Source organism: Equus quagga, chromosome 17 (genome assembly GCF_021613505.1).
Source record: "Equus quagga isolate Etosha38 chromosome 17, UCLA_HA_Equagga_1.0, whole genome shotgun sequence".
In the NCBI taxonomy this organism is placed as follows: domain Eukaryota; kingdom Metazoa; phylum Chordata; class Mammalia; order Perissodactyla; family Equidae; genus Equus; species Equus quagga.
The window spans coordinates 21,535,136-21,823,493 of record NC_060283.1 but is presented as its reverse complement, the minus strand read 5'-3'; the positions used below and the strand labels follow the sequence as shown (position 1 = coordinate 21,823,493).

General features: G+C 38.0%; 1 protein-coding gene across 3 annotated transcripts; it reads left to right on the top strand.

Annotated features, from left to right (window-relative positions):
- The first annotated feature begins 105,066 nt into the window (after positions 1 to 105,066).
- Positions 105,067 to 266,802, top strand: LRRC4C (leucine rich repeat containing 4C). Of its 3 annotated transcripts, XM_046644091.1 has the most exons (3): positions 105,067 to 105,798; positions 160,788 to 160,868; positions 264,256 to 266,802. In XM_046644091.1, exon 3 carries the CDS (start codon positions 264,298 to 264,300, stop codon positions 266,218 to 266,220), a length of 1,923 nt encoding a protein of 640 aa, XP_046500047.1. In that variant the 5' UTR covers positions 105,067 to 105,798; positions 160,788 to 160,868; positions 264,256 to 264,297; the 3' UTR covers positions 266,221 to 266,802. The 3 variants fall into 3 exon arrangements, with proteins under 3 accessions (XP_046500047.1, XP_046500046.1, XP_046500048.1); XM_046644090.1 differs by lacking the exon at positions 160,788 to 160,868; XM_046644092.1 differs by lacking the exons at positions 105,067 to 105,798; positions 160,788 to 160,868 and adding an exon at positions 196,162 to 196,217.
- The last annotated feature ends 21,556 nt before the right edge of the window (positions 266,803 to 288,358 follow it).

Sequence of the window (288,358 nt, the reverse complement as noted above, 5' to 3'; positions counted from 1 at the left end):
CCTTTTCTGAGGATTTGTCCTGTTCACTTATTTGGAACTTATTCCTTTGTCTCCTTGTTTTGCCTGTTTGTCTGTGTTCAGATCTATATATTAGGTAGATAAGCTACATCTCTCCATCTTGGAGAGGTGGCCTTATCAAAATGTTGCCTATGAGGCCCAGCAGTGTGGTTCCCTCTTATCACCAGTTCCAAATGTTCCAGGAGTGTCCCTTGTGTGGCTACATGTGTCCTTCTGTTGCAGCAGGGTTGCTCTTGCTTCACGTTCTCAGGGAGGCTAGGCTGTCCCCGTGACCAGCTGGTTGTAATGCTCAGCTGTGTGTGGCTGCTATGGTCCCTTGAGTCACTTTATCAGGCATGAGGAACCTCAGCACAGTTGGCTGCAAGGGCTAATAGTACGTTCTTGTTACAGGTTTTCTCTTAAGTGAGCAGGCCCCCAGCATGACTGGTTGTTAGGCTCAGGGGCTTGCAATTACTGTAGGCTTCCCACTTGTAAGGCTGTTGTCAGCTCTCTCAGGAGTGCAGCTGAGTGGTGCCAGCCCCAGGCATGGGAACACCCGATTGTTTCAGGTTTTGAAAGGTGGGGTAGGTTCCCTATATAGGTGTTTGAGAAGCACAAGTCTGCTGCAGCTGACAAGCCCTAGCCTACTTCCCTCAGGGCCACACACCCCCTCAACATAGTCCTGCCCTATGTATGTGCCCTGACCCACTGAAGCAGACTGAGTCCCCCCACTGCAGAAGCCCAACACATTCTGCCAGTGCAGGCCTACTCCTCACACATGCCCTGCCCCACAGAGGTGGTGCCACTTGCCCAGCTGCAGAGATTCTAGGTACCCTGCCTATGAAGCCCGCAAGTTGCCTGAGGACTTGCTGTTGGGTGAGGCCTGTCCCTAGGGCAGGCTGCCTGCTCTGGCTGAGATGGATTGAATTGGTGCTCTAGTGGGTGGGTCAGACCCCTGGGCTAACAGGTGAGAGGAAGAACTCCAACAGCATCTTCCAGAGCCTGTGTCAGCATGCCTGTACTAGGTCACAATAGTGGCTGCCACCAATGTCTCAGTCCCTGGGGAGGCAGTCCCAGCCTGAGGAGGTCTCACCTCTCACCAAGATGCACCAAGAGCCTATCAAGAAAGTTTCTTTTCACCAAGAGACTCTGCGCCTTTATTCCTGGTGATTATAGGTTGCTTTCCAAAACAGGTGAATTTGTGCAAGAGCCCTTTAAGAGCAGGCTTTTTTTCCCCATTATATCTGATAGCTTTTCTTGGGATATTCCCTGTTGTTGTTAATAGCCAGCAAAGCCAGATATTGTAACACTTGTCTCAGTTGTGCTGAGTCCAAAATCTGCTTATTGTGGTAATGCTCTCCCACTCAGATTCCCCACTCCTCCATGCAAGGCTCCATACCTTAAGATTTCTCCTGGCCAGCCATGAAGCACCATGGCTCAAAGGTGGCTTTCTTTCTCTCCAGTGAGGAATTTCTGCCTCTTCCACCTCAGTCAGCACTGGCCCCTGTTGTGGGGGTTCTTTTCATCCAGTTTTCAGTTCTCTCTCAGGTATAATTGTTCCAAGAGTACTGGTAAATTTGCTGTGTCCATGGGAGGAGGTGAATCCAGAGTCCACCTATGATACCATCTTGAGACTGGATCTTGTTGTTGCTGATCTGTTGAGACGACTGATTAGTGGACCATTTTTAAAAACCTCTTTGTTAATTAATTAATTAATTTATTTATTTTTGAGGAGGATTAGCCTTGAGCTAACACCTGCTGCCAATCCTCCTCTTTTTGCTGAGGAAGACTGGCCCTGAGCTATCATCTGTGTCCATCTTCCTCTATGTTATATGTGGGATGCCTACCACAGCACGGCTTGAAAGCAGTGCCAGGTCCACACCTGGGATCCAAACCGGTGAACCCTGGGCCACTGAAGTGGAGCATGAGAACTTAACTGCCGTGCCACCGGGCAGGCCCCCAAAATCCCCTTTTTTTTAAAAGTGCATTTTTAAAATTTTAAAATCCTAATGTGTATAAAAGTTAATGTGTATTAACTTTGATTTTCATAGTGTGGTATCTATAGCCAAGTACCCAAATGCTTCTCATCCCCCTTCATCTGAGTCCTGACCTGAGTATCTAAGCTTGATTTAACCATCTCTAGTTGGTCATTCATTTGACTGTGATGCTTTCCTCTCCATGGCATGGAATAGATCATTAGAGGTAACAAGTCAGAAGATAGGAGCAATCAGACATAAGAAAACAGAAATAACCAGAATTTCAGCCACAAGTTTCCATTGTTAGATACAACATTGTTAGGTTTAGTCACTTGTTCAACAGAGATCTAATGAGCATTTACAAAAAAACAACAACAAAGTTTTATTGAGTTCTTAGGATGGACCATACCAGACACTGAAGTACAATGGTGACCCAGGCAAGCATAGTCTCTGAACTCATAAAGCTTACATTCTATTTGGTGAAGTGGATAATTTACAGATAAACAAGTAACATTTTTTTCGGTTTATGATATGTACCATAAATATAATAAGAAATAGTAATCGTAGGTTGGCTTATATTCTTCTGAATACTTTCTCCTGCATATTTCTTTTTGTCTTTTATTCAAAATTATGCCATACTCTTTATATGGCTAAGCCATCTTTGTATCTCCACTAACCAAGATAGCATAAACTTTGTAAGTAAAAAATAGTCCTGTGCAACATCATTATAATCACTCCACAGTCTATAATTGCATATAAAAAATGCCATATTTTTGGAAATTTTGGCTAGTTCTATCTTTTCCATATTATAAGGATCATTTTGATAATCATCCTTATCATTAAACCTATATGCACATCTTAAATATTGCATCATTATATTTTCCGAAAGGAAAATTAGAGCGTCATGATTTAATTAAATTTTATTTCTTAAAAATTCTTTCTGACTTATCCAATATTTCATGCTGCTAAGCCTTTCACCATCCTGGCCACATGCTTCTCATTCTCAGCCCGCTGCTATCAGATGTCATTTGGACATTAGTCCAGCCAGACAAAATTTGCGTCGTTCTATGTAGGGTCAAGGGTTGCTCCATTTCTGCCCTCATGAATGAAGCTTCCCTGTCTAAAACAAACCTTTTACTCACTCACTACTTCCTGATCTTCCAACCTGTCAAGAGTTATCCTTGGACAAAAAAGGAGCAAAGGAGATTTTAATTTTTATTTAGTAACCACAGAGAGATGATGTTGGTACAAAGGGTTCCATTACTCAGAGCTGGAAATTTCATCAAAATCTAAGTTCTTAAAAAGTTTTCTTTACTTGTTACAGCAGAGATCTTTCACTTTCTTCGCTTTCACTTAACTTCAAAATTGATGTCTAGGATGACTGCCAGTAGTATTCTATCATCCCATATGTTTTGCTTAATTACACTATTTCCTGAATTCGTTTTTTGAAGTTAAAATTTTCTCCACCTCGTCATCAAAACATTATGAACACTCTCTGTCACACTGAGATTAGAAGATAAAACCTCTTTTTAAATGATGTCTATTTGAAATGTTTCCAGAGTTTGGGCAGGAGATGATAAATCATTCTGATCATTTCAATCCAAGTTATAAATCACAGGATATCAGAATCTTATGGTATATAGGATTGAGTTGATCTAAATGGCAAGCCCAATAAAATCCAAGCAAGGTTTAGATGTCTTTCAGATTTGAAGTATATTTTCAATTTACAGTATGTTAAAGCTCACGTTATTTTTTCCCTAATATATTTGTGTTGATTCTATGCATGGTTCATGTGTCAATATAAAAAAAAATTGTATCTTATTAATACTTATGTTATACAGAACATTAAGATGCATTATAACTCAAATAGATTACTCTCTAAGGAAACTTGTATTTCTTTTTTATTTTTACATCTGTGACAAATCATAAATAATCTTGAGGTCACTAGAATGTGTTTACATACAGATTCGTAAAATTATGTGTTGAAAGGTAAGTGAAAGATTTACTAACAAAATCATGTCACAGGTTTTTTTTTCTTCTATTTATCTTATTTTTTTGCCACTTAAAAGAAAAGGATAAGCATCTTGTACATATCAGTAAGCTATAATATGAAAAATAGATGTCCAATTTCACTAAGATGTTTCTCTATTAAATCTCTATACCTGCTCTAGTATTTTGGCATCCATCTGTACTTTATTTTTACAAAATTGCTGTAATTCTTCTCCGTTACCATTCCTTCTACATTCTAAGCTCTTTTAGTTTCAGTAATTAAAAGAATCCGTCCGAAGGCAAGTAAGAGTATTTCCATAGCTGTGAACAAATCTTTATTTTAAGTATAAAAATAGAGGGGTCATTATGTGCCAGAGGAGCGGAAGTATTGCATTTCCTTAGAAGTAAAATGTAGGATAAAGATAATGGGGAAGGAAAGTATAAAAGCGAGAAGACCCAATTAAATCATTCAGAGATTTCAAAACCAAGGCCTCTGAAGTGTATTAAGGAACCAGAAAAAAAAGTCAGACTAGAACCAGGATTAATTCTTATGCTATAGGATGAGCAACTTCTACATGGACTTTGATCTGCTTCAGGACAACCTGGAGATGACGTGTGGACAAGGAGCTGCGTCCATCAGAGCATGAGATAGGACCCATATTCCTGAGCCCTATCTAAGATCAAGTGGACAACATATCTGGGTGTAGGTCACAGAAATCTGTAACTTAATAAGCACGTCAGAGGATTCCTAAGCAATTGAAAATTTCAAACAAATATGTTAGAATCCAGTTTTAGTAAACAGAAAACTTAAGCAATATCTTCAAGTTTTATCCACCTGTGTGACCTGTTGAAACCCAAAAACAGGTCTTTGAGTCCCAATCCACTACTCTTTCTATAATGCTAGACTGGATATCTATTCATATTTTTTTGGCTTTGATATTGAACTGCATTTGGTACAGGACCTGGTACCTGGAAGATATTCTGAAGACACCAGAAGAAAATGACTAGCTGAGCAGTCCTCTGTAGCACAGGATTTCACAAGTAGGGGTGAAGGGTTTCTGTCACAGTTCATACTGGTAATTTCAAAAGAGCAATGCAAACATTTATCACCAAATATCTATGCAGAGGAGGACTGTCTTGGATATAAAGTATTTAAATTAAATAAAAGAAGTATTCTCTGACTAAACCCATTTTAAGCCTTAGAGCATACCAATGATGAAGAGTATGAGGTTGCTTTCTTTAAAAATAATTGTGAATTTTATCCATCTCTGTCATGTCATTATAGACTTCTGATAAATAGATAACAAAGAAAACAAAAGCAAAAAGCTAAGTGTCTTTCGGCTAAGACTTGGATAATTGGTAAAGGCTCAAGTTTACCGTTGAGACCATCAAGGTTGATGGGAGATATATTTAAAAAAGAAATCAATATGGCATGAAATTACATTTCCCAAAAACGTAGTTTCATATAATGTGTATACTCCTCTGACTTTGGGTAATAGTAAAACCCGTTTGAGAATATGAAACATTGCCAAAATGTACTCAAACTTTGCTTCCCTCTGCCTCTCCCACTCTGCCCTCCACTTTCTCTTTCTTCTCTCTCTCCTATTCTCTACCTGCTGTGTAGGTCACAAGGTCAAGAGAGTAGGCCATGAACCACCGAGTACCTTTTGGGTTGTTGGAGGTGGCAGGTGAGACTAGTTTCAGGATGGATCAAAGAGGTGACTGGTGGGTTGGTACAGTAGGTTATTTTATCTGAGAGTGTCTTAGAAGGACAAAGCAGGAATCTGATGTCAGCTATTGACAGACTGTTTAGGAAGGCATCTCTGATGGAGAGAAATGGACAAGTAACTCTCAGAAGGAGGATTTCTCTCTTACTTCACCAGCTGCAGCTCCTGGCCATGTCCAGTTACTCATTCGTCCTAGTCCCCTCAAGATAATTCTTAACTGAAGGTCAATGGTCTGCTCTGTTCCCTTAGGAGGAAAAGGTTATCCTGCCAGGAAGATGCATTATCTGTATAGAAACAAGAGCTGTGTCCTTTCTCAAGGTGCCTGGGATGAGACTGAGCATAGGGAGGACTTGATTTTCTACCATTTTTATCATCAAAACTTCCAGAAGCCTGGAGCAACAGGGTCCTGAACTACCTCGGTGCTGTCACTCCATTTTCTTCCGTACATATTCCCAACCCTACCCATATAAGATTACCCATCTTCCCTTGCTTTCACTTTTATCTCTTATGTCTCTCCAGTTTACTCGATCTTTATCCCCTTTCTACTCTTAATGTCTTGTCTATTGCAGGACAATTTAAAATACAAATCCATGTTAGGTCTCTGATTCAGTCTTTTCTCAGAGTCACGTGTGACTCCAGATCCTGCTGTCTTGTGTCTGTACAAAAACAAGGTTTCGTTTTCATATCTCTATGATTTGCTTGGAGAATCCAAAATCAAATCCCGTAAAGTCCTTTGCTCTGGAAGCTTTGGTTTGGGAGACAGAAGGCACAGCCCTGAGTTCACGTAACTCCAATCCTTTGTTACAGGTATAGTGTAGAATTCACTAAAGAGCTATTGCATCCTGTCATATTAATCAACATTGCAAATCTCTTTTCATTTGAGTTTTGATGTCACTCTTTGGACCTTGTTCATTATTGCTGGAGGTTTAGAGTCAATGTTCACATATTTTGAAATTAAATACCCTGCTATCCCCTACAATTGCCGTCTTCTTTTGCACCAAAGAATTATTGCATAGGCTTTTTTTTTTCCTTCCTGTCTTTGATTCTGTTAAATTGGTCATTCAAAAAAGAGCTAGAGCTGAAAGACTTGTGGTGGAATCAAGGCAAAGTGGATTCTTAATGTGTCAATATTCATTTCAATTTCCTTATAAATTCTCAATGTCTCTTCAAAAAGTCAGTTTTTCTAATCTGGGTATTTTAAAGCAAAATGTTGTTGAATTCGCTACCTAAATCTATCTAAAATGATTTATAGTGAAATTATTTAATTCAAGAAAAGCATCATACATAAGATATTACAGGGGAGGTGGTAAAACATCCTTATTATTTATAAAATGTAAGCTTTCACTTATCTGTGGAAGTTCCAATTCCTATTGAACTGCTTATGCATGACAACTCTGAGGGCTGTGTAGTCTGTCACTGGATTACACTCTCTCTTGGCATTATTTTCTTTTTCCTGACTTTGTCTTATCTCCCTAGCAAGTATGCATGTTCTCTGAGAGCTTTGTTCTCTGCTGTTACAACCTATTATACATGCTTTTATTTTAAGCAAGTGCCTGGTGGCTGTAGTGGGCTACTTATTGATATCTCCTTCCCATTCTTGATGGCTAGACTCCCCAAGACAATGACTAGGAACTCTTGGTCCTTTATCTTAGCAAGGAGCACTCAGCCTGGAGTTTTGTGCACACTCAGCAAATTGTTCTTGACCTGAAATTGTGTTAAAGACAAATAATCATTTGTTTTTATCTCCCAGTAGAGCATGGCATATAGTAGATATTCAACAAATAATTGTTTTCATCACTTGGGTTTGCTTCTTCTGAGAATATTTTTTCGGGCCAACAAATCTAGACACTGTATTTTTTTTGTCTTTTTACTACTTAAAGCTGGACATGTAAATGAAAAATTATAACCAAGTGTTTATGATGAGAGCTGCTCATAAGCCTTTCTTTATCTTGATCAAACAAAAAGGTCCATGTTTTCAAGAACACTCTAGATCACCTGAATGGTTTGTTCTTTAATTTTGTAAATTAATTCATTTATTTATTTTAAAAATTTTAATAGACTTTACTTTTTACAACAGTTTTAGGTTTACGGAAAAATTGTGCAGAATGTGCAGAGTTCTCATATGCCCCTCTCCCTACCATGCACTTGCACACACAGTTTCCTCTATTACTAACATCTTCCACTAGTATCGTACACTTTTTATCATTGATGACAACTGGTGAACCAATATGTATACATTCTGAGCAACTAAAGTTCGTAGTTTATGTTGGGCTTCATTCTTCGTGTTATACGTTCTATGGATTTTGCTAAATGCATAATGCCATGTAGTCACCATTAGAATATCGTAGAGAATAGTTTCACTGCCCTAAAAATCCCTATTCCTCTGTGCTCCAACTACTTGTCCCTCCTTCCTCCAAATCTCTGCTGAACTCCTTGCAAGCAATGATCTTTCCACTGTCTCTACATTTTGCCTTTCCCGGAATGTCATGTATTTGAGAATCATAACCTATGTAGCCCATCTAAATTGACTTTTTTCACTTATCAATACATATTTAAGGATCCTCTCTGTCTTTTCATGGCTTGATACTTTATTTCTTTTTATTGCTGAATAATATTTCATTGTATGGATGTACCACAGTTTGTTTATGCATTCACTTATTGAAGTGCATCTTGGTTGCTTCCAATTTTTGGCATTTGTGAATAAAGCTGCTACAAACATTCACAGGCAGGTTTTTGTGTTGACATAGGTTTTCAACTCATTTGGCTAAAAAAATTTTATTTATTTATCATTTTATTCTTGATGATGCTAATATGCAGTAAGTGATGATAAGTCTTTTGACTTTAGATACAATACTTACCAACATTTGGCTAGTGAAAACAGGGGGGTTATATTCTGGGAACGTCCATCAACTGTAGTTTTGGCTTTTAGGGGAAATATTGTGCCGTGGTTGAGTATGTAGGCTCAAAGAATATATGGGCTGAGTTCAAATACTGATTTTTTACCTTCTCACTCCATCGTCTGGGAGAATTTACTTAACTTTGCCTCAATTCTCTCACCTCGTTTCAAACTGGGGATGATAATGGTATGTCATAGGGTTGTTTAGATGCTTAAATGAGGTAACATTTATAAAATGCTGAGAGCAGTGCTTGATAAAATAGAGATTACTATGTAGGTGTAGGTCTTCCTATGTGATCAGAATTGTGCATAGAATAAAAGTTGTAAAGTATCAATCTGATGAACTTCAAAAGCAAATAAACACAGCTTGTTATTTGTTCATGCGTTCTCAACAAGTATTTATTGAGCACTAATATGAGTCAGGAATTATGCTGATATTTAAGATATTGAGGGAAAACCAAGAATCCCTTTCCTCAAGGAATAAGTGTCTCCAAAGAAGTACAGAGGCCATTTCCATTTGGTGTGTCGGAGATCTGGGTTTTCACAAGGGAAAGCAACAGGTTTCTGACATGTGGCGCAAAAACCTATTTTATACAAGGGCTATCTTCGAGGACTTCAGAGTCAGGTAGAATTGGATCTGGAGCCCTTCTCTACCACCACCTCACTGTGGAAACTTCTGTAATTTTCTTATCTTTTCCAAAACTCAATTTTTCTCTTCCTGAGGAAGATTAGCCCTGAGCCAACATCAACTGCCAATCCTCCTTTTTTTTGTTGAGGAAGATTGGCCTTGAGCTAACATCTGTGCCCATCTTCCTCTATTTTATAGGGGGGACACCTGCCAAAGCAAGGCTTGACAAGCGGTGCATAGGTCCGTGCATGGGATCCAAACCGGCAAACCCTGGGCCGCCAAAGTGGAGTGCATGAATCCAACTGCTGTGCCACTAGGCCGGCCCCTCAATTCAATTTTCTTAGTTATATATTAGACATTAGATTTACTTCCTAAGGTAGATGTGAGGATTAGATGACATAATTAATATATCACCTAGAACACAATCAGTGGTTAATAAATGTTAGCTGTTATTATTAATCCATGAGTTTTCATCAGGTAGTTTAGAGAGATTCTAGGTTATGAGAAACAACTGCTTTTTCAAGTTTCCTGTTCACGGGGATCCTAGCCTTAGAGAGACAATTATAAGTTTAGGATACTCTGAACAATTTGCGAGATGGGGATCAACAGATCAGAAGTACATTTTGGATCCAGTTAATTTGGTTTAACACTCAAGATTTAGCCGAATTCCTTGTTTTATTTAAAGAGACATGCTTGATGCTTCTGTAACTGTCTTGTACAGCTAAACACTGACAGAAGTGTGATGTCTAAATTAATGCCAGCCATACTAATCAAAGGTTATTTGCTTTACTGTTTAAACAGAGATTATTCATGGCATGAGCTGATGTGTTTTGATTTTTCAACATGTCAGCTATAAGATCAGAGTGGATATTTTAGCCTTGTGATAGCTCCCTATAAATAGAGGCATCAATTATAAATGCTCATTGATGCAATTATAAATTGTCATTTGAGATCCTTTGAGCCTGGCAAAATATAATAAACCTGAGTTAGAATCTTGCACTAGGGGCAACCTCTATCTCCAACACTCTATCAGCCAGGACTTCTTGGTGCAAAGGAAATCCTGCGTCTTTCCTCTCATCCTGTTGTAAGAAACCTTCCCTGCTCACCTGCATGTGTGGAGGTTTGTCCTTCTCCTGACTGTGCCCCTTTCCCAGCCACTCATATCAAGGTCCTCCTGAAATGCTATAAAGGAGGCTTTAGTAAAATACAGAGACTAGCAGGGTGGCTTAGTCTAAGTCTTACCAGATGATCATACCCTCTAGTCCTTGAAGGTCTATATTTAGAGTGTTAGCAAAGAAGGTAAAGTAATGATTATTACCAACTCCTTGGGCCTAGGGTGAGATATTACCCCACCTGGGTTAAAGTCCCATCTCTATTGCACAAGTAAATTAACCTCCTAGTTTCCACATATTTAAAAAAGGAATAATGGTACTATAAAATTAAAGGTTTTTTTGAGGCATACATGAGATGATTAATACACCATGGGAAATGAACCCCCCCCCTTACTATGAGTTCTTGATAACTAACCCACCCCCAGTATTCTAAGCAGGTTAGAATGTTGCAGGGGCGGGGTACGGTGTGGAATTATTGACACCCTGCTCTGTTCTCAATGGCATAGAGAGCTTTTCCTCTATACCCAAAAATGTCTCTATCACTTTGCTTTCTGGTAGCCCAAGTAAGTTCTCACATGTTTACCACGCCTGCTGGGATCTCTGACTTATCTCCCTTTTCAAAAATCCTCCTGCAGTTCCAAATTCTCCCATGTATACCTTTAGTTTACTAAATAATAAATGGCTCATTCTTTCTTTCTCCCTTCATTCACATCCAATAGTTAGTACTCAAAGTATATCTCAAGGAAAGGAAAAACTAAGCAGCAGCTTCTTCTCTTTTCTCATAGCTTAAAAAATTGAAGGACAATAGTAAAAGCAATGCAAAACAGGTGAACATACAAATAAAAATACAAAATAAATATATTGAGCCACTCTTGGTCACTGAAGAAATGGGGAGAGGCTGAAATCTGAACTTTGGGGTACCTTGTCCTTGGAAATTCAGGAAATCTCTGAGGACAGATAGAGTTGACCCAAAGCCAAAAACACACAAATGAGATTGGGTGACACAAGTAACAGCTTCAAGCTGATTCAATGTTCACACTGAATTTATCTGGCCAATTTGCACAGTTCTCTAGGATCAATTCAGGTTGCCTCGCATCTGGTCCAGTTAGCAGATTGCTATTAGTATGTTAGTAAAATGAAGACCATAGGCATTGGAATTTGGCACCTGGACATTCCTTGATTGGCCCCTTACAAACAGTGATATTGTTTCACTCAACCATATAATTGCTAGCCCTGGAATCAGGGTCCCAGTGAATTCTTTCTTCCACAAGATGTTTAGACTCTCTTGTGATTCCAAATGAAAGCTTGGAGTTTTGGGAAGGGATATCATGAAGAGTGTCTTCAAAGTTTTCATCTCTCCAAGCATCACTTGAATTCCAGCTTCTTGGACCAGGTAATAGCTTTGTAGCTTCCCCTACCAGCCTATAACACTTTTATGGTATACTTACAGGTGCCGTAAGCTCAATAAAACCAGGGCAGTTGAACTTGACATAATTTCTTCTTTAAAAGAGGTGTCACATTTTGAAAGGCCTCCAGAAATTACCAGTGGATCAAGAGACAAGTAGCCTGATAATACATCTTACCTGAGCCTCCTCTTTCACCCACTTTTATAGATGGGAATGTGTCAAATTGGGAAAAACAGTCTCTCTTCTCCAAGGAAGGTTAAGTCAGTCAGCAACATGCAGGGAGAAGCATATCATTTGTAGGCTGCTTTTCTCAATGCATATTTTACTATATATATAAAATCAGATCAAGGGTTGAGGAGGTTTATTAGGGGATAAAAAATACCTTTATGAGCTGCCATATTTCATCCTTGAGTCAATCATGCTGTAATGAGCACCAAGCACAGGAGGTAAAAATGAGATGGAATGTTTGAGGCGAAAGGAAGTCTCAGTGAAAATTAACCTGGCCTCAAAAGAGCCTTTAAAACACAAAATGCTGCCAACAGCAAGCCAGTCCAACTGCAGATTTGAAGGTCAGCATTCAAAAAGGACAACAAATGCAAATATTATACCAATCATTTACAAAGTTACTTTGGTAAAAAGAAAGAATGTATTCATTCAACTTGGACTGCTACTGTTGCTGCCAGTAAAAATCACTACTAATTTACTCCCCCATACCTTTTTCTGACACATGAACTATTCTTTTTGATCCAAATATGATCATAGCACTGGGGAAACTGTCATCTTCATGGAAATAAATGACCCTAGATTTGCTTCCATATCTACAACAATCACTACGATGTGCCCCCCTATTAAATGAGTGATAAGCAGTTAGAAATCAAAACAACGTAAGGGGAAAATTAATGAACCCTTTATAAAAAGTATTTTTTTTCTCTTCAAGAGTTAATCATGGGTGCTGTGGATACAGAGTGAAAGGAACACATGACTCCATCTATCCTTAGGTCCCTGTTTTGCAATTTCTGCCTAGAAAGTGCCAGAAGAAAGTGAGAAATATCCCAGGAAATCTGTGGATAACTGAGTCAAATTCTTGACCTCTTTTAAGGAGTAACAGTCTCAGGGAACTGAGATATTTAATTAGGAGGAGTGACTCATTCAAGCCCAGACCAGGAATCTCTGTCTTTTTAGTATTACTAGACAGTTTTATTATATATGCATCACGCATCCCTATACATAAACTGATATAAAAATAAAAGTGAAGAAAGCTGGGAGAGAGAATAAGAATGAAAAATAAACAATTTTATGTGCTTTTGTTTCTCCAACTCTCCGATTCATCTTGCCATCAAATGCAAGCAATGAAAAATGTGCAAATGATGATATCCAAGATAAGTCAGATATTGCTGGGTAATAAAGTGCATCATTATTAATTGCACATTGAATCAAACCAGTGAGTCAACAGACACAGATATATATACATGATAATATAGAAGAGCTTAATTAACTCAATGGAACTTAAGGGCTTTCAAGAATGATTAACCCAAGGAAGCAACCCGCATTTGAATTACATATGTGGGCTTTCCAATTTAAAGAGTAGTTAGGAAAACCCATCTGGTAAGAGACACTTTGCTATTATTACCATGTATTTGTTTATTATAATTATATAATATTTTTACTTCAAAGAGCCTAAAGTATTATACTGAGACTTTAGCACATCTGATATCACAAAAATAAAAGTGAGGAAAACTACAAGAGAGAGTAAGAATGGAAAAAAAGAATAAATGATGGAAGAGAGCACAGCAAATAATTGCTATTTGAAATTTCCTTAAGTGCCTGTAGTACCTTTCAGCCTACCAGAAGTACTAGTGGGAAAAGAGGACAACCCAATGTAATTGAAGAAACTCATTAAGTTATCTTATAGCTAAATCTTTTAATCTTCACAATACCCCTGTAAATTTGGTGTTCTTGCCTCCGCTTTACAGATAAAGATCTGGTTCTGTGAGGATTAGTGAAGTCAGCCATAGTCAAATGACTGCTCAGTAGGAGCACTGGAATTTGACCCAGATCGATCTGATTCTAAAGCTCAAGAAGTTTCTATTACATTCTTCTTGTTTGTAACACATGGATTTTTCAAGATATTGTCAAATGCTGAGAACATCTTAGGACCACTTGGATATTCTTATGTGCTGCCACGTGACATACTTCACTCCTGTAGTTTTTCAATTTTCTAAATGTTCCTGAACCTTAATCCCTTTGACATATGTTCAGAAGGACTTGGGTTAGAGAGATAGAGCAGGAACACTCTAATGGGAACTCCTTAAATAGATGAAAAAAGTTTTCTCTGTTTTAATCCGTATTTTATTATTAATGCAGCTCTCCTTGAGATGACAATTTTTCCCCCAGTAAAATGAATTAATCATTGTTCTCTTAGATTTCCTTCTCAGAGTCAGAAGGACGATTTTCAGATGTCATCATGGAATGGCAGGAACACACATCTGTTGCCCACATGAGCATATATTAGAAAGCCATGTCTGTGGAAGCCCACTTCAATAGTTCTGAGTGTAGTGCTGAAAGTATTTATACTGAATATTCTCGGACAGATGGTGTAATTAAATATGTTTCTTTATCCATATTTTGATGTCAATTTTTTGAAATATACCTAACTAGTACACTAAATAATACATAAAAGAATGTGGTAAAACATAGTTTTTTAAAAAGACTCTATTAACTTTGGGGAATTTGCCTCTACTGGTTTACTTTTGCCTGGGAATTTCCAGAACTTATTAAAAGGTGCCCAGTGGAAATCTAATAAGTAATGAATTATCCAAAGAGTCATATTGTTTATAGAAAAATATAATGAACCTGTCAAGAGTGGATTTCTAATTTGATTAAAACAATCTCTTGAGACAAAAAAAGAAAAAAAGGTTGAGAATATACAAATTGAGATGGTGCAACTCTAGAGGGATCAAAATGTGAGACTGAAAGAAAAGGTCAAGCGCAAGAAGTCTATTTCTTCAGTGGGTCTGAGATATCTAGTTTTAGGAGACTCTTAGTGGTCCTGACAGATGGTTTCCCAATAGAAGAGTGTGGTGAGAATAATTTGGGTGTTGGACCCACCAGCCATGAGTTTGAATCGTGGCTTTTAGGTACATGGCTTTGCAAAAACCACAAAATCTCTCTAAACTCATTTCTTCACTTACATAATAGGGATAGTAATAGTGCCTGTCTCATAGGACAACATCAAATGAGATCAAATCAAGAGATTGATAGCAACAGATATACCTTCTACTGTTTACCAATAAATTTTGCTATAGTTTTTTGTAATAATTTTACAAACAAGATTTCAATGCTGTTTTTGTTTTCCCCACTCCTTCCTTTACCCCAATTATGATCCTAAGATTTCCTCTCCTTAGGCATCATCTCTACATTCCCATCCCTACTATACAGCAAAGACATTCCTAGGAAATTCCCCTGTCATAAAACATCACTTGATTCTAAGAACACACCATAGCTGAGAAGCATTTTGTCCAAATGCTATGGTAGTTTATATAGGGGCCTCAGTAATTGTTCTCTAAAATTGTAGCTGATCATTTACATAATGAATGATTTCTAATCATATACTTTTCAAGCCAGTGGGACCTTCATTCAGTATTCCGATACCCAAAGGCTGAATTTCTGCAGAGCAACTAGATTCAATATTATGCCTGGCCAGTGATATAGTGGTAGCCATAGCACAAAAAGAGAGCCATCAGTAGCATAGAGAGAGCTTTGTCCTCAGCACACAAGAACAGACTCAAGTTCCCAAGCTCAGAGACAGCAACTGACCCTTTATACAGCATATTCCTGTGAGCTCTTGATGATGTTTATGTCCCAGAGACTGAGATTTCCTCACCTTCTTTATATGCTCTCATGAAATACTTGCTATGACACAGAATAAACTAACTGATTTTAAAGACTAGAGACAATGTTTATTTGACAGTGATAAGAAATGCTGAAGGTTGATAGCAGATTTCAACATGCTAAATTTCCATATACTTGTGGTAAATATCCTCGTGCATTATATTTCACCTGGGTTACAGTTGTTCTAGAGAAGGAATATGGAAGAGAAATTAAAGGTAGATTCAACTGGTTAATGACAAATTTATGGTTGTATTTGCCAAACCAATTATCTACCTCAGATTGGCCATGCCATTGCTCTCTATTCTCATATTATCAAGACTTTTAATTTCTTTTTCCACTTTAAAATCAGCTTCAACTTTCCCAGTACATTACTAAGTGGTTAATGCTTTCCCCAGAGGAGACTAATTCCTCTCTCAAATCAAATTAATCCATTGACTCAGGCTTGTGGATGCTCATTCTTTTAACCATGGGATTAAATGTGATTGTACAATCATCCATAGCCATGAGATACTTATCCATGCTTGAGTGTTTGTCTGGAAAACAGCGTCAATATCCAGTGTGCTGCAATATTGAGCTCAGGGTGTATGAACACACACACACACACACACACAAACTGTCGATCAGTTTGTATAATATATGTCAGATAGACAGAAGATCTCTTTTCTCTTTAAGGGCATTGCTAATTGTGTGTGTAGGGGCGTGTAAGGGTGTGCGTGTGTATGTGAACACAGATTTCATTTACGTTAACTTCTTCAGCATGCTTTCTGTGCACAGTGATAATATTTTACATTTTAATAGCATTTTTCACAATAGAGCCCATTGATTCCAATAAATTTTCCATGAAGTGCATAGCAGATACTATTATGGAATATATTTATTCTGATGTAATCTCAGCAGAGAATCTTACAGATTAAAAGAGATAAGGAGGCCAGCAGATACTTTACATGTATTATCTCAATTAATCATCTCAACAAGTAACAGCCTTATGGTGTAGGTACTATTATCTTTAGTAAAAGTAGGTACTATTAGTTACATGTAAAAAAACTAAAGCATAGAAATGAAGCAACTCGTCTATGGACACACAACCATTAATGAAACCCAAGTATTAAGAAGCAAGTACAAAAATTAACATTTGTGCCCAGTTCGTTCTCTGATTCAAAACTCTAACCACTATGTTACTCTGCCTTCTTATAGATTCTGGCTTCCTGTTTTGTTTTCTAGATATTTCTTAGTGTATCCTTCAAACTTGATGAAGACTTCACTGAAATTCTGAAACCAAATCAAGAACAGATAGCAGATTGAAAACTTCGACTACCACAAAATCCTTCCCTGATTGCTGTCCAGATTTGAACCTTCTGATTCTAGTTCCGTCTATCTAGAATGCCTGTTTCACTAATTTTTCTGGAAAACTCCTGCTCTCTGAAGTTTTAATTGAAGCATAGCCTCCTCTGTGAAGTCTTTCCTGATCACATAAGAAAAACAGGTTCTTTCCCCTTATATGACCTTTGTATCTTGCAGACGGCTTCACTGAAACACAAATTGTTTTCAGAACTATTTTCCTTAGAGTCTGTAAAATTCTATGGAGTGTGAGAGGCCTCTTTTTTTTTTTGAGGAAGATTAGCCCTGAGCTAACATCTGTTGCCAATCCTCCTCTTTTTGCTGATGAAGACTGGCTCTGAGCTAACATCCATGCCCAACTTCCTCTACTTTCTATGTGGGACGCCAACAACAGCACGGCTTGCCAAGCGGTGCCGTGTCTGCACCCGGGATCCGAACCTGCGAACCCTGGGCGCCAAAGTGGAAAGTCCGCACTTAACTGCTGCGCCACAGGGCCAGCCTGAGAGGCCATTGTTTAATATATATATATATATACATATAGCACAGTGGTTCTCAAACTTCGCCACTCATCAGAATCATCCAGTACTCTTTAAAACACAAATGGCTGAGTCCTGCCACCCAGAGATTCTGACTCAGTAGGTCTGACTCTGTAGGAGCCCACGAATTTGCATTTCTAACATGTCCAAAGTTGATGTTGATATTGCTGGCCTGGGCCACAATTTGAGACCATGTATGTATCAGCTGATAGATAAAAACATGTTAAATGAATACCTTACTCTATATTGTCCTTTATTCCTCAGAACAAGTTGCTAATAAGTTTTTAGTATGAAGATGAAATTGTAGCCATCAGATTTGAAAATGATTCCAACCAGAGAGAATGAAGTATCATAGATAAGAGACTCATAATGGTTTCGTCTTCCTCTCCAATCTTCATAACCAGTTATTCTGAACTGAGAGTAGGAAGAAGAAAGGCAGACTTTTAGTTTTGAAAGAAAAAAAGAACTTCAGATTTCTGTGTCTTCTGCTTTGAGTCTTTAGGTACTTTGATGCGTTTATCAAAAATAGAAAAACTACTTCATTTGCATAATTTTGGTGCGGTAAATATCACACAATAGGGATTAGACTTGGATTTTCAGCACTTTATGGAAATGATTAGATTTAAAATAGTTGTCTCGGCCTGTATGAAATCAAATTAATTAATCAATATTCTTCAAAAATATAGTTTCATATTTTGTATTATAATTGGATTTGCATGTTTTATTTAAATGACCAAAATGACTGGGTGGGTAGATATTATTTAGACTCAGTAGGATATTGTCCTCCTCAAACTTTGTCTTAGGGTCCGCTACAACCTCCATACCCGCCTCCATATATCTTTGAGGTACTATGGTTCTTCATATTTCTTATCTCTTTCCCAGGTAGGTTTTACAGAAGGAGCTAATGTTAGTCATTTTCACTTTACTATCTGTTTACTTCATACTTCCTCCATTGGTATGTTTGAAGTTTAATTCCTCATTTATATCAGCTGAATAAACCAAGGCTTTTGTACCTGTCAAATATCTCTCAGTAAGGAAATGGGAAACACACACATGCACATACACACAATTATATTTTATTTCTAACTCCATATATTTATGAGTCCCAATTCCATATCAGATCTTCTTTGCATTCTGCAAAAGCAAGTGTGACAGAGAATTTATAATCTGCGGTTATAGCACAAACACGGGTTTTATGCCTGCTGTTTACTTCTGAGTCCTTTCACAATGAAGGAATGTAATCAGAATCATTAATTCCAAATTGGAAGGGACTTTTTTGGCTGCCTAAGCCTAATCTGTCATCCAGGAGGATGGATGACAATGCAGTTACTGAACAATACATATGATGAGATGCTCACTACTCTGCAAAGCTGTCTAATAGGTGGTCAATATTGAATTTTAGAAATATATTTATTTTAATATTATAAATATTTTAATATTATAAAGTTTGCTCCTCCATTAATTCTAATTTACTTCACGGAAATGCATTTAACATCTATACTCCAATAACTATGTCTTAAAAGATGAGTCAGTATTAATAAATAACTTTTGGGGTGATCCCACTTGGCCTTAATATGCCTACAAGGCAAAAACTCCTAATCTAATTGTTCATGGAAATGAGAATTTTTGATCACATACTTAAATTATATTTATGATAATTTCCCGTGATTACTCCTAAAGTTAACAAAGAGAAATAAGTCAATGCACTAAACACCAAAAAAAGATCCAAAGATCAATTTTTTCGGTTGTCTTGTGTCAATCCATTTCTTGGTATATGATCTGAACTGATATGCTTATAATAGGGTGTCTAGGTTTACAGCTTGGTGCCCTACCAAGTGAATCCTCAGTTCAAAGCCCAAGAACCTAACAGGCCCAGATTAGCAAAGACTCCATCTGTTGCTATTTTTGAGTTTATTATATATCATGGGAAGTCTATCCTACTCTATCAGGTTTTCTTAACTTTTTATGACAGTAGAGTTTCTCAACCACAGTAGTATGAACATTTTGTACTGGATAATCCCTTATTTTTTGGATCTGTTCTATGCGTTGTAGGGTGTTTTGGTAGCATCACTGGACCCTACCCACTAGATGCCAGTAGCACCCTCCCAGTTGTAACAACTAAAAATGTTTCCAAACATTGATAATTTTGCCCTGAGGGAAAACATTGGCCTGGTTGAGAACTACCATATTAAATAATGATGTGCCCTCTTCTTTTCTTTTCTCTCAAAAAGCTTCCAGATTCTTTGTATAATTTACACATTCTCTCCCCTGGAATCTTTAGGATATGTGTCAGAATTTCTTCCAGAAGAAAAAGACATACTATTCCAGTCTGTGGTCTATTTCAATACAGAAAGTTACAAAAATTTGGATTTAAACCACCATACTAAGAACTATGAATTTGAAAATGATCAAACTTAGTATACCTCCTTATTCTCTGCCATCACCAAAATGTAATAAAAGTTAATCCGATATAATACAGCTTAAGAGAAATGTTGCATATGTGGCCCACAGAGAAAGGTCCTCCAACATTAAGAAACAAGCAAGTAACACAAAGACGCTAGGGAAAATATTGTTGATGGCATAAGTTAATCAATGGCTCTGAAAGTACCAATAATAAGTTTTTTCATAATTATATGTACTGTATAACACATACCATTGTCATCACCATTATCAAATAATGGTGCTACATCTTTTTCGTACTGTGTAGTTGATGACGTGGAGAGACACCAGACAAGGATAGCAGTGAGAGCCTCTGAAGGATATAATGACATTATATGTCATTATACTCTGCTAAGAATTTTCAAATCAAGGCTGCATTACTGGCCTCAAAGGCCATCAACTCTAGCCTAAAGGCATGATTTGAACAATCTCTTCTGTTTTCCATTCTCATGTCTTCTCATTGGCTTATGTTTTCACTGACTTCTCTCACACTATGCTGTTTATGAAACATTATTCACATAGTGAGGGACTATAAATGTTATTTTGGAAATAAGATGTGTTAATTAATATGATGTGAAGCATGGCCAGTGGTCATAGATAGCTGTATTTCAGGAAAATAAACTTGAACAAACCAACATGATATATGAGTTGGGAACCCTGTCCTTTTCAAGCATGTATTTGTTCTGTTCCTCGGGGAATCCCCTAATTTTCTCCTGTGGCTCCTTTGTTAGCTACAAGTTTGTAATACCCATTAGTCTAAGGATACAGAACACTGTGCAGGTAAAGGACAAATTTAACTTCCTTGCCCCAGATACACACACAAACTCACACACACAGGCATTGAAATGCTCACACTGTCCCTGTTTTTGTCTCTGGGTGCTAAGGAACACTTGCAAACTCCCCTGCTCACTTTAAAGTTGGTAACTTCATCAAATTCGTACATGCCAAGCACTGAGCTACAGCATCTGGCTGCAAAGCTGTTTAATCTCTCTGGGAGTTTATTGGTTTAGATCCATGACTAACAATCGTATTAAAAATATGGCAAAACCAGATGTCTATAAATTCCTATAGTTTTTTTGAGGCTGTAGTATATTTCTCTCCAGTTTCTCAAGTTTTCTCACACTCTAAAGAAATTCAAACAGATTTCTTGTCTGCTCTGCTCTACTCCTTTCTGTTTCCATATACAGGCACCAGGGAATCAGATCTATGAAATATGTACTCAGTTTCTTGACCTGGAAAACTTCTAAAAAGTTAACTTGCTTGAGGCTGTTGACTACAGCTCCATTTCAGCTTTGGAAAGGTTGAGAAAAGGGGGTATCGTGAGTGGATATTATATTATTTTAATCTTGATTTTTTGAATCTTTTAAACCATGACTCTGCAGACAAAGCATATTTGTGAAAACGGATATGAGAAGTAAAAATGACAAAACATACCCTTAATTATCCTTATCATGTTATTATTAATTACTTGGTTCATCTCTCTCTTTCCTGCGTAAGAGTTTTAGTTGATAACAATACTGATCATACTTAACAACCTTCCAGGACTCTCCGAAAAGCATTAAATAAATTAAATCATCCAGGTTTAAATGGTAACCAGATAATTATTTTTAATGTCCCTGTTTTAAAGATAAATGATTCAGCTAGAGATTAAGTAACTGTAATATTCATAGCTAGGAAGTGAAGACTGGGATTTGAAACTAGGCTTCCCAGCTGTAGAGATTATACACTTAACTCCCCTGCTATTCTGCCTAGCTACTCCCAGTAGTTGATCAGTTCACTGAGGACAGGAACTGTCGAGCATGGTCAAATGTGAGAGCAAAATTATTTCAGAAACTTCATATAATTGTGCTGTGGTCACAATAAACATTTTGTCTTAAAATACTTCAACTTCATTAGAATCTGCTGCATATTTTAAGTCTTGACTTTTCATATCCACGTGGCTCTAGCCTAGTTTTTTGCTACAGAATGTCATACCTTGGGAAGAACGTTTGCATTTTACTAATGTAGGTCTGGTGCTTCTTATAAGGAAAAGCCAAGTTATTAAGCTGGTTTTGTGGGCTATGCTTGTTTCATCCAGATACTGTGCAGTGTCAGGTAGAGTTTGTTGATTCATTTGTTGTTAGTACCACCATGTTGATTCCAACTTCTAGTGACCCCGTACAGCAGAGCAGGACCCTGCCTGATCTTTTCTGTGCCATCTTCTCACCTTCTGGCACTATAGTAGACAATGCTCTGCTGCTATTATAGGGTTTTCATGGTCATTTTTTTTTTATTGAGGTCACATTGGTTTGTAACGTTATATAACTCTCAGGTATAGATCATTATATTTTGACTTCTGTACAGACTGCCTCATGTTCACCACCGAAAGTCTAGTTTCCATCCGTCACCTTACACATGTGCCCCTTAACCCTTTTTGCCCTCCCCCCAACTCCTTCCCCTCTAGTAACCACCAATCTTTTCTCTGTATCTATGTGTTTGTTGCTGCTGTTGTTGTATCTTCCTCATATGACTGAAATTGTACAGTATTTGACTTTCTCCATCTGACTAATTTCACTTAGTGTAATACTCTCAAGGTCCATCCATGTTGTTCACAAATGGCAAGCTTTCATTTTTTATGGCTGAGTAGTATTCCATTTCATTGTATATCACATTTTCCTTATCCTTTCATCCATTTATGGACACTTTGGTTGTTTCCAAGTCTTGGTTATTGTGAATAATGCTGTAATGAACATAGAGGCACATATATCTTTTCAAATTAAAATTTTTGTGTTTTTTGATAAATACCCAGAGGTGAAATGGCTGGATCATATGGTAGGTCTATTTTTAATTTTTTGAGGAATTTCCATCCTGTTTTGAATAATTGTTGCACCAGTTTACATTCCCACGAGCAGTGTATGAGTTTTCCTTTTTCTCTCCACATCCTCCCCAACACTGGTTATTTCTTATCTTTTTAGTAATAGCCACTCTGACAGATGTGAGGTGATGCCTGTTGACCATCTGTATATCTTCTTTGGAAAAATGTCTGTTCATATCCTCTGCCAATTTTTTTTTACTTGAGTTGTTTGGTTTTGTTGTTGAGTTGTATGAGTTCTTTATACATTTTGGATATTAACCTCTTATTCGATATATGATTTTCAATCTTCTCCCAATTGGTAGATTGTCTTTTCATTCTGTTGATGGATTCTTTTGCCATGCAGAAGATTTTCAGTTTGATGTAGTCCCTCTTGTTTATTTTGTTGTTGTTGTTTTGCTTGCCTGAGGAGACATATTCAAAAAGATACTGCTATGGCCAAGGTGAAAGAGCATACTGCCTATGATTTCTTCTAGGTGTCTTGTGCTTTCAGGTCTTACGTTCAATTCTTTAATCCATTTTGAGTTAATTTTTGTGTATGAGGTAAAATAGTGGTCTAATTTCACTCTTTTGCCTGTGGCTGTGTAGTTGTCCCAACACCACTTATTGAAGAGTCTTTCCTTTCTGCATTGTATATACTTGTCTCCTTTGTCAAAAATTAGCTGTCTACATATGTGTAGGTTTATTTGGGGGTTTTCACTTCTGTTCCATTGATCTGTGTGTCTGTTTTCCTTCCAGTACCATGCTGTTTTGATTACTTTAGCTTTGTAGTATACTTTGAAATCAGGAAGTGTGATGCATCCAGCTGTGTTCCTTTTTCTCAAGATTGCTTTGGCTATTTGGGATCTTTCGTTGTTCCATATAAATTTTAGGATTCTTTGTTCTATTTCCATGAAAAAAGTTGTTGGGACTTTGATAGCAATTGCATCAAATCTGTAGATTACATTAAGTAATACGGACATTTTAACTATGTTACTTCTTCCAATCCAAGAGCACAGAATATCTTCTTTGTGTCTTCTATTTTTTTCAACAATGTTTTATGGTTTTCAGTGTACAGGTCTTCACCTCCTTGATTAAATTTATTCCTAGGTATTGTATTCTTGTTGTTGGGATTATAATGAGATTGTATTCTTGATTTCTCTTTCTGCTAGTTTGTTGTTAGTGTATAGAGACACAACTGATTTTTGTATGTTGATTTTGTACCCTGCAATTTTACTGTAGTCACTGATTATTTCTAATAGTTTTTTGTAGATTCCTTAGGGTTTTCTATATGTAAAATCATGTCATCTGAAAATAGTGACAGCTTTACGTCTTCTTTCTCAGTTTAGATCCCTTTTATTCTTTTTCTTGCCTAATTTCTCTGGCTAGGACTTCCAATAATATGTTGAATAAAAGTGGCAAGAGTGGGCATCTTAGTCTTGTTCCTGTTGTTAGAGGGATAGTTTGCAGTTCTTCACCATTGAGTGTAATGTTAGCTGTGGGTTTGTAATATATGGCCTTTATTATGTTGAGGTGCTTTCCTTCTATACTCATTTTATTGAGCGTTTTTATCATAATTGGACCCTGAATCTTGTTGAACGCTTTCTCTGAATCTATTGAAATGATCATGTGATTTTTATTCTCCATTTTGTGAATGTGGTGTATCATGTTGGTTGATTTGTGGATGTTGAACCATCCCTGCATCTCTGGAATAAATGCTACTTGATCATGGTGTATCGTCCTTTTAAAGTATTGTATATGATTTGCTAATATGCTGTTGAGGAATTTCGCATGTTCATCACTGATTTTGGCCTGTAATTTTTCTTGTTTTGTCCTTGTCTGGCTTTGATATCAGGGTAATATTGGTCTCATAAAATGATTTAGGAAGCATAACCTCCTCTTCAATTTTTTGAAAGGTTTGAAAAACATAGGATTTAAATCTATTTTTAATGTTTGGTAGAATTCAATGAGAAAGACCTCTGGTTCTGGACTTGTGCTTTTGGGGAGGTTTTTTTGAAAAAAAATTTTATTGAGGTCGTAATAGTATATAACATTGTGAAATTTTAGTTGTACACGATTATTTGTTAGTCACCATGTATATATGTTCCCTTTACCAGTTATGTTTATGTCCCAACATCCATCCCCTCTGGTAACCACTAATCTACTCTCTTTGCATGTTTGTTTATCTTCCACAGAGGAGTGAAATCATGTGATATTTGTCTTTCTCGGCCTGGCTTATTTCGTTAAGCATCATACCCTCAAGGTCCATCCATCTTGTTCCAAATTGGACAATTTTGTCTTTTTTTTTATGGCTAAGTAGCATTCCAATGTGTGTGTGTGTGCGTATATATATATACCACATCTTCTTTATCCATTCATCAGTTGATGGGCACTTGGGTTGCTTCCATGTCTTGGCTAGAGTGAATAATGCTGCAATGAACATAGGGGTACATAAATTTCTTTGAATTACTTATTTCGAGTTCTTTGGATAAATACACAGTAGTGGGATAGCTGGGTGGTATGGTATTTCTATTTTTAATTTTTTGAGAACTTTCCATACTGTTTGCCATAGTGGCTGCACCAGTTTTCATTCCCAGTAGCAGTGAATGAGCGTTCCATTTTCTCTACATCCTCTCCAACATTTGTTACTTTTTGTCTTACTGGTTATAGCCATTCTAACGGGTGTAAGGTGATAGATCGTTGTAGTTTTGATTTGCATTACCCTAATGATTAGTGATTTTGAACATCTTTTCATGTGCCTGTTAGCCATCCATCTGTCTTCATTGGAAAACTGTACATTCATGTCCTCTGCCCATTTTTTGATCAGGTTATTGGTTTTATTGTTGTTGAGTTGTGTGATTCTTTATATACTTTGGAGATTAACCCCTTTCAGATATGATTTGCGAATATCGTCTCCCAGTTGGTGGGTTGTCATTTCATTCTGTTCCTGGTTTCCTTTGCCTTGCAGAAGCTCTTTAGTCTGATGAAATCCCATTTATTTTTTCTTTTGTTTCCCTTGACTGAGTAGACATGGTATTCAAAAAGCCGCTTCTAAGACTGATGTCACAGAGTGTACTGCCTATATTTTCTTATAGGAGTTTTGTGGTTTCATGTCTTACCTTCAAGTCTTTAATCCATTTTGAGTTAATTTTTGTGTATGGCAAAAGATAATTCTTTTGCATGCAGCTGTACAGTTTTCTCAATACCATTTATGGAAGAGACTTTCCTTTATCTATTGTATGTTCTTGACTCCTTTGTCAAAGATTTGCTGTCCATATATGTGTGGGTTTATTTCTGGGCTTTCAATTCTGTTCCATTGATTTGTATGTCTGTTTTTTTGCCAGTACCATGCTGTTTTCATTACTATAGCTTTGTAGTATATTTTGAAGTCAGTGATTGTGATGCCTCCAGGTTTGTTCTTTTTTATCAGGATTGCTTTAGCTATTCAGGGTCTTTTGTTGCCCCATATGAATTTTAGCATTCTTTTTCTATTTCAGTGAAGAATGCCATTGGGATTCTGATTGGTATTGCATTGAATCTGTACATTGCTTTGGGTAGTATGGACATTTTAACTATGTTTATTCCTCCAGTCCAAATGCATAGAATATCATACCATTTCTTTATATCACCATTAATTTCTTTCAATAATGTCTTATACTTTTCATTGTTTAGGTCTTTCACCTCCTTGGTTAAATTTATTCCTAGATATTTTATTCTTTTTCTTTCTATTGTAAATGGGATTGTATTATTGAGCTCTTTCTGTTAGTTCATTATTAGAATATAGAGATGCAATTGATCTTTATAAGTTGATTTTGTACCCTGAAACTTTTCTGAAGTTGTCGATTATTTCTAATAGTTTTGTGATGCATTCTTTGGGCTTTTCTATATTTAGAATCATGTTGTCTGTAAAGGGCAAGAGTTTTACTTGTTCTTTTCCAATTTGGATAATTTTTATTTCTTTTTGTTGCCTAATTGCTCTGGTAAAAACTTTCAGTACTATCTTGAATAAGAGGGGTGAGAATGGGTAATCTTGTCTTGTTCTTGTTCTCAGAGGGATGGCTTTCAGTTTTTCAGCATTAGGGATGATGTTGGCTATGGGGTTGTCTTATATGGCCTTTATTATGTTGAGGGACTTTCCTTCTCGACCCATTTTAATGAAAGATTTTATCAAAAATGGATGTTGGATCTTGTCAAATACTTTCTCTGCATCGATTGAGATGGTTATGTGGTTTTTATTAGTCATTTTCTTTTTTTTTTTTTAAGATTTTATTTTATTTTTTTTTCCTTTTTCTCCCCAAAGCCCCCCAGTACATAGTTGTATATTCTTTGTTGTGGGTCCTTCTAGTTGTGGCATGTGGGACGCTGCCTCAGCGTGGTTTGATGAACAGTGCCATGTCCGTGCCCAGGATTCGAACCAACGAAACACTGGGCTGCCTGCAGCGGAGCGCGCGAACTTAACCACTCGGCCACTGGGCCAGCCCCTATTACTCATTTGCTTAATGTGACGTATCCCATTGATTGATTTGCTGATGTTGAACTATGTCTGCATCCCTGGTATAAATCCAACTTGATCATGGTAGAAGATCCTATTAATATATTGCTCTATTCAGTTTGCTAATATTTTGTTGAGGACTTTTGCATCTATATTCATCAGAGACATTGGCCTGTAATTTTCCTTCTCTGCATTGTCCTTGTCTAGCTTTGGGATCAGGGTGATGTTGGCCTCACAGAATGAGTTAGGAAGTGTTCTGTCTTCTTCAATTTTCTGGAAGAGTTTGAAAAGACTAGGTATTAAATCTTTTTTGAATGTTTGGTAGACTTCTCCAGAGAAGCCATCTTGTCTTGGACTTTTATTTTTTGAGAGGTTTTTGATCACTGTTTCAATTTCTTTGCTTGTGATAGGTTTAGTCAGATTCTCTCTTTCTTCTTGGTTCAGTTTTGGGAAGTTCTAGATTGCCCAATTTGTTCTCATAAAGTTTTTCATATTATTTTCTTAGAATTCTTTTTATTTCTGTGGCATCTGTTGTATCCTCTTTCATTTCTAAATTTATTTATTTGAGGCTTCTCTAATTTGTCTTAGTGAGTCTGGGTAAGTGTTTGTCAATTTTGTCTATCTTCTCAAAGAACCAGCGCTTAGTTTCATTGATACTTTGTACTGCTGTTTTGTTTTGATTTCATTTATCTCTGATCAAATATTTATTATTTCCCTCCTTCTGTTGACTTTGGACTTTGTTTCTTCATTTTTTTCTAATTATGTTAGGCGTAGTTTAACATTACTTATTTGGGAGTCTTCTTCTTTGTTAAGTTGTGCCTGTATTGCTATGAATTTCCCTCTTAGGACTGCTTTTGCTGCATCCCATATGAGTTGGTATGGTTTATTTTCATTTTCATGTCTCTCCAGGTATTTTTTGATTTCTCTTTTAATTTCTCCATTGATCTATTTGTTGTTCTGTAGCATGTTGTTTAGTCTACATATATTTGTCTCTCTCAGCTTTTTTCTTATAGTTAACATCTAATGTCCTTCATTATGGTCAGAAAAGATGCTTGATATGATTTCAATCTTCTCAAAATTATTTAGGCTTGTCTTGTTTCCAAACATGTGGTCTATCTGTGAGAATGATCCATGTGCACTTGAGTAGAATGTGTATTCTGCTGATTTGGATGGAGTGTTCTACATATATCTATTAACTCCATCTGATCTAGTTTTTCATTTAATTACAATATTTCCCTGTTGACTTTCTGTTTGGATGATCTGTCTATTGATATAAACCGGGGGTTGAAGTCCCTTACGATTATTATATTGCTGTTAATTTCTCCTTTTAGGCCAGTTAAAGTTACTTTAAGCACTTCGGTGCTACTGTGCTAGGTGCATTTATATTTATAAGTGTTATGCCCTCTTGGTGGCGCATCCCTTTAATCATTATATGCTGCCCCTCTATGTCTTTCATTGCCTTTTTCATCTTGAAGTCGACTTTGTCTGATATAAGCATAGCAACACCTGCTTTCTTTTGTTTGCCTTAAGCTTGGAGTATTGTCTTCCATCTCTTCACTCTGAATCTGTGCTTGTCTTTTTTTTTTTTTTTTGAGGAAGATTAGCCCTGAGCTAACTACTGTAATCCTCCTCTTTTTGCTGAGGAAGACTGGTCCTGAGCTAACATCCATGCCCATCTTCCTCTGCTTGCTACATGGGATGCCTACCACAGAATGGCTTTTGCCAAGCGGTGCCATGTCTGTACCTGGGATCCAAAATGGCAAACCCCTGGCCGCTGAGAAGTGGAACATGTGAACTTAACCACTGTGACACCAGACCTGCCCCTGTGCTTGTCTTTAGAGCTGAGATGTGTTTCTTAGAGGGAGAATATTATTGAGTCTTGTTTTTTAATCCATCCAGCCCATCTACATCTTTTGATTGGAGAATTCAATCCATTTACATTTAGAGTGATTATTGATATCTAAAGGCTTACTATTGCCATTTTATCACTCATTTTCCAGTTGTTCTATATGTCCCTTGTTTGTCGTCCCGTGTATTTACAACTGTCAATTCAGTTTTATATTTCTTTAAGATGGCTTTCTCTTTATTTATCATTTGTTTCTATGTTCTGATTTTTTGTTTAGTGGTTACTGTGAGGTTTGTATAAAAGCTCTCATAGATTAGATAGTCCATTTTCTGATAGCCTCTTACTTCTTTAGTCTGAGCAATTTCCATCCCTTTTATCTTCCCAGTCTGAGTTATTATTGTCACAACTAATTCTGTTTTGTGCTGTGAGTTTGTGATTAAAATAAAGTGATTATAGTTATTTTTGATGCTTTCCTTCCCTTTATCTTTAATAAGTGTTTGCTAACCTGTTCTAATAGAGAGCTGCAATTTTATGATTTTGTCTGCTTATTTATCACCTTGCTCAAGGCTTCACAAACTCTTTCTTTTTTTCACATATGATGGCCTTCTTGATCATTTATTGTCGGGGGGGGGATCTTTTCATGATGTACTCTCTCAGCTTTTGTTTATCTGGGAAAACTTTTATTTCTCCATTGTCTATAAAGGATCGTTTCACTGTATAGAGTATTCTTGGAATATATAGAAAGAGTTTGTCTTTCAGAATTTTGCATATATCATTTAACTCTCTCCTAGCCTGTAAGGTTTCTATGGAGAAATCCACTGAAAGACTGGTAGGAATTCCTTTGTGTATTATTTTCTTCTTTCTTGTTGTCCTTAATATTTTTTCTTTGTTGTTGACTTTTGCCAGTTCTACTAATATATGCCTTGGAGAAGGTCTTTTTACATTGATGTTATTAAGAGTTATATTAGCTTCATTTACATGTAATTCCATATCCTTCCCCAAGTTTGCAAAGTTCCCACCTATTATGTCTTTGAACAAGCTCTGCTCCTTTCTCCTTCTCTTCTCCCTCTGGAAAACCTATACTCTTTACAGTGGATTTTCTAATTGAGTTGGATGTTTCTTGGAGAATTTCCTCATTTCTTTTTAATCTTTGTTCTCACTCCTCCTCCATCTGTGTCATTTCTATATTTCTGTCCTCTAAATTACTGATTATGTTCTCCATTATATCAGCTCTTCTTTTTAAGGATTCCAAATTTTTCTTTGTCTCCTTCATTGTGTTTTCATCCTCAACATTTCTGATTTTTTTAATAATTTCAATCTTTTTCGTGAAGAATTCCCTCTGTTCATTAATTTTATTCCTGAGATCATTGAACTGTCTTTCTGTGTCTTCTTGTAACTTGTTGAGTTTCTTTATGGTGACTATTTTGAATTCTGTGTCACTTAGATTGTAAATTTCTGACTTCAGGATTGATTTCTGGGCACTTGTCATTTTCTTTCTGGTCAGGAGTGTTAATATACTTCTTTGTGCTATTTGATTGGGTGGACCTTTGCCATCACACAGTAGTAGTATCTGATTGCAGATTCCACCTGCAACCACTGGATGCAGCAAGAGCTGTGTTTTCTGAGCATTCTGTAACCCCTGGCAGATGTGCCTGTCTGTTGGAAGCTGAAGCAGCAGGGCCCTTCTGCATTTGCCCATTGGCCACTACTGCTTTACACATATAGGAGCAGGTGCTGTGATGGGGATACCCTGCTCTGTACAATGGGATGAGCTGGTGCACTGAGTGGAGAGAGGGGTGCTTCCTTTAATGTGTGTGATCCTGTGTGCTGATGCTCTGAACTCACTGCCTGCCTGCCTGCCTGGGCTGCTTGGCCTTGTGTGGATGCCCTCATGATTACTGAGCTGGCTCACTGGAGCATTCCCACAGGCTGGGAGGCAACTCTGAAAGTGCAAACATTCCTATGGAAGGATGCCTCTTCCACCTTCGCCTCTCAGAGCCAGTTGCCAGCCTCCGTGCGAGGTCCCACACCCTAGATAGCTCCCACTCCTCTTGAGGAGGGAGAGGAGATATCCTTAACTCATTCTCATGCTTCCCAGGGGGGTCCAGTACCACCCACTTTCAGACATATGCCTGTGTGGATCTCTCAGCCATCTATTGTGTTGTATGAATATCTTCTGTTGGTTTATGGTTTTCCTTTTCATTGTATCTTGGGGAGAGAGACTAGGGGAGGAGCTCACTCCACCATGATGTTGACAGCCCTCTCCCCTTGGGAGGATATTGATTACTGTTTTCATCTCCTTACTAGAGATTTGTCTATTCATATTCTCTATTTCTTTTTGATTCAGTTTTGGAAGGTTGTATAATTCTAAGAATTTATCCATTTCTTCTAGATTATCCAACATGTTGGTTTACAGCTTTTCATAGTACTCTCTTATAATCCTTTGTGTTTCTGTGGTGTCTATTGTAATTTCTCCTCTTTCATTTCTGATTTTATTTATTTGAGACTTCTCTCTTTTTTTCTTAGTGAATCTAGCTAAAGCTTTGTCAATTTTGTTTGCCTTTTCTAGGAACCAGCTCTTAGTCTCATTGATCTTTTCCTTTGTCTTTTTAGTCTGTATTTCACTTATTTCTGCTCTGATCTTTATTATTTCCAACCAAATACTGATTTTGGATTTCATTCATTCTGCTTTTTCAAATTCCTTTAGCTGTAATTTTAGATTGCTTATTTATCTATTTTTTCAAGGTATGCTTTTTGGTGAAGAAGATTGGCCATGAGCTAACATCTGTTGCCAATCTTCCTCTTTTTGTTTTCCCACCCAAAGCCCCAGTACATAGTTGTACATCCTAGCTGTAATTCCTTCTAGTTCTTTTATGTAGGATGCCACCATAGCATGGCTTGATGAGCCGTGTGTAAGTCTGCACCCTGGATCTGAACCAGTGAACACTGGGCCACCAAATTGGAGCACATGAACTTAACCACTATGCCACAAGGCTGGCCCTTTAGATTGACTATTTGAGATTTTTCTTGTTTCTTGATGTAGGCCCAGATTGCTATAAACCTCTCTCTTACTAATGCTTTTGCTGTATCCCATAGATTTTAGTATGTTGTATTTTCATTTTCATTTGTCTCCAGTTAGTTTTGATTTCTCTTTTTATTTCTTCATTGACACAATAGTTGTTCAGCAATGTTTTGTTTAATCACCATACATTTGTGACTTTTCCAGCTTTCTTCTTATAGTTGCATTCTGCTTTCAGACTGTTGTGGTTGGAAAAGATGCTTGATATTATTTCAATCTTCTTAAATTCATTGAGTCTTGTTTAGTGGCCTGATATGTGATCTATCCTGGAGAATGTTCCATGTGCACTCAAAAAGAAAATGTATTGTGCAGTTTGGGGTTGGAATGTTCTGTAGATATCTATTAAGTCCTTCAGGTCTAATGTGTCATTTAAGGTCATGGCCAATTTTTTTGGAAGTGGGTGGCTGGGTCCTTTTTCCTAGTCTGTCTTTGTCTGGAAGCTCCATTGAAACTTGTCCACCTTTGGTGACCCTGCTGGTATTTGAACTACCAGTGGCCTAGCTTTCAGCATCACAGCAACACACAGCTACAACAGTATGGTAACTGGCAGATGGGTTTTGTGAGTCCCTGACCAGGAAAGGAACCCAGGCTGCAGATGTGAGTATGCCTCGTCTTGGCCACCTGTTGATTTGTTCTTTGATATTATTCTTCTCTTGCTGTTAAAGAGAAGATTCCTTTTCCTCTTTGGTTAGATCCCCCAAATACCCAAAACCTTATTTATTTGGAATATGCCATCTCTATTTCATTTATAAAGAGTACTTCAGTGTAATTGCTGCTATTGACAAAGGGGTATTGGAATCAGTTTGCCAGTGTTACTTTTTTACCTCTAAGATGATATGTTGATAGTAAAACCAAAAGTGCATTATCGTATCTGATTATAGACCCTTAAAGTTAATTTTTAATAACTCTGTCAGCTATAGAGCTTAGAAATGAATCTGTTATCTGATTCTGTTACCAGAGACTTCTGCTCAACCAGGAGATATCTTTGAATTTCAGGGGATACATGGGATAATTCCTACAATTTTTCAAAAATGAACACAAAAGGAGTAGAAAGAGTGTAAACATAGTTGCTTTCCACTTGTGTGTTGTTAGGCCTTTCCCGTAGCCTCTTTCTGCTTCAGCTTTCTTATTTTTCGAATGAGGAGATTGAAGAAGTGATCTCAAAGTATTTGGAGTTTTCTTTCCTCCCATCATTAAAATTCAAAGGATGTTGAAATTCATTGCCTGATGATAAATGAGGCACTTAAAGAGGTAAATATAGCGCCCTGATTAATAACACAGTAGCATTTGGTACAGGATGGAGAGTAATCTTGTAGAGACTTAGCAAATCTCCTCACTTCTGATTTTCCTTCTTTCTGCTATGCCTGCTGGGTATTAAATGAACTGTTCCTCAAAAAGGACACCTGGGACTTCAGAATAAAGCATGATAGGAATGTGGAAAAACGTGATACAAATTCTTAAACATTTATACTTCTCCAGAATCTTTGTTTTGGCTAATATCCCCACTGTTTTCCTGCCACGTATTAAGTATTCAATAAATTATAGATATTAAATTTTTTGGAAGATTCACCCTAAGCTAACATTTCTTGCCAATATTCTTCCTTTTTTCTCTTCTTTTTCTCCCCTCAAAGTGCCAGTACACAGTTTTGTATAGTTGTAAGTTCTTCTGGTTCTTCTATACGAGCCACTGCCACAGCATGGCTACTGACAGATGAGTGGTGTACTTCTACACGTGGGAAACAAACTTAGGAAGCCAAAGCAGAGCATGCATAACTTTAAACACTAGGCCATCAGGGCTGGCTCTACATATTTTTATGACATGAATTTATAGGGAGAAAGTTGAAGTCAAAAAGAAACAAATGACTAAACCCATTAAACAGTAAGCAATTTGGGCACAGGAATTGTAACTGTTTCTCATCCAGCTCTGTATCTTCAGAGTCTAATATGGTTTATGGCACAGAGTAGGAAATTAATGAATGAATATTGAATATAAATAAGACTAATCCTATCCCTGAGGGTCAGGAAGGGTATAATAATAACAACCACTACCACTATCACAACAAATATTTATTTAGAAACTTTTGTGGCCACATAATAAGAACTTCCCATTCATTATCAAAAATTGTTATATGATTCTCATTCCCATAAGCAATGAATAAGAATTACCCTTAGTCCACCTCCTCATTAAACTTTTTAGTTTTGGGCAATCTTGTGAAGGGGTAATGATATATCCTTTTGGTTTCATTTATGTTATGCTGAGTGCTAATTATTAGAGCCTCTTTCATAAGTTTATTAGTTATTTGGATGTTTTTTCTTTTGAAAAGTGCTTATTAAAGTCATTGTCAATTTCCTACTGAATCTTCTTATCTTCTGTTTGTTCTATCATGTCTTATGATTATATGTGTTGCGAGTGTCTTCTCTCAGTTTGCTACTTGATTTTCACTCTCTTTATGATATCTTTTTGTGAACAGAACTTCATTTTTTTTAAAAGACTGGCACTTGAGCAGTTGTCAATCTTCTTTTCTTCTTCTTCTTCTTCTCCCCATAACCCCCCAGTACATAGTTGCACATTCTAGTTGTACGTCCTTATGGTTATGCTATGTGGGACGCCACCACAGCATGACTTGATGAGTGGTGCCATGTCCATGCCCAGGATTCGAACCAGCAAAACCGTGGGCTACTGAAGTGGAGTGCAGAAACTTAACCACTCAGCCACAGGGCCAGCCCCAGAACTTCTTCATTTTAATCATCAAATTTATCAAATTTTCTTTTATGGTTAATGCTTTTTGTGTCTAGTTTAATAAAGTCTTCTCCCAAGGTCATGAAAATATTTCCCTATATTATCTTACATGTGTTTTATCATTCTGCCTTTCAAGTCTAGGTCTCTATTTACGTGAAATTGCTTCTTGTGTATTGTGTGAGGTAGAGACTAATATTGAACTTTATACTTATGGATACTAAATTGTCTTTTCACTATTTTTTTTTAAAAGAAGGTCTCCTTTTATTGGAAAAGTCAGACATGCATGTGGGGAAAACTAGCACACCATTGCCAGACATAGCAGTGTTCCATACACAAATATTTGTTGCACATCTACTATACAAGCTATAATTGGCTAAGTTATTCAACCTACTGTAATTTTAAAAAATCCTAAATTCTATGGCTTAAAATCAATCCATTATGGGTCAGCAGGGGCTCCCTGCTATAATTGGTGACCAAAAAAGCAGACTATTTTTCATTATACCTAGTCACCAACATTTCTGACCTTATATACAGCTTACTATTCCTCCTGCTAGCAACATATTACTCTCTCTCTCTCCGTCTCTCTCTCTGTCTCTCTCTCTCTGTCTCTCTGTCTCTCTCTCTCTCCTCAAGGGAGACAAGCCAAAACTCCCATCCAGGCATGTGTCATCAAGCACAAAGTTCAAGATTACTGGTATTGTAGGCTAGGTGTGTCCGTTTCTCACTCCATCCCCCTCCTACTCACCAAATATATCCCTGTGCTAATCTCTGGAACCTGTGAAAATGTTATGTTACATGGCATAAGAGATTTTCAGATGAAATTAAGATTGCAAACATTAAAATAGAGAGATTATCTTGGATTTTCTGAATGGGCCCAATCTAATCTCAGAAGCCCTTAAATGCAAAGAACTGTGTTCAGCTAGAAGAATAAGGGTGATGATGCAGAGCAGAATCGTGTGGTTGTCTGCCTGGTGCTCACTACCTCTTAGGAATTCCTGAAATCCCATTGGACAGACACTAAGAAGGCCCTTAATGTCCTTTGATTAGGCTTCAATGTTGCTGTCTTGTTGGAGTCCTTGACTCTGCATTCCTGAGAGTGCCTTTTCTGTTATCTTCCACAACCATATCAGAAATGAGTATTAAAGAATTTGACCTCCTTTGAAAATGAGCCGTTCCTCATCTTATTTCCTACTGGTTGAGTCCTAAGGGTTGCGTTATGTCTTAGTCATAGATATTTTTTAGTTTGGACATGGTAGTTTCTTTGACAATACAACTCTCTTAGAAAGCTATTTGATCCTATAAGCCGAAAGCCACACCCATATTCTTGTCAATATAAGGTTCTTAGATTTCTAGACATGTTTCTAAGGCATACTGCTATATTTCTATGTTTCTTAATCCCATACCTCTCTCTATCTCTCCCTCTCCTCCCCCTACCTACCTAATAGTGAATTCTATGAGCCAGGATCATATGGCTTAATGAAAGAGCAATATTTTCCCAAGCTATGTTGTCCAGTTGGGAGCCTCAACCTTCACTGTGTCTTTGTTCTGATCCATTTGTGTCTCAATAGTCTCATAGCACTTTGCATATACATCTGTCCTAGAACTGATTGCAATTTTACATTTCTCCGCAAATTGCTCTGAAGTCATTAGACACAGAGACTTTGTCTGATTCATCTTGCATATTCATCTTCTAGCACATAGTCTGGTAAATAATTGTTGGCTCACTAACAGTGTATTAAAACCACGAGTGCATCTGAAAGGGTTAACATGCCCAAGTGCTTGTTTAACTCAGAGGGGCCTCAGTTGCAAAAACAAAGGAGTTCACCATGGTCTATAATTATTCATATGCTGATTAGAGATTTAGGCCATTGGGAGGTGGTAGTTATTGAATTGATCATTAAAATAATATATGGTTACTTGGGCCAAAGTTGCCAAGTTCATACCTATGCATCCGAAGGAAATATTGTTGTGCCAACAGCACGGTCAGAAGTGTACAAAATGTGGTGTCTAGCTTCTCTAATTGGGAAGAACCATCTCCTCAACTTTGTAGAGCAGATATGGCCAAAGCATAAATATGACCATAGCTGGACAAGCTTGAACTGAAGTAAACTACAGCTTATAATATTGGGGAATTGCTTGCAATTGAAAGAAATCAAACTGACAAGTTCAGATGCAACTGTCTATGGAATTTTTAAACTAGGAATTGAGTAGTATGAAAACTAATAACCCTATGCTTCATTTTTTGTGGGAAAAGTGCCTATACTGTATTTTCTACAATTTTTTAATTGATGACTTTGTGATCTAGGAAGAAGCACTTCTTATGCGAAAATGAGGGTCTCTGTGTCTAAGGGTTGTATTTAGACAAGATTCTTCAAAAAGTCAGTGTGCAATGGCAATTGAATATGACTCACTCCACGTTAAAACATTGCAAAGGATTTGCTAAAATAAGCTTACAAAGGATCCATTCGAAAAGGTGGGCCTATAAAAACCTAGAATAACTACAATGAATTGAAAACATTTTTCTTTTAATGTTTATTTTCAGAATTTTTTTGGATAATTTTATTTTATTTTGGAAACAATTTCCTGTCTCTTGGAAAATAAACTCTCAATGCATACTGCATACTCTCTTTCTCCCTTGTAAAACCCATGCTAGGATGATTTGCTAACTTTGTTTTACGTCTTGATGAAGAGTGTGGACTGGCAGAAGCCCTCTCAATATGTTACTTTGATTTTATGTTCTTGGATTTTTGTATCGCAACTTGATGACCCTGAGTCTTGACAGATTTGTTTCGAGGCCCTTCTTCGACCTTGCTATTCTTAGTGCATTTTGTTAAGGCTGTTTACAATATGTGTTGTATAAAGGTATTTTTGTTGTTCTTGTTGTTTTCTGCATTTTTTCCCTGCCTTTGCTTCTCTAACTTCTGGGAGTTGGTTTAACTCTGATACTTGCTCAAAATAACACCTTCCCTGATTATCAATCCTCATGGGGACGTGAAGAATCTTCTTTCTTGTCTATAGCGGCGATTTCAGTGAATGTTTTAGATGTCGCAGACAGGATTGACATCTCTGTCCTGGACATTTGGCTGGCATTTTGCATGCTGTCTGTGTGAGTTCCCATCTGGCCAGTGTTAGTGAACCCTGGCGGCCAGCCCTTAGCTCCGTCTTTACAGGTGTTGAATTTAGTGGGTCCTTTCAGGCCTAGATTTATCTTAGTAAGCCAATAAAACTCCTGCATCCTTACTAAAATGTAAGAATTTTAAAGGGAATCACTTTTATAACTTCCTTTTGCAAATGCAAATCGTCTTGGGACCTATGAAGTGCCATTTTGTTTTAAAATAATTTCTTCTGCTTCTCCCTACAAAAGAAAATTGGAAATACCCCGATCAATATGGACTGCTTATAAAACATTTGGCAAGTCTGCCACTTTTTTCTTTTTCATATATGCATCTTACTTTAAATTAAAATTTTAGAAATAATGTTTAGATGGTTGCTTCCTCTGTTTAACCATTCTGATAACTATTTAAAACCTACAGAATAAAATGGGATCATGAGAGGAAGGAAAATAACAGAAAAAGAGAAGCTTGGGTCCTTAAATTTCATTGCTCCCTGGCTGTTGAAGAGAAGGGCCAGCAATTCTGTAACAGGGGATAGAACTGATTTCAATTCCTGTCTCTGTGTAATTCTCATGTGGAGTCAACTGATTTGCACCTTGGCAACAGGCTTCTGTCCTGGTTGTGACTGTGCCACTGGTCATCTAGACACAGATTTGGTACATAATAGTCATCAACGGGTTTCTGTTGAATGGATGTGGTAAATAAAAACCCCTCTGCCTTTCTCTTATTATGCATTAACAATTATCTTATCATCTCATTAACCATTTTATGAGCCTCATCTATTTGCTAAGACAGTGTAGATACTTTATTTACAACTCATTTAATTAATCTTACAATATCCCTTGAGGCAGGCATTATTATCATACTGTTGGAGATTAGGAAATTGGAGCTCAGAGGTGTTTAAAGACTGGCCCAAGGTGATACAACAATTAAATGCTAGAAGACAGATTTGAAATCTGATTTGCTTGTCTGCAAAGCCCATGGAAGCTGTATCATTCACGTTAACACTGTCTTTATAGAGCAAAATACCATATTATGGGAAACTTCTTGTTTGTACCAAACAGAAACTCATTTAGGCTAGCTTATGAAAAAATAAATAATAACAACAGGAATTGTATTATAAAAATTCAGAATTATATCCTGAAACCGAAGTGCAGACATGCAGACAAAATCAGAAATTGGGAGATCCCAGGAACTGAGATCATTCTGTTACAAAGCTTTCAGTCGAGTGGGAATACAGGAGTTAATTGAATAATCACACAGGCACATGGAAAATGTCCCTGTGTTAAGTGCCTTGAGGGAGAAGTCCGTGGTGCTATGAGAAGAATTTGGTTCAGTCTTGCACAGAAAATCACGTGTGCCCTGATCTGAACATTGAGGAGGCATTAAGTAAAATTAAAAGATGATCCCTCCTGTTCACAGTCCCCTTACCTTTCAAGACTCCACTCAAAATTTTCTCTTCCCAAAAGACCTTCTCTGACCTTCCCAATGTAAACTGCATCCCCACGATTATTTGCTCACATTTTGTTGTACTTTTATTTCATGTCACTTTAATGCAGTGTACAATTATTTGTGTGTGTTGATTTTTAAAATTTCTATCTTTCCTTCTATACTATGTAGTTAATATAAAAATCTGGGCCACCTTTGAGAATGTACCTGCTTTAAGCCAATCATCTGTGACCAAAGTCAAGGGTCATGAATAAAAACACAGCTGTCACAGTGATCAGTGGTGTGCAGGGGTGGAAGGTGCAGTTCAGTGAATATTTGAAATTTTGAATATGGGTTGAGATTCTACTGTGTGGATGGCATTATCATAAAGGCTGGGGATACAGATGTAAACACAGGCACAGCTCTGCGCTTATAAAGCTCTCAGCCTAGTAGAAGGAGTAAGATAATATCCACATACATTTGTAACTCACATAATATTCTAGAAGACAAGGTGTTATGGAAAAAAGGAAAGCAGGGAGGGAAAACAGGAATTGCAATTTTAAATAGAAATGTCAGGGAAGGCCTCCTTGAAAACATGACCTTTAACCAAAAGGTTGAAGGAGGTGAAGACACAAGATATGTGCGCATATATGTTCTCAAAAAAAAGTAGATTCATAACTTGAAGATACTTAAAGAACACTAGGTACAATATTGTGGCTTCTACTCTCCCTTCTTCTCATGATTCCCCTTTCAGTTAATGTCACTTCACTTTTCTTATCCAGATTGCCAGGATGGCCCCAGTGCATTTCGATGCAGTGACACAGAATCAATGATGACAATTTTTTAAAAAGTATTAGTGCAACATCAAAGTCTTGCACGTTATACGATTTGGTGGTGGAATCTTCTTTTGTGATCTGAATATAGACTAACAATTGAAACTGTTTCCATCAAATGAATCAGACAAGATGGAAAAATGAGTGTATGTGAACTGTTATATGCCTGTGTTATTCTATATCAGTAGAAGTAAACAACCAATAAAGCTCTAAATACGGTACTAGTTAACCTGTGTTCTTTCGCGAATTTATTCATACATCATTTAAGTAAGAAGTTAATGTCTACAATGTACTTGGTTCTGTGCACTAGAAATACACTGGAAAACAAGACAAATCTAAATGCTACACAAATGGAGGTAAATATACACTCAGAGTTTAAATATTTACCTTTGTAGTATCAATTTCATATCTATGTCTTGGTTCCCAAAACAGATTAGAATCTCCTGAAAGGAGCTGGGTATCTCTCTATTGCAGAAACACATGTAGTGCAGTAATCTGCGTTGGCACTAACTTATTTCAAATTGTCAGTATGTAGTGATAGAACTCATGCTGACATTAAAACTCATCTAGTCTACCTACCCCCCCCCCCCCCCCCCCCCACACACACCACATTTTAGAGCTAACAACACTGAGAAATATAAAGAGACTTGCATGAGATCGGAGACTTAGTTGCAGTGTTTGGACTTGAAATGAGAACATCTGGGTACTATTTGCATTGCAACATCCCATTGAGTCTGCCTTCCTTCTCTTTCTCCTCATTAAAATGGCTTACTTGAGAAATGTGTGTGGATGTACATAAATTATGTCTCTACCTATATGGATATAGATACAGATATATATCTCGCCCCACACATAATGGATTTAAGTAAACATTATCTATTATAAGCCTTATCTATTTATATATATATATACATCATTCATCATCTCAGTATACATACAAAATGTATACATAATACGGGAAAATATTATTCTTTTAAAGTTTTTCTCTGAAATCTTACCACATCTCTGATAACACATTCTCACAATACCCTCAATTTAACATCATTCATCCTATAAATTTTTTCCTGAATCTCAACTTCCTGGCTGACAATATCTTCCTAGAAGTTTCAGCCTATTCTAATTGTTTCAAGCAGCACCAAACCTAGTACCTTAAACATAGTAAATATTTAGTAGTTAATTCTAAGTTAAATATTTATACAGTTTATTACTCAATTAGACCACAATTTCCTCAAGGATAGGAAACATGTCTTATACTGGTTTATTTCTCCACAGTTTTGGGTACATTTGTGAGTACATAGACGCATACAGGAGTTTATAACTGGAAGCGACTTTAAGGATAATCTAATTTAGTCTTCTCATTTTGCAGAAGACAAAACACTTTTAGCAAAGTAAAATAAGGCTTTTTCTAGTAATGGAGCTATTTGGTTGTACTGAAAATAAAATCCTGGTCTCATAACATTCTGATATACTATATTGAAATCCTCAATTTATATCCAATAAATATTTGTTGAACTGAACTTAACTTTGTAGTGTGTGCATGAGAGAATATGTAAGGTGTATTCCTACTGAGACAAATTTGAAATATTATTGATAGTATGTATTCGTTTGCAGAGACAGATACAGTAAGTAAAATGGAGATAGCTCTATACTTAATACAACCCACTCAGGTACTTTAAATAGAATAAATATTTGAAAAAATCGTGATGACAATAAAGTTAATTGTTCTCACCATGTCAAGATTGGCATTTTTGTTCTACATCATGAATATCTGACAATCATCAGCTTGAGTCACCACCCATGACATTTGCTTCTTCTCTTAACATACTATTGTGTAAAAAGAATCCTCCTTTATTTGATTAATATATCATGCTGCTTAAAAATCTCTGAAGCTCCCCAAGCTTGCCTTCAGTTTTCCCTTGGAACTCAAGTGACAGGAGTTTGTCAAGAAAAGACATTAGGGTGGACATACCTAAAAGAACCACAGCATTTAACAAAGGCTAATGCCCTTTACAGATGAGAAATGGAGGCACAGAATGAGGAAGCAACTTCTCTAAGCTTCCATGGGTGGAAGTAAAATTGGGAAAAGAACTCAGGCCCCCGACTTCATTTAACATATCTTGTGGTTCCTGTTTGATACTGATGTATAGTCTCAGGTTTTGTGTTTCTGAAAATGATATTATTTTGTCTTCATTTGGGAAATACATTTTTGCCGGTTACAAGATTCTAAGTTAACAAGTTTTGGTTTTTGGGTTCTTTTCTTCCTATCAGTACTTTACAGATGTTGTTCCACTTTCTTCTGACTTGTATTTTTCCCAATAAAAGTCTCTGTTTTTTTTTTTTAATCTTTTGTTCCTCTATAGGTAATAGGGTTTTTTTTCTTTGCTTATCAAATTTACTTGTATTAAGGAGTATGATTCTGATGTTTCTCTGTGCTATTTTCTTCAATTTTCTCTGGTTTCATTGAGCTGGGTGTATAGTTCTCACGAAATTTGGAAAAATTTTAGTCATTATTTCTACAGATATTTTTTCTGCCCAAGCTTCCCAGTTCTGAGGCATCATTACATTTATATTAGGCTCTTTAAATTGCCTTGTAGCTAATTGATGCTCTGTTGGCTTGAATTTTTTTTTATCCTTTTTGATCTGGATTTCATTCTGGATAATTTCTATTTCTATGTCTTAAAGTTACATTTGCATCTGGAGTGTCTAATCTGTTTCTAATCCTATCCGGTATATATTTTTATCTGAGACAATATATTTTCTATCTGTAGAAATTCAATTTGGGTCATTTTTATATCTCATGTAACATGTTCATACTTTTCATCTACCTTATTGAATATATGGAGCATACTTATAATAGCAGTTTATCATCTTTGTCTATTAATTCTTTTATCTAAGTCAACTCAGGGTCTGTTTCTGTAAACTGATGTTTCTTTTAATTATAGGACAGATGTTTCCACTTCTTTGCATGACTGGTAATTTTTTATTAGATGCTAGACAGTGTAAACTCGACGTTAGTGGTAACTGAATTTTTCCTGTTATTGTTCCTCCTAATATTTTTGATGTTGAGTTATGGTACTACTTAATTTCTTCTAAAACATCGTTTTACGATTTATTTAGTGGTTTCAGAGCAGCCATTAATCTACAGCTCATTTGATCTCAATTCTGAGGAAACATCCTCTGAGGTCACTATTCAGTGATCCATTTGTTAGGAAGTCTTCCCACTCTGTATGGTGGGAACTTGACTTTTCCTCTTCCTGTGTGAGCAGCAAGGATTTTTCCACCGCTTTTTTCTGCTGAGTCTTTTTCCAGAATTGCTAGTTTTCCCACACTTGTGTACTAATCAGTACTCATCTAATCATTTTCATGGAAAATTCAGCAAATATCTGGGGCCTGTTATGCTACTCTCTTCTCTGTGGTATTCTGTCTCTCAAACTCTAGACGTTTTTGCCCCCTCAAACTTTAAACACTGTCTCGTGAACTCAGGTGGAACAAGAGGCTCTGGTCAGATTCCTCCTCCTTGCACAGAGACCTGGAATCTCTCTCCAAGGGGTGAGTAAGGATGTTCATAGGGATCCCCTCATTTGTTTACCTTCTTTCAGAGATTACTCTCCTACACTGTCTATGGTCCAGTGTCTAAAAACCATTGTGTCAGTCAATTCAAGCTGCCGTAACAAAGTACCATAGACTGGGTGGCTTATAAAAAACAGAAATTTATTTTGCACAGTTCTGGAGGCTAAAAATCTGAGATCAGGATGGCAGCATAGTCAAGTTCTGGTGGAGAGGCCTCTTCTGGGCTGCAGACTGTCAACTTCTCATTGTATCCTTCTATGGCAGAAAGAGAGATCCGGGCTCTTTAGCCTCTTATAAAGGCACCAATCTGTCATGGGGACTCCACCCTTATGACCTCATCCAAACCTGGTTACCTCCCAAAGGCCCCATCTCCAAACAGCATCCCATCGGGGATCAGATTTCAACATAAGAATTTGTGCCAGGGAGTGGAGGACAAACATTCAGTCTATAGCACATTGTTTCATATATTTTCTTCATTTTTATTAGCTGAATTCTCTTCATTTTTCATAGATGTATGAAATGTTTAGGGTTGAACTGTGTTTTTAATATTTTTTGTTTAAATATAAAAAGTACCCAGCTTAATTTTCAGCAAATGTTTCTTTAATTGTTTTTTTTAACTTTCATTCAACAGGCTCCAAAAAATATGTCCTATTCGGTATATGTGAGGCATGAATTTCCTTTTATCCCCTGAATCTCATAAGCACTATTGTGTCAGATTGAGAGAGGCTATTACAAGGCTACTAGCTAGACATTCTTTTAATCCTGACTCTGATTTTCAACTAGACAAGTTTTAGATGGCATAAAGCATTCATGGAAATGGAGTAGAAGAAATAAAGCTGATCAGGTGGGTTGATTCAGATTGTTTACAGCCGTTATTGCTTTGTTAGAGAACTTGCGTTATGTCTTGTAGTAAGTAAGAATCCAAGAGATTTTCGAAACAGGAAGATCTCATCAAACCTGTACAAAAGAGGATTAATCTGGCCACAGAATAAATTGAGATGGAGAGTTTGGGGGCAAGAATGCTTAGAGGGTGTAGCTTATTCTAAGCATGAATTAAGGACTAGAATTAGCACTGTGATGTTTTGTATACACATCCCAATTAAATTAAGGGATGAGCTTAATTGACAGGCAGTGAAATTAACACTGAATCCCCATTGCAAATAATGGATGGCTTTGGGAAAAACAAATGTTATCTCTACCGAGGAAGCTGAACTCACACTGCTAGGAAGTTCAAAATGAAATGACAGCTTATTTCCCAAGCAACCAGGATGTGACATGTACTTTTACCACCTGGATCTGTTCCCCAGAATAGAGGCTTGCTCTATCTCTGGCACAGAAGATGGGATGTTTAGCCCGTACAACGTGCCAACTTGTGATTCTAAAGAAGGCCACTTAGGGGTGCTGATCTTTTGAGATGAGCACACATATCTAGACCATTGTTCATAATGAATTACTTCTTCTGTATCACCTGCCAACATCTTTCCTTAACCCTACCTGACACATTACCTAGGGAAAAAACACCAGCTTTATTTTTTCTCCTAAAATTTTATCAGGTTGACTTGTTTTTGTTAAACAGAAGGAGATTAATTAAAATGGCTTTTTAAGATGATGAAAATCATTAACATGAGGCAAGTACAGTATCTATGATCGTGTGGGAAGAAGCGTGAACAGAAGAATCAATAGAAACTCAAATCAGCCACCAGCTTATATTTGGGAGATTTTGATAAAAAAATGAAACTGCTTCCCTGAGGCCAAGTCTCAAAAGACCTCAATCAAAAAGAGGAGTACAGAGTATTTTCCAAAAGGGAAAGGGAGCAATTTTATATGGAAACAGAAATATGCCCAGTGATTCTTTATAGATGCACATGCATTTTTGGAAAGGACTGGATGATAAGCATACCAGGATGTCAGTCTGTGGGACCATGGCAGTGATCAATATTAAGCAGGTAGCCTAGTAAAGGAGAGAGACTGCTATATTTAGAGTTGGGAGAGGGGAGCTTGATTTAAGTTTTCAAATGATGAATTGCATGACCCTGGGCTAATCACCTCACCTCTGCCAGAAGTGATTCCCTTATCTTGAAAATGGGAAGACTGGACTTACTTTGAGCTAAAGTCCCTTCTACTTCTAATTTATTGTGATTTTTTGTTCCATGCCCAGGATATTATGTCCTCAACATGCAAAAGACAGAGAATGCTTGCAGGCTTTGTAGAACTCAGTGGGCAGTCTTGCTGTGTGTGGATATGCTGTGAATATGTCTCAATGACTCTGCGTATCAGAGAGAGACGGTTTTCCATTTTGGGAAAATATGCATTTATTAAGAAACTCTATTTTTTGCTGGATAATGAAGTTTTATAGAAGGAAATAAATGATTTGTGTCTATTAAAGAAACAGAAGCAACAACGGCTTATTTTTGAGAGCCCCATTAAATGTATTCTGTTTCTTGCACTGTGTCTGTTCATTTGCGTGAGAACTGAAGTGCACAATAAAAAGCTGAATTAAATGAAGGGCTAATGAACCAATTAATTCTTTTTTTTTTCCAAATACAATGAAGGTGCCAAGCAGAATGCAGAGTATCCTGCAGTCGACCCTTGGGTATCTCCTAATGTGACTTTCTCTGACAGGCACAGAATTCATGGCCCTGCTCCCCTCGAGCGTCAGAACCACCTACCTACTCAATGTAGAGGGGCTTTGACAATAAAATATAACTAGACTTTTAATGAAGCAGCAGTCACACTGAAGGCATGAATTTCTCTCAGCCTCCTATCTTTGGCCTGACATTGGTCTTACTCTTAACCCTAAAAAGCTTTAGTGTGAACTTTAAATTTCTTGATAATACTTTCACCTCTAAAGAGCATCAATGTAATCCTAAACTCCTTGACAAGTTTTCATGAATTTGATAGACAGCAGTAGAGTATATGGTTTGCAGTGTATCCAAATTAAATAGAGCTGATGTTTAATAGCAGCTTTGTGACCTTGAACAAGTTACTTAACATCTCTGAGCTTCAGTATTCTCATCTACAGACTGGTACAATAACAATCCTTCTTTATGGAGTTGCTGTGATTATTGCATAAAATGATTCATTTCAAATGGTTAACAAAATGTTAAGCACATAGTAAATACTCGAGGAATGGCAGTTGTCATTATTCTCTGCTCCATTCTTGGAAATACATAATAGTATGGTTTCCTCATTGTAGAGTGTGATGAACAATTTTCCTCCAAGGTGGTAGAAAAGTCTCTAGGACCAAAGGGCCCTTTACAGCTGATATTGGCATTTCACTGGGTGTTATTTTACCAGGATTTTCTACTCTTACTTTATGAACATGCACAGTCAAATTCTTGCATAGGTACAATGGGACGTGATTCCCTGATGACCCGGGCAAGAGGAAAATACAGTGTGGCTGGCTACTCATGTCCCATCTTTATCCTTAGCAGCCAGACACTGAAGCTCTTTCTACCTCATTTATCTCTCTTGCTTTTATAACTAAAGCAATCTCTTAGAATGATGTGAGGATTAGATGAATTAATGCGAATATTTCTTTAAAAAATAAAAACAAATGCTTAACATAGTGCACACTCTTCTCAGTGCTTATGAGACTAACACTTCATCACCATAGCAATGGAGGTGTTCTGGAGCTATCTCCTTCTGGCTCATGAGAGCCGATTGTTAAATATTAGAGAATTTTGTGAGCTGTTTGTTGAACTGTTAATAGCTTGTAATAGGCATTGGTACGAGTGTTTACACCATAGAGATTGGCAGACACCACATCACTGTGAGGCACTCTGAACCCTGTGAGGCAGATGCTATTATCATCAATCTCATTTTACAGCTGAGGCACTGAACAATAAGTAACTTGTCCAAGACTCATAGTGAGTTTCAGAGCTGAGAGTCAAACCCATGCAGTCTGACTTCTAAGGTTACACACTTAACCTCTATAATTTGATGCTATCCACTTTAAGTATTACATAGCAAATGCTCAGTAAATATTAGCTATTATTAACATTGAGAAAAGCATTTCCCTTACTGCTTTTCTATTTTCCTCTTTCTCTCTTCTCCTCCATTTGTCACATAATGTCAAGTTTTGACCTTGTGTGTGCAGGAAAGAACTAAATTTTATTATTATTATTTCTATAACACTGAAATCATTAGAAGGAGCTACAGATTTGGATCATCAAGTCTCTTTACTATGCACGGGTTTGGGTAGAGGAGGCAGTATAGTTGCATATTGGCTGTGGTCTGAGCTGTTGGGAGCAGGAGTGGACATGACATTTGTGAGTATGCCCCCTCCCTGCTGCAAATGGAAAGAAGCCTATAAGGAAGAAGAGTGACAGTGGTAGAGGGTGTCTATCTGGCTTCTATCTCTGCAGAAGGTTGCCGGGGCTAAGCTCCCAGAAGCACATTGGCTCCAAAACAACCTAGCAGTGTCATTTCTTCCCTTTGTTTACACTAACTGGTTGTGGTTTGGTATTTAAAATGCCTGAGAGCCAAGCTCTGCTATGCCACTTGTGAGCTGTGGGACCTGTGGGAAAATGAATATGCTAAATATGTTTCTTCAAGAGTAAAATGTGAAGAGTGGTAATACCTATGTTTCTGGCTTGTGGTGATACTTGAAGGTGATAACATGATGTAAGAGCTGCAAACCAGGAAGTAGTATACAAATATCAAGGCAGTGTTGTTAGCAGAGACCACAGGTGCTATACTCACATGAAAGTCTTCACTCTCTCTCTGAAGTTAAGAATCAAACACATCAACAATTACCAAGCACTTATGTACCAGACTTTGCAATGAGCTGGGGACTCCAAGACATCCCTCACAAAGTCTTTGGCTTCAAGGTACTCAGAGACTATAAAGCTAAACAACACATAAAGATAACTTTAATAAATTCTGGAGCAATCCATAACATGGACTGCGTAATTCTTCCTTGAAGTGTTAGAGGTCATCAGAGAGAAAGACATCAGTGTGCCTAATATAAAAGGTAGTATGGGAATTCTAGATAGAGAGACTAGCTGAGCCTAAATCCAGAAAGTTAAAGGAGCCTGGCTCATTTAGGGAAGTAATCTGGCATGAGTAGAGTGTACAGTTTGGGCTGGAGCCATAAACTTACTAACTTTGAACTTCAAGTCCCACATCTTATTTAATATTTATCTTTCAAGTTCACCTTACTTTATTAAGGATGTTCCTTTCATTTGCAAAGTATCAAGAGGTGGACACATAATGCGTATATACATTCTCACTATTAAAATTTTCAATCATACATAACATAAAGAAACCGTGAAAATCTCTCTGTCATCCTCATTTGCAATTTCTTTTCCAAAATTAATTGTGGTTAACTCTTGAGAGACATTCTTGCAGCATCTTTTAGACTTTAGCATGGATCTATAAATGGACAGTTAAGATTGATATGTGTGTGTTCTTTCTTACCTTTAATTTCTTGCATTTCTTTTACTTAACTACATTTTTTCCTACAACTTGCTGTTTTTATTTAAAAATACATAGTGTGATATCTTGTTAAATAGCAGATGTGGGTCTATATTATACTTTTTTCAAATGTTATTTTATTGTTATAATCAGCATGATCATTATAAAAACACCACATAAACATATTGACACATTCAAGCAGTACCAAAAAAGTCTAAAGTTAAAAGGGAGTCTCTTTTCTTACCCGACCTCACACTTTCCAAATGTAAATATTACGTATAATTTTTCCTTCTAGAGATTTCTAATTCCTATGCATATATCTATTTCTATCTATCTATATGCACATATGTGTATGTGTAAAATGTTATACACATATATAAAAGTTTTAAACAAATAGGAGTATTATAGACAAACCATGCTATATCTTGCCTTTAAAAAAAAGCTAAGAAATAGAACTTTGACAACTTTATTTATCACTCCATACAAATAACCATATTGGTTTTAATGGTTAATGGTATCCTTACCATGTGGATAACAAGTAGTTTGTTTATCCAGTCTCCTATTGATAAATGTAGGTTAATTCTAGATTTTTGCTACTACAAATATTACTGTATTATGTACCCCCTATACACAAGGCTTCATTCTTGTGCAAAATTGTCAAAGTATATATAAGCCAGGTTCTACTAAGATGCATTTCTAACAGTAGTGAGCCAGTTTACTATACATTCTTTAATTCTGTACATGTACTCATTCTTTCAATGATAATTTTATGAGCACCGATTAAGTTTCAGACATTATTCTAGGGAAGAGATGGGATGACAAGTAAGAGAAACGTCATTGCTGAGCTTATGGAGCCCACGTTCTATTTGGCAAAAGATAGGTAATAAAGAAAAATAGGAGGGTAAATGGAGAGATGGATATATAAAAAGATGGATGGATGGATGGATGGAAGGCTAGACAGATAGACAGATAGATATAAAAGGGAAATTACATAGTGTGATTAGCAATATGTAGTATATAGATGGAGTAATAAAATAGACAGTAACTGGGAAAAGAGAGCCACTTTAAATACAACTGGTCTCTCTGAAAATGTGCTTTGAACGGAGGCTTTAATGACCACATTCAAAAGAAAATTACAAAACTGATAGATAAAGCCAGTATTTCATTATTACTTGCTTCTTTACAATAGGGATGCTGCATACTTTTTCATAAGTTTTTGAATGTTTTGTCTTTATTTTTCTATCAATTGGTTCTTCATCTTCACCTATTTCTGTGTTGAGTTAGAGGTATTTCCCTCACTGATTTATAATGTATGAGCCTTTACTTTTTTAAATGCTTAAATTAAATTTTCAAGACTTAAATTTGCTCCAAATTTATGCATTAATATATTGGGAATCAAGCTGAAGATGGTTAATTTTGCGTAATAATACTCTTGAATTTTTCAACCATATGGCTTAGATGCAGACAAGCTTTGCTACATTTTCTTTAGAATGATTTCATTGTCATGTTTAAAAAAAAACACTTGTAATATAATCTCTATCAAAATCCAAAGCATAACACTGAGCTATAATTGACAAAGAAAACCTCAGAAAAGACTCCATGTTAAGCCTCAAATATTCAATGCCATCCCAATATTTTCCAAGTACAAAGAACGTTAATTTATATTTCTTCTTACAATTGAACCCCAACCTTTCAGTCACTCAGGCAAAGGCGAGATGAGATATGAAAAGTGGTGTATCAACTGTGATGGCTCTCTTTGCTTCTGTCTTTTGAACTCTGCAAGAAGATAAGGCAACAAAATTAATATAAATTTAAAAGTTTTTTATAGGTCACATATTTTAAGTGAGAAAAGAAATGAGGAACATCAGACATTACTTGGTTTCAGGGTTTTAAACAGTCAAGTTTCCTTTCAAGGCCTGGGTGAGCTCAAAGTTTTCTTAATTTTGTGCTGTATCCACCACCAGAATGGTCTATATCTCACAAGAATATATGGATTTGTGAGTTGATCCCTACTGGTAGAATCTTGACGTTCAAATCTTCTCCCACCATAGATGTCATCATGTGGTCTTCTTTTGTGGCTTTTGAAATTTAATTTTTGTTTCCTTTCTTTGCTCTTCTGTATTTAGTAAAGATAAACTTCATTTATTTTTAGTGAAAGGGAATAAGAATAAACATGCCTGAGATTTAACCCCACCTCTGCTATGCCATATCATCATGCTATTACACACCTTAGTGAACTACTCTGATCTACAATTTCCTTTTTCGTTAAAAAAAAAAAAAAAAGGTAAAATTTCTATGTTGTGGTATTGGGAGGCTTAAATGAGAGCGTGTAGCAATGTACTTGTCAGAGTGCCTGCACATAGTAAGCAAACAATAAGTTATTAGGACTACTCTTGTTGTATTTATTATATTTTATATTTACGTATATGCTATATTATAATGGAGATAAATAATCAAAAAAATGTAGCTTTACAATTCTATCTATCTCTCATCCCAATTTACTCTATCCCCAACCACATACACACACATCCCTTAATTGCAGTGTATTTGGAGAAGAGCAGTTTTCAACAAGTTAGGTGGGTAAAAATAGGTGTATGGTTACATCCTAAACCATTACTGTTATTTTCTAATTGTTCCCCGTTTCCTATAGTAATAGAATGCAAACAATTCTAACCAACACTTGAACTCTGTACTGGTCCAATAGTGAACTTCTCATGTTTCTGTCCATGGGAACAAAAGAGAAATCAGAATTCCACACACATAGTTTCTTTTACCTATTAGTTTTGTATGTTGGAAAATAGTATACAAGTAGAAATAACTGTGTGCCTGGGCAGGATGGGAGGGAGGATGAAGTGGAGAGTTACTTAGAATAATTGGAATATACTAGACCAATAGAAAATATAAGTAATTTTAATAAAATTGTTTCTTAAATAAAATTTCCAGTTATTCATCTTAAAACACCATAAGTAAGAGTGACAAAAGTCATAAACCCATGTCACCTTTAGTTTTTTACTCTCTTGGAATCATATGTCAAATTTCCAAGTAAATGCCTGTTTTCTTTTTTACTCAAAGTACTAAAATCCCCTTTAAATTTTATAATTGTCCAAAACATGGAGTTACCCTTCACTATTGCTTTTTAGGGAAAGTTCACAAAAAAAGAAGACAATAAATATAATTACAATTAATAACTTCTATTTGTCCAATTGGTTACCTATAACACTTCCAATATTAAAATTAGTACTTTATGATAAATAAAAAGTTTTTGCTAAAAGCCATATCATATCGCTGGTCATCTTGTTTATGTTGGGGCCTGTGATAACAAAAAGAGCTTCAGTACACAAAGTATGTGCAATCAATACAATTAAAAAATATATATTTGGTGAATATTTTATGCAAGATACTGTTCTAGGACCTTGGAGTAAGGCAGAGAAAAATACAGGCAAGGTACCTTCTCTGATGGACTTACTCTCTAGAATATTACAAATTTTAAATCACATTAATTCACACAACAGCCCCACGAAGTAGGTTGTTTTGTTTTGTTTACCCATTTTAAAGACCAAAAAAACAGATCCACATACATTAAGCACTTTTCCCAACTAACAGATGTGGAGTTGGAGCTGTTTTTTATTCTAAAATTCATGCTATGTTCATTAAATTGTGGAAAGATAAGGGATTCTGTAGTCTGTGACAACTACTAGAGAATTTCCAGAGAAAATATAGCATATCTGACACTACCTTCTTCTCTGGCTACAGAGAGATTGCTCATGGCAAAGTGGTGTCTATCAATCCTGAACCCATCTGAAGCCTCCAGCTCCTACAGAGTTAGATAATATGTTCCTGGGAGGACTCCGGTGTGCCAAAACACTACCTGTCACACTTGAGCTGTGAAGTCTACCTCAATAAAGAGGAGGAAAAGGTGTGAAAAACACCCTCTGGTCCTTTGTACCTGGTTACTTATCTTGAAACGGGAATAAGAAAATGATGAACACAAACATCCAGGAAGCAGCGTTCATCTATGGCTTTCTGGGGGCCCCTAAGTAACTGCGTGAGTCACATCTCTGCTCTACTGCAAACCTATAACATCAGAAACCTCTTTCTTTGTAATCTAGTGGCCAGAAATAGTACAAACTTTTTTCCATCAGCCTCTCCCAAATTTTATTTTTAATGAAGGTAAATAGGTGTGGTTCATGTAAATACTATACAGACCTGTGGAGAAATTTTAGATGATATTCAGTATTTCTCCAGAGTCATTGCTATTTTAAAAATTACTTCCCAAATTGTTTCATCATGGGAATATTATCAAGAGAAGGTTTCTGAGGAATGAGGTTAGTGAGGGCACACGAGCTGAGTGGTAGTTCTTATATCCATTTCAGTTATGCTTTTGATCATACAGGTTGCTGCTTTGGGATTATTTCAGATTAAAATTTATTTAAAACTGCTGTCTGCCAGAAGTCAGTAGCATGTATTCAGCAGAACTTTAAATTTAAAATGCTTTTTAAAGTTCTTTTTAAACAGAGCTAGTGCAACTTAACTATTCCATGAAATGGTCTATAAAAGCCGAAGAAAGGGGAGGACCGACTTCTGTAGTCAATTAAATTTGATAAATACTCCGCATAGCTCACCTCATGGAGAGTCATGATGCATAAAACCATGTCAAATTCTCTGAACTGCCCTATAAGAATGGGATCTGATTAACTTTGTGTAGTTCAATGATTCCAAAACATATTTGACTATAGAAACTGTTTTTTACATCAAACTTAGTTACTCCCTTTATAACATGTTCTTTCGAGGCCTGGACTAAATTATGATGATAGAAAGAAGTCAAGCTAAGTTTCCAAATAGCCACACGTTCACATGGAAAATACAGTCAACAGTTAAGTTGCACTAGCTCTGTTTAAAAAGAATTTTAGAAAGCATTTTAAAAAGTATCAATTGCAGAAATGAGACATGAATGTGGTAGGGTTTAAGGATAGAAAATATAAAACAAGATTTTCATAGTTTGATGAATTATGCAACAGTGCAACGTCCAACCTTAGGAAGGTATAAGTTGCGGAGTGTGTGTGAAGAATGGTGTTTAATTCTGCCTGAATTTTTAAAAGATGGTGTCAAATTCAAGTGCTCCTAGGGGAGGAGTAATCAGGATGGTGAATGATCTATAAATTTTGTTATATGATGAATGGACAAAGATCTAAGAATTCGAAACAATGACCTGAGAAGACTTGGTGCCACCATTTTGTTGTGTTCAAATTGACTGTAATAGCTTCATAATATCTCAGCTTTCCTTTTTCCCCCTAACCCGACCTCTACCTGGGAGCTAGAATGATTATTTTAAAATGTAAATTACATTGTGTCATCTCCCTATTGAAAATCATCCAGTAAAATCTACAGTCTTTATCATGGTCTCAAATCTTACTCGTCTGTCCCCCTGGTTGCCTCTAAATTCATTTGCTACACAACTCCAGCCCACACTGGTTTTCTTGTGAAGTCTCAAGCACATTCCCACCCCAGGGTCTTTGCTCTTGTGATACTCTTGCCTGGAATGCTCTTCCAATAGCTCTGCATGTGTCTCTCTACTTTATGTACTGAAACTTTGCTTCAGATGTTCCCTTCTAAGTGAGGACTTTGACTCCCCTCCACTTCCCACTCCCTTTCCCTACTCCACTTTTCTGCCAAGCACTTAGCATTAGCTGATATGATGCTACACATTTATTTACTTCTTCTCTTCATCTTAATTGAAGTAATGCGAAAGGCTGTAAGAGATAAGCCTTGCTATTTTAGCAGCATAATACAATAGTAGATAGTTTTCCTATTTGTACAAAGTCTGAAGGTTAGTGGCAGCAGGGAGATGGGACTGGGGGTCTGCTCCACACAGTCATTCAGAAACCAAGAGTGACATCTTTGATAGGTGGCTTTCTGGTTCATCCTACCTTCTCCAGCAGGCAATAGAAGAGAGAATGGGTGGTATGTGGGAAATATATGAGCCATAGGTGGAAATAGTACACAACATTTCCTTTTGCTAGCACAATGCAGCTAGCACAATCCTTTTGCTAGAACTCAGTCCTGTGGATAGACATCACTGTAAGGAAGATTAGGATATGTAGTTCAGCTGTCTGTCAAGAAGGAGGAGCAGAGGGGCTGGCCCCGTGGCTGAGTGGTTAAGTTCATGCGCTCCGATGCAGATGGCCCAGTGTTTCATTGGTTCAAATCCTGGGCATGGACGTGGCACTGCTCATCAAACCACGCTGATGTGGCGTCCCACATGCCACAGCTAGAAGGACCCACAACGAAGAATATACAACTATGTACCGGGGGGCTTCGGGTAGAAAAAGGAAAAAAATAAAATCTTAAAAAAAAAAATAGAAGGAAGAGTAGAGAGGTTTGGTGAATACCTACTTAGGTTCTGTCACAATTGCTCAAATTAGAAAGTACATTTCATGAGGCAGGGATTTTTTTTTTTGATATGTATTATATCCTCATGCCTAGGACAATGCCTGGCACATAGGAGATGCTCAATGAAAAATAAATAAATAAATATGAAAACCTAAGGCTCATATAATGCTTAATATGTGTCAGGCACTGGTCAGAGTGCTTGACATTTAACACCCTACAGAATGATCCTATACGGTAGGTGCTATTATTGTCACATTTTAAAGAGGAAGTTAATGAGGCACAGAGATGATGGAAAGTTTCCTGAGGTCATAGAGCTAGTAAAAGCCACAGTAGAGATTAAATTCAGTTTCTCTGGATCAAGAACTCATGTTCTTAACTGCTTCACCCAGTGCCACTCTAGGTATATATAGATCGAATAACTACATGGTAAGAAATTTCAAAAGTTTAGCAAGTCCACTCTTTGTTAGATGGGCACCCTTGTAAAAGGTAACTTCTTCCTGGGGACCGGCCCTGTGGCATAGTTGTTGGGTTTGGCGTGCTCCACTTTGGAGGCCTGGGTTTGGATCCTAGGCGCAGACCTACACCACTCATCATTCATGCTGCAGTGGTGACCCACATATAAAATGGAGGAAGATTGGCATAGATGTTAGCTCAGGGCTAATCTTCCTCAAGAAAAAAAAAAGAGGAAGATTGGCAACACATGTTACCTCAGGGCCAATCTTCCTCAGCAAAAAAAATAGTGAGTTCGTCCTTGCTGTGAGTGTATTATCAGTGGCAGGGTGACATTGTATAAAGAGAGTGAAAAAAAGATTCCTTCTGGGTGGTCATCTGAACTAGGCACATCCAACAATTATTCTAACTACAATTCTAAAATTTCCTGCTTTCCCATTCTGGTCACACCATATGTTTTTCATGCTGTAGCAAAGTAAATACAATTAGAATCTATTCCATTTTTATTAAAAGGCTTAATTCTTTATTTGCTTTTGCTTTGGCTATTTCACTGGGAATGATGCTTAAAAAGCCCTTTAATAAGAAAGTTCACCTCTATCTTACATCCCAATAAGAGAAGACTTATGTGTAGGGTTTATAGACTGAAGGAGAAATGTGAAGCCTAAATTCTACCTCAGAAATCTATTTTTGTGATATGCCTTTAAATGTCATCCACAAAAACCCACTTCCTTCTTGATCTAATATAAATGCACGTAAAGTAAACCTTCTTCCAACACAGATACAGGTCACGTCCTAATTTCTGTGTTCACGAGAATAGTTTTTGCATGTCAAAGATTGCGATACAGGAAACAAGAACAATTATGAGACAACATAATGTATAAAGATTTTCAGATAAGAAAGGCCCTGGATTTTTTATTTGTATATTTTTAAAATAGTATAAAACATGCTATTTTTGAGTGAACAATGCATAGTTGCCTAGTTGCTTTAAAAGTTTTGAGTACATAGGATTCTATGGATCAACCATATACTGGTTATCTAACAATTCTCAAAGAATAATTGACAATGAGCAGGTACATGATTTCAGTGGTTTCCAGGGACCAACTCACTGTTACCCTGGCTGTTGCTGCCGATGGTTTTGTCGCTGTTATAGTTGTTAATTTTCTCTCGTAATTTTGCTAGGGATATAGGATTTAGAAGGACTTTGGATCATTGAATTATATGTTACTAATATTGAGCCTTTTGAAAGTTTTGAGTCTGAAAAGGGATCTAATTCTTTCAAAATTGGGGAGAGAGAAAAAGTACTCTCACTGGTAGCTCCAAAGGGTTGTCATAGCCGAGATATAATCTCATTTAGAGAAGGGTCATGATAGTGAAGAGTGAGCCAGAGTAAATGCTTCCAGATTACATTCTCCTGAATTATAGCTGGTGATCTGTAGCTGAGAAGACATGGAACTGAAAAAAAAAAAAAAGGAAAGGAAGGAATGATGGGAGGGAAGAAGGAAGGAAGTGAGGGAGAAAAAGAAATAAAGTAAAAATTTGGGATAGATTCTCCCAATTCTATTGACACTCTATTATACTTCACTCTCTGCTAACTGGCTAGCTTGCTTATTTTTGTATTTATATACATATGTCTGTACATATGCATATATGTATGTATATATTTATCTGGTGACTTCGGTACTCCACTTAATGCTTTTTTCACTAATATGCTTATAATTGCTGGATTCTTGCTCATAACCACAAAACAATTATGAGTGTACACTCCCAATGAAATAGCATGTAGATAGCAAAATAAAATGTAATTACCTTCCTCCCCTACTCATATTTGGTGTTGTATTACTGTGACGTACTGATATAAACTGCTTTTAAAAGGTTTTATTATGTTCTCAACTTGTTTTCCTAAACTCCAGCCTACTGTCCTTATGGATAATAGGACCCAGTGGTATGCTTTTCTTGATAGTGTCTTCTGAAACTATCATTAAAGTTTCAGTGAAATGTTTCAACTGTGTCTTTGGTAATAAGCAAATGTTCCCAGTAGGTACAAACATAATATTTAGTCTTATCCCAAAATTTTTTAAATCATGATATGTGCCACTCAACATAAAATAGAACAGGGTCCCCAGTGTATTTTTCTCTGTGCATCCTAAAACAGAGCAAGCACAAATACCAGGTTATGTTTTTCCATCTTGAGCACCAAACCTGCAGTAATTACATCAGCTAAGCAAGTTTTTTTATTGGCTTATTTCATAATTAAATAATATGAATGGATACACAATGATGATTCATCAGAATAATTTTATCTACCTCCTAAAAACAAATGAACCTAAGGAGTAAGGATTGCCTTATATATTGTCTATTTTAGCCAGAGGAGGAGGCCGAAAACGAGTTGTTTTAAAGATCGGATATTTTTGGTGGTCTTCACTCTTTTTATCAATTTGCATGTTAATATCTAGCAGTCCTCACTTATTTGGATTCCTTTAGACACTAGCATGGGTCGTTAGTCCACTTATTCAGTCACGTATTAATCCATTAATTTATTCAATAACTATTCATGAGTGATAAACATGATGTTTGATTTTAAATAACCTACAGTTTCTTAGAGAAAGAAAAATGTAAACAAATGCTAAGTATAAGGTCTCATAATTGACTTAGTGGAGATATTTGTGTATGGTATAAAGAGAACAAAGGAGAAAGGACATTCAGTTTTGCCCAGCAGATTAAAGAAAGTGATGGTGGTGCTAAGATGTGCAAAACAACTAGAGAATTGTCACATGAAGAGAGCAGAACGCTCCAGTCCATGAACAATCATGTGAGAGACAATGATGTATTCAAGGAATTAGACAGGCTTCAATTTTGTTAGACTGTAAAGTAAAAGTGACAAGATATTGGGATTTGAGACCCAGGAAAGGAAGGGCGTTAAAAAAAGAATCAGACACCTTAATTCACACACAAGAGTTGATGATGAAAAGACATAAAACTGCTTGCTGTGGGTTGAATTGTGTTTCTCGAAAACGTATGTTAACTGAGAGCTGTTTGTGATCTCATTTGGAGATGGGATCTTTGCAGATGGAATAAAGTTAAGATGAAGTCATACTGGATTAAGGTGGGCCCTAAATCCAATGACTGGCGTCTTTATAAAGAGAGGGAAATTGAGAGATACAAAGAGATACACCTGAGGGAAGAAGGTTGCAGGAAGAGGGAGGGAGAAATTGGAGTTACGCTGCCACAAGCCGAGGAACATCTAGAATCAGCAAAAAGTAGAAGAGAGAAGGAAAGATTCCCCCATAGAACTTCAGAGGGAGCAGGGCCTGCCCATGTCATTTTCCTCCCGGTTAAATTTGAATTTCAGACAAACAGTCATATATTTGAGGCATACTTATACTAAACAATTATTCACTGTTTATGTAAAATTCAATTTTATTTTTTTCCTGCTTTATTGAGATATAATTTTCATAGAATATTGTGTAAGTTTAAAGTGTACTACATGATGATTTGGTACATTTACATATTACAAATGATTACCAAAATAAAGTTAGTTAATACATCCATCACATCACAATTACATTTTTTTTTTTTTGGTGAGAACATGTAAGATCTACTCTGTTAGAAACTTTCAAGCATATGATACAGTATGTTAACTATAGTCACTATGCTGTACATTAGATTCTCAGGACTTACTCATCTTAAAACTGGAAGTTTGTACTCTGTGACCAACATCTCCCCATTTTCCCCACCCCTAGCCCCTGGCAACCACCATCCTTACTCTGTTTCTAAGAGGTTTTTTTTAGATTTCCCATATAAGTCAGATCATGTAGTATTTATCTTTCTCTGCCAGACTTACTTCACTTAGGATAATGCCCTAAAGTTCCACCCATCTCATCGTAAATGGCGGGATTTCCTTCTTTCTCATTGCTGAATATTATTCCATTGTATATATATGTATATCCATTTTCTTTATCCATTTATCCATCAAGAAGTTGTTTCCACTTCTTGGATATTGTGAATAATACTACAGTGAATGTAATGAACATGGCGATGCAGAATCTCTTGGGATCCTGATTTCCTTTCCTTCAGATATTTACCCAGTAGTGGGCTAGTTCTATTTTCACTTTTTGAAGAAGCTCTATACTGCTTTCCATGGTGGCTGTACCAATTTACATTCCCACCAACAGTGCACAAGTGTTCCCTTTTCTCCACATCCTTGACAGCACTTGTTATCTCCTGTCTTTTTGATAATAGCCGTTCTAATAGTTATAAGATGATACTTCATTGTGGTTTCAATTTGCATTCCCTGATGATTGGTGATATTCAGCATCTTTTCATGTACCTGTTGGCCGTTTATATGTCTTCATTGGAAAAATGTCTATTCAGTTTCTTTACCTGTTTTTTAACTGGGTTATTATTATTATTATTATTATTTGCTATTGAATTGTGTGAGTTACTTATATATTTTAGATATTAACTCATTACCTGATATATGGTTTGCAAATATTTTCTCCCATTCCATAGATTGCCTCTTTATTCTGTTGACTGTTTCTTTTGCTGTACAGAAGCTTTTTATGTTGATTAGTCCCATGTGATTATTTTTGCTTTGTTTGCTTTTGTTTTTGGTGTCATAGTCAGAAAAACATTGCCAAGACCCTTGTCAAGGAATTTTGCCCTATGCGTTCTTCTAGGAGTTTTATGGTTTTACTTCTTCTATTTAAGTTTTCAATCCATTTTAAGTTAACTTTTGTGAGTGGTGTAAAATAGGAGTCTAACTTCACTCTTTTGCATGTGCTTGTCCAGTTTTTCCAACACCATTTATTGGAAAGATTGTCTTTTCCCCATTCAGTATTCAAAGTTCCCTTGCCAAATATTAGCTGATTGTATATGCAGAGGTTTATTTCTGAGCTCTCTATTCTGTTCCATTGGTCTATGTATCTGTTTTCATACCAGTACAATACTGTTTTGTATAAATCACATCATCCGCAAACAGATAATTTTACTTTTTTCTTTCCAATTTGGGTGACTTTTATTCATTTTACTTTCCTAATTGCTCTGCTAGGACTTCTAGTCTTATGTTGAATAAGAGTGGGGAGAGTGAGATTTTAGCTTTTCACTGTTGAGTATGATGTTAGCTATGGGTTTCTCACATATGGACTTTATTATGTTGAGGTAGGTTCCTTTTATTCCCAATTTGTTGAGAACTATTATAATGAAAATACATTGAAATTTGTCAAACACTTTTTCTTCATATATTGCAAAAATCATATGATTTTTATCCTCATTCTATTAATGTGGCGTATCACATGTATTGATTTGTATATCTTGAACCATCCTTGCATCCCAGGGATAAATTCCACTTGATCATGGTGTACGATCTTTCTGTGTAATGCTGAATTCGATTTGCTGGAATTTGTTGAAAATTTTTTCAAATATTTTCATCAGGGATATTAGCCTGTAATTTTCTTTTCTTGTGGTGTCCTTATCTCGCTTTGGTATCAGGGTAATGCTGGCCACACAAAATGAGACTGGATGTGTTTCCTTCTCTTTAGCTTCTTTTGAACAAAAATTTGAGAAGGATGGCAATAATTCTTCTCGAGATGTTTGGTAGAATTCCCAGTGAAGGCATTTGGTCCTGAGCTTTTCTGTTTGGGAGAGTTTTGATTACTGCTTCAATCTCCTTAATCATTATTGGTATGCTCGGATCTTCTAATTCTCCACGATTCAGTCTTGGTAGGTTGCACGTTGCCAGGAATTTATCCATTTTTTCTAGGCTATCCAATTTGTTGGCGTATAATTGTCACCGTAGCCTCTTATAATCCTTTGTATTTCTATGGTGTCAGTTATAGTGTCTCCCATCAAGTCCCTAGGCGGACTGGCCTGATCTCTGACAATGCCTGGAGGTTCTAGAGCCAAGCATGGGGTCCAGGATCTCCAGCACCAGATGAGAGTGTCTCTTGCTGGGAGACTGGCTCACTGTGGCTGTGATGAAGCTGGATCTGCATATGGAGCACTTTTTATATCTCCAGAGGTGCAGATGGGAAGTTCTGTTGCCTGGGCCCTGTGCCAGTTGTCCAGCTTGCACGATTGCAGCTGGATGAGGGCTGATGCCTAGTATAATGCTCTTTCAGGATCTCTAGGGGCACAGAGGGGAGTTTCTCCTGCAGTTCCCTATGCCAGAAAGAATGTTCATGGTCTCTGGCTGGGACGGATTGAAGCCCGGTTACAGGGCCCTTACAGAATCTACAATCTGACTAAATTTGGTAGGCTCATCTCCAGGGGCTCCCAGACTGTGGCCAAGATGGAGTGGAGCTGGTTCACAGGCTGCTTCAGGATCTACAACCAACAGTGAGTTCTGTATGTCTATTACCTGATGCATGAGTGGGCATTACTCCTCCCAGCTCTCTTGGTATATGGTGCTGGTGACAGACCCAAAACTAAACACAGCTATAGCTGCGTTCACAGGAGTCTAGAACTGTGTATTTTTCTGGGACCAGGACTACGGGCAGTGATTCAGCTGCCTGGTTGCCAGCCTGACGGGCTCTCCTCAGTCTTAGACTTCACGGAGGTTTCATAATATCCTACCTGGGTTCCAAAGCTCCCATGAAGCCATTTTTGTCTGTAAACGGGTGCCAAATCATTGTTGTTGGCAGGGGAATATGTGCAGAGAACATCTTATTTGGTCATTTTGCTGATGTCACTCCCCACATCTTGATTTTGAATTTCCGGCCTCCAGAACTGCGGAAGAATACATTTCTGTTGTTTCAAGCCACCCCATTTGTGTTACTTTGTTTGTGTCAGTCCTAAGAAACTAACACGTTGCTAAAGTGTATTCAATTTTTAAAGGCCACGTATGCAGAGAAAGCTTGATTAGAAAAACTGCTTCTCCAGTGTTAATTTATATTTTATCCTTGGGCCATTGCTACTAATCCCATCTCAAACTCTACCACATAAGCAACTGCAATTCACGTATGTTCATAATTCAACTGCCTCTTCTTCATTAGGTTAATACCAAATGGGCATAACACATTAGATTCAGGGAATGACACCATACCAAGTAAGAAAGTAACTACCAAATGGCTCTGCAGCCTATATTGAATACTCAAATGACAATAAACTCACTACCTTGCAAGGCCATCTATTCCACCCTTGGATAGTTTTGACGGCTTGGACACTTTTTTTTACATTGAGCTGAAATTGCGTTTCGTCATTACCACTTTCAGTTCTTGTTCTATGCCTAGAGGCACACCAAACAGTTTTAATTGCGCTTTCCCAGAACAACCCAGGAACACCGATTCCCAGCCAACATGCTCCAAGTCTGTTTTCTGTGGACTCCACACTTTCATATCCTTTGAGCTTGGGTCATATGACACGGTTTCAGTTCACAGCATCCTTCCAGTTGCTCCCCTCATCTTGTTTACATTAACCGTGTGCAATGGCATTTCAGCTCCATGTCTTTTTGCTGCTAGTCAACAGTGCTGGGCTCTGTTCTCCGGTGACATCGCTGCATGGCTAGCTTGCCCAAGTAAAACAAGGTTTAATTAAATCTTAATGTTGCACCCAGCTCTTACAGAACTGTTATTTTCACTTCCTGGTGCTATTAGCAGAATACATTATGAGATCATGTGGAGGACAGAATCAGCCCCACTCACAAAGAGAAGGATTTTGTCATTTTCTCACTGTCTCCTTCCACTCAGCTTAGTTTTGGCTCACCTCAGAGGTCTCAATTTTCTCCTGCAGACAAATAGACATATTTGTGGCAGTGCTTGCTCTTTTTGAGTTACAAAGGTATCATCAAGAAAATCTTAAAATTCGTTGATATCTAAATGAAAGGAAGGAATGCTTAGTGCATAAAGTTTTGGGGGTTCCCCCCACATCCTGCTATTACCCGGTTACCTCTCTCACCTTCATGAATGGTTTTTTCAAGCACTCCAAAAACTAAATAGACCATAAAATATTCTGTATTTGAACTGGTATCATTTTTCTCCTGTTTTTATTTTATGATAGAAATAATCATTGTGGTTACTACTCTCTTGGAAAAAATAAATAAACTGAAAAATGATACCACCAAGAATCCTTGAGATTACTAATTTTTCCAACCTGGTCATAAATCCTCAGGAAATGTCCTTTACCTCAATTGTTAAATGTTGGTCCAACAAGAGTTATTTCCATAGCTGACTATTATTGCCTGCCTTAGAGAAGTACAAGAGAAAATATGATTACATGGTTTGATATATGCATGCAACTTGTCAACTACTTGAGTTGTCTCCAATAGCTAAAGGCAAATATGAAAAAAAATCAGAACATGTGGACTGACTGTTCTGTATCATCGAACTGAAGATGATGTGAATTTATTCTTTCTGGCAATTCACCTCTTACTTTCTTAACATTTTTCTACAGATAATAATAACTATTTGCTCTGTTTATTTTGTGATAAAAACCCAAGCGCCTAGACGACTTCCTGGACACCAGGCTGCTGATTCCCACGTTAAACAAGAATAGTTTAAAGTGGCTACATACTATTAACTCCACTTTATATAAAAATACTGTGGCTCAGAACCTTGCGAGTTGTCTTTTCAAAACTACACCAGCTGTGGAAATGTAAAATATCAAGTCTGGGTGTAAATGTCCTCATTTTTGTTCTTCCTATTACAACTAAATTCTTTTAAAATGTATGTGAAAATATTTCAGTTTGAGTAATCTGTCTACAAACATAGCCAGTGTCTATATTACATGCCTCTTAACATGTGTAAGGATCATAAAATTATTTTTATATAATGGTTGATCCCATTCTTTAAAAAAAGAATCTCAAGTACACTCACAATTAGAAATTGAAGGTATGAAAGGAGAATAAAATCTGATGTTCTGAAAGATGTAAAGCTTTCATAGAGCAAACATAAACACAATCAACTTTAGAGGCTAGCCCAGTGGCATAGTGGCTAAGTTTGTGAGCTCCGCTTCTGCAGCCCAGGGTTCATGAGTTTGGATCCTGGACATGGACCTACACACTGCTCAGCATGCCATGCTGTGGCAGTGTCCCACATACAAAATAGAAGAAGATTGGCACAGGTATCAGCTCTGTGGCAATCTTCCTTGAGCAAAAAGAGGAGGACTGGCACAGATGTTAGCTCAGGGCCAAACTTCCTCACACACAAAAACAATCGACTTTATTATTTGTTTTATCTTTAGTTTTTGCAATAGTCCGAGAGTCAGTATAGAGTGTAGTGAAAGCAGTTTTTGGAACTGCACTTGAGGTATTTTCTGTTAGTCTTTAATAGACTAAATAGGAGATGAATAGGCAAAAGAGGAGTTATTTAAGATTCTTCTCTAATACCTGGTCCAGTGTGTCGCTAATTTATAGTAAATGTTGATTAGGTGAATTGTTGGCAGATTGACAGATGGATTGACTAACTGACTAAATCAATGACTATGAAAACATATTCATATATTGAGCTAAGGGCCAAGAATTATTGTGAAATTCCATAGCTTTTGATAAATATTATCATCTGAATGATGGCATATAAAGATAGAAGCCCTCTTCTTGGTCATTCATTTTCTTCAAGGGAACAGTAAGGCTCAATGAACTTGAAATAAATCTGAAAAACTGAGAATTCCCATTTGGATCTTCTGATTTATGCATGGAAGAGTGGCCTCCCTATATGAACAAGGCACTTTACATGACCCCAAAGGGCTTGTTGCCCTCCGTAGATAGTCTCTGTTGACAAGCCCACAGTGGGAATCAGCAGCTTCCTGCATGGATCTGTGGGGAAGTCAACAGAAGGCTTGTAACATTTCTCCTTCTGCCTTTGCTAGAAGCATGCTTTTATAGTAAGTCTGAACCTCAGGCCTCCAACACAAACCTTCTCTAGCAGCTGCATTAAGCATTGATTCTCCAACAACTCAAGTCTTTCCTTGTTATATTTTTCACTTCCAATCCACAAGCAAATCCTATTGGGATTTTTTCCCAAAATATATATCAAAGCCCTTCCACATTTGTAACATCCATTTCTATCACTCAGTCTGAGTCTTCATCACTCTTGCCTGGATTTCTGCAATATTCCTCAACTTTTCTCCCTGCACTCAATCTTACCCTTACAATTCTTTTTCTACACATTGGTTAATATCATCTTTAAAAAATGCAAAACAGATCAGATCAGTAGCACTGTCTTCTTATATCTTGGAGGATTCCTATTATACTGAGAATTAAATCCAAAAGTGTTATCAGGAGCTACAAATCCCCACATTCTTTGGTTCTTGTCTACTTCTCCAATTTCAATTTCGCACCGTATCTTTCTTATGACACTCAAGATGCAACACTTCCTTGTTGGCTCCTTAGACACATTAAGTGTTTCAAATTGAACCACACTGCTTTGGTCATGCACAACACGTAGGCACTGGAATCTTTTTGGTAGATAATAATTGTCAAAGAGGCCTGATGTCAGTAAGGGTTAGCAACATCCTCAGTACTATGTGATGGTAAAACAGAGTTACTGACCTAATTTTGCCAAACACACAGATGTTTATTAGACACACATGTTTGCATTAGTGAGTAGGTATAAAATAATTTCAACAACAACCTGTTCTTAAAGTGCAACAAAATTACGTCTTTTTGTTCTTTTAGCTGCTCTGAATGTCACCTTTCAGCAGAGAACATTCCAGAAGCAGAATTAGTATACCCTTAAAGTTAGATCAGCCAGTGAAATGTTCTTCTAACTCATGGCTGGATAGAGAACCGTTCATACAATAAGCCTCGGATGTCTTCCCTAATGTGAGCTTCATACCCCCACTAGAGTCTTAAACTGCACTAATGTGAATGTGAGGACTGTTTCAAACATATGTAGGTAAATCCACATATCATGAATACCTTTAATTTCACCAATAAAGGCCCATTTCTTTTATTTATAATACTAAGTATCAAGATACTTTTTGTGAAAAAATATCAGTTTACTAGTTTCTAATATGAACTGTGATCATTAGCTTATCAGCTGGTGTTGATCAAGAGATGAAAAAAAAGTTTTGGTAGCTATCTCCGGAGTGTCACTTTTCCTATGTAATCCTAACAGATGACCTCTGGGATTATTGATTCTCGATTGGGACAAGTGACCTCTTTCTTCCTAGAGTCAAAGCTTAAGCAGTTGGAACTTACATAATATCATAGTATCCACACTGAAGTAGTATCAGTAAGTTGAGAACATTTTAACATTATTTCAGGAATTTTGCACTTGTGGCTGCCTCTGTCTAGGAAATGATGCAAACACCCTTCCTAACTTTCTTCATATGTCAGGCTCTTTCTCATTTCTTCAGGCTGAAGCTGAAATTTCACCCTTTTGAAGAGGTATTCCTTGACCAAGCTATCTAAAGGATGGTAATAATAAGCATAGAGTAATAATAGTAACCACAACTATTATAATAGCCAATAATTTTGAGCATTTCTATGTGTCAAGTACTAGGCTAATCACTGTACATTTATTAACTCATTTAATCTCCACAACAAGCCTAGGAAGTGGAATATTTATCTTCATTTTACAGATGAGGAAATTGAGCCACAGGATCTTGCCCACATAACATAATGGGGAGGTGGCAGAGCTGGGATTTGAAGTAGTGAGTCGTGGTCCAGAGTCTTTACAGTTCCCCCTCTTTACAGTAAAGGCAGTGCTGATTGATCTCATCCTAACTGGTATCACATCACCCTGTTTATGTCTCAATACTTTTTACCAGAATCTGTAAATATTTTTATTTACTTAATTGTTCTTTCTCATTTATGACACAAATGTAAATTTCTTAGAAGCAGGCACCATGCCTTCTTGTTCATCACTCCATCACAGGATTTAATGCTTTTCCTGGCACATAGTTGGTGCCCAAATATACTTTTGCAAATATGAATAAAGGTGGTAGAACACAGGCAGAGTGTTGCTAATTCTATCACACTCTTTAACTCACATCACTCTACTGTCAAAATAAAAGCCATGAGGACTAGAATTTCTGGGTCTCTCTGACATTCTATGCCACCTGTGTCTTGCATCTGGTATCACATGAACCCCATAAGGGATTTCCTAGGGCCTATTTTGACTTCTGACACTGTTAAAGAGAAAGAGCTATTTACTTTCTCTCTACTCTCCACAATATTGCCAGAGTGATATTTCTTAAATCAAAAATATCCCTTAAACACATCAGAGTCCTAGGTAAGGTAATAAGAGAAGAAAAAGGAAATTGAAGGTATACAGATTGGGAAGGAAGAAATGAAACTTTCTTTGTTCACTGATGATGTGATCATCTTTGTAGAAAATTTAAAAGAATCAACAACAACAAAACTCCGGGAACTAATAAGTGATTTAGCAAGATTACAGGATACAAGGTTAATATACAAAAGTCAATCTCTTTCCCATAAAATAGCAATGAACAAGTGGAATTTGAAACAAATAACATATTACTATTTATAACAGCACCACAAAAAATGGAATACTTAGATATAAATCTAATAAAACTAGTATAAGTCTATATGAATAAAACTACAAAACTTTGGTAAAAGGTATTAAAAAAGAACTAAATAAATGGAGAGATATTCCATATTCATGGACAGGAAGAGTTAGTATTGTCAAAATGTCAGTTCTTCCCAATTTAATCTGTAGATTCAATGCAATTCCAATAAAAATTCCAGCAAGTTATTTTGCAGATAGTGACAACTGATGCTAAAGTTTATTTGGAGAGGCAAAAGATTCAGAAGAGCCAATATGATATTCAAGGAGAAAAACAAAGTCAGAGAAGTGACATTACTAGTCTTCAAGAGTTACTATAAAGCTACAGTAATCAAGACTGTGTGGTACTGGTGAAAGAAGAGACAAATAGATCGCTGTAACAGAGGAGAAATCCCAGAAATAGACCCTCGTAAATATAGTCAGCTTGTCTTTGACAAAGGAGCAAAGGGAATATGATGGAGCAAATATAGTCTTTTCAACAGATGAGGTTGGAACAACTGTACATCCGTATGAAAAGTTGATCCAGGGCCCGCCCAGTGGTGCGGTGGTTAAATGTGTATGTTCCGCTTTGGTTGCCCGGAGTTCGCTGGTTCATATCCTGGGTGTGGACATGGCACCACTTGGTAAGCCATGCTGTGGTAGGCGTCGAGCATATAAAGTAGAAGAAGAGGGGCACAGATGTTAGCTCAGGGCCAGTCTTCCTCAGCAGAAAGAGGAGGATTGGCAGCAGATGTTAGCTCAGGGCTAATCTTCCTCAAAAAAACCAAAAGTAGCTCCACATAATTTGTCCTCAGGGAAATACAAATTAAAACAACAGTGAGATACCACAACATACCTATTAGAATGACCAAAGTTGAAAACACTGATACCAAATGCTGACAAGGATATGGAATGACAGGAACTTTCACTTGTTGCTGGTGAGAATGCAAAATGATTCAGCCACTTTGGGAGACAGTTTGGCGGCTTCTTACAAAACTAAACATACTCTTATCATACAATCCAGAAGTTGTGCTCTTCAGTATTTACCCAAAGGAGCTGAAAACTTACGTCCACGCAAAAACCTGAACACAGATGTTTATAGAAGCTTTATTTAAAATTGCCCAAACTTGGAAGCAACAAAGATGCCCTTCAGTAGGTGAATAGATAAATAAATTGTCATACATTAAGACAATGGAATATTATTTATCACTAAAAAGAAACGAGCTACCAAGCCATGAAAAGACATGAAGGAAACTTACATGCAGATTGCTAAGTGAGAGAAGCCAATCTGACAAGTCTACATAATGTATGATCCCAACTGTATGACATTCTGGAAAAGATAAAACTATGGAGACAGTAAAAAGGCTAGTGGTTGCCACGGGTTAAGAGTGAGGGAGGGATGAATAGGTAAAATGCAGGGGAGTTTTAGGGCTGTGTAACTATTCTGTATGATACTACAATGGGAGATATATGTCATGATACATTTGTCAAAACTCATAGACTGTGCAACACCAGGAGCAAACCCTAATGTATACTATGAACTTTGGGTGATAGTGATGTGTCACTGTAGCTCCATTAGGTGTAACAAATGTATCACTGTGGTGTGAGATGTCCATAGTAGAGGAAATTATGTACGTGTGGGGATACAATGTACATGGGAACTCTCTGTACTCTCTGCTCTATTTTTCTGTGAACTTGAAACTTATCTATAAAACAAGGTTTCTTAAAACAAACAATAATATATTAGAAACTCTGCATCTGCCTCATTTGAAGGATAGTGTCCAAACTCCTTAAAATGGCAAGTGAAATCTCTCATAAACTTGTCCCTGACTAGCCACGTATGTCAATTTGTTACACACACGCTTGCATGCATTCATGTCTACATACCCACATACCTTTGCCCTACCTCTTACATTCTAATCATTCAGAATTTCTTGTTCATTGAAGCAAAGGTGTCAGGCTCTGTTGCAGACTCTTTCTGAATGGTGAGATTTTCTGCTCTTCTTTGATTAACTAATGCCTACTTGTCTTTCAAACCTTATCTCTTCGGAAGGTTATTCTTGATTCTCCTCTAATCTTTAAGGTGCCTCTGATTGCCCTAGTACATAACTTCTTTTATCATAAAACATGTCACGTTATTCTATAGTTGTTTGTAGATGTGTCTGTATCCTTCAATGGACTGTGAGTTCCTTGAGGTACAATCTGTGTTGTTTTATTACCGTTCTCCTTGAGAGTAGGTCCTCTAGAGATATCTGTTGGATAAGATTCATGGGAAAAGAAGAATATAAGTTCTGATCCTAGAGCATTCTCTGGCCTGACACCTATCTATGGCAAACTGCTCCTGAGGGAAGGTGTGTGCAGTTGCTGGAAGCATTTTACATCTTTAGTGGATAGGGCCAACTTCACTCCCTGGTGATGTCAATATGGCACATTTCACCAGCCTGAAAATCCTCTGGCACTAAAGACACATCAAGTCTGGAAGCTTTTTATGAGACTGAGAAGGTGAGTCAATAGATTCTGTTCCAAGTTGGCAAGAAGGACGTAGTCCTAAACATCTAAATCTCTGTAATTCACATTCAGCTTCTCATTAATTTAAATGTTAATGTAAATTTAAAATGTGTTGTATTGATTTGGAACTATTTTTGTATGAATATTTCATAACTGAGCTCTCTAACAGCAGAATCCAAATGGACATCCTTTCACATCAATTTATGATTAAGAAAAAAGTGAAACTTTCTCTTTTTGTCTCTCTCTTTTTTTGTCGCGTAAAACCATTTGTTTTGTTACAAGGTCCAGCTGTGAGAAACTGAGAACTTCTGCCTTCGAATGCAATTGATTTGGACAGTCCTAAGAAAAAAGATCAATTTCTGAATCTATTCTTTCAGAATATTACATATGTAATTTCAAGTACATATAGAGATTAGTGTCTTTTCCCATTTCATTGATGAGAAACTGAAGTCTCCATGAGCATGCTGTTGATTTGTCTTTTTTTTTAGTTCTTTATCCAGAACCTCCTTTCACTGGGATTTATATTTCCTTTAAAAGGAAAACACAGTTTTCAAAGGATATCTCATTAAGTTAGGCTCACATAAAAGAAATTATGGTGATGATGATAATGATGATGAGGAAGATACCTGGAAATTTTTACTTACTCTGTACCAGACCTTGACACAAAGTCTTTTAGAAAAAGTTCTCCCTTAATCCTCAAAGCAGAGGGAGCTGCTCTCATTACCCTGTTTTACAGATTAGGAAACTGTTCCGTGGGGAGATTAAGCCACTTTCCTAAAGTTCCACAACCAGAAAGTGATGTTGCTGGTCCTAGGACCCAGGTTGGTCTGATACCAAGGTCTTTTTCATAATCACTATGCTTTCTGGATCTTAAACCACACAGTGTGACTGACATTTGCAAGACTAGAGTAGTGAATTTCTTTTTTAAGAGATGCATATAAATGTACAATTGAAGATTCAGTGCTACTATTGAGAAGCCGGATGGGTGGATGAAATCCAGAAACCTGGTTTCTAGTTTGTGAGCACCTTGTATCTTATTTCTTTTACCTGCACACTGTGAAATTTGAGCTAGTGGATTGGTGAGGCCTCTTCCAGCCCCACATTCTATGAATCTTGTATAATGATATGATTCACGTTTTTCTGATCAACAAACCCTCTGCCCAGTTCTTCTCACCACAATGACCCATCACAGTGCTTCTTCACACCCAATGCCTTTGCCCCTGCAGGCAGCCCCAGCCAACTCAGTTCTCTGTACTTAGATGCCTACAAAGTAAGCATCTTGCTATCAACATATTTCTTTGAAACATGCTAAATACCAGGCAGAAAACTCAGGCTAGAAGATAGAAAAAGCAGTATTTTGTTCTCCTGAATGTAGACAATAAATACAAAAGTTACACTCCTGGAGAGAAATCGGACAAGATCTTCATATATCAAAAGATGATACTAACCAATGCATTCAGTCTCAGATAGATACAGGCCTGAGATAGCCTATTGAAATTGAATATTTACTGGCCTATGGGTAGCCAACAAGCTGTGTAGTACCAGGATATATAGCATAGTAAGAAATATAGGCTCTGGATCACACAGACCTGCTAAATCTGCCACTTATTATCTCTTTCTGGGCAACTGACTTGTGCCCCACTTTCTTCACCTACAAAATGAGAATCATAATTCAAAATTTTCATAGGGTAGTTATGAAGCTTAAGCTGTGAAATAATGTAGAGAGTTTATCCCAGGGTAAGAAATATAGTACAGGGTTAAACTAGCCTCCAATATTCTAATAGCAACAAAAAATTGCATGTGTTAGTTTTGAAATTATCCTTATGAGTAATAATTTCAGCTATCATTCAATTCTCAATTTTAGGAATTGCTATTGTTTTTGCAAGACAATGACACATGCAACTTCAATTAGATATGAATATTTCACCCAGAAATATTTTTTTCCTATGGAAGATACCAGAAAAAAAAGTCAGGGTATAATGCCAAGTTCTGTAAGCTATCCTACAACTTGCCCAGTTCCTTCAGAATTCCAGCTTCTTCTCCTCAACAGCAGAATAGTGGAAGGATAGATAGCTGAACTGCTGTTCATCAGGCCCCAAAGGATTATAAATCCTGTGAGTTAAAAATCAAATTCTACTAAATTCCATGAGATACACAATCGATTTTTTCAAATCAATAGGTGAACCTGAAATTAATTGCTTACACTCACCTTAGTGTCATTTACCTACAAGTAACTAATTGCCCAATAGAGACAGAAGCCAGTAATTGGGTACAGAGAAGACATTTATGAAAATTCAGGCTTTATCTAAACATGAGACTTTTGCTTCTACAAAATGTTTTTGGTCGTTCTACCTACATCAAACCACATCCGTAGAAGGAAAAATATCACAGAATTTAAAAAATAGAAGGAGCGTTAGAGGGAATTTTATACAAAGCCCTTAATTTTATGTGGTTTGGAGCAGCGAGGTTCGGAGCCTTGGCCAAAATTGCCTGGCTAATTATAGTAAGGTTATGAATTGAATCCAGTTCTGATTCTCAATCCAAAGTCTGTATTTACTTATTTTCTTGTTATTATATCAAACTGAGAAATCCGTAAATTACAGTGTATATTTTCCAGATTTTTATGTCCGTTTGACTATGAGGATTGAAATAAACTGATAATTATCTGTATTGTTTTGAGCTCATGACAGAAAGATGAGATCAGAGCAAGAAATCTCTCAAATGTATGTACAAAAAGCTACTTATAGATAAAAACTTGCCCAAGAAAATACCTATGACACATTTCAATAATACAATGCAATGAATATTGGGGAAAAAGAGGAAAGACTACAAAATCTAGAGACAGATAGACTAAAGCATATATATATGCCCATGTCTACATCTATCTATCTATCTATATTAGAAGGACGAATATTGCATCGTTTTGAATTGCTAAATTCTATTGGAGGAATGTGGCGGACAGAAATGTCTAACTCTAAATTTGTTCACATTTGTATAGTATGATGTAAAAATATGATATTTCTGTTGTCTTACTCCAGGTGGAAAAGAAGCATCATCTGCAGAAATCCAGAGCACTTCTTTTAACTTCTTTGGGTTTTCTCAGGAAGATCAGGACCTGTCAGAGAAATTTTGATCAGGTAAGTTCCAAGTACCACTAATCTGTTCCCTAGGGGCTTCCATTCTAGCTGCCCAAGTTTAGAACAAAGTGAGGTTTAATAAGTCAAAAGAATAGATAAATGGAGAGCCAGATACCACTTTTATGAATGATGTAGCTAATGCCTGAGAATGTTGTTTCAATGTGCAGCAAAAAAATTGCCTTCCTGACGTTTAACTCCAGCGATATATAGACTTACCCCTCCAGTCCAGGAACTGCTGGCAACTGCAAGCTCCTCCCATATGGCAGCCTGCCCTGCAAATTCCCATTGTGGAGCAGCGGGCTCCAATGCATCTGTAAGCAGCCTGCTCCAAAGATGAAGGTGAAGAGAATGGGTTAAACTTTGGCAAAGTCTCACTCCCAAGTTCACCTATCAAATAAACAACTCTAACCTAAGGAGAGGAGAGAACAAAGGCAATAGGAAGAGGTCAGGAGAGCTGATATTACGGAGTTTCCTTAAATAGGAAAAAATTAGAAATAGGGAATAAGTATTCTTTCCCAATACCACTGAAGAACAGAGTGACCTGCCAACAAGAAGCATTCTTTGGAGGTTGCTTAAGTATTTTCTTAACCTCATAGCACACTAGGAGAGGTCCTGCTGGGTGATGAAGGCAGCCCCAGCACTGTGATTTCTCCTGCTTTAAGAAGCAGGCTAGATTCTAGGCAGGACTTTTGCCAGCTGCCAATTAGAATTCATATATTTTCAGAATCACAATGGTCATTTTGTCTGTATTATCATAGAGCAGATGACTATATGGTAGCCTGCTGACATTTATAGTTTTATCTGTTTTTCAACATCCCCATTAGATATAGTAATTTTTCATTTTTCAGGCATATAGGTAAAGTATTCTGTAAAGAGCGTGTGGGGGGAGCAGTTTATCTAGGCAGTAAGTGAGCTTAGCTAACTCCTGAGTGTACTTGTCCCAATAAGAAATTATAACAGTTATTTAATAAATCATCTATGTCACTTGGATATATTTGTTTGTAAAAATAAAACCAAGGAAAGACAACTTATTGAAAGAACAGAAAAAGATTCGTAAGCTTGAAGAAAAGTAAGATAAACTTGATAAGGACTATGAACCAAGCCAAGCTACTGTAGACAGTCTTGGTAGAAGGATCCGCTTAATATTTTCAACCTGATGATGCCTCTACAATGAATGAATCTTGTTCCTTTCATATTTGTGTTTCTTCTTCTGAGATTCAAGATGATGCAAGAAAAAGTTTGGTTTATTTTGGTCATTCGATTTGGTCAAATTTTAGTGATCTTCCCTCCCTTGGTTACACAGCAGTAGAAAGGGAAAATATAATGGATTGGACAATTTTGTCTTCTATCATGTAAGGGCAGTCATCTGGATTTACGACCTCACCATGAATACATATTATGAGAAGAATTAATCAGCAAAAATGAGATGGAGCTATCATCAAGGAGGGGTCTACATTTTTGATATTATCTAATACTCACCACCTTGTGACATACATGGCATATCACCTACTAACATGAGTAATCCCCAAAAAGTATGGGCTACGGTGACACAGAAAATCGATTGCTAGCAAAAGTCTCTTGGATATATCCTTAAGGAATGTCAAAGGACTACTAAATTGATCAAACTTTTAAATTTGACACTCAGAGCTTATACTGCTGCACGTTATTATGTAAGCTTGAAAGTATGACTAAATCTAGAAAAGTCCTGAGCGTATCTTGCGTCCCCCTTGAAAAAGAAGGGACTATTACTTGTCACCAAATCTCTGCTCCTACAGGGAATGTGGACTTCTGAAATTTGAAAGGAGAGCCTGGTTTCCCCCATCCATCCCATTCAAATATGGATTGGGAACACATTATATTTAAAATATTCTGCTAGCTACATTTAACCAAAAACAGCACAGTGTTGTAATCTTGGTAATGAATATCTAAAACCATGCTTGAACTAATAAAACCATGGAAAGAGAAATGGAAAGGAAAACATAGTTGTCAAGAAGGGGATCTCAGGAAGGAACATGTAGAGTGGACCAAAGACATTTCAGTTCCTAGATAGAAGACATAAAGGGTTTGGCAGTCAGGAAGTATGACCATAAATGCATTCATCAAGGAACTTGTTTGGCATGTCTACTGATGTCACTGACAACAGTATTAGAGAGAAATGTAATCTGTTTTCAGCTCTGGAATTTGGAGCCATGGCTTCCTTCTCCTGGGATGCCAGACTACATATCCAGCTGCAATGAGATCTTGGAGAAAGTAAAACCCATTGAAAGGGGAAATCAAATAGTCCCCAAAATGAAAAATATTATGCTGAAAGAAGGAAGAAGAATAGTAAGGAACTAGAAAGATTGGGACTTCCCTGGGGGAGTCAAACCTAAAAATCCTTCATAAAACAAAGACATTTTAAGAGGGATAAAGAAGTTCTAGGTCAGTAGGACATCCTGTAATAGAAAAAACATGGCAACATTCCCATGACTCAGGCCCTGGATAACAAATCTTTACACCATAAATCTGATGTAACCCCACTCAGGGAGATCTCAAGCCCTACCAGATGACTCCTTGTTGCTCTTTAAATTAAAAACTGAATTAAAACAGCCAGCACTGGCAAGAGTAGAGAGAAAGAACATTTTTATAAACTGCTGCTGAGATTGTAACTTGGTGTAACCCTTCTGGGGACCAATAAGGTGTGTTATCAAAATTCTTTAAAATGTGCTTGCCCCAGACCTAACATTACTTTTTCTAAGATTTATCTTAAGGAAATCAGTGGACAAATGAATGAAAATATATGTACATGCATGATCAATGTAAACATTTGCAATATATTAGAAACAACCTTAATATCTAAAACTAAAGGACTTGTTATAATTTGGCCTATTGATATAATATAACACTATAGAGTCATTAGGATTGATGCTGAAGCTCAAATGTATAGACATGGGAATATTTTCACAATATATTATTAACTTAAAAAATCTGACTACAGGAAAGTATATAAATGTGATATCAGTAATTTATATATTACATATATTATACATTTATATGTGTAGAAAATATGAGAGTAATGAGATTATGGCTTATTTTTTATATATTCTATTTTTAAAAGAAGAAATAATAGACATGTAAGTATACAACTTGAGGGAATAAATTGCAAACTAAAGGAAAAGTTCTTCAAAAAGTAAGAGATGACCTTCTGCCTCCATTAATAGATGTACACATATATGACCTCTTTATAACCCATCTTGTTTTCCCTAGAAGGAGATCTTGGAAGGAGGTGGATCTGAGGACCTATCATGTTTTCCTAGATTTGAGGAGGAAAAATAAATTTTCCTCTAACGTTCTAGCTCTTGGCTGAGATGCCCCCTATAATAAAAGACAGACTAACAGGAGAAACAGGAGAAACAGAAGTTTAATAACATGTATACCTCTTGTACACATGAGGAATACCCAAGAAATTTGAGTAACTTCCTGAAATGGTCCAAGCCACCACCTTAAATACCATCTCCAGCTACAGACAAAAGAAGACATTGGGGGTGGGGAGTCGGTTATGACAAGTTATAAGGAAAAGCACAGTAAACAAGGGTAAGGTTGTTACGCAAACTTAGGTCTTAGCCTGCTCCATTGACAAGAGTTTCTAGAGATTTAGAGTCATCCTTCTCTTCCTGGTACTGAGAGGGAGATACCCTTACAAATGGTGTAAGGTGTGTAGAGATTTCCCCTATAAATGTAATGTAAATTACAATTATGAAAAGGTAACTTCTACTTCGTTTTCAGAGCTTTTCCTATGCCTACTGTTTCTTAAAAATAATCAGCCTAAAGAAATTTTTATGCCAAAGAGGCACATTTTGGGGTGGCAAATTCTGCTCCCCTTCACTCGGAATGGGGTTGAAATGTGACTCTTATTGTCCTAGTTTACAGCAATGATAATATCTCTTGACTGTTATTTTATGCCATAGAACTCCAGCTGTGGCCACTAGCAACATAATAAAAAGCCTAGGGGAGGTCTCAAAACTAATATAAACAAAACCAGTTGATCATTTACAAATAGGCCTAAACAAGAAGTTACTAGGGCTAGAGATTGAAAAGAGACATTGAGGATGGTTGAAAGATGGACAGCAAGTATATATGTGCTGCTCAGCAACAAAGTAAAGCCAAGATCACTTCTGGTGTGGTAGACATTTAAGTCTCAGTGAAAGGAGTGGCAGAGTGACTAAAATGACTGACTCATGATTCTGCAAGCCTGTAAGGTACAAAAAAAGAGACACTTGTTCAGAGAAAGTGCCAAGGTATTGCTTGTGTAAGGGTAGAAGAAATTTTCCTCTACCCTTCTAAGTCCTTCTGGCTGGTCTAAGAATTAAATTGACATAAGACACAATAGCCGGAGAAAATCAACACAAAGTTTAATAACATGTACACATGGGAGAAACCCAGAAAAACTGAGTAACACCAAAATGGCTAAAGCCATTACCTTAAATACCATCTCCAGCTAAAGACAAAAGAGGATGTTGGGTTAGTAGTCTGGGATTTCAAAGGTGAGGAAGGCAATTCACATGGAGATAGAAAAGCAAATGTTTGGTAAGCAAATGTTTGCCACGTCTTGCAAAGACAATAGGACATGGAAACGACTTTGGTCAAATGGGCCCTGCTAGGTTCCTCCCTGTCTACACCACCTAGTTCATATTATACTATAGTTATTCATGGAGATAGTTCCTTCCTGGGACAGGCCTTATATCTTGAATTCTTTCAGGCAATTAGGGGGAAGGTCAAAGTTTCTTCCTGGATCTTTTGTTATTAAAAATAATCAAGCCAAAGAAACACATTTTAGGGTAGCAAATTCTGATCCACTTCACTTGGGTGACCTTGACCCCTTGTATAACCATTATTGAAACTTTAGAAGCAAGTAAATGCTCAACTAAATGCACTTCAAGTCAAGTCCCCTTCCCTTTCATCCAGATTCATCCTTACCCCTTCTCCTAGAATATTGGAACCACCACCATCTTGCGTTCATGGAGCAGTTAGCATCCCTGAGGTAAAGAACCTAAGGTTGAGAGAGAAGTAGCCCAGTAGTTCTAAGTTCCCTGGAAATTGCTTTTCACTTAGCATTCCTGGATGGATCACTGCTGGTGCCATGAAAGGTTAGGTATCCTCTTTTAAGAGGTATCAGTGGGTCTGTTCATGGGGGAATCTACTTATCCTGGTCTATTTATCATTCCCATTATCATAAAAATACAGGAAGGACTTCCTAAGCAGGTGACTGGAAGGGCCTCTTCACATGAATTGCCTCAGTGACTTCTCACAGCACCATTTCTACTTCATTCCAAAGATAAAGACACTGAGGATAGCAGAAGTTAAATAACTTGTTCAAGTTCATTCAAATAGAGAGGAGGTGGATATGGGATTGAAATCTAGGCAATATGGTTCAAATCTCCTTACGCATTAGCAGCTCTTCTGATGGTAGAAGTCCAAGACATAATAATGTTTGTTCATGGTGAGTGTTGTTGTTTAAACTAGCAGTAATAAATTGAAAAGGCTGACATCAGATGTAACCAAGCACGAGGCTCCCAGGACTCAGAATTTTGATTTTTCAGAGATTCCTTTTCTGTAGCAAAAGAGGGGAGTTGGTGAGTTAGAACCCAACTGTTCATCGTTAGTTTTCTTCTTTTGACCTAACCTAAGGAATATATCCACTATAAATAACAGGATATGAATGAACACTATAGCTTTAAAAGGGAAAGGCAGCCAAAGAACATAGCATCCTATTGTAGTATCGTACCTGAAGGGGGAAAGCACACTCTAAGTATAGTGTATCCAGCAAGTAGTAACCAATTGAAAAACAGAGGTGAAATGAAAATTACCTGCTAAGTCTCAGCCACTCCATAGCACATTTTTGAGAATTCTTAAAAAATGAAATACCAGAGAAGGCAAGCTATTTACAGTTATATTTGTACGTGATCTTATTTTCTCTCTGTGCGAGGAGAGATTTTTCCTTCAAAGTTGTCACTATTTTCATTAAGCACTCACTCACTCATTCAATAAATGTTTATTGAACATGTATATCATGCCAGGCAGCTGGGCTCTGGGGTTACCCAGGTGAATAAATGTTGCCTCCTGGGGAGGGAAGCAAGGACAGACCCTAGGAGCTCAATATCTTAATAGTATAGGATAGTGATGGGAGGAACAGATGCACATTAACATAAAGATATATACGCTTGCCCACATATACACATATGCTATCCTGCCACACTGCAGGAGAGAAATATCAATCACGCTGAAGATATTAACAGAATGTCTGGGTGGCTTCCGCCTCGACTGCAGATTTCATGGAAGAATTGAGTTTTGAAAAGTTTTGGAAAAAATGACAAAATTAAGTGTGGTGGTACAGAATATGGAGACATTTTGTTTTGGCAGAGATAGTGACAGAAAGGATCTGAGGAGTCCTCAGTATCTTTAAGGATTATAATTTGAATTAGGAAACAGCTCAGGTGAACACGTAGTGGAGGATGAAATATCAGAATTGATGTGTATGTTTTTCAGGACATTTCTAAGTGAAGTCTTAACAAAACAAAATACTCCCTCCAGATCCTTTCTTTAGAATCTACAGTTGTATATATGAGATAAGAAGCAATTATTATACTTAATTCCAATAAATAAAAATAAATTGAAATTCATTTTAAAGCCTTTGGCTTTAGATCAAACTAGGTTAAAGCCCCAGCTTTATGAATCACTTTTTAAACTTAAGAAATTTGTTGCTTCTCTTGCCTTCAGGTCCTTTATAAAAGGACAGTTACTGTGAATCAATGCATGTGGAGAACTTAGCACACTGGCTTGCACATGGTACATGCTTATTAAAAGTAAGTTAGGTTATTATCAATAATACCTCTTTATTGCTTCATTATGAAGTATATCACATGAAAGTCATGCACACACTGATTGATGCATTATAATATGCAGTTTTGTTTTTGCTTCAACAAAATGAGTTTACTGGGATATCGCCATATCCTGGAAATTGTGTCCAGCAGTGTGGGACAATGATGAATGGGCTGACTGGAGTCCCACCTGCCAGGACATCAGAGTCTATCAGTACCCATTTTCAACTAACCACAATGGCTATCTGGTGGTTCTGATGTATTCTTCATTTACCTATCAATTCCTAAGAAATTCAGAGATCTCTAAAGCATTTTTTGGTCTTTAGAAAACATTTCAAAATGTTTCTAGCATAATGTACTATTGAAACATTTTTGCACTTAAAAAATATGTTCCAGTTCATAAAACACTTTTATTTTCATTAACATATGATCCTCACAATAGGCCTGTGAGGTGAGCCCAGGGCTGCAGGGGATGAATGGAAGGGTGGGGACATGTTTGGAGGAAACTGACATTTCAAGGGTTAAATGAGAGAAGATCTCGTGGAGATAGCAACTTAAGCAGACTCTGAACTCATCTCCTCCCATGAACACAACCAGGTTACAACTATTTTTGGAAAAATTACCCTGGAGAGAAAACTGAAAACTGGATAAAAAGAACCCCCACAACAAGAGACATTCCTGACTAAGGCAGAAGGGGCAGAAATTCCTGCTGGAGAGGAAAAAAGCCACCTTTGGGAGCAGCAGAGCTTCTCAGCTGGCCAGGCAGGAGACACCCTAAGGTACACAGCCCTCCCTGGAGAAGTGAGGTCCGGAGTAGGGGCTGATGCTGCTATAAGCATCCTTCAGACTCAGCCCAACAGAGACGGGAGTCTTACCGTCTGGCTTTGCTGGCTATTAACTGAAGCAAGGATACCCCCAGAAAAGCTATTGGCTGAAAAGACCCGAGTCTTAAAGGGCCCACACACAATCTAACTCATTTCAGCAACCTAAAATCACCAGAGGGAAGGCTGACAGTGCTTTGGTGAAAGGAGACTCACCTGGGGGGTTTGGGGGCATCTTGCTGAGAGGAGGGACCTCTCTGGAGACTGAGACACTGGTGGGGGCCATTGTTCTTAACTGATTCAGGCATGCTGACACAGACCCCAGACCCCAGTGGACACCATTGAGGTTCATCCCTTGGCCTGTTAGCCCAGGGGTCTGCCACACCCACTAGAGCACAGATTTAGTCCAGTTCAGGCAGGTCAGGCAACCTGCCCTAGGGACTGGCCCCACCTAACAGCATGCCCTCAGGCTACTTTTCAGTCTGCATTGACTGAGTGCCTTAATCCTCTACAGACAGGCAAGGGTGTCTGCCTCTGTGGGGCAGGGCCTGTGTGAGGACCAGGTGAACTGTGGGGGGCATTGGTGGAGAGGTGGGGGCCTCTGCAGTGTGGCATCAGGGTACACTCCAGGGGTTGAGAAGTGTGCACAGACCAGGACAATGTTGGCAGTGTGTGTGGCCCTGTGGGTGAGGCTTACCAGTGGCAGGAGACCTGTGCGTCACAAATAGCCATAAAAAGGATCAGCCCCACCTTTCAAAGCCTGAAACAGTTGAGTGCCCCCATGCCTAGGGCCAGCCCCACTCAGCTGCACTCCTAAGAGAACTGACAACAGCCTTGTAGGCCTGAGGCCTATAGCAACTGTAAGCCCCTGAGCCTAGCAACCAGCTACACTGGGTACCAACCCAGTTAAGAGGAAAACTGCAACAGGAGTGTGCTGATAGACTTTGTAGCCAACAGTGCTGAGGCTCCCCAAACTGGATTTACAAACAGCTGGCCAGGGAAGGAAAAACTAGATCCCCTGGGTACCTGCAGTGGAAGCAACCCTGCCACAGCAGAAGGACACAAGTAGCCCACAAGGTGTCACTCATGGATCTTCTGCACTGGTGACAAGAGGGAAGCACACTGCTGGGCCTCATAAGGCATCTCTTACCTAAAGCTACTTCACCAAGATCAGGAGACATAGCCAACTCACCTAATACATAGAAACAAGCACAGAGAAAGAGGCATAATGAGGAGACAAAGGAATACTTTCCAAGCAAAAGAACAGGACAAAACCCCAGAAAAAGGACTAAATGAAACAGAAACAAGTGACCTACTCAACAAAGAGTTCAAACAAAATATCATAAGGATGCTCACAGATATTGGGAGAAGACTGGATGAACACAGTGAGCTCATCAGCAAAGAAATGGAAGATATAAAAAAAATCATAAATGGAGAATACAATACTGGAAATGAAAAATTCACTAGAGGAACTCAATAGCAGAGTAGAGGAGGCAGAAGAACAGATCAGCAATCTAGGTGAAACACTAGAGGAAATCACCCAAGCTGAACAGAAAAAAGAAAAAAGAATTAGATGGAGTGAGAACAGTGTAAGGGAACTCTAGGACAATATCAAGCGTGGTAACATTTGGATTATAGGGGATCCAGAAGGAGAAGAAAGAGACAAAGGGCCAGAAAATTTATTTGAAGAAATAATAGAGGAAAATTTTCCTAACCTGAGGAAGAAAACAGACATCCAAGTTCAGGAAGCACAGAGAGCTCCAAACAAGATAAGCACAAAGAGGCCCATGCCAAGACATATTATAATTAAAATGTCCAAAATTAAAGATAAAGAGAGAATACTAAAAGCAGCAAGAGAAAGGCCACAAGTGACATACAAAGGGAAGCCCATCAGGCTATCAGTGGACTTCTCAGCAGAGACCCTACAGGTAAGAAGAGAATGGCACAATGTATTTAAAGTGCTGAAAGAAAAAATCCTATAGCCAAGAATACTCTCTCCATCAAGGTTGTCATTCAGAATGGAAGGAGAGATAAAGAGCTTCCCAGACAAGAAAAAAATAAAGGAGTTTATCACCGAGAAACCAGTTCTACAAGAAATGCTGAAGGAACTTATTTAAGTGGGAAAGTGGTGACCACAAATAGGGATAAAAAAAAAATTATCAAAAAGAACAGGCAATAAATCACTTGTAAGGTAAAAATATAGTAAAGGTAGCAGATCAGCTACCTGTGAAGATAATATGAAGGTTAAAAGACAAATGTACTAAAATCACCTATTTCAATGATAAGAGGGTAATGGATAGACACACACTAAACAAGAGACTATATATGATTTGAAAAGCATGAAATGTGGGAGGAGGGGAGAAAGAATGAAAGTAAACCATTCCCTTACACCATGCACAAAAATCAACTCAAAATGGATTAAAGACTTGAATGTAAGACATGAAACTTCTAGAAGAAAACATAGACAGTACGCTCTTTGACATCGGTTTTAGCAGCATATTTTCAAGTACCATCTCTGACCAGGCAAGGGAAACAAAAGACAAAATGAACAAATGGGACTACATCAAACTAAAAAGCTTCTGCACAGCAAAGGAAACCATCAACAAAATGCAAAGACAACATAACAATTGGGAGGAGATATTTGCAAACCACATATCAGATAAGGGGTTAATATCCAAAATATGCAAAGAATGCATACAGCTCAACAATAAAAAACCCCAACAACCCATTTAAAAAATGGGCAAAAGATCTAAATAGAGATTTCTCCAAAGAAGATATATGGATGGCCCACAGGCATATGAAAAGATGCTCAACATTATTAGCTATCAGGGAACTGCAAATCAAAACTACAATGAGATGTCACCCCACTCCCGTCAGAATGGCTATAATTAACAAGACAGGAAACAAGTGTTGGAGAGGATGTGGAGAGAAGGGAAGCCTCGTACACTACTGGTGGGAGTGCAAACTGCTGCAGCCACTATGCAAAGCAGTATGGAGTATCCTCAGAAAATTAAGAATAGATCTATCATATGAGCCAGCTATCCCACTGCTGGGTATTTATCCAAAGAAATTGATAACGCAAAGGCATAAAGATACCTGAAACCCTATGTTCATTGCAGCATTATACACAATAGCCAAGACTTTGAAGCAACCTAGGTGCCCATCAAGGGACGAATGGATAAAGAAGATGTGGTATTTATACACAATGGAATACTACTCGGCCATAAGAAATGATGAAATCCAGCCATTTGTGACAACATGGATGGACCTCGAGGGTATTATGCTGAGTGAAATAAGTCAGAGGGAGAAAGTCAAATACTGTATGATCCCACTCATAAGCAGAAGATAAAAACAATGACAAACAAACACATAGCAATGGAGATTGGATTGGTGGTTACCACACAGGAAGAGGAGAGTGGGTAGGACGAAAGGGGTGATGAGGCTCACATGTGAGGGGATGAACTATAATTAGTTTTTGGGTGGTGGACACGATGTAATCTACACAGAATTCAAAGTATATTATGATGTACATCTGAAAGCTATATAATGTTATAATGCAATTTTACTGCAATTAAAATAATAAATAAATAAATAAAATTTTTTTAAAAAGGGGAGGTTAAATGACTTGCCCATGCTAACAGGGCTAGTGAGAAAGCAGGAATTTCTTCTTCATTAGATTCCACTGTATAGAATGAATGAGTCACCTGTTTTTCTTCGGACCCCAGGCAGGACCAGCCCTAGGGACGCATACGAAACTCCTGCATCTGTCTATGAAATTTTCAGCTTCTTTTTTAATCACTCTTTCCCCTCTCTAGTCAAATATAATTCCCTGCTGCTTCTAGGTTGCTGGGCAGCCATTAGGATCACACCTCTGCTCCTTCCTTCTCTCTCCTCTTCAAACAAAAATATTCTATCCTACAATAATAATAACCGGAAGAAAATGCCATGTACCTATATAATGGAATAGTATTTGGCAGTAAAAGAGAATGAAGTACTGGTATATCCTACGACATCGATGACCTTTGAAAACGTTATGCTCAGTGAAAGAAACCAGACACAGAAGACCACATATGGAATGAATTCATTTATATGAAATGTTGACTATGAATGTGGTTTGATATCAATTTGAATAGAGAATAAGCAAATCTATAGAAACAGAAAGTAGATTAGTGGTTGCCCAAGGCAAGGTGAGGAGGATGAGGCATGACCACTAATGGGTAAGGTTTCTTTTTGAAGTGACAAAATGTTCTAAAATGAGACTGTGGTGTGGTTGCACAAAAAACCTTTGAATTGTACATTTAAATGAGTGAACTGCATGATATGTGGATTATATCAATGAAATTGGCTCAAAAATAATAATGAGAATGGCCAAAATTATTGTAACCATGTCATATTTACCTATGGCAAATATTTTACATATATTACCTTTGCATATATTAATTTTTCATATCTATATAAGCCTCAAAACAATTCTCTGAAGCTGGCACTACTTTTATTCCCATCTTTTCATATGAACAAAGTGAGAAAGAAAAGTTAACCTTTCAAGATCACACAGCTAGTAAATAATGGAGTTAGGATTTGAACTCAGGAAGTCTGGCTTCAGAACTCTGCTCTCTCATCTCCTTTGCTATTCACAGCTGTTGACAGCTTCCTCTATCCTTATATGCTCCATGCTCAGGCCATGGAGGGAGCTACTGGGCTCCGATCTCTCCTGTGCTCTGCCTCACACTCATTCACATGTGTTCTCCTTTGCTTTTCATTTTTTTTCCCCACATCTTGGAGGTCTAATTGGTATGCAATAAACTGGACATATTTAAAGTTTACAATTTCAGAAGATTTGACATATATGAACAGTGTGAAATCATCACACAATCAAGATAATCAACTTATGCATCCTTCCCCAAAGTTTCCTCATGCTCCCATGTCCTTTTTCTGTCCCAAACCTCCTCCCCCTACTTGGTCCCAAGCCACTCTTGATCTTTTTCTGCCACTGTAGATTTGTTTTCATTTTCTGGAGTTTTGAATAAAGGGAATAATATAGTACATACTTTTTTTGGACCTGATTCTTTCACACAGGACAATTATTCTCATACTTATTCATGTTATTGCATGTCTCAAAAGTCTATTTGTCTTCGTCGCTGAGTAGTCTTCCATCATATGGGCATATCGCAGTTTGCTTATTCATTCAGGTGTTGAGGTACTTTTGGATCATTTCCAGCTTTTGGTCATTGCAGGTAAAGATGCTATGAACATGAGCATTGGTGTACAAATATTTGTATGGACATACGCTTTCATTTCTTTTATATAAATACCTAGGAGTGGGATGGCTGGATTATACTGTAAACCAAACTCTTTTTCCAAAGCAGTTGTAACATTTTACATTCCCATCAGCAGGGTATGAGACTTCTGGTCCCTCCACATCCTTTCCAACACTTTTTGATCTTTGTCATTCTAATAGGTGTGTCGTGGTATCTTGTGGTGGTTTTAACTTGCATTTCCTTAATCACTCATGATGTTGAGTATCTTTTATTGCGTTTTTTTTTTGCCATCCATATGGCTTATGGCTTATTTGTTATCATTCTTGTGTGGGTTACCTGTTTACTTATTACTGAGTTTTGTGAGTTCTTTGTCTATTATGGTTTTACGTCTTATATGAGATATATGGTTTGCAAATATTTTCTTACTGTCTGCAACTTATTTTGTCCTTCCCTTAACAACATCTTTCCAAGCATTGAAGCTTTTAATTTTGGTGAAGCCCAACTTATTTTCTTTTATGGATCATGCATTTGGTATCATATCTAAAATATTTTTGCCAAACTCAAGATGAGAAGGATTTTCTATGTTTTCTTCTACAAATTTCATAATTTGATGTTAGGTCTATGACCCATTTTGAGTTAATATTCATATATGGCATGCAGTATGAAGCAAAGTTCATAGTTTTGCATATGGGTATCTAACTGTTCCAGCACTTTTTGTTGAAAAAGACTATCCTTTCTTCACTGAATTATCTTTGTACATTTGTCAAAAATCATATATATTTATGTGTGTGTATACTCATGTGTGTGTACATATGCATACAACTTTATCTTTGCCTATCAAAATCCCACTTATCCTTCAAGGTCAACTTTAGATGCCTCACTCTCTAGAGAAACACCCAATTTCTCCTACTTATTACATTTTGCATTCATGGTCAAGTAAGAAAATACTCATATATTAACAGTAATGATCTCCAGCTGTGGAATTTTGGATGATGCATATTTTAGCTAACGTACTTTGTCAGTATGTATTATCTGAATTTCCTACCATCAGCATTTATACTTCATAGAGAAAAAATAATTTGATTGTATATATTTATAGTATATTCTCTGCCACACACTTTCACATAGATTTTTTTCTGTTTTGAGTAAATAAAATCCAATCTAACTGACTTATCATGTGTATACAAACACACACGCATACACATATACATTTTTTCGGCTCATGTAACCAAAAAAAAAATCTCAGAAGAGAGTAGCTTCAGGCATGGATAAATCTGGATGCTCATAGGTGGTATGTGGAATTGATAGGTCTTAATTTCATAGCTATCCTCTCCTTACTGCTAGGCAGTTTCTCCTACTTGGTGGCAAAGAAATCCCCAGACAACAACAAATTTACATTCTGTCATTTTGGCAACCTCAGTGGATCGAGGATAGCTCTTTCTTTATTGCACTTGTAATAAATTTTGTGTTTGGCCTTCCTTGAGCCACTTGTCCCCTCACAACCAATTATTTTGACTGGCCAAGCTATTTGTTGCCACATAACTATAGTAGGTGGTCAGTCCTACCTCAGTGTCTGAGGGGTAAGTCCTTGAAAGAAAACTGAGCAACTATATCAAAAAAATAATTAATACATGGCAAAATGTCCAAAATAGCCAAAGTCTAACTACTTTGTCTTTTTGTATCACTCAATCTGATTACATAGATATTGCCCAAATTTTAGAAAATTGGAAACTGAGTCTTAAAGAGATAGTAGACTTATTCAAGTTCAGTGTCACAGTTTTCTATGCCTGCAATAGGAAATTACCATAATCTTATGGCTCAAAACAACACAAATGTATTGTCTTATGGTTCTGGAGCTGAGAAGTCCAAAATCAGCCTCAAGGGGATAAAATTAAGGTGTTGGAAGAGTTGCCTTCCTTTAGGAAGCCCTAGGGGAGAATTTGTTTCCTTGCCTTCTCGAGCTTCCAGAGGCCTTGGCATCTTCAAATTACTCTCTCTCTAACTCTGACCCTCCTGCCTTCCTCTTTTAAGGATCCTTATGGTTACCTTGGGCCCACCTACATAATCCAGAATAATCTCCCTTTGGCCAATTCTTTGACTCAATCATACCAGCAGGGCCCATTTGCCATAGAAGGTCACATCTCCACAGGTTCTGGGATTTAGGATGTGGACATCTTTGGGGAGCCATTATTCAGCCTAACATAGTCACAATGCTCTTAAGGAGTAATGTTGAGTCTCTAATCCATGTTTCCCAAATCAAATATCAGTGTCTGTTCTATTTTATCATGAATGCATCATAAAAATGGCTTCGTATAAACTTTTCTAGATTTCAAACTCTTGGAGAGCAGGGAATTTCATCTTCCATAGCAAACAAGTGTATGTAGAATAGGGAGGGGTGGGGTGCCTTTTTCTAAGACAGCAGGTCCAGGGGGAAAAAAGAATCAATTTCACTTGTAACTTACAGCATTCCACACTGGCGATTGCCTCCTTGTCCCTCCCTCTTGATTAATAAAGCAGTAATGTAGGTTGTTTGTACCTCTTTATTTGATAAATTCTGTTTCAAGCAGAAGAATAGGGATTCCATCAGTAGGCAAATGACTTAACAGTTTTCAAATGACAACTATAATTCTTTCTCAGCTGTTCCTACACGTGCAAAGAGAAGCAGAAAACTAAGGCAGTTGCATGAATAATTTAAAGAAAGAACCTCTATTGACTCAATTATCTGAGTCTTTCAATAAGCATCTGGATAAAATTTTAATTTTTTATCCTTTAACATTTTTTAGTTTACTTTAACATTTATAGGCATTGCCTTATAATAAGTCATTTATTTCATCTGTGCCATAAATTCAATGTAACAAACATTTAATGAGCAACTAATATATGCCAGACAATGTGTTCACTTCTACAGTGGCTAAAAAAGACAGAAAACAAAGAATCTCACTTTCATGGAATTTGCAGTCCCAGCATGAGATGTTATAATTACTCCAATAACTATACAATGTAGTAGAATGCAAAAGTCATGACTGAGGTACAAAAAGGATGGTAAAAGTACTTAGAGGAGAAATAGCATACAGTTGGGAAGAATTAGGGAAAACTTCAGGAAGGAGAAGTATTCTGGAGCTTGGGTAAGAATTTCCAAGGCAGAAGTAGGGAGGAGAGTGTTGCAGTGGAAAGAACAACAAAGCAAGGAGGCAGGGAAACCTAGGACTCATCTTGGGAGCCACAAACCATCCGGTTATTCTGGGGAATGGGAAAAATACAAGTTGGTCCCAAGAACTAAGACACTGAAGGGAACAATTTACATCCAGCATCTAAAGTATCTAATTTATTCTTCCCAATCCCCATGTGGTATGCTTGTGATGAAGGGATGGTTGGGTAATGTCTGGAGACACTTTGATCTTCAAAATGGAAGCAGGAAGGGTGTGGGGGAGGGGAAGGGAGAGTGCTCCTGCCATCTAGTGGTAGAGGCCAGGGATGCTGCTAAATGTTGGTGCACAGAGCATTCCCCCAAAACAATTACCTGACCCTAAATGCCAACCAACTGTGCCACAGATAAGAAACCCTGCAGTAATCTTATGAGCTTGCACTATTATTTTCTTTATTTTACATATGAGGAAATTGAGATTTTTTGAGATTACGTATCTTGCCTGATATCATTATAGAGTACATGGCAGAGCAAGGTTAGGGCGCTATTACAGAGAGTGAGTACTATGGATATAATCAAGTAGCTAACGAGATTCTCTGAAGGTGGGCATGCCAATCATTAGAGCTGTAGTTCAATGACAATGCCTGTAAAGTGCTTAGCACAGTGCCTGAGACATGGTAAGCACCGAATAAATGTTCCCTAATGGTTTGAATGATAGCGGGTCCTTTCAGCTATGTATCAGCTGTGAGTGAGCTCTATTGAAGGAGGAGGAAAACAGGGACGAAAAGATGCTCTGGAACTAGGGCAGAGTGTTCAGAGTCTGAACTGAGAGTGTGTGGAGTGTACAAGTGAAAGCACGTGGAGTGTACAAGAAGGGAAACAGGCAAAAAATGTTACCCACAGAGGAACAAGAGAGCCTGACGAATGAATGGATGTGTGGGTGGGTGAAGGGGGAGTATTGAAGGTGACTCTGGTTTTGAACATGAGAAACTAATTTTTCACCTCACTACAGGAAGTGAGCAGCCAACATGTTAGGAATCATTCTACTCACTTAAAACAGACAAACTGAGACACAGAAAGGCAACGCAATTAGCTCAAGGTCACACCACATTTTGAGATTTCTTTAGAAACAGGCAGAAGAAAGGTTTGACCTTTTTAAAGATACGGTAACTAAATCTTTATAGGAAAGATAAGGACAAAACGACATTTTCTTTAATATGCTCCCCAAAACAGTTTTAACATTCATTTTGCTGTAGATTTGTGTAGATGAAAGTAACTTTAACCTCCAGCCGGGCATTCTGGCTGAATGAGATAGGAAGAGATATCAAGGAAGGGTTGTCCAAAGAGGGAGGTTCTGTTTTCTTTATCATATTTGCTGCATTATTAAGAGACAGCCCCAAATTGACAGGGCTGGCCAAGTAACATATGGAAGAGAAGAGAGGATCCACCATAACTGAAAGCTTGAAATTATAATTTATTAATAATAGCAAATACCACTAATACTTATTGAGTGCTTATTACGTGCCAGCAACTGTGCTTACTATTCTGCACGCATTATTTCATTTTAATCTTCATAACCCTGTCTGACAGATGTGATCAGTTACAGATGAGGTTTTTCAGGCTTAGTGAGGTTAAGTGACTAACCCAAGGTCACACAGCTAGGAAGGGGTAGAACCAATATTCAAATCTCAGGTGTTGGACTTAAGTGCCCAAGCTTTTACCCGATATTATATATGCACTTCTAGAAGTTAGCAACATAAATTCTTCCCTTTTTCTGTATTCAACAGAATATAAATAAGACTGGATGCAAAGTCCTCATTCAATTAAGCCCCACCCAAGGGTGACCACAGAATAATTGGGAAAGGAACAGCATGCCTCCTTCTCAAATCCCTATATTTACCCCTTGTCAACGCTGTCCAGTTGGATTCCAGATCTAACTTTTACTGTTTCAACTCTTCATTCAAAAATTTGAATTCAGCATCTTCTCTGTGCATCCTGTGAGTAGAGGATACTGCCCTCAACAAGAAAGGCAATGTCCTTGCTCCCATGGACAACACGTTCCAGTAGAGGTAAACAACTCTACAAATTAAAAAGACACATCAATGCTCTGCACAAAATTAAAATATGGTGATATGATAAACATTGGGTGGCTACTTCAGCTGCGTGAGAGAGATGGCCTCTCTTAGAAGATCAAAAAGATCAGTGCCTGCAAAGAACAGAGAGGAAAATTTCTAGGCAGAGGGAACAGTTAGTGCCGAGGCTCTACTGTCAGCATAGAAAGAAGGCCTGATGGCTGGAGAAGCTAAGGGGCAGGAGCAAGCGATGAGGTTGAGGAAAGGCTGAGAGAAGGTGGAAGGCAGGAAAAGCAGAATTTTATAAGTCAGTATAAGGGATTTTAATTTCATTCCTAGGACAATGAGACGCCTTTGGGTGGTTCTTATCCTCTTTCATCCAGGCACTACTGTCCAAAAGTTTATGGTTTGGGGTGGCCAAGAAGTTAAAGATACTAAGAAAAATGAATTTTACCTTGACCTTATCAGTTAATATTTTGTATGAATTAGAGAGAGCTAGAGAGCCCCCAAACTCTTTCAGTAGGTTCATTTATATCTGAAAGGTGCGTTTTTGACGCTTAATCAATCAGCGGGTGCTGTTAATCTGCATATTGTGTTACAGGAATCTGCCTTTCTTCTCGATTTTCCTTTTCTTTTTGTTCTTCTCAGGAAATTAATTCATGTCATTTCCATTTGAAATCCTGTGGCATTTGACTGCACAGGCACCCTTCTCTGACTCGAAGCTTAGTTTAATGGCAGTGCTTGTCAGCAGTACCTTAAGGAAAAAGAGTGTGGACTGCCAAGGCCCCTCAGGACCCTGAAGTTCCAAATGGAAAATCCCTTGACACAAGGCTGTAGGTCTGTAGGTGGGGGCTCCAAAATTGTCAGCTTTGGTGAGTGATACCGGCAATTTGGTTCTTAACATTTTTCCAATGTTGTATTTTGCTGTGAAAGGAACATTGAGCAAATGTTTGTAAGATGTCATCAATTTCACTTTAGAATTTAGCTTTCTAAAAAGCCTGTACTTGGAAATTTTGGGAGCATTTTCTGCAGTTATAGTCTGAGACAACTGATTTGTTTTATGAAAGGTCGAATAATGTCAATCACACCTTTTTGTTGATCTACATGAAAGCACTTCTCCAAGCAGACATATTCCGATAAAAGCATAAAATTTAAGAGTCCAGAGGGCCCTCAAAGGCCATCAGTCTAGCGGGTCCCAGACTTTGACAGCGCTCACGTCATTAAAATGAATAAAAAGACAATGGCTCAATAGAGTGTTTTCAAATTTTTATTTTGCCAGATTTTTACATTTCAAAATGTTACTAAATAAAAATTAGAAAGGAGATTATAGTTGTAAAACTATAGAAGAGACAATCACAAATTGAAGATTTTTGCTTTTAATTCAACTAATTAACAGGACAAACTCACTACATTGCCCTTACTTGTCTCATTTTGCTATGGTAGACCAATGGAAATTTAATCAGGGACAATGTTTGGCAACTGCTTATCTAATCTAAGCCTGCCTTAAAGACCCAGCCTACACTTGAGCAACTCCAATGACAGTCTTGCAATGCAGCCCATTTCTTGTTCAGAAGAGCTTTATTTTTAGGAAGCGCTTCATTATATTTAATGGAACTTATGTATAGCCTCCAAATAGAACTTCACACGTGTATACACTCACACACATGCATAGATGCACAAAGAATAAACACGCAAATTAATAGAATTTTGTAAATTCTAACACTTGGCATTTCTTATAACCATCTCCCTCTCTTCAGGCCCACCAAAGCTCCTGCTTTTGTTTGGCTCCTTCTAACCTCCCACAATTTCCTAATTGTTTTCCTGGGTCCAGTTGCTCCTCTTCTCCATTTTATCTGCATAATGCCCCTTGTAACGTCTTGAAAATCCCAAACTTACCATGTTGCCTTAATTTAATATCCCTCGATGCTGCCCCTTTGACTTTTGCACAAACTCCTTAAAAAAAAAAAGAGAATCCTTGATCTGGCTGCTATATGCAGGTTCGTTTCTTGGCATTTCATCTCCTTCAGTGCTACACATTCTCCTTAAGCTCCAGCCCTAAAGTATTTGCAGTTCTCCTAAAGTACAAACAGTGAATGTTTGTCAAATTCAAACTCAGATCTATGCAATTCCAACCTTGCTGCTCTTGGCAGCACTCCGTGCTCCTTCCTTGGATCAAGCATTTCCCCTTTCTGAGTGTACACTAATCCTTCCTAAAAATGTAAGCATCTCTGAGAAATAAGGAAAGGTGCCAATACTTTGCAGAGATGTAGTAGATAGAACCCATTGAAATTGGTGCTCAATCAAAATTTGCTACATGAATGAATGAATTGAATTAGATTGAACTAAACTGTTAATTAGCATCTATATGTAAATTTGTTTATTTAGTATTTTTCTCCTTGAAGAAGAGGAATACTAAGATAGAAGCCTTAGGCTTATGTAAAGAGGAATAAAAAAGGAAAAGACATCGAAATGTGGAAGTTGGCCTCTTCAAAGATAAGCTTTGTTCCAATATGATAATTTTGCCCCCCTCTAACTCTAGAGGTAAAAGAAGCAGAATTGAGAATAGAAAAAGTAAGAAAGTTCAGTGGGTGTTTAATGTAGCCACTAAAATCAATAAGAACAATAACAAAAAAATTGAGGAATCACTAATAAGAATTAATGTTAAGAAATTAAATTTCAAGGGGCTGGCCCGGTAGCACAGCGGTTAAGTGCGCACGTTCAGCTTTGGCGGCCCAGGGTTCAGTGGTTCGGAACCCCGGGTACAGACATGGCATCACTTGACAAGCCATGTGTGGTAGGCATCCCACATATAAAGGAGAGGAAGAAGGGCTGGGATGTTAGCTCAGGCCAGTCTTCCTCAGCAAAAAGAGGAGGATTGGCAGCAGATGTTAGCTCAGAGCTAATCTTTCTCAAAAAAAAAGAAATTAAATTTCAATGTGGCATAATTTTTTCTCTATCCTTCAATTCCTTTTTTCCAGCTTTATTGAGATGTAACTGACCTATAACATTGTGTAAGTTTAAGATGTTCAATGTGATGATTTGATACACGTATACATCGTGAAATGACTACCTCAATAACACCTGGTGTAATTACCTTTGTGTGTGTGTATGTGGTGTGAATATTTAAGATCTACTCTCTTAGCAACTTTCCGGCATAGAATTAGTATTGTTAACTATAGTCACCATGCTGCACATTACATCCCAGGAACTTATTCATCTTATAACTGGAAATTTGTATCCTTTGACTAACATCTCCCCATTTCTCCTATCCCTTAGCCCCTGACAACCATCATTTTACTCTGATTTTGAGTTGTTGCTCTCTGATCCCACATGTAAGTGAGACCATACAGTATTTGTCTTTCTCTGTCTGCATTATTTTATTTAGCATAATTCCTTCAAGGTCCATCCGTGTTGTCACAACTTGTCTTCTTTCTCTTGGCTGAATAATCTTCATATATATGTGTGTGTGTGTGTGTATATATACATTTTTCTTTATCAATTCCTCTGCCAATGGACATTTAGATTGTTCCCACATCTTGGCTATTGTAAATAATACTGCAATTAACATGGGGGTGCAGATATTTCTTCAAGATCTTGATTTCATTTCCTTGGAATATATACCCCAAAATGGAATTCCCACATCATATGGTAGTTTTATTTTTAATTTTTTGAGGAAACTCCATACTGTTTTCTGTAGTGGCTGTACCAATTTACATTCTCAGTAATAGAGCTTCAGGGTTCACTTGTCTCCACACTCTGGCCAACACTTGTTATCCCTTGTCTTTTTGATAACAGCCATTCTAACAGATGTGAGGTGATAACTCCTTGTGGTTTTGATTTGCATTTCTCTGATGTTTAGTGATATTGAGCATCTTTTCATGTGCCTGTTGGCCATTTGTATGTCTTTTTTGGAAAAATAGACATTCGGGTCCTCTGCAAGGGGGCATAATTGTTATCCTGGTGAAAATATGAACTTTCATAAAAATTCTTAAAATTTTAATAAAAATCCTTTTCAGGAAGATTGTTAGCTGGAGATTGTAGTAAAGTGTCAAACAGTCAATCGCTTAACAATCACCCAGTGATCACTCCGTTCAATAAGACCACAACTCCACGAAACACCTCTCAGTCTTCATTTGCCTCCGATATATTTATTTTATATTTCATTTGCCTTATAAAAGTCATACAGTTGTTGATGGGTTAAAAGTATCTGTGTAGTGAATCAAGGGTTTCCCAGTGTTTCCCATTTTGAATGGCAACTCTGAATAATATTCCTTTATATGTGCTCATTTTCAGTGTTTGGAGAATTATTTGATACAAGAGATAAAGGTGTTTCCGTTTTCTGTGTAAATACAATAGGCTAGGTTTAAAAAACTCTGCACCATCTCCTAGACAGCCATTCGCTTCCCTCAAAAATGCTGTGCATGTGAGAAACCTGGACATTGAAAAATGCAGATTGTTTAACATTATTTGAATCATGAACCACTAAATCAGCTGGAGGCCTCGAATCACAGATGTGCTAATGCATCGTCAATGCAAAGAGAACTGAATTTTGAAATCCATGCACTTCATTTCCTGAAAACACAATCGTAATATGGAGGGGACAACAGGGCTGTCATTTCTTGAATCTGCACTGCATGGCTAATGATGGAATAAAGTGACATTCTTTAGGAGTTGTTTAGTATCAAGTGCTGATTTAGCTAGATAAATGCAGCTGTCTTCCCAAATTACGCAACTGGATTCACACCATCTACTAATTCCTGGTGGAGTTTTAAAGATACCTTTACGGGTAATTTTCTTCTCAGTGCAAAGAATCCTAATTTAGACTGTACCAAAATACCACCTTGTAGTTTCTATGCACCAATACCACCTCTCTTAGAAACATTTGATGGAGGAGATCGTGTTCTACAAGTGCTTGGGTCACCATTTAAGAAGGATTTGTAAAATGTAATTGGATCTAATTTGGTTCGGAATTGGTTGTCAAATTGTTATAATTGTTTCCTTCAGCTTTCTTGTTATTATTTTAAGTGACTCCTAGAATTTGTCATGTCACCTAGTGTGGTCTGAGAAAGGAAGACTCTTGCCTCGAGATACTCCCCTTCACTGAAACTCTTCCTTCCAAGACATCGTTTGCAATTCATACCCTCCTAGAAAGACTAGAAGGACATTTGAAGACTACTTTCAAAATCTGGACACTTTTGATCTCTGCATGGCATCTAATAGTCTGATCATATCTTCCATGACTAGTATGTAATTTATCTAAGCATCAGCTCTGCTAATCTTTGGACCAATATAGAGGAGGAAGAACTATTCCTCTACCTTCTAGGTTCTTCTGGCTAGTCTAAGAATTAAACTGACAGGAGACAGAATAACAGGAGAAAATCAAACAAATTTAATAACATGTATACATGGGAGAAACCCAGGGAAACTGAATAACTCACTAAAATGGTGGAAGCCATTACTGTAAACCCCATCTTCGGCTAAGGACAAAGGAGAATGTTGGGGGTAGCGCCTTGTTCTTGGTCCTCTGCCTACAAAATGTGCAATCCTGCGTCCACCAACTGTACACTAACATTCATGAAGCTTTTAACATATTTAGGTTTCCTATTTGTAAAGTCCTCTGGAACTGCCTCCCCATAGAGGTAGCTACTGCCTCTTCTGCTCCCTCAGCTATTTAGACTTATTTCTGGTAAAATTCTGACCACATTCTATCCCCATTGCTTGTAATCAGCATACCTACTATCTACCCGCTTTCCTCCCTCAACCAAAAAGATAGTTCATTCATTCATTCACTCAAAATGTATTAAGATGCCAAAGGGCCAGGCACTGTGCTAAGTAATGTAGGTACCAATAAGTGTTAAAATAACCAGTTCTTTTGCAAATAGACTATAATGTATTTTTTTCCTACTCATCTGTAAGGTTATTTGTGTTTTTCTCCTTTATTTCTGCAATCTATTTCTAAGAACTATTTATGTATTTAGACTATGAATCCTTTGATCTACGCATTGCAAATAGTTTTCCCAGCATTGTGGTTTTTTATTATTGTACATATGGAACATATTTTTCCTTTATTGTTTCTTCATTTAAACTTTTTCATCAGCTTTTCTTTTTCAGAAGCTAACTGGTACTAGAGAGGGGATCTAATGTATAAGAGGAAAGACCAGCAAAAGACTCAGCAGAGGAACTTGAGAGTGGTCTCTGTAAAGTGACATAGTAAAAAGAATTGGGCAGATGTGTAAACTGTTCATGAACTAACATTAACAGATGTGATCAGGAAAGTGGGGCCAGCAGAGGAGTTAGCGATAACTTCCACAATACCTGATACATAATGGGAGTTTAGTATCCATCTGTTGAAATAAGCAAGTGACGGATTAAATGACCCTTTATTTGGAGAATTTTCTTTCCAGTAAACTCCAGTAATCATTAAGGACATCTGTTATTTTTAAGGAGAAGATCTGTGGTTGATTGCAATGATCATCCTGATTCTTTTCTCTCTTTTGTCATGTAGCTCTACAGTGGCTTCCTATTGTGGGCAGGATGACCTGTCTCATTCCTTAACAATGGTTTCAAACAAGTGATTTGCTTTAGCAAATGAGAAGTTAGCAGACTTGATTCGCATAGAAGCCTGAAAAAGTAATCATGACTTTCTGCTGCTCTCTTGGACTTCTGCTATTGCAAGCAATTTGCTTAGGCCAAGCTGATAAAGGGAGAGAGACATGTGGAGTAGAGGTGAGTTGCCCTATACTCCCTAGATGAGACCATTCTAGACCAGCCAGTAGTGAACTCAGCCAAGATCAGAAGAGCTGCTTAACTAATCTCTGGCTGACCTATAGATTCCTGAGAAAGAATAGATGATTGCTATTTTCAGCCACCAAATTTTGAGATGGTTTATTATGTAGCAGTAGCTAACTGATACAGAAGTTATAATTCTCTGAGTAAATTATATTATTTGGTGGTATCTTTTATTAGCTTTTGTTTTTAGTAATTGCAGTATCTCATCTTTCCAAAATTTTGTTTACCACAGTGAAAAGAATATTCAGTAAGAGACAAAAGATGTAGGTTCTTCCATTTCCTAATTTCATAATCTTGCACATTTATTCCTTCAACTATGTGCACTGTATTAGAAATACCCCCAAAAAATGCTCTCATGAAATTAGTCATGGTTTAGGGGAAAATACAGACATGAGAAAATAATTTCTATCCAGTGTAACAAGTAACACTAGGAAGTATTGTTATAGCACAAAGGGCACGATCTGCTCACTGCAAGACAAAAGCCAGTTGTCAAGAGGCAAGATGGTGGCAGAGAAAGGGCATTTTATTACAGCTTGTTAGCAAGAGGGAAGATGGCCGACTAATGTCCAAAAGAACCACCTTAAGGGGGCCACAGAATCTTGAAGAAGTTACAGGCCAGTGGGTTACAGAGGAGGGGATTAGGAATGTTGACCCTCTGGTGTTACAGACTGGGAGTGGCCACACCAGACTGACCATCTGTCCAGGGGTCATCACCTTTCTAAGGAGCTCAAGAGAACAAAGTTATCGTCTTATCACAGCCGGGAGGTACCTGCACAAGCAGGGGGGTCATAAAATCTACAGAGCAGTTAGATCTCCTGGAGGATGCAGATCCAGCTGAGTTAGTGAGTCAGAGGTTATTCAAAGTTACAGTATGGTTTCTTTTCTACAATATGGCTTTCCTTATGTCAACCTTGTGTTGAGCTGGCATCAGTATTTGTTCCAACTATGATCTCTGAAGCAAAATAACCTGAATTAAAAATCTTGCCTCTGTCATTTCCTAGCTGGGTGCCCTTACGTAATCTCAACCCCATTTTTATTATCTATAAAATGGGATGGTAATTATGTCTACTTCATAAAATTGTTGAGAGGATCACATGAGTTGACATGTGTAACATGCTCAAAATTATGCTTGGAATTCATAAGCTATCGTTAAGTGCTAGTTATTATTAAAAAAATTTAAAGTCTGAGAGTGCAGAAAAGTTAGACTATATGGAGTAGAAGCCAGGAGGAGGGTGGCCATTACAGAGAAGATCCTTTTAAAAAAAACAGAAATTGGCAAATTTACTTGGACTTTAGTATCTTCATCTATATTTCAAGGAATAAAGGATAGATAACTATTAGGATAGCTTCTGGTTCTCAGATACGACATTCTTGGAATATTGTCTAGCATAACACATAGTAAGTTCTCACTAAATACAGCATTTTGTTACTAAAATAGTTTTCAAAAGACAGTGGTCTCAGGAAGTTAATTCACATGTCATGTGTAACTACAAAGGCAAGCTTGATACGATTATCCCACAGGATATTCTAGTCCTTATTTAATAGTATTGGAAGTGAAAAGGGAATACCTATTCCCAGAATTTGTAACATAAAGACTGCAGTCTTGGGGCTGGCCCCGTGGCCGAGTGACTAAGTTCGCCCGCTCCGCTGCAGGCGGCCCAGTGTTTCGTTGGTTCGAATCCTGGACGCGGACATGGCACTGCTCATCAAACCACACTGAGGCAGCGTCCCACATGCCACAACTAGAAGGACCCACAATGAAGAATATACAACTATGCACTGGGGGGCTTTGGGGAGAAAAAGGAAAAAATAAAATCTTTAAAAAAAAAAAAGACTCCAGTCTTAAGTACGTATTGTGCTTGAATAGAGTAGCTGACAGTCTGTTAAATCAAACTAATAAGCACAATAGACACACCCATATATCCTCTATTTTTAAGCAAAGTGACTGAATTCATTCTATTTGCTATTTTGTATTTCTGATAACAAGATGCTGTCCTCTGCTGTTTGCTAAAGATTACACCAGGTAGAGTCACCAGCACACAGTGAAATAGTATGACAGTTTTGTTTCATCACCCAAATGTCTACAAATCAGGAAAGGAAAACACACAGCATCCTGTGTGTCCAGACAGACCTGCCACGTCAGCACTGTGCCCCTCTGGTCCCAAGTCATCTCATTTTAATAGCATTTGTCCTGTCCATCCTTTTGGTAACCAGATGGGCTACCTGGAAGTGTGACAATGTGACCAATCCGTTACTCACCGGACAATTATTTCCTCTAAAAGAGTTTTCATAAAGAACTTTACTTGAACACATGTCCTGCCATTGTTGACAGTACCTGGCAATTTCTACAGAATGAATATCTATATTTATGTCTTTATTTAACAATTTAGTTTGCATGTTTATTTGTATGAGAGTTAGCTTGTTTACTTATTACAATTCTCTTTGAGTAAGGTCATTCAGTGACAAATGCAACAATGCCATTCCTCCGTGGGGTTAGGAATTCACCTCTGGGATTCAGGGCTGATAATGACAGCCTACATGCTCATAACTGTCTTAAATGGGTTTTCCACGTTCTCCAAACCGAGACCTGTAGCAAACCTGGAAGAATTGGAATTGAGTAGATCTGGATTCAAAACTTGTCTGTGTCATTTACCAAATATGTGATGTTAGCTTCACTCTCCCCATCTTTAAAATCTCTGAGGGGGGTTTTTTAGGTTTTAAATAAGGTGGTGTATATGAGAAGTCAGCAAAAGACCACGCCATATGGATGCCCAATAATCACTGAGTCTGAATCAGGAAAGAAAGCCAAATGACTAATTCAAGGTTGTACAGTGTGAAAGGGTAGCTGATGTGGGAAAAGAAATTGTGGCTGCTGAATGGGAATGCAAGCAAGAATGGAAGCCTTTCCTTTTTTCTTTTGGCTAAACAGCGCTGATCCTCCCCTGCTGCTTTGTTTGATAGATTAATTCATTCTGAAAGGCTTTAAAGATGTCTGGTAGGTAGCTAATAATCAGCTTTGAAAAACAAATCATTGGCCTTTCCCTGGCTGTCAAAGTCCCTAAAAAGAAAATTTTCATTTCAAATGGCTTCTAGCTTGCTTCAGAACCAGAGGGTGGACTCCTTTGAAGCTATCTAGAGCAGCTAGTGAGTGCACTTTTTAATGGTTTATTAGTTGATAAACTGTAATTGGCATATAAGGCTAAGAGCTTCAAAAGACCAATTAAAGTTATAGTCAACTGCCTACCAGTGTTCTGAAGCAATCAGTACAGCATTTATTTATAAATAGCAGCAATAGCATTACCCCTCAACAAGTTCACATTTTGATGCAATTCATAACTACATCAAAGCTCTCCCCCAAATGGAGAAATTATAATAAATCACAATCCATGTGTAAGGAAGGACCTTTCCTCTTGCAGGTGCTGACATCTGAAATACATATTAGAGGATGTGCTTAGTACCCAAAGAAATGTAAAGATGTAATTTTTTAAAAAAATTTTAACTCTAGATTAGGAAATGTCCATGTACTATAAAAAGAACAGGAAGGAAAAGAAGTGAACGTTTGGCGTGAACTTGAATATGCCTCTACGTTCCCTTAGTCAAAACTTTCTCCTTTTTTGCCAAATACTGCTTTTTATAAAAACTCAAATCTCAAGTATATCTTGTGCTTGAATAGAGTAGCCTACAGCCTATGTAAAATTGGTTTTAAACCAAGTCCATATTCTGATATCCCAAAAGTAAGGAAAGTCAGCACACAGATTAATTATGCAGCTTAAAACAGAGAATTATATATTTGCCTTTCTCCCCCAACATATATAATCTTTTATTGTTTGAATTATCACTCCTCATTTTATCCATTTCCTATCTCAAGGTCACATACCTGAATGACATAAAATGAGTAACCATCACTTACAGAACCGGCCTTATGACAATTATACAGTGGAGAACGAAACTCACATAAATATATTATTAATATTATTTTATGGGCCCCTCCATCTTTCTAAGAAGACCCAGTGAAGCTGAAATGTGTAACCCGCCCCTCCCCGGAACATGAGTTGATGGAAAAGCCCACAACCAGGAGTGAGGAATGTTGGAATTGAGTTGTCAAACCGTCCTGATGTCTTGTACAAACCGAACAGGCCAATTTACTGCTACACTGCATAGGCTGAAGGCTCCTATCTCGCCTTTTCAGTGCTTCCTCCTAGTGAGATGGTCCTGCTGGACAGCAGGCTCCCTCCTTAGCAGCTTTTCAGCTCCTCTTAGATTTTTTCTATCAGCCTATCCTAGGCAATAGCACCGTGTTAATCCTTACTTTGTGACCAGCGTGCTTGACTAGGGAGGGGAGAGGCTCTTGCCCAGCAATCCGAAAGCAGCAGCTTTCTGCATTCGGTGATATTTTGAATCCTAGTGGTGATTTGATTTCCACGTGTTCCCCTTTGTAGTTCCAACTCCTGGCTTTCAGGAGGAAAACAGGCAAGCTTTTAGAAAAAATTGACAACTTCTCCCACACAACCCCTGAGTTTCTTTGCCTATTACTAATCTCTGAGCGTGGGGGCTGCTTTGAAACTCAGCTGTTCTGGTTCTACCCTCCAGGTGGCAGCGGTGCCACACCACACCGCAGAGGCTCCGCTCCCCTCTTCCCTGACTTCAAGTGTTAATGCAATTGACCAATCAGTGCTAAGATGATGGGAGGTAATTGGGTAATTGTATTTCACTGATCACAAGCAGAGAAAGGGAAAGGAATAGGGGAAAGAAAGAGGGGCAGAGGAGGAAAGGGGACTGCAGTCCGAGAGGAGATTTTTGGAGCCAGCACCCCAAACGTCGGGACGTGGCATTAGCCGAGAGAAAGCTTAGCCTGCCAAAGTCTGCTGCCGGCACACGGAGCGCATTTATTTATTGGAGGGGAAAAGAGGGGAGAGAGGAGCGGGAGGGGGAGGAAGAGAGTTAAAGCCTAAGTCGATGGAAGGGGACCGGGGTTTCTACCGCGCAGGGACCCCTGAGCCAGGGCGATGGCGCTAAGAATGGCGCGGAGCAGCTGCGCTCCCGGGAACGCGTCTCCTCGCAGAGGACCAGCCGCCGCCGGGAAGATCTACGCGGAGAGGAACCAACTTGTGGCTCCAAAATGTACCCGACGCAGCTGGAAATGAGATCAAAGCTGCAGTTTCATTCGAGGAGGATGAGAGGAGCCAGCGAATAGGATTTTTTTTTTTTTTTTTTTTGGTATCTCCTTGTTCCATTTTCTATTTTCTTCCTCATTGCTATTATTTTTTAATTTGCCTACCACCCGGTCGGTCCCCTCACTTCGCCCTCCCCATTTGAAATAAAAGCCCAGTTTGAACTTCTTTCGCCGCGGCGTCCCCGCATCCGCTGCCCGCTGATGGAGGAGAAGGGGACCTGGGGGCTGGCAGGGGCCACCAGCGAGGGACCGCGTCACGCGTCTCCCCCGTGATCCCGGCCCTGATCGCCGAGTCCTGCAACACCTGGAGGATCTGGACTGGGCGCCGGGGGTGGGGGCGGGGACAGAGGAAGCGAAAGCCACCCTGAGCCTTAGGAAAAAAAAGAGGAAAAAAGTAGCGGGGGGAGGAATGGGTTTCTTCTTGACAGCTGACGGAGCCTTGAAATTTTCCTCCACTACCCCCGCCCCCGCCCCCCGCACTCCGTTTAACGTGAGATTATGAAATTGCAGAGGCGGTGTGGGGAAGGAGACAGGATATAGCAGGGAGTTTGGAGGGAGAGGGGAACGTGGCTGGCCGGGTAGCTGAAATCAAAAATCCAATTGCGCACTGGGTTGTGATGAGAAATCTAATCAGATCTTTGGAAAAGGGGCCGGCCGGAAGGGTGGCGAGTAGGGGGAGTTGATCCCGAAATTCTGTGACGGGGGGTGGGGGGCTAGGGAGAGGAATCGACGATGTAAAAGGAGACTTTTTTTGGTGGCAGTGGCGGTTGGGTGCCTTGCAAAAATGAAGGATGCGGGACGCAGCTCTCTCTTGGAACCGAACGCAGTGGATAAACTGATCGTGCAAGAGAGAAGGAAGAACGAAGCTTTTTCTTCTGAGACCTGGATCTTAACACAAATGTGTATATGTGCACACAGCGAGCGTTGAAAAATGAAATAAACCAGTGTCAGACCCGCGGGGGTTGGTGTGTGCTGACATAAATAAATAATAATCAGACAGCTGCCCCCCTCCCCCCAAAGGATGATTGGAAATGGAGAACCGAGGATCCACAAAGAAAAAGTATGTTCATTTTTCTCTCTAAAGGAGAAAGTGAGCCAAGGAGATATTTTTGCAATGAAAAGTTGGGGGCTTTTTTAGGAAAGTAAAGACCTGATATGCTGCTGTTTTCTTTTCTTTTTGAATTTCCCACAAGAGGAGAGGAAATTAATAATACATCTGCAAAGAAATTTCGGAGAAGAAAAGTTAACCGCGGCGGAATGAGGCATTGATTGGGGGAGAGAAACCAGCAGAGCACAGTTGGATTTGTGCCTATGTTGACTAGAATTGACGGATAATTGCAGTTGGATTTTTCTTCATCAACCTTCTTTTTTTCCTTTTTTTTTTTTTCCTTTTGGTGTCAAGATCATGCGTTTTTGCTTGTTCTTAATCACCTGGATTGCCATCTGGATGTTGCTGTGATCAGTCTGAAATACAGTGAGTGATCCTTATTTTCTTATTTATTGGTGAAGAAACTGTCCATTAATTTAGCGTTCCTGGTCCCTTTGTCTCCTCACCCCCTCGAGTGTGATTTTTAAAGACCTGGCTACTGGGGGCCAGAAACAGGGAGAAGGTGGCCCACGCATTTGCTCCATTAGGCTGTGCTCACGGATAAGCTGGTTTGTTATAATGATGCAGGTTGTCTGCATCCTGGGCAAATGCCTTTGCAAATGTTCACCAGGGAAAGAAAGATCTCCCCAAGAAAGCCGCTGCAGTGTGGGGTGCCTGTGCTCTGTGATTGACATTCTAGAATGCGTTTAAGTTGCATGTCAGCCCGGGAGTTAGATGCACAAATATTTAGCCATTGGAAATCGAAGGGACCCAATTTAAATTTCATTATCCAACCTGACATTGCAGATCAACAGAATGTATTAACACAAAAATATGATAATAAAGGAAGCAGATGAAGGATGGCTCCTTGCTAGTGGGTGGATGGAGGGAGGGAGAGTGGATGTGGGGGAGGAAGTGGTGGAGAGAGGTGGCTGCACTGTCCCCCATCTGTCTTGCATACACATGCTCCAGTGTGGTCTTCACATTACCTAGATTCTCACCAGTGCTAAGAATGAGAGAAAGAGGACTCACTTCTCTTGAACGCCACCCCTGCTAACTAACCACTTCTCTGGATAACGGGGAGACTATACATAGATTGTAGATGCCTTGGGCAATTGGCTTGGGCTTTACCAGAAAACTTGCCAACATCACCAGGACAGGGCTCTTGAGAAAAAGGCAGCAATCTTGCGTCCTGTCGTAACTTAGATAAAGGAGCTGAAGAAGAGGTGGGTTGAGCAACATTGCTTCCCGTGTGCCAGCTTTGTCTTGGGGGAAAGAGCCCAATAAAGAAAAATAGGAGGAGATTGAAAATGCTTAGAGAGCCTGAGGGCCTGTAGGATCACCCCTGTTTCCATCACCTCCCTCCCCCAGAGCTGCTGGGGTCACAGAGCTGCCTTTTCTTCTTTTCTTTTGAAAAAGAATGCTTTCTTTTCACGCTTCTGTGTTCCTCTCTGGGGCCTTCTATCAGAATCATAGACTCATATAACTTTAGAGAAAGAAGACTGCTCCGAGATCTAATGCCAATAAAAAGGGAAACTGAGGCCAAGAGAAGTTATAACTCTTTGGTTAATGGGCAAACCCTATGAGACAGGTCGCTCACACAAACATCCGAACAGCAGACGGAAGTCAGTTTGGGACCAAACTGGGCAGGAATCAGTCAGGCATGGCATGGCTACTTCTGTCCCCATAGCTGCCATTTTTATCTAGAAGGGTCAAGGAAGGTACTGAGAGCTTGAAATAAACTCCTGCCCCTCGGGACCTCAAGGGTAGCACATCTCCAACATCCATATGTCTTCTTAGTCTTTTTTTCTTTTTTTTGAATAGCAGAGTTTGGATAATCCTAGCAATGATACTATTGCAGGGGCGGGGGCCGGGGGGAGAGATCTACGACTATGGCATATCTCAAAGGAGATGAAAGGCAGCAGTCTCCTGGGTCCTTTCTGGGTGTTGGGCACATTTAATCTGGTGAGTGGTGGTCCCTGGAGAGTCATTAAAGAACTGTGGAGTTAGATTTATATTACAGAGGTGATAATAGAAACTGGGAACACCCTGCTAAAAGCCTCTGAGTCTGTTCTTTCAATCCCATCATCTCTCCTTATCCTTTCCATTACTCCTTAACTCAACTAGCCTTCAGCTGAGCCCTTCTCTAATTTATTTTCCTGGGCACATGTTTCCCCTTGGGACACAGATCAGGCAATAAATGTGCTACCCTATGAAAATAATCATACGGAGTTATTTTTTGTCCCCTGAGCTTCCTATAGCCTCCTGCATATCTTATAATTCCTTGTAGTTTTTTTGTTGGCTTGCTTGTTTTGTTTTATATGACCACAGTTACGTCACCACTTGTGATAAGAGATTGATTGACTCGAGTTTTATGAAGTTCCTGCTCAGTTTCAACTTTGCACAACTGAAAAAAGAGAAAAAAGAAAAAAAAAAAACTTTGATGGTTTTTACTGCCTTGTTCAGCTCTGGGCTTCATGTGGGAAACCCAGCCTTGCAGTCAGTTTGGCTCTGCCCATCAGTGGAGGTTTTTTTCTTTCTTTTTCTTTTGACATCAAAATTTCTTCACTGCTACTCCAGTTAGACCTCAAAGTGGATTCCTCACTTGACATTACTACCTCCTCTCTGTATTCTCCACACTGACACATACCTGCAAACTTTCCTGAGAGAGAGGGAAGGAGGAGAGATGGGATGGGGATGCAGAGGGGTGGGAAGAGAGAGAGAGAAAAAATGAATATGAATGCCTAAAATTATGGGCTTAAATATGTCCTTCTACCCACTTCCACTTAGACACATTCTTCGAATCTGCAGATGATGGAGCATCTAAGGATGCCATCGTTTTTCATGCTGGTGCATCACTTCACCAGCTCTACAGTTAGGGACAGATTGCCCAGCTTGGGGCTTATCTCCTTTGGTTTGGCAGTCAGAGTTGGCACAGCATTTTAGGCAACTTGTTCATGGACTGAGGAAAGAATTTTGGCCATGCTAGACCTGGAAATTTACCTCCTGAATTTATTTCGGGGCCTAAGTTGGTGCCCAGTGAGTAGCATTTGTGAGGAGGTAATTGTATACTGGGATTCTGCTGAGGACCACTGGCCCAGAAAGCTCCTGGGGTTTACAAATTTCCAAGTTACCTTTGCAAATATCTTCCTCCTCTAATTTAATAACTGTGCCCTTTGGGCAATACCTTTAATTTCCCTGGCCCTCAATGTTCTCATCTGTGGGATGGGAATGATAACATCAACAAATTGAAATTCAGCAAATTAGAATCGTTTTTGGAATTAAAACTAATGTTATGCAAAGCCCCAAGCATAATAGGCCCTCTAAGGAGAGCTGTTTGTTGTGGGTGTTCTTGGATTAATTTGGATTAACTTCTTGGAATGAATACAGGCTGGTCAAGCTCTTTAACAGTTCTAGTGGCAACACTTGAGAACTAGGGGATGTGCGACTGACCTTACAGTAGCTGCCAGATTCTTCTTTTGAGGTCTTGTCAGGACAGATTGGCTGCAGTATATCATTTTAGATATGAAATGCTGCTTCAAGCTAGAAACTGAAAATCAAATTTTCCTCTTTAAAGTATAGAAAAATAAATCTCAGCAAAAATAATACTTACTTTAAATTTTAAGGGAAAAAGAATGCTGTTCTTGTGTTATGTGCACTTTTGTTCTAAAAGTTGGATAAGATAGTTCCTGTATATTAAATGTGTAATTTTAGGTACATATTACATTGCCTGGACCCGGAATGCACAAAATAAAGGCAGATTTCTAGGCAATTATATAATTTAAATTAGATGGTGTAAAATTCCATTATGCATGTTAAGGCACCCAAGTCCACAATTTGGATTCACAGTCTTCCTAGTTATAATGAATCCTATGTTAGTTAAACGACATCTTCACCTTGAGATACGATAAAGGCCCCAATAGAGTGCATGGAATTAAGAGTTTATGTAGACATATGAGTCTTATTGTTTGCATGTGCAAGACTTCCAACATGAACTCGCCAGTGGTTTTCTGAGACAGCCAGTCATGGGCATTGCTCATAATTTCATTCCTACAACAGCAGCCTTGTGTTCTGTTTGTCAAAGTGCTTCCGGAGACATGTTCTCCCTTTGAGGGGAAAAGAGTCCTACTGTTATAATTATTGTTATTCTTGATATCATATCTGTGGATCATAACAGGACTGTCAGGCTGAGGAGTTGCCCATTGGATTTTTATACTGTTTCGTTTCAACTAGAAAAGCAGTTTGAAATCTATGTGAATTTTAAAAAAGCTCACTGAAGTTAACAGTTTCACAGATTTTAAGAAGAGATGGAAATCATCTATGGGAGTTCTTACCATTTCATAAATTTTACATTTTTGTGTGCTTATTGAATTAAGAAATTCAATAAACTTGGACTCAAGTGTTCTATGTGAATTGGCATACTCAGCTTCCCACTGGGTCACGTGTGTTACATGCACCATTTAACCTCTCTGAGCCTGTTCGCTTATCTGTAAAACAGAGATAATAACAACTACATAGAACTGACTGCCGTGAGGACGAAATCAGATTGTGTTTGTCATGCACGGCAGGCATTCAATAAATGCACATTTAAACTGAGCATCTCTGCTTTTAGTTTAAGTAATGCACAGTTTTAAAGAAACTGATACGGTTTTGTTTCAGAGAAGCTGTTAATCTAAATTCGTGTTGGTATAGATTTAAAAAGGAGAAATAGATAGACAAGATGAAGGTTGGAGTAACACAAATAGATACAACCATTTTTGGTGAACTTCTATCCTTGTAAAACATATTTTGAAGTGCCTTAGTAAATGCCATTCGCTCAGGAAAGATTGAAATATACTTTGTGAATTGTGAAAATATGCTCTGTGTCCATGTAAACTTGTATTAGATTGTTGAGTACTTTATATTACAGGCTTAAAATAATTAATGATTTATTAAGGTGCCTTGGAAAACTCTTCAGCGGGATCAAGCGTCTTTGCAACTTTCTTTTCTTCAAAATGATTTCTCTGGAGAAATGTAAATTTGCCAGTCGAAGTTTGGTTGGGTAGATCCTGGGGCTGACACAGTGTGCTTGTAACTCTCTCTGAGGGCAAGGATTTTATTTGTTCTCTGGCATGCCCTCGGTACCTCAGGAGAGTGTCTCACATAGTGTGCATGCAGTAAATATTTCTTGAGTGACTGACTGACTGAACTTAGTTTGAGAGACATCCCCTCCAAAGGACTCAAATGCATGCACATCCCTATGTGGATGCACATGTGCGTAGGCACACGCATACGTACAAGAAGCCTGGCTTTCAGGAACCTATAGAAGCTTAATGAGAAATACCAATGAGTGTACTGACTCCGTGTGTGTGTGTGACATCACACATACATACAGATTAAGCACCACTTGGTGGCTTCCTTCTACTGGAAAAGCTGAGGTCTGAAAGCTAGGTGATACAGTGTATTTTTCTTCTTCTTGGTGTTGTCATTAATGAACTGTGACAACAAGTCACCTCATCTCTCTTAGGTCAGTCTCGTGTTATCGTCTGTTAAATAAAGGTAAAAACGGATTCCTTCAAGCACTAAGATGTTAGGATTCTGAAATCATAATTGACCCACCAGGAATTCAGGATTCATGGGAATTAAAAATATATGATCTCAGGGTACTCACTCTTAACAATGTAGAGGGGAACAGCATAGTATTCTGAGAGGAAGGCAGAATCAGTGTGACAATGGCAGATATGTACAGCGAAAAGGTGAAGGAAATCTCTAGAGGGTTTGTAGGGGAAATACAATGAGATTTGGAGGAGAGAAACATTGGATTCCAACTTTGTTTCACCAGCTGTTCGCTGGGGGATCCGGAGTAGGCCAGTGAACCTTGCTTGGCATCAGTTTCCTCAACTATAAAAATGGAGATCATTTTTCTTGCAGTTACTTTGTGAGCATTGATTAAGATGTCCAAGTGTTTAGCACATGACCGGTACACAATAAAATGCTAACTCACTTTCTTTACATTGAAATCTTTGGTTATTTTCCGTAGAAATGGGAACATTTAACTGAAAGTCTGTGAGTGTTTTGCTTTACGTTTGCTAAGTACGTAAATGAAGAGCTTTTGTCAACTTTGCTGTCGAAGTTAGTACGTAATATTATTCTTGATAATGTTTTCTAATGGCTTTCAGATTTATAATGAAGTCTAAAAATGATGAAAAACTTACGTGAATTAATAGACTTTTATTTCAGCTTTGCATAAGCTGATGGCAGCTTCTATGCTCATGGAAGCTTTCAACACTTAGGGAGGTTATGGGTATCATTTCATAATAACAATAGTAACTGCCATTTTCTGAGCATTTGATATATACCGGGCACTATGTTGCAAATATATATTTTTCTCCTTAATTCTCACTTAAGCAACTAAGATACAAAGAGCCTAAATAATTTGTCTAAGGTTATACACCAAGTGGTGGAACTGGAAGTGGAAGCTACATTCCTTCTGATTTAGAAAACTCTGAGTAATCCAGTAAATTCAAACGTTGACTTGGTAACAAATATACATGGCGGCTGACTTTCATCTAACCTGGTTCTCAATCTGAATATTTTAATTGGGATTGAGATGTCTGCAAGTTTCTCTTTCCCCTGCTTCTTGAAACGAAGATTGTGACCAGATGCTTAGGTCACATAATACCGTGCATGTTTTTGTCAGTCTTCAGTACTATCCAAGGGTGTCCGTAAGTGAGGAAGGGACAACTTCTAAGAAAGACTTGGGAAAAGTTATCCTAATTCACTCAACTAACGAACAGAAAGGCCTTGCAAAATGCTATGAGAGGATCTGGAAATTCAAAGTTGTATGAGAAATAAAGTCAATGCTAGTAATAAGCTTGGAGTTTAGTTACAATATTCTACAAACTTGATGGGCTCCTAACTGTGGGCACCCAGTGCCTATCTCAGTCCTCATCATGTTGGATCCCTCTGTAGCTCTTGATACTGTTGCCCACCGCTGGCTTTCTGAAACTCTTCCAGAGGTTTGAGGGGCCACTTGCTATCACTTTCTTTATTCATGTCACTTCATCCTCCTCCTGTCCTCCTGTTCTTTCCTTAAACGTCAACAGCTTCCCCTTTGAATCCGTTCTATTCCCAGCCTCTCTGCATCTCTGAGAGATGTCAGCTGGGCGTGTTTTGAGAGATGACACTCAAATCCTTGGCCTCAAATCTTTGTGTATACTGAAGACTTCTAAATCTCTGTCACCAGCAAGATTCAACTTCCTTACCTGGTTTCCTGGAGGCCTTACAAACTTAATACACCAGTGTAACTGATTATTTTCCCTCCTAGAGCCTACGTGTTTTCAGTTTCCAAAGGTACCAATATCTCTTTAACCTCCCTCATATGTAACCATTCATCAAGTCACTCATCAATCTCTTCATTATCTTCAACTCAGCTTTTTTGTCCTTCAGTCCAGACTCCACTGTTTCTCTCCTACTTAGATATCTTTCTAACTTTCTAATCTTTCTGATGATGCCAACTGTTCTTCAATGTAGTCCATTATCTGTTCTGCCCACAGAGGGACCATCCTAAGAGATAAAGCTAAAAATCCCCTTCCTATATTCTATAAATCTATTTATAGAATAAAATCCAGATTCTTCTCTTCATAATGCAGTCTGACCAGCCCATTCATGTCTTCTCCTCTACCTGCCATACTGGATGCTTTTTCCTCTGGAGACATCCCAGGCTACTTTTGGCTCAAACTTTGTGAGAGCTACTCCATTTGCCTAGGACATACTCTTCATACACCAAATCTCAGAGCAAGTTGCCTCCTCTGGGGAATCTTTCCCAGCTCCCGTACATGCTCTGAGTCTCCCATCCTCTGTATGCCAACAGTTTGTTCATACATCTGTGACAGCTTTTATCACTGTTATATATACTTACTTGGCTAAAACCCGCAGATCGTGACTTCTTTTTTGATATAGACCTTGTCTTACTCATCTTGTCATCTCCCACATCTAGCGTAGCTCATAGGATTTTTCAGTATATTTTGGTAGAGCCAATAAATTAATGGACTGATCTAACACCACATTAGAGTGAATAATTTCCTTCAATTCAGTTTATGGTATAGGCCATTATTTTTCCAATATTTTTACCATTAAAATCACCTTTTGTTATTTTTCCTCTAGAGACCCATGTTTCAAGACTCCCTTGCCCAACAAATACATTGCAATTTGTTTCTCCATTTTTCCTAATTGAAAACATGTACCTGCCCATTATCACTCTTGAAATGCACTGGATGAACATTGTTACCATGAGTTGAAATAAACTGAGCCAAAAGAAAAGATGTTTTAATTGTCTCGTGCAATTGTATGAGTCCGTGCGTGGTTTCTAGTTTTGAGATAGTGATAATAGCGGTCTTGAAGGAGCCCAATTTTAAAAATAATTCTGTAAATATATTTTAGTGTTAATTTTATGCTCTATTTATGGCTGTTAGTAGGCTCACTGTAGGTTCTACAGCATACTCCTCAAAGGCATTGTTGACAAAGAACACTGTTCACAAAAACGAAGGCGCCCCTTGAAGTTGTGCATTGCACAAGCTACACAGTTATATGAAGTGGGCCTTCCTAGTCAGGAATGACTACTGGAAAGACATTATGGCTTTTAAGTTTGAATAATGCCCAAATATGGACTCATGAAATGGGGAATAAAAATGATTTATCCTTAGTCAAGGTGCCTGAATTTAAAAATTTGGTGAGCTATGGTCACTTTTCACAACATGTATACATCTGGTTTTATGGGAGCCAGGTATACATTCTCAGGAGGCGCTCTGGCCTCATGCTTCAGAAGGATGAAAGGATGCTCCTTTCTCTCATAAGAAACAGCAGAAGACAGTGAATTAGATGAAAGTGCTAAATGGTAAGAAAGTATTTAATTATGGTTTAATCTTATTTTTCAATCTTTGAATATAAAAGTCGTGTATATGTTGAAGCAGAACATTTGTTTTTCTTTTAGTCCTTTTTCTTTTAGTTTTTCTTCTAGTTTTACGTGATTTCTTTCCAGTTTAGAGATTATTATTTTTAATCTCTAATAAGAGTCATAGTAAATGAGAGAACATTAATAGTAATGCTTCATGGGGCTTTTTAAATCCAGCTATCTCTTTTAATCTTCTCTACAACATTTTGGTCCCAGAACATCCAAAGCAACATTCTCTGACTACTACCTCCCGAGTGATTATGCATCAGGAGTTGGCGAGGTATGCAAGGGAAGATTTATTTAGAAGAGCCAGTGCTAAGTATGGTCTCTGGTTCTTGCCAAATTGCAAACTGCTGAGACAACACTGTTTTCTTGGGAGGGGTCCATTTGTTTTAGCCCGTCAATGTTGACCAAGTGACTTTAGGCAACTAGGAGAATTTAGCCATTTGATTATGTTTCTTTCTTTGTTGCTAAGGTAAGTAACTGGAATGAGGATAGGTTTCACAGATTAATAGAGTAAGATCTTTTTTTTATGATGATTAATACTGTCCCCTAGTTATTAAAATCTTCTGTACTGGTAGATGTGATCCCACCTAGAACAAGGAGATTAATCTATTTGTGGTGTTTTAATAGCTATCCTATTGTTAATACAGCTGATCATTTTTTTAATTCATATTTTTTTGAGGCTAAGAAATGTAGTACTAAAGAACTCGTTCTCAGGACAATAAACACGTTTTCCTTGAACCAATGACTTGATAATGATGGTGGCAACTTCAGTAACTAAGTATGGGGTTTTTGAAAAAGGTGCGTGACATTTGCAAATGGAAAGATGTGCCTCTCTTGAATGGTTTACAGCTGGATCTGAGCCGGATCTCAGAATGTGCTGATTTTTACCTTAGGGGAGTGAAAGAGAGAGAAAGAGAAAGAGAGGGAGAGATTGCTCTGAACCTGGCTGTTCTAATCTGGGTAGAGAGAATGCTGATAGCTTAGTTAGCTGGTCTCTGGAGAGAGCCACCTCAGCAAGGCCCAGAGCATGTGTGTAGATGAATGAATTCAAATGCATTATGGGGGGTGATCCAGGGGACTCCAATTTCTTCTAACTGAAAAGGCAGAAAGTCAGAAGCCACCCTAAAAGAGTTAACATCTCCACAGTAGTGTTCAGGAAGGCAAGAATGGGACTGTGAAGGCTTTCTCTGTATTGTTTGAACGTTGCCATGGCAATAGTTTCCAGCAGAAGTTACATGTTTTTCAATTCCCCAAAGCAGCAAGCTGCTTTTCCCTCTCTTTCTCTCTCTCCCTTCATCCCTCCCTATCTCCCTTCATCCTTCGTCCTTATCTCCCCATGCTCTCTCTCCTCCCTCTGTCCTTTCTTTTGTTCTCAATTCTTCAGCTCATTCTCCATTAACAAAAATATTCTAACTCCACGAGGTTGCTTTTAGGCAGAAAGTGAGTCAGACATATAAGCTTCTCTCGGAGTTTCTGTTTGCCCGTCTGTTTATGTATTAAAGACCCAATTAGGCGGAAGCTGTGGATGGAAGTGGGGTTGGGGCTTTCCCTTGTTGGTAGGACACAGAACATATTAGAATGGTTGGTGTTGTGGTGATATGTTAATTGGATCGCTCCAGGCAAGGGCAGAGCAGCAGTCTCTGACAATTAGAAAGAACAATGACTTTACTATGAAGGAACCCTCTCTCCTACCCAGTGGGAGGATTAGCATGCATTGCAGGTCTCTGGAAGGTTCCTGTAGACCCGGAGAGAGATCTGCAGTTGGAAATGCCTCCTGTCTCTCTAAAGCTAGCTGCTGCCTCTCATTTAGCTCATTTTACTGCCAAAGAAGGAGACGTGAGGGGACAGGGAGAGATCTGGTTGAGTGGGTGGTGGGGACCCTGTCGCAGACCTGGGCCATAGGATAGATTGCAGGGATGCTAGGAAGAAATCTTTGCCTGCTTAATGCACGTGGCCAGTGAATTGTGAAATGGGTCTCATTAGAGGCTTTCAGATCCCGGCATGTGCCAAAGTGCTTTGCAGGCACAGCGCCATCACTTCAGGTCCAGCCCTGCTGCTGGTCGCCGCGGCCAAGAGGGGACAGAGGCTCTGTCTGTGTTAAAGCCTCGGTCCCATCGCTCTCTGTCTACTGTTCATTGTGAGGCGCCTCTGGGCCTTTCAGTCCAGCTAGGGATGAGGCACAACGTATCCCCTAGGTGTTGGTAGAGAGGAAATATGAGGGATTTTGAGCAACACTGGTAGGTTTGAAACAGCCAGTGGGCACTAACATCCAGAGGTTCCCTCTCTTTTTCCCAGGGCTGGTGTTGAAGCTCTCTCTAGGCTTCTCTGCAAATATACCCAGACCCTCACCTGAAAGAGAGGCTGGGTGGTTCAGGGCCGCATGAGTCATCAGAGACCTTCGTGTTATTAGATACAGGGGAACTCTTTGTTTTTCTCAGATTCATACACGAGAGATTTTAGAACTAAATTTTATCTCCCAAGGCATAGCCCCATCAGTAATTCTAATAACTGCCATATGCTGCGTCCTATGTAACAGGCGCTGTGCATGTCTCTTATATAGAACACTGAGGGTTCTACAAGGTTGATGATTTAAAAGCATCGACATAGGAGCCAGATCTGCCTGAGCCTTGTCACTTCTAAGGTCTGTGGCTTTGAGCAGTTTGCTTAGCGTTTTGAACCTCAACTTTCTTATCTGCAACGTGGGAATGAGTATAGCTTAGGGTTGTGGTGAGTTGCAATGGCGGCAATACATGTAAAACTCTTAGCAGAATGTTTGCTCATGGAAAACACTCAAACTAATATCTGTAAAAATATGAGGTATTTGCATACAGTATTGTGAAGTAATTGCTAGGCATGTGCCTCAGGCAGAATGAAGTTAAAAATTATTAAGGGCAGATTGTTTAATGAAAAAGGAAAAATAGCATTAGACAATGAGTTTCTGAGTTTTAAATCAGGAAGTTCCTGATATTTTTGGTAAAACTCTACAGTTTGAACAGCAGAATAGACAAGATCATTGAAATAACCTTTTGTCGTATTCATTCTGGATAGATGAATTTCATCCATCCATATTAGAGTTTTCTTGTGGGACTGATCTCTTGGGACTTGTATCATTTGTGATGCCTTAGATTGGAAATAAGAGAAAAAAAATCTAACTAGATTAAACAAAAAAGGAATTTGCTAACAACTGACAGATGAAATAGAAAAGTCTTCCATTACATGGAGTTCAGGTATGGTTTGATCCAGATGTTAACAATATCACAGGGACTCCTACTCTATTCTCTCTGTGATTCTTTTGGCTCAGTCCTCTTCCATGGGTCATTTTCATCCTCAGACTATTGTTTTGCATTCCCTCACTCATCCACCAAAGAAAGATTCACACTTTTGTTTCACCATTCCCAGAGAGCATCCTGAGATCTAAGCTTACTGGACAAGCTTAGGTCATATGCCCACTCATGGACCAATCACTTGCTTCCATGGAATAGAGTTGAGAGTCAAATGCATCCCTAAATAGAATTCAGGGGCTATTGAGAGACAAGAGGAAATAGGTGCTGGAGAGATAATCATAAATAAATACTATGAGTCTAATGATGGCGAGTAGGAAGGATGAATTGTTATATTTCACATTGTAACTTGCTACAAGAGTTAATTTTGTTTGTACTTCCCTGTAATGCTATGTTGTATATAAGTACTGAAGTATTAATAATCATCCAAGGAGTTTTGTTCTTCCTGCAAATCATCTGGCTGTGGCTATCAATTTTTCAGAGGAACAACTTGATCTGCATTCATGCTATTTTTGCATTGCTCCTCTCATTTCTTAGGAACAGGTCTTTGTTTTTAAAAGGGAATTTATAGGCTTTTCTGAAAGTGAGAAAACAAAAGCAAAAACAAAAGAATCCTCTTCAGTCAATAACAGCTTATTGGCAGAGGTTCTTTAAACCACCTCGAATATGTACACTCCTGGTCACCTGAACCAGCCGTAAGTGTGCATTTATCAGCTGCGATTTCATCTAATTTGTCACTGCAGAGATCTCAGCAGTGACACAGTCCATCACTGAATTCTCCATTCTGCCTACTCAGGGGTAGTGGTCCAGGTAGTATGACACAATGTCCTTTGCTTCTTAATAGGCAAGGGGAAGGAAATCATTATCTGGAAGAAGAGCCATTCAAAGCATGTAACTGCTTGCCAAGTTCAAGGCCTGGGAATTCTCTCATTTATAGTCTTCACCCTGTGTGTACCATATTGTGCACAGAATAGATACTTGTACATGCGTAAGTAGTGACCTGTGCCAAATTGAGGATCAAACCAAGTTCACGTGCATCTCTCTTGTAGAGCAAACTACTGGTGGAGTAGGTTGTGTCTGGATAGTGACGACAATGAAGAAGACCGCCATTTTTTGACCAGTCATTGTATGGTAGAAATTGTGGTGGGTTATTTTACATATTTTATCTCATTGTACTCTTACAAAAACTGCAATATCAATCATAGCAATATGAAAAAATATCTGTAATAGGTAACATTTATTGAGTGATTCCTACGTGGAGGCACTGTTCCGAATGTTGTGTTTTTGTAATGACTTTTAATCCATGAGCAAATAAGCATTTTTTTTTTTTTAATCATGAAGAAGGGAAAGCTCAGATAGGTTGGCTGACTTACCTATGTCATGGAGCTAATAAATGACGGAACTTTGCTTTGAACTTCTGGTCAATCCTGTGGTTTTTGTGCTTTGCTGTGCTGCCTCTCACATGAGACTAATTTTTTTTAAAAAGAAACTTAAATTTGGTTTCTTTAAGTTTTGATTTCTTTAAATCAAAATACCAAAGACCTGGAACTCTTGCCTTCAACCTCACTTACTTTTTTATTTTTCCTGCCTTCTCCATCCCCTTCTTATCCCAGGTGTTCTCAGCTTTGATGATATGTGAGAGTATTTTTCAGCCTCTACTTTGGCCCAGGGCAGCTGTCCAGCCACAACTCGGGATATTTGAAAGTAAAGCTTTTCATGAGCCATTTATTTTAAATATAACCATTTGAGATAACCACAAATAAACCACAAGGGTGTTTTAAGAGACGTTGTTTGTCATATGTTGGGAAGAGTGAAGAGACATTTCATATCCCCGTTGTGTCTTGGCAGCTGAACTTTCAATACCTCTGTAGCCATTAGTAGTTGGCAGCCCTTCTCCCGTAAAATGTGATGATACTGATAGTCGCATGCTTAGCTGCATAAGGCTGTACCACATATTTCTTATCCCAATTGTAAGCATCAGAAGACATGCTCCTCCATCTGCAGTCATATGTCACTTAACAATGGGGATACGTTCTGACAAATGCGTCATTAGGTGATTTTGTCATTGTGGAATACCATGGATTGTACTCACACAAACCTAGATGGTATAGCCTACCACACACCTAGGCTATATGGAGCTAATCTTAGGGGACCACCATCGTATATGTGGTCTGTCATTGACGGAAACATCATTATGCAGTGCGTGACCGTATAGAAAAGAGACACTGGGACCTTTCCTCCATAGCTCCCAAGATTCTTTACTCTTCCCCACCAGGATGGTTCATAGGAAAGGCAGAAGGGAATATAGTGCTGGGACACTGTTTTTGCTGCCTTTCCCAGGAAGCTGCTAAACAAAATTGCTGTTCTCAGCTCATCTGGGCACTGGGCCAGATAGGAGGCAGTGCCCCAGATCAGTTTCCTTACTCCTTCAGCAAATCACTCTTTCTTTTGCTTATGAGACAGACATTGCAAGGGCAAGGAAAGCAGGCATAATGCGCTGCAACTGCAGGGTAGATGGACATAAACACTTGCTCACATATGTGCATACACACACACACACACACACACACACACACACACACATACACATAATGCCCACCAGTTTATCTCAGTGTCCTGAATTCCTGCGTGACTTCTGAAGGGTCTTCTGGAGACATGTGCCATTCATCTTTCTTTCTCTAAGATTCAGGAGACCAGGAGAAAGAACTGCATATTGGGCAGTAGACTATGGATTCAGGGCTCAGTTTGACACCTAAGAATTATTCTCCTAATTGCCTGCTATGTATTTGACCCAATATCTTCTGTTTCAAGAATATAAAGTGACTTCAATATCAGTTGTAGCTTCTTATCCCCAAATCTAAGGCTTTTTAAAAACAAATGGAAGAGGTTTAATGCTGCTCACTATTTTATAATATCTCAACCCCTGCTTCCCGTCCCTTGGGGCTGGCAAGACAGAGCAGGTTCTTGCTTCATATTATCTCTAGAATACACTCCGTTGTTCCTTTCCTAACACAGGCTTTTAGCACTTATCAGGCCCAGATAACTATAATCACGCCCTGATTTGCCCTTCTCTTTCCAGTCCATCTTTATCACCAGTTATTTATCTTCCAAAGGCACTGCTTTTGTGCTGTTTTTTTCACTAGCAAACCCTTACTTGTAAAATAAATGCGAGGCCCTGAAGGCCTCACTGTTGCTTGTCTCTCAATTCCAGTACGTATTTCTTGGCTATGCCATATTCTCTTCCATTTCCTGTATTTTGCTTTGTACAGGTAATTGTTCTATGTGCCTATTTTTTTCCCCACCTAGAGTGAAGGCTCTCTGAGGTCAGCCCCTTGACTTCCACGTCTGAGTCCTTGCCTCCATGCCTATCATAGAGGAAATACTCAATATATGCCTTTGTAATTGAAAAAAAAAATGGGGGGCTGGCCCCGTGGCTGAATGGTTAAGGTCATGCACTCCACTTCAGTGGCCCAGAGTTTCACCGGTTCAGATCCTGGGCGTGGATATGGCACCGCTCATCAGGCCATGCTGAGGCGGCATCCCACATGCCACGACTAGAAGGACCGACAACTAAAACATGCAACTAAGTACTGGGAGGATTTGGGGAGAAAAAGAAGGAAAAAAAAATAAAAGATTGGCAACAGTTGTTAGTTCAGGTGCCAATCTTAAAAAAAAAAAAAAAGTTTTGCTTCACAAGTTTCCAGCTGCTGATCTTAAAAAAAAAATAAAGCGTTTCTTTGTTTTTAATTAGATTTTCATTAATCTTCTAATAGATGGCCTCACAGACTACTTGGGGCTAAACAATCTTCTGCATTAGGGGCAACCACCCAGCAGTGTATCATCTTTGAAATAAAAGGAACTCTCCTTTGCTGAGTTTCCTACAGGATCCTGTTAGCTGTTCTTCAAAGAGCCGCAATTCAGAGCGCCGTGTGTCCTGTGGCTGTTTGCTTCTCAGGGTTGTAGAGCCCGCTAGTCCAAGCAACGTGCTTCTGTGGCACAGACCTGCTTGTCTTCTTCAGGCGGCTTCCTGCCCTGGTGTTCTGTAGTGTTGACATGATGCATGCACTTCGCAAAGGATGTCCTCGTGGGTACAAGATGTTCCTTTTTCCAACTCCCTGTTCTGTGGAAGTCACAACTCTTAATGCTTTAAATCTCCTGGCGCTGTTTGCATATTATTCTAATATGTAGCATTGGTTTCTGAAGCTAATCCACAAAATGGCGTGTGTCACAATGAAGTTTGCAATAACAAATGGAGGGAAATAAGCAGGATATAGTGAGTTTCTTACCAAATCAAATTTATATGATTAAAAAAAACTGACCTTTATTCTCTTTTTTCCTTGTCATTTCATCAGGCTCAAAAGGTCCTTTTTTAAAAGGTGAATGATTATAATAGTATATGGTATTTTAAAAAATTTTCTCCTAATGGCAAGATAAGTTATGCACATATATTCATTCACAGGTCTGTGACAAATGACCGCCACGTCTGCTATGAACTTCAGTAGTTCAATAGTCTAGAACATTGCTGTTAAGATGTAAACATTGGAGCCCTGGAAAAACCTTAAGCAGGTGCTTGTGAGTAAAATAGGAGAGGTGAGCCCATAGCACCGTAGCTTCTGCAGCATCTTTGTAATGGCCATTTTCCACGGCCAGTGCCGTTGGCAAAGGTAAATTTCCTGGGCGAATGCTGCTACTCTCTGGCCCCAGGACTCTAAGCAAGTTGCCTCCCCTCTCTCATCTTTCTGAATCTGTAAAATGAGGAGTCTGATGTGGACACTCTGCCATGATTCTTTAAGCTCTCTCTTGTTAAAGTCTAAAGCATTCACAGAACTATTTGCAGGTAGCAGGACTATATTTGCAGGAGAGAATGGGAATGTGTTTTCCTTTCCACCTTCTCAGATATTCTGGGTGGCTTATTTCCTCTTTTCAATCTTCTCGTCGTCCTCTGTCTCCTTTTTTCCTCATGCCTGTCAAATTTCTTTCTTTCTTCTCCTGTCCCTATCTAACCAAGTCCTTCTCCACACGAGAGTTGCCTTTTTCTTGCATGTGGCTATTCCGCAGGGTAAGCACTTCATTTCAGACTTGCTTCCACTAATTAACTACAAAATTAAGTAGGTGAATTCATTGATTCAGCACTTGGTTTGATGTTTATATTAACTCATTAAAAGAGAAGCCCTGCATGTGGCCAGAGGCTTAACGGGAACCTTTCTCTCCCCGCCCCCGAAATCTCCCTTGACTTCCCACACTAGATAGCTATCTCCCTGTTTCTCAGAAGTGTTCATGCATCCGGGGAGTAGCCAAATGGCCAAAGCTGCATCAGACCCGAGTCCTATTCTTTGTGAACTACGGAAATAATCATTTCTTGTTCTTTTTCTTCCCTAGCTTACTGCTCATGGCTTCAGTCATACCTTTGATACACCTGGAAAATTCCCTGTGCATGCCTACTGAGATTTCAGTGGTATCTATTCCATGTCAGATACCCCCATAGCCACTACCCACCTGTCCCCACCCCAGATGGAAAATAGGCCTACACTCCTGGTTGAAATATTTCCATCAGAGAGAACTTATGTAAGAAGCTTGAATAGAGTTCCACACCCCACATCAGAGGCATAAACTAGTTTTAAGAAAAAGTATTGAATTAAAAGCTATTGTCTTTTTAGTTTCCATCAATCATATCTTGTTTCATTCTTCTTTGCTTTAGCACATAATAATGACAAGTGAATGACAGGTATGATGGCCATTTGTCACAGAATTGTGTTTATTTTATTGACATTTTTTCATTTATGTAGAGATTCATACTTCTTTCAAACTCCTACAAATAGTTCTAGCTGATGAAATATGTTTTATGATAAAATAGAGTCAGATATAGGCAGCCCTGCTGGTCTAGTGTTTGAGATCTGGCGCTTTCACCACTGCCGCTCAGATTCGTTTCCCAGACGGAAAACCACACCACCCATCTGTCAGTTGTCAGACTGTGGTGGGTGCATGGTGCTGTGACGCTGAAAGCTCTGCCACCAGGGTTTCACATACCAGCGGGGCCACCCATGGTAGACAGGTTTCAGCAGGGCTTCCAGACTAGAAAGACTAGGAAGAAGGACCTGGCCACTCACTTCTGAAAAAATTGGCCATGAAAACCCTATAAATAGCAGCAGAGCATTGTCTGACATAGTGCCGGAAGGTGAGAGGATGGCACAAAACTACCAGGCAGGATTCTGCACCGCTGTACACAGGGGCGCTAGGAGTTGGAATCCACTCCCTGGCACTAACAACAAAGAGTAGAACGCGGTTGTAGTAGAGAAGCATCCTTCGCAGGAGAGGCTTTTCTTGGAGCCCATCCAAGCAGTTCAGTTACTTGTCTAAAGTAATTGCGTTAAAAGAAAAATGTACTAAATGTATGTTCTCTGGTTTTCTCTGCCTTCTGTACCTTGTGCCCCTTTTAAAACTCCTGAACTAAGTGTTGCTGCCTTAAGACAGTTCATTTAGCTTGTTCCACTTGTTAAATTGTGTGCACTTATTGTTAGCATAAGTTGACCTTATCTTCCCATTGCAGCATAAACAGTAGCCTCTGTTCTTCTGCCCCACCCCCTGCACCTCCCACACAACTGGACCATGGCACTGATAACATCATTCAGTAATTGTATACTTGTATCTATCTTCCTCACATCATTCTGAGCTTTTGCCATGTAGAGAGCCAGCCATTCTTCTTTGTGTACCCCTCTAATACATAGTAGGTACTCAGCCAATGTTGAAAGAAAACGGATTGAATAGTGAACACTTAAAGCTTGGAATTTGTTTAAAGCAAGATTTAATTCCTCCAAAAATAATGCAATTTTAATTTGAGTGAACTTTTGTTTTACAAAATTCAGTATCACAGTATTTTGAATTATTGTGTCTAATAGTGCTATTAAATTCATTCTATACATTTGTGTTTTAAGACACTACTTTGGGTTTCACCAAAACATTTCTACACATGATTTTAAAACTGCAATGGAATCAATCAATGTAACTTAAGGAACTAATTAGTTTCAACCAAGTTAGTCATTAATCATTAGTTAAGAAAATATTTTTTTCACAAAATAATCAGTAACCTCTACTTTTTATAGTGCAAACATTTTATATTTGTAAATTTATTCTGAAAGTGACAGAGACAGAGCGAAGAAGAAACCTAAGGTCATATTGGCTTGTCTTAGATGGACCCAATTAAATTGATAATTGCTAATTATTTTTAATCTCCTATAGCATAAACACAAATATACGAGTTTTTCCTAATACTTGGCATTGAAAGTCAAAAAAGCTCTCACTTAATAATATTTGAAATTTCTATGTGTATGCATGTAAACATATATTTATGCAATGTACATATATGCATATACACACCTATATGTGTATATATATAAATATATATGTGTATATACACAGATCTACATACGTATTCCTTGGTAGATCATAATTTAGAAATCTGGATTCTACTTATAGTGTTCTTCTGTGCAAGATATTATAATGAATAGTATTATACTGTCATTAAATATATAAATAGAACATGAGAAAGAAGAAGGAATGAAGGGTTATTTTGCATTTGTCTAAGAATGACATTTTTTCATTATAAAAGGGATATACATATAGTTGGAATTAAGTGTAATATAGTTATTGTTCATTCAATAATTTGTACAAGAAAATATTATTTCAAAATCACCTTCTTTTGGAAGCCAGATACTATTATTTTTACTGTTTCTACTAAAGATTATAGCCCAACTAAAAAGTTAAAAGTCAAAAGAAAAACATGTTGTAGAAATGTTGACATTGTTTTCCATTTGAGAACTTGCTTGCTGCTAAATTTCAGCTCCTGACATCTTTCTACAGTTGGGCTGTAATAATTGATTAAAATAAAGTAAGAGTTTCACAAAGTAACGTTGAATACTTTGGCCAGTTTTGATACAGTTGCATAGTTGTGAGCTCAAGGGAAATGTGTATATCCCACAAAGTAAGATCCATGTCTGACAGAAGGAAAGCTAGTATATACAGACTATCAATTTTGAATCAAGGAATTTGAATTTGTACACACATAACCCTTTTTAAAAGATAAATTTTCATTCAGCAATCTTTTCTTCCTTTTGAGGCAGTAATGCATTTAGTGTCCTTACAGTGACAGTAAAAGAGAATGAATCATAGGTTTACACTCTGTTCATGGAGTCTGAATAATTTAATTAATACTTTTATAATATAAGACTTGCTTTCCTCCAGGATGACTTTTGGTTGAGACTTTGGACCAAATGAAGATGTTTCATTGAAATTATGATTTCTCACTCGCAACTATTTTATTCTTTTTTTTTCAGATGCACTAAGAATTGAACAGCACTGGCGTCAACTGTTCTTTCTCTTTGCATCGTATACATTTGGAGAGGTAATAAAAGCTATGGGACTTTTACCCGCCCCTCTCCACACATGCAATTTTTCGACTATTTCAGGGAGTTCACAGAATCCTTTCCATGGATCTTGGTTAAAGGATAGGTGATTCTTGGAATGAATTTTCCTGGATCATCTACAAAGCCAGAACTCATAGCAATCTTCTTATATATTTATTATAGGCTTCAATTTTTGAATCAAACATGGATGTATCAAAGAAAGTTTGATTCCATTACATTCTTAAGTATTATTTTATCTCATTCCTTGAGCATATGGATTGGATTCACAGTATTCTATACTTTGCAAATGAATTTCGTTGTTGTTTGCTTTTTTGTTTTTGAGTCCATTGGAGAAAAATGTTAACTATAAAAAGCCACCAAATAGCTCTTTTCTCATGGAAATCTCAAAATATTTTCCCATTATTGCTTCCATTTTTTCATGTCACTTCTACTTAAGGAAGACCTCTCTGCTTTCTGGAACTTCTGAGTGTATCTGTGTTTAGTTTATGTTCAGTCTGGAGGATGCCCTTTGTAAGGTGCTAGAATGGGTTGATGTGTCATGCTAAGGTTTATAATGATATTTTATGGCAGTGAACTTCAGATAGAACCTTTTGGACTAGGACTTTATGCTGGCCTGACTAGAATTATATTAATAACTGAATGAGTTGAGTGATAAAGCAAGTAGTCTGTGCACTGTGGTTCGTTACTAAACTGTCAGATCAAAGGGTGTGATAGAATAAAATGCTGTCCTATGACTCCCTGGGTCTAAGATGCAGTTATGAATGAGTCCATTGATATCCACCATGATGTCCATATGTGTCAGCCACGAAAGAGTCCCTCCCCTGTGAGATCTTCATGTGCCCTCACCCACATTGACAAATGGGGGGTCTACGTTCGGAGTTGAAGGAAGTGAAGAATGAATATGTCATAGCCCAATGAGAGGTTTAGAGTTGAGCAGAAAAATTGTTTCACTAGTCCGAGGAGGCAAGAATATCCTAAGCTCACATTCACTGAGGCAATTTCAGCCAGGGCCAGGATATTGGATGTAGTTCAGTTCAGCACGAATTATTAAATGCCTGCTATGTGTATGCTAGCTACTACCAATGTATGCTAGTTATGAAATCCAGCCTATTACATAGAGTTTTAAAGTTAGTAAGGGAAGAAATTTAACTTTTCTTCCCAACCTTTGTGTTCTGTAACTTAGGGAAAGCCATTTAACCCTTCTGAAATTCTCTTTCCTGATTTGTAAAAGGTAGCTGCTCTGCTGTCTCTCCCACATTCAGTGCTGTTGAAAGGATGGAAACAGATGGTAAAGTGCAGGAAACTACAGTATTTTTATCTATGAGAGGCTTAGGGTTTACAGTCTGCTGGAAAGGAAGGAGTCGCTTGGGGACTGGTTTTGGAATCGCAGGCTAGATGCTTGTCCTTCTGTAGGATAAATATCTGGGTTGAATTAGGGGTGGGAATGTTGATGAAAATTATTTTGGGATACCTAAAATGCTACCAAGGCTTTAGCGTACAAAAGTCTTTTATGGCTTTTAAAAGGCTACTCAAATTGACTGTTTACAACTTTGTGGCAACATCTGGCTTACAGTTGGCGCTCCAACATCATTGTGCTCAGCTTTTTCCCAGTAGCCACCTTATCAAGGAAGGAAAATAGAAAAAGTTTTAGAGCTGGCATACCCAGCTTGTTTGTATACACTACTGTGATCAAAATCACCAGATACACATGATAACTCTCAACTTCGTTCTGCCTGTAAACAGTCAATGATCTTGTTAGTTGCAGCTGTAGACCCAGTGGTAGTGGAAATCTTTGTTTATTGAATTTCCAGCTTCCAATCAAGTGTGCAAGGAGCGGCTGTGTGAAAATAAAAGTCAATGGTCCCCTCTTCTCCTCTCTTCACCTCTGCCTCATTGCAAGAAGGATTTGGGTTCTTAGGTTGGTTGAAAACATAGAGGTTCTGTAAATGAAATAGAAGAGAATCTTTCTCTGGTTAAAAAACAAGAGTAAGAGTGAGTGTTATGGGCTGAACTGTGTCCTTCAAAATTCATATTTTGAAATCCTGACCCTCCAGTGCCTTAGAATGTGACTGTATTTGAAGATAATGTCTTAAAGAGGTAATTAAGTTAAAAATGAAGTCCTTAGGGTGGCTCCTAATCCAGAACAACTGGTGTCCTTAGAAAAAGGGGGAATTTGGACACAGACATGCATGCACACAAAGGAAAGACTGTGAGGAAACAGTGGCAAGGCAGTCCTCTACAAGTTAAAGAGAGAGACCTCAAAAAAAGCCAAACCTGCAGCCACCTTGACCTTTGACTTCTAGCCTCCGGAACTGTGAGAAATAAATTTTCTGTTGTTTAAGCTACCTAGACTGTGGTATTTTGTTATGGCAGCCCTAGTAAACTGATACCATGACTGTGTGGGGTTTTCCCTAACTGGATTAGAGAGGTATGGCTGTCATAACAGAAGAAATGGTCTACGTCATACGTCAGCTAAAGGAATGCAGTCTCTCACCATTGTCTCCAGCAAGCGTGGACCAATAGCTTGGCTGTCCACTCGAATGGGAGGTGGAGAGCAGAAGAGTTGCTCTTTCAGGAGAATCCTTAGATTAACCCTAAAAACCCTACATGGTGGTTAGTTTCATATGTCTTGGGCCATATAATCTCCTTCCATTCTGATGAGGATTTTAGGCTGGTTAATTTTAAAACTGCAGATGAGAAGCAGGCTCTGAGGACTGGAATTTGCTTTCTCTTTGAGACATTTGCATTTGTGAAGGAAGGGGGGATGACCTTGTAGGGACCTGAAATTGGCCACCCCAGGATATGTCTCTTTGGCATCGGGATTGTTTGGGGCTGATTGCTTTTGATAAACTGAGACAGGGAGGGAGGCTCTGGGGAATGGAACTTGCCCTTGTTGGGACACATTTACATTTGTAAGGTAAATCTCCCTCTGTAACAGGTGCCTCCCTCTCTGTACCAGGAAGAAGAAGAGAGATGACCTTGTGCCTAGAAACTCTTAATGGGGAAGGCAAGAACTTAAGCTGGTTGCTGTCTGGCAATCTCATGTAACTGATTTAGGGTGGTGGCTTCTAACCTTTCTAACCTTTACTTAATCTGATTTGATTCTCGTCTAAAAGTCATGGGATCATCCAATGACCAGACCTCACCTGCACTGATACCATTTTAACTTTTTTTTCATGTTCTTTCCTTTGTCTTGTAAAGAGATAACTCACATACCCATGCCTTATAAAATTAGCCCTAACCCTCAACTCGGGGCAGCAGCGGCTCTGCCTGCCCATGGGCCCTGTCCCCATGCCGGCAGCAGCAGCTCTGAGTGCCCATGGGTCCTGTCCCCATGCCAGCAGCAGCAACTCTGACTGCCCATGGGTCCTGTCCCCATGCTATTCCACACTATTCTCTAAATAAAAGAGCACTACTGCCAGATCTTGAGAGTCCAAGAAATCTTTCTTTCGACTCCTCGGCTCACCGACCCCACATCCCATTCCGTATTTCTTTCAGGTGATAGCAATTCTAAAAAGAAATTTCAAGTTCTAAAAGGGAGTTTATTAGCCAGATGTTCCAGAATCTGCCTCAAATAGAAGGAGTGCCCCAGACCCTCATCTGAGTTCCTAAAACTTGCTGTTCAGGTATCTTTTACTCCCAGAGTGGGGCAGGGATAAGAAATTTACATCCCTTAGAGTATACAAAAGCAAAGTCGTATGTCAATAGCCTATTCAATATTTGTACAAATTTACTGTTTATGTGTTGTGTGCAGTATTTAGTGAAACAGATCTCAGGTTAAATAAAGGAGACAGAGAAGGTGGAATTTTGTAAGTTTCATTTTGTTGTTGTTGTAGGTAGCGGTGATAGTCAGTTCGGAGTGGTATGGTGGGATATTTACGAGCAAGTCTCAAGTACGGTTGACTTTGTATTTAGTCATGGTTGTATGCTATCACTATGAGCTCCTTTAGAATGTATATTTCCTAAATACTGCCTTCCTCACCATAAATAGAGTTAATAGCAAAAAGGCATAATAATAGTCACTGTAAACAGAGATAATACTAATAGTCATTTCATTCTGTTATCATTAAGTGAAAAAGAGAATGCACCTAGCATACTAGTTAGCATATAGTGAGAAATCAATAAATGTTAACTACTCTTATTTTTTATGATATCTACATCCAACGCATTCTGGTAGTGGAACACTTTTAGGCTAAACAGACTTTTTGTGTTGACTTGACTGTTGGGCACCGTTGCTGTTCCCTCTCATTCTGAGAAATATCACGTTTGTAACATGAGGGGTATAGCTGGGATGAGACGGGCTGAGACTCTGAAAACTCTCTAAGATAGCAACATCAGCTGTAGATTTTAAATAAATTCAAAATAATCCTATTTGAGGCCTATAAGCTAAGGTTCTATCTAAAACACAGAGCCTTTAAGTACCAATATTAGCTTCATCCTTCAGAAGGCGAAAGCTGAAAAACAGAATTCTAAACAGCTTTAGAAAGGATTGAAAACAGTAGGGCTTGGCAAAATGAGACAGGGAAGTGATTCTACCTAGAGTCTATAAACCAATGGTTCTCAACCCCGACTGTGCATCAGGAGCTCCTGAGGAAATTTAAAGTTGTCAATACGGGAGCTTCAGCTGCTGATTCAGACTCCCCAGGGATGGAGCCCGCGTAGGAGCATGTTTCCAAAATCTCCATGAGTGGTCTGAAGTACATACAGCCTGTGTTGATGATCATGGTTCTAAATAGACTCTCCAGATGGGTTCCGAAATGCCATGTGTTAAAAGCCATATTTTTTGACCTATTTTAATTTTTTTACTGATCTCTTTGCGAGTTTCACACTTTGATGTTATACAAATTCTAAACCAGTCTCTGAAACTCATGGGGTTTTCCTAAAGAATGCTTATTTATGTTTTCAATATTATCTTCTTTTAAATATAGCATGCTTTTTAGAGTAATATAATTTCATGATGAATTTTAAAGCTCCATATAAAATAATAAAAATATAAAATTGTGTGCAACATTTCCCTGATATAAACTCAGAATCGCAGAGCAGTTTATTTTGTATTCAGTTTAATAAGCATCATGATTTTTTTCAAGTCTTATTGGATTGAAGATCTGTGATGTAATGTGAACCCATGACCCTCCTGTATCTTACTTTGAAGTGTCTTTGGCTGCAATAGTTAATAGTATTAGTTTGTCATTAGAAAATGTCATGTATGAGGTGCTTTGACAAGTCACCAACCAAGTAGAAAGCAATGTTTTTGTTTAAAGGACCTCACCATCTGTTAGGATGGAGCTTAGGATAAAAGACTCTACTCTCTCCCAGAAAAGTCTTTCTGTTCTTTGCTGTACAATATGAAAAACTGGTGATGCAGCAAAGGTACAGGGTCTTTTGTTGACTAGGGAGATTCATCCATTCTCTTAAAAGATTAAATTTCCCTTCCTTGCGTTGGCTTGCTGTCCATATGTAATTTCATCTCCAGGTGGAAGTGGAACAGGGAAAGTGAGGAAGGTTTGGAGTAGGGAATTTAGGAAGCAGAAAGCCAGCGATTACAGAAAGTCAAATATGTTCCTGGAGAACGCAGAGTATCTCTCACTCTTTCTAGTCTACCAGCCTATCGTTATTTTCATTGAACTTCATTTTGTATTTCCCTACCTTCTTTTCAGTTTACAGTTCTACTTCCATTTGAAGTAAACCTAATACTTGAAAATGCAGACTTGCAGATATTATACCTTAAGGTACAATTATTAGTTTTACGCAAAAAGGCCTCCTGTACGGTCCCATTAAGCACTTCATTTAAACACAATAGCATCATAAAAAACATATTCTCACTCAACTACATTGAAGCAGCTCTAATCTGTGAAATAAAGCACCACTCACTAATATCGTGGAATAATTGTGTTATAATTACTTAGTAAATTAATAAGTTTTGGTTAAACACTTATTAGGAGCAAAGATTATGTATGCCATTGAGCATTTAAATGAAGTTTGACATATTTCTTAGGTTAAGAATTATTATATTCTATCTGAGGACACAAAACTAGTTCCAAGAAATCATGAGTTACCCAACCCCCCAGTGACAGTATATTCTAAAGAACAGAATTGTACAATAGAATCAGTACACGCCATTGAAGACCAAAAAAGGAAGCTTCTAGAATGATGGTAAAACTTCAACTGGCTCTTGACAGAGAGGAGAATAAGAGTGACGTGTGTGTGTGATGGACAGAGAGGAAGTGGTTTATGCTCTGAAATCCAACATTCCAAAATGACTTTTACATCAACCATTGTAAGGCAATGGAAAGAACATGAATATTAGAGCCAAAGCAATCTCAGGCTGAATCCTGTCTCCATTATTTACCAACTATTATATTGGGCAAGATATGAATCCTTTCTTAGTCAGTATTTTATCTTTAAACGGGGTTAATAAACTTGCCCTGAAGAGTTGTTGTAAGGATTTCATAAGATGCCTATACATAGGATTCAATAAATGTCTGCTCCTTCCTTTCCCATTCATTGTGCTTTGAGCAGTGCTGTATTCAGTATAATACATGATAGACTTGCCAAAGAGTTTAGATAGTACCTTGGAAACTGTTGGAATAGGATTTGACTGTAGCAGTTTATTTATTTTTTTTTTTACAAAGACATATTGGAAAATGTGTTCCACATTTTTACTAAAATATCATATTAACCGTTCTGGAAATGTAGAAATGGACTATCTGTATATGTTTAAAATCTGTCAAATTCTTTCTTCTCATTCTGCAAACAAACAAATTATGTTTAGATTTGCCATTGTCCCCACAGCAACTCAAATCACCGTGAATCGAGCAGATTCCTAGCGGGAGGATTTTAATGGTTTATTTATGTATGCATATAATCCCTCCATCGAATGCGGACCACATACTTGTCTGCCTGAGCTGAATTTTATTGATATGTTTTTTTCTTGCTCCTAACTCTACTGTTCAGACTTTAATTCCTGACAATGCATTAGTGCCAAATGGCACCATTAGTGCTATTAGGAGTTGAGTTTTGCTGAAATATTTAATACCTGCTGCGTCTATCCTCCAGAAAAGAGAACAATCCAATCTTCTTCATTGGTTGTGACTTCAGTTGAAGTGTGCCTTTTAATTTCAGACACTTTCGGGTTACAAGGCCATAGTGGAATATTTAGACTACAGAGGATTTAGAAAGAGGGGCAAAATTGAAGCCCTCGTTCAATGGCTAAGTCTGTGACGTTCACTTTGGAAAATAAGTTTCCCAGCATTATGTATATTCTCAAAGCACATTTAAATTACTTCAACAGCTGCAATAATAAAATGACACTGGAAAGTGTGAATGTGCAATACACAAAGCATAGTAAAAGGGCAAAGTAATGAGATCAATCATGCCAATAGGATGATGAAAGACAGACCTACAGAGCCCACTCAGGGAAAAAGACATCAGAGCAGATGTTTATAGCCCAAGGGAAGAAATGTTGATAGAATTTTGCACAAAGTGCTATGGGAAAATGGAAGGAGAAAGCATTAATTGTGCTAGAGATGGGAAGGGGATAAGGAAAAGCAGAGAAGGCTTTATTTAAATGTATGTTGCCTTCAAAACAACAGATTTCCCAGTTGTTTCCGGAACAAAAAATACTTGGACTGCCCTTCTAAATGTGTGGCATGAGACCCTGACCTTCAGCTATTTAATTCAGTGTTGTAAAGCAATACTGGACAATGTCTTTCTCTGTTCCCCTGAAGTAGCCCATTAGTCATGCCGTATATGTAGAAATGGATGGCCTGTGTGGGTCTCAAGTCTGTGACGTTCTAAAGAGGTGGGCAGACACGAGCAGCTGGAAGAAGATGTAGCAGGTGCCCCCACTCTTCCCCTGGACTGGATAGAGAATGAGAGCAGGCTCGGAAATAGCAAGCACAATTTATCCTGAAGACAAAATTCCTTTTCTTGGCAATTTCGCTCAGGGTAAACGCTGAGAGGAGAGAAAGAATGATGGGGTAGGACTTCCCATCCAAATCAGGTTGCAGACTTGGGTCTTCAAGGAGAGCCTAGACATATTCCTTAGCACAGAAAAAATTCTTTATGGTCCAAAGGATGCAAGTCCTCCATATCTAACAATCAGAGAATTCAGCTGGAAGAATATGTGGGCAGTTCATTTTAGGCCCTTATTTTTCTCACTATACTGTCTTTAAGGAGGTGACTGAGGCAAATGAGTCAGAAGTGTCAAAGAATTTAAAGTTATTCACCAAGTTAACCTCAATACCAATGTTGTTTTTTTTTTTTTTAAAATCATGATTTTGAATTGAGAATAGCTTCAAAAATAGAGGAATGTGGGAGCTGGCCTGGCGACGTAGTGGTTAAAGTTTGTGCACTCTGCTTCGGTGGCCCAGGGTTTGCAGGCTTGGATCCCAGGCACAGACCTACCACCACTTGTCAAGCCACATTGTGGCAGTATCCCACATAAAATAGAAGAAGATTGGCACAGATGTTAGCTCAGTGACAATCTTCTTCACCAAAAAAAAAAAAAAGAGAGAGAGAGAGAAATGTAGAGAAAACTCTCCAACTGCAAGGGATTTTAAAGTTTGGCAACTGACATGCTTCTAGCAAATAACTCTGCCTTTTCAGTCTCTGTGTGCTGGAGGCAACGTTCTCTCTTGGAAAGGAAAGAACTCGGCTTGGGAGGCACACAGTGGTCTCTGTTTCCGAATACTGGCTCTTTCACTTTCTGAGTTGGTAGCTAACATTTAATGAGAGCTTACTATCTGCAAAGCACAGTTCTAAGTTCTTTACGCATAGGTGTTAAATAGACCAAGCTGTTACAATACAGATATCTAAAGTACAATGGAGCAAGCAAAATCTAGATTTCATTGTTCTCTCATCATTAACAACACAGAGGTGGGTGGATAGCCAATGGGGATGAACTTCTCCCCAGCGTCCTCCCTGGACCCAGATTCCTTCTGTGTGGTCGTTGTCCATCCTGTCTGGTTTGATCTTCCTCTGTGTGGTGTTGGCTTTCCAAAACCCTGCCCACAAATCAGGCTGTAGGAGGAGTAGCTTCATTTACAAATATGGCCCTGAGGCAGCATCCATCATTTGTGCTCACCCTCTGTCATCAAGAACTTAGCCACATGAACAGCCGTCCCTGCAATGGAAGAACAGGAATCTAGACTCTAGCTGGGTAGCCACCCATTCTGCTAAAATGTAAAGGATGGTACCACCCACCATATTGCATGATTCCTGGGAATGACATTCTTATAGGTTACAACGTGAACGGTGACCCCGTAAGTTGGGCAACTGAACAGCCCTGCTTGGGAGGTACTAAGCGAAAGGATAGAATGGATATGGGGAGAAAATGAGCAGTTCCTATCATGATGTATTAACTTCTTTAACCCTCAAAATAACCTACCAATTTTATCTTCATTTTTACAGGTAACTCACTGACACAATTTGTTTAAAAATCACTTATTCTTTTTCCACAACAGTGTGAAATTCAGACAATCTCTCACAGAAATTGTGCTCATAATCACTACTATATTTCTTCTCTGCTTGAAAAACTAATATTGTTACTACTTTACTAATTAGGTGCAGTTAATACATCAATATTATTAAGATCCTACTATATTTAGGGAGTTGTGGGGTACTTTTGTGTATATGTCTTTTTTTTTTCTAGTAGGGGATTAGGGTGGCTAGATTCATTGAGCATATGTTGGAGACTTCAACCTCTGGTCAAAAAATGCCCTTCCTTTAGCTTCCTTACTGCACAGAATTTTGCTTCTAGTGCTGTGTGGTGATGGTCTCTGTTTTCAAGATATGGTTTTCATAATTGAACCTGACTATTTATGTCATACCTTTCCCATATCTCATAATTTTGAAACTTGTTTTTATCACCCAGATTTATAATCTTGCTAAGTGTCAGTTAGACAAGATGCAAATGGTTTCTAAAGTCTTCCAGGAAAGTCACACGTACTTGCTACCACACTGAAAAATGCCCCATGTTGCCTTCTTCTCAGCACTGGAAAATATATCAACCACAACAAACGGTCATCCCTTCTGATAAAACTTAACCCCAACCTATATATTGTTGGGGTACTTTATTATGGGAGGGAGAAAAATCCCAGTAACTTTCATTTGTTCTTCTCTTTTACCAGTAGCATTTAGTGTTCCTTTTTTTATTTTTAAATTTATTATACAATATTTTTAAAAGAATTATTTCATTTGCCTATTTTGTTAATCATTTTGTGTATACATGCATTTTACATTTTTAGGGGTTGTCTTTGGAAAGAAGCTGAATTAACTTTTAAAATAATAGCACGTGGAGAGAAGAAAGGAGATAAATGTCAATGATTGCTTATTGTGAGCTGTTCTGTTCCTATACGTTATCTTCACATGACAATTTGGTGTCGTAAATGATGGTGTGTGGTACTCGTCCCATCGGCTCTCGGGAAAGCTTCTTGGGCAAGTAGTCCTTCTGTTTCTGTAGTTCGCTCACCTACATGGAGAACAGGCCGCTTTGAGGGCATGGGTATTTTTAGCGTGCAGCCTGGGATGCAATCTGCTTCCCTGAATTCTGATTCTGACTTGTAAGTTGTGAGACCTTGTCCAAGTCACTGTCCTTTATATGTCTTGGTTACTCCATTTGCAAAATGGGGACAATAGGATGAAACTCAGAGAATTAATCATGAGGATTAAAGAAGTTAATGGATGCCAGTAACAGTGCCTGGCACCTGGTTGGCAACTGATCCACTTTAGCTATTTATCATCATTTTCTTCATTGTCATCCTCACGTCGACTTGGTAATAATCACTCTGATATTCCTTATTGCTGACGTATTGGTTTCTAGATATATTGATTTGTTGATGTAGAGAAGTTCATTTGCAGCAAGTGAACTATTCTTTCCTGGTTTCTGTTTCATCTAGCAAACTGTGAGATGGATAGAAGCATTTTAAGTCAAGAATAGTTTGAAGAACCCAGAATTTTCCACTCTTCCTATTCAGAACAAATCTAGCTTAGAGTCAAATGTAATTGTAGCTTGATAAAAGAAAAGCTTAAACACTCATGGTAGAAAGAAAAAAGTGCTGAGATTTTTGTTATTTTCTATATTTTCTTGGTAACTTAACTGGTCACAAAATATGATTGAACATTTTCTCTATAAGTAACTTTTTTGCTAAAGCCTACAAGTGATGCAATAAGAATATAGGAATTGCTTCTAGGGATCTTAAATTCTAGTTGGTGAAGAAAGGCTAATACATACATGAAAAAAATTATATATATTAGTGCAATATACATATATGCATTATTATAACTGGACCATTCAAATAATTACCAGTCTCTAAATGCATATTGGAAAAATTGAGAAACCAATATGAGTTGAAAGAATTGAGGGGTTTAGGCAGAAATCGTTTTTGAGGAGGATATTTTATGTCTAAAATTCCCAGCTATGGGTGAGGCAAGCTCATACAAGTATCTGAGCATTTAGATTGGGTCCAAACCCAAAATTGAGGACCAGAAAGTTGGGTGCATCATTATAAAAGATGCCTCCCACTGTAATTGTAGGTGTAGATGAAAGATTCATCTAGAGACTGTGAAGCATGAAAAAGGTAAGTCACAGTACTCAATTTTGCTATTCTTAGGAGAAAGGCACATTGCTGTAATATTTGACCATACAGAGCAGCTCAGTTTGTAATTCCAGAATTCTTGACAGACTGAATCTATTACAGAATCTTTTACCCTGTTGATGGTCCATTCAGGGCCTGGTATAGCCTTTCACAATCAGTTTCTCAACTGGCTTTTAAAAAGTAAGAAAATGTATTTATTTTCACATAGAACAAGAAGTTCAGGAGGAGAGTGCTTTGGTTTATCTCACAGGTTCAAAGCAGCATCAAGGACAAACATATTTCCAGCATTTTGCTCTACTGTTCTTTACTTGTCACCTTTGTCGTTAGTCAAACTCTCCCCTCGTTCACAAGAGATAACAACAGTTGTATACATCATATCCAGATATGACATAGGCCAGGACAAAAGCTTCTCTCTTCTTTGAGCCTTTTAAGAGTAACAAAAACATTCCCAGAAATCTCCACTAAGCTTATCTTTATGTTTCATTGGCTAGAAGTGCACGCCCAAACCAATCACTAGCAAAGGAAATTTGACCATCATGATTGTCTTAGATGAGTCAGAACTCACTCTCTGAGGCTACCTCAAGAGCCACATGGAGCAGGGTAGATACTTGAATAAAACAGGCATTTAGGAACTACAGAGAATGGAGATAAGGATACATGTTTTTGGCATCAGCATCGTCTATTACACTTGGTGTATAGTAAGATACTCTTATGTTCTTGTTTTTATGAAAGAAATGGAAGGGACGGAGGGAGGGAGGGAGGAAGGGAGGAAGAAAGGGGTTGTGGAAGGAAGGAAGAAAGGAAAGAAAACACTTACGTGATATGTTTTGTTCATTCTTCACTACTCAACTGATAGAATTTTTTTGATTTGTTTCTGTCGATTCCAGGTAGAGTGCAATAAACATATCACTGGGCCAAGCATTAGAATCATATTGTCAGAAACTGATTAGAATTGGGTGACCACTGCTTCTTTGTTGGCAAGGGGTCAACTCATTGCAGTAATGTATTAAATAGCCCTTCAAAATAGAAGAGCCAAAAAACAATGTCATTTGGAACTAACGCTCTTAAACTGTATCCAAATTAATGGAAAGTGCCTGCACTAATGAAATAAAACATCAGGGCTTTGGCAGGAGGTGATTGGCAGAAACAGCCGATGGCTTGATACATCTGTCTCCTGAAGACATAAATGAATTCCTCCTTGTAAAAAAGAATGAATGACCGTGGCTGAAGCTGAAGCACTGGTCTAAAGAAAATGACTTCCTGACTCTTGCCAGAGTACCTAGGACCACATTTCTCACCCTGATATCTTTGTGCCTACTAAATTGAGATCCTGGCTGTAAAGATAAAAAAGATTCTCCATCTGCAGATGTGAATAATACATCATTTAGTATTCAGTAAGAGAAGATAGGATAATGGGTATTGTATCTGCCTTCGTGATTTGTAAGGATTCGGGAGCTGTGGTTGTGTAGTTAACTGAGGGGTTGATTTGTGAGTTTCTTTATTTGTTCACTCATTCATTGATTCACCCATTCACATGTTCATGCTGTATCCCAGGCACAGTTTTGTGCTGGGCACATCAAGGTTTGCAGAAGCCAGTGTCCTAGGTTGGACTTATATGTAGGGCAGTGAAGGAAGTGTAGAGAACTATGCCATGAATGCTAAGTTCTCCTCTACAGAATTCCTTCCTAACACTCCTCACAACCCTGTAGGATTTTTATCATTACCTCCAGTTCCACGAACAGAAAATAGAGGCTTAGGGTCAATGTGACTCTGATTGTTGGTGGTGATCTTGGCTTTGAACCCATGATTATATTATTCCAAAACTGAGATTGTTCCACCATGAATGGGATTGTTTTCTACCCTAATGACAAATTCACTCTGATCTCTAGAGACCCAGATAACTTTACTAACAGTTCTATACCTTTAGTTCTTAGATCTAGCCCTCCAGAGTGTGTTAGTGGACCCAAACCAATCCAGCATAACTAAAAGAGTCAAAAATCTCAAAGCTAAAGTCAGCCGGTAGTAGTACTAGAAAATGATATATTCAAGAATATTAGCACGGTGCTTAAGGAATGAATAAATGGACTCTGAGTGAAAGCCTTTGAGTTTTGCTAGAAGTAAAATAACATAAGTTTGGTGTATCAATGATGCAACATCAAATTTTTCTTCTAAAGGACATTTTGGCTTTTGTCTAAAGTCAGCCACCCCTCAGATAAGTGAAGTTGCTAGACAAATGGTCTTGGTATAAATGACATTTTACCAAAATATTTTGCATTTGTGTGACAAGTGATTTTTCATCAACTACTTCCCAACTCCAGGCTAGAACAACTTAGTGACATGCAAGGGGCAGAGTTCACTCTTCCCATTGTGTGAGTTAGGCGATCAACGTTCGGAGAGGCCAAGTAGCCTGAACAAAGTCACACAGCCCAAGAGCAGATGCACTGAGTTTTGCTGCCCTTTGCCCAAACACTCTGTGGATTAGCCATTGTTGGACTGAACTAATTGCTTTGCATAATTTATTAAGAGTATCTGTCTCAGAGATTATAAATAATCTTTGGTGGTTTTCATGTATCAAAGTATGGGGACAGATATATCAGAGAACTGAGTATTTATCACTCTTGTTATGTTGACACTTAAGGGCAAAAGCTAGAATTATCTGAATGTTTCAGGACATTTCCAGTGTTTCTCAAATTTGTCAGGCTTGCTCCCTACTTGGAGGTTTTTGCATTTGCTGTTTCTCCTGCCTGAAATGCTTTAGAGCAGGCAGGCTTATGGCACACCCCAGACTGCTGCAGAGTTTGGCTCAAACGTCACGTTCTCAGGGAGATCTAGCTTGAGCACTGATGCAAGAGTACCACCCTGTCTTCATGCTCACTATCCTTCTTTCTTGCTTCCTTTTGTCCAAAGCATTTATCATCATCTTTGACACACTAGAATTTACTCATTTTTTGAAATTGCCCATCCCCTCCTCTAGAATGTAAACTCTAAGAGGCCAGGCATTTTAGTTGTTGTATTCACTGGTACATCCTCAGTTCCTAGAAGAAGGCATCTAGTGAATATTGTTGAATGGTTAATGAAAAGATGCATCCATATGCATACATGCAGATACACACATACATAAATTAAGAAATTTTATGATGTGTATCACACTTTAAAAAAAGGAGTAGTGTAGGAAAATCTAAAAATGATATATCACAACTATAAAATTATGAAACCTTTGTCTGTGATTTCCTTTCTTCATTAGCCTGACAATATGGATTGTTGATGCTTGCTCACAGGGCCATCTTCAAAGAAGTATGAGTGGTAACTGGCTCAAAGCTTCCTGTCAGCCTTTCCATTCTGCTTTCTTCCAATCCATAGCATCACCTGTGCTTGATTCAGACCTTCCATGCTCTTGTGTTCTCTTCCTTAACATCCATCCAAGTCTGTTTTCAAATCCTTATTTTGACTAAAGTTTAAATGACTAACATCATTGTATTTTCATCAGCCCAATCCTACTTTCAGTAGGAGTTAGGATAAAAAGCTGAAGATCTGTTCTTGGCAGTTTAGGGCTTTGTTTTGGGGTTGTGTTTGGCAGTTTGGGGCTTTGCCAGTTTGGAAGTTGGCAGCATTGGCACTCATATCTGGGGACAAAACCAGGACCCAAGCATCACCTGCAAGGAAACATGGAAGAGTAGAAAAGATTGAGACCTGGAATTAGGCTTGCTCAGCAGACAGCTGTTTTCCTTATCTACCTTATACAGAAGATCCAGAGAAATTGAACTTATTCCGCAGTTTGATAATCTGCTATCAGGATTAACACAAGGGGGAGAGGGCATGATTTTGTACTATAAAAAGCTATGTAGTGGGAGTAAATTCTTTATAATGTGAAGGGTACCTCAAAATAAGAATATAGTATGCTAAGTACTTTATAGGCATTAACGCATTTTTTTTATTGAAGTGACATTGGTTTATAACATTATATAAATTTCAGGTATACATGATTATATTTCCACTTCTGTATACACTATATCGTATTCACCACCAAAAGTCTAGTTTCATCCATCATAGTGCAAATGTCCCCCTTTACCTCTTTTACCCAACCCCCTTCACCTGTAACCACCAATCTGTTCTCTGCATCTATGTGTTTGTTTGTTTATCTTCCACATATGAGTGACATCAAACAGTATTTGTTTTTCTCTATCTGACTCATTTCCCTTAGGATAATACCTCAGTGTCTATCTATGTTGTCATAAACAGCAAGCTTTCATCTTTTGAATGGCTTAGTACTATTCTGTTGTATACGTATACACCATGTCTTTTATCCATTCATCCATTGATGGGCCCTTAGGTCGTTTCAAAGTCTTGGCTATTGTAAATAATGCTGCAGTGAACACAGGGGTGCATATATCTTTTCAAATTAGTGTTTTCATGTTCTTTGGATAAATACTCAGAAGTAGAATAGCTGGATCATATGGTAGTTCTATTTTTAATTTTTTGAAGAATCTCCATGTTATTTCCCATAGTTGCTGTACCAATTTACACTCCCATCAGCTGTGTATGAGGGTTTCTTTCTCTTGACATCCTTTCCAACACTTTTTATTTTTTATCATTTAATAGTACCCCTTTTGATGGGCATGAGGTGACTTCTCATTGTGCATTTGATTTGCTTTTCCCGAATAAATAGTGATGAACATCTTTTCATGTGCCTGCAGACTATCTGAATATAGTCTTTGGAAAAGTATCTGTTCAGATCCTTTGCCCATTTTTTAATTGAATTGTTTATTTTTTTCTTATTTAGTTGTATGAGTTCTTTATATATTTTGGATATTAGCACTCTATCAGGTATGTGATTTTCAAATATCTTCTCCCAATCAGTAGGTTGTCTTTTCATTTTGTTAATGGTTTCCTTTACTGTGCAAAAGCATTTTAGTTTGATGTAGTCCATCTTGTTTATTTTTTCTTTTGTTCTTCTTGCCTGAGGAGACATATCCAAAAAGACACTGCTAAGACTGAGGTCAAAGAAGGAATTACCTATATTTTCTTCTAGGAATTTTATGGTTTTGGGTCTTACATTCAAGTCTTTAATCCATTGTGAGTTAATTTTTGTGTATGGCGTAAGATAATGGTCTGCTTTCATTCTACAAATAATTTATTGAAGAAACTTCCCTTTCTCCATTGTATGTTCTTGTCTCCTTTGTTGAAAATTAGCTGTCTGTAGTTGTGTGGGTTTATATCTGGACTCTCAATTCTGTTCCATCAATCTGTGTCTGTGTTTTTCTGCCACTACCACGTTGTTTTGATTGCTGTAGCTTTGTAGTATACTTTGAAATAAGGGCATTTGATACCTCCAGCTTTGTTATTTTTTCTCAGGATAGCTTTGTTTATTCAAGATCTTTTGTTGTTCTATATAAATTTTAGGATTTTTTTTGTTCTATTTCCATGAGATATGTTGTTGGTACTTTGATAAGGGTTGCATTGAATTTGTAGATTGCTTTAGTAATATGGACATTTTAAATATGTTAATTCTTCCAGTCCGTGATCGTGGAATATCTTTCCATTTCTTTGTGTCTTCTTTGATTTCCTTATAGTTTTCAGTGTATCTTTCACTTCTGTGGCTAAATTTATTCTTGGTATTTTATTTGTTTTGCTGCCTTTGTAAATGGGATTGTGTTCTTGATTCTTCTTCCTGATAGTTCATTGTTAGTGCATAGAGATGGAACTGAGTTTTGTATATTGATTTTGTACCCTGCAACTTCACTGTATTCATTTATTATTTCTCATAGATTTTTGACGGATTCTTTAGAGTTTTCTACATATAAAGTCATGTCATTTGCAAATCATGATAGTTTTATCTCTTGCTTTCCAATTTGGATCCCTTTTATTTTTTTTTTTTTCTTACCTAATTGCTCTGGTGGGACTTCCAGTAATATATTGAATAAGAGTGGTGAGAGGCAAAATCCTTGCCTTGTTCTTGTTCTTAGAGGGATAGCCTTCAGTTTTTCACCATTGAGTATGATGTTAGCTGTGGATTTGTCATACACAGCTTTTATTATGTTGAGGTATTTTACTTCCACACTTATTTTGCTGAGAGTTTATATCATAAATGGATGCTGAATCTTGTCAAATGCTTTCTCTGCATCTATTGAGATGATCATATGATTTTTATTCTTCATTTTGTTAATGTGATGCATCATGTTAATTGATGTGCAGACGTTGAACCATCCTTGCATCCCTGGACTAAATCCCACTTGATTGTGGCATATGATCCTATGCATTGTTGTATTCGATTTGCTAATATTTTGTTGAGGATTTTTGCATCTATATTTGTCAGTGATAATGGCCTGTAATTTTCTTTTTTAATGTTGTCTTTGTCTGGTTTTAGTATCAGGGTAATGTTACCTCTTAAAATGAGTTAGGAAGCATCCTGTCCTCTTCAACTTTTTGGAAGCGTTCAAGAAGGATGAATATTAAATCTTCATTGAATGCTTGGTGGGATTCACCGGAGGTAATATCTGCTCCTGGACTTTTGTCTTATGGGAGCTTTTGATTGCTGTTTCAATCTCATTACTAGTAAGTGGTTTATTCAAATCCTTAATTTCTTCTTGATTCAGTTTTGGGAGGTTGTATGATTCTAAGAATTTATCCATTTCTTCTCGGTTATCCAATTTGTTGGCACATAGCGTTTCATAGTTCTCTCTTATAATCCTTTGTACTTCTGTGGTATCCCTTGTAATTTCTCCTCTTTTAATTCGGATTTTATTTATTTGAGCCTTCTCTCTTTTTTTCTTAGTGAGTCTAGTGAGAGGTTTGTTAATTTTGTTTATCTTTTCAAAGAACTATCTCTTAGTTTCATGTATTTTTTGTATTATCTTTTTAGTCTCTGTTTTATTAATTTCCACTCTAATTTTTATTATTTCCTTCTTTCTACTAATTTGGCTTCATTTATTCTTCTTTTTATAGTTCCTTTAGTTATACTTTTAGGTTGTTTACTAGTGGTTTTTCTTGTTTCTTGAGGTAGTCCTGTATTGCTATACACTTCTCTTTTAGTCCTATTTTTGCCGCATCACGTGGGTTTTGGTTCTGTCATGTTTTCATTTGTCTCCAGGTATTTTTTGATTTCTCTTTTGATTTCTTCATTGATCCAATAGTTGTTCAATAGCATGTTGTTTAATCTTCACATATTTGTGATTTTTCCAGCCTTCTTCTTGTAGTTTCTTTCTTTCCTTTTTTTAAGATTGGCCCTGAGCTAACATCTGTTGCCTTTTTTTCCTTCTTCTCCCCAAAGCCACCCAGTACATAGTTGTATATTCTAGTTGTAAGCCCTTCTAGTTCTACCATGTGGGACACCACTTCAGCATGGCTTGATGAGGAGTGCTAGGTCTGTGCACAGGATCTAAGCCAGTGCAACCCTGGACTGCTAAAGCAAAGCGTGTAAAATTAACCACTTGACCATGGGGCCTGCTCCCTTGTAGTTGATTTCTAGTTTCACAACACTGTGGTTGGAAAAGATGCTTGATATGACTTCAATCTTCTCAAATTTATTGAGGTTTTTAGTTGTTGTTTCTCTACATATGGTCTATTTTTTAAAATGTTTCATGTGCACTTGAGAGGAATATGTATTCCACTGCTTTTGGATGGAATGTTCTATAAATATCTATTAAGTCCATCTGGTCTAATGTTTCATTTAAAGTTGATGTTTACTTATTAACATCATATAAGTGTCATCAATAGATGATCAACTGGGCATTGCTGTCAATTTCTCTCTTTAGGTCTCTTAGTAGTTGCTTTATATATTTTGGTGCTCCTATGTTAGGTGCACATGTATTAATAAGTGTATCTCTTCTTACTGGATTGTCCCCTTTGTATAATGTCCATCTTTGTCTCTTGTTATCTTTTTGTGGCTTGAAGTCGATTTTGTCTGATGCAGGTATAGCTACACCCACTGTTTTTGGTTGATATTTGCTTGGAATATCATCTTCTATCCCTTCCCTTTGAGTCTGTATTTGTCTTTAGAGCAGAGATGGATATTCTGGAGGTAGCATGATGTTGGATCTGCTTTTTAATTCATCCAGCCACCCTGTGTCTTTTGATTTGTGAATTCAGTTTACTTACATTTAGGGTGATTATTGATATACGAGGACTTAATACTACCATTTTATCTTTTGTCTTCCATTTGCTGTATATTTCCATTGTTTTGTTTTCCTTGTATTTCTGTCTGCCATTTCAGTTTGGTAGTTTTCTGTTATGTTTTCTGCATTTCCTATTTTTTAATGTTTTGTGTCTCTTCTCTGAATTTTTATTTTGCAGTTACCATGACAAAAATTTGTACAAAAGGTCTCATACATGGGACAATCCTTTTTCTTTTAATAGCATCTTATTTTCATTTGCCTATGTAGGTTTCGTCCTTTTCTTATACCCTTTCTATGTTTTTTTTTTTTGTCATGATCCCCTTTTGCGTTGTGAGTTTGTTCCAAATTGCAGTGGTTATAGTTAATTTTTAATTTTTAATGCTTCCTTTCCCTGTAACCTTTATGTTATAATTAAGTGTTTACCAATCCATTCTGATACAGAGTTGTAATTTTCTGATTCTGTCTGTCTATTTACCACTTTGCTTAAAGCTTTGTATACCTTTGCCTTTTCTTTCCAGGAAGAAAAACTTTCAACATTTTTTAAGGCAGGTCTGGTGGCAATGAATTCCCTCAGCTTTTGTTTTTCTGGGAAAGCCTTTATTTCTCCTTCATATCTGAAAGATAACTTTACTGGATAGAATATTCTTGGCTGGCTGGTTTTTATCTTTCACTAATACTCTCTCCTGGCCTATGGAGTTTCTACTGTAAAATCTACTAATAGCCTAATGGGATTCCCTTGTTAAGTTATTGTTTTTTCTTTCTCCTGCTTCCCTTTAATATTCTTTCTTTGTCATTGACTTTTGACAATTTTATTATCAAGTGTCTTTGCAGAAGGTCTTTTTGCATTGAGATAATTGTGCGTTCTATTATCTTCATGCATTTGTATATCCTGTTCCTTTTCCAGGTTTGGGAAGTTCTCAGCAATTATTTCTTTAAATAAGCTCTCTGCTCCCTCCTTTCTCTCGTTCCTTCTGGAATACCAATTATCTTTATGCTGCCCTTTCTAATGGAGTAGGATAATTCTCATAGACTGTCTACATTTTTTAAACACCTGAGTTCTCTCTCCTCTCTACCTGCATCATTTTTAGGCCTCTGTCTTTGAGTTTGCTGCTTCTCTCTTCCATATGGTCTGCTCTATTTCCAATGCTTTCTAATTCTTCATCTCACTTATTGAGTTCTTTAGCTCCAAAATTTCTGTTTGGGTCTTTTGAGGTTTCATTCTCTTTGGTAAGGTATTCCTAATGCCCATTTATTTTATTCCTGAGCTCATTGAACTACCTTTTTGAGTTTTCTTATAGCTCACTGAGTTTCTTCATGACAGCTACTTTGAATTCTTTATCAGTTAGATCAGAATCTTCCATGACTTTATGTTTGGTTTCTAGAGAATTGTTATTTATTTCTGTGATGCTGTGTTAGCATGGCCTTTTGTGGTGCTTGCTGAGTTACTCCCTTGCTGGGATATCGGTCATAGCAAACACTTTTCTTATTTAGGTGTAACTTGATTTATTTTGACTCAAGCTAATTAGTCAATTGGAGATTAGAGGCCTTTCTTTCGTTTTTCAGTAGGTTGTGCTGTAGCACTAGTTTTTAGTTTCTCTTACCTGAGCTGCCTGTCGCTATATTTGAGGATAATCACGTTCAATCCTTCACCCCTTCTATTTGGGGTGTAACTCTTGTTTGAATCCTTTGAAGACAAGAGATAGTTACTGTTATTCTCATTTTATGGATAAGACAACTGAGACTTACAGAGATTAGCAAGTCTTAGGTCCCTTAGCTAGAAAGTACTATATCTGGGATGCAAAGTACTATTGTTGTTACCGGTGCCTCTGGGGGGTCACTGATGCCTTGCTGTTGCTGTTCCCACTACAGTAGCTGACTTTGCTGCTGGAAATACAAGGATGGCTGACACCTCTGCAGCATCTGGGATCACCTGTATCAGAAGCTTTGCTGCCATGACAGAGGGAGGGAGAGGGTTTGGAGGAAGCCAGGTTCATGGGGCACCACCTCTGCTGTTGGCCATTACCTTATGGCCAGAGGCATCACTGCAGTTGGGATGCCAAAGTCATGTGCATGCCTTTGCTGCTGCTACCAGGCTCTGAACCACAGCTGGCAGCCAAGGATCATGGGGCTCTGCCTCCATTGCTGCTCTGCTCTCCATGGCTGCAGGTGTCACTGTGGCTGCATGGCCGGAGTCACACACACACTATCCTGCTACCCAGCAGGGTCTCTGAATCTGGAGGTGGTTGGCTCAGCCACTGTGGCCAGGGGTCTAGGGTCCTGGGTTCTGCTTCTCCTTTTCCGGGTTTAGCCTCCTCTATGTGCTCCAATCACCTTCGTATGTATGAATGTGTAGATCTCTCCAGCATCCTGGAGTGTTGGGGAATGTAGCCTTTGTTGGCTTATGGATGTTTTACTTGCTGTAGACTGAAGGAGAGACAAAGGGATCCTCTCCCATTTCCATGATGATGATGTCATCATTTAATTCTTAAATCTACACAATAAGATATCTCATTGTTATCCCATTTCACAGGTGAGAAATCTGACACAGAGAAAGGTTAAATGACTCACACAAGTTTCCTCAGCTGGTTTATGTCAGAGCTCGGATTTGAACCCAAGGTAATGGGTAGCTACTGGGCTATAGTGCATCATGGGGGTTAAGTTTAATAAACCATAGATCAGTTTATTTCCATCACCTTTTTTACTAAGAACAAACCATGTTCGCCCTAATCCTTTGAAGACAACTAAGAGCGTGGCCACAGAGGAAGTCATTCACATTGATGATCTTGTTTAATCAGCATGAATATTCTTTGAGATAGTTACTGTTATTCTCATTTTATGGATAAGACAACTGAGACTTACAGAGATTAGCAAGTCTTACGTCCCTCAGCTAGAAACTACTGTATCTGGGATGCAAAACAAGATTTATCTGATTCTATACCAACTCTGTATACCAACTTGCTTCTTTGATTGATATTTAGCCCAAAACACCGAGTAAACAAGCAAACAATAGATTGTTTTTCATAGTATTATGATACACCTCTAGTCTCTAATCCTGTCATTGTAAAGTCAAACATAAGTCCAGAGACTTAAAATCTTTTATACCTCCTATTTAATTTCGTAGTCCAGAAGTAGTCTTAGATATTTGAACATAAATGTATAGATTGAGAATTTAGGTGATTGATAACTTTGGAATGAAGCACAGAATGTTGCTACAAACATAACAAAGAAATTCAGGAATTGTTACTATCTGCATAAATGCCAAGTGGCTTTTATACATTTAAGATTTAGGTGAGATTTCTTATGATCCAAAGTTATTTTATGTCCAGTGTCACAGCCAGCTCTAAAATTTCACCCAGACTTCATTAATGTATTTGTGCAAACACTTCATCTAGTAGCAGAGAGGCACTTAAGGTTTGGGAAGATGAGTCTGAAGTCTCCTATTTCTCAAAAAGAAAGTATTGATGTTTTGTGCAATGATACTTGTATATGAAAGTGCTTTGATAAAACATTATTTATGTGAATAAACGTAAAACTTGCCATATATTTTAATATGTAAGTTACATAAAGCTTTTGATTGCTTTGCTTTCATTTCTCCTATGTTCTCTATTCCAACAATATAGGAGTTTTCCATTTTGTGTCTTAAAGGTCATAGGGACAAGTAAAATCGATCTTAGGTCCACATTTATAAGCTGGGTCATTTTATCTTTGCCATCCTGTGGGTTTCAAACCATCTCTGCTCTGCACAGAAACCCTGAATGAAAGCAAAATGTAGTAAATATTTTCAGAAAAGGCTTTTTATTTTTTGTCTCATCTTGGAAATCTAAATCAATATTTGACCTTTACACACCTCTATCAGGATAAAATGGAGTCTGTCTGTGCTGACTTGGAACTCTAAAGTGTGTGGTAAGATCCATTTGTCTTGAGAGCTATGGGTTCCTTGGGGTGCTCTGTGTGTGTGTGTGTGTGTGTGTGTGTGTGTGTGTGTGTGTATACAATTGCTTAAAGTGATTGGCAGTAACACCAGGATCACAAGATGTGAATAATGTTTTGTGATTTCCACAATGCTTTCACCTATATAATTTCATTTGATTCTTCTGATTCCATTAAATAGATAGGATAAATGATCGATCGATCGATCGATCGATCGATCGATGAGAGAGAGCTAGAGAGAGATAATAGGTAGAATATATGTATAAATGATTCACTGAAGTTCAGAGAAGCTAAGTCCATGTAGCTGGTTAGAATAAGGGTCCAGATGACAAGTAAGCCTCCTGCTATTAAACTCCAAAGGTGGCCTCCCAAGATGCAACTACACAGTAGGGGCCCAGGTAACCCTGTGATCTTTGTTGTGTCACAGCACAAAATGCTGCAGCCAGAATAGCAGAAGATGACTTGTTTGTCAGAGCATCCTAAGGACTGAAATCTGTGTGAGGCATAACGTAAGCTCTATTAAATTAAAGGAACTTACTGGAGCACAGGAATTTCTTTAAACTGCAATCAGAGGAAAGGAGACCCATTGGTGTAAAATGAGGAGGTGAAGTGATGTTTCTTATTCCTTATCTCAGGTATACAGGCCCCTCAACCTCTGAATCAAACTGTTGTACAAATGCATATTTCTTTGCATTTCAGTGACTTTTACTTTCCTTTCTGCCTGCCTTTGGGGCACGAGGCTGAGGAATCCAGGAGTTGAGGGAGTGAGGAGGTTTGGAACTATCTCTGGTTAGAACGTTGAATATGAATGTGGCTGGTATTTGGAGGAGGAGTGGGAGCCTATGGAACTGCTGTGTACTCTGAGGTGCTTGCTGTTTGTATCAGAGAAGTATCATGGGGTGAATTTTGCTTCACCCACTGAGTAGTTAAATGACATCACTCAGTTTTTTAATCATCCTGGTATTTAATTACTTCCTCTTTATAGGGGCAAGAATAATCGCCATCTCATAGTATTATAATGAAAAGCATAACTAATGTATCTAAAACCAAAAAGAGGCAACCAAGAAAATATGCCCACTGAAATTATGGTCTTCTACCATTTGTAGGAGATTATGCATATCGGTTCTGAGTGACCTCCTTTCTGACTGCTCAGGAAGGCCTGATCTTGTTCCCGCTTTTCTTTCTTGCAAAAATTCCTGACTTGCCAAATGCACTACTACTGCTTACAGGATCCCAATGAGAATACCAGATTTTTGTGGATTTGAAACTACCTAAATCTGAAAAGACAAATCTATCTCAGTCTTAGAACTTTAATTAAAACCTCAGCTCAGGAAATAAATGAAGATATGCAGGGCCAGTTCACTTCTGAGGTGAGAGAAAGTCCTTCATCACAAGTTGGCATTCAGATCACAGTAGTTCTGGTTTGCAATCCTAATAAATGGTTAAGGAGTCTGCAGCAATAAGCGAAGTCAGATGACGTGAAATTGTTCTGCACTAAATTGGGAAGAGATGAATATCTTATCAGGAAGAAAGGCAATATCATACTGTCTGTGCCTCTTTATTTAATCAAGTCCGTCTGATTTTGAAATTTCAAAATAAGCATCACTTTTTCATGAATGAGTCTTTGAGGGAAAAAAGGGCTAGAAATTCACTGCATATTTTAGTGAACAGAGCCTTTTAGCTATGATATATTTAGGGATATCAGATTACTTTTATCCAGTTTTCTGAATGCAGTTTTTCAGGAAAGATCATTATGTGTGTGTAGGGGGTGGATGTACACATATACACAATATATTTCATATATCTAATTATATCTAATATGTATAGTTTTTTTTATTTCTTAAATACAGAGAGAAAAATATTTGTTTTACTCTGACATCTAGTGATTTTTGATTTCACTTTCTTTGAGTCCAGAGTGAGATTTGGCAGTCACTTTTGTTTCATTTTTGAATGAAGTCTAAATTTACTTCATTTTATTATACAATGTGTAGTAATTGGAAACAAGACTAATTTAGTTCCAATCAACAGATTTTAATCAACTATTAGCTGTGGGCCTGATACTCCTGGGTGAATAGGATGAAAATACCACAGTCACTGCTTATGTGGTCCCCGTGACCTAAAGCAGTAGTTGTTAACTGGGGGCAACATTGCCCTCCCCTCAGGGGACATTTGACAACATCTAGAGACATATTCAGTTGTCACGATTGAAGGAGAAGATGCTACTGGCATCCAGTGGGTCAAGACCCGGGATGCTGCCAAACGTCCTACAATGCACAGGATGCACATGTCAAAAGCACATATAAAATATAAATATTTTTTATTTTATATAAATATTTTTAAATAACTATTTTATTTTTATATAAATATTAAAAATGCATATATAAAAAACAATTATACAGCCAAAAAAGTCAGTAGTGCTGAAGTTGAGAAACCTGGTCTAGAGAGTGAGAAATACATAATGCACTGCGATAAGTGCTATTTTAGGGACGTGAATACAAGTGCCGGGGAAACTCAAAGGAAGAAGAGCTGGAGATGGGAGGTGTTAAAAAATCTTTGTGGAGGAAGTGACACTGGGGCTTGATCCAAAAGAATGAAGAATGGTTTAGAGAGAGGAGGATGGAAAGGCAGAGAGCATTCTGGGTAGAGGTCCAAAGATGAGCAAAGCATGGAAAACTATGATGCCATTAAGCTATTACTGCACAGTTACCACTGAGGCAGCATTTGACTCATGGTTATATGAAAATCAGGTTAATAACATAATTCTCTATGGGAGTTGTTTCTTTTTGTTACGTGGATTTTAAGCTGCATATGTAGAAGCTCCTGAGAGAAGAAACATAAAATCATGTTCTACTAGCTGGAGGAAGCGTCCCAGGCCCCCTGACTTCTGTTCCTTCATAGTGCAGTCAATGTATCTACAGACTGACGGCTAATTCTTGTCTTCCAAACCTTTCTAGAACTGGAACTCAGGGAAAGGGCTTCACACAGCTTAGAACCATTTGGGAGATAATATGACCCTCATATCTGGACAACCTAGACTATGAAGGCCTTCAAGAGGCTCTCTGAGAGAACAAAAATAAAGGACCAGAGAGTAAGTCAGCATTTCCTTAGTACTGGTAGTACAGTGCAGTGGTCCAGAGTGTGGACTCCGGGAGTCCCACCTCAAGAACTTACCCACTGTGTCACTTTGATGGAATCTCTTTTTGCTTCCATTTTCTTCTTCTTTGAGTATAATGATATCTATAAGATTGTTTTGAAGATTAAATACGCTACTCTTTATAGCCTGACATGTAGTAGGTACTTAATAGTAGTTCTTTTTACTTGCCTCATTGTGGTCTGAAAATGTGGAGATCCGTTTAAAGACAAGTACTGTGTTTTGCAACACACTCTAAGCAAGATTCTAGACTTCCTGGTTGGCAGAGAAGACATTGCAAAGGATAGCTTTATAAGGGGAAAATGCTAAGTGCTGTGGCAGATAATGAGGTTGTTTAAGAACCATTCAATTAGCAACATGAAACAAGTGTGATACACTCAGTGGGTGTACTGAAGATGTCTTTTGAAATGTTAGTGCTGATGGCACATGTAGCGATTAAAAAAGGCCCGTCTTTAAATTAGTGAAAAAGAAGAGAAAGAAAAGGAAGGAGTTGATGGGGGTGGGGTTGTAAGGTTGAAAGCAAGCAAAATTAGTTTAGATTAAAGGAAAATTCAGTCTCTTGAGTGATTAAAAGACAACCATAAACTCCACCTGGAGAAACATCGGTTTCACTTTGCCTCCCACTGCACAGTTGGTGTTACTCCTCTCTGCTGTTGTGTTTGAAGATGCTTAGATTCCTGATAAGTCATGGCAAGAAGAGTAAGCAAGTTATTTTCTGCTTCCTATGAAGTTATATATATATATATATATATATACACAGAGAGAGAGAGAGAGAAATACATATCACATATATATACTTTTTATTTCTAATGTTTATATTTTAGTTTAAAATTGCATTCACTAGTGAATTTTATCATTAAGGAATAACCTACTTCTAGAATCTAAAATAGATGGAATTAAAAATATGACACTTCTGTTTATAGCCTCTTATGTAAACAGTGATTTGAGGGTTCAAACTGGAATTATTAAAACATAAGAAGATATATTTCAGGGTTTTTTTAGTTAGTATCTCTCTCTGTTACAGATATTAAGGGTGAGTGAAACCACATGCTTCTGTTCATATTTCTGCTACTAATAGGAGGTGAGATGGCTTTCATCACAGTTAAATTAGAAGAATGAATCTGTCACATATGTCACCTCACAGAAGCGTCTAAATGAAATGCCAATGTTATCATTTTCGACATCTCTTAATCACCATGGAGATTAAATTCTAAATCAAAAGTCTGCTAAGTTGATGAAAAACAAAGTAATATTGAGGATTTGATGTCTGGAAAAATATGGACCAATTGTATTCACTATCTTTTTTTCTTTTTCTCTAATAATTGATTAAAGAGTTAGGAATTTCCTAACTTAATAGTTTGTCACGTATATGAGAATTGTAAAATAAATTAACATTCTCCAAATACTTAGGGTAGAACTTAAGATAGTAATATAATAATAAAAATAGTTAATATCTAGAAAACCAATATGTCTATATTGAACACTAAGCCCTGAGCACAGTGCTGACAGCAGTATTTTATTTAATACAAACAAGAACCCTATAAAGAGATAGTGTTGTTTTGTTTTGTTTGTTTGTTTGTTTTTCAGGAAGATTAGCCCTGAGCTAACTGCTGCCAATCCTCCTCTTTTTTGCTGAGGAAGACTGGCCCTGAGCTAACATCCATGCCCATCTTCCTCTATTTATATGTGGGACGCCCACCACAACATGGTGTGCCAAGCGGTGCTATGTCTGCACCCGGGATCCGAACCAGTGAACCCCAGGCCACCAGAGCAGAATGTGTGCACTTAACCGCTGTGCCACTGGGCCGGCCCCTAAAGAGATAGTTTTATTATCCACAGTCTACAAATGAGGAAAATAATCCTTAGAATAGATTAATACTGTGATTGAATTCATGCAACCAGAGAGACTGATAAAATCAACTTGATTGTTCAGCAAATCTGCATTTTTTTTTCATTGCTGAGGAAGATTTGCCCAGAGCTAACATTTCTGCCAATCTTTTTTGTGTGGGGGTTGCCACCACAGCATGGCCACTGATGAGTGGTGTAGGTCTGTGCCCAGGAACTGAACCCCTGCTGCCGAAGGGGAATGCATCCAACATAACTACTAGGCCATGGGGCTGGTCCCTGAATTTTTTTTTTTTTAATGTGGATTGCAATGGAATGGAATCGAATAACATAGGATAGGATAGGACAGGATGGAAGAGTAGAGAAGAGAAAACTTAGATTGTGTCACATGTTATAAGGTTTGATTGGTGAAACTTTGCTTTCAGTATTGAGAGTGGGAGAAAGACAGAGACAGAGAGATAGAGATGAGAGAGAGACAGAGAGATAGAGATGAGAGAGAGATGTATTGCACTGTATAATGGATTTTTTACTGGGAGCTATGATACAAAACCTAAAAAATTTGGAGCTATTGCACTAAAGAATACTCTCCCTCACTCTGCCCCCATATTGCTATTACACAATCCAAACAAAATAAATATAATTTTGTTATTTTGTGTGTTCCTGGTTGACTCTTGTAATATTTAAAGATCTGGAAGAATGACTCCTGTGCAAGATGTCAGCCAATTCCATTCGGTTACAGAGAGAGAAATAGAAGACTGGAAACATTGACACCCCAATCCAAGATGGTACAGCTAATTGGTGACATACTTGGGAGTAGAATATGGGTATTCTACTAAAGTTAGGTGTTGTGCTTTTCATTCCTTTTGTTTATTTCTTTTTTCTCCTTGGAGTTGAGGATTAAATAAATAAAGCATCAGAAATAACAGGTTGTAGGCTGTCAACACCTACTTATTGACTAGTATGTCTGTAACACATGTGGGCCTTGCCACTGAAATCAAATTACAACAGGGACTGTTTATTAGGTACCTCTTTGGTAAAAAACTGTACTTAGGTCGAAGCTATGCTGCTTATTGTACTTGGTTTGTAATATAAATGAGAAAAACAGGTATTTACTCATAAATAATATAGTAATATGTGTAAATAATAGTTTAAAAACCTAAGATTTTTCAAGGGAAATGTATAGTTCATTGCATTGTTCAGAGGAAGGAGAGGGAAATTTGACTTGGGTAAGAAGTAAGTAAGGAGACAGGATTGAATACCCTAGGTCTCAGTATATGCCAAGACTGATGAATATCTGGTCGATTCAGAAATGCTTAATGGGCTAATAGGTGAAAAATCAGCATTGTCACAACAAAAGTTACAAACAAAGTAGCTGAAGAATGAACTGTTCAACTGCTAAATGACTCTCTTAGGGCCTGTTGATATTAGAATGCAACTTGGTGCTAGTCGTTCATGAGTTATTCATTAGAGAAAGTACCTTTATGTACTTATTCCAGTGCGTGTGTGTTAAGAAATCCAGGTGCTATGGAATATGTCAATGTCTCTAGTATAATATAAATGATAGTAATAAATACTTTAAGGTCAAATTCTCCCTCTTCCTTGAAGCCCACTCAGATACTTAAAGTCAGTCCACACTGAGCTTTCTCTTTTTAAGAATATCTCTAACATGTAAATTGCTGCATTACATTTAACACTTGAATATTTTCCTGACTTTTTAAAACAAATTTCTTGTTTTGGCATCTCAACTACTTAAATGGATTATAAACTTCTAGCTCCTCTTGAATTTTTCTAATCACATTCCCAGTTCTTTGCACATGCTACATGACAAATACAGATTTGATGATTGGTTAATAGATATAGAAGGATTTTTTTAAATATATGGCTAGGAAGTTATTAAATTAATTCTTGTCAAATTCTCTTGTTTTCTTATGGTGTTCACTAATTCTGCCAATTGCTGTGACTATTTATGTACTTGGTGCCTTCCCAACTAGCTTTTAAAATGCTTGTGGCAGATGATAACTCTTATTTATACTTACCGTGGCACCCTGTACCAAACACAATGCCTGCTTTTAGTAGATATTAAGGAAATAATTGTTGAATGGAAATTGAATGAATTTAAAAAATAATAAGCATAATATATATAAGAACCTTAGCACAGAATGAGCACATTAAAGGTTCTCCATAACCATGAGCTGAATGAATAAATGACTCATGAATTCTATTTTTGGCCAGTGAGTAGCTGTGAGATATGGTCAAATTACTTCCTCTTTTGGGGACTCAGTTTTCTCATCAATAATATAAGGTGTTTGGATTTGAAGGATGGTTTTATAACTACTTTTCAGACTCTAGGGAGGTACTTCAGGACTTCCATGAAGAATGAAGTATTTTCTCAGCCAATGATAGATATTTAAATTCCCTTGGCTTATGTTGGGTCTACGATATTCTTTAGGTTGCTTCCAAGTCTTGGCTATTGTGAATAATGCTGCAATGAACATACAGGTGCATCTATCTTTACGCATTCGTGTTTTCATGTTCTTTGGATAAATACCCAGCAGTGGAATAGCTGGATCATATGGTTCTATTCTTAATTTTTTGAGGAAACTCCACACTGTTTTCCATAGTGGCTGCACCAGTTTGCACTCCCGCCAGCAGTGTACAAGGGTTCCCTTCTCTCCACATCCTCTCCAACACTTGTTATTTCCGGTCTTGTTAATTATAGCCCTAATGGGAGTGATGTGATATCTCATTGTAGTTTTGATTTGCATTTCCCTGATAGTGATGTTAAATATCTTTTCATGTGACTGTTGGCCATCTGTATATCTTCTTTGGAGAAATCCCTGTTGAGATCTTTTGCCCATTTTTTAACAAATGAGTAAAGAAGATGTGGTATATATACACAATGGAATACTACTAAGCCATAAAAAATGATGAGATCAGGCCATTTGTAACAACATGGATTGACCTTGAGGATATTAAGCTAAGTGAAATAAGTCAGAGGGAGAAAGTCAAATACCATATGATCTTACTCATAAGTAGAAGATGAAAACAACAACAATCACATGGAGACAGAGATTGGCATGATGGTTACCAGAGGAGAACTGGGAAGGGAGGAGGGCAAAAGAGGTGATTAGGCACACGTGTATGGTAATGGATTGTAACTAGTCTTTGGGTGGTGAACATGATGTCACCTACACAGGAATCAAAATATAATGATGTACACCTAAAATTTCTATAATGATGTAAACGAATGTTACCACAATAAAAAAGAGATACTCTTTAAAAAGAAGATCCTCACTACTAAAATTGTTTGAATAATATTGGTGTAAATTACAGTGTGGAAATTTGCCTTTTTCAAACCAGTTTGAACAGATACAATTTAAAAGTCCATCTTGCTCTTATTATATTACCATACAAGAAATGGACAAGAGGTCCTCCTATTTCAGAAGCCACATTTAAATGCATTTGACATTAATGTCATAGGAATATTGGAGACATTAATTAATTGCAATACAGTGTTTTATTTTTTTTCTCTTTTCTTCGCTCTATATTCTCTTTTCATTTAAGAGAGCAGCATGCTGAAAACATGTTAGTGAATTACTTCTCTGGTGAACTCTTGGGTGTTTTGGGCTTGCTTCCCTCTCCTCAGACTATTTAGTTTGGTAGCTGAACAGGTAAAATTTTGCTGCTTTGACTGATACATTGGAATGTAAAGATGGCCATTGGTTGGTGTTTATTAGACTCTGAAGTCAAGGGTGCCAAGCCTGAGACATTCCTCTGTGGCTTAGTAGTAATCACAGTAATAATCGTAGTAAATAATAGTCATAACAATAATAAAATTAAGAGCTCTATTTAATTTTATTTGTTGCTTACTAGTGCCAGGCATTGGGCTAAATCCTTTAAATATACAATCTAATATATTCCTCATGACAACCCTGTGTGACAGCTTCCATTATTAGAGGAAAGGAAAATGAGCACTTTTCCCAAGGTTAGTATTTAGTACGTAGTGAGTCAAGACTCAATGAACTTACAATCTAATAGGAATGAAAATAAAAGACACACAAATTTCACACAAGGGAGAATCTAATGAGTGCTATAAGAGAGACACATACAAGTATAATTCTCTAAGATTGTTCATCCGTGTACAGACTCATTCATTCATTTGTTACAGCTATACTCTCAGTGTTCACAATATTACTTTTATCCAGAATTCCAGGGTTGGCAGATCCTTAGAGCTCCTCCAGTACTTTCATCCATTGCCAGAATCCCTTTCTATAGTATCCCTTAGAGCTGGTCACAGGACCCTGTTACTGAATACCTTTAGTGCTAAACATGCTCCCTACAGGCAGAGAATATATCCTGCTTGGTTCCTGTAAATGGGACTTGAGCCAAACTTCATTTCCCTTTGCATTCCATTCTTGGTTTTGCCTAATACAGCCAATTAAAAATTTATGATCATCCTTTTTCAACAAGCTAACCCTTCTTTGAGGCTGCTGTTTGGTTCCGTCCCATCTGCACACGTCTTCTTATAGGATTAACATTGCAATGTTTCTGTGAGGTTAAAACTATGTAATCATGTAAAATGTTTAGGAGAGTGCCCAACACATAATAATCACTCTATAAATAATAGATGATAATAATAATGATACTAATAATAACATAATTGTTATTTATTGAATTAAACATTGTTTATGGAATTCTCATCCTCCTAGTTGACCACATTTTGTGTACAATTATTTAGACATAGATACTAACTTTCTTTAAATACGTTACTGCTAATAGGACTCAATGCTTCAGCTTCGTTTGTATCTGTCATTAAGATGAGCCCAATCACTCAGGGCTAATCTTCCTCAAAAAAAAAAAAAAAAAAAAAAGATGAGCCCAATCAACTCAACTCTGGTTTCATGATTGACTTAATTGATAGGGACATTGGCAGTGCCCAGTTTTGTATACATAATATCTGGGTTCTGCCTCATCATTATATTTAAATACCCTTTTAAAAACCTAAAGTCATTGCCTGACTTTCTGATTTGTCATTAGAAAATAATAATAACAGGGGCCAGCCCGGTGGCCTAGTGGTTAAATTTGCATGCTCCACTTCGGCGGTGACCCAGGGCTCACAGGTTTGGATCCCGGGAGTGGACCTACCCACTGCTCATCAAGTCACACTGTAGCAGCGTCCCCGATGCAAAGTGAAGGAGGATTGACACGAATCTTAGCTCAGCGACAATCTTCCTCAAGCAAAAAGAGAGAGATTGTCAACTGATGTTATCTCAGGGCCAATGTTCCTCACCAAAAAAAAAAAAGAAAGAAAGAAAAAGAAAATAGTAATAATGAAAAGAAAAAAAGTAAAAAATGGAAATTCACTTAAAAAATAGATAGAAGTCAGTTCAAAGATTCTGCCCTATATAAGGATGAGGAATGGAAGATAAGTAAATGTAGTTAAAACATGACCAATGATCCTGACGGGTCTTCCATTCAAAGGCTGAGTCTCCCTTTTTTACTAAGCATACCAACTCTTTGTTTATTAACATAATAAAATTGTAATAAAATAAAAAGATTTCACTACAGAGGAGACAAGGCCCAACAACTGATTAAAAGATGCTAAAATGTGCAGCTCCCTGGAGCCTAGAGTCCCTTTTAAGGGTGATTTTGAATGACTTGTCCAGGCAGAGAGCCTTCCAGGAGGAAATGCATCTTTGTCTGGGGTTAGGTCAAGGGCTGAGCTCCCAGGGCTCCAGTGAACCTTGAGGAGAAATCCCTGAGGCAGAGCCCAGACAGAGGAAGTCACCAGATCTTCGGAAGGGGGAGGAGATTTACCATCACTCTGGAGTGATTTTCAGTTGCAGCTCTTCTCAGGCAAAGAGTATGCCAAGGGCGGTTCTCTCTAGGTTTGCTTATCTCTGGTGGCCACCAGCAACATATGAGGTTCTGAAGTCTCAACCTGAGATACAGTATCAACAATCCATTTAAATATCTTTTCATCATCTTTGTTGCTTTTGGAGGGAAGATGTTCTAGGATGTGGCTCCTTGTCTTGCAGAATAATGGCATTTTTGTGCTGTTGGGGAATCTTACATCATCTAGTCCAATCACCTCATTTTGCAGATCAAGAAACTGAGGCTAGGAGAGAGGGGGCTCGCCCAGAGTTACTCAGCTAGTCAGTGACAGACAGCAGTGGAACTTGAGGTAAGTTCTGTGGCCTCTTTGAGCTTCTCTTTCCAAATCTATAAAATGGAAATGAGGGATGGGTCTGCACGATCTCTTGAAAATTCCTTCTTATCCTGAATTTTACTTATGTAATTTTTAATTTGAGACTCCTAACTTTCAACGTGGTTTCCACTTTGCAATAATCAAGAGGCTTTTCTAAAAATGATGCAGTTTTGTGCCTAAATGACAGTGTTCAATCATTTTGATGAAGGCTGAAGTTCTAGTTAATATTTTGTGTTGTGTACAGATGCTTGCCTCAGTATGTGGCATAGATTTGGATTATGCATTTTGAAAATGCACCCTGGTTTTGAATATGGTTGATAATTTACTGTGTTACATCCTAATACTACAAACAACTTCTTAATAGAACTATAATATATGTTTCTTTATTATTATTGCTGTATGTTATTTTACTCATTGCTGCAAATTTCAGGTCACATAAACAAATAAGGAGGCTAAGGAAGTCATGCTACAGAAGACAGCAATGCCCAAGTTGGTTTTTGTTAGTTAAAAATGCTATTGCTTGTAAGCAAGGACTGGCTTTTTTTTTCCTCTCTCATTTCTTCAGCAGGCACATTTTAGACAAAGTGACAGCAAATCTGTTATGTAATGGCAGCTATAAAAGCTTTCGTCAAGACTGTGCATGTTTAGTGTCTCTGTGTGGGATAAGCTGGGTTATGGGAATGATATGGACAGAAGATTCAAGAGTAAGGACTTGGGGTTTCAAGTCCTTGGTTCTATGGAGTTTGGGGGGAGCAGGGGATGCTGGTATATGAGGAGCATGGAACTCAATATCCTCTTTTTTTGTCTGTTTCCCCTAAACACATCAGTTGCAATTCTTTCTAGTATTTCAAATTCTGTCTGCCAGGTGTATTAAATATCCATCTTTCTCTGTTAAATATGTGAATTTAATTTATTTTTAAAGTATAGTTTATAATAGTTCTGAGGCTGGAGAGTTTCTTGGTTCCAAGAGGAAGCATCTTTACACCATGGGGCATGCAGATTCTCAGACATTTATTACCTATGTGATGTTTGATGATGTTTACAGGGATATCAAAAGGATCAACTGAGATAATGTATATGAGGGAAATGTGTACAATCTAAAGCATAATAGGAATCTTTCTTCTTTTCATACTGCATATTAAAACAAATGGATAAGAGTATAGAAAACAGCAAGGGATAGAGGAGGAGAGGGTGTGAGAAGCAAATACTTTACTTTTCCAATAAAATCATGGCTTAGAGCAAAGGGACTACCAGGATGCAAATGAAATATTGCTGCTAGAATATCTGATGCCCATGCTTCTTAAAATGCTATGTGCATTTGAGTTGCTTGGGGATATTGGTAAAACGCAAATTCTGATTCAGTGGGTCTGGGGTGAATTCTGAGAGTCTGCATTTTTAAAAAGCTTTCCAATAATGCTGATGCTGCTAGGCTCCAACACTGTGAGTATCAAAGTCCTATGCCATCGGATTAAGAAGTGTAACCAAAAGTCAACTAACTGTCTTACTGGGAAAAGAATCAATTTATTTACAAACTGGGATTCATGTATCAAGGGAATACCATCCAGCCTGGGCACTGTTCCCCCTTGCCACAGAATAAAGGAGCTTTCTGCCCTTTCTGGTTTTATTATTAAGAGTTAAGAAAGTATTCTGCTTCTGTTGGCTGGGGTTTCTGGCTGAAAGATAGTGGCAAGGTCTGGGTTTATATACTGCCAAATTAAGAATAAACAAGATCTAGGGAACCGACACATTGTGAAGGTAGTCGAGTTGTTTCATGTTCCTTTTCTAGGTCTTGACTAACATAGGTCTTTGACTCTTACCTTAAGAATTTTAGATATGTGATTGATTGTCTTAACTCTCCCCTTTTCCTTCGCATGTTGCATATTTACACTGACTTAAATCACTCGCTTCCCTAATATAAATATGAACATGAAGAAACCATGTGAGATGGCCCCCTCTTTTTTCTGTTTTAAGTTCAAGTGAACATATTTCCTAAGTACTAGTTTGCAAAGTAGTGGACTCCACACTGGGAGGCACATATCTCAGTTTGCCTTTGAGGATAAAGACATACTAACCAAATACAAGGCAGTTTGAGCTTGAAAAAAATGCTAGATGTGGAAATAACATGTTAAAGATCTGAAAGAAATAGAAATCAGTTTCGTTGGGAAGGGTGTTAGGAAGACTTCATGAAGGGGCAAGAATTTGGAATATGGTCATTTGCACATGGAGGCCAGAAGACAGCTTGAGGCATAGTCTTTGTCATATTGTAGGAGATCAGTGGACAGCAAAAGCAAAAAGACATAGGTTAGTGTAATTCAATGAGCGCAGTGCTGAGATTGAAATATCATTCCTTGGAATTCGGGCTAAAGCCTGGAGCTTCTGTGGGCTTGCTGGAGGTAAAGGAGGCCATATCAGGGTGACATTTTAGCTACTGCTTCTCTCAAACTTTGTTTTTTCCCACTGGGCCTCGTTCCTTGGAATCTGCAGGAGAAAGATCACCTTTTATATAAACACCTCCCCTTAGCCTCTGGAACATAGCATTTCAGAAGGTGCATGAATCAGGGAGGGGAGAGAAAGAAATGATTCCAAATCATCTTAAAAAGGTATTTCTGTACAAAGTCATTTACTCATTAGGTGCTCCTTCTTTACAACTTCCACACTCAGATTTGATAAGGCTGTTCCTTTCTCTAACTTACGTGAATTAAATTCCTTTTTAAATGAATTTTTGCCATCATGGTTACTTTGGAGTGTTAGTTGATCATAAAGGAGAAGGCTTTTATATTTTTCTTTGATGCTGGTGCTTAACAATTTGAAAAAAAAAAAATTGATTCTGCAGCCCTTGTCTGATTGCAAATTTCCCTGGCTGGCCAATGCCTGGGGAAGACGGGGCTGGGGTACTACCTGGGATTGCTATCGTCTATGCAGGCTGAGGATCAAGTGCAGGGAAGTGAGGATAACCAAACAACTTTAGCCATTGTCAAATCCAAGGGCAAGTTTGGAGTCATAGTCAGGAGGTGAAATAAATTCAAAATTCAAAAGTAGTCAGGAGCATATCAAGAAACAGTGGGTAGAGCAGTGCCAACATGAGGGTTGAGCATGTGAAGTGTTTGTTCTTACTGGATATTGACTGTGTTGGCTGAGACTTCTTAAAGGCACAAGAGAGTATTTGAAAACGCCATTCTATCTCCTTTATTCTGCACACGCCACCACCCAACCCCTCCCGCCTTGGGCAGTGTTCTCTTAAGGGCACAGATGAACAACGTGGAGCTGGTGCCGCTCTGTAAACTTCGGATCATTTTGTGTGCCACTAAGGAAAGCAACGTACCACCTGTGCTAAATGTGTTTTAAATTTATCTGAATATATTAAAATCCAGTAAACGATAGACAAGAGTGACTCACAAGATTCTAATTTTTTTTAAAACTCCATTCAGCTGTGGCTGTTCATGGGTCACTTTGCGTCCATTGTCATCTGTTCCGTCATTCCTTATTCGTTAACTTCCCTCCTCTCCTCCTGCTCTGACTTTGGTGGGATGAAATATGATTATTTTGATTCTTGTAGCACACTGTCAATTCCAAATTCCAGGTAATGACTAAACTTCAAGGGCATAGATATTTCCTACTGAGAAGTGTTTTGACGATTATCTAGCATGATGGCCCCCTTTGTTTTTCACTTTAAACAAACAAAGAAGACATTGAAAGGAAGTAGGAAGGAAGGTAAAAGGAGGATATAACGATAAGAGAAAGGCAATGAGGAAATGAAACCAACATTTACTGGGTGCCAGCACAGAGCACACACTCTGCTAGATTCTTTATATACATCGTGCCACTTGGTCCTTGCCATGACCCTGGGTTAGAGACATCGTTGGGTCCACTTTACCAGTGGACAAATAAAGTGAGGGAGGTTATAATCAGAGATCAGAGAAGTGCTAGTGCTCACCAGCAGTGCTGAGGTGAGACTGGCTCTCTAACTCTCTGCTACCAGGCTGGAAGGAGCGATAATGGTGATGGCTGCCGTGAAAGTGCCATCTTCCTTTTTCACAAAGTAGCTTGAACTATGTGAAGATAAGCCATTTAGATAAAAGGCAGAAAAGGGATGAGAATTGAGTAAAAGTTACAGTTCCACTCCCTTCCTACCAGAATTCTCTTCATTCACTTTGAACCTAACGTATATGGCTTGCTGTATGCTGGAAATTATCTTTTACATGAAAATGACCTGTCTCTTCCTGAGTCAGCAATACGGAATCATGCTAGGTTATCCCTGAACTGTTTTGCAGGTTGATATACATTCTGTATGTGTTTAATATGCAGAAATTGATTTTTTAAATGAATCAAGTCAACTGTATTTCTTCCTTTATAATCCATATCTAGACTTATGTGTTACTAATAAGTGATGTTCTCAGCTCTTCCCATTTGTTCTCTAAAGAGCTACATATTACACACTTGCTGCATGCTAGAAACTGTCAGGATTGTCTAAACTCTCTGTGACAACAGGTCAACCCTGAAATCTCAGTGGAGGAGCACAATGAAAGCCTATTGTTGTTCATGCTAAGTTTACTATGGGCCTTGCTTTTCTCCAGGACAGCTCCCTCTCAGGTGATGTGATAGGGGCCAGTCCTAAAGATTTGCTTCTGTCTTCTAGATTTGCCTTCTTAGCATGTGTCTTCCAGATTGCTATCATAGAAAAGAGAACCGGAGCTGCCTCAGGGGATTTTCTCTGCCTCCCCCCAAAAGGGACACACTTATATTCTATTTACAATCCATTGGTCAGAAGTCCTCTGGCCCCACCGAACTATGAGGGCCGTGGTGGGAGGGTGCTGGGAACTATAGCCTTCTCCATGCCCGTGAAAGAACGAATGAACAGATACTGAGAAGTGCTACTCATGAATCACGAGTTCTGGGGAAAATAAAGATTAAATTTTTAAAGTTATCTCCTTCCCTGAGAGCTATGCAGCCATATGAGGAAAACAATGATTACAGGAGAGTATTTAGGGCAATATTATAATTTGATAGGGCCTGTATCACGTTAAGCCAGCAGTTACTGCTCTCTTTAGAAAGTTTCTTTTTCATCTGGAGTAACTGACTTGAGATTTCAAAATTCCTTGTATTCTCTTGTGTTGTATGCTGTCTGCTTTGTTTTCTTAAATAGAGGTCAAAATGTGTTTAGAAACTAAATCTGGGTCTTAGAACTTCTTTCTTTGGACCAGTGGCCTTGTGGCAGCTGTTGTTTCACAGAATGAAGAGAATTTTCCTTCCCTCTGTAAGCCATAAAGGGCAGAAGGAAGCTGTGCACCTCAGCACCTCTCTCTTTGTTGGATGCTTGTTCTTTATAAATGTCTCAGCATTTATGATGGGCATGGTCAAATATGGAGACTGTTTTCTGGCATTGACCATACAAACAACAAAACATTTGCAGCTGGATAGATCTATACCTTGTGGAAAAATAAGAGTGAAAAACGTAAATAAGTAAGGCCATGCAAGTATGTTTGGGCTTGAGAGCATGAACAGGTCTATGGAGTTGGGTTGAAGATCACGTGTTGCTAGAATGTCTAGATATTTTGTGTGTATGTGTTTGGTACATATGTGTCCGTTAAAACGCTTTTACTTAAAAATAATTGGTAAAGAGCTGGAAAATTATTGTGATGTTGATTTGTAAGGAATGGTAGAATAAAAATCTGTACCGTTTTTTTATAGTTTTTCTTATAGTGAAAACATTTGCTCTGTTTGTGTCTTATTTATAACTATAATGTGCCTCATCCATAGACTTAAGTATTTGGGCTTCCACTGTCAAGTGTTTCTGCTCAACATTTGCTCCCTGGGCCTTTATTTTCAACTTCCATTGACTTTAGGTTATATCCATATAATGGATTTGCTTTGGCATTTAGACATATGTCGTGGCCTCTAAGTAAATATTTTCAGTGAATCTGGAGAGGAAGTATGATGCCTCATGAGATTTTGAAGATAAACTAGAAAGGCAAACTATGAAAATTCCACAAATAATAGTAATGATAGAATAATATAATCATAAATATTAATTGGACATTCATTATTATCTCCAAGTACTAGGCGAAGTGTTTTACAAGGATCTTCGCATTTAATCTGCATATTTATGAGAGGCAGGGACTATTATTATCACCACTTTAACAAAGGGCTCAGAGGGGTGTTAAGTAAATTGCCCAGTGACACATGACCAGAAAGTATCTGTCTGACTATTTAAAGTTAGCCAACTCTCGTCACGCTGCAAGGTGTTTGGATAGTTTCTAAATGTGAGGATAATCCACTAAACCAAAATATAACCAAAGGAAACTTTAGCGTAAACTGTGTATTTTCACTTGCCACAAAAAGGTCTATTTTAACAAAAGTGCTATAGTTGGAAGAACGTTTGGAAATAGAGATTAAGCAGTAAGGATATGTTAAGTTTTTATCCAGAAGTATCCAAAGGAAGAATCTGCTATCTCGTGCAGTGGTTCTCAGGAGCAGGTTTTCCTTCCCACCCAAGGGACATTTGGCAAAATTTGGGGACATTTTTGTTGTGACTGGGAGGAGGGGTGCTACTGGCATCTTGTGGGTAGAGGCTAGAGATGTGGTAAACATCCCACAGTGTGTAGGACAGCCCCAAGTGTTAACCAGACCAGAATGTCAATAGGGTCAAGGCTGATCTTGTGCAAAAGAGTCTTCTCTTAGTAGGTCGGTGAACCTGTGTAACCAAGAGCTCAATCTTTGGAGTCAGAGGATCTGCGGTTCAGTGCTGGCTCTACTGCTTGACCTTGGGAGTTCAAGTTCTCTAAGTCTTAATTTAGTTACTTATAAATTTGAAATAATATTCGTACTTACTCTCCAAGTTTGTTCTGAAGATTAAATGAGAGTGTACAAGGTAAATAGCATAGTCCCTCGCATTCGTAGATGATCAATAATTTTAGCTGAGGAAATGATAAACTTTGGTTAAACGAAGTTAGGATTGTCTTTTGAGTCCCTCAAAGACTGCTGTTGAGCAGTATTTATTTTTATTTATTTTGTGCGTGTTGTGCGTGTGTTATATATCCTACAGGTTTGACAAATGGATCTCATCATTATTGATGGCATCGTATCAGATAGTTTCAGTGTCTTAAAAATCCTCTGCGCTCCACTCGTGCTTGTTCATCCCCGTACCCAACCCCCACGACCCACGGATCTGAGCAGATGTGTACAAAGAACTGCCTCCAAATCAGACAGCTTTGTTTTAAATCCTGTTTCCTCTACTTATTAACTCTATGACCTTGAGCAAATACCTTAGAACACTCTGTGCCTTAGTTCCCTCATCTATCAGATGAGGGTGGTAAGCAGTATGTGTCTTCTAGAGTTTCTGTGAGGCTGAAATGAGAATGTATATGTAAAGTGCTTGGAACAGTGTCTACCACTTAGAAACAGTTGTTAGCTCTTATTATTCATTTAATTACTATTGTTAGATAAAGCATAACATATAAATTAATTTTCTAAGTAACTGAATCTTACTTCTTGAAATACTAGCACTTTGGTTCATTTTAACAGAGTACTGGAAATCACTCAAAATTATATTTTAAAATTCCTTGCTTGTTTAAAAATGAGTACTAAGTACTCTTAATGGTTCATGGTTAAACAGGGTCTTTGTCATCATACTATTGTTTTTGTACTGGATTATGATACATGAAGCTTTTAAAACTATTGAAGTATGAGGATTTTCCTTGCTCTAGTCTGCTGGACTATTTCATTCTTCTGTCTGCTTTTTAAAATAAATATTGCTTTTTCTTCCTTCCTGTCAAAATATCAATTGTCTGACTCTTTTATTCTCTCTTGCCTTTTCTCAATATCTGCATTTGTTCAGTTGATCAATATTTATTGAACATACCATGTGATGCTCTCTAAGGTATATTAGTGACCAAAACAAAACAATCCTTTCTTGGAGCTTAGTATTTAGCAGAGGCAAACAGTGAAGATATGACGCTAGTTAAGTAATCATTGGGTTCAAATGTGATCTCTGCTATGACTGAGCAGTATCGCTTGCTCTCCTTCGGGGCAAACCCCTCTAGTGTGGGATATAAGACAGGCTTTCATGGGGAATTGGTCATTAAATGGCGATCTGAAGAGTGAGTGGGCATTAACAAGGCAAAGAGAAGAAGCATCACAAGCAGATGCAGCAGCACATGTCAAGGTCCTGATTCTGGACAGGACATGGCATTAAATAAAGGAATTTTTAACAGCCCAGTATGGCTAGAGACCAAAATGTCCAGGTTGATGGTAGGATTGATGAAGCTAGAAAGACAGCCAGGGGTTCAATCATGTGTGGTCTTGTAAAACATGTAAAAGATTGACTTTAGCCAGTTGAAGCCACTGGAAAGTTTAAGCTTGTTGTTGATATGATAGATTTCCGTGTGAAGAATGGCTTGGAAGTAGGAAAGTGTGGTGGCATAGACACCCATTAGAAAGCTACTGCAGTAGTCCAGGCAAGATATGATCAAAGCAGTCCAAGTTGAGCCTCTAATGGGAATATGATCTAAAAACTCTCCTGTGAGAGGAGGGCTCATATTTAGTTTATGTATTTGAAAATATTTATTTTGGCTTGTTTATCTTCTGCCTTGTTCTTGGCTGTGTTCCAGAGGATTACAATTGATGAATAATCAATTTCCAAAAGACCGATAATACAAATGTACAGCAATAGTAAAAATAAAATTATATTTGTATAATACTCAAAAGCTATCTATTATTGCATTTAATCAGGAAATTTTCCTAACAAGTGATTTTTACCCTCACTATCTCGACAAGACTGCAGCCTAAATTGATGTACCTTAATTTATTGGCAGTAGGAAATTTCTCCCTTAGTAAGCCGTGATGCATAATAGGAAATTTCATTTGTCCTATCTTACAGAGAAGTTGAAACTGAGTAGAAGTGGTCTTCTATTTTGTTCTTTGCATTGTAGGAGAGATATACAAATGTTGACTCATCAGTTCCCACTTTTTTTTTTTTAAGATTTTATTTTTTTCCGTTTTCTCCCCAAAGACCCCCTGGTACATAGTTGTATATTCTTCGTTGTGGGTCCTTCTAGTTGTGGCATGTGGGACGCTGCCCAGTGTGGTTTGATGAGCAGTGCCATCTCCGCGCCCAGGATTCGAACCAACGAAACACTGGGCCGCCTGCAGCGGAGCGTCTGAACTTAACTACTCGGCCTCAGGGCCAGCCCTGATCAGTTCCCAGTTTTAACAACTAGTGCCCTGATAAAAAATCCAAAACTTTAGATATTTAAATAAGATATTTACCTATATCTATGCACCTAAAATATGTTCCATGTGAATATATGAACTGTGTGAATATTAAATATGTATGCACACATAGCCATATTGTTTGGGGCCTTGAATGCCATATTTAGAAAACTGGACATTGTATTTTGAACATCTATAAAAACTGTTCAATGGTCTATATATGTCTATTTCTAATATATGTGTCTAAAATAGGTATAATTTCTTTCTAATAGGATGATGATGGTAATTAAATGAGATCATTTAGATAAAGTGCTTGATTTATGTAGTACATAATAAATATTTAATACATTTAAATATGCATATATAATTTAAATGTAATTTTTATTATCATAAATTGACTATTTTTTTGGTTATTTTTGTCCTGGGAAGTTACCATTAAATCAGAAGTTGAATGGTAGCCCTGAAGATATGACTTCATAGGAGTTGAGATTCTGGTCCAGTTTCTATATCCTGCTTTCTCTCATTTACTCATTCATTCCTTTATTCATTATTTAAACAAATATTTACTGGATCTCTACCCTGTGCCAGCCACTATCACCAGTTTTACAGTATGAGAGGGCAACAAACATGAAGGCAAATAACTATAATAAAATGGTGTGAACAATGTGCAATACATTCTTTTAAAGTAAGGAGGCGTCCATTGTCCTAGATGAGGTATGGTTGATTATTATGTACATATTTGTCTATAGTTAAACTAATAGAGATGAAGAAAAACTAAATAAAGGAAACTTAAAAGAGCATTTCTTTCCAAGTATCTATTTTTTATTCATGCTCTTGTCTTCATCTACACCTACATGCTGAAGACATCCAAATGATTAGCAGTAATTGCTATCACTTTTTCTTACCCCAGAATCCTATTTCCATCTTAACTTTTGGCAATCTGTAGGTAGAAGTTCCATAGACATGTCAAATTCATTCTGCCTAAAACAAATTCAATATGTTCCTTCCTGTCACAAAAATTATTTCTCCTTCTATTTGTCTAATCCCTGTTAAATAGATCACCACCCACAGAATCACCCCAGCGGAGTCTTGGAGTCCCAGTCAGTGTTCAGTACCTGACTACAGCTCACAGCCACTTGGTCATCAAATCTTTCTCATCCTCTGCCAGTTTTCTTCCTCTCCCTTCTAGGTAAACACACGCACACACATAATCCTTATGTCCTAAATTGGTAGGATAAGAAAGCAATTTTCAAGTTCCTAGGCAGCAGTAATTGAAGAGAAAGCTCAGAAAATTAAGCCAGTGACTTGGTGATTAAGTGCTACCACTGTGTTGTCTCTTTTTGTGTGAGTGGAAAATGTTTCTCTTTAACATGGAAGAATGATTTTAAATTCTATTGATCTATGAACTTCAAAACATCCTCATACACATCTCCACATTGATATGCTTGCTGAATTTCTCTTTCCTTCCCATCATTGATATTTTATGCTCCCAAGGGCATAAAAAGAATCTTAAAAAAATCAATGAGCATCTGATTTTGACTCCCCTAAACCTAGGAAAATGTTTCTAAGTTCCTAAGGAAAATACATTGGAGGCAAAATATGACAGTTTTCTTTTTTCCATCTTTCATTTTTTATATGTTTTTAAATAGTTTTATATACTGGCAAATATGTGAGATGGGTTAATATTAACTATAGATTAAAATGAAAAGTTTAAATATATCTTTAAAAAGGGTGGGTTAAATGGAATAGTGCAGTAGATACAGAGGAAAGGTCTTCTTGGAGAGGGAGTAGATAAAGAAGACAATTATTCCTTGAAGAGGTAGAAAAAAAGATTAAATTTGCTTTGAAAATTTCCTAAGTCAATGGATTATCACTTCCTGAGCTCCTACCTGGCTATTTTCCCTTCCTTTTTTGAAAGAATTGAAACTTCTGTTGTGCCTTAATATTGCCGTCTTTTTTTCCCAGTGCATCTTGATCTGGCATGATAGCCTAGCATTGTTAGCAAACAGTAGTGTCATTGCTGTATATGCATTTCTTGGTCTTCAGCTAAAATGAGCTTTGCTCAGCAAAGAGGTTTGTGCAGCCACCCTAAACAGATCATTTCCCAGAATGCCAAGGGAAACACTGACAGTGGGACTTACTTCATCCTTTATCAATATGTTATCATATTTACAAAATGGGAGAAGGGAAAACTGGACCAAAGGAAAAGGCTGTGATTCTCAAACATAAACCTCTCCAGTACAGACAAGAGTCATACATTTGAAAGGATGATTTGTGATCATCATCACACAAGCAAAGGATCATTGTGAGTAGTTGCTTATAACTCATGCTAGAACGCTTTAGGAAAATATTACTGCTAGTCGTTGTGTTGCATTTATTCTACTTTCTGTAAACCAGATGAATGTAGGATTATTTGTATAGCATAGCTTTCAGCGTGGAAGTAGAGAAAGTTTATTACCTGTTTTCTCCCCTCCCCTTGAGTGGGATTTGCTTCACTTTGAAGTAAGATTCTCAAAAAAGGCTGCAAGTCATAATGCATGTTGTAGCTTCCTTGGAATAAAGTCCAAACTATAGTCCATTCAGACTTGCCAATTTGTCTGGAAGCCACAGAACATGGTCAAATATGAGGATGAAAATTCACTTAGAGTGTGCCCCCCTAGAAGAGGCAAAGCTTCACACTTGGAGGTTGCTGGGTGAATATCATAGCCTTTCTGATATTGCTTAGTTAAGAGTGGCTAATAGGACTCTGCTTAGAAGAGATGATTGAGGAGATGAGAAAAGGATGATCAGTGAGATAGACAGGATTTGAATCTTCCTTCCTCTTCTTACTACCTACTGCTTCTTTCAGCCTCAGTTTTCTCTTTTGTGAAAGAGCAGTCATCAACCTATCATGCAGATTGCTATCTGGATTATATGGAGTAACTTATGATTCATCATGCTCTTTACCTTTCAGACAGCAGGTCTACCCTGAGGGGTAGTTCTTTTTCCCTATTGTAGTGTATCTTTAAACTTTTTTTTTTCAATTAAAAATCCATGTTCTACTTCAGGTTTCTTATTTTTCAGATAACCATGATTAGAAATCTGGGATGTTCTGTGGTACTTATTCTTTTCTTTCCTGGTAGTTTTGTACTCTTTCTTTCTCTTTTTAGCACCCATTGTTTCTTCAGTTAACCTAACCTGCTCTCAACAAGGAATAATTGACTCAAGAATGCAAGGGAATGATCCTGCATCCAAATGAGAAGTTGCAAACTCTCTATCAACTTAAGACTTTACATCTCTCTCTTCCTTCTCCCTCCTCTCTTTCTAGAAAACAAACAAAGCTGTGCTTCAGGTCTATGACTTTTTGAACCAGGTACATACATAAGTGTTTGGGGGGGACGGGGAGGGATGATGTCAGCAGTAAACTCATTGACTCAATCCTAATTTTGCAGAGAAGCTATGTTTGGCAGAAGAGAGAATGGAAATGTAGGCAGGCTGAAAACTGTCATCATCACAATCATCATCTTCACAGGAGCATCACCTCCTTACGTGAATTGAGAGAGATAAATATGGGATAAGTTTTATGGGGTCTGATAATCCAATGGGAGGAGGGGGATAAGGAAAGATTATTAATTTACCATTTATGTAAATAATACTCAATTTTAAAACCAAGTTCATCTGCCAGAGATTCCCACCATAAACATTATATACCTCTCCATTCTAGCTTCTTCCTTCAGTGCATTTGTGCAGTGTGCCTCTGCCTAGCTTATTTTCAGAGAGAATACTCTTCATGCAAGTTGCTAGGTTCTCAGTGCACTGTGTTCCAAAGTTAATATCATGTTATGGCACCATATGGGCTTTGACAGAGAATAACAGGCTTTGAGGTCTCACCTTTCAGGAGGGGGGACGTGAGACTTAATTAATGAATGATGTAAGATCCTCCAGAATCCTGAGATAAAACACTGTAAAATCAGAGAACTGTTATTTCCCTAGTCCTAAATAAATACCTGCTGAGCTAACAGGCATTTAAATAACTATTCAAATGCAAAATGTGCAGTAAATATATATATATATATATATATATATATAAAATATGGTTATATATATTTACATATGTATGTATATAAATACACACACACACACACACACACACACATACATACATACATGAAATAAACTACATTTTAGTCCTGGAATTTAGGCTAGCCCCTCATGTTACATCTTTAAAAACTGAAGTATGACTTTTTCCCAAGATCATTTTGCTTATTAGGGCTGATACCAAACTAGAACCCAGATTTCTTAGACCCAGTGCTCTGTGCAACATACAAGACTGCTTCACTATATAGATGTTCTATATAGAGCCTATGGAATAGGACCAAGAACTAAGGAGAAATAGTTTATGACTGGCTTTAAACCATTTTCAAGCATAAGCAGGATTATTACTGTTATATGAAAGATTGTAAATGACTTTTGATCCCATTGGGCATAGGAGAAGATATAGGCTTGGAGCCGACTCTATGCTAGGGAAATATTAGTGGCAACAATCCATGTCATTTTCTAAAGCAGTAACCACCTCCCACGATCGAATGGTGTTTAATGTGTCATTGTGGTCGTGTTGAGGCATTGTTGAAAATTCCTCATAGGAAATACATAGAGTTTTTTCTGTGTAACAGGCCAAAAGAAAGATCCAAGATTGAATTTATTAGCCTAATATTGATCTAGCCTAAAATTGTTGATGACAGGATAGTCTGAGTTATAATGGAATGAGTTCTGGATTTGAGATTAAATACCCAAGCCAACATTCCCATTACTAATTGTTTCATTCCTGGCAAGTCACTGAACTTCTCTGAGCCTCATGTTACTCTTTTTAAAAACTGGACTAATAATTTCTAGATCACGTAGTTTGGGGGAGAATTATATTTCAGGCAAAGTTGCATTGCATAGGGCTAATGACATGTCTATTGTAAACAATCATTTATAGGTGTAGTATTTTGACTCTAAATCTAAAGAAAAATATCAATAAGGATCAACTTCTGTTCAGGATTTCTTACATAGAAGGCAATCCTCCAGAGACCAGAGATGGAGGATGAAGAAGTATTCATACAACCAATTTGAACATCTATATCCTCCAGTAGTTATGTAGCTTTGCTCAGATATCACACTTCTAGATGTTACCATCCATCTTCTCACATATGGATGGCTAGAAGCTCTTGAAAAAGATGAAACAAAGAGAGAACAGTAGAAGCTACTGTGTTGGAAGCTTCTTTTTTATAGAAAATTTCATCTTCCTGTAGCTTAACTTGTTATATGTTTTTTCTTTAATCTTTTAAAATTTTATGTTGGCACCAGTCAGCTTAATTAGTTAATCCTAAAGTCTCCAAAAAGCCATACTCATCCTTATCTTCTACTTTTCTTTTTTTTCAGTGGAGTTCAGGCTAGTTAATGACAAAGGTTTTAGCTATTCAAATAGTTCATGTCTGTTTCTCTAGGAGTAATGTATGTAAACCATTGTTTCAGGTAACTTCAACTGGATAATTTATTTCTTTATATAAGCAGCTTATAAGGATTCATTTCCACAATGGCTTTTATGAGTCTCTTTGTATTTTACAATTACTTTAAATCCTAGTCAACAATAGTGACGTATACACAGATTCTTACAGGTTATTGTAGTAACTCCATTTTATTTTAAGAGGATGGGATCGACTCCCATCTATCTGACATTGTATGGGTGTTTCTGCCTGATAGGAGAGGATAGGAGATGAATAACCTTTGGGGATCCTTCAGCTTTACGAAGGTGTGAAAGTAAAATCAGTGAAAGGAAATGAATGGATATCATGAGTCTTCTTGTGTTGTTGATGGCTTCCATTCAGAATAATTTATTAACTCATTCAGTGCTTATTTTATGTCACGTTGTTCCTAGGTGATGGAGAGACAAAACGGGTTAAAGCATGCTCTCTATAGGAAGTAGCTCCAAGTCTTTTGAAGCACGGGACCCAGAGAGGTAATTCTATTGTAGTGTGGTAGATGCAGTGCGAATATGAAAGAACTGATTTCTGTAAAGTTCTCCTAACTGAATTTGGGGTGCAATAGTTTCTTGGACTATTTCCCAGAAAAGCTTAGCTTAAGCTAAGGCTTAAAGGAGTCAACATTAGCTAGGAGGGGAAGAATGAAGGAAGAGTATGAGTTCTTAGCTTCTGTCCCATGCCATTTTTATCTGACACGCCAGGACTGGTGGACCAGAAAACATTATGCCTTCAGGTGGCTCTTTAAATAACAACTAAAACAGCATAACAAAGAACACAGCAGATGGTATCATTAGAATTAAGAGAAGTGGTAGCAAAGGAAGTGTACCGGTGTGGATTACTTGTTAATGGTGAACCAGGAAGGTGTCTTGGCATCAAAATGATAGTAATTTATTGAATATTTAGTGCATGCAGGCTAAACATTTTGCTTATGTTATCTGTTTAATACTAACAACAAATCTATAGGTAAAAATTATCATTTTTCTTGGGGCCAGCCCAGTGGTGTAGCGGTTAAGTTATTGTGCTCTGCTTTGGTGGCCTGGGGTTTGCAGGTTCGGATCCTGGGCATGGGCCTGCACACTGCTCATCAAGCCATGCTGTGGCAGTATCCCACATACAAAATAGAAGAAGATTGATACAGATGTTAGCTCAGGGTGAATCTTCCTCAAGAAAAAAGAGGAAGATTGGTGACAGATGTTAGCTCAGGGCCAATCTTCCTCACCCCCCCCCCCAAAATTATTATTCTTATTTGAATTTTAGAGATGAGTCAATAAATAAAGAGTTATAGGAAACAGTAGGTTATTATGTCATATATATAGATAGTGAGTAAAATAGTTGGACTAAGAATCTGGTTTATGTGAGTCTGAAGATCACAATCTTTGGGCTATGTTGCCTTGTCTTCATAAATTGCATTTGTCATTCTGCATTTATTATGAGTACCACAAGTTGAAAAGTGTAAATTGAAGCAAGCTGTAGAAGCCAGGCAAATAATGGAAGAATTGGATTTGAGGGCATATACAAATAGACAAAGATTGTTAAATCAAACCCAAGTTATGGAGAGGGGATTGATACACACATGTTGAAATATATAAATGCTAAATGGAACCAGAATTATATGTAACCCACATCAACATTATATAATAAGGATTTTAATGAATGCAGAGGCTATTGAGTATTTGAAAGCCTCCATAAAATAAAAAGCTTTGGATTTCAAAAGTCATCTCGTGGGAAATATTGGAAGCTGAATCACTTGAGGAATGTAAAGCTAAATGGGATAAAACATATCTCTAATCCCCAAAATGATCTCTTTGTGTAAAACGCATGCGCAAACACACATACCGTTCAAAACTACCTTTAATTTTTACAAACTACGTCTCAGTGTATTTAAATAATGGTTTTAATCTAAGTAAAAAACTTAGTAGAGAAAACCTTTTAAAAAATTCATTTGCAGGTGGAAGCTAAAGCATTGTAGAATAAGTTTTAGAAACTGAAGACTCCTTACAGTTGGATGGAAAACATGCAGTCATTTAAAAATAATTAGTTTTGCAAAGGGATACATGAATGGAAGGTCTTGGAAAGGAGGCAAAGAATTAATTTCCCAAAAGGCACTGCAGATAAAATTGTGGTTGGCACATTTCATTCTGCAGATATACCTCTTATTGGTATCTTGTCTGTTCTCTTGGGTGACATTTTGAAATAGCGTGTGCTCTAATGGTTGTCCAATAATGCAAATGAGAAAGGCGCCTTTCCCACATCTCACTTTGGATGGAGCCCAGCCTTGGAGGGTCCTTTCTTAAGGAGATCTAAAAAAGAAATAGCAGAAGTAGTTACCCAAACCTATATTAAGTGTGAGTTCCAGGTTCTTTATCCTGCCTGATCCCCCTGGATTCTCTTTATATCTGCAATGGAAGAGAAGATCATGATATTGAAAGGGACCATCCAACTGGCTTGATATTTTCTGTTTGCTCTGAATCCCTGGGTCACACTAGCATTTGTGTTCCTTTGCCGTATGCTGACTTAAATGCTACTGTCCTTTCTTTTACTTTTCTTTTTTTAAGATTTCTCCATGTATTTTATCTCTTACATCCCAACAGTTCAGGCCTCAATTGCTTCTGTGATGACATGATAAGATGTGATGTTGTTTTTGCCACTTTAACTAGCACCCACTGGAGTCAAGGCAATCTGTCATGATTTCCCCCATTGCAAATATAATGAAGGGTGGACTCATTATCCTGCCACTCAAAGTCTATAATAGTAAAGAGACAGTCTATATTTCTAACCTTTTTCTTATGTTTTATTATATTTCTTGTATTTTCTTTTCTATATTTCTTAGCCATTTCCTACATATGCCTTTGCTCTGATCAGGCTGGTGACTCCTCACTGTTCCTGAACCGTGGCTTATGCTTGGCCACTTTCCAACTTTTGCTCAAAGTGTTGCCTCTGCCTCTCCCACTGTCTCTCATACTCCGTGTACTCTTTCTGATCTATTCACGTCATCTTCCTGTTGAAACTCTGCTATCACCTCCTATAAACAGGTCTTGATCTTCCCTGCTAAGTGAGGTCCCTCCCTCCTTTGAGTCTGCACAGCACTGGCCTGGCATCTTCCATGTGGACTCAGCCTAATCCAATATGAGCACTCATTGTGTTTTGAAGTTTGTTACAGGGATTTTAACATGGGAGGTGAAGGATAAATATTTATCGAATGGATGGGAATAATTTCTTTAAAATCCATTGCTTTATTCAAGTGAAAACGGAATTCAAAAGCAATCTAAATGCCCAGAGGTTAGAGGAAATGAATAAATGTGTTATAACACATCCACATGTGGACTATTCGGGTCATTAAAATTAGGTTTACAAAGAAGTTTTAATGCCATGGGAACATGATTATGATATACGGTAAATTCTTGACATTCACAAGGAATTCTTGTTCCCTTCAGAGTTGCCTGCAATTTAAATGATAATATACCAATAGTAGCTGACCCTTAGTAGTTATTTACAATGTGCCAGGCAATCTTGAGTTGTCCTTTATTTTATTTCATACAGAAGAATAAACTGAGGCTCAAAGCAGTTCAATAATTTGCCTGAGATCAAGCACTTCAAATGAAGCAATGAAGTATGGTGGTTAAGAGGACAGAGACTGAAGTCAGAATGCCTGAGTGTGCGTCATTGCTCCATCACTTGTAAATTACTTGCTCTCACCATGTATCTGCTTTATCAACTATATAACAGAGATAATAGCATATTAGCTGTATATTAGATAATAATAGTTACATATTATTACCCTACTTCAAATGAGGTACGTAGGTACAGTACTTAGCATAGCACCAAAAATGTAGAAAGCTCTAGCCAAAATTGGCTATTTGTATATCCAGAGGATTGTATGATGCCTGGCTGAATGAATATCTGTGGACTGAATGAAAGGATGGAAGCATGGTCTGAGCTCACATCTGACTGGCTCTCTTTACTGTGCTCTCCTACCTCCCAGTGACATCCTCACCATCAAGGAAAGTTATTTCATACACAGCCATGAGTACCGAGCAAAAAAGCCATGTTAAGGTCCAGATTATGGGCAATCTAATAGCCTCATTCATCAGCCTAAATTATTCACACTGCCTGAATGATTCAAATTTGTGGCTTAGAAAATACAAATCATTACATGTCAGGGACATTTGAAATAAAGTAAGAACTGTCAAACATTTGAATGCCAAGGCTATTGTGGTGTTAAGATAGAAAAGTAAATTAGAGATACATAGAATCTTAAGGGAGTATTTAAAAAACAGGGATGGAAATAGATTGAAAAACACTAAGAAATACGCCAAAATGTTCACAGGGATTGTATTTGGATTAAAACATTATGTATGATTTCCCTTTTAGACATTTTTATTTAAATATTTTGTGTACCTTTTAATATCCCATTAAGTTCTATTCTGGTTTTAGTAAGAAAAAATGACAAAAATAAACTCAGTTCTCAAAAAGTTAAAAAATTGAATTCAATAGCTAAAAATTCATAGCTTTTTAAATTTAGATTCCATTTGAAAGCTGTTGCTTTGGCTAATAATATGGATTTTTAATACATATCAAATGATCCTGTAGAGTATTGATAATAATGAATTCAAATTTCAGGACTACTTAGTGTTCCTTGCAAGGTCACCCAGAGAAGGTAGTGATCACTCACATATAGGCCTCCATTCTAATGAGTACAATTAGGAATAAAAAATGATTTTTACAAGGCAAATGCATATCTAAGCTGTAAAATCAAAGAGATTGACTGATGGCCTCCATCCGCCAGTAATCTATATGTATCTACCCTGCTGCGGGTATGAAAAGCCTATTTAAATGAAATGCTGAACTCCTAAAACTTTTATGATGGTTAACAATTTTTGGCAGGCTTAGGATTTGACAGACTTCTCTGCCATAAATCTTGACACATTTCAGTGATTCTCACTCCAGCACAGAAGACAAGTGATTACAGGAAACCATAGTCAAAAGATTTACCATTCAGAGGGATTTGGACAATTATAAGCAACATATAAAGTAGCCCTGCTGGAATGCAGCTGAGGGTGATTTGGTGCGTTGAAATTCCTCAGAGGAGGAGTGATGCAACTGTCTTATTTCTGAGGTTGTTTTAGGGGAATAAGCAAGGGTTCTATTTTAATCCATTTAGTCATTCAGCAGATCTTTATTGAATATCTGCTATGGACCAAGGACTATTCTAGGCACTGGGAATAAAGCAATGAACAAAACAGACCAAAGTCCTGGCCTTTTTAAAGCTTATAATTTAGTATATCCATGAGTGGGTTGGTAGAGGGGAGTATGAAAATAAACAAACAAATATATGAAGTCTATACATTTCTAGAGCGGCACTGTCCCATAGAAATTTCTTCAGTGACAGAAATGTTCATAGCTATGTTGCCTACTATGGTACCCACTGGCAACATGTGGCTATTGAATGCTTGCAATAAGCCTAGTATGACTGAAGAACTGAATTTTCCATCTAATTGCATTTTAACTAATTTAAATTTAAACTTAACCACATGAGGATAGTGGCTACCATATTGTCAAGCAAAGATCTAGATGGTTTTATAAGAGTTCAGAGTCTATATGAGGAGGTGGGCAGGATACAGAGGAGTGGCTGCGGCAAGAAAGAGGGTGGTCAGAAAAGACATCTTTAGGAGACATTTGAGTAAAAAAGAGGTGAAGAGCCTCCAGAAGAAAATTATCCTGGACAGAGGGACTGGGAAGCACAGAGACCTTGAGGTGGCTGCCCCTGGGCTTGAAAGAAGAATGGCATGAAGGCTAGTGTGGACGCAACAGAGTGAATATAGCACAAAAGGCAGGAAATAAGACCTGCAAGGTCATGGCCTTGGGGAGGAATCAGGAGCTCTACCCTGGCTTTAATTAAATATACGTACAATTTATTTATGTAAATATACATTATATATATTTATTTATATATTTTATTTTTATTTGTTGTATATATTTATATAAATGTATATCTATAAATTCTTAGTCTCAAGTTTTAAGATTCAAAACCCCTAAGAGCCTCTTAGTTCCTTTAAAGCCCTTTGTTGACCTGCAGGTCAGCTAGAATATTTTATCAGGCCATATATGTATTTCATAATTGAGTCTAGAATTTTAAATGTTGTGTGTTCTCTAAGTAGCTTGTGGACTTCATTTCCCTACCCCACTAACATTTATGACCACAATCCTCTCTAGGCCTCTCCTTGTGCCAGTAAATTGCTTGTTTACTTTTCTTGGAATTGAGTTTATCTTTAAAATTCAAATCTAGTGGAAAGCACGTTGTGGAAGAAACTATGCCAATTTTTATATGTAGATTTGTAAAAAAAAAAAAAAAATGAGAATTATAGGTCATGGTGCAGAAGGACATCTGAACGCAAAACATTTTAGAATAAAGAGCATTAGTCACTTAAACTATAAAGGATATTAAGGACATGGCATGTATTCGGATTTGTCTTGAATTTCACGTCACTGAAATATGTCTATCACATTTTAAACCTTTTCCACACGTGTTGACACTTAGGTTCTATTTAATAGACTTTCATCTTAGATTTTTGCTTTACCTATGACTTCATTTTTAAAAGGAAACTGATTGCTTTATAAGGATAGTTATAATGCCCTCTTTCCAAAGTTTATTTTTAGTCAAGAAAATGTATGCGCAGAACCATATTTTTTTTCAGTTAAACTGCAGTATGTTGAATTGCTGTCTTCTTAATTTACTTTCTTATTTTATGTACTGAGCTAGCTATATATGTCATTATTGAATAGTTTTTATATAAAGAGAGATGAGAAATGATTAGAAAATCCATTAACATTTTTTGAGTGTCCACTGATGTCCCAGGCTCTATAGAAATAGTAATGCTGTCTGTCATTTTTGAGTGTCACTCAATAAATTTATTGTGTGGACAAAACAATGAAGAATGGCTATTCTCGTTATTTCTTTATACATATATACTATGCACTGTATGTGCATTCTCATTTAGTTTGTATACCCAACTTTCAAGGTAGCTAGTAATGCTTTCATTTTAAGGATAAGGAAATTAAGAAGATACAGAAATTTGCCTAAATACGTACACCCCTAGTACATGATAGAACTAGGCCTCAACCCCGGAGCCTTTTGACTATAAAATCTATGTTCCTTCCATCACATTCTCTCTCTCCAATTATAATTTATTACTATCTGAAAAATAATATTTTTATGTCCTGGCTTTGCAATTTACTCACTGTGGTTACTATTTCTTACTAAAGTTACTTACTCTTGCTAGGCCTTAATTTCCTTATCTATAAATGGGACTAGTAATATTAAGTATGTTATAAAGTCATTATTATTATTATATGAGATAATCCACATAAACAAACAGCAAAAGTACTTAGAACAGAGAAATCACTCAATAAATGCTAGCTATTTTTAATCATTTTATCCAAATTTCTGCATATGTGAATGGGGAACAGAAGACATTACTTGGCATGTTAATTCCATGTAGTGTAATAAAATAGATTTTCTAAATCTTGTGCTCCTTTAGTCTTTCCAACCACAACACTTTTAAATTTTGATCTTCCATAATTTGCAGATTATGTGCAACCAGATACCATTATTAATGAGTTTAAAGGAAAATTGATTAACCTCCTAATGACTTCCTTCCCCAGAACTGAAAATGATCCTGGATTTGCTCAGATGTTCTGTGATTGCTGCTGTCTGCTTGTAATCAGTGTTTGCAAAAAGATTGACTTTGGCATCTTCTTGTCCATCCCTGTGCTCCCCACCCCCCTAGAGAACTTGAGGTCTTCCCATTACTCTGATGACTTGTTACCAGCTTTGCTCCTTTGTGATGTACAACATTGACAGGTATGTTGATAACGCTGTTTGTTTTCACTTTCACTTTTTGTTTCATAACTGAGGAAATTCACAGAAAGATTTTTATGCTGATTCTTCTAGTTTTTAGGAGTCCCCTGGGTCTTTCTCTTGCAATTCCATGTTCTTTCTGGCTGTCCTTGCTCCCTTCTCTCCCATCTTGTACTTCTTAAGTCTCATTTTTAAGAGAGAACTAGCCTGTTCTAATCAAATGATCCATTTGGTATCATGAAAGCCTGTCTTTGTCCTGAAAAAAAATTGCCTAGCCAGACAAAAAGGAAAAGCCTAGATGGTGCCACCTTGTACCTCCTAGGCCAAGGCTTGATTCACAGAACATGGATAATCTGGGAGAGGATAAGGGAAATCAGTGTTTTGTTGGTGTCAAGTTGTTTTTGGCTGGCTAACTTTGGAAAACAAACCAGCAGGCATTTTAGCCCTGAGAAGTGGAGGCTAACGATGGCTACAAAATAACCAGATTCTATCATCCATCCTTCACCCCAAGTGACACAGTCACGTTCATCCTCATTATGCAAATTTTAGCAGCAAATGTGAAAGTTACAGTACAGCTGGGGTTCTAGTCATAGTAGAAATCTGTAGCTTTAGCAGTTATATATTTAAGTAAAAAAATAAATAAATAAAAGAATTGCAAGAGGAAAAGGAAGGAGATGAGGACTATATTTGTTTTTACACTTAAGTAAAAACTTTATCCAAAGCAGTGGATGATGAGAATGGCACCCCAAGGTAATGTATTAAAAAGGATCAGTGTTGGATAGTAATTGTTTAAATCTTTTTAATACCATATAAGAATAGATCCAGTTAAATAAGAAGGGGATTTTCCATCTTATTTTTATTTGCTCATTTGTTCACAAAAATGCATTAATCCCATTATCAGCTTGGAACAAAGAAGGCCATGTTTCTTGACTCACAGACCTTTTCCCTCCAAGTTTTCTTGAATGCTCTGCAAATTTCTCTCTCAGTTCTTTGGCCTTTGGGCTTGCCAAAGAGTGTCCATTCTTTGAGCTCTTTCCTTAGGCTTTTTGCCTTCCCAGCCGTTAATTCTTTCTTTGTTTCTTTCTTGAGCCAGTCCTGAGCTTGGTCCTTTCCCAGACTCTCCCAGTGTTTTCACTCCTTGGGGAAATTTACATGAGCCCTTTTGTATTCATGCAGTCAAGGCCAGGGGAGGGGGAGAGGGTGCTTTTATTTATTTATTTCTTGGACCCAGCAGGGGTTTCCTGCCTGTTTTTGTATGTCAGTTTCTGAGTTAATTGGACTAATCAATCTAATGAATTTTCCTCAAGTTGTCAACAACTGTTGTAGCTCCAAGAACTATCTGGACCACAGTTAATGCAGCTAATCCATGGCACCCCCAAGGGCTGAAATTACTTTTGCTGGGCGTGTTTGAGACTCCACTGCATCAATTGAAACTAATTCTTGCAATCTTGAAATTTATTAGGCTTCTGGGAAATCTATTAAAACTTGATAAAATAGTGGATGTGCAAGTGCTTGGTAAGAGAGATGGATATACAGGCATGTTTACAGGGTGCAAGGCCAGGAGCACTGAACAGTGACGAGGGGCCTGACTTTGGACTTTGACTTGGACACTGATGGACTCTCAGCAGCGCTCTCAACTTCACCTTTCTCATGTGTAAAGTGGAGATAATATTTATGTGAGGGGATAGTGTGAAGAATTTTAAATGAAGATGAATTGTTAAAGCATTTTTTAAAATTGTTCTCTAAGTTGAGATGCTGTAGTGGGCACAGGATAGAAAGAATAAGAGAAAGAGTAGTGATGGCATGACTTGTCGTGGTCCTGGAGGGTGGCAATTTAAGCATTTGGCACCCAGAGGCATGTTTACTTTTATTAGTTAGTGTTGATTGTGTAGACAGTTGCAAGGGCCACCAGGTAAAGTCATGCAGGCTGTGCACCCCACAACTCCAGGGAGCAGCAATGTCAGCATCTAATGTAAAATGTGAGCTCAACTCTTCAACTATTCTTCCATTCATTTTTCAGGTATTTTTGAACACACCTACTACGCGTGGCTTAATAAAAACAGCAAAGAAAACCTTTGGAGTATATTAGTCTTCTCAGGCTGCCCTAACTAAATACCACAGACCAGGTGGCTTAAAGAACAGAAGTTTATTTTCTCACAGCTGTAAAAGCCGAAAGTCTGAGATCAGGGTGCCAGTATGTTGGGTTCTGGGGAGAGCTCCCTTCCTGGCATGCAGATGGCCATCTTCTTGCATGTGTCCTCACACAGCGGAGAGAGGGAGAGAGAGAGTGTCTTTTCTTATAAGGGCACTGTTCCTATGGGATCAGGGCTCTACCTTTATGACTTTGTTTAACCTTCATTACTTCTGTAAAGGCCCCGTTTCCAAATACAGTCACGTTATGGGGTTAGCGCTTCAACATATGAGTTTGGGCATATGAATTTAATGCTTCACTCTCACTCTTTCGTTGAGATGAGATCTACCTATGCTCACAGCTCTGTGAGTAGGGGGATTATGTACCAGAACATCATGATTTTATGACAGGAAGCAGATCTTGGGGATTAGGATGTTCTACCTAATGTCCTTTTTGTTTTGCCTACTAGGAAAGGGAGGTCACCATAATATGGGGTAATCTACTTCATATTATTTAGGTACTAAATAGCAGAGCCAAGATTCCTGGCCTCTTGACTCCAAACTGGTATTCTTTCCACCACACCATTTCTCCCCAACTTGTCCACAGACCATGCTTATCCAACATATCCCCATGGGTGCCGGCAATGGCCAGTTACATCACATTAGCCAAAATGTCATTCTTTTTGCAAAAGCAAAACTCAAAGAAGATCAAAATGCAAGTGAGTGAGAACACTATTGCTAGGTAGGACTTTGGATATCCTCTAATTGTAAGAATAAAGGTATTCTTTCCAAACTTTGCTACTCCAGCCCTTATTATAACAAATTACATGACACATCTTCAAAATATTGGTCCAGTGGTATTTTGTCAAGTGAGTTGAGAATTGTTGCTCTAAGCTGAGTTTAGCTTTTAAGTGTGACAGTACAGTCAGCTTTTATGAAAAGGGCAGGACAGGAAAACACTCCCAATTGTTGCTGGCATCCTGGTTCCAAGATGTTTGGCTTATACGTCTAGATTTAAATGCCATTCTCTATAGCCTGGGCATTATTTTCTAGTTTCCTTTAGTTGGCAGTATTTCCAACTCAGCCATTTCACTAGAATTTATTGGTGATCACTCCCCAAGTTATTGTTTCTTCACAGTCATCTTGGGGTGGCAACATAGTATGATGGCTAAGCATGTGGAATCTGGAGCTACCCTGCTGGGATTCTAATCCTGGTTCCAGTGTTTACTAGATGTAGGACCTTGAGCAAGTTGTGTAACATCTTCGCACTTCCATTTCCTCATCTGGAAAACAAGGATAATAATAGCATCCACCTCATAGAGCTGCTGTGATGTTTGTGTCATTTATTGTATGTAAAGAGCTTATATGTAATTTACATTTACTATATGTAAAGATCTTGGGGGAATGCCATATGGAGTGGATACCGTTAGAAGAACTGGGTATTATTATCTTTTCATTGGGAGCAAAGCCCCAATCTAACTCTTTGTACATAGTGGAATAGATATAATTCAGTTGTAATTCCCAAATATTTAGCTTCCGAGATTTTTTTAATGCTCTTACAATTCTTTTGTTTTCCTTGTGTTTATCTTGCCTAGGTCCTGTAAAAGTTGTGTGTTTTTATAAACTACTAGAAGTTTCCAATCTGAGCTTGTAATTACCCTGAGTGCTTTCTTCCTAAATCCACAAAAACAAGCATTTAGTTTGTTTTCAGAGCTATTGTGCTTAATTAATATTTATGTAGGACTTAGTGAAATCATGAAAATTAACAGATGTCGTTACCTAAGCAGGTGGTGAATATATCAACAATTGCAATAAGAACAGTGATGCTACAATAGTACTTCTTTAGATCACCCAGACTCCCTGCTGAGTCTGGGAAGCATGGTTTCCACATTTGCTACCCAATCTGGTAAGTGCCTTGTCAGGCAAATAAACATGACTCTAAGGATATTTTAAGATATTCGCGTGAAATATGAGCTATACTTCATGCATTTAACAGAAATCTAAAAATAACAGTGGCATTAGCACACAAAGCTTATTCTGTTTCATGGAAAAGTTTGGAAATAATTTAGAGTTGGTATGATGGCTATGCAAAATCGTAAGGGATCCAGGCTTCTTCTGTGTCTCTGCTCCAACATTCTAGCACAAGGCTTTCAGCCTCAAGATCCAAACATGATCCACAGTGGCTGCTAAAGTTATGGCCATCGTGACCACATTCCAGGAAGCAGAAAGGGGAAATGGAGAAAGGACATTATGAGGTCGTCTTTAATCTGCATTTGCTTCTTTAAAGTATCATTCTTGGAATTCCCACAGGATACTTTGGCTTATATTGTATTCAGTCAGAACTTAGTCTTACAACTGCACCTTGGTAAAGCAGATTCTGAGAAATACAGTCTTTTATTTGGGAGCCAGTGTAGGCCCCAAAGTAAAACTAAGATTTTAAGGAAGAAAAGGAAAGTGGTCTTTGGGTGAGCAACTGGCACATATTAAAATTAAACTATTTTAACTCTTGTCAGCCATGCTGTGGAGTCATCTCACATACAAAAAATAGAGAAAGATTGGCACAGATGTTAGCTCAGGGTGAATCTTCCTCACCAAGGAAAAAAAAAAAAGAGCAACAGAAAGTATCAGCCAATATGGAGCTTACCTACTGATGAGGGAAATAAAAGATAAACAAATCTATAATATGATGTCAGGTATGGTAAATATAAAGCATAGTAAGGGACTAGAGAGTGTTGGATGACGAGGAGTACTATTTTTGACAAGATGATCAGAGTAGGCATTCCAGCAGAGAGAACAGCAATACAAATGCCCTAAAGGGAAAGTTCTCGAAGGTGCTTCTCCTCCCTGTGCTCAGGAAGAGCAAAGAGTACAAGGTGGCTGGACTTCCAGGATGGAAAGGGAGAGGTGTGGGAGATGAGTTCAAAGGGAGAGATCAGAGCTATTCAGACGAAGAGGGGAGCTAATTCCAGCACTTTGAAGAATGCAGCTGGCATGCAACAGCAGTCAAAGTGAACTAGAAAATGAAATGAGCATTTCTGTGTTTCACGGTTTATTCTTCCCTTCATCAATTCAATTATTTGATTGCTTATCATGTGTGAAACTCTTCAGTTAGGTCCAGAAGATAAAATATGAATACAAATCTTGTGTGTCCTCAAGGTGCTTACTCTCTAGAGAAGACAGATCAGCTCCGAAAGCTTATGAGCCCTAAAATTTGTACCTGGATATCCAAGAGATTTCATTTCTTTATATTCTCTTCTGCTTAATGGAATTTTTGTATACAATTAATCCTTGAACACTATAGCTTAATTCTAAGTTCATTTGTTGTCTGTCTTGAAGATATGTAGAAATCTAAATACCCAATCCCATTCTTGTACTTGCCTCATATCTTTTCTGAAAGGATCCTATATTGCGTAAGTGTGTAGAACTTTGTTTTGACAACTCCCTCTGACTAGCATGCCCTTTCTCTCCTCTCTGACAGTCTTATTTTTTCTTCATAGTGTCTCCTTTGAGAGGATTTCCCGAGTTCTTTCTTATAGAGTTAATTGGTTCTATCTGTATTCAGCTCAGTAATTCTATCAGGCATCATAGTGTATTATCATGATTATATGCTTATATTATTCTTTCCCACTAGACTAAAAGTTCCTTAGGAACAGATTGCAAAGCTTACTTATTGTTGAAACTCGGATACCTAGCAAAGTGCCTGGCACATAGTCAGTATTTGAAAATATGTTTTGTTACATGAAAAAATTCCTCATTAAAGACAAGGCTAATGTTCCCAGCATGGAGAAAATAGAAAATTCACAAATAGTGTTTTGATTATGTAATCTTTTCTCTCTAAAAATCATTATTTGAAGGGAAGCTTTTAGCCTTTATCACAAGTGATTACTAAGTAAAATATGTGTGCTTTCAGGTTCCAATGAAATCTTCTACATGATCTACTGTTTATATTCTTTGAGGCGTCTAGTGGCTTCACACTCTAGTATATTTCTTGAATTGACTTAGATTTAACCAATTTATGATGGACAGTAAGTACAAGTCTGCAGTGAAACAACCACCTTTGGGGAAGCTGGAAACCTAGAACAACCTTACATTTATAAATATGTAAATTTATTTGCTAGACCACAAGCTTTCCTCTAGACTGTGAACTCCTTAAGGATAGGAAGTACAGCTTATTCATTCTCACACATCCCATGTAAATTGCTAGGATACAAGTGCACAGCCCCCTATCTGAAACCCTTGGGAGCAGTACTGGTAAATGTTCAACAACTGGCTCTCAGCAACACACACACACACACAGACACAGACAAGAAAGCTCTTATTTGTAGCATTTGCCTATTTTCTTGTGTAAATAAATACTCCACCGTTCGCTAATTTCAAGCTACCAAATTGGAGTTACTGAATGTGAAGTTGGGAAGAGATACAAGAGATGCATACAATTGACTAAGGCGTAAAGCTGACTCCAGCACACCAGCATACCTTCGCTAGGGGTCTATACGGGTTTAAGGCTCCAAAAGATTTCTGAGTTTTAAGATGCTAATAGGTGAATATAGTATATATTGTGTAACACCTCCAGAAGTATCTGGGGCAATACTTGTAATAAAACACATTAATATTTCTGCAATAAAATAAATAGATGTTCACACTAAGAGGCATATATAAATGCTAAATATGTATTAAAAATAGGTCTCAGTTTTCAGGCTTTTGTTTTGCCACTTAAAATTACTTAAAACATTTAAGATTCGATTTCCATATTTAAAAAATAGTACTTCAGTGGAAAACTATTCATGATCTGTGGTATACACATCCAGGCTGTTCAATTCCCATCCTGTTTATTGTCTTTGAGCTATTTTGCACCTCTGTAAATTGTAGGTAGCGGATGGACAGCAAATTCTGTCTTATCCAGTAGAATTTAAGTTGACTTCCCTGTCTCCAGTGGAAGAATAAGGGTTTTTTCATTTCCAATTTAGCTCAACATTCCTGTACTCCATGTAATTTTGTCATATTTTTGACTTTGACCTGGTATAATATCTTCTTGGTTCCCTCATATCATATAAGGAAAATAAAATTCTTGAGCATATGTGCATTTTTATATGCTATGAGAGTCATAATTTTACTTTTTTCTGAAAATTTATTTTAACACAATATAGAACAATTAGACATGTTCTAGGAACTTCTACAGGCAGAACATGAATTGATGTCGAATTGTAGGAGAGGTTTCCCTAGTGTCCAGTAGCATTGTCAGACATGGAGAGCCAAGTAACAGTGGTGTGGGCTTCCAAGGAAGGTAGATTCTGTAGGGGACTGGAATTGGCCACCCCAACACATGTCTCTTTGGCATAAGGATTATTTTGGGCTGGTTACTTTTAAAAACTGAAGACGTGAGAGAAACTCTGAAAAGTAGAAGTTATCATTTGTTAAGAAACATTTACATTTGTAAGGGAAATCTCCATCTGTAAAGGTGTCTCCCTCTCTGTATCAGGAAGGAGGGGAAGAACACCTTATCTCTAAAAACTCTTATCAATATGGAAGGCAAGGACTTATATCTGCATAATAATGCTCCTCTTGTTTACTGTACTTTCCTGGTAATCTCTCATAACTGATTCTACCCACCTTCAACATCCTCCTTTGTCTATAGCTGAAGATGGTATTTAAGAGGAGACCCTCCACCATTTTGATGAGTTACTCAGTTTTTCTGGGTGTCTCTCATGTATACATGTTATAAAGCTTTGTTGAATTTATCTCCTGTTATTCTGTCTCATGTGAATTTAATTTGTTGTCCAGCCAGAAGGACCTAGAATGGGTAGAGGAAATGTCTTCCTCCCCTACAATTCCCTTCACTGGGAGTGCTCCAAGGAGGCTCAGTGCCTTTGGCTGCCCTATGTAGAAGATGCTGTGGGACTGGGTGGAATGCTATCTTTAAAGTTTAATTGAAGTCTAAGTCTGATTCTTTTTATTGTTATGGTCCTAGCTCCTCATTTAAGAGTTAGCCAAGTGACATAGAAACACTTAACACATCATTAAGTACCTAAGATGACCAGCAGCTTGGGTGAACCCATGACTATACACTTAGCTGATAAAGTCAGGCCTTTATTGGTATCTGGTACGACTAATGGATTCATTAAAGTTCTTTTTTTGGAAATCAAGGATGTTTTAATTATCAGAAAAGTAGGTCTTGCAAATCTCTTGACTCTTTTATTTTTTAAAGCCGTGGTGTCTGGCTTTATGCAGGATTGTGCCTGATTCACAATTTCCCAGAGCTTAGAAAGCAGCTCCAACTGTGTTTACGTTCTCTCATTCAAACTTCTCATTTCTACTTCCACATAAATCCATTTGCAGGAACATCAAAGAAAAATTAAAAAGCCATTTTGCCTACACCAACAATTTTGTACAGTATATTAAGATTGATCAAGATTAGGTAATGAGTTCATGAACATTGTCTTTCTTCTAGAGCTGAAAATATCTGTGGCCTGAGAGATTGAATTGTGCAATATAGAGGGCTACTACCACTGTTTCTTGCAAATGAAGGATCTAAGATTTCGTTTGTTTGTTGGTGAATGTGGGCAGTGTCCCCTGTTCCCCAGATTTATAGCTCTTATTTGTTGCCTGTAATAGAAAAGTCATTCTTTCTAGAACTCAATCAAATGAATTGATAAGTTCTATCTGTTCAGAACAGAATGAGAGCTACTAAAATGCAAATTTGGTCCTCCCCCCCCCCCCACACATACACATAAATGTACACACACATGCTAAAATTTAACAATAGGTAATATCATTTAGGCTTTTTTTAGTGTGCCCCTCTAAATAACAAGAATTGACACACATCTCCAGCAGCCACAGACCTTGGAACTCTAGGTGTAATTGCATATCCAGAGTCATCATAATCAGGTGTATGTTCGCTAGTCAAGAGGGATGGTCTCCCACATTAAGCACTGGGAAACTGCTTAACCTCCCTGAAAAGTGGTAATAAATAATAATTCTTCTCTCTGTCTTACATGACTTAATTTCTCAATTTTTACCTTTCAATATATTTATTGAGATATGCTATGTGGCAGGCACTGTGCTAATTGTTATGGGCTATAGAAAGCTAAATAGCTTTGCCCTTGAGCAGCCCTAAGCCTAGGAGAGAAGGTACTATCACAACATAGTACGATAAAATAAATTTGAAAGCGTATTCCATAAGAAAGACAAATAAAATACTGTATAGGTTGTAGAAAGAAAGAGATTACTTTTGAACAGAAGGGAGCTGTGGGAAGGAGCAGCAGAGACTATGGATGTAAAAACCTTAGATTAAGGAAAAGGCACGTAATGATCCTTCCCTGAGTGAACGCCAAGAGTGCCCCCTTGTATCTTAACCGTGTTTTCTTGGATGAAAAACCTACCCAATCAAATAATAATAGAACTCGATTGACTGCTTGATTGACTGGCTGCCCCTTAATTTGAAACCATGCCTGATAGAATGGGGCATTGAATGAAAACATTTTGATAGAGGTGAGAATATTGGAAAGCATCCAGAATAGGAAAATACTTAGACCTTAAACTGGAGAAGCTTCAAGTAGTTGGGGGGGAAGGGTAGATATATGAATATGTATGGCAAAGTCTGCCAGGGAGGAATAGAATAAAAGAACAACGAATTCATGAACTTTACAGATTTTTCAAGGTTTTCACTGTGGTCTAGGAAAGAATTTACCAGCTATTATCCTTCTCGCCCTCCAAATTGAACTAAAGCAACAAGGAATCTTGGTATCCTTACCTTGGGCTACTCAAACCTCAAAAGGTTGCTTTTATTTGTAAGGTTAAGAAAGCATTACTGAAAACTGAATGAATTTGTAATTCATTCTGATGGCTCTTGATCTATGGGTCATATGTTGACTTTCGTGCTGTTTTATGTTCTTATTTTCCCAAGGTAAAACAAAACCCCCTCCAGTTGCCTCTTCTGGACCTGGAGGCACTATATCCTCAAACATTCCCTTAGGGAGTTCCTTTGACAAAGTCAAATTCAAGCCTTAAGCCTCAGAGCCCTCTGTGAAGGTGCTTGGAAGCTGAGTCTAGAGAAGAGAAGTTTTCTTTAGACATTTAAAAGTTGTGTACAATATGGACCCCATGGGCAGAACCAGGACTGGTCAGTACAATTCCTAATACGATAGATTGAGGATCCTTCTAAGGGAAAATTGTCTAAGATCAGGAATAATTGAGGAAGGAATGGGTGCTCAAGGAGGTGTTGGAACCCTCGCTCATCATCAGAAAGCTTCAAACGTGGGCAGGATGAACACGTCAAAGCAAAAATTGTGCTGGCCAAAGTAAAGCAGGCAAAGAAGACTTTATTCAAGGCTATTGCAATAAGAAACAGGCTACAACTAAATCTAAACTCAATTCCAGAAGAAGAAGCGGTCGGGGTTTTTTAAGGGCTGATGTGAGCTAATGAAAAAGTCTTGGAGGACATTAGGGGGAAGTCATCGGCAATCTCTGTTTGCTAATTGGCTTCATCCAAAGGAAAAATAAACTTCCCGTATCTTTATGGCGGGAGGTAGTTTCACAACTTGGAGCAAGGTGCCCAGGGAAGTAGGTTTCTGCTCCTCCCACTGAAATTGGGAGATAGGGGTACTAACTCCTTCGTTGATTGCATTTCAAAAAGGTGGTTCCCAGATCCATGAGAAAGACATTTCTGAGTTGAAAACTGGCAAGTGGCTTTTAAAAAGATCTATATGTTAAAGAGGCAGAGAAAAGATTTCTAATTACAAGTTTTCTAAAGGAAATGCTGCAAGAAGAGGACGATGACTTAGAGTCCTAGAGTCAGGAAGAAGCCTGTCTAAAGTTCAGTCAAGCTGGGGAAAAGGTTAAGGCCATATTGTTCAAACAAATAATGGGAATATTATAGCTGGAAGTCCGGTGTGGAATGTGCCGTTAGAAAGGATCTCTATTAAAATATTTTACAAATCTGAAATTTCCTGTGTCCGTTCTTTAGCTAAAGAGAGCAGGAAGGGGGGGTTTCACAAGGAATTTCACTCATCTAGAGGAATGGCGCCCAGTCAGCACCTTCCCACAGTTTAGATGACCTGCCTGCATTTGTAGTGTTGAAACTCCGATTGGTCTAAAATCTAGCATCAGAATTGCCATTCCCAAGTGAGATCCTGTTTCATAATAATCCCTTTTTCCTTCATTGTGGCTTCTATATGGCTTTCCTCCAGGAGTCCCAATTACTTCTCATTTTCTATTTGTAGAACCCAGAGATTTAAAATTTCATCTCTTTGCAGTTGCATTAATCAACATTAGGTAGAAACATTAGGCGGTGCCTCATAAAAAATTACCAACTTCCACTTTTAGTAACAAACTACCTCATTTGGTTAAGGAAACTCAGGAATTATAGAGCTAATTAAATCTAATAAATCCTCCTCCTTTTTTCTGCACCTGAATGGAAGAAGGAAGCATAAATACCAGTGACGCCTGTACACTATTGTTTAAGAACTGTGATGATAACAGGAGAGGAAAATATCACTAGTGCATTTATTCTGTTCTTAAAAGCTTTTCAGATACTGTTTGGGGCTTTTGTTTTTATTAGACTGCGGGGTTCTTTATTGTATATTGATGTTGATGGAGTTGCTGCTGTAAAACTCACAGCATCTTCATATCATTTCAGACTGACTGGAATTGAAGGGGGGTGAACTCTAGTTCTTTAAGGGAATGACAAATAATAATACCAGTGGCAGAAGTGTGATTGAATTTGCCAATAGAGTCTGTGCAAGGCTTACTAATTTAGAGGGGAATTTTCGAATATTACAGTGGCTAGGATTTTCCTGGGGTGTTCAATTGGGCACAGCAAGTAAATCAGTGTTTCAATATTATTTTTAGAATGATTGGCAAAGAAGGACAAAAAAGTAAATAGATGATTTCATAATTAACACTGTAAGTGCGAATCATTCTAGACCCATTTGTCTTTGTGGGAGAAGCAGCTGAGCCCTCTTCTGTGTCCTGCCCTGCAGGCTACTAGGTCAGGGGAAAAGATCCCAGAGAAAAGCAGCGAATTTGCCAAACAGCCTCCCAGTAAATGGCCAGGCTTTGATCATTACCCTTAATAGCTTCACCCCCTCCCTTTGGGAACAGATCCCTGCAGGCTGGTTTCAGATTGTTCCTCTTTTGGTCTCATAATTGGAATTGATAATCGACCATCACACAGGAAGTGGGGATATTTGTCAGATGCTGTCACGCTTACAGAGTCAGAAGTGGTCTCTCCTCTAACAGGGAAATTAAGCCCAAAGAGAGTTTCAGAATTTGGAGCGTCTACATTTAGTCTAACTCAACTCATTCATTTTACACAAAGAGAAATGAGGTCCAGAGAGGTTATGTGACCTGTCATGGCAGCGTAATTTGTTGGGCACAGAGGGAGAATTATAACTCAGATGTCCTCTCCCTGCCTGGGCTTTGCCACCAGCTGACACCACTTCTTCGTGATTGAGTAATTTTCTCAAGGTTAGGGGATAAGTTGGTGCTAATTTGTGAATGGGAACACAGTTGTTAATCAGTTATTCCTTGCAGACCCCTGCCTTCTTTGCACCGCCTCCCCCTGGCTAGTCTACTGTGGAGCCGTTTTTGTTGGAGTCAACCAGGTACCCTTGGAGGAAGGCTGTCCAGGTAATGTATTGAATAAGCCTTTCCCACACATGGTTTTTTTTAATGAGCCCAACTACTCTATGATGATCTAACTGTATTATACATATTAGAAAATGAGACCTGGATGTGTTAAACACCTTGCCCCAAATCATACAGCTCCTAAGTGTGTGAACTGGGGTTTGAGCAAAGATCTTCATGATTCTAACACCTGAGTTCTTAGCCAATATTGTGTGCTAATTTAGCCTTATTATCCTCCTCATCTGAACAGCCCTGTAACTCAATGCAAGGGATGATTCAAACTATTTGCAGTGAGGGCCACGTGAGGTTGAATCCGCTGCCTCGTAACTTCTTTCCTTTCTTTCTGCCCTTCCCAAACCATCCGGTAGTTCAGCCTAAATTTGATTCTCTGCCTCCCCCATGTCGCTATGGAGACAAACACCTATCCTAAAGTCTTTGCTCCCTCCAGAACTGATCTTCCTCTATTCCTAGTTATGAATTCTTAAAGCAGTTATTGTTCAAAATGGACATCTGAGTGTTGGCTAGGGATCTGTGGGTCATTCTCACATCGGCACTTCTGTGGGCTCTGTGGACTTCACTGACCCTTTGAGAACGAAGCCACGAGTTCATGGATGGAGTTGTTGAATAGAAGGTGTTCACTCCCACTGCTGAGGGGGAAGAAAAAGAAAGCCTCTCTATTCTCGTCTGCTTGGGAAGATAAAAGTGAAAGCCTTCATTTCTTTGAAGTAGAGGGAAAGATTTGTTTACTTTTATTGCTGGATCCAGTAAGAGTGATGCATTTCCTTTCTCCAGGGGAAAAAAGTTAGTTTAAAAAAATAGTGAATGATAGGGCCGGCCCAGTGGCATAGTGGTTAAGTTTGAGCACTCTGCTTCGGTGACTGGGGTTTGTGGGTTTGGATCCCAGGCATGGACCCATGCACTGCCCAGATGTTAGCCTGGAGCTGATCTTCCTCACCAAATAAAAATTAGTAAATAAAAATAGTGAATGAGTCAGAGAAAGGATGAGAGATGATTAGGAGAGAAGCAGGAACTCTGTAGATTGATGTTTTGAAATATCTCATTTGCAAGCTGAACTCTAAAGAAGATGAGTGGGAGTAAGCAACTCCCACTGCCAAGTGTGAGGTCCAAGGCTGAGGGTGACAAGGGCAGGCTGGTTGCTGTGTGTCTTCTGCCTTGTGTGCCCTTGGGATGAGATGCCGTGGTAGGCAGCGTGGCCGCACTTTCGCTTGGCCACAATCAAGACATCTTTCTCTCTCCCTCTTCTGCGCACTTGTGCACATGTGCATTTATCACATAAATACATACACCATACTCCTTCCCAACTTATTGCATAAGGGTTTGTTCAGCTGGCTACTTTGCAGAGGGTATACATTTCAGGAATGGCTATAGTTTGGTGGAAAAAAACGAGAAAAAAGTGCGACCCTCAGGAGTACAGATTTAGTAATCAAGCTTCATCTGGCCAACCGAGGGTCCTGTGGTGTTGATTCATGCTTATCAAAATTGCAAAAGATTGTTTGCAAAGCTAGAATTTTTATTTTTAAAGGTCATGTAAGAATTTTAATTCTTAAGCAGGGAACATTGTGTCAGCATGAAATATACAAGGTCCACCTTAGCAGTAGGTCTTGAGTTCTAATTTCATCATCTGTATTTCTAGCTGTGTGGCCTTGAGCCAATTATGGTCTCCAAGTTTGCTTGCTCACTTCTAGGAAAATGGCACCTTGTTCACAGACTCCTGTGAGGGTTAAACAAGAGAACATTCCTGGGGTCATCTAGCAGAACATCGGAGGCTGATTCTCATATTTTATAGTTCCTTGCACTTTCTACAAGAAAATTTCCCACAAGGGAAACAGCAGAATTAATAACAGATTTTTAAAAACCCGGCCAGAATCAGATAGATTTTGGCAATCTTAAAGGGGGAGTGTATAATTAAACTCTAGAAACTTAATATTCTTGTAAAATGATGAGTCACTTCTGTTCCACTAGGTAAGGTATATTCTTGCCTAATCACTCACTCAAGCTAAATTAAGAAAGAAAAAGAGAATCCTTTTAAATAAGAGTCTGTCAAATCACTTTGCAGCTCAAAACCCAATGGCTCATTTCAATCAGGGTAAAAAACCTTATTCTTGATAATGTCCCCAAAGGCCCTATGCTGTCGGACCCCTTCTCCCTCATCAACCAAAGAAAAGTAACCCTTTACCCTCAACTTTCAACTCCTTCCCCCATTGCTGTCCTTCTGACATGTCAGACCTGCTCCTGCCTTAGAATCCTTGTCCTTGACTTTGGACCGCCTGAACAATTATCTCCCATAGATCCACAAAGCACCCTCCCTCACCTCCTTCTAGGAAGATTCCTACAGAAGGTAATCCTATCTACAGTTTGTAATTTTATAATCAAGAATACTGTAATCAGCTTTTGAGAAAAACTATAATCAGTTTATGAGAATGTCCATTTCTGACCTTGTGCCCCGATTCTTAGGTCCCCCTTAGCTCCGTTTATTACCCTGGCGCAAACCAGCATCTATTTAGAAAGCTTGCTGAATAAGCAGGCTGGATGAATGTAAATACATGTAGAATTATTCCATATTTCAGAACCAGAAAGGCCTATGGACACGGATGGCTGCATATGCTAAATAAGAGCTGGCATAAATCTTAACCTAGAATTGGAATTTAAAACTGAACGTTATTTGAGCTTCAAAACGGGCTTCCTTTAACTCTCTCAAAGGAATAAAAAAGTAGTATAAAAACTGATTACGTGCTGTGGTCCATCTTGACATGTAGATTGGGGACATTTGCATTGATATTATAAGAAAGAATATTTGTTGAAGATATGTATATCTCATAACAATTGTTAATCGAGTAAAGAGAGTAATTGAACCGTTGAGTTTGGATTTCCACTAATTCAAGTGTGTAATGGAATTGTTGTGGTGAATCTCTGCTGAAAATAGATTAGTGTAGATTTATGAGTTAGAGTCGGACCTTACTCTTCTCATGGTAAGTATGTAGGTAGACAGTCTGTATGTATGAGGGTGTCTGTCTTTGTATTTATTTCTGTATTTGTTTATATGTAACTAAAGTGCAGGAACATGCAATTGCAAACCTTTAATACTTGCCTCTTCCTCTCTCCTTTCTTTCCTTCCTTCTCTCCCTGATCCATTCAATGAGCAAATGGTAGCTGGTATAAAGAGCCCATTGGAACCCTCACCGTCTCTGTGGCTGCCACTTCCTCCTCTAGAACATGAGCTTTTCCCCATCTTCCCACTTAGCCAACATTATTGAAACATTATCCAACATTATTGAAAGTGCTGATAAAGTAATTGTCTTATTCTTATTAAATATAAGTTCTGTGAGAATATCTATCTTGTTCACTGTTGTATTTTGAAGTTACAGCACAGTCCTTGGTATATAATAGGTACTTAATAATCCTCGCTTGATGAATGGATGAACTGATCCCATGCTGACTTGATATGAAGCACTGTGCTAGGCCCTAAAAAACATTTAGTACCAGAAATAGTTTTGTCTCCCAAGAGCTTGCAGTTTTGTCATGGAGATAAAACACATTCCCCTAGCATTGTCTAATGCAATCAATTCTAAGAAACAAAGTGATTGCTATAATCAATATTGTTGGAATTCAGAGAAGAGCCAGAGCCTGTGGGCTGTTTCATGGAGGATGACAGAGTAGAAGATGACTGAAAAGAAAGGGAAAATGTGGTGGAATAGCAAGAGTCCTGTGCAGCCCAGGCTTGCCTGAACAGTAGATTCATGCAAAGAATTAGTGCTAAGAAAATTTGGATTGGAGGATAGATCCATTCTGTGGAAAGTAGAAATGTGAGCTGAGCTATAGGGCTCTCACTCCAGTGGGGACAGGGAAGCTTGGTCATTTCTGAGCAAGAAAGGGATATGATGGGATCACCCTTGTAAGAAGATTAATATCTGACCACTGAGTGCAGCGTGGATTACCTGTTGGCAAATAAAGTACACTGTTGCATGGATCTGTGAATTGTTGTGATAAGTGAGTGCCGGAGTAATTAATTACAAACTCCCATGGGTCAGATAAGCAGGTAAATGAAGGGGGCTGGTCTTGAGGTCAGCACAATTTATGGAAGCTCAAGCTCAAGTGTTGCACTTGAGAGAAGTCTTAGTGCAGGAAGCTGCAGCATATACAACATTAATTTTCCAAGCAAAAATAAACTTCTCCATCAACCCTATAGTTTGTGTTTCTGAGTGAGTCTAATAAAATATGAAAGAGTACCTGGTTCTGGATTGGGTTAGTTATTTTGTTGTTGTTTGTTATTTTGTTCAACATTTTGGTGCTGGTGTGGGTAGGACCAAATTAAGTTCATTTTTAACCCTTTCAGTATTCCAGTAGTGTTTAGATACCCCCATTGGAATGCAGTTTGACACAATAGAAACAACATGCCAGTTATTCCTGGATTTTAATGACAACACTGCCTTCACTAGCAGTCTTGGATGATTCACAATTTCAGCCCATTTTGCTACAATCAATACCCTCATAGGGTCATTTTAAGGAGTGTAATTAGATTAGTAAACATAGAGTAACTAGCCCTTTTAACATGATAATAATAGTTAATGTTTACCTACCATATGCCAGACACTGTGCTCAGAGCCCAAGTTCATTATCTCAATTAATTGAATGGATAGTTTAATAGTCTTGGATATACTCCGTTCCCTGCCATGAGAAATATACCCTACAGTGATAATTGTGTGTGTTTTGTTTCTGAGCCTTTCCGCACATATGTGCAAGTGTGAATACGTATGTGTGTGTGTGTGTGTGTGTGTGTGTGTGTTGTGCATAAGGGAGGGAACTGAAAAGTGAGTAAAAGCTTGAGGGTGGGTTACAGGTTATGGTGACCACTAAGAGGTTCATTTATGGAGATCAAGTCATGGGCCAGCTTACGTGACAGAATAGGTTTTGGTTTTGGTTTGGTTTTCCCATTTATTTCCTTGCCTAATCCAAAACGATGCTGGCTGGCTTTCCTTGACTGTCCACCTGGTTTGAGACTGGCTTCTCTAATTTCAGCATAAGTGCTGTAGAATTCGTATATCTGTTCCCTGAGGGTTTTGTTTCTTTGTGTCTCAGGTTTTCATTTTGTTTGGTTCATCCTTTTTCTTCCCCCCTGTAGTGTCTGGGCTCAATCTTTACTAAGCTTTCCTTGTCAAAGCTTTAGTTCACTTGCCTGCTCAATTCTTATTCACACCGGGTTAAAAGCTCCTGCTAGGCATAGTTTAGTTTGCAACGCGTTCCTAAATTCTTGTGTTTAGAAAAACAGAAACTACTTTCTGTGTGGCTTTCTGATTCTTTAAGCTTTATGATACCCATGGTTCAGGTAAAGTGTCTTTGGCAGCCAGAATATAAATTCTGTTTTACATAGGATACTATATAGATTTTTACTAAAGTACATTTGGAATTCTGTTTGTGGTGATTTTTGACAACTTGCCCAGCTTTATAAATGCTTCATGTCTCCACATTCTAGCCTTGTTCTTTGACTCTTAGAGAGTCCTAAGAAATTGTATATATATATTTGGACTTGTTAATCAAATGTCCTCTGGAACTCAATAAAATCTTTATTTCATTATTCGTGGAATATTTACATGTTGATATGGTCAACATCTTTCAGATTCATCATTAAGTGTCCATATAGTGTTATCATAAACCCATATTTAAATCTGAACTGATTCACAGATTTGTATAACTCTTTTGGAATTTTAAACCAAAATAGCGAGGATGACTTTAGGGTATATGTAAACTATGAATGGCAAACAGGTGTCATCCTGAGTGCCAACTCTGATTGATAGGGTGTGATTCTCTAAGTTGCTTTGAGGAGGATGACTTTTGGCTGCACCCAGTTCACAGGATCAATTAGTGATAGCTGTGATGAGGCAGGAGAGGGAATTTCTGCAGTCATGCAAAGGATTTTATAGTTGCCCCTTTTGAAAAAGAGAAAAGAATCTATATGACTTGCAAGTTTAGCATGTGGAGTAAATATGTGTTTAGAGTGTGAGAAGTTGAAATATCTACTTTGAACGTAGAACTCAGTTTGGGAAGGGGAAGAGAAATAGGAGAGTAATTCCCTGGTGAAGTCTTTTAAACTTGGGTTTCTTTATTCTCAAGTTGGTGCGTGGTGCTATTTATGGGAGGTGATCAAGCACCTGGCCTTAGTGTCACATTAACTGAGGTTCAAATTCTGGTTCCCATCTCTTTGAGCCCCTTGTCCTCAGCTCTAAAATCAAATATTGGGTTGACTGATGTGATATATGTTGATTGGCATATTCAGCTGCTTGAGCAAGTGCATGAGTAATATTTCAATATGAGCCGCAGTAGAAGCTGTTGTTTCCCTGACTAGGTCAGACAAGTAAATGAGCTAATTTGGACCAAATGAAAGTCCTCATGAATCTGCAAACATCGCAAGCTCCCTTTGATGGAAGTCTTCCCTTCATGGAAATGGGACAAGGCTGCCTTTGGAAAATGCTTTGGGGAAAATGATATAAAAATAAAACATAGCTTTTCTATTATTATCATCACATTTTTTTCTTATTCTGTGGTACCCAGATGCTCTGACTCAGGCTAGATGTGTGACTACAACTATTAGTTTATTCAAGGAATTCTTGCTTTCTAGATTGGATCCCCTGGTGAAATCTTTTCACGTTTTAATGACTTCATTAGAATCTGCCCCCTTTCTTCAAGGGTTGTCACTTATATCAAAATCCGTGTTCAAAGCATATCTAAGCAAGAAGGTGACTTTTCGGGTTCATGTTCTAATTGATGATACAAACTGCTAATTAAATGCATCTGTGTCTAATCAAAACATATCTAGAATTAAGCAGTGCAGCTGTGCACCAGAGGAGCCACATGATAGAGTTGATTGGTAATGACATAAGGACACAATTTGTCCTTCGTCTGGTGGTTCCCAAGTCTGGCAGAACCTCAGAATCTCCTGGAGGAGCTTTTAAAAATCACTGTGGTATTGTCTCTGCCCCATCCCCAAAACTAGTACTCTAAAAATTTGAATTTTTTTTAACCTCCTAAAGAAAATGCTGATGATCAGCTAGGATTCGAAACTATAGTTCTAGATTCAAAGTACAGTTTGATGAAGTGGAAGTAAGGCCTGGTTTAGTCCAGAGTTTTCCAGTTGCATTTAAATTCTCTCATTTTCTACAAAATCCCATTTTAGTCCCCCTTATTTTATTGCATGTTTCCTGTCATCCTTGTGGGGTTTTGTAGCCTGCTGAAAACTGCAGCTGTTTTCACCTAAACAGAAAAGGCAGGTGAGTCTTTGACTTTGTTTCAACATTAGTGAATGTGAAGCTTTCATTTATAATGTTCCGCTCTTTGGAAATGTCACTTATGTCATTCTTTGCATGATCGTGAAAATTTGGTATTGGATAACTGTATGTGGCTCCTGTGTGGAATGATGGCTGGTTCTTATTAATGATAATAATATTAACAACATAGTGCATTTCAAATGGCGTTTATGTTTTAAAAAGTTAACATATTACTTAATTTTATCCTGATGGGTTGTGTTTTATTATCAAAATTATTTCCATAGCGTTCATGCTTAGGGTCCTTTATACCTTTAAAGATAATCTGGCTCTCAAATCAACACATGTATTCAAATTATCACATAGAGGCCTCATACAAGTAAAATAAAATTTAAATACTACATTTGTCATCTCTTGGTTCTCTCACTACTTTTTCAACTTATGGCTTGATCTTTTAGCCAATTTCTCTTCTAGTTGTTATTTAAACCTGCCTCCCCTCAAGTACCTAATCAATGATGTGGCAAGCTCACTACTAAGTATGTTTCTTCATCCCCTCACTTCTCTTTCTCGAGGGCTGTGAAGCAGGAGTATGATTCCTCTTTTCTATAGTTTAGGAAACTGAGATAAGCAGTTTGTCAAACTGAATAGCATTTTGATCCCAGCTCTCCCTAAATATAAAACCCAAGCAAGTATATTGTATATTTTGTCTCAGGGAATCTGAATAAGGCAAAAATACAGGGATACAATGGTTTTACCCTAGTAGGTAAAGAACCAGGATTTTAAAACCAGTTGGCCATGATTTAAGAAAAAGAATGATCAGAAATGACTTTAAAAAGAAAAGTCCTTACCAGACATTATTGAAAGGACAAGTGAAGGAGGAGGAACAAAGAAATCACATCATTTCATCCTTACTAGATTGCGACAGGAATGGAAAGAAATAAAACCATAGGGTCAAATTAGAGTTACAGGTGGGTGACCTAAATCTTGGGCCCCAAGCTCATTAATGTAGACCTGGCCTGAATCCAAAAGTGGTGCAGCAGACAGGCTGGTTTTGTTGACATGCAGTCATATTTTCCCATTACATAATAAATGTTTCCCTGATGCAAGAGCGTTTAAGAGATTGAAAGAAAGCCTTCATGGCTGTTTGGGATAATTTAATGCCAAAATTTATTCCTTAGAGAAGTTATGAATCAATGGAATATCAAAGACTTGCACAGGTGTGCACAAAGAAAGATTTCATGTCAAATATTTTTGCATCCTTTTCATTTCACATCATCAAGGATCTCTTTCTAGGAATCAGAACCACAATTTGTATCTGGCATCGAATGTAGATGTATTTTTTTTTCCTGTTTGGGGTTACTAGCTCCTTGGTTTATAGAGCACAGGAAAGAAATCTTTCTGCCTTCTGAACCAGTTTTGAACAGAGCAAATGCTGCTCTGATTTAAATCTTTTGTGTTCAGATCTTTTGAAACCATAAAAATGATAACAATAAAAGTATATATTAACGGAAATGTACAAGGTAGAAAAAGGATGCAAACTGAGTACAGTAAAATATCTTTAAGCCCAGACTAAAAAATAGTTTCTATTTCGCTTTATAGTTTTGGTCATAGAGCCTCTACGGACAAACATTCATCCTGATTTTTACTAAAAATCCTATTACTTGATGCCAAATGTTGTGTTCACATGGGTCCTCTCTAGTCAAATCTGTGAGGAAAAGTCATTAAAATGTCAGGGCAGGGAGAGAGCAAATCTTTCTCAAGCAAAACTTAGGGTTTTAGGCCCAAAAGGCAGTCCGAATTTGCACTTGCTTTTTATAACCAAGACTTTTGCATTTGAAAAACATTTCAGGTTTCAAGTGGAGAAATGAAACCGTTTGATTCTTGATGGCAGTTCATCTTCACTATTTTGGTACTGACAAAACTGGCTTCTTAGTGCTTTGGGATAGATTTTTCTCTTTCTTCAGTTTTCTTCACTTTAAGTCTTGTAATTAGTTATTTTACATCGCGCCTGTGCAGTCTATCTCTAAACCTAAGCACTGCACCCTAAGGTAAGATTCCTGAATATTCTTCGTTTCTCTTTCCCTCTCTCCCTTCTTTTTATTTCTCTTCTATGCATAGGCACGTTTTCCTTCCCTCTCTCTTACATCTTTTTTTCTCCCTAAGGGCTGATTTCTGGAATGAAATAAGTAAGTTGGAGTGTTTCTTCTGTTCTCTACAGGGTATTGATTGTAAAACTTCTTCATCTATGAAAGTCATTTGGAATCCTCTACTCAACCAAGTGATGGAGGAACTGATTTTACACTCCAGGAGGTGGCAGCACGCTGCAAGGAGGGAAAAGGCATATGAAAACGATCAAAATATCTAACTTACAAAAGCCCCTTTCCTTCTCTCTGCCCCACTTTCCTCCTGCGAATACCAAAGATGGCTGGGCTGGTTCATCCCAGGGTCCTTCTCAGTGGTACCCATATCCATGGTGCTGAAACTGGGCTGCTCCTTTTCAAGAGAAGATCAGAGGCAGGTCTCGGGGCAGAGGAGAGGAGATGAGATGCCACTGTAGTTGTCTCTGTCTGATAACCTGGAAGTTGGAACTGGCCTTAAGAGGGCTGTCAATCCAAACACTTATAGAGCAGATCCAGTAGAAATAAAGGAATCTAACGTTGATAGCTTAGAACATTGATTCAGCAGCTCAAAAAAAAAAAAAATCCTCCAAAAGGCATTTCACCTTGAACTGTTCCCATCTGCATCAGAGAGCCTCTGCTACTCTGGAGCAGTGCTATGAGTTCAGATGTAATTTTGCATTTGGCACAGAGCCAGCCATCAAAGCCAAGAGAGAAGTCAGGGTTCAGGCTTCCTTAGGCTTTCCCCACCACCCCCACTGCTGAGTGGCTGGAATTTATTTATTTTTCCCCAGACAGGGAGAGATGATCCGATTTGAGCCTCAGGCAGTCGCCTCAGCTCCTTTGTTGGCTCCGATGCTTGGCAGAGGCTTGCTACGACCTGACTGAAATGTGTCAGTGGCAGCAGTCGCTGCCATCCCCCTGGCACAGCCCTGCCACTCTCGAGACACTGAGGGCATCCTGCACAAAATGCTTCCTGACAGAGGGGCCCCAGCCCCACAGAGAGATCAAGTGGCACGGTGCATAGGGGTGAGAGGATTTGCTTAGAGGAGGAAGCTAAATCTGTCTATCAGCATCTTTCCTTCATCGTTCCCCTCACGGCAGAAATGTCAGAGAGAGACAGGATTTCAGGAAACCTACCTTTCTTGGACAGTGATGTGCAACCATTTCATGGACTTGAAGTGAGCTAGTGTAAAATTAGGCTGAGCCCGACAGCCCAGGGTCATTGTGCCGTTGGCAGAGCAAAGACTGCATTGTCCATGCCTTTGGAGGACAATACATACAGGTGATGGTGACTCAGAGACTCAAGCATCACAGCCTTTGTGTGACGGTGCAGAGGGGCATTGCCATTTCTAAGGCCTCCAGCTGCACCAGCAACTGGAAGAAAAAGCTTTGTGCTTTGTTTTTCACAGACTCAGCAGTATCCAATTCAGGGTTCTTTGGTCTGGGAAGGAGATGGGAGGAGGAAGGAAGGACACCCTTGTCACTTCCTATTCTTCATCCATCCAGTGTATCTGTGTCATTATTTTCCCTGGCATTCTTGCTGGACAAAAAAAGAAAAAAAAAAAAAAAAGCTTAAATTTCAAAGACAGGAGAGTCAGGAGAAATTCCAAGACTCTCAGAGAAATAGGAACAGCATTAAGTAAAATTGTGAAATATGACAAATCTGTCCTATGACATTCTAGACTCTCTGCTTTGTGTCTTTAATTGTGAGTTTATTTATTCGTTCATTTATTTGAACATCCATTAATTCATTCAAGAAATCGTTGTCGAACGTCTACTGTGGGCCAGACTCTCACGTAGATCCTGTTTAGAACAGTGAACAAGCAACAACGAGTTTGCTGCCTTCCTAGAGATTCTTATAAACCAGTAAATAAACAAAAAATCTAAATACAGATTGCAGAAATGCTACACAAGAAATAAATGGGCTGATGTCACTGGTCACTGGGACAGTAAGGGAAGGGGAGGCTCCTTGGCATTGGGAGGGCGGAGAAAGCTTCTATGAGGACAATAAAGGACTGAGATGGGACAATGAGCTACCAAGGGGAGGGGGAGGGGGAGGAGAAGGAGAGTCCAGGCTCCCGGGTGTTGTCATCTTCTCAGATGCTCAGGGAACTTGTGCTTCTGGTGATGTTTCTCCTTCTATCCTCACCCAGGACCTCCCCCAGCTTTGTCTCCATTCCTTTCTAACTTTGCTATCTTAGCCAAGTTTCTGTACTTCTCTCATGCTTTCTCTTTTCATCTGATTAATGGGGTTAAAGAAGCCGTAAGCTACATATTGAAGGTCATTTCAATATAAAATGGAAAATTAGTACAGTGCCTGGCTCTTTGTAAGAGTTTAACAAATCTTACTTCTCCTTCTCTCTCTTTTCTTCCTGTTGGCTTCACTATAATTTAATTTAATTCAAATTCTTAAACAAAGTATAAGTTGCATATCTTCCTAGAGATGGTAATATTTTAAGAGGGGTAATGTAATGCAGTGTTGGTCCTCTGCCTGGGAATGGTCGAGATTGGGGTGACACAGAAGCCTTTCTTGTGCTCTTGAGTCAAGTGTTGTTGACCATTGCCTACAATTTATGTTAAACCCTGAAAACTGGAAATCATGGTTTTCGGCCCCATCATTCTCTGTCTTTGGGTAATTAAGCTCAAGGTGGCTTATGCTTGCTTAGGAAAATGACAATATTGAAGGAGAGCCTTTTTGTTTTAGCCACTTCCCAGCCTCCTTGTCAGGTCCCTTTCTCTGTCTGCACAAATCACTCGGCCCTTCTTGGAAGTGCCACACTGTGTCCTGTTGCTGTCCTCAGCTGGCTATCAATCAAGGTGTTAGCTGGTAACAGATTCTTACTAATAGTTCCCAGTAAGTTTTCACACCTGTCACGAAACTTGTTTAAAACTCACTTTGCACACTTTATTTAAATTTTATTGTGTGAAAAATTCTCTCCTGGGATGAACTGGGATTTGTGATAGAAAGCACTGTAAAAAGAAGGCAACCTGTGAGCACAAGCTGTCCAAACAGGAGGAAAAGGAAGGTAATTCACTCTTTCATGAAAGAAAAGTGGAAGATCTCTTTATTCTGATTGAAGACTCTTGGCTATGAGATTGCATCTTCTTCTAGTGATGCGGTTATCTGACCTTTCTTGCTCCTTCTCTTCTTCTGAGATAGGAAAGAAATGGGTCTAAGTGATGAATGTTTGTGTGTGTTTGTGTGTGTGTGTGTGTGTATTTTAATGAAACTCTGACGTTAGCTAAGATCAACCTCTTTCTTGAAATCTAGATTTGATTTCATGGACTCCACCACTCAGTACTGTTGGAAGTCCAATGCCCTTTCTAAGACTACCATAAATGCTGTGGAGTTTGCATTTCTAATGGCTCCCTATTTCCAACCTGTGTAGTATTTTCTTATTCTCTACTCATTTTTTTCTATGATTATTTCCTTCTGGTATCAATCCAAATACTGACCACAAATCCTTCTTCATTCCCTTTTCCTCTCTCTGTTTCCACTTGGAAGAGACAGCCTGTATAGATGATTTTATTGGCCATTAAGGAGGAACAATTAGAAGAGGGTACATTTGACATCGCAGTATTTAACATTATCCTTCCTGAAGAGCCCTTCAGTCATTTCCAGTTACAGGGGATTCAGCTTTCTTCTTGATCCTATGAGCCAACTTAGCTCTTCTACACACACATCAACAATTCTTACTGTGCCCATGTAGTTTATCTTCCAACTCAGGGAACTTTCGAGAGGACAGCAGGCATAAACCAGAACTGTCCAGGGCAAATGGGATGTAATGTCACCCCAATGGCTTAGCATCTGATTTTTGCCTCTGACTCTTCTTTTTGCTGAAGTGCTCCAGCTGTGATCCAGGTCCTATCTTATTAACTCTAAGCTCTGTCTTCTGTTAGTAATCTCTTGCCCTTTTCAGAACTCTCCAGCTTTCAACTCTTGACTCTTCTCAAGGACTTTGGCTTGCACTACTGATGTACCAAATTTCATCCACTTTCTAGAGTGATATCCAACCTCAAGCATATCCACAAGGTCCAACGCCTAGCCTGAGACTAGATGGGAGAGTAGGGGTGAGGACGAGGAAAGGAGACAAAGTAAAGTTAGCCTTTGCTGAACATTCTCATTTTCAAAATGCAAGCACTTCAAACACCATGTTTTCTTTTTCATCTCCCAACCTTTCATTGAACAACAGCAACAAAAAGCTGCACAGAGTTTCTGATTGCTTTTATAATGAGATCATTATCCTAGCTTGATCACGTTGTGGAAGCCACTTTCCAGGCCATAAACTGCAGTGTAGAGCTGGAGGTCTTGAAAGAACACACCTGAACAGTGGTGGGCCTCTCAGTAATGGACTCCACTCTCCTAGCCCCCTTGGTGGCAGGTGGTGTGAGGTGACTGATTATTATAGGAAGAGCATTCCAGTCTGCAGGCTCAGCTCTTTGGTACATTTCTGGGGATGTGTGGAAAAGAAAAAAATAAAACAAAACACACATTTGAATGTCTCTTTTTTTTTTCCAAACGGGGACTCCATGGTAATTTCATTATTGATAATTACAAAGGGAAAAGCACTCAAATGCAAAAATTAATGTCCAATTTGCCTTTTAATGGCCTGAAGCAAATCTGATGGCTGTTGCAATCCAATGAAATGATGATTTTAAAAGAGAAAAAAATGCCTTGATTAAATTCCTACTGCCCTTACCCGAAGATTGCATCTTTGACTTTCTCTGGTTATCAAATTTGCAGAGGGCGTTTAAAAAATAAAATAATCTTTTAATTTATTTTTATTTAACTTATTTTTTATTGAGGTAACATTAGTTTATAACATTATATAAAATAATCTTTTAATGATTCTTTTCCTTCTGATTTTAAGGCTAACAGCCGTATTACTAGGCAGTAGCATGTATTGGTTAAATCTAGGGTTCTGAAAGCCCCCTGGGTCCACATAGATCTCATGCCACCTCCCGCCTTTGCAAACTTCTTAAACCCTCTATGCCTCGTTTTGCTCATCTGTAAAAAAAAAATAGTACCTACCTCCTAAGATTGTTGTGAAAATTATATGAGTTAATATATGGAAACCTCTTAGGATAGTGCGTGGTAAGTGTTCGGTAACTGGTAGTGACAATAAAATTGCAGAAAACTGAAAATTCAGAGACAGGTAAAGTTACAAACAAACACACGAACACACACATCACTTATCCACACAGAGCTGAGCACACTTCACATTTGGATGTTTCCATTTTGACTATTGTGTGTTTGTGTGTGTGTGTATCTGTATTTTTCTGTAAACGTGGCTGTGTATCGTTTTCTTTTTAACTAAACGCCATTGAGCATTTTGCATGCAATGAGAATATTTTCATACTTTCTGGGCTGCATAAAATTCTAAAATAAGAACTTTAGAAAAATGGTTTATTCTGTGGTAGTTTGCACAATTATTTTAATTAAGTCAGGCAATATGTCTTGAGGATAAAAAGAGGCAGAAATTCAATAAACTTGTTCCTTTTTGACATCTGTGTACCCTGAAGAACCCAGAAGTGATATATTTTTTTTTCTTGTCTCTTTTTTGTCTTTTGAATCCCCTGGGGCTGAGGGCAAGTAGTCTCTAAGATTTATATCTGAGAGTTTAGGCCAGAGCAGATGGGCAGTTGGGAGAAGGGAGGGAGATAGTTTGGGAAGATGGACATACTATCTGTCTCATAATAGCATTATGAGGATTAAATTAAATAAGACTGCCGTGTAATGTGCTTAGCATAGTAAGTGCTTAATAAATTGTAATTAGTATTGTTATTATTAATAATTTTTACTTATTGCTTTAGACAGTATATGTTAAATGCTTTCAAATTAATAGGCAGAAATAAATTTAAACATTTCGGTTTGCTTCATTCTGACTCAGTTAACCCTTCTCACAGGAGAGAGAGAAAAAAAATCAAGGAATGGAATTTGCTGATGATTAAATTTCCTTGCATTAATGAATATTTCAATGCCTCTTACTTCTTATCTACCAGTTAGAGATATGAGAGAGGAGAGGATTGGCCAAAGGAGGCCATGTGAAGCGGCAGGCAGAATTCCAGTCCTGGCATGGGCTGTGTTTAGGTACAAGCTGTGGAATATCTCCGGCCTGATGGGGCAAAGCTCCATTTCCCTTCTTCCTCTTTCATATTGTTCACTTAAGTGCCTCCTTGGATTTCTTACTCCCTGTTAAGCTCTCTCCTCATGATTAGCTAAGAATGCACCAGAAATGGATTTACTAACTATTCAATTACCCATATTATCTTGCTCTGTTACTGAACTAGCCTAGCTCTCAGATAGCATCTAGTGAGGTAAGTCCCGTGTCCCTTGGATGTGATATCCAAGATTGTCATGTACATGACAAGTCCATCACAACGTACATTGCCTATATAGAACATGAACCCTACACTGACCCATTTTCCCATATTTGTAGCTGACCTCATGAATCTGAGAAATAGAGGTGACCCCAAGAAAAGCTAATCAGAATTATTTGCAATATGCTTATCTTCAAATGAAGTGTAGGTAAAGTACGAAATTTTAACCTCAAACTCACTGGACGGAGAGGAGAAAACATTCACAATAACCTTTTTTTCTTTCCTCTATTTCTCTCTTCCTACTTCTTCTTTCTCTCAACAATAGTATGCGTAGTGTCCTGTGTGGCACTCTCAAACAGGAGAAGGGAAGGCAGGAGGGACGAAGGACTTTATTTCTAGTCCATGCTTCTAAGAAAGGATGGTAGTGAGATGATAATGAACCATCTTAGTTTTGAGGCACAGAGAACATATTTTTCAGGCTGACCGTTACTAGAAATAACTTCTAAAAATTACTCAAAACGCATTATTTTCCAGATTGATATTGTCAGTACAGTCACGTGCCACATAATGACATTTGGGTCAATGATAGACTGCATATATAATGGTGGTTCCATAAGATTGGTACCATAGAGCCTAGGTGTGTAGCAGGCTATACCATCTAGGTCTGGGTAAGTACATCCTATGATGTTCACACAAGGACAAAATTGCCTAATGATGCATTTCTTAGAACGTATCCTTGTTTTAAGTGACCCAGGACTGTACTACTGTTCCAGAATAAGTAGAGATACAACTACTTGCTCACATATGTTTAGTACATGTAATATGCCATATATCCCCTTTATGGGAGTATTAATTCAAGCACATTAATAGCCCTCAGAAAGAAATCCTGCAGTAAAGAAACAGGCTAAACTTTACCTACACAGGCAAAACTTATTTACCATGAAATCTCCCCTCCCTGCCTCTTCCCTGCCCTGCTTTCCCCTTCTACTCTCTCTGTCTCTCCCTCCCTCCCTCCCTCTAATGCTCCCTCCCTTCCTTCCTTTCTTCCTTCTCTTTTAGCAAACCCATGCCTCTGTTGTATGAACCAGCAAATTAGGGACTCTTGCTCTAAGCCTCCTTGTTGTTTCTCATTATCGGTCTCTCCCTGGGCCTGGAAGCCTGTTGCTTTGGTCTTTAACTTGTGTTTGCTTACTTATGTATGCATTACCTGACTGAAGATATCCTGTTAGACATATCAGGGAAGACAGAGATGTGAATCGACAGGAACGTGCCATGGAGGAGCTTAGAGTCTGAGGAGATAAGATAAGACATGAACACAACTCCGAAAAATTCAAGGTAGAAATGGATAAATCTCATTAGAGAATTGTAGATAAAGGGCTACAGGTATTCAGAAAAAAGATATGTATACTTCTTGCCTTTTCTCTCTCAGTGACTACTAAGAAATTACTGAGGGTTATGATATATCTTTCAGGTATGAGCAAGGCTGGAGTTATTAAAGGACTCACTTTATTTGTTCAGAATAGAGTATTGTGTAAAGGGACCACTAGGCCAGGGGCAAGTTCCCTTGGACAGAGTTCATGTCCAGCAGCAGGAGAGCTGCGCCCTTTCCCTCCCTCCCGCCCTCCCTCTCTGCACCCATCTTTCTGACTCTTCCCAACTTTTGGCTGTTTTAATACTTTGTTGCTTTTTTCTTTTCTCTTTCCTTTTCTATCTTCTTTCTTCTTCATCTCATTGTCTTTCACATTGTGTGAAATCTGTCATGTTACTATGATAAATATATCACCTTATTTACTACTCAGAAGAACAATGTTAGGCAGCTATTCTCTGTATGTTCTTTAAAGAGGGAAGCTTGGGGAGTCTAGTGACTTGCCCAAGGCTACACAAGGAGTAGTGGACGAGGCTGATCTCAAACCTAAGTCCATCTGACTAAAGAGTGTGCTTGAGCACAAAACTCTTCTTCATATCTCGGGTAGCATCATTGGACTTCCGGTGCTGCTGGTGGTCACAGCAGAGACAAAATGCTGCCCACCTGTGACCTAACTCGAGTCTTCAGCTTCTGACGCTGTAAAATTAAAAACTGTGGGGACCTTACAAAAAGTGCAAAGTAAAAATGGCAGGATGTCATTTCCACTCAAAGGCATATGTACACTAGTGTGTACTGACATGCTCTAGCGAACACACATGGACACACAAACAAGGACTGCTCTGCAGTAATGAAATTCAGGAAAAGAAGTCACCACCTGTTGGTTAGTACAGGCACAGCGACAGACATGAAAGGAAGAACTGCTCTAAGAGTCGAGGAAGGACGAAATCAACAGTGGATGAGATAAAATTGGGGGCTGGCTATATTCTGAAAGGAAAGCAGCCCAGAAATATGCTCTTTCATGTAGTCCCTGAATTCTACTGATTTGGTTCATGACACGTAGGCTAGATTTCTGGTAATGCTGCCAGAATCCCTCCCACCAACATATGCTCCCTCTTACTGGAGACCAGAGGGTCTCAAGGGGTAGAGCGTGGCGTAGGAGGAGACTTTTTAAAAGATGCATTTCTGCTTCTAAAGTAGAAATTGCTAAGCAAATCATTATTAAATTATTCATTGTCACACTTTCAAATTAAAACAAAAAAAGTCTTTCAATTTTGCCATATGTGCAAATATGACGCGGTTTGTTTTATAATACATGATTTTTAGTTTTTTTTAAAAAAATCTTTAAGAAATAATGACTTGGCTGATTTGATAATTGTATTGTTTGGACCATAAATAGTCAGATTTTAATAATCAGGTTTTAGAAATCAAATGCACTTTAACCACTCTTTAATAAGTTTTGTTTTCAGGGGCCGGTCCGGTGGCGCAGCGGTTAAGTGTGCACGTTCCGCTTCTTGGCGGCCCAGAGTTCGCTGGTTCAGATCCTGGGTGGGGACATGGCACCATTTGGCAAATGCCATGCTGTAATATGCATCCCACATATAAAGAAGATAAAGTAGAGGAAGATGGGCATGGATGTTAGCTCAGGGCCAGTCTTCCTCAGCAAAAAAAAAAAGAGGAGGATTGGCAATAGTTAGTTCAGGGCTAAGCTTCCTCAAAAAAATGTGTTTTTTTCAGATTTTAGGTAATTGAAAATAGTGTGATGTAATTATCTATTTTATTAGTTACAGTTCACTTCTAAGGTATCATTCTTGTGGGAAATGTGACAAATAACAGCTGACTGAGATATTTATCTATCTACCTATCATCTATCTATTATGTTTATACACACACACACACACACACACACACACACACACACACAGATGGAGACAGAGATTCTCAGCATTGTTATTAGCCAGATATGGCTAAAAAGATCAAAGTAGTCTTTCCCATTTTGCTCCTATATCTAATTATAACATCTTGAACTACAAAGTCTGAGACTTTATGTTCTAGTTTTACCTACTGGTGCCTTGGAGTCCCGTCTTCTCTGCTGCTGGTGTCCCATATTCAGTCAGTGATCATTTAACTGACATTTCCAGGGCGTCTGCTGGATGCACAGGTCTGGATCTTTGTGCCTGTGGCCCTGCGTTTAAAGAACTTTAAGAAGGTCCTCCTTCTTCCTGTGGTCCAGTCTCCAGGGAGAAGCAAAGTAAGCAGGTGCTTATAGCACAATGTTACAAGTTGGTCAGTTACAAGCAAGGCAGGACAAGAAACTCATACTCTATGAACACTGTTCCAGTTCAGCTACTTCACTAGATGTTTTACAAGGGTTGCTTAACTTAGTGGTCACTATTGCCCTAGGTGGTGAATATTATTTTTACTTTAATGATGTGAAAACTGAACCTCAAAGAATTCATGTTTATCACTGAGGCGTCAACAGGAAACTCAACAACTGGCACATTCAAATTAGTATAAGTCAAATAAGATTTACAAAAGGGTTGGCTTTTCAAAGATGTGAACCACAAGGGTTGGTACAGTAAGTAAGCTGAGGCTAATAAGAGAAGAGCTGTCACTTTTCCTAGGCCTGGAGAGACAACAGGAGGGAGAGGTTATAGGGTACCCAGCAAGAGAGAGTCATGCAGATAAAGTCATCTTAAGAGCAGTGACATTGTTTGAAGGTTTAGAGAACCCAACTGACACCACAGGAAGGGAACCAGGGGAATGTCTGGCCTGCCTGCACACTCCTTGCTCCCTGCAGTCTCCTGCCGTTGTCCCCCATTGGATGAAGCCAATCCAAAGCTAGAGGGCAAAGGAGCCCATTGATTTGGTAGTACATGTCCTTGTCCTACCGGATGGAGAGTGGATCTGGGGGGCAAACGTGAAACACACAGAACATTTGATATTTGCAGAAGGCCGTATAGTACTGTAAGGACAGAATAAATAATCAATCCCAGATGTATTCTTTAAGTTTTCCAGCTTGCCTTTACCTTTAGCAGCCAATGGACATGTCAGCTCTTGTTGATTCCCAGCAACTGCAGTTTTGCCACATTAACTGACATCATGCACCATTGTTTCTCTCTAGCCTCTCCTTTGAGTCACCTCCACCTCCATGTTGCATTCTCTTTTCTGCTTATCATTTCACAACTGCTCATTCGTCTACCTTTCTAAAATATCCAGCTTAGATGGGCAGAAATGGCATAACCTATCCATCTGTCCAAATTTATCAAGTGAATGAATAAGCATCTCCATGTTCTTTGGAAGCTCACTTATTCCTCTGTATTCTTTTCCTGCCATTGGGGAACACAGCCTCCAAATGGCAATAAGATGACTTGATGGCCTATTTGACTCATGCTGTTGTGATGTCAGTAATAAATACTGATTTATTTATACTTAGAATCTTATACTTTTATCAGGATTTTAACATTTATTGCAGCATTTGTTTCTGATAACCACCTTTCAAGCTTGGCAGGTCAGATACACCTCCTAATGCTTTATATTTACCAAAACGGAAATCCTTATTGAAATATCTAAGCATTCAATGAAGTTCAACAACCATTTATAAAGCACCTACTCTGTGCCAGGTGCAATTATAGGCTTAAAGACTTAAGGTACATCAATGGGGAAAAAGGGTCTCTGTTCTTGTTAAGTAAGGGAAAGTGAAAAACAAATAATACGCAGAAAGAAAAGTACATTATAGAGTATGATTGAATGAGATAAGTGCTATATAAAAAGAAAATGTAGAGCTGGTAAGGGAGACTAGTGGTAGGGAAAGATAAAGTATAAATTTTTATTTTTATTTTTTTAAAGATTGGCACCTGAGCTAACATCTGTTGCCAATCGTCTTTTTTTTTTCCTTCTTCTTCTTCTTCTCCCCAAAGCCCCCCAGTACATAGTTGTATATTCTAGTTGTAGGTCCTTCTGGTTGTGCTATGTGGGACACCACCTCAGTGTGGCCTGGTGAGTGGTGCCCATGTCCATGCCCAGGATCTGAACCTGCAAAACCCTGGGCCACTGAAGTGGAGTGTACGAACTTAACCACTCGGCCATGGGGGCCAGCCCCTAAAGTATAAAATTTGAATAAATTGTTTACAGAGGACCTTATGAGAAAGTGGCATTTAAGCAAAGACTGAAAAGAGGTGAGGAAGTAAACTCCTTAGATATGGGAGAAGACAGTTCCAAGCAAAGAGAATGGGATGGAGCCTGCCTGGCTTATTTAGGGAGTGCCAAGGAATCCAGTGTGACTGGAAGGGAAATAGTGGGGACAGAAAAGTTGGAATTAAAAATGAGGAAGGTAAGGCACAGTGATGGCATAAAGCTTTTCAGGCCATTGGAAGGACTATGGCTTTTACCCTAAGTGAGATAGGCAGCCAATGGTGGATTTTGATCAGAGAGGGTCTGAACTGACTTATATTTTAAATAAGTGTTCTCATTGTTTTCTTGAGAATAGATTATAATAGGACAAATGTCAAACTGGGCGAAGTATTAAATAATAAGGTATATGTTATAAAAAGAGAAATTTTAAAAGTAGAAGGAAAGACTCAAGGTAGGACATTAAGTTGTCTTTTAAAACCCAATCTAATCATGTTGTTCCCCTGCTTGAATATCATGCACAGCTCCCTTTAGCTATCTCTCAACCAGTGATTCATTCATTCATCTAGTTATTTTGAAAGGTTCTTCAATAGCTACCACGTGCCAGACACTGTGCTTGGTGCTGGTAATGAAACAGTGAATGAAACACATTGTCCCTGCACTCAGGGAGCTTACATTATAGCAGGGAAGACCATCCAAAACTGTTCAGGTTCCTCCACTGTGTAAGACCACTCACTTTAGTATCTTCACGTACAATCTTACCGCACTGCTTGACAGTCTCAAAACATGCCAAACCTACTTTTTAAAACTAGGTGAATTTGGTCATACTTTTCTTACCTGAAATACCCTTGCCTTACCCCCATCCCTCATTTCCACCAGGGAACATCATGTCGATTTTTGTGCCGTCTCATTCTCCCTCAGACTCCCCAAATGATGTATTTATCTTGCTGGCTTAGCTCTTGTATGATAGCAACAGGAGCTGTAAAGGGGAGGGTCTCCATTAGTACACTGGGAGCTTCTGCAGGACAAAACCTCTTGATGAGATGAAGTGCTTTAGAAGTTACAAATGAATTAAATGACTCAGGAATGTGTTGGGAAAACAAGATGGGAACACATAAAACAATTAGAGAGCAGAAGACAGTACGTAATCAAGTGCTGAAATGCTGCAAACTGCGAATCTATAGGGAGGAGACCTTGTGTTGTGGAAGCTTTAAGTGAGGCTGTGGTGCTTTGGGATTGGTTAGAGTCCTGAAACTCATTAAAGACAAGCCTTTGCATTTAGTATGTCTGTGGCAGTACTAGAGAGCCAGAGCCTAGGTATCCAGATGGTGAGAAATTGCCATCGTTCTGTAGAGGCAGAGGTTGGTCTCAAGTTTGAGGCTGCCTTGATGAGACAGTCTCCAGCATCTCCTGAAAGATGAGGCTCTGATTTTGAACTGTTTCTTTGTGTGGCCTGTCAGCTTAGGTTTGGACAGCATTTTGTCTGGGTAGAAGAATTCAGCTGTGACTGTGACTAAGGGGCGGATTTCCCAGAGACAAGCAAGACATGATCTCTGCTTTTCCTGTTCACTAGGAAGCCTTGAGTTAAGGAGCTAAGCAATTTCATCTCCTTTTACCAATTTTGCTATGAATTTCAAAATTATTTAGAATATCTAGGCAAGTTTCTGAATTTTCATTTAATGGTAAATTTAGTCAGTAGCATTGTCTCCTTTTTTTGTGGGTAAACAGCATCAGGGAACTTTACCAAAATCAAATCTATTATGCAACCACTGCTTTATGGTATTTGCACTCATGATGGGCAAGAAGTAATGCTTTGAAAGCTGATAAACTCAAATTATCTTACCTGGAAATGGTAGAGGGAGATGTATTCATGAAGTCTCTCTTTTTAACTATCTATATCTCAGTTTTAAAATAATTAGTACAGCAAGTTATAATGGAAGGAAAGGAGATTTGAGGTTGAAAATTTTAGACTTAGTACCAACCCATCACAGAATAGCTCTCTGACTTTAATCAAAGCATTTGACCTCAGTTCCTTCTACTTTGAAATGGAAATATTACTTATAATTATTTAACCTGTCCTCTGGGAGGATCAAGTGAGCTAATGAGTAGGAAAATACATTATAAACTGTAATGCAATAAAAAATCCATTGGTTATTATTATGTCTCTTGCACATTTTCCTTTGTCTCTGTGAACAGTATGGTCATCTGGTAAAATACTACTGCTATTATGGTTACAGCATAGGAAGAAAATTAAAAAACACATATGGGATTTTTCCTGTAACTGCTTCATAAAGATGATTTCATGTAGAAAAAAATTAAAAATATCGCACACACACACAGAGCTGCTTACAACAATACCTCCTTCAGATTTATCATGAATTGTAGATATCCTTAGCCTTCTAAAAGACTTGGGTGACAATTTTGAGAAGGACCATCTCACATTCCTTTAGGATTTTAAGATAAATTAGCTATTTTGGTATTAAGCAACAACCCTGGGGACATGACTTCTACCTGTTAAAGTGACTCTTGGTCTTCAATTTCATTTAAATCAATGAACCCTAGGTTAGTAGTCAAGGCCAATAGAAGCAAAACTAGGTTTACACTGTGCACCTGCAATATTTCATTCATGTGTAAGTTAAAGAATGAATTGTAGGTTTATATTCTTTACATACTGCAAGACATCAATGTTGTTAGTGGATTCTGTGACCAGAGAACTCTTAAAATAACAAAATCAACGTTTATTGCATTTTTACTGTGTCACACAGTGTGCTAAACCTTGCAGACATCATCTCTTAATCTTCCCTTCAACACCTTAGGGTAAGTTGTATTGTTCCTCTTCTTTTGAGGGGGTAGGGGTTGAGAAAACTGAGGCTTAGGAAAATAATGCAACTTGTACAAGATCATGCAGTTTGTAAGGGAGCCTGAATTTTAGCTAGGGTTCTCTAACTTCAGGACCAATGCTTTTAACTACAGTCCCTAACTGCCTTTCAGATGTAAGAGTGGTAACACACATTTTACCAAGTAAGTATCTACTGAATGCCGTGGTTTAGAAATACCTGTGATCAAGTTTCCCATTATCAACAATTGACCCAACCCGTGATACGTAAAGAGTGGGCGGCACTCTATTTTCTATGTTTACCATGTTTCCCTTTCAAAGAATCCTTTTCTTTTTTCCTCTTCCTATGGAATGTCATAAATGTTCTGTAAGAGTACTCGCCTGGACACTAAGTAAGGTCCACTGAGGTTTTGTTTCCATAATAATCTATAGACCTTTATAGACAGAGTCACACAATTAATTGTATTCCTGAGAAGGATTGGGTTTAATGGATGCTTAGAGTAGTAAACCAACAAATAAGCAAACACAACCAGCAATGAATGATTGTAGGTAGTCTTGTTTATTGTCCTCAAAGTTTGATCAACGTTTCCCTTCAATTCCACCGTTCATTCATTTAGTGCGTATATATTAAGCACCAACTCTTTGCCAGACACTCCTAGAACGAGGTAATACGACAGAGAACCAAATCTGCAAGATCCCTGCCCCCATGGAGTTTGCACTCTACTGTTGAAAATAGGCAGTTACAGTACACCAAATAAATGATTGTGGTTGTGACAAGTGCTACAAAGAAAGTCCCAACATAGTGTATGAGTTTTCTGGGGCTTCCATAACAAACTATCTCACAGACTAGATGGCTTAAAACAATGGAAATGTATTGTCTCCCAGTTCTGGAGGCCAAAAGTCTGAAGTCAAGGTGCAGGCGGGGTGATGCTCTCTCTGAGCACTCTACGGAAGAATCCTTCCTTGCCTCCTTTTCTGACAGTCCTTGGTGTTCCTTGGCTTGTAGATGCGTCGCTCTAGTCACATGGCTTTCTCCTCCCTGTGTGTCTTCACATAATTTTCCCTCTTTGCATGTATGTCTCCATCTAAATTTCCCTTTTTTACAAGGATGCCAGTCATTTCAGATTAGGGCCCACTCTAATGACCTCATTTTAAATTGATTGCCTTTGTAAAGACTCTATTTCCAAGTTAGGTTACTTCGTTTTCTTATTTCTAGGAAGTCATTTCCATTCTCATAAAGGCCCCATTCTTTAATGTATATATAACATAAAAATATCAATAACACACGAAAGTAACTACTACTAATAGGTGCTTAGCATGTGTCAGGCAGCATGTAAACCATTTAGTGCAATACTTCATTTAGTTAGGAATTCTAGCAAAAGCAGTGCCCTATCCACGGGTCTCTAGAGGATTCTAATTATTACTAGAGTTTTTATTCATAAGATTTTGTCTGCTTCTCTAATTCCTCATATCTTAGTCTTTTAAAGTCAAGTTTAATGCTCAACTTCTGAGTAATTTTATTTCATGCATTTAAGTAAATAGTTCAACATGCAGAAAGCACAAGATACTGTAGAAATCAGTTTCTGATCACGTTTGGTTGTCTAATCAAATAATTATTAAATTCTACCAAAACAACGTAAAAATGAATTCCGAAAGTAATCCTAGAATAATTTTTTCAGCTATTTTTTATGGCTGTTACAAATAGTCCATTCTTTTTCATATAAGATATTGTTAGCTATCTTAAGTGAAAAGTCTAATTCGGCCTTTCCCAAAATAAGCTTTGGGGAGCAAATATAACTGTAAATGCTCTGGATAAGGGAAGGCTTGGTCCACTTTCTCACTACCTATTATATGCCTCCCCCACCTTGGAAAAGAGTAGAGTCCATTAGCATTTAAAAGGCTCTGAGAAATCCTGCAAGACTGGGGGTCTGCTTTACTTAAACACGTAGTGCCCAGAAAAGTTTATAATCACAGATAGCGTCTTTAGATTATATCTATTGCATTGTGAACAAAAGACTCTCGTTTTATTTCTTGCTCATGTGTTGGGAAGGTAAAGTGAGCCTGAAATTTCTAGAAGCAGAAGTATAAATTCACAGGTAAACTCCCACTTAGTGGCCAGTTAGAATCTCTCTTTTCTCATACCTTGGATTTCTGATGTCTTAACAACAAAAAGTCCTTCCACCAGACCTTGGATTTCTCATAGCATCTGTGTAACCTTGGAGACATTAGCATAGCTTCTGTGGCATCTCAGAGATATTTCTGGAATGTCCTTCCTTCTCTGTCTCACTTTTACTTTCATCCTCTTTTCCTTTTCTCTCTAGTTGTTTCTACTTTTTCTTCTCTCTTCTTTTAATGGAGCTCCACTGCGGGGCATACGCCCCTTTAGTTCACTGTGCAATGCATGGCTTACTTTCACCAAGGATATAATTTTGAGGTCTTGATTTAAAATAAGCATGGCAGATGTTTTCAGTAAGTGAGCCCTTTAAAGCATCTCCTTGGGTGCACAAGGTTCTCCGCTTTTGTGTTTACCACTGGAACAGGGTGAGCATCCAAATTAATGAGCAGCTATGACGACACCAGAACAAAGCAGGGATTGTGTGATGACTCATTGGGGAAACTGTTTTTACTTCCTCTTAACAATTCGTGTGTGTGTTGGGTTACAGGAGGACATACACAAAGATTCATAAGCAGGAGCCTGTGCAAATGTACCACCCCGTTAGGTAGAGTTTTAGCACTGTTATTACGCACAGCCCAAAGGGGCTCTGTGTCCAATAATACCTCACATTCAGCCTTATCTGGGACCACTTTATGTATTATATTATTGTAAAGCCTTGCTAGCATGACTAGTGTATCCATTACACAAAAGAAATTAAATGTGTCTCATAACTAAAGTCTGGCATTAGCTTGTGTCTGCAAAAGGGATGGACAATTAGAAAGTTCCCAAATTAACATTCTAATAATACAGCAGTAATCAATGCTACTTGGGGGGTTTGCTGGAAACAAAACGACTTGCCTTCATATATAATTAGTGCTTAGAAGGAAATAGTGTGAAGTGTGAATTTTACCAGTGATGTTGCATTTTATGTCTTTTTTTTTTTTGAGAGAGAGGCTAAACTTGGTTGAGAGAGTTATAGGGTTAGATCCGTAATAGATAACAGGTTACAGCTCTTCACCACAGAAAGATAATCAGAATCTCAGTTGACAAACATGTTTTTCCCAAGTATAAATGTAGCACATTGAGCAGGCTTTATCAAATCAAGGTATTACATTACAAATATATGCATATGTGTGTACTGTATATACACATTCATTCGTATACCTACGGAAATGCACAATGTGCATACCTCTATGGTGAAAACTTGCTAAGTAATTAAATACATTTATATCAGATCATCTTCATTCCTTGGGGTTGACTCTTCCTACCTCCCAAATGTTTACACATCAAAACTCTATCTCATGTGCTGTCAGAATCGATCCTCTAGGCAGAGTTTTTAAATCATAAATACATGTATACTAATATATTGTATTCTCTCCTGTGCCGGGAATTCACTCATACAGAATATGTTAAAATTGTTTTCTATGGAAAAACTGTCCACTAAGTGACCGACAAATGAGCTAGTTAACAGGATGCATAAATTCTTTCAGGACACTAGGGTTCTACTTAGAGCTTACTATGTCCTAGAAAAATGACTCACTATTATGCATTCTTAAGACCTTATATTTGCATATATAAATGTTTATAAGTGTATTTCTGTAAATGTATATAAGTCCATAGGAGTGCATACTCAGTAGCTTTTATAGCTATTATGACTTAAAATGGTTCGTTGCAAAGTTATTTTGTAAAAGTCAAGGGTTAGAATTGCTCATGCAAAAATTAAAAGGGAAAAACTGAAGTAAATATGAGACGCAGGGTGACTCCAGCCTGTGCTGTTATGCGAGGTAATGTGAAGGTGGTGGCTTTAAATGAAAATGGAACCGCTGTGTCATGGCAGCACTGATTTGATTTTGCCTACTTGCCCTGCTCAGAAATTATAGATTTAAAAGATGTAATTAACAGAAAATTAAAGATTCTCCTTCATTCTTTGTTATATAAAGGATTCCCTGCTCCTTTCCTCTCCCAGCCCAGACTTCTCAGCTGCTGTGGAGCCTTTCAAGTTGTGTTTTCACACCCCATGAGTCATTGGCATTAATTAGCAAAGCAGGACTATGATCATTAACTCTGATACGAGGCTGCTCTCCCCATCTGACCCTTCACAGAGCAGGAGGCTTTGTCCTCTGTGCTTCCAGCTTTACTAAGCTTGCAAAGGAAGCCCCTGCATTCTGTGGAGATTTCCAGGGTCCTTTCTTTCTATCTGACCTGAACAATCCACATAGATGTGAAGTGAGTTCATTGACTTGAAGCATCAGGAGGTTTAGACCCAAACTAGAGCAATTCTGAAAGAACTTCTCCTTAGTCAACCCCAAATCACATCCACTCTTTTAGCCACTGTGCATCCCTACCCAGAACCTCTTTTTTTCTTTCACTCTGCCACATGAATCCAATCTAAATGGCTTTCCCCCAAATTTTAGTCTGTGAATAAACTTGCACATCATGTCATTGTCCCTCTAAACAGTCCTTCAAGCACCATTTCATCTCCATTTGATTTTTGTGAAGAGCCTTGGAATGACCTCTGCCCCTCAGTAACAAGTTTCCTCTTCAATCGTGTTTCTTCTTTTATTTCCTTATTTCAAATCCACTTTCCTTGGGAAAGAATATTATGCATAAGTGGGTTTGAAGTGAAATGGCCTTCAACTCAGCTCAACTCAGCTCAAGAAACTGGTCCTTCCTACCCTGCGTTAATCTGTCTGAATTTGACCAGGGCTCCAGTAGTAAAGCCGCACCCTACCCTGTCGTTCACCCTTTTCATTTGCCCACACTGCTTTCCCACCACCTCTCCAAAGCCGTTTTTGTCACGGAATATCACCACTAGTGATTTCTGTGGGTAAACATATCCCAAACTAGAAAATGGAGAACCACCTAGGCCCACCTTCCGCTGGTGGCTTTTAAATTTTTCCTTAGTGCCTTAAATTGGTGACTCATTTTCACGTTTGACACAGTTATCCAAACATAGCATCAACTGTTTACAAACATCTTAGCTGGAATTAATTAAATCAAGGGGTATAAAAATAGCTATTAATTATTATCTTCATCCTATTATTTGGGGAATATGCAAATGAGCAATATTTTCCATTCCGCATCTTCACTGATACACAGTGCTACCGCTGTCTACATCTGCTACAATGTTAACAGAGAGAAATGGTTGAAACAGAGTCCACGTACTTTCAAGAAAAACTTATGCTTTGGAAGATAGCAGTTTTCCCTGTTATGGGAGCAAATTGCAGAATTCTAGGCCATGTACTGGGTACAAAGCCCTTGATCTTCTGGCAAATGGCCAGGAGTAATAAGGCCAATGGTTGGTATTACTGATGAGTGTATAGTGGAAGTGCTTTCCTGTACTCTGGAATTCCCCTGTTGAAATGCCTTGTCACTTGATTGATGTGGAATCAGTGAAGTCTCTGGTCCAAGACATCATCATGCAGTGACAGGATACATAGGAGGCATTCATAGGAGTGACCCTAGGATGCTGCTATATGATGTTATCTCAGGGGAATGCTGGAGCAATGACTTTGACCCTTTTTGACTGTGACCCATCAACAAAGTACATTTTACGTCTCAACCCAGTTATAAACATACATATATATAACCCAATTATAAACAGGTATATATCGCAGAACAATTTCCAGTGTGCAGTACACTCTGATATTTTCTGTTCTATTCTCTTTCATTTTATTTATCGCAGGTCATGACCCATAAGTTGATTTCATGACCAACTAGTGGTCGTTACCCAATTTGCAAACCATTTTCTTATAGGGCTACAGCTTTATCAAATTGTGTTCATATCCATTATCCTGTTTCATCATCACAGCTACCTGATGCCAAGAGAGTTTTTAAAATTTGTCTATTAATATTTAATATCCTAACAAGAAAAGTACACGTATCAGAAGCATACATGTCCATGACATTTCACAAATTGAACACACTTAGGTAACCAGTGCCCACACTAACTGACAAATGCCCTCCCTCAGATGCCCCCCCGTGCCCTCCCCAAGGATAATCACTATCCTGGGCTAGATTAAGTTTGCCTATTTAGATTATGTTTACTTGTTTGTGAACTTTATATAAATCATATGATTCTCTTTTGTATTTAGCTTCTTCTGTTCACATTACATTTGTGAGATTTATTCATATGTTGTGAGACTATAGATTGCTCATTCTCATTTCCATATGGTGTCTCACTGGGTGTATGTACCACAGTTGATCTGTTCATTTGTTGATGGTCATTGGGACAGTTCTGGTTTGGGCCTATAAGGACTAAATAGTGCCTATAAACCTTCTAATATGTGACTTTGGTAAGTGTAAGTACAATTCGCATTGGTGATAGATACCTAGGACTGTTGGATCCTAGAATTGTTGGGTCATAGGGCGTGAGTATATTCGGCTTTACTAAAGACAACCAAACGGTTTTCTAAAGTGGTTGTACCAGTTTATGCTCCCACGAGCAGATGGTTAAATTAAAACCACATGGTTTTAATTCTTAGGATCAAATTCATTTTTTATACGGGAAAAATAAGACTCAGAACTGAAGCAGGTTACCAAAGTCACAGAGCTAATATATTACAGAATTAGAACTAACACTAGATCGCAGAGTCCAAAGTCAGTAATTTTTAATTGTTTGTTTGATTTCTCTCTATTCCTTAATAAATACTTGTAAACACCTTTAAAGAGGTTCATTTGTACTTTTTTCATCTTCTCCAGGCCCCATCACACACACGGACACACAGACACGCATAGACATACACATACTCTGCCCCTCGTGGAGACGTGCACATAGATTCTCATAACACTCATACACAGATACAAATACACACAAAGGCATACGCCAGATACACAGAGGCATACATATAGATACAGACATGCAGATGCCCACGTACACATACACCCATACAGCTATGGACATAGAGATGTATACACAGACACACATCAATGTACACATACAAATACAATGATACGTTTGGTTATATGTCATATATTTTCCTATTCTTTCATAGTTTGCCAACAAGAGAATAAATATCTTAAGGTTACGGCTGTATGACACACTGTTTCTCAATAAATACCCGTGTATATGTTTAGCTTGAGGGTGATTATATTTTTAAGTTTTTAAGATTTCTGGAGAAATACATTTATACCCTACTTTGGTAACATGCCCTGAGCTTAATTACCAGATTGGCGTCAGTTCTAAATTCTTCATGTAGCATCTGCTGGACATGCCTGTGTCCACTTAATTCATAAGCTATAATAGCTAATTTAGGAGTCTTCTTTCCCCACTAAGAACATTTTCTATTTCAAGTTCTGCTGAATTATTAAGAGGAGATACTTTTACCAATGATTGAAATGCAGGCCCTACAATTTTAGGAAATAAGTAGGGAAAATTTGTTTTTAGGAGACATAGAAAACTAAATTCTATGTCTCTGTAACAAATTACTACAAATGTATTAGCTTAAAGCAACACATATTTACAGTGTTCTCTCAGTTTCTGGGAAGAGAATTCTGGAGACAGCTTGACTGGCTCCTCAACTCTGAGTTTCAAAAGGTTGCGATCAGGTATTGGCCAGGCTCTCTGTCGAGCTTGGGGTTCTCTTCTAAGCTTAAGTAATTATTGGTAGAATTTAATTCCTTGTGGCTTAGGACTGAGGTCCTGGCTTTTTTACTGGCCAGCAGCCGGGCCACATGCTCAGCTCCTACAGTCCACTTAGAATTCCTTGCCACTTGGTCCTCTCACAGCAACATGGCTCTTCAAGTCCAGCAGGAGAATTTCTTGCTACATTCTCCTAAGACAGATTTTACGTTACATCGTGTAATCATAGGAATGAACTTCTGTCACCTTTGCTATATAATGTACCCAATCTAAGGAGTGACTATCCCAGCACTTTTGTTATTTTCTATTGGTTAGAACCAAGTTACAAGTCTCACTCATACTTGATGGGTGGTAAGAGTATACGATAGTATGGCTTAGGGTCATCTTAGAATTGTGCCTTCCACAACTGGCTTGAGAATTTTCTTTTTTGTGGTACTTCTAACCAGGTAACCATAATTGCTCTTATGCTGTTATAATCAATTTGTATTCATAGGATATATTGACTCTAGGAGCAACTTACAGTTCCAATTCATACATAACAACATATTGAATTTCAGAATACACAGATATTCATACGTACATAGATACAAATATGTGTGTATAATCGTTTTTAATTTCACATCCTATCATAGGACTGCAATCAGCCACATTTCAACCTATATGCTTCATACCTTGCCACCAAGTGTCTTTATAGTGTAGATATTTTACAGCCCAGTGGCTTCTTTAAGAGGGATTTTCTATTACCTTACTCTCACCTCCAATAAGAATAAGAAGAGATTCAGCACATCAAAGGAGGTGGTGACTCCTTTTGAAATGCAGCACACTTTGTTCTAAAGTCTGAAAGGCAGCCAATCCTTATTAAAATCAAACCTTCAAGATAATGTGAAACTATCATTCTCTCTGGGCTGTATTATAAAATTTGGTTCAAAATAGATCTGAAACTTTTAATGGGTGTAAATGGGTTCCTGCACATGGTATAGTGGATTGGGTATAGATAAGATGCACTGTGCTTTCTGGGAAACCTGCCAAGCAATGGCTTAAGGGGACCACTATAAGGACTTTTCTCGCTTGGCTCTCTGACAAAGGGCATACCTGCTTAATCAAGACGAGGTGCAATATGGTTGCTGCCCTTTAACAAAACTATAATAGAAGACAGAAGACAAAAGAGATGGGTAGTAGACGTGATTAAAGGGATAATGGGGCTTGTAGATGAGGTAAGATGGCAAATGAGAACATTTCATCCAGAAAGGCTAAAAGTGAGTTGGGAGTTAAATCTTATTTCATGAAAATGATCATAGTAAAGGCTGTTCGAGCCATTTTTTCTGAGTAGATGCTCAGAAGTGCAAGGGAAAGTGCCTCATCTTTGCATTTGGACGGGCTGGGCAGGAATCCTGCTCCTGCTACTGAGGTACTATGCTGGCTTAGACCAAGCTATTTAACCTTATGAAGTCTTCGTTTCCTTATCATTGAAGTGGATTTAAATGAGGTACCTCCATAAAGAGTTTGTTATAGTAGTTGGCCCTAATAAACACAACAACAAAACAAGGAAATAAGCAGAACTCGTAGCTAAAAGGTGACAAAACCCTTGCAGATTTCTTCAAGTAGCTCACTATCTAATGGGCAGAGGGATGCTACTCATACGAAAGAATAATTCCAGAGGAACCTGCTAACTCCTAGAATAGTGGCAAGAAGTCTCCGCCTTCAAGGGACGTCAGAGATCATCAAACAAGTGCTTCCTTGCTCCCTTTCTTACCATGAGCCTGAAGGGACTAATTTCTTTATCCATTCCATCTGTGTCTCTTTCTCTAATTCTGTACCCAAAATTATTAGAATCCATTTTCCTTTAACTTTCCCACCAAAGAAAAATGCCAAAAGGAGAGCAAAAAAAAAAAGTGAAGAGAGTTTGCAGCTGGGATGCTTATGAGGTAATGAAGGTCACACAGACTGAGTCCCTAGAGAAGAGACAATAAAATGGAGTGGAAATGACGTCTGGGATATAATAATGGTTAAAAGCTAAGTATTTTTTTTTTCATTTATCCAGACCCAGTTTTCCTGACAATAAAAAGATGATGATGATGAGTGAGAAGCTAAATAATTGAAACTAGGAATGTGATCCATTGTCCACTTGCAATCATTCATGGTTATTTCAAGTACTGAATTCTTAGCCAAACTAGAATCTTTATAGAGTTCTCTGATCTCAAGGGACAAAATGTTAGGATAAAATATTACCTTTGCTGCTTCTGCTTTCCATTTCTCTTCTTCATCATCAAAAGTGGTTTCTAGGATTGCCAGTCAATAATGAGGAAAGGGACAAAGCCCTTATGATTGTCACAATCCAAGTTGCTCTGTCTTCATCTTTACCTCTGAACAGAGCATAAAATACATGGCAATATTATCAAATCAGTTGGTGTGAGTTGGAACAGAAGGCTTCTAATTAGGGTAAGGTTTGTCCACATAACTTAGGTACTAAATTATTTGTTTTTTATTAATTAATAATGCCTCTAATTTGCATTTCTCTTCACCTGCCAGCTTTTAAATGCTACCAACAGCCCATATTTCTTGTTACAAACATTAAGTTGGATTAGACATGCAAATTGGCTATTTTTCAACCTTTAACCAGTCAGATTAGCTGACTGCTCTATTCCATAAAAGCAGTCAAGAAGGGGAAAATATGGGGCACACAATAAAAATTAACAACCAAACGAAAAGGCCAATATGGCAACATGAACTCTGGTAAAATCACATCATAATTCTTTGTGATATAATATTTTGTAAAAAGACTTAAGAACTCAGAAAGACACATTCAGGCTAACTAGTAGTTTATACTCTACTGAAATGGGGGAGATCCCTGTCTTTGCCTTATTTTCCCCAAGAGTATTTTCTGTTTTCTATTTTCCTAAGCTCTCTGTCTTATCATGTGTTCCACTTCTTCCTATCTCTACATATACATACATAACTGTTTTAGCTCATTCTCCCAGATTCTGGAAGTTGTTCGGTGCTGAGATATATTCTTTCCAGAATATACGACAGGACTTATTGCCTCTAATTTCCAAATAACTCCTGAATGTACCCTTTTTTCATGAAATACCTTTTAGAAATACCAGATATTTTTAAAATATTTAAACATTGAGAATTGTTTGTTGCTGATTAAAAGATAATTTATATGTATCAATTTGAGAGCCCTGTTCTCAACTTAATAGTTTATTTAACTACCGTTGTGTTCATTATCAATCATTAGCAAAATGTGAAGCATAGCCAGACAGAAATAAGGTTAAAATTTGAAATCTGAAATTTGAGAAGGGATTTCTACCTGGAATTTCAAACTCTGGACCCCATGATTTTGAAAATCAGTAAAATTATTGTAACCGCTACGCGGAACTAATACAAACTGTGGATGTAATCATAAGGCAATTTCATTTTTCTCTCCCATTTGAAATTTATTCATTGAGACTAGTTTTACTTCTACCCCGCATAGAAACTTTCTGAAAGTGTTTATGTAATACAAGGCACTGTAGTAAGTAATTGAAATATGCAAATTATGTAATATTCAAAACTTTGAACTTATTTTAATATTAAGATACCTGCCTTCCCCAACACGGGCTCCATTATGGGTGGGAAGCCTGAAGTCACAGACTGGGGCAAGGACATGGCTGGTTTTATCTCTATTTTATCATCTAGTCTTCTGTTTCTCTTCCTCTCCCATCTGCCTATTCCTACTTCTGACTCTTCTTTGTTGGATCACTGTCAGGGAAAATAGGTGAGAGATGGGCAGAAGAGCTTTTACTTGCCTGGTGTTGTCTTCTGGTGACATCAATATCTTTGGGCTTGCCAGACATTTGAAATTTACTTTCTCATGGCGACTTTCATGTGTATGTGTTCTTTGGTGATTCACTCCTCCTGTCTCACTTCCCCCTGAAATTGTTTTCCTGAGAGTGATGCTGTCTTCTCTGACACATCATTTACTCCTTCCTCAGCCCATAGGCATCCAGAACTGCTTTCAGATTCCCTCTGGCAAGCTGTTTACTTCTATAGGCAACCCTCTTGCACAGAATCTAAGGCATCTTCAAGGCTGTCTCATCAACTCTCTCGTATGTGTGATCAACATTTGATTTCTTGCCCTTGAGATTTTTGAAATAAGATTTAGATACCACCCTCCTTTGTACTCTACTCTACCATCAGAGCCCTATTTTTAATCTTGTGACGAGACACAAGAATCCTTCCGCAATCTTTGGTGATAGTAAATCATAGCCAACTGACAAAGGACTTAAAAATCTTCCTCTAATAATATTCTTGAAGTCCCTCTCTACTAAGCTGAGGGTCAGGATGTAAAGCCACCCATAAATCTTCCTTGAGAATGGGACTCATATATAACTCTTTTCAAAGAAATCCTCTTCACAAGCCTTCTCTGATCAATTTATGTCTTTGTTCTGTGTGAGAGGTTAGAGACAGTGTAACCATTACGACCACCTCTGTTGTAAACTTGTACCCCCTTTGGAGTGTATCATCTACTGTGTCTTGGTTCCTTGGCCAAAACCTCCATTTCAGTATTCTCTTATTCATACGGTAACACATAGAGGTCTAGTTTAGGTAGTAATTTTATGAAGACACAAAAAGCGTTCTTCATTTTTTCATTCAACAAATATTTGAGTGACTTATGTGCCAAATATTATTCTAAGCTCAAGAAATAAAATAGTGAATGGGCTATATAATGAAACTTTAGTCATGAAGCTTATATTCTTCTGAAGGCAGGGATATAGTTTGCAAAAGAGGAAAATAAATACATAAGGTAATTTTTTCAGAGAAAGGAGATGAGTGTGTGTGAGTAAGGGGTCCTTTTAGGGAAATTTATTAAAGAACATGTGTGAGAAAGTGACATTTATACAGGAGTTATTAAAATTAATTAAGAGTGATTGGATATACATTGTGGAATAAAAATATATGCATTTTAATATACATAAGTTCATCCGGGGAACTATGAATAATATGCAATAGAAAGTTTCATATACATTTCTGATTATTCCTCCTTTAAGAGTTGGGAAGAGATTCTCATCTGTTTTAGGGAAGATTTCCTGATCTGATCCAATCAGGTTCCCCATCTTCCTCCTCCAGTGGGTCCCACACAGCTGGCCTGCACTGGGATGTTTGGGACCTTGTATCATGGCTCTTATTACATTTGTAGCCTATTCTTAGTCTCTGCTAATGAGATCGCTCAGAGTTCGCTTTGAGTATCACATCTTAATCACTTGATTTCTGCAGACGTTTCCTTTCTCCAAATAAACTCTTCAAAATGCCTGCTGCTCTGTGCTCATTAACCTGAGAATGGCTTCTCGAACTCCAATTTGAAAATTCTCTTCCACATCTGAGACTTCTATCCTGATCAGGATTCTGCCAGCAGTAACAATGAGAGGAGGACTTTAGACTCTTGAGTATGAAGAAGAAACAATGACCAAATTTCCATCTGCCAGAAGATTCTTCCTTTATGTAACAGTACAGGCTTCATTCTCTTACAGTGCTGCATGATTAAGATCCACTCCAACTCCACTATCTGCCCAATCCCACTTAATCATTTCATGCTCAGTAAGGTTTAGGTGACTAAAAGATAACAAAATAATTAATGAGTAAACAAATGAGTGATGAGATGAATATTCATCAATTAGGAAGTTGTTTGTTTTTCTTTTCTTAACACTCTTTTCCTATTCTTAACCCATAATTGATTCAATATGGGCTTCATGATGAAGACAGCAGCCCTTACTTAAACAAACCCAATGCAAGATTAGAACCAAATGTCAGTATAAACATCTACAACACTTTTCCATTTGCTCATGGATATTAGGTTGGTGACTTGTATTTTACGGAGTTGCCACTTTGATGGATTGATCATATGAAAGATCTCTGGGATGCACAAATGTGCTATTCAGAGCCAGAGAGCAGGATCTCCTCTCTTCACCCTTGCTAAATTTCACATGGTAGGGAATGTATTTTCTGGATATGTTTTAAGCTTAAGGCTATTTCTAATACTGTTGTTGGAATACTAAATCCTAAAATTTACTTTGCTCTTAAGGGACAAAAGAAAAAATTACACACCGTAATTGAGAAATTTAAAATATAGTTGTAGATGAATGTAGTTTTTGATGTTGAAATTATTCTTAAAAATTGAGTTTATTTAAAAATAAGTTTGACAGGAACTCACTAGAAGAAATACTATGCAGATGCTCTGTAATGTCTTATGGGAACAGCTCATAAAGGAACAGCCTAATATCAGGGAATAATACAAGGATCTCATGTTGATTTGCTCCTTCTCCACAATGCAAGAGTGTATTTTAGGCTTCCAGCTACATTCCCATAAATGGCTTACTCATTAAGAAAATTTGGCCTTCATCAAGAGACTTACTTTATGAACTATGCCATCTCTTATCTCTGCCTTCCATGAACTACTAAGAACACTTTAAGTCTCAGTTCTCTGTCAGAAGTTCAACCTAATGAGGAAGATAAATTATACTTGACTTGAAATCATCATTTCTTTGAATGACATAACTATGAGAATTGGTATTATTTTGATTAAGCCAATTTCTTTGTGTATTCAGAGAAGTCCCTGAAGTAGAAAGACAATCTAGAAACCATAGTTCTGTAGAGGTTGAAGTACAGGATACATGCAGGCCACTTAGATGGTGATGGTTGTAAAATTAGGCTCTGAAATTTTGTTAGATTTGTTCCCAGAGAGTTTTCAGTCACCTTGACCTGAGGAAAATGCAGAAATCCTTGACATTTCAGGGTTCATCACTTAGGTTCTGCTTGGATACCCCAAGGAACTGCAGTGGAATGGGAAAGGATTGAATAGCCTTGCCTTAAAACACTAGGCAAGGCAGACTCTTGAGGTAAAGCTAGACAAGACATAACCAGCCATAGAAATTAGAACAAAGGCTAGACTAACAGAGAGGGTAATATTTTCAAAGGTCTAAGAATAGTTAGGGAAGTGGAGGTGATTCCTTGATACAGATACTCTTGCAGGCATATGGAGCATGGCAGTGGGGAGTGCGGGAGCAGATGATATCTGGATAGCTGCATCGGTAGATGGCAGATGGCAACGCTTTGTTTTCTCTCACCATCACTCTCATATGTAATCCCTAAGCAAGTATTCTTGACTCTACTTCCAAACAAACTTTAGCTTCCTAATTCTCTCTCTTCTTACTGCTGCCACCCAAGATCAAACCATCTCTCACGTGCACTATTGATCTACTATCGCTCCCTTTGATCAGTTCTCACACATGGCCAGAGTGATAGTTAAAAAACCTAAATCAAGCTATATTATTTTTATTTTCCATTGTGAAACTCTCCAACAGATTGTCGTTGCATGTAGAATACAAAGAAATTGCTTTCCCTGGTCTACCAGGTTTAACTCTCTTAATGGATTCTTGAATGGTGACTCCCTAAGAGATATGTCTATGACCGAAACCTGAAGACCTAAAGATGTGACTTTATTTGGAAAAATGATATATATAATTATCATTTGCCTATATAATTAAGTTGAGGCTCTTGAGATTAAATCATCCTGGACTGTCCAGGTGGACCCTAAATACGATGACAGCTGTCCTTATAAGAGACTTCCAGAGGAGAGACACATGGAGAAGAGAAGAAGGCCATGTGAGTATTGAGGTAGAGGATGGAGTTATGTAGCCACAAAACAAGGAAAACCTGGGGCCACCAGAGCTGGAAGAGGCAAAGAAGAATTCTCCCATGGAGTCTTTGGCAAGTCTTACTGGCATCTCAATTTCAGACTTCTGGCCTCCATAACTGCAAGAAAACAAAATTTCTGTTATTTTAAGCCATCAAGTTTGTGGTACTTGTTATAGAAACTAAAGGAAACTAATATACTCTCCAACCCCATCTCCTATTCTTCTGTTTGCCTACTTATTCCTACTAGACCAGCCTGTTTTTCTCTGTATTGTTATTTAAGTGTGACATGCTTCCTGTCTTAGTTTGTTTGGGCTGTTAAAACAAAATACCACAGACAGAACAGCTTATAAGCAACAGAAATTTATTTCTCACAGTTCTAGGAGACTTGAAGTCTGAGATCAGGGGGCCAGCATGGTCAGGTGAGGGCCGTCTTCTGGGTTGCAGACTATGTATCCTCATAGAGGAAGGGACTAGGGATCTCTTTGGATCCTGTTTTATAAGGGCATTAATCCCATTCATGAGGACTCCATCCTAATAATCTAATCACCTCCAAAAGCCCCTCCTCAGGATACCATCCCATTGGACATTAGCATTTAACATATGAATTTTAGGGGAACACAAACATTTAGATTATAGCTCTCCCTCAAATATGGAGCCTTTATATTAGCTGTTTTCTCTGCCTGGAATATTTCTCTCTCAGATATTTTTGTCTGAGGTTTTTCTTGTCATTCTTGAAGTTAAATGTCTCTTTTTTGGAAGGGTCTTCCTAGACCAAATCAATATAATATTTCTCCTCAATCATTCCCTGTCTCATCACTGTTTTATTTTTGTTGCAATACTTGTCTCTACCTGATCTTTTCCAGTTTGTTTATTATCTGTCCAACCCCTAAAAGGGAAGCTCCATGAAGTGAGAGTTCCTCACCATTTGACTCACTGTCGAATCCTGAGTGTCTAGAATAGTCCCTGGTATTTAAAAAGCATTCAATTTATGTTGAATGAGATACATATCAGAAAGGCTATCAATGCTAGAGGGGATTAAGGTGGTAATATTGGATATCTAGAAATTTAAAGAACAAGCCAGGTCCTCAGTCGTTGAGAGCCTGGGATATTGGATATGTTATAATAAAAACTTAGACTCATGGAATAGAACAAGAATACCATAAAAGTTCACAAATAAATATGGAGGCATGATCTTGGGATCAAATTAGTAACACTTCCCAAAGTAGTATAGAAGATAAGCTATTGGAGCATAAGATGGGAGCTAATCTGAAGCAATGATGTCATGAGGCTGAGTGTGAGAGTTAGGCTAGATAAGGTGATCAGGATTTGCTCTGCCTGTAGGTGGAGGTCCTTTGCCCACCATCAAAAGGAGAGAAGGACTATTGGTGCTGGGAAAACGTGAGGTTTGGGCAATATGAGGCAAAGACTACAACTCCAACTGCTTTGGCAAAGAGAAGAGTTGGCTTTCTGATAATCTAGACATAATAATTTTCTAGTAAACTAGATCTAGGTGACTAGACTGTTCCCAACAGGCCAGCTTCAAATTAGGTTTAAGTTTGAATGTAATAATTTAAAATGATCCTATGTGCTCTCAATGGTGCTACAGCATTGTAACCTAGAAGAGGCCGTATCCAATGGTAGGCTGGCACTGAGTATCCACATCATCTAGCTGTGAGGGCTGGGCAGCAAGAACATCCTTGATGATGCCATTTTTCAGCCTTTTGCACCCTATCCACCTTACCAGTGATTTAAGAAGCTTAGTGAGGACATCCTAGTCCAATGCATAAATTAAGGGTTGCATACCATCTGAGGATAATGAATATCATCTGAGAATAAAGTAAACCAGGAAGACTGTTAGACAAGCAGGAGATCTTGGAGGCCATTCTGTTAAAACCACCATCTTAGTGAACTTTCCACAGGGTGGAATGTCCTCTAGTGCAGTATCCTTGGGAGGTCTTTATGACTTTCTCATAACATTAGCTTAATGACAGCAGCCAGAGACCCATGGAAATCTTATTTTTAGGCTTGCAGCCATTTTAGAGTTCCCAGAGATAAGGTCTGTTGAGGTATCCTCTCACGGGGTGTAGCTTGTCTCATAGACATTATTTTGGCATTTTTCATCCCCTCTTTCTTTCCCACAGGTTCTCTGTGGTTATTGTTAGCTGTATATTTTGAAAATGAAAAACAATCAGGTTGAGGAAAAGCCTACTATATGTTTGTTTCTGTGGGCATAAGTGTGGAATAAATATATATAATGCATGGTGGCTGATATTTTCTGTCATTTATCTTCACTTGTGAGGAGAGATGGAATAAGTCACTCGTGACTGTGCCAGTCCTGGCCCATTCTTCATCACTGCACTCATGAAGATAAATGCCACATTTACACGGACCACAGCTATCATGTGTCCTTTCAGACCAGAGATTTAGATCAGTTAGTGCAGGAGGTCGGCCTGGTGCTGTTATTTGAAAATCAAGGATGCTTTGTGTGTACCATCTCCTACTCCCACACATCTTTATCTCCAAAGTTAAACTAGGGTACCACTAGCATCTAAAGAGATATTTAAGTAGCATATATATGTTCATCCACATCTATACTTTAGTACTCACTTCATTTTAATTTAAAAGTTTTTATTTCTTGTATGCCCAGCATGGTGTTCTACAATGGCAGTGTACTGATTAATAGGATATAGTCTTGGTTCTCACAAGGTGGTAAGTGGTATAATGAAGAGAATTCTATGGAAAAAATGATAACCAAGTGGTTAATTCTCTATGTGGGCAAGGTAGATGGCAAAGGAGAAAGTCAGAATAGATCTATTGAGAAGTAGTAATATTTGAGCAGCTGTATTAAGAGAAAACAGCATGGACATCTCAGCTTTCGATGATATACAAATGGCTGTACCACTGGATTCTAAGGCTGTGGCAGAGTAAGTGGCTGACCTCTGCTCTGTGCTTGTGGACCCTGTTATAGGTAGTCAGTAGACAAGAACACTTTATAACTCAATACTGAATGTACTTATTCTGGTTTTATTTTTAATTACCCTTCCACAAATTGACTGTTTGAAGCCAGAAGACTTTCCATTGAAATAAAAGTATTGACTCCCTTTTCTCTTAGTTAGTACCTAAAAGTTTATATAACTGGATGTAACCTGAAGAGGATCTCTATAAATTCCAGAAATTTGATTGACAAATTGGACATCTCCAAATTCATTGTCCCTCTTTGGAAACTGTTAGTTTGAACCACATGAAACTGTTGATATCAACAGTTTTTGATTTAGGAAATGGCAGTTTTATAAGGTTAGCTCTAATCATATTGATCAGTTGTGCAATTCAAATTCAGAGTGCACTTTCTGTGCATAACCAAATAAGCTATTTCGTTCACTTATTCAAAAATCATTTATTGAACACATACTACATGGCAGGAAGTGGGCTGTGCATGCACATGAACTGGAATATAGTGCCTGTCCCAATAGGGCATGTAGTCTAATGATGCAGAAAGACACAAGAGTAGGCAAGTATAATGTGATTGACTAACACGGTAGTTGATAATTGCTCAATAAATGTTCTTTTTGGTCTTCCCATATGGAAGTAACAGCACAGTGTGTTAAAGGAGGACAAAAAAAGCAAATTGCTACAAGTTTAGAGAACCTTGGGAGGATTCATACATAAGTACCTCCTTCTTCCCTGACATGTTCATGTTAAAACATCATATATTGGACAGAGAACTAGCCTAGGGCTCTAAAGATCTAACTTCTCATATTAACAGTTATCATATATTAGTTTTTTTAAAAACCTTGATCACATTATTTAACTTCCTTTACTTTAGCTTTCTCATCTGCAAAATAGAAAAATAAAATCTCTTCTGCCTACCTCGCACAATCCTGAAAGTCAGATAAGATAATTTGTGTAAGAAGGGTTTCTGGTCTGTGATGTATAATGTAACAAAATGTACCATTCTCATCACAATCTTTCTTGTTACTAATCTTGTTTCTATGGTGATATATAAAGATCAAGGTGGTTTATCGCCTTGAGTTATATGTTCCCATGTCCAGGCATGATCATACATTTGGGGATGAGTACCACATTTCAGCACCAGATAATCGTTTTATAAGAGAAGGTGAATTGTTTAGCCACTCCCAAAGTATTTAGAGCAGTGTTTAATAAACAATGAATGAAACTGTCTCTGATAATAGTAATCATTCCTATTATCTGAGACATTATGATATACCGGAATTAGTAGTTAATGGGCATCACCTCGTCATGTTCAGAACAACCTTCCAAGCTTGGCTATGTTATTATCGACCTCACTTTAGAGATGAAGGATATGAAACAAAACAAAATTATAGAACTTGCTGAAGTCACAAAGTTACTACATCTAATGACAGAATTCATCAGCTTAACTTCTCTGATGTTCTGATCTAGGATTGATCATCATCTCCATCTTTGTATCCCCTTCCTGCTTGATAATCTCCAATGTATCCAGTCAAGAAGCACTCAACTTCTCTTGGTTTTAGTTTCCTCATCTATAAAATTGGACTGCTGATAGGGCTTCATCAATAAACAACTCATACAGACTGCATGTCCTCGGGCCTTGTATTGTTGGACGGGAGAGAAAATAAATAAATACATAGATACAAGCATACATAGATAAATGTGCATTATCTCTAGTTGTGAGAAGTGCTATGAAGAGAAATAAAGTAGAATAAAGGGCTAGAGAGAGATTGGGGAAAGGGGAAGTTATATTTTAGGCAGCATAACCAAGAAAGGTCACTCTGAGCAGGTGACCTGGAGGAAGTGAAGAAGAAAACATATAGGTCTTTGGATGAAAGGTGGTATCATTGTCATGTGTGTGCATAGCTACAGGTCTGTCTAGGTGAAGACCATTCCAGGCAGAAGGATCAGGAGGTGCAAGGTTCCTGAGAAAGTTCTGTGTGTGGTATATTGGAGGAACAGCAAGGACCAGTGTGGCCAGAGTGGAGAAAGAGCAGTAACGGTAGCAGGTAAGATCAGAGAAGTAGGAGGCATCCAGAACAAAAACCTAAATGGCCTCATAGGACACTGAAAGCACTTGAATGTTACTCTGAGTGGCATGAGAAGCCATTGAGCCTTGAGCAGAAGAATGAATGTGATCTGACTTTCAGTTTGATAGGAGCCCTCTCCCATATGGAGAAAAGACTGAAGAGGGACAAGGATAGAGGCAAAGACACCCAATTATGGACCAGGCTATTGGAATAATCCAATTATCCAGAAAAAGAATGAACTAGGGGGGCTGGCCCCGTGGCTGAGTGGTTAAGTTCGTGCGCTCCGCTGCAGGCGGCCCAGTGTTTCGTTGGTTGGAATCCTGGGCGCGGACATGACACTGCTCATCAAACCACGCTGAGGCAGCGTCCCACATGCCACAACTAGAAGGACCCACAACAAAGAATATACAACTATGTACTGGGGGGCTTTGGGGAGAAAAAGGAAAAAATAAAATCTATAAAAAAAAAAGAAAAAAAAAAAGAATGAACTAGGATATATCAGTGGAGGTGAGGAGAAGTGACAAGACTCTTGATTTACAGGATTTCCAATATATAAGCAATAGCATGTAAGGGTGATAAAGTGTAGAGGTAATAGGATGCTAAAGTGTGGATAACACCAAAAAATTAAGTTTCAAGGAGACTTTGCTTGAGCTACTAGGAGGATGGTCCTTGGAACAGTGCTTGGCACACAATAGGACCTTAAAATTTTTGTTGAATGAATGAATGAATGAATGAATGAATGAAGGGAGTTGCCATAGAAAAGTCTTTGTCAAAGATGGAGGTGGAGTTGGAGTTTTATTTTGAACAGGTTGATTTTCAATGCCTCCAAGTAGAGGTCTTGAATCAGCAGTTATGTATGTACAAGTCTGCATGGTGGGCTGGAGATATACGTTTGGCAGTCTTCAGTTTGTAGATGGTGCTTAAAGCCTCTATGGAACCACATAGAGAGTGAGTATAGGAAAACAAGAGGTTCACTAACTGAGCCCTGGCTTACTCCAAGGTTTAGTGACCCAAGAGATAAAGCAAAGCTAACAGTGGAGGTTGAGCAGAGTGATCAATGAGGTAGAAGAAGAATCCAGAGAGTGGTTTTCTAGGAGCCAAGTACAGAGAGTGTTTCAGGAAGAACACAGTGTTCCCTATGTCAGATGCTGCTAATGTTTGCCTAATATGAGTACTGAGAACTGGCTACTTGATTTGACAATGAACACAAGCTTTCAATTCCCACCTCTTCTCTACCCTCCCTATAACACCAATTGTTACCCAATGCCTTCCTCTCACAATATTATAAATCCCAGGCGTGTTAACTTATAAGTTATATTTCATATTTCCTACTCAAGGGTAGTTAATGGTTCTTGAAACCATGAGATTTGGGGAAACTTTCTACAAGATTGAGTTAAACCTTTTTTAAAACCAATGATGGAAAATCCACATCAACTCTAAAATGAACTGTAGTCATATTCAGTTTTACTTATGTAATAGGAGTAATATTCACTAGCAGTATATTGCTTTGAATTTTGAGAAGCACTTTTACTTACATTATCTTTCCAAACAAAACCATCTAACCCAGTAAAACGCCCAGCTTTAAAGATTATAGCATCACACTGTACCGCCTGCTAACACCTTATAGGAGTCAACCACAGACCCACAATTCACTAACTCCTCCTCCTCTTTCCTTGGAGATTTTAACACCTGTTGTTAAAATAAAGTAGGACTTGATAGAGGAGGGCTGGGGAGATTGGTAATAGATTGGGGATAGATTGGTAATTTCAATATCCATGTCAGTCATTTGATCTTGATTACTAATTGCGTGGGCTTTTTCTATATCTACTTGCTCAGAGTTTCCTCTCTGTACAGTTTGCACCAACTGTATGTCTAAGCTTGGCCTGTAAATATCTGGATCTGTTGGAATTAAAAATAGGTTCGTTTACTTCATTATGCTTTGCAAAATGCCAGCTGTATCTCTTCGTGTTTCTTTGCTCCAAGGACTATGTAGTCCTCAATCTCAGATTTTACTTTCTAATCTGCCATTGCCCCGGAAGTATTGGGAGTGGGGCCAGGGTAGGAAGAGGGACAGATAGGAGGAGGAGATGTTAGTATCTCTCTTGTTTTTGGAAGTGGAAAAAAAAAAATCCCAATTGGAGTCTGCAGAAGATACCTATGTCAAACTTTTAACATATCATTTGACTTTAATAATTCAGAGTGTTCTGTTTAAGTATTCCCTATCCATCTTCAAAATAAATTATCTTGCTTGATCTTAAAAGATAGTTTTGATCAGGATACTGGAACAGAGAGAAAATGTGACTTGCTTAAGGTCATGCATCTGATAAGTCAGAACCAAGTGTAGACTACAGATCTTCTGACTTGGAATGCATTTTTTTCTTATTGGCATTAAACAATGCATTGTTCAAAATGGCCAGTGGTTAAGATAGCTGCCTTGGCTTTTTGCCCAGGAGAGTGTTAAAATACAGTGGTGATTCAATAAATATTGTCACCAGTGTTGTCTGTTCTGATGGTGGTGGCAGCAGATTGAGAAATGTGCTGAATTGTTCTAATGGATGATTTTCTCTTTTTTAGATTGGCAAACAAGTTGCCTGTTTACAGCATAGAGACCACAATAGAGAGCTAGGTGGGTGATGATTCATGCTAAATCTTCCCCACAATATGCTGAACACTACAACAGCAGCTAATGTGAAGTGGCTCATGATATACTGTCAAATCGAGAAACAGCAACAACTGGCTTTGCTAGCATGAGCAACTTGTGGGAAGCCCAGCTACTGCAAACCATTACTGAATTTCAAAATATAAGCTGAAATATAGTCGAAAAGACACATTCATTGAGTGATATTTGCAAATTTCTTGTATGTTTCTCTTTGCCGGTTTAGAAACAGCCTTCAGGTTCCCAGCTTGACACCAGAGTTGACTCTCCTTGGGATTCACTTCTCTTATGAGTGCCTCCTCCTTCAGTCATATTTTATGGGCTAAAGAGTTTATAAAGATAGTGGTGGCTTATGGCCAGAGCTGGAAACGTGGTTCCCCTGTGGAAATGTTCCTGAAGCTCCCTCCTCGCCCCACCTTCCACCAGCTAGCTAATCATGCCATAGGCACAAACACATTTAGCTTTGACTGTAGCACAGTATCCATGAATGGCATTTCTACCTGTGTAGGGAGAAGGTCAGATCAGGAGTTAGCATGCAGGAACACTGACTCCTTGCTCTATCACTTAGGATTATGTGTCTTTTGGTCTTCATTAAATTGTAATCTCTTGGAAGGCAGGATTCTGGATTTGTTTATCTATTTAGTCTAGTACCTATGAGGCACACTAGTCCCTCCATAAATATTTATCAACAAAATTAATGCCTTCTTGTCGAAAAAGTCCATAATTAAGCTAGGGACTGGGGCTTAATCTTCTTGTCCCCCATCTCTAGCACTGTACCTGGCACCTACTGGGAGACATCACGTGTTTCTTTAGTGAAGGAACAGGGGTATGAATGAGCTCATCAATCACATGGTTCACCAAGGCCAAATTTAAGGCCAAGCAAACCTTTTCCAACTCTCAGAGACAGAAAAGTGATGGCTTCCAATCATTCTTCTTTGGGCCACCAGGAATAATGCCCTAAAAGTGGTTGTTTATTTTGGAAGGCAAAAGCTAATATAAAACTATTTTCTTTATTCTTATATTCAAATGTCTATAAAACAGAAAAACACCAGAGACCTATTCATTGCTCACAAATGATCTATGGGGTAATAATGTGCTTGTTTTTCCAGCTGTGCTGCACTTTGCCGCTATCCTGGGTTTAATTGAAAATATGCTGTGACCCTGGTTTTGTTCACTGGGCATGGGGGGAGCCTATAAATGTCATGAGGCCTCTGAAGAACTCCCTTTAACAAATGTCATTTGGCTAATTTGGGGTTCGCCTGTGGGAAATAATTTGCAAAGTCCTGTAAAAACAAGATGCATTTTATTTGCATGCAATTCACATGAAGCTAATGATTTGCATAAAAAAATAACTTTTTACTTTGCCATATCTATTCTTTGAATTCTAAATGCTATCAGTATTATAATAGTATTGTCCCTAACAGTCTCATGTTTCATCATAATTAAATAAACAGCTTGTGAGTTGCAGTCCAAAAAATGTCTGTATTCCACTCTTAACTTAAGGGGTTTCCATAGAAACCGTGGGCAGCAAGTTTAACTGACATTTATTGGACTTGAGGCTATATGCAGCATTGATAGCTCTCTGTTTTTCTCTGTGTCACTCTGTGTACATGTCTCCTTCTCTTTCTTTAACCCTGGCCATCCTCTCTCCCCCCATTCTCTCCTCCTCCTCTCTTTCCTCCTCCTCTTATTAGCATTGAGGAAGTAATTTGGACTCAGTTAGATTTAACAAATGCAATAATACTAAAATGAGCTCTGATACTTAAGTGTAATTGTGTTATTAGCTGGAAATGTTTTTCTTCAAAAACAAGAGAATTGAGAGTGAAGTTTACTCAAGTAGTGCATGCTGATAGGTAGGAACATTAGCTGCCAGTTGAAAGTTTGCAAGCTACAGATCATAGTCCACATTCATACCCCAGCGATGGCTTTCCCTGCATTTTGTCAACCCAGACTGAAGTTTCTCCTCAGTCCTAATTTTTAGTCTTCTAAATGGAGCATAAAATCATTGTGCTGATCATTTTCCAAGAGAAAAGAAGAGTTAATTTAGGAAGGGAAAAAAAGCATGCTATATATTGCATATTTACTGCATGCTGGATATTATGCTAGGTACTTTCATTTAGGTTGTCTTGGTGAATCTCACCAAAGTCACTGCGAGGCAGTGTGCTGGAAGGAAAATGGACCTGGAGCTGGTGGTTGGAGTTCAGGCTCTAAGGCAGTCAGGCTGTGAAGTCTTGGGAATAGTACTGAAATGCTCTGACTTGGTTTTACAAAGACAAAACGAATAGGAACACTTCCAAGAAATGGGTTTTATTAAGATTAGATATGATAATGCAGCCAGTCCACCATCTCAGTGATATTTTTCTCCATCCCTTTAGAAATCTGTTTAGAAAAAGACCCAAGATCTGGTACTAATTGTGTGATTTAGGGTAAGTGGCAAACTAACCGAGCATCTACTTCAAGACGTTGTTATGAGAATTAAATAAAACTGTGTGTATAAAGTACTCAGAGAGTGTCTGCCACATAGAAAACTGTGTTTTTTGCTCTCTCTATCTTCTTTCCTCTCTCAGCTTTCTGATTTGTTGTTTTTAGTATGGATTCAAAGTAAAAAATGTTCAGTCTCCAAAGCCTATCTAATACTTATAGTTTTAAATTATCCCACAATTCATAAACTATCTCAAGTTTCCCGGTAATAATGAGAAAGGAAAGACTGATAGTATCACACCCATTTTACAGGTTAGGAAAAACAAGATTCAGAGTTGTTGTTGACAAGATGTCCATATAGTGAGTGAGGAAGTGGAGTTTTCACCTAGTTCTCTAGGGTTCTTTTTCTAATTAAAACTCTCAAAGTCTGTTATTTTTAATTGGTGTCCTATGTTCATGAGTTTTGAAGCTTAAACCCAATAGATTTTAATTCATCTTTCTAATGAATAGTGAGAGGAAGAAACTTTTAGGAGGGAAGGAGGAAAGGAAATAAGGAAGAATAGTTGCAAAGTCTGTCTCTTGCAGACCTATTTTCAGGTCATTCTCCCAGGATGCAAAGGGGCATGCAGAAATACAGATCTGAATCCCAGGGACAGATGAGGCATTGATTTTGCACAGCATTATTCTTTAGCATTGCTGGTTGGAAAAAAAAGGGGTGGAGTGGGAAGAAAAAACACAAAAGAAGCCAAGTATCAGAGATGATGATGGGCACCTGGTGGATTCAGAAGAGAGTACACAGTTAGAACAAGAGTGTGATGGGACATGATTGCCAGAGAGCGACTGTTACCCTGCCCCCCACATGCACACACATGTATACAGTAAGCCCTCTGTATCCGTGGGTTCTGCATCCACAGATTCAACCAACAGAGGATCAAAAGGCCTGTAATAGTTGTGTCTGTACTGGACATGTACAGACTTTGTTTCTTGTCATTATTCCATAAACAATACAGTATAACAACTATTTACATAGCAATCACATCCTATTAAGTATTATAAGTAATCTAGATATGATTTAAAGTATATAGGAGGGTGTGCATAAGTCATATGCAAATACTACACCATTTTATATGAATGTTAGAAGCGTCTGCAGATTTTGGTGTCTGGGGGGGGGTCCTGGAACCAATCCCCCATGGATTTCAAAGGATGACTATACAAGATTAATCAGAATGACCAATTCTTTAATATATAATTATTGCATGGCTTCAAAGAGCTCATATACGAGAAGATAAGATGTTAGCTCTACCATTTTCATTTGTTGTGCACGTATATTTGCCTTATTATTAGAATATTCATTCTGTGATGTCTTTGAAAGAATCCCTTTAAGCCCCTTTCTCCGTTTTGTGAGTGTTAATTTAGTTAAAACGAAATAATCCCTGAAGCCACTTAGCCAGGCACACAGAAATGGTAGTATGTCACATGTGCTAAAAGCGTATGAACAGGTAATGGTGCTACAGATCTGAAATGCATCCTTTAGAGAATAAAGAAAGATAGTGGCAGAAGTAATCAAGAAGTAATTTTCATTATCCAAACCAAGGAAAAAGTAGCTAACTAATGGCTTAAATAGAAGCATACGTAGACTTCCCTACTTTCTTATCCCATTAAGATACCATAGGAAACCCAATTTCTTACTGTTTTTCATGTATCTACCTGGTTTTTTCCATGGTATATTTTTGGAAATGATGCATTGTAGGCAAGTGAATACAGGATAATCCAGGGAGTTCTTGCTTTGCATGGTACTGTGTTAACTGAAGCTTGTTCATATTGGAACTGAGTCCTCATTTTGCAAGATTCCATGGTAACTGAGAGCAAATCTGCTATAAAAGAACTGTGTGAAAAACAGGGCTTGGTTCCAATATACATGACCTATCTTTAACATGGCACCGAGCAAAATGAGGACTGCCTTGAGTCAATAAATAACTAAGAATCCAATTTTCAAATGTCTGCATTTGCCATATAATTCCCCCTTTTGTGGTCATTAGGGGGAAACAAAGGAATCACTGATTACAGTTATTTCCATTATCTGACATGTCATCACCCAGGTTTCCTCATTATGCAATGTTAACAGTGTTGAGGTTACTTGAAACCAGTTCCAGTTCCAATTAGGAGGCCATCCCTGCTATCTGCATTCTGATTAAATGACGTTGCCTGGAAATCACAGAGTCTACTCTGTTTCCTCCCCTTGCTCAGATCTCATAAACACAGACTCAATTAAAGAGAGTTTCCTTATCAGGTTTTTGTGGGTCATTTTGGTGAATTTATTAAACTCTTAAGTCATGCTGAAAACCGGAAGGCGGTGGCTCTGAGATCTTCAATGGAAGCCAGGACTAGATGTACAGGACTTGCTCTGATGTTTTAGGGAGTCCAAAATATACAGAAGTCAGAGCAGCCAATGATGGGTCAGGAATCAAGGGAGCTGGTGAAATAGAACTGGAGTCTCAGAGTAGGGACTGCAGAGCAGAGACAGGAACATCATGATGTCATGTCAGCCCATATTTTAGGTAAAAAGCAGGGCCTATTCCAGGCCCTCATTATTTCATATTTTGATTATTGAAATAATTTCTTAGTTGACCTTCAGGTCTTACAGTGCACTCTTCCCTATCCATTCTCCATATTATTGCAAATCTGCTTTTCCTTAAATACTCGTCTCATTGTCCTTTTTCCTTCCAACAAGAGAAGAAAATCAAGTCCCTACAACCCATCCCATGACTTAAAATAGAATCTAAATTCTTTTGTCTATGTTTCACAATCTGGTGTTATTTTACTTATCCTACCTTCTCCACTGTTTTTCAGTGTGCATTCCTAAAAGAAGTCAACTTGTGCCTCTCTGCCCGATGCTCATGTCCACTTTCATGCATTCCCACCCGCCACATGCCTGTTTTCCAACAAACTCTTTCCCTTCTCTCTGTCTTCTTTCTCTGTTGGTGTGTCCTCCTAAAACACTCTGTGCATTCTTCTCTAGCACCTTCTGCTATACTATAGTTCCTGTTTACTGGCTCATGAATTCCATACACTGTGAGATTCTCGATGGGAGACCCTTGGCCCCAAATGTCAAAAACTGAACACTGTCCTGGCCACTTAGTAGCCACTCAGCAAATATCACTGAAGGAATAAATAAATGCTATGGTTTTCTCTCTCTTAGAATGCTAGACCTTTTGCTTATCCAAATGTACATATCCTACTAAATCTCATGTCCACATAGCCTTCACCGACTGTGCAAACCTGACTGGTTCCCTGAGAACACCAAACTACATATAATTACCCACCTAATCATCTACAGTGTAGTGCTTTGGCATCTGTTCATGACTCTGTTGTCTACATCTGGCTTGTCTCAGCGCAGTGTTTCAAACGGTGGGTGATGGGAGTTATTGAGTAGAAGGAGTTCCCTCCTAGGTAAAGTTCACACATTGGTGGTGAACATACTGAGAATCATACATTATTAGAGCTGAAATGACTTTAGAGATTCTCTTTCTCAGCACCATACTATGAAAAGAAACCCAGATGTCTTTAGACAGCTTTGCCTAGGGATATCTCTGTGTGTGTGTGTGTGTGTGTGTGTGTTTATTGTCTAGGAAATTAGGGCTTTGCACTGTTTAATAATTAACGAGGAAGAGAGTACTTGGTAAAACCTTGAAAGGTGATTTTAAAATCTGAATGGCCCTGTATCTGTGGTATTTATTTTCTTCAGATTCCGTGCATGGCAATTTAAATTGTAGTACTTGTTACAAAAATCCGTATGCCTTTGGGTACTACTGTTGGTTTGTTTGTTTTCATCTTATAAAGGCAATGATGACCTTGGCACAGGGCATTTCCAAAGAATTAATGAGCAGCTGGGGGTTAATGGCTATCAACTCCTCCCAGCTAGTCATCAATCCAAAGGAAGCTTGGGAAGCAAGGTCATTAACTGCATTACCAACTTCCTGAAATCAAATCCTTGTCTACCTGCCTTGCCAAGGACTTATGTTTAAGATGGGCTTGTTAGATTTTCAAAAGCTTCTTTAGTTATTTGACCTGGTCATTAACTGTCACAAAAAATATTAGTATATAAATATATGTAAAAAGAAAAATAAAAGAATAACCATTATCCTCTGTGGACTGACAGGAGAATGTCATGAGAAGAAAAATAATTTTGCGTGTTTTGATTAAACATAATTTGAGATGTTCAACCTCTTTTATTTGCTTTCCTTTTATTCCCTTTTTCAAACTGAAAGTCTAGAGAGAATCATCCTGTTATGTATCCTGAGAGGCCAAAACACATGTACAATTTCTGCAGTTTAACCTCATCCAAAATTAGATTTTTTTTGCTGAGGGGTGGAATCTTACCTCAGTTTTCATTGTATTTGTTTTAATGGAATATTATTTTTTCTCATTTGTTCCTGTTATAGAATTGATTTTAACTAATATTAATAAGCATGATATTTTCTCCTTTGGCGTCAGTCATGATTACCCAAAATATTCTGAGATAGATAAACCTTAACAACTCAATTACAGTATTTCAGTGCATTTTCTTTTAGGAATAAACTATGACAAATAAAAGAAAGTTCAGGAGCAGAGAAGTTCACCTTTCTTTTCCATTAAAGAAGCTCAGGACCCCATTTCATCATGAAGCATCCTGATTCTTACATTGACACAAATTCCTTAAAGGAGTGACATGGAGTGACAAATTGTCACCTGAGTACCAATGTTTAAGGTGTGCGGCAAGGATGATTGTCACCAGCGCAGGTTTCATTTCTGGACCTTTCCCAATGGACGTTTGTCTTAAAGAGTTTGCTGAACACCTGGGTCGAGTCCTTAGTTTTCTAACTCTCAGAAATTTGATTTTGGTATCTCATCATGAGAAAGTTGTAGTCACACTTGCTAAACACATAAGAAATGGATATATAGAGCAGAGTGCCAATTTGCTAAATTATAGCTAGAACTGTAACAGATTCTTCAAGTACTTCAGTCTGTCAAATCTTTTCATGTAGAACTTAAACTTTTTTAGAATCATAAATCTCTTTGAGAGTGTGGTGATAAAACCAATAAATAATCTTCCTATAAAAACACACAATGACATTTATGTAAAAATGTGCATGTGAGTTCAAGAGATTCACAGTGTTTTGAAATCCATTCATGAACTTCTTAGGAGCCCATGGACTGAACTATGCATTTTTATGGAAAATCAAATTATAATTAAATAAGGTGGTTGATAAGAAATCAAACTAAGAAAACTTAATTGTATGATTCAAACTGCTTTAGCATCAAATTATAATAGTCTGATGTATCAATCATTCTCCATAATTGGACTTTGGCTGTCACCAGGATAGACAAATAATAACAAAAGTCAAAAGTCTGTACCATATTGATTATGTACCAGGCACTGTTCTGAATCTTTCTCTGTCTCTCTCTTTTTTAATTGAAGTAACATTGGTTTAAAACATTATATGGATTTCAGGTATACATCATTCTAATTCGATTTCTGTAAACATTACGTCATGTTCACCATCAAAAGTCTAGTTTCCATCTGTCACCGTACAAATGACCTCCTTTACCCGTTTTACCCTCCCTCCACCCCACTTCCTGTCTGGTAAGGCCCAGTCTGTTCTCTGTGTGTGTGTTTGTTGATGTTTTTTTATCTTCCACGTAAAAGTGAGATCATATGGTATTTATCTATGTCTGTCTGTCTTATTTCACTTAGCGTTATACCTTCAAGGTCCTTTCATGTTGTCACAAATGGTAAGATTTCATCTCTTTTTTTATGTGACTGAGTAGTATTCCACTGTGTGTATATATACATATATATGTGTGTGTATATGCACACATATATACATATATATGTATATATACATATACATCTTTCTCCATTCATCTGTTGATGGGCACTTAGGTTGTTTCCATGTCTTGGCTATTGTAAATAATGCTGCAATGAACATAGAGGTGTTAAAATACAAGAAATAACAGGTGTGGAGAGGATGTGGAGAAAAGGAAATCCCTGTAACTGCTGGTGGGAATGTAAATTGGTGCAGCTGCTGTGGAAAACAGTATGGAGATTCTTCAAAAAGTTAAGACTAGAACTACCATATGATCCAGCTATTCCACTTCTGGGTATTTATCCAAAGAAAATGAAAACACTAATTCAAAGAGATGAACTCTTCTTTATGTATTAACTCATGTATCCTCGCAATAATAGAGTACATAAATTAGAGCGTCCAAGCACTAGGCAGTTTCACAGATGGACACTACACACATTTGTATCACTGATTTTTTTTAAAGTCTCTATACTCCGTTAGTGTCCACTTTCTTATGTAAGTAGTTGGTAATCTACAACAACCAACCTTTTCTTGAGCCCATTTATTATTTCTTTCCTTCTTTCCTTTTTTCTTTATTTCTTTCCTTCTTCCTTCCTTCCTTTCTTCCTTCCTTCCTTCTTTCCTTTCCTTTTTTTTCCTTTCTTTCTGTCTTTTTTTCTTTCTGTCTGTCTTTCTTTCTTTCTTTCCTTCTTTCATCTAATACACATATATTTTGTATATACAGTGTACCAAGTACTCTGGATGTGGTATTTAGGATAAAGCTTATTGTTGGTAAGGATAAATTTTTACCCTAATCTATTGTTTTCAGTTATCCGTTTACATGCTACTTTTTGGTAATCTTCTTCTTCACAATGTTAATTGATTTATAAGTTTTTGTTTATTTGTTGGGGAGAAGGCAAGGAGTAATTATTGAGCCCTCTCTTTACCGTTTATTCTACGTTGTATACCATTTTAATTTTTTTGCTTCACATATGGATCTTGTCAATGGACTTTGATATATTATTTCTTATTATAAAATTAGCTTATCATTCTGGCTCCTGACTATGAATTGAAATGTGGGCTAAATTCAGTGATGCAATTCAGCAAATATTTACTGAATGCCTGGAAATCATGCAGTTCCTGTCCTTAAGAAGCTTATGGTTAAACAGGTTGAATGCATTCCCAAACATTTAGAATCAAACTCAGATTTGATAAGTGCTGTAGTCTTGGCATTGCAGACACTTAGGGGAAGGATGAATTAATACTGGCCGGTAAGACCAAGGAAGTTCTAGTAGAAATGGTCATTGTAAAACTGGCTCTGAAGTTGGGTACAATTTCGAAAGAAAAATTCAGAGTAGGACGTTCCAGGCCACGGGAAAAACAGGAGCAAGTCTCTGAGAAGGAAAAGTAGGGGGTATATCTTTAGAATCAGAAATAGCCTATAGCCTAGGCTGTATTATGGAGGGCAGTGGGAGATGAGACTGGGAAAAGAGTAGGGCACAGCATCACAGAGTGTCTTACATGTCACCCTGAGGCAATAGTTTTCAAGAGGGCAAATTTGCCCCCTAGGGGATATTTGGCAATATCTGGTGACACTGTAGATTGTCACAACTGGAGGTGCTACTGGCATCTAGTGGGTAGAGGCAGTAAGGGATTTAGCTTTATTCTGTAAGCACTGGGGAACTATTGGTGGATTATGTTTTGTTGAACTGTGATTGTCTGGGTCACTGGGTGTTGTTACACTAATTCTGCAAAGTGTTACTTTGAAGATCTCTCCCAGGAAAAGTATAGAAAGAAGAGACCAATTTTGGAGATAAGGAGTAGCCTGTATTAATCATTTAGTGGCACGTAAGCCTGAGAAAAAAGAAAGGACCAAAAGGAAGGGGAAAGAAGTGAAGTTTTCATGCATTGGTAGGGCTCCAGACTTAAAAATATTAGTACAAAGAGGATGCAAGCATTGTACAGACAGGCACATTTTTGATCATTGGAACAGTCTCATTTCATTTCCTAAAGAATGAAATAGCAGCAGCATAGAGAGCTTGAGGTTTTAAGCTCTTTTCTTGGTTATGCATTTTACTAAACCAACACAGCAAGCAGCTATCGTAAAACTACAAACATATCCCTGAATACCTCGAATCCCACCCTTTAATTTGAGAAACAAGTCAGTTCATCTATATTTCATTTCTTCATAAATCACCAACCTCAAAAAGTGAACGTGATCAAAAGAATTCATAAATAGCCAGAAACTTCATGCCAGGTATGCTTATCTCTCCTGCGTCATGTGAGGCTATACCAGCAGGAAAAACAAATTAATCTTATTTTTAGCCTTGCCAAGTTCTTGGCTATATTTCTGGAGCTGCTTTTCTAACATGAAGTAGATTTGATTTTTTGTTGCTAAGACAAAGTTGGAGCTGCCCCCGCCTACCCCAATCCCTTGCCTGTCCTATTGGCTTGCTCCTTTGGGTTGCGAGGGAAGAATTAGGAGATCTTATTCACCCTGGATTTTTTTAATGAATGGTGCAAATGAGTTCCAGAAGCTGGAATGTGATGATCAAGAGGCTCTTTCATTATAAAGGCGATGTGAAGATAATGTGACTTTCTGCCTATAAGAATTCTTGTTCTCTGCTCTAAACGATCTGATCCAGCAGAGCGACGGAAAGCTGAGTCAAACTCCCCTAGTTCTGAAGTGCATGTAGGTGCCACAGGAAGAAGCAAATCATGAAAACATTTCATGTCTCATCTACGTTGGAATTTTCAAAGCAATCGTGTTATTTTAGGCACATACAGCAGAGGGCATTGTTTGGCCAAACTTAAAACAGTATCTGCTGTTTACAATAATAGATAAAGAGAAAGAAATCAGTGAGTCTTCCCCGAAAAGAAAAATAACCAAAGAGAGCAAAGAGACAGTGAAATGACCTTTATATTGCTTTGTTCTCCCCAGCTTTTCTTTGTAGGAAGGACTTCTATGAAAATAACTAAAAGCTGGACAAGCATCATTCCAAACATTGATGAAATTCCTACTATGTGATTTGGACACTACTAGATGCTAGGGATCAGTTAGTGAATATGACATCATTTAGGTCCTCAATGAATTTATAGCCTTGACTGTCTATAAGCTGCTTCTGTCTCCTTGTACACTCATTTCATTCATGCATGCATTTAACACGTTTGATGAGAATTTTTCTAGGTGAATAGCACTGAATAGGGCAGACAAGTCTCTGTTCTGTGAAAATTAACATTCTACTCAGATTAGACAGGCAGTAAGAAAATAAACACTTAAGAATACGAGAAAAATATCAAATAATGATAAGTATTATGATGAAAATTAAATATAGTGATATGACTGATGGTGATAGAGGGGCTAGTTTAGGCTGGGTGATCAAGAAAGAACTTTCTGAGAAGGTAAAATGTAAAGAGAGTCCTGAATGACAAGGAAAATCAACCATGTGGAAATCAAAGGGCACGTTTTACAGGCAGAGGGGACGTTAGTGCAAAGGCCCTGAGGGGGAAAAGGTTGGAGCCTCTGTGGGACATTGGAAGTCCAATGTGGTTGAAGAGAGGAGGGGGATGAAGAAAAGTTGAAAGGTAAGAGAGGTCAGCAGGTATCAGATGAATGATCCTGTGCTAGGGGCCGAAACAGTTTGCATTTTGCCCTAAAAGAGTATGGAGCCAATAGGAGCATTTCAACTAAAGAATGACATGAACATATTTATAGGAAAATATCGCATGTTTTTAAACTTTGCTCTAAATGCTACATGGAAAATTAATTGTATTAATGCAATTGCAAAAGTAGAGAAACTGGTAAGAGGGTATTTCAGCAGTCCAAATTAGAAATGAAAATAGTTTGGTCTAGAAAGGGACAATGAGGAAAAGTAGATAGATTCAGTTATATTTTAGTAGTAACGTCAGGTGGTAGTGTTATACTGGAGATATGTAAAGAAAAAGAAAAGTCAAGGAGGAGCCTTGCATTTTTGCGTTAAGCAACTGGGTGGGTGGTGGTGGCATTTATGGAGGTGCAGGGGCAGGTTTGGGGATTTTCTTTCAGGATATGCTATGCCATTTAATTCATGTAAACCTCTCAATGTCTGTTAATATTGTCTTCACTCCCACTTAGGAGAGCGTGGCTCACAGAAGGCCAGTTTACCAAAAATCTGTGAGTAATACTTAGCCAACCCTCCAACCCACCTCACTTTGCTATAAATCTGGTTTTTCTTTCACTAGGTTTTGCTAGTATAGATTAGGGGGGCCATGTCTTTCTATGCTTCAACATTGTTCCAAGTTGGAAAGCACAGTATGTCATCAGGAAACCAAAACTGAATGCGTGAGTATTAGTCCTTTGTGTGCAGTTTACAGTGTGGACATAAGCACCACTGGAGATCAGAGATGCCTCTTTCCTGACTTGTGCATCAGAGTTTCCAAAGTGGTTTCCTCCTCCCTCTGTGTACATTAATATTTTTTAATGTGACCACATGCAGAAGTTAATTTTACCTTCATTGGTATTTCATGCTCTACAAGATTTCAACTAGAGCTGATTAATTTGAACCTGTACATATTTCAGTGGTTAGATAATCAGATTGAAGATCAGTTCCATTTACTTCTAAAGTAATGCTAGAGATGTCAATTATTGAAGTCATCTGACTTTTCCATCATCCACTCCCGTCTCCAATTTCTTTTATGCACAAGGTAGAACCTTCTGAAAACACTGCCATCATCATACCCTTTCCTGCTTAAGAGCCTGAAGTTTCTTCCTGTCTCTTTATTGAAGCAAATCTAAACTCTCCTACCAGGCATGCAGTGCCCCTCCGTTGGGCCAACTTTATCTAAATTTTGCAGTATAAGTTTCTGCTTTCATTAAGTCAGTTTTCTTTTATTTCAAGCTCCTACTCATCTGCTTTTTACAAGTAATCTCTTACCTCCTCCACCACTACCCTGCTCTCAATGTAAGTTTATATCCCCTAGAGACCTACATAAACCCCAAATCGTCTTCTTAAAACTTTCTCTGATTATCTGTAACTTGGGACAATGCTTTATGGCATTAAATAGTGAATATATTGGTTTGCATTAGATCCTAGATACATATATGTACATTTTTAATTTTATATATATATCTATATGTCTATACTATAGCTCCAACAAGACTGGAGAAAATTCTAGAAGGCATGGCCAATTTAGCTCTTTCGTAATTCTTACTGTGCTCTCCAGAACACAGCAACATGTTGGCCACGTGATTTTTTTCTTGTTTTCCGTTTTTTAAATACACAGTTCTCTCTACTCACTGCTGCTTCTCATCTAATGATATTATAATGTTGTCACCTCTAAACACTAAACATGTGTATTCTTTTACTATCAGCCAGATAAGTCTTCTAGAAAAATGAAAATGCAGACCCAAGATTTTTTTTGTCTTAAATGTTAATTTCTTAAAATCCCAACATTTTCTAGAAACATTGCAAGGTCAGTGTGTTTAGCCAAGGAGCCTTCTGTTGAGCTGACAGGCTGGATCCCTTAGTTACAGCCATGTAAATGTTGTATCTTTTCCATTACATTTGCCTAGAGGGTCAGCCCTGGGCATATTTATAAAAGTTTTCTTTTTTCTGAAAATCTGCAGAACTACATACTCCTGCAAAGGGATGGAAAAAGCTCAACAAATTTGCGAAAGTGTATTTCAAATGGGGAAAAATGAACTATATTAGGAAATATTTATAAAATAAATTTGATTTGGAAAGGTGAGCTACCTTTGATAATAACACTATTATTGCTGTGTTATTTAATTTGTTTTTCCTTTTCCTGTGTATTCTAGCACTCTTTAAAATTTAAACAGATATCTAGGCAATGATCACAGTAGAAATGGGAATGAGCCTCACCTCTTTTCCTGTAAGCAAATCATGTTGCCTCAGCTTACTTGTTTCCTTTGGTAGGTCTCAGATTTATAACACTATAAGAAATCAGAATTTTTCTACTGTCCTTTTTGTCTTTTCTTTGCCGTTGGTTTGGGGAAGAGGGTGGTAATGAGAGAGAAAGAAAGGGAGAGCTGGAGATGGAGAGAGGAGAGAGAATATGAAAGTATCAAGACAGGTTTGGCTGTGAGTAATCAAAAAAATGAACTGTTTGTACTGTAAGGAATTGATTATTTTAGATAATAAGAAAATACAGACAATTACAGGATTTATTAATTCAGCTGCTTATCACATATCAAAAATGCAAATTCTTTCTGTCTTTCCATGTTTCCTTCCTTGGCATATCACCTTTGTCCTCAGGCTGCCTCCTCTCTTGGCCACCAGGTAGCCAGAGCAACTCCAGGCATCTTATACTCACAAAAATGTCCAGAAACAGAATAAAGAACTACTTCTTCCCATGTTTTTCTTCTTTTTCGTGGGAGAGAAAAAATTTCCAAGAACCCCGTCAGCTGACTTCTCACATCTCATTGGCCAAAATGTATCACATGTCCAGACCTAGCCAGTCTCTGGCAACAGAAATGAGAGAATCAACATCTGTTCACATAAGAGCTCAGTAAACCATAGTCTAAAAGTTAGCCCACCACCTGTTTTTATATGCGCTGCGAGGTAAGAATGTTTTTGAATTTTTACGTAGTTCAAAAAAATTTTTTAGGATTTTGAAATGTGAAAATTATATGAAATTCAAATTTCAGGGCCCATAAATAGTTTAACTGGAAGACAGCCATGCCCATTCATTTACCTTTAACTTATAGCTACTTTCAAGCTATAATGGCAGATACAGTAGTTGCAACAGGAGACCATATGGCCTGTAAAGCCCAAAGTATTTAGAATCTGGCCCTTTACAGATAAAGCTTGCCTAGTCCTAGCTTAAACCAAATTCTATTCACCCATCAGTCCTGGGGCAGCCTCTCCCAAAGCAGATAATATAGTCTTGTAATTTTTTTAAGGATGGGAGTGAATTTAACTGAGCAAAACTTTCTAGGGAAAGAGTAGGGGAGTAGGGTGTTGGGTAGACAACAAGAGAGAGAGAGATTGAAGTTCAGGCACATTTTAAATGAGTAACCCATCTTTAGACCTGTCAAAAGCTGACTCCAAAAATCGCCAACACATCCTGTTGATAAGACAGAGATGAGCTTATTACTTACTATGTTAAGGGAAAGCGCCACCTCACAAAGATCAGGGGTGTCTGTGAATGGAGTGGTGAAGAGTAGGCCAGAATTTATTGAGAACTGAAAGTTTGATTTTAGGAGGGTTTTTCAATGTGGGAACTTGGTTATGATTAGGTAAGAATTATGATACACCGATCCAGGATTGGTGCAAACAGCAAGGTGAGTTGAGAGATTCAAAGAATCTTAGGGCACAGACCTACATTAAGGCTTTCCATGGAAGAGTTGATGGATCTTTGGACAAGTTCCTATGAGGACAATGAAGCCATTTGCTTTGGCAGGAGAATCCCAGAAAGGGGTAGAGATGCTAATGAAGACAATAGAAGAGCAAAGTCATTTGACATCCCTGGTAAGGTATGGTTTGGAGGCCTCAGTGTCCATGCTGAGTGTGGGGTAAATGATCTTGGTTCTCAGTATTTAGAACTTTGTTGCAGATACATATGCATGTGAGTGTGTGGTCTGTTGTGGGGGAGGGGTGGTTGTGGTTAACTAAATTCATCTTTCTCTCACCTTGCTTCCAAACTAGTTCCAATGTCTAGATACAGTTTATGCTGACTTAGCAACAATACTGTGCTAAATAAAGCATCCCCATTAGCTACTCTCCCGCATGCAGTTCCTTCTGTGTCTCAGTGCACTGAAGCGTGGGTAGGGGAAGAAGAAAGGTCTCTTGACAAAGTCAGGATATCCTCTAGGACATGGCTAAAAGTATTACACTTTAATTCAAAATCCACACAGATCCATTTGTACATAAATGCTGTCAGATGGCATTGTAATGGATAGTGCATACCTTTAAATTGATTTCCTTTTGATGTGATAAAAACATCTTATGAAAGAGATGTTGAAACGTGGCTTTTGATGTAAAGTAACATAATTTAGATCTTAAAGTAGAAAACCTTTTGTTGATAGTAGTTTATTCGATTCAGTGCATGTACCAAGCATTATTTGCTGTAGGTTATAAATTAGCTTTGAATCAGCTATAATTCATAAATCGTTACTTATGACTGATTTATGGGAAATCTCATTAATTGCAGCAAAAAGACCTTGAAGTAAGCAAGAAGTAGAATGTAAAACAGCCTGAGGATTGAAAAAGGACAGACACATATACTCTACAATTAATAGGAATGTATCATTTGCATATGTTTTACTAATACATAGTGTGTTTCTGGCCATGCCAGTTCATCCTTACCACAACTTTGAATAATAGATATGAGTGTGATTCTTAATTTATATAAGAGAAGAAACTGAGTGTCCCATTACTTTATTTTTATTATGTATTAACTGTGTATTATATATTGCTTATTATGAGCCAGTAACATTAAATGTATTATGACAGTGCTAACAAAAGCCTTTTGAGTAGATACGCTTTTACAGATGGGGAAAGTGAAGTATAGAAAGATGAAGCAACTTTCCCAATTGTAGGGTCTTGGAGGTTCAAGCAGGCCTATAAATTCAGGAAGTCTCGTACCAGAGCCTTCTCTCTTGACCCCTGGACATGGCTGCCTTTGTTATTTCATATTTCAAAGAGAAAAAGGTAGCAAATGGCAGAGTAAGGTCTTATCTTCTTCACTTCTGTACTATTTGCAGTCAACTAGTCATTTCAACCTGTGTTGCCAGAGACCCTAGGATGCTGAGGAGTGTCATGGAGTGGGAGGTGTCAGGAGAAATGGTGGAGCAGGGCCCTGGGACCCCAATCTTAAAAACATCAATCGGTTAATATATCAGAGATTTTATGTGCTATTCCTTTTGTTTTTGTTTTAATTTTTAATGCCCAATGACCTTAGGAAGTATGTACTGGGGAGATGGGAGCATATGTAAAATTACACTAAATCATATGGATGAAAGTTTTCAATGGCCATAATCAGTGGAAATTTAAATAACATCTATTTAAAGTGGAAATCTACAAAGTTGTGTTTAAATTTTCAATAAAAGATAACTCCTGATCTAACTCAGGGTGTGAAGCCTACCAGCCACATTGTTGTCACAGTATAATTGGGACAATGGTGTAGACCTATGAAGCCATCAACAAGATAGATATGATGAGCAGGGCTCCTTTATTTAGTCATTAGTTGTTTTAAAATGTAAATATTATTATTCAGGTATGATGAGGGCAACAGATCAGAAGACACCTGCCATTGAAAAGATATTTCTTTACTCACAGTTCCTAAGATGAAGGGGCACACCAGGCCCATAGGGGCCACATGGGGAAACACCAGGATTGGTGACGAGGTAGGAGGAATGAGGGGAAAACACGAGCAAGAGCCTTTATTGCGGTTTCTGAAGGAAGGCAAGGCAAGCAGACTTAGGATAGTCTAGGATGAATAATTTCAGGAGGTTCTGGGACCTGGGAGCTGTCCCTAAAGCCCCATGATGATTAGGTCAGAGGGATAGTGGACCAAGGGCCTTGTGAGAACCCAATAGAGGAGGTGGTTGTGGTTCAGACTTGACATTGGTGGTTTGTATATGAAAGGCGAGCTTGTGGGCAAGTCCTTTACTATCTCTAGGAATTGGCTAACCATTGGAGGGACGGTCTCTCCAGGACCAGCAAGGACCCAGATATCAAAACATCAGAAAATACAGGAAATAGAAAGACACGGTGAATACATTAGGACATAACACTACACATATGGAAAGAGTTATAATTAGATATTAACTCTTTTGTACCTTTTCAACAGCTATTTTATTTACTGCCTACAGTGCGCCAGATACTGTGTGGGCAGTAGACTAAGAAGAAACCATCACACATCACACATGGCCTCTATCCTCACAGAGCTCACAGGCTAGTGGGGGAAACAGACCCAGGGACAAATGATCATAGGACTGGACGGTGTGAAAAGTTAAGCTAGAGCCTCAACGACCCCAAGGAAGGAATCAAGTCGGTCTCTGTGGGAAGGCCACAGAAAGAAACAGTAACTCAGAATCTGTGTCAAGTCTTTTTGCTGCCATAGGGAAGGAGACAAAAACAAGCCTGTGAAGCTAGAAAGCAATCTATGGCTTTAAATTTCACCTTCTTGGGACTCAGGTCCCTTTCAGTGGTTTTGTGGATGTGGGTATATGTTTAAGAATTGCTAATGACAGTTATTTTTTTCTCAGTGAGGCATCTCCTATTATTGGAAAAGAGCGTCTTCTCCATGTTGTGTACTCTGTGAAAATGCAGGTATTCACAAATGCTAATTAACAATGAGAACCTCACCACTATCCTAAAGAGGAGCCAGCCCTTCTCTCTTCAAGCCCCTGAGTCGTGAGATGGGCACGGAAGTGATGACTAAGAAGCGGGACCTGTCTCTGGCATTGACTTCTCTCCAAGCCTCACTTGGAAAAACTGGAAGATCTTCCAAATTTTTCTCCTTGCTACTAGTTTCTTCCGAATCTTTTCACTCTCCCATATTAGTCCACAAGTGCCATTCTTAAAAACAAAGCTGATGATAGCATTTCTTTCTAAAAACAAAACATGTCCCCTGCAGAATAAAATGAGGACTCTTAAGTTTGATATAACCAACTCTTGACAGTCTGGACCTGATCTCGTCCCAACTTCTTTTCTATCCCCTTCCCTAGGTCTTCCATTCTCCTACCACAATGAACTTTTGACTGTTTCCTGGATGTGCTAGCATCTTTCATGTGTCCTTGTCTTGACTCAGGCTGGTCCGTATGCCTAAAAAGCTCTTCTTTCCTTTCTTTATCAACTTCTACAAAACCTAGATCAGATCAGATGATCTTCCTCTTTGAAAATCCCCTAATTTACCACCATAGGCTGAGTTGGTCTGACTTCACTGCCCTTGTGCCAATATGGCTTGGTCTCATAGAAGTGAACATGTATTATTATACTTCATCTGTTTGCCTATGTATCTCACCTTTTGAATTATAATTCAGTTTATATGCCCAGTACTTAGCAAAATGTCTTGATAAGGGCAACAACAAAAACAGTAATAATAATAATAATGTCTAGCATTTATTGAGTTATTACAATGTGGGAGACATTATCCTAAGCCTTTTATGTCCATTAACTAATTTTATACTCGCAACGCTAAGGGGTGTGTAATATTCTCATTCGCATTTTGCAAGTGGAGAAAATGATTCATGGAAAGGATAGGTAACTTGCCCAAGATGACACATAGTAAGCATTAAATTAGCGCCTTTTTGAATTGGAATGTGGTGAGCCTCCTGCCCCCTTTTTGTTCTTTCCAGAACATTCCTAGTAGAGGCACTGTTTATTGAGATGAGAGATTTGGAGAAGTCATTACACAGGGGCCCAATCCATAATAAGCCATTTCAGTGGGGCATATACACAGTAACCCAAGTTCCTTTTGAATTCCTCCTTGTGCTGGAAGAGATGCAGAAAGTGATTTACTTTATTTCCCTTCCCATAAATCTACTTAAAATCAGTAAGAGTAGGGACACAAGACATACAGTAATCCTGATATACTAAGATCTTATCTGTAAATAAAAATTATATTTCATGGGATTGATTTGATTTGTGGTATGTCTGCCTATAGGTAGCAGTTGGCTATATTATAATGAGTTTTGGTATATGATAATCTCTAGAAGTTTATGTATATTTGTGCATGTCACTATTTCAGTATGTCTTCACAGGTACCATAAATTAAATTGCCACTGTTTACAGCTGAGTTCACCCCCAAAGGAAAGGTATTTTAAAGAAATTGATTTGTGAAAAATATTTGTTTTTGCCATCATCGCAAAAACTCTTTCATGGAGTGTTGGAGATCATGTGCTCTGGCACCAGTTAGATGAATGTCTGAGTGCTGCTTCTGTATTTACTAACATGTGATTTCATGCATGTTACTTCTCCTATGATTAAGTTTCTTGATCTTGAAAATGGAGACAATAACAGTTCCTACCTCAGGGGAGCGCTGTAAGAATTAGAAAGGATTAAGGCCAACTTCATGGGCTTGCAACCTGTGCAATTGCAAAGGGCCCCATTCTCAAAAGAGCCTATACTTCTTTTAACGATCTATTGTTGCGTATTTGAAATTCATCATCTTTTAACAAGGCATCACACATCTTCATTTTGCGCTAGGCCCTGCAATTGTGTAGCCAATCCTGAATAGGACTGTTTGTGAAGTCTGTAGCCCACAGTGCCTGGAACATAGAATAACCCTCAGTAAAATGGCAGCTGTTACTAATTTTGCAAGGGAACTTTTAGTCTACAGGGTATAGCCCCCAGATCCTATTTCTCTGAACTTTTTCAATCTGGTCTGGACTTTGAACCTAATGGTAGGGTACATCTCATAAGTCCTCATGCATTCGGGTCACACTTGGTTGGTAAACACTCCATTAAGGTCCTCTACCTCATTCTTCCATTTCTCTGTGATTGCACATCTGATGGAATATGGACTGTGGATGGCTGCTAATTTGAAGTACAGAATCATTCTTTATAAACATGAGACACATCGCTCAATAAAGGACATAAGATTTATTGTTTTCCTAGTCTGAGAAATGATGGCTTTGATACACTGCATCACTGACATTGCTCCAGAAAGACGTTTGGAGGAGCACTAATACTCTTTTTTGCTCTTATTATATTGCAGACTATTTGAACTCCAGAAGGACCAACACCAGATAAATTATGAATGTTGAACAAGATGACCTTACATCCACAGCAGATAATGATAGGTCCTAGGTTTAACAGGGCCTTATTTGACCCCCTGCTTGTGGTGCTGCTGGCTCTTCAACTTCTTGTGGTGGCTGGTCTGGTGCGGGCTCAAACCTGCCCTTCCGTCTGCTCCTGCAGCAACCAGTTCAGCAAGGTGATCTGCGTTCGGAAAAACCTCCGCGAGGTTCCGGATGGCATCTCCACCAACACTCGGCTGCTGAACCTCCATGAGAACCAAATCCAGATCATCAAAGTGAACAGCTTCAAGCACTTGAGGCACCTGGAAATCCTACAGTTGAGTAGGAATCATATTAGAACAATTGAAATTGGGGCCTTCAATGGTCTGGCGAACCTCAACACTCTGGAACTCTTTGACAATCGTCTTACTACCATCCCGAATGGAGCTTTTGTATACTTGTCTAAACTGAAGGAGCTCTGGTTGCGAAACAACCCCATTGAAAGCATCCCTTCTTATGCTTTTAACAGAATCCCTTCTTTGCGCCGACTAGACTTAGGGGAATTGAAAAGGCTTTCATACATCTCAGAAGGTGCCTTTGAAGGTCTGTCCAACTTGAGATATTTGAACCTTGCCATGTGCAACCTCCGGGAAATCCCTAATCTTACGCCGCTCATAAAACTCGATGAGCTGGATCTTTCGGGGAATCATTTGTCTGCCATCAGGCCTGGCTCTTTCCAGGGACTGATGCACCTTCAAAAACTGTGGATGATACAGTCTCAGATTCAAGTGATTGAACGGAATGCCTTTGATAACCTTCAGTCTCTCGTGGAGATAAACCTGGCACACAACAATCTAACATTACTGCCTCATGACCTCTTCACACCCTTGCATCATCTAGAGAGGATACACTTACATCACAACCCTTGGAACTGCAATTGTGACATACTGTGGCTCAGCTGGTGGATAAAAGACATGGCCCCCTCCAACACAGCTTGTTGTGCCCGATGTAACACTCCTCCCAATCTGAAAGGGAGGTACATAGGGGAGCTTGACCAGAATTATTTCACTTGCTACGCTCCTGTGATTGTGGAGCCCCCTGCAGACCTCAATGTCACTGAAGGCATGGCAGCTGAGCTGAAATGTCGGGCCTCCACGTCCCTGACCTCTGTATCTTGGATTACTCCAAATGGAACAGTCATGACACATGGTGCATACAAAGTGCGGATAGCTGTGCTCAGTGACGGCACGTTAAATTTCACGAATGTAACCGTGCAAGATACAGGCATGTACACATGTATGGTGAGTAATTCTGTTGGAAATACCACTGCTTCAGCTACCCTGAATGTGACTGCAGCAACCACTACTCCCTTCTCTTACTTTTCAACCGTCACAGTAGAGACTATGGAACCTTCTCAGGATGAGGCAAGGACCACAGACAACAACGTGGGCCCCACTCCAGTGATTGACTGGGAGACCACCAACGTGACCACCTCTCTCATGCCACAGAGCACAAGGTCGACAGAAAAAACATTCACCATCCCAGTGACTGATATAAACAGTGGGATCCCAGGAATTGATGAGGTCATGAAGACTACCAAAATCATCATTGGCTGTTTTGTGGCCATCACGCTTATGGCTGCAGTGATGCTGGTCATTTTCTACAAGATGAGGAAGCAGCACCACCGGCAAAACCATCATGCCCCAACAAGGACTGTTGAAATCATTAATGTGGATGATGAGATTACGGGAGACACACCCATGGAAAGTCACCTGCCCATGCCTGCTATCGAGCATGAGCACCTAAATCACTATAACTCCTACAAATCTCCCTTCAACCACACAACAACAGTTAACACAATAAATTCAATACACAGTTCAGTGCATGAACCGTTATTGATCCGAATGAACTCTAAAGACAATGTACAAGAGACTCAAATCTAAAACATTTACAGTTACAGAAAACAAACAATCAAAAAAAAAAGACAGTTTGTTAAAAATGACACAAATGACTGGGCTAAATCTACTGTTTCAAAAAAGTGTCTTTACAAAAAAACAAAAAAGAAAAGAAATTTATTTATTAAAAATTCTATTGTGATCTAAAGCAGACAAAATGATGTGTATTCCTCAGAACCTGTTTTTGCTGCACTTATTTACTATTTTCCCACATCTCGTCCCTACCTTCCCTGATTGCCATATTTTTCATAGGAGATCTCAATTCCCTGAAGAACTGGTCTAGGAAATTTTGTAAGAATTCTGTTATACTTTAAGATTTTTATGGTGAATTCTAGTGGTGAGATCCAGTCTATTTTGTCTTTATTTTTTTTCCTCCTTTCTTTTTTTCCCCCTCATGCCCTTATGAAATAGTCCAATGGGGAATGCAATATTAGAAATAGATTTTTAAGAAAGAACGAGGAAAAAAAATGCAAGATCTTATATTTTTCATGTAATGACCTGTTCTGTATTTATGAGGAGGACCATTCAATGGCAAAGAAAAAAAGTAAGCAAACAACAGATTAATTTACATATGAGCATCTATAAAACCCATGATCTTTTAAACGACTCTAGAACCAGAATTTGTAGTTCAAAAGCTAAAAATAAGATTATAAATAAAATATTGTTGGTTTTTCTGTACTTGGACACAATTCATTTGTAGTATGGCTCAAATGTGAGAAACTTGAAGGTAATTAGATTTCCTACTTTCCAAGAAAGAAAATGCTACAGTATTTTTCAGTCACAGCATTCATCTCTACAGGGTCCTGTTCCATTAGTTGACTTGAGTTTGGGATCTGTATTCAAGAATGCTGTGGTATTTTTTCCCTTCTCATTAGGTCACCCTTTGTAGAATGCACAGATTAAAAAACATAATGATTTTGTGTAGTAAATTGAATTCCACTTGGAAGAAAGTTTCAGTATAATTTATTCACTGTCTCCTAAATAAAACTCTACTGGCTAGATGATGTACAGCCACAGAATGCAAAGGTATTCTGAATTATCTAAGTTGAAAAATCATTTTTGGTGCTGAGTGCCAGCAAATTTAGTTCAATTCGGCAGTAACTATAAAAGATCTACTATGTGTTAAACACTGATTTTAGTGTTGTAGGCACACCATTGACAAGACCTGGTTCCTGCCCTTGAATCACTCGTGATCTATGTGAAATAGGATTAAAGAAATATCAGCTTATTACTGAGGGCCAGCTCTAATTGTTATGGAGAAGGCTGCAAATTGGGACTCCAGAGTTTCAAAATATCAGGTTGCTGTTATTCCAGAAACCTCCTTGATTCACCATTTCTTCTATCCTTCTGGAAGAGTTGACTCTCTTCTTCCAAATGCAGATTGCAGAGCTGTAAAGAAGTATGAGTATGGATTTGCTGTGACAGATAGATGCATACCAAGGCATAGCAATGCTAATACAGTGATAATTCACTTCAAGTATTTTAAGGACCTGTAGAAATTTTAGGTATGAGAACATATGCTAGCCTCCAAGTGAAAAAGAAACTTGCTGGTTATTGGCACCTAGGCACTCTGCTAACATTTTAATACAGTGTGTGTAGGACTTCTGTCTTTATCTGTGTGAAGCAAAGTGAAGGTACACACCTCTTATTCACGGCCCTTGAAACCTACCACCTTGTTGGTGAAACAAGGGTCGGCCAAGATAGAGAACACTTCGGCTCCTGATGGATGAGCAGCTTGGACGCTCGTACTTCACTCTGCAGACTGGACCTCACACCAGGGTTTTGTGATCTTCAGGTGTGAAAAGCCAGTAATTACTAGCAAAGTCGGTCAGAGAACTGGGAGGGAGTGATAACAGATGAATGAGACCACACAAAGGTCTTACCTCTATTTTTCAATCACTAATTCTCTAGTGGCTTTTCCCTCCTTCATTTCCTCCTTCCCTTTGTTAGGAACATAATTCACATTTGCTTTTACTGTGGACAAGATGCAAGAAAAGGGAAAACACATATTGGCTGTCGTTTGTCCAGCTATTCAGTATCAAATGTACTTAATATATTCCCAAGCTGAAAATCACAAAACAACAAATAATGCAGTAAGGAATAGCAAGCAAGTGCTAGTACAAAGAATGAAATAAATCAGGAGGGGAGAGAATCCTGCCTTGTCTACTTGGTTTGTGCTCTGCAAGTTCTGTCTTTGCTGACTGTAAACCGTCTTTCATTTTGAGCTTATAATTCTTATGGAGTTAGTCCCAGCACACAATTCCTCTTGACTATGAGGGGTGGCTGAGCAGATAGATAAATTCTGCCAACTAACGTGAAAGGTGAACTCGAACTAAAAAAGTTAGGTAAGAAACTAAAGCATACAATTCAGTCCAACAGAAGATTATAGTTGCCCTAGTGAATACATTTTAGAAAAAAAGTTGATCAAAATTGGTTAAGCCAAACTTGACTTTCACAGTAAGTTTAGAAATGCTTTTGATGAAAACTCTTCGTTGCAGGTTTTGGGGTTGAAGGGTGGCGTGCTATAAAGGTATTATTGAAAGGACACTAAAACAAATTCTGGGTGTTTATGATTAGCAGTGTCTGTGTTTGCTCTGCATAGTGTACTTGGCTTTCGAGCCCTTAGGACAGTAGCTGCACTGATGTCTCTCTAGACCGTCGCACACTGGGGTGTCCTTGGTTCAGCAGAAAGCCCAGGTGACTCTTTAAACATCCGGTATATCCTTGCAGCAAAACACAATTCTGGTCCATCACTCTTTTTATTCTATCTGAAGACAGTATTCTTAAATATTTATGCTCCAAAAATATGCCATTTACCAAGTTACGGTAACCTAATGATAATTTAGTATATATCTATATATCTATATCTATCTATATGTGTTTTCTACTAAAGGTATGCAGTTTGATTTGCGGAAACATCAAGGATGCTTTAGAAAGAAGATTCTCCATTATTTTCTATTCGAGAAACTTACTCTTTTTTGGGGGGGAAGATAGGCCCTGAGCTAACATCTGTCACCAATCTTCCTCCTTTTGCTTGAGGAAGATTGTCCCTGAGCTGACATCCATTCCAATCTGCCTCTACTTCATACGTGGAATGCCACCACAGCATGGCTTGATGAGCAGTGTGTACTTCTGCACCTGGGATCCGAATCTGTGAACCCTGGGCCGCCAAAGCAGAACATGCAAATTTAACCACCTACACCACCAGGCTGACCCCTCAAGAGTCTTACTCTAATACCCTGGCTATGACTTTGATCTCTTAAATTCTTTTGAATATGTCCAAATATTTGCATTGGCAAAATATTAGAAGGATTTTGTATGGTTCAGACACAGACACCCTGATAGAGATTTAAGCATGTCCCCTCCTATTCTGAATATTCAAGAATCAAATATCTTTTCTAAAGGTTGAAATAGGTCATTCGACCTTGGAACATTGATCAATGTTTTCTTGAGGAAGAAAATGTTGCTAGTCCATGATTGCTCTTAGGCCTTTTAATCAAAGAGTTAAAACTCAGGATATTATTTGAGACCTGCATACCGTGAAATTCTGAACATACATCTGCTGGAGAATTACTTGACAATGGAAGAGTTATTTATATGGGAGAAAGAAAAGGAAGAAGGCATTTTTAGAACAAGATTTACTGAAACATGAAATAAAATATTAAGTGGATGGCCCCATCCAACATTTCTAAGGTAAATATTGGTCAAGGTAAAAAAAAACCAAAAGCTGATTCGTTTATTCTTTTGGGATAATCTTCAAGATAGAAGAAGAGTCAGATTAGTGCTTATAAATACAGCATGGTGCTCTGAAACAATGTAATTTTTAAATAAAATATTCAATTGTTTAGTTGGTATTTCAGCTATTAATAAAGATATTGAAGATATAGATATCAAGAAGTATCCCAGACATAAAATGTGAATGCCTGAGTGAAGCATCTCTTCTAGGAAGCCATTTGTCTGTTTCTCATAAAATATAGTAGCATGGTCAAATCTCTTATGAAAACATCCCTCCCCAAACTATATATATCCATCATTACATTTGATTATAATATGATTTCTATACAAAAGCTATTTCAAATAGAAATAAGTCTAAAACATTGCCTTAAAAATCCAGATACCTTCTATTTTTTTCTCTTCTACCATAAGAAGAAATCTGAATTTCGAAAAACTCTGCATTAGATAGATACCAGCTGTAACACAGTTGTCTTCCCATGCTCTATCAGGATTCAAAATAAGATACATCTGGCTCTATAAGAGAAAAAAAGAGATCTCCTAGAATTAATGATAGCACACTGTCAATTAAGATCCAAATTTAGATGCTGAATGAAGAATTCTTACAACACGTAGTAGTTCATATCATTTTGCTTCTTCAAGTACTGCCAGTAGAACTTCTGAGATTTCAACTTTTCTTAATGTTATTTGAGAAATATATAAAATTATATAAATTATGTAACAAATGTTCAGCAGCGGTAAGTTCAAGTACTGTTCATTTTGCTTTTGCCCAGGATAAATATAAAGAAAAGAAAGAGGGAAGGAGTTTGCTGCAAGACAGAAAATAAATGAAGCTATTTTAATGAAAGCACATGATTTTGGAAAAATCCATCCATTTTGTAAATTTTGTTATCAACAGTAAACAAGGATACTCATATATCCTGTGCAAAATACAGTAAGCAAGGACCTCTGGAACTCCAGACCATGAAGCCTTATCTTTGAATATTTGGTACAGAAATTTAACTTCCTTTTCCAGGTTATTCATGCTGCACTTTATTATATATTTGATGCTGAGTTGCTGAATTTGAACTTGTTCAAATGGCATCAATCCTGCCTTGATCTGGTTGGCAGAAATAGTGGATATATGGCTTTTTACCCTCATGAAAGAGAAGATTCAATGTTGTTGAGAGGAGAGGGGCTGGTCTCTGTGGTGGCAATAGAACCAATTCTAGTTTATTTCCTCCAGTCCTGAGAACTTGGCAGAATATCCACCTAGCTCAGCCCCAGGACTTCAGGACAGAAACCCATTATGGGAACTCCTAGCGTTTATTATGTTGATACATCAGTAAGACTTTTGAATGACAGTTAGTAAATCTCCTTAATTCCCATCCTTAGTTCTGCATTAAAAGAGGTTAAAAAAAAATGGAACTCAACAATTGTTATCTAAGCACAGTTCGTTTTGTAAAGTGTATAGCGCTCTAAGACAAATAAGTGAAGCTTCAGTCCAGTTAAATATATTACAACATAATAAGAGTAATTATGACATATTTTATGGTATATACTTTTTATGGTAGCTACTATAAAACTTTAGAAAGCAATTTGTAATACTAGGGAAATCATGGTTTTCTTTACTAATAGAATCATTATGAAGAAAACTTAACCTTAATAAAATTTCTAAAATGCCTCAAAAGTCAAATGTTGATGTGGATTTCCAGGTCCTATGGCTAGTTCTATTTAAAAAAAATAGTTTTACAAAATGAAAAAGAGAAGTAATAAAGTTTCTGTTTCTAGCAGCCCTCAAGCAGACTAACTCACGCTTGTAAAGATATTTCTCAGCATAAATGGGCTGTTAAAGAATGAACTTCACTTAATTCTGACCATAAAAACGTCACGTAGCTATGTGTTCTCACCTAAAATTGTTTCAAGAGTCTGCAAACAAGTCTCCTAAAAAATTAATGCCAGCTTTTATGTGTTCTATTGCTTTTTGGTTTTTCAATACGTATCCTTACTCTATGTGGAAATATATTTTTATTCCCGACTTTCATTTCTCAGCATGTTTTCAGCTTTTCTAAAAGAACTATAAAATCAGAATCTGTCACTGCTACACAACATTTACGTATGCAATCTGCAGTTCAACTCTAACAACACTGGGGGCAACTCATGTAGAAGAATAAATTATTTTCTAGACCTTGTAGGAGAGGTATCTCTTTATTTTCACTCTTGAACTCCACTTAAAAGATTTGATGTTTTTATTATGATTAATATAACCTCTACCTCCAGAAAAATGAAGAAATATGGAATTTCACAGTACTGAAAAATGCTTAAACAGCTAGAGAATAGATATATAGATTATATATAATTTATATTATATGTAATTTATATTATATGTAATTTATATTATATATAATTTTAAGACCACAAACTTGTTACCATACTGCTTATCAAAGACAAATGCCAAAACTATAGATTATTCACAAGAAAGTATATGCTAATGAGATAAAAATCTCATGTATTGGCCAACATAGTTTCAATTTATTGACATTATCATTAAAGTCTTACAAAATTCAGTTTAAAATAAATCCTGAGAGTGATTTGTAATAGTTATTTGAAAGCCATTTTGGTAGTAGAGCAAGCACTCTTGTTAAGGAGTAAAAATGCACAATTAAATTAATGTCAGAAATAAACTGGGCTCTTGGAAATTAGTGGGATACCATTAGGCATTCATAAGATAATTCAAAAATAAAAACTTTGTGCTTTATAGCTTAGAAGGGCTTTCACCTGTTTTCTCCTTTGTCGAGCCTTGAAAGAGTGATATGTGAGTGTATCTTAATGAATGTATCACAATTTTCCTGAGTAGTACATTTGTCTTTATGTAGAACTATTAATATTTTGAAACCATAAACAGGATAGAAAGGAAGAAAACAAAACATGGAAAAGAGAAAAGAGAAAAAAGTAAATGGGTAAAACTACAAAACATGCTTAGATGGATTCATTTATATAGGGAACATGAATTACTTAATTGCAGGCAGTGTTCAAGGCTTTGGATATACAACTGTGAACAAAACAAAGTCATGCCGCATTTAATAGGGTAACCAATTCATCTCTGTTTGCCCAGACTTTCCTGGTTTTAGCACTGACATCCTGTATCCCAGAAACCACTTCGTTCAGGACAAACCAAGATGTCCCTCCTCTGGAACTTACCTTCTTATAATTGTCATCTTGATTCCTTGATTCCATGATTCATATTAATCTGTTTACCTCGTTGCTAATGGCAGTACCAGATAACACTGGCCACGAGTAAGCAGTAGCCAGAACACTTGTTTCTAAGATGGGCAAGGTCATAATAAGAGCAAATGTTGGTAACATCAAATTCTCTAGAATAATTTCTGGACAGCACTCTGTAGAGTGCAACAGAAGTAAAGAAAGCACAACTTGCCCTCAAGGAAGACTTATAGTCTGAGAATGTCAGCAATCATTATTACAGCTACCATTTCTAAGACGCCTGAGGTAGTCATCATCTCCAGTCCTTACAAAGCCCTATAAGGTGGGTGTTATCTCCCTTTAGGGATGAAGAAATTGAGAATAAACATTTTCCACTGCACAAAAATTAGAAAGAAAACCAAAGGTGAAAGAAGAGAATTAGAGTTTTCAGATGGCTATCGCAAGCCTTCATTTAGCAGTGGCATTTATTGCTTAGAACAGAAAACTGTTACACTATCCTCAGAATATTTCATCTGTTGTATTCTATTAGATAACGTTCTCCTGGAAAACAGACTTCTCTTTGGGGACCCATTTTGGTAACTGGTCTTAGTCTTATTTGTTCCTTCAAATTTACTCATGAAATAGGTGGGCCAACACCGTTGAAGCACTGGATTGGTTAATATGGCAATGTTTGAGATACTGAATTACATTGAATTTCGCAGAAGAACTTCAAATGGAAAACATTATGGATCAGCTAGCTTCCAAAGAAGAACGTCACTCAATCAACACTATTTTTATCACAATTAATAAGTTTTAGGTATTTATTTTTAGGATTGCATTTTGATTTACTTTTTATATTCTACTCAAATGTCATTGATGGATATATTTCTGAGTAACACAGTAGCTAAAGGATCATATACCAGTCCCTTTCCATAAAAAAAAAATGCTCCATACCAACCTCAATAGTTCTTTAACTTCTCATTATGTAAACTGTTTTCATGAAGTCAATAAAATTTTTCACTTTATCTTTCTTAGAATATAACACGTGTTATATTCTAAGTCTAAACTACTTAAGAGGTAAATATTAGGCAACAATTTTTCACTTGCCAAGTACCTAAAAGAGAGAAAAAAGGCTTAATTATTGAAAATGGAGATTCAAATGACAATTCTGAATAAAAAATATTTAATTATCCCAGCCAAGTACTGCTGAGAAATTTAAATCTCTGTACTTCAATTTCTGGTAGTTATTTTTCATACTTAGTAAAAGTATTACTTTTGGTAAATTATGAATGCAACCAAAGTGAAGATATCAGAAAAATAGATGGAACCATAAGATAATTAATTGGTTAATACGGACCAACATTGAAATACAGTGGAAAAGTTGTCTCTCCACATAAAGGCAAGAATGACAGACTTGTGAATGGGACGCTAGTTGCAGACCTTTTAATATGGCATAAGTAGTTAGTTTTAAATCTTTGACCCCATTCAGGATCTTTTCTTTCCTAAATATATTTATTCATGAAACATTCCTTGAGTGCTTTCTATATTCGAACAATCCGTAAAGTTGTTAGGAATACAAAGAATAGGGCACAGGCTACCTTCAAGGACTGTTAAACTATTACAAATACAGTATGAGACACTGAGTGGAAGAGGCAGTGCATATTATGTAAGCAGAGAGAAGGGCAATAGACCTGAGCTGTGTGGTTGAGGGAAGGGGAATTGGTTTTGCTTCTTATATGAAGTGATGCCTGGACTGAGCCCTAGTGGATGAATAGGAGTTAGCTAGGAGGAAAGAGGGGATGTATCAGCTTTCCCAGTACAATCTACAGCTAAGTCAGGGAACAAGCAACATCATATATGATAGAATGTGTATGAAAGAGGTTTGATGTTACTAGTGCAAAACTTGCAATTTGGAGATTGCAAAAGACTAAAGCTAAGACAATGATCGAAGACCTTGCAGAACATGTTGACCCTATTGGATGTAGCTAATAGATGATGATGAATTAGCTTATAGATGATGATGAAGTATTAACGTTTTCTAAGTAGTACTCAACTTAGATTTGAGATTTGGCTAGGGTACTTGCATGGCAGAAGAGGCGACTTTTGGGGTTAACAAGATGGGGGCAGAGAGAAACCCATTTTGGCGGATGTTTCACTACTGCAGTGAAGAGATGATTAGTGAAAATTATCATCCAGATGTTTTGAAGTGTCCATTTAAAAAAACAAAATCAAGCTGAGTTAGCTGGACCTGGTGTCTCATTGGATGTTGGGGAGAGGAGAGGGAGTCAAGATTTCTCATATTTGTTAACTAGTCGAAATATGGGGGGTAGTGGAAGTTAGAAGATAATGCTTATAGTTGGCAGCTGAAATAAAACAAGTTGTTCTGGGTAGGGGCTGGGGAGGAAGGTTATGCCTTTACTAGGTTTTGGATATATGGAGTTTGAATACCTATGGGAAATCCGTGTAGAGTTGTCTGGAAGGAAACATTTCTGGACTAGCGATATCACTCTTGCAGTCATTAATATAAAATTTGTAGTGAAAACTGAGAGAGTGAATGAGACTCACCCAATATGCAATACAAGAAGTCTGGTGAGTAGCAGATAGTACTGTGAAAAATAACAACATTTGATATGTGTGGGAAGGAAGAGAAAACCATTTATTCAAAATCCATTAAAGAAATACTCATTGAGTCTTTACAGCATGCCAATCCTCATGCTAGACCGTGGTGTTATCACTTTAAGGATGAGACCGAGGCTAAAAAGGGAAGACAAATGACACAGATAATTATTTAATTACAGCTATGATACATGCTATAAAGTAAAATTGCAAGAATAGATAATTAAGAATGTAAAACAAGGGAGCTTGTTCTAGTCTGGGAGGGTTCTTTAAAGTAGTGGCTCTTAAGGGAAGATGAGGAGAATGAATGGCTATGAGGCAAAGAGTGGTGGAGGCAGAGAGCCTTTGAAATAGAGGAACCGGTGTGGGTTAAGGTCCTGAGTCTTAAGGAAGCAGATGGAAAAGAAAACAAACAAGAGAAAAGCTCAGAGGAGAACCAGGGGAAGATTTATGATAGCCAGACAAATAGTGTTTGTGAAGGGCATAAATCCAATCATCTAAGAAATTTTAAAACAGTCACTGAACTTGGCAATTGAGAAGTTAGTGATAGCTTTAGAACAGATTTAGGAAATGTTTGTATGTATTGGCTGGGTTGCAGTGAGAAGAGAAAAGGCTGTATTATGGTGGAGAGAGAAATTAATTGACAGGGCAGAGCCGGAGATAATGAGATAGATTGTTTTGAAGGAATTTGAGAGGAAAAATGGAAGTAGAGAGATTAGTGGTGATTGACATTAACTAGAAGGAGAAGACAGAGAACAAGGGAAGTTGCTAGACTAAGGGATTTAGATGTTATTCAAGAGGCAATAAGGCAGCCATGAAAAAGAAAAATACATATCGACCAATATTTTTGTCAGAATGATTATTTATGAGAATGAAATGGGAAATAAGCAAAATTAGAAATCCCAATTTAGCTAGGGCTTGAAGAAATGATGGGAAAATGCCTCAGATTTTTTTAAAATCAACTCTCTACTTTCTGATCTATATTACATGACTGGCCCATCAGTAGTCAGAGACAAAGAGAATTTTCTGAGGAATCATGGACTCCTGATCTCTATATTCAGTCTGGCTTATAAATTACGATAGTTTGAAAGAACGAGAAACAAATACTTTTGATAAGTTCCCTGAATGGCTAATTAATCCATTTTAGGAGGTTCTTTCATTCTGTGATATACAGTAAAGTAATAAAATTTGCATTTTATGGAAGAACAATGAAACATGAAATTCAAAATACTACAGAGTCCATTTGGGGAATGAAATTAGGTTGTCATCTATTAAATAACTTATTAATTAATGTCATAGTAGCTCAGAGCAAAAGAGTACAGTTGTAGTCTTCCAGATAAGAACTATGATGAATGGAAGGAATGCAAGCTTTTAAACTTGTGAGTAGAGTACAGAAGAGAATTTCAGGGAGTAGTGGAAGCTCCCATATGGAATGAAGGAAGCCTCTGGAGACCAGATTATAGGCAACTGTCTGGCTGTAAATATCAAGACATAGACAAGCAGTGATGTAATACATCTCTTCCATCTCAAGGGCCTTTTGTTTAATGTTTAGTTGCATCACACGTGTTATGAGTCCAAGGATACGAAAACTTTTCAAAATTTTTGGTACTTGTTCCAAGAGAAATAATATTAAATTGGTAAGTAAATGACAGTGATTTCTAATTTATTTTTCCATAGAACATTATTTACAAACTATCTGTTCATGCTGGTATGGCAAAATATGGTAATATATATTATCACACGATAATAAATTTACTTTTGTATTAATAGGTAGCATTTTGAAAAGCTTTTAAGCAAGGAGACCCGAAACCTCCTTGCTGAGTCATGATCACTGGGTTTGCCATGCTTGGGGTGCAGATCAGAGTGAAATATTGCTATGCTAGCTATTATGTAATGGAAAAATCAAGTCATGAGCAGGTAAACACCTGGATTAAGAAGATAAATGTTAGAATTGGGGACACAGAAGAGGCAAAAAAGAAAAAGGAGTTTTGAATCAGACACAGGGCCTTTGAAAAGAATTACAGTCTCTTAGTCTGTAAACCTAACACTTGTGGTTTGGACTCTCCATTGGTTTCTTTGTGCTTCTTTGACTGGATGCTTACCAGCACAGCATCCATGGAAGTCCATTATCATTTCATTTCATGCCTTCTTAATGTGTCACAAAATGGAAAATCTAGTGTATAATTTAGACAGACTCCCTGCCTGGAGTTGATGATCTTTACTTTCCATATTTTAATTGATTAATTAAAATTCATTAAGTGTCTAAACTCTGTTTATACCCAATGAATCAAATATGTGTATTGAGTTTTTACCTTAACCCCTTATCTTTTTATTCTTTTGGTCCCCAAAATGTGACCACAAACATGTTTGCCAAACAAATGATTTTTGTTGTTCTTTATTTTATTTTATACCTGGAAATTGTTGTTCAGCTGTTCCATGGCTATGGAAAATGTCCTACATTTAAAAATATTTGTTTTATATGCTTCCTTTAAGGGTTTGGCACAAACGCTTTGTTATTTAATCATCATTTCCTTGAATCAAGTCACATCCTATTAGATTTACCCATTTGTCATTGAGTTCCAGTCATAAGAAATTTTGGTATAGACATATGAGCTTAAAGGAAAGAGGTAGAATGGTATCCACACCATTGCCTCTGTTCCAATTCCAATTATTTAGGTTTTCAATTTCAAGTGTTTTTTGTTCTTAGTAACTACCCAATCACTAATTACAATATTTTTGCTTTTATTTTCAGGTTCCAAATTTTCATAAATAATGAAAAATTTTGACTTCTTTTAAACTGCATGGCTCCAATATTTGTGTGAGTGGATGTATATGTGTGTATGTATGTGTGGGTGTACTTCCATGGGCTTCTTTCCCATACTTTTATTCTCCTTTCTTTTGCTACTCACCAGTACAACTTCCATTAGTCTTTAGTGAACATGTAAAAGAATAGTTTTTCTTGTCTAGTAGTTTCATAGTTTAAAATCTGGCACAGGAGAGGGCCAGATAATGTGCCTTTTCTTTATTAATTTGTGCACTTGCTTCTGACAGATTCAAAATATTGAAAATATAATGGTATTGACTTTAAAGCCACGTTAGTTTTCAGTATATTTTTCTTTTCCTTCTGAGAAAAACTTCTTTCCCACTATGTCCTTTGTGCATCTACATTGTTGATAATAATAATTAACATTAATTATAGTCTTAATAAAATCATAATAGCTAACATTTATTGAATTCTCAGTTCAGACCACTCTAAGTTTCATGAATTTGATTCCATATTCCTCAACATTCCTAATTGCCCCCAATATTAAGACAAAGCACTATGTTTTATTGAGAAAAATAGGAATGAGTGTGATGACTCCACCCCAGCTGAGAAAAACTAGGACCAAAATTGCATATCTTATTATTCTTCTTCTCCCAATGCCCATTCTTGAGGAACTCTGCCGCTATACTTGTTACTTACATAAAAAGACTTCTTTATTAAATCCTGTTTGATGAATAAGTCCCTCAAAGAAAGAACTGAAGAAAGCGGTTAATAAATCTATAATTTCGCTCAGCCTGTCTTAGGTCCGTAAAAGGGAATATGCCTATAAAGATTAATCACACACAAAACTGTGGTCCTAAACTATTTCTGTGTCTTGAAAATGTGTTTCACAGTTACAGAACCTTTTCAGTGACCTTAAGCTGAGACCTTAAAAAGTAGCCCTGAGGAAATCCATTAGGGATATAAAAGGAATAAATGTAAAGAGCAGAGTTTGTAGTTTTGTAAAGTTGATGCCAACTCCTCCTCTCTTCTTGACACTTCTAATGACTGTCTTACTAAACAGAGCTGAGTTAATATGAGGTCTTGGGACTTCGCCTCCTGGCTTCAATCATATTTCTGCCTAGCAGTGTGTTTTCAGTCTGAAGACTTTTAAAACATGTCTAAAATGATGCAGTTTACAGAGTTTTGAGTTTGCTTTGTTTTTTTCCTAGAACTTGGCGGGGGGGAGTCTCAAGAAATGGAAAGCTTGATTTTATTATGCTGAAACACAAAGGTGTCACACATGAAGATGCAATGAATTTTAAAGTAAAATGCATGCACCAGTCACCAAACACCATTGAATTAAGCCAGTTAATTTAAAAAGAAACTTTTGCAAAACTTAGCTACTCTTATTTCATGGTTTGAAACTTCTTTATAGTTTGTGAGTGTTTTTGCCCCAATATTCTTCCTACTGTTTACTCAGCTTTGCTCTAAAATTCCTTTTTAAGGGATTAGAAGGGATCTTGAAAGTCCCAGACCTATTTTCAATGTGACCTCTTTTCTGTCAGGTTCCTTTTTAGCATCATTCCATCCCTATGATTTTTCTAAAGTATATTGGCAGAAATCCTTTGAAATCTCAGAACGACTGACCAGGAAGCAACAGATATATCAGGAATTTTGCAAACTATACAGTCAATCTCCAGATCAATTATGTGATTCTCTAAGAGGCAGAATGCCACTTTTAAAAAAAGTTTATTTGAATCAGGGTCAGCAAACTACTACCTGCCTGTCAATGACCACGGCTAGTAAACAAAGTTTCCTTGGAACTCAGTCATGCCCGTTGGTTTATGCATTCATTGTCTATGGTTGCTTTCACACTACAGTAGCAGAGTTGAGTACATCATGTACCACACAACAACCTTTTAGTCAACAACAGACTGCATATAGGAGGATGGTCTAAGATTAGTACCCTATATCCTAGGTGTGTAGTAGCTAACCATCTAGGTTTGTGTAAGTACAATATATGATGTTTGCACAACAAAGAAACCGCCTAATGACGCATTTCTCAGAACGTTATCTCCATCATTAAGCCACACATGACTGTAGTTGCATTGGGGGCCATGTGTCATGAAAAACCTAAAATATTTGTTATTTGACCCTTTACAGATAGTTTACAAACCCCTGGTGTAGAAGATGGAAATTAATCAGTCTCTTCAATCATGAGCAGTCACTTATGTAGTATTAAATGATTTGTAGTGGTTTGACTTTGAAGTCTGATATTTGCATTCTTTAAAACTTCCTTCCACTATCTTATTTCTGCACTGCCCATTATTAGTATATTATAGGCTGAAATAGCATGTTATTTATGAATAAGTGAAATATCACTTCGGACACTCTCCCATGACAAAGTATTATCTTTGAGTTTCCTTCAGAACTTCCTTGATTGCAGAATTTATTACCACCTTCAATATTTTTCATTGCATCAGAGAAAATTAAAAAGAATCTTGTTATCCAAAGAAAACCAGCCAATAGATTTTGATCAAGAAGGCTTTCTTTGTGTAAAGGAAGGAAGACAGCCAATGCCTCTGAAATGTTAAGTGAGCATTCCCTAGAAACTTCCACATTATCCTATGCTAAGCTTACATGTTGATTAGGTGCTTCAGTTAAATGCTGTTTTCCTGAAGAAATATTTATTTTGCTGTGTTAATGATTCTCTTTCAACTAGAATTATTAGGGGAATATAGTCAGGCCTAAAAATAAAAAAGACAGGTGTTCAGACAACCATGACAAATTTAAACGGCTTGATTACTTCTCTGTGGTAGATGATTTGTTTTATTGTCTGAAATAACACAATTACATTGGGTTCTTCTTCCATCTAAGGGAAGATAAAAGAATAAATTAAGCTGGCTTCAAGTACATTTTGAATAATAATTGCAGAAGATTTGAAAGTTGGCAGGCCAGTTGAAATGTGCCTAAAATTCACTAAAACTAATATCTAATATTTTGAGGATTCTGACTTGACATATATTTCAGCTTTTCATCTATCTTCCAAGTGCTTTTGAACAAGTTGCAGATCTCCGTTTGGAATAATGAGCAATAAGGAAATTTTTCTTTGCCCAGTAATCCAAAAGTAGAGGTAAGAAAAGCTCTTACCTGGATAATTTTTCCATAAAGATTCTATCCATAACCTTTGCTTTCTGCTTTAAACGTCTAGCTCAGCCTTTCCCACTTCTGATTCTACATTAGAAGCACCTTGGAAGGTTTTTTAAAATTGTGATAGTCGACCTCCATGCATACTTTAGAGATTTTGATTGAACTGGTTTAGGATGGAGCCAAAGCATCAATATTTTTTTAAAGATCCCCTCGTAATTCTAATATACACTAGAGTTGAAAACTGCTGGTATAAATGCCTTAGTAACTACAGGCAGACAGATCCTAGGAAATGATATATCCCATGGAAACCTAGTTTCTAACACTGCATGTGAGCAGATTACTAGAATTTACTTCCCAGATTAATAATAATACTTTACGTGTATATGATATACCATTTGCCTTGTGATTTCATACTCAACCAACACTTGCTGATGGCTTAATGAATATAAACTGACTGCCTGTGCAAAGCATGGTAATTAGTTGTCAACTATGAGCTTTTATAAGAATGAGTTTAAATGGTTATCGTAATCCTAGAGGCTAAAAGTAGTTAATGCATTTAATATTGTGAGTACAGATGGGACCTGGGATGTAGGAATAAAGAAAGTTATGATTTCCCAGCTGTGGACATCTTTAAGAATAAGGCAGTCATATGCCTTTTCTGGGGTAAGAAAGATAGAAACTTCACTGAAGACAGGCAGTTGAATTTCACAGATAACTAGCCAAGGGTTCCTCCTGTCATCTGCCTTTCCTGGGGCAGAGAAGATAAGAAGAGGGAGGCGGACCAAGGAGCTTCACAGCCAGGCTTTACCTATATGGTCTAATCTTGTGATGCGGCTCCTGGATATTTCCAGTGAAACCTATGATGAAAATAATGTCTTAAGATGATCATAGGATAAAGAATGAAAATAAGAACACCTCAAAATAGCTTTATTCCTCCATAAATGTAATTAAATGAATTCTAGTATCTCAATATTTTTATTGTCCTTTCTCATTAGAAAATTAGCCTGTAACCTGAAAGTCATTCGTTCGCTCATTTATTCAATTCAATCTATAGCTCTTTTAAAAATATTGTCTTATCCCAAGTATTTCTTTCATTATCAATATTGAAATTTCTTACATGCTTAATCTTGTTACTATTCTTCCTTCTTGCCTTCCTCTCTTCCTCCCTTCCTCTTTCCTTCTTTCTTTCTCTTTTTTTCTTTCTTCTCCTTTTCTCTTTATTCTTTGTTTTATTTTTTAAATTACAAAATTAATACATACCGTTGTAACAGAAGAACCAATAGAATACAAAAATATGTAAAGATGACACATCATCAACTATGTATCCTAGGTAACCAACATTAAAAGTCTGTTTATCTTTCTCATGATTAGTTTGCTCAAGCTACTGCTGTGAAATATATATATTTGTAATTTTATATATATATATTATTATATATGATATATTTGTTTCCTTCAGGGGAAAAAATGTCTCCTGTAGCAGCAACTATCTAAGTAACTGATAGTGAAGTCCTTAGAAGTTAGGCCCCTCGATTTAGAATTCCTGATTGAATTTTGCCTCATCACTCACTAGAAAGGAAATAAGCTCTGAAGCCTCAGGTCATTCATGTGTAAAATGGGAATAATAGCCTGACCACACCATAGAGTAGTCATGGGATTTTATGTGAAGTGATGTATGTATAAAGGATATTAGGATGGATTCTGGCACCTAGACAATTACAAATAAAGCATGACTTTTATCACCAATCAACTATCATACCAATTAACTTATACATTTTAGAAAAGAGAAAATTTCCAAGTTGTTTTTCTTCAATCTGTGCAAGAGATATATTCCAAAGCACTAAGATAGGACAGCCTACAACAAGACCTCACAGGAGCCAAGTGGGCCCAGAGCTGTCACAGTTTTATTTCAGGGACTTGCTTGACTTAAGTTGAATGTGAATGACTATTTTAAAATCATGCTCTATAGAAAGATATTCAAACCAAAGATAGAAATTGGCGCTTATGCCACAGCACAGTGATTGTTTTTCAGATATTTTGTCCACAGGGGATGGGTTGAATATGTGCAGGTGGGGTGAGGTGACCGGCTTACCTGAGTAAATAAGCAGACCTAGTAAGAAAGCAATGACCTTTCACTTTCTCAAGCCCTTTCCTGAGAAAACCTTACTTCACTCTTTAAGAGAGAGAGGCTCTCATTGTCAAAGAACTAGCTACTCTGTTTCATATGGCTTGGTATACACCCTATTGTCAATGCTAAAGGTATAGTACGTTCTCAGTAGACGTGGATGGATGGATAGATGGACAGATGGATGACCGGATGGATGAATAAAAGGTGTGGCCCTCCCACCCAACTCCCGCTTTCTGTTAAAAAGACTAAGTCCACACAGCGCTGTACTTAGAAGCGTGCCTCTGAGGTTAGTCACGATGTCTCTAAGAAATTCTCATTCTTGGAATGACACTAAGTTTTCTCATCTCCTAATTGGATGTCATAATCTCCCAATATTAAGGTGATTATGATGTGGGGTCGGTGAGCCGAGGAGTCGAAAGAAAGATTTCTTAGACTCTCAAGATCTGGCAGTAGTGCTCTTTTATTTAGAGAATAGTGTGGAATAGAATGGGGACAGGACACATGGGCAGTCAGAGCTTCTGCTGCCGCCGCTTCTGCTGCCCCCACTGGCATGGGGACAGGGCCCATGGGCAGGCAGAGCTGGTGCGTGGGGACAGGACCCATGGGCAGTCAGAGCTCCTGCTGCTGCCCCGAGTTGAGGGTTAGGGCTAATTTTATAAGGCATGGGTACGTGACTTATTTTTACTGGAGAAAAGAAAAGATGATGTAAAAAGTCATTAAATGATTTCAGTGCAGATGGGGTCTGGTTATTGTGCGGTCATATAACTTTAGATACGAATCTGGCCATATAGATCGGCACGTAGGTGAGGATGCCCTGGGTTTCTCTCCCTGGGGCAGTCCTAATTCATACCATAAAAAAAGTCCACTGGGTCGTATAGTTTGGCATGTAGGCCAGGTCACCTTGGGCTTCTCTAGCCGGGGCAGCCTTAATCCACATCAATTAGATTACTTGAGATGTGTGTGTGAAAAAATAGTTTTCCATTTAATAATTATTACTGACTGAGGAGTTTTACTAAAATGAAATGGAATAGAATGATGCACTAAAAATTGAGTTTTATATGGATCTGACACAATATAGGAGATTATGAAATATTTAATGAATAAGTAAGTGAATAAGTGAATGGATAAAAACATCTAGATAAAATTAAATCAAGGCTGACCCTCTATTAACTCTCAGTAAGCCTAGAATTACTGGTGGAGGATGATTATTTGCATATTTTACAAGGAGTCGTCAAACTTACAGCTGTGGGCCGAATCCATCCCCACCCCCCCCCCACCTTGTTTATATACGGCTGATGTCAATACAAAATGTATGGAAATTTATTTTCCCTCTGGATATCAAAGTGCCTATATAATGGTCTCAATTTTGCCTCTTGGCCCACAAAACCTAAAATATTTACTATCTAGTTGTGTACAAAAATTTTGCTGATCCCACATTATGCTATAAGCTGTGAGAATGGTGGGCCAGATTCGATGTATATACTCTTATCTACTCAGCACCTAGCTCTCTGCCTGGCACAGAGTAGACATGCACTCAGTGACTATTCAATGGATGAATAAATAAATAAATGTATGAACACATTCTTTGCTTTACTCCTTAAACCCACATGTGCCAATCTTCAATATAGAAAATATTTATCATCAGAGTTCTCAAAAACATACCTTTAAAATTTTATCAATATAGGAAAGAGTAATTTTAAAAATATTGCCATGTTTTTTATATTTGAATTGTTCAAGAACATTTCAGAAACATAGTATATGTAATGATAGGAAACTATTTTTTGGTTGCCTGGAGAGGTAGAATGTACTTCTCTATTTCATGGTTGAGATTCGTGCGGTGTGCACTTCCACGCATGGATATTGCGGGAAAGGTTATTTTAAAAAGCAGAAGAGCCTTCTTAGGAATGGAGTTTACCAGGAAGCATTTGTCTTTGGCTGGCCCTTCCTTTTCCTCTTGTAAAATTGCAGGTGGAGAGAATTGCGCATCCAGTTATGCTAATGAAACGGCACAGGAGGCTTCCTGGTTTCACTCTGCAGATTCACAGTTAGGGAAGATTTCCTCTTAATACAGTTCCCTGGGCTATAAGAGCCATGTATGACTTAAAACTTAGCACTTCCGAGATTCTCAATATAAATAGAACAGTCGATTTAATTCTATGTGCCTTTTATTGCTATTTATAAAATCTATCAGCCTCCATTTTCATATTTCTTTCCCCCTTTGTTTCCGTGGTTGAAAATTTTCTTTTTCATTTTGGTTATCTGATTTCCTCTGATCTTTGAATATAAATCACTTCAAATTGTTTTCTGAAGGAGGTAAGATAACCATAATTGCTAAATATATGTAAACTATGCTTATGATCTTGCTTAGGAGACATATCTGAGTTAAATAATGATTCTCTCTAAATCAAACAAGCAATATATATTTATTTGCAAGTGCTCCCACGACAACATTTGTGGGGTTCTGGGTAAGACTACTAGTGGAAGCCACATATCATATATATAAATGGTTAAAAGTCATAAATTAAGCTAATAAATTGGCAAGTAAAATATATTCTATCCTCCTACATTGACAAATATGCCTTTATTCCAGCCTGGAAGGTAGGTGTGAATTTAACGTTCTTGAACTCCCAGAATGTGGTGACTCAGAAAGAGTCATGCTGGGGCTGGCCCCGTGGCCGAGTGGTTAAGTTCGCGAGCTCCACTGCAGGCGGCCCAGTGTTTCGTTAGTTCGAATCCTGGGCGCGGACATGGCACTGCTCATCAGACCACGCTGAGGCAGCGTCCCACATGCCACAACTAGAAGAACCCACAACGAGGAATACACAACTATGTACCGGGGGGCTTTGGGGAGAAAAAGGAAAAAATAAAATCTAAAAAAAAAAAAAGAAAAAGTCATGCTGAAGCCCCGTCACTTTCTCTTCTCCCTCCTCTGTTCCATCCAGTTCTACCAGGCAGGAAGGCAATAAACATCCCAAGTCCACTACACTACCTCTTGTCCATCCCTCAGGCCTTTGGGTATGCCATAGTCTGTCTTAAGTTGGTCCAGGGATGTTTGGGTAGAGAAATCTGGATCCTGGGTAACTAGAGTATGGATTGAAATGTGAGTGCAGGCTTTAATGGGCATGTTCTTGTGACCTTATGGTTTCCACACTCAATGGGAAGGCAGAACCAGAAGAAGGCCAGGGTGGGCTCTCTAAATCCATGGGACCCTGGCACGGGCTTCTCTAGATGGTGGTACTATGTAGTGTAACAGAAAGAACATTGACGTTGAAGTCAACCGTAGGTTCACATCTCAACTCTGCCTCTTATTAAGACTCTGACCCTGACCCTGGTCAAGCTACCCAAACTCTCTGAATTCGGTTTCCTATGAGTTTGTTGTGAGATGTAAATAGACAAGGAAAGCAAAGCATTCACACAGTGCTGTATGTCCAGTAGACATTTTTAAATGTTCTTTTTCCTATTGTGCAGTTAATAAATATTTAGTAAACAGCTATAAAGTGCCCAACCTTCTACCCGGTGCAAGATAATATACAAACTATTATAAGCAAGTAGTTGGTAGCTTTTGAAAAAAAATTATGTAGAGTGCTTGCTGTGTGCTGTGCTAAGCGTTTCACATAAATGACATCAAATTAATCCTATGAGTTAAGTGCATTTGTATCCACTTTACAGAGGAGCAGACTGCGTGGGCACTGGTTAAGTGAGTTTGAAAGTAATAGAGGTGGGACTAAATTCCAGGTCTAAGTCCATATGCCATGCTTCTAACCATTCATAACCTCAAAGAGTTTGATAGAGTAGGACTAACATAGAACAAATCAGCAAAAAAGCATTAAATAATTATTAAATTTAGTATAGCAAAACCCAGCTATCAAATCTTAACATAATGGTGATAATAAAGGCTTGTTAAAAGACATTATTTTCAACTTAAAATATATTCTTTTCTGGAATGGATTCTTCCCCCCAGACTAATTAGTACACAATTGTTGTGAAGATGTCTCCAAACTCCATTAACCTCTTAGGTAAAACATTGAATCCAGGCTCAGCTGCACACAGAAACATTATGCAAGAGACTACATCCAGTGCTTCCATTTCAACGTGAACTCTTAATGATCATAACGTAGAGGGTACTTCTTAAAATGCAGATTCCCAGGCCCCACCTAGGCACAGTGAATCTGATTTTCTGGCTGTATGGCTCAGGAATCTGAATTTTCGCTAGTACGCCAGATGATCCTTATTCATACTCATCCTTGACACTTGGGTCTTTCTCTGATTTAATTGGTTTGGGGGAGGAGCCAGTTTGGTTTTTTTAAATTGGTTTCCAGATGATTTTGATTTTGCAGCCAAGGTTGAGAACTCCTGGGAGGAGAAATGTTTCTCTGTAGAATGGGAAAATCTCAGGTAGAATGAAGCTCAAAGTGCAAAAGATTGCTTGGATATGTTCAGCAAGTCTATTCATCGTGGCTTAATTGTTCACGATGTACCAGGCACTGTGCGTGGAACTGGGTATAAAGAAGAAAGGGACAGGATACCTGATTACAGGTATCAGGAAGCTGAAGGAAGAGACCTGTGAACAACCAACA

What these genes read in the sequence shown, in the direction of transcription:
- LRRC4C (XM_046644090.1), top strand. Translation starts at nt 264,298, where the DNA reads ATGTTGAACAAGATGACCTTACATCCACAGCAGATAATGATAGGTCCT.